The sequence below is a fragment of the Sciurus vulgaris genome (assembly GCF_902686455.1).
Source record: "Sciurus vulgaris genome assembly, chromosome: 15".
Classification (NCBI taxonomy): Eukaryota; Metazoa; Chordata; class Mammalia; order Rodentia; family Sciuridae; genus Sciurus; species Sciurus vulgaris.
This window is the reverse complement of record NC_136476.1, coordinates 89101000-89341928: the sequence shown is the minus strand read 5'-3', so window position 1 is coordinate 89341928 and position 240929 is coordinate 89101000. Positions and strand designations below refer to the sequence as shown.

General features: G+C 57.4%; 8 protein-coding genes across 30 annotated transcripts; 4 read left to right on the top strand and 4 right to left on the bottom strand.

Annotated features, from left to right (window-relative positions):
• The first annotated feature begins 14660 nt into the window (after positions 1-14660).
• UBAC1 (UBA domain containing 1) lies at positions 14661-36853 on the top strand. Of its 2 annotated transcripts, none has more exons than XM_079112536.1 (11): positions 14661-15012; positions 19683-19803; positions 20912-20985; positions 24615-24722; positions 25843-25945; positions 26236-26344; positions 27536-27758; positions 30487-30573; positions 31267-31405; positions 36355-36466; positions 36661-36853. In XM_079112536.1, the coding sequence occupies exons 1-11, from the start codon at positions 14875-14877 to the stop codon at positions 36764-36766; spliced, it is 1320 nt and encodes a 439-aa protein (XP_078968662.1). In that variant the 5' UTR covers positions 14661-14874; the 3' UTR covers positions 36767-36853. The 2 variants fall into 2 exon arrangements, with proteins under 2 accessions (XP_078968662.1, XP_078968663.1); XM_079112537.1 differs by having other exon boundaries at positions 14662-15012; positions 36651-36853.
• Positions 36854-51182: 14329 nt separating this feature from the next.
• Positions 51183-108473, top strand: CAMSAP1 (calmodulin regulated spectrin associated protein 1). 5 transcript variants are annotated; one of them, XR_013759554.1, is made up of 19 exons: positions 51183-51588; positions 70132-70394; positions 71253-71414; positions 83208-83288; positions 84255-84287; positions 86625-86766; positions 92307-92446; positions 92526-92622; positions 93030-93207; positions 95387-95478; positions 95969-96053; positions 96587-99002; positions 99880-100016; positions 100513-100721; positions 100926-101028; positions 102432-102547; positions 103054-103176; positions 104570-104669; positions 105658-105794. XR_013759554.1 is itself a non-coding variant. In XM_079112510.1 (19 exons), the coding sequence occupies exons 1-19, from the start codon at positions 51432-51434 to the stop codon at positions 105803-105805; spliced, it is 4779 nt and encodes a 1592-aa protein (XP_078968636.1). In that variant the 5' UTR covers positions 51183-51431; the 3' UTR covers positions 105806-105940. The 5 variants fall into 5 exon arrangements, 4 of the variants coding, with proteins under 4 accessions (XP_078968636.1, XP_078968634.1, XP_078968635.1 ...); XM_079112510.1 differs by lacking the exon at positions 104570-104669 and adding an exon at positions 104838-104938 and having other exon boundaries at positions 103054-103172; positions 105658-105940; XM_079112508.1 differs by lacking the exon at positions 104570-104669 and having other exon boundaries at positions 51184-51588; positions 103054-103172; positions 105658-108473.
• Positions 108474-112637: 4164 nt separating this feature from the next.
• Positions 112638-181447, bottom strand: KCNT1 (potassium sodium-activated channel subfamily T member 1). 9 transcript variants are annotated; one of them, XM_079111951.1, is made up of 33 exons: positions 181275-181447; positions 170563-170718; positions 149570-149611; positions 144921-145000; positions 144352-144451; positions 141984-142040; positions 141553-141601; positions 140911-140970; positions 140731-140805; positions 140556-140639; positions 139773-139867; positions 138395-138575; positions 134222-134386; positions 133843-133979; positions 132501-132564; positions 132289-132397; positions 131756-131864; positions 131368-131517; positions 130776-131002; positions 129325-129559; positions 128048-128153; positions 126833-127005; positions 126336-126407; positions 126018-126152; positions 124554-124665; positions 120696-120797; positions 120225-120308; positions 119968-120093; positions 119674-119694; positions 118603-118924; positions 117121-117183; positions 114144-114228; positions 112638-113998 (listed from the first exon to the last, which is right to left on the bottom strand). In XM_079111951.1, the coding sequence occupies exons 1-33, from the start codon at positions 181382-181384 to the stop codon at positions 113878-113880; spliced, it is 3807 nt and encodes a 1268-aa protein (XP_078968077.1). In that variant the 5' UTR covers positions 181385-181447; the 3' UTR covers positions 112638-113877. The 9 variants fall into 9 exon arrangements, with proteins under 9 accessions (XP_078968077.1, XP_078968069.1, XP_078968075.1 ...); XM_079111943.1 differs by lacking the exon at positions 149570-149611; XM_079111949.1 differs by lacking the exons at positions 149570-149611; positions 181275-181447 and adding an exon at positions 178909-179032.
• A 3299-nt stretch (positions 181448-184746) lies between these two features.
• On the top strand, positions 184747-189919 carry SOHLH1 (spermatogenesis and oogenesis specific basic helix-loop-helix 1). Of its 2 annotated transcripts, none has more exons than XM_079113972.1 (8): positions 184747-184838; positions 185099-185233; positions 185660-185807; positions 186704-186825; positions 187077-187153; positions 188072-188252; positions 188765-188835; positions 189551-189919. In XM_079113972.1, the coding sequence occupies exons 1-8, from the start codon at positions 184774-184776 to the stop codon at positions 189766-189768; spliced, it is 1017 nt and encodes a 338-aa protein (XP_078970098.1). In that variant the 5' UTR covers positions 184747-184773; the 3' UTR covers positions 189769-189919. The 2 variants fall into 2 exon arrangements, with proteins under 2 accessions (XP_078970098.1, XP_078970099.1); XM_079113973.1 differs by having other exon boundaries at positions 184768-184838; positions 185129-185233.
• An 11381-nt stretch (positions 189920-201300) lies between these two features.
• Positions 201301-207902, bottom strand: LCN9 (lipocalin 9; the record flags this gene model as incomplete). The annotated part of the gene is made up of 7 exons (XM_079113498.1): positions 201301-201417; positions 201468-201553; positions 205922-206023; positions 206213-206323; positions 206712-206785; positions 207005-207141; positions 207807-207902. 7 exons carry the CDS (start codon positions 207900-207902, stop codon positions 201301-201303), a joined length of 723 nt encoding a protein of 240 aa, XP_078969624.1.
• Positions 207903-212410: 4508 nt separating this feature from the next.
• On the top strand, positions 212411-222243 carry GLT6D1 (glycosyltransferase 6 domain containing 1). The gene is made up of 2 exons (XM_079113937.1): positions 212411-212425; positions 219631-222243. The coding sequence occupies exon 2, from the start codon at positions 220161-220163 to the stop codon at positions 220863-220865; it is 705 nt and encodes a 234-aa protein (XP_078970063.1). The 5' UTR covers positions 212411-212425; positions 219631-220160; the 3' UTR covers positions 220866-222243.
• On the bottom strand, positions 216612-227876 carry LOC306645814 (lipocalin 1-like). Of its 7 annotated transcripts, none has more exons than XM_079113939.1 (7): positions 227780-227876; positions 227070-227494; positions 226251-226387; positions 225159-225274; positions 224831-224938; positions 223995-224090; positions 216618-216773 (listed from the first exon to the last, which is right to left on the bottom strand). In XM_079113939.1, exons 2-7 carry the CDS (start codon positions 227166-227168, stop codon positions 216703-216705), a joined length of 627 nt encoding a protein of 208 aa, XP_078970065.1. In that variant the 5' UTR covers positions 227169-227494; positions 227780-227876; the 3' UTR covers positions 216618-216702. The 7 variants fall into 7 exon arrangements, with proteins under 7 accessions (XP_078970069.1, XP_078970070.1, XP_078970065.1 ...); XM_079113938.1 differs by having other exon boundaries at positions 227720-227841; XM_079113941.1 differs by lacking the exon at positions 227780-227876 and having other exon boundaries at positions 216621-216773; positions 225159-225232; positions 227070-227522.
• Positions 227877-228920: 1044 nt separating this feature from the next.
• On the bottom strand, positions 228921-232607 carry LOC306645815 (epididymal-specific lipocalin-9-like). 3 transcript variants are annotated; one of them, XM_079113946.1, is made up of 7 exons: positions 232438-232607; positions 231612-231748; positions 231129-231202; positions 230389-230500; positions 230074-230171; positions 229905-229930; positions 228921-229026 (listed from the first exon to the last, which is right to left on the bottom strand). In XM_079113946.1, the coding sequence occupies exons 1-6, from the start codon at positions 232603-232605 to the stop codon at positions 229905-229907; spliced, it is 615 nt and encodes a 204-aa protein (XP_078970072.1). In that variant the 5' UTR covers positions 232606-232607; the 3' UTR covers positions 228921-229026. The 3 variants fall into 3 exon arrangements, with proteins under 3 accessions (XP_078970072.1, XP_078970071.1, XP_078970073.1); XM_079113945.1 differs by having other exon boundaries at positions 230074-230175; positions 230393-230500; XM_079113947.1 differs by having other exon boundaries at positions 228988-229104; positions 230074-230175; positions 230393-230500.
• Positions 232608-240929: the final 8322 nt, after the last annotated feature.

Genomic DNA, 240929 nt, shown 5'->3' with positions numbered 1-240929 from the left:
CCACGGAGGGCAGTGCCTGCCTGTGATTCTGTGGGCCCTGCGCTGGGAGGAGTGGCCAGAGGACACCTCCAGAGACCCCCTGGGCAGGGCCACATGCCCATGCTCTGTGCTGAGCGTCCCCATGACAACCTTGGGGCAGTGTCCTGATTTTCCGCAGCCAGGGCCCGGGGTCAGCGTGGCCCTGCTACACCATGGGGCTCCTCACCTCCCACTTCAACTCCTTTCCCTGTGTTGCTGCCCCTGCTGGGGGTATCCTTGAGGCCCGGGCAGTGGACGGTGTTTCTGGGGTGGGCAGTGCCTGGGCCTCTGCTGTGGCTGCTGACAGGGCTGAGTGGGGGCGGGGAGGGGACGCCTCTGGCCTGGCACCAAGAGAGCGCTGTGTTCTGCCTCCCCCTCATCAGGGACTGTTCTGGATGCAGCTCACATGCCCAGGCCTGCCTGCCCTGCTGGAGGCCAGCAACACCCACGTGGCCACTGGGCTGCACCAACTCCATCCCGAGTCTGAGAGGGCCCTTCAGGGCAGTCAGTCGACCAAGGCAGAGTCGCCAGACCCTGGCCCTCCCGCAAAACTCTGCTAGAGAGAGGGAATGGTTCATTTTCAGGAACTGCCCCTGCAGGGGCGGGCTTGGAGAGGGGCACTGGGATGGCCCCTGCTCCCTGCTCGGTGCTACCCCACGTGTCTGGTGTCCAGGGCCCAGCTCACGGGCACATGTTCCCACACGTGTTCCCATTGACTACTGGTGGCTGGATCTGCACCCCCAGCCTGCCTGCTCTGATGCCCTGGCCTGGGATGGTCTTCAGGTCTCAGGCTGCCTGTGGATCCTGCCTCACACAGGCTGTGTGAGACCCAACCCTCCAGAGGCCACAGCTGGCTCCCTGTGTGACCAGCAGGCTCACCGCCCAGGACCCCAGGTGGGAGGGTTTCAGGAGCCTCTGCCTTAGGCAGACAGGCCTTCTCTTCTCACACCTGTGGTGTCGCTGAGGGGCTCCTCACATTTGGGGAGAGCACCTCATGGAGCCCCTGGGCCTCCTGGCCAGGACAAGGGTGAGGGCCTGGCCTCTTTTTCAACTTTGCTCTTACATCACCCCCTTCTGCTCCTTAGGAAATGGATGGTGTCTTCCTCCTCAGGAGACCCTCCCTCCCTGCCGCTAGGCAGGGCAAGGTGGTCATTTCAAGTTTAAGGAAGGAAGAGTCAGAGGAGAAGGTTGGCCCCGGTGCCTGTGCATGGGATGGGGAGCTGACTCCTGGCCAGGCTCAGGCCCTGTGGTTCCTGCCCTGCCCCTGCAGATGGACCAGTCTCACCACTCCCAAACGCACACTGGACACCTGGACGTGCAGCACAGAGACTAGCCTCCCAGGCCCTTGCTAGAGTCCCAGAGCACCTGAGCCCTTAACAGGGCCTGAGAACTGCATGTGCATCTGCCCAGGTGTGTTCTGGGATGGGAGGTCAGAGTCTGCACCAGACCCAAGGACAAAGGGTTACAGGTGTGAGGCCTAGGAGGCATCTTCTCAGGCACGACCGGGCACATGCTTAGGGGGTGACTGGAGGCTTGGGCCAGCTCAGTCAGAAACACCAAGGTTAAACAGCACACTGGGGCCCCCCATCTTCCAGTGACCTCCCTGGGGGGTCGTGGCAGCCTTACCAGGCTGCGGTGAGTTCCGGGTACACTGGGCCCTGGCCCTCAGAAGTACTGGCCTGCACTAAACACTGGGGACCCCGGGCCTTGAGTCCTCCTCTGTCGGTGCTGCCCCAGACATGTGCTCAGACCTGGCCCCGAGGACTGGAATTTCTCCCCAGCTTCAGCAGAGACCAGGTGGACCCTCCAGGTCTCAGCTGCTGAGGGTGGGCCTGGGCCAGGTTGTCATCCGAGAAGGGCCATCAAAGGAGCCCCTTCTGGAAAACAGCACATTTGCACCATGCCTCTAAGAAGCTCTGGACAGTTCTGCTTTCTGACTTTACAATTCGAGATATGGAATATTCCAGGTGTTCCAAGGCACAAGGGAGCTGGGGAGCCAAACACTGCAGAGTGAGGGTCCCAAGACTGGGTGGAGCCTCAAGCCTGTGAAGCAGGGCCACACTGCCCCATCTCTGCTGGCTGTACCTCCTGGCCGGGGGTGGCTCTGGGATGCTCCTCTGGGCCTGTCCCTCCCCAGGCCCTGGCCGCAGCTCAGGGACCTGCACTGGACCCATGACACCTCTGTGTGGAGAATGCCCAGCTGCAGAGGACCTCGCTCACACGGCCTTGCAGGTGACTGAGCCAAGGGCAGCGGCCAGGACAGCCCTCTGCTGGGGCTGGCCATTGCTTCTCCTCCTCTAAAGACAACTTCCTGGGAATCGGCAGGTGCTGGGGTGAGCTAGAAGGGCTGAGGGGTGTTCCACCTGCAATCCTGTGCATTTCCCAGACTCTTCTCCTGTCCTCTGTGGACGTCAGCTCGTGTCCAACACCCTGATTCAGTTCTGACACTGAGTAAAAGGGCCCTGCAGCCACAGGCGGGGGCTCAGGCTGCAGGACACCCGCCCCACGCCAGCCATGGCTGGGGCCTCCTCCACCCTGGCCACACGCCAGGGAGCCCTTGCTGGCAACGTGACTCCCAGAGCTCAGGTAAGTACACAGATCCAGCTCAGCAGGTGGCACACGGGGTGGGGCAGGCTTCTGCGTCCTCTCTGAGGTCTGGGTAGGGATCCCAGGGCCTGGCTGAAGCCTCCCAAACCTCATCCTCAGGGTTTGTTTACAGAGGGTCCATTACAGAGGTACAGATGGCTGACCGCTGGTCATCGCCTCAGTCTGCTGCCCTGGGCCCCTCTGAAGCGGTGTGAGGGTCAGGGTTGAAGCTTCCCCTCTGAGCAGTGGCTGGTCTTTCTGGGACCCTCCCTGATGTCTGCAGCTGTGGCACTCCAGGCGCTCTCACCTCATCAGCATGCCATGGGCAGGCTGGCCACATTGAGGGTGCAGACTCCGGGCGGGCACCCGGAACGAGCTGCCTTCTCGTTCTAGGGTTTTTAAACTCTACAGATGTGATCCTGCAATATGTATAGTCAGAAAAATGAGAGATCACACTCCATTTATGTATGATCTATCAAAATGTGTACATGCCTTCTACTGTCATGGACAACTCATTAGAACAAATAAAAAATCAAAATAAAAATCCCTGGGGTTAGTCAACCTTAAAAAGAAAGGGAACCCGAGACAGCCGTACCCCGGATGAGGCTTGAGGACAGTGTGGGGCAAAGGAGCCCGACACAGGAGGACGGCACGGTGCTACCCAGGCCCAGAGTCCTCGGGTCTGGAGCCAGGAAGCAGGATGGGGTGCCAGGGGTGGGGGCAGTGCCAGTCTGGGAAGTGAATGCTCTGCAGATGGAAGGCAGATGCTGCACAGGAGTGTGGACAGGTCACAGGCCACTGCACTGCATCTGAATGCGAGATAGGCAGTCTGCTCATGTCTTCTGTGCCACGAGTTTAAATTTTAAATATATATCTAGAAAATTCCTGGGGAAAACAGAGAGGGTTTAAAGGCACACAGAGCCACCTGGAAGGGTTGGCAGTGCCAGGGCTGGAGCCAGCAGAGTCCAGGAGAGCTAGTGTCCGTCACAGCCCAGGTGCAGAGCAACCTGGGTCCACAGGAAGGAGTGACTGAGAAGGGCTGGACAGTGGGCCAGCCTCGCTCACAGGAGGGACTTCCACGCGACTGAGCACGTCCTCTCCTCACGTGAGGGCCACGTGGTGGCCTCCCTCCAGAGAGGACGGGCGGGGAGTAGCTCAGAGCCCACACGCCCTGCAGCTCACGGAGGCCAGAGTGGCAGGCAGGATCCTGACAGGGTGCACCTGGGAGGACAGGTCCAGGGACTCCCCACGGTAACCACCACCCAGGCCAGCTGTGAGGAGCCAGCAGACACCACCCAGTGGGGACCTCTACCAACATCTGACCTGCCCGCCCAGCACAGTCGAGCCACAGACTTGGAAGGTCTGAGAAACTTTGCAGCCCCGAGGAGCCCAAGGGACATGGTGACATGCAGTGTGGTGCCCTGGGGTGGAAAAGGGACCTCAGGCCAAAGCAGGGGACATGGGACCAAGACGCGGACTCCCGTTAATTAAAATCCATGCTCCTGGGGAGTGTCAGGCAGTCTCAGGTGAGGTGTGACCTGCACAAGTCGGACCCCTTGCAGGCTGGGTGCCTGGGTCCGGGAGGGTCCCTCTAGCCCTAGGCCCCAGGCCGCCTTGTGTGCTGGCTAATGAGGCAGCTCCTTGACCCTAGCCCTCCCCTGCTGCCTCCATCTCCAAGCCTGAGTCCCCCTGTGAGCAGACCCCCACTGCACAGACACAGTGCCCATCCCTGGGGAGGGAGACTCCGGAAGATCCCAGCAGAGGGATGAGGGGTCGGGCGGGGGGGCGGGGAGGAGAATCAGGGCAAGAGTGGCCGGAATAACCACATTTTGACCCACCATAAGGCGGACAGTTTTGTTATGAAAAACACCAGAAAGCCATTAATGTAAATCATGAAATATTCAGCAGGGAAGTCACTTAGATGTCTGAGTTCCCAGCAGTGGTGCCAAACGCTTCCTGCATCCGGGAGCCAAACGCCCGCAATCGGCGAGTGCGCGTCTTTGGGACCTTTAGCACTGAATGGAAGCCTCAGCTCCCTGCCGCAGACATGGTCCTCGGTGGCCTTGCTGGCAGAGGAGGGGAGAGAGCAACACTGGGTCTCAGCCACCACCTGCCCTCCCACATACGCAGGAGGGACAGTCCCCGTGCTAGCAAGTCCCTGCCTTGGTCCTGTGATGGAGGTGCTGCCTTCCACCATGATGGCAAGGAAATCAGCTGGCAATGTCACCTTGTGCTTTGCTTCTCTCCTGATGGACACTTCTTGACCACAGCCTGGAGTCACATGGTCACTGAGCCATGAGGCCAGGATTGGGTCCAGGTCTGGTTCCAGAATCCTGCTCTGAGCCACTATCCCCCTGCCCTAAATAACTCCCCACCACAAAAGCACCAAGTGAAGAAAAACAAAGAAACAAACAAACAACACAGAGAGATGGAGACACACCAGTCACATGCCATCCAAAACCAGAAGCCCACAAGGGCAGGTGAGATGAGGAGACACGTCCCGGGCAGGTGCCTGTGTGTGGACAGGTGCAGCCAGCATGGAGACACTCCAGGGAGAACCACCAGGGGACCCAGCACGTGGCCCACCAGCCGCTCCTCTGGGACTACACCCAGAGGAAGTGCAGCAGTGACACGAAGGGACCTTCACCCACCCGGGCCTACAGCAGCGGCATTTCACTGCCAAGAGGTGGAAGAAGCAACCCAAGTGCCCACCGCAGATAAACCTTCAGTGGCCGCCTATCCAGGGGACGCCACTCGGCCTGAAGAAAGGGAGGAACTCTGCACCTGCTGCGACGGGAACCTTGAGGATGTCACTCTCAGCAAAGCAGGTCACACACAGGAGGCTTCGCTGCAGGGTCCCCCACCCGAGTCCCTCAGGGTTGTCACAGTCACAGATGTGGATAGCAGCACGGTGGGCGGGCTGGGTGGGTCAGCATCTAGGGGGACAGAGTGTCAGGCTGGGAAGATGCCAGTGCCCTGGGACAGCAGGAAGGGGCTGATGCCTCCGAGCCGCACACTCAGAAATGGTTGAAATGGTGAATTCAACGTCATTCACATTGTGCTGCCATTTAGAAACGACAAGATGAGGATGGTGGAGTGTGACGAGGGCTCTTTGTGTGTCCAGAAGGGGCTGGGGAGATGGGAGTCCACAGCAGCCTGTGGTCAGGACAGCTCTGCCAGGAGGTGGCTGGGCCAGGGTGCTTTCAGCACCTTGGAGAGAGACACAGAGGTCCTGTGGGCTCTGGAGGGACCTCGGGACCCAGGTCAGGAGCATGAGGTCCTGGATCTTTCTGGGCCTGCCTGCTCCTGCCCTTCAACTGAATCAGGGAAGATGTTTGGTGAGACTTCCTAAGACTTTTTTCCTCCCTGGACTTGCAGGTCACCCTGGTGAAGGGACATGTTCCTGAGGTTGTACGCAGAGGTGGGAGGGATGTGCTGGAAAGCGCCAGGAGGGTAGGTAGAAACTGCTGGAGCCTCCAGAGGTCAGTGCCCTGCTCTGTACTTTCAAGACCTTGAGAAGACTCCTGCCCCTCTCTGGGCCTCTTGTCTCATCCATGTTCTCAAGAACTTCCTGGGACCAGGCTTGTCCAGCTGGACCAGGGCAAGGGCCCAGACAAGGCTGACCCAGGGAGGAGAGAGCTCTATTTCCTCTTCCTGTGTGCACCCGGCCCAAGACCTCCTGGATGAACATCCCACCTGGGGTAGTGGGGACCCCCTAGGAGAACACTTGCCACAGGGAGGCAGGAGGTGCGCTATCACATCCAGTGCCTGGGAGACAGAACACTGGAGATCATATGCACGTGAGACGGCCCTGCCCCCTCAGGACCTCCACCCACAAAGCCCTGTGACAGGTTGCACCAAGTTCCGCAAATGCCATTTCAGTGAAGACCACACAACCTTCCAGGAAACAAGCCTCAGGAGGCCCAGTCACTCAGACTCTGCCACGAGTCCCAGGGGTGGGTAAAGACGTCTGGCCGCAGTCAGACTTGGGTCCTGCTTCAGTAGTTCTCCCTCAGGGGTCCTGAGGCCAGGTGTGCACACAGCCTATCAGCCAATCGACTGAGGTTGACCAGCTCCGGGACCCCCAGGACTGTCTGGTTGCCCACAGAGGTGCCATGGGTCCCTGGGGGCACAAATCACATCTCTTTACTATTATGAAGGTGAGGTGTGACAGGCCCTCCAATGAGAACACTTCACATGAGCAGTTCTCTGGCTGCAGGGCACTGTGCGTGGACCTGAGCCACCACCCTCCCACCAACACCTGCCATTCTTCCAAACAGCCAAGCACCAGCGTGGCTAGTCATTACCTGCACAGGGGCACACGGTAGGGCTGGGGCCTGGACAGTAAGACCTGTACAGGGGCAGGAGCAAACAGGACCCAGGTGATCCAGGAGCAGGTCCAGAGAGCCTGAGTCTGAGGACAGAGAGGGATGCCCCTCTGCTTCACTGCAGATGCAGCTCCAGCAGAGTCTTGGGGCAGGGCAAGGAGAGAAACTTCAGGGGTGCCAGGGGAGAGGGAGCCCAGAGTGCTTGCTGGTCTTCCAGGAGACAGACCCACCCCAGAGCCTGTGGGGGCTTCAGGAGGGAGACTCCTCAGGACAGGCTGGCAGGGAGGCAGCAGTGGAGACAGTGCCAGGTCCGGAGAGGAGGGATAGGGTCTGAGGACAGCGCTCCCACGCTCCAGGGACCCTCTCTGTAAGGAGGGTCTGAGGAAGGGCTCCTTCCTGTGGGAACACGTGACGGGCTCCGCACAATCTTACTTTCCCCTACATATGTATTTGGCAAATTGCTTTAATGGGCCCTTCAACCAACCTATAGCTGCCTTAGCGACAGAAATGGCCCTGGAAGATGCTCCCGGGAAGCATTGGAGGCTCTGTTCTTCCATCCAGTCGTGGGCTGCCATCATTTCTGCCACATCAAGATAAAAGACCTAAACAGCAGTCCAGGGGCCCTGGTCCCTCATCTTTCCAAATCAGAAGCAGCAGAGAGGGGCACAGGAGCGCCAGCCCTCCTGGGTGGCCTGGAGTACAAGTCTGGTTCGCACTTCCCAGAAAGCAGAGGTCCACGGAGGCCCAGTATTTGCCAAAAAATGCATCAGGGTTGAGCTGTCCGTCAGGCTCCATGGCCACTCCCCCTGGCTCCTCACCCCAGTCACAGATGGGGGGGCTGTTGCTGCTGTCACCACACAGGGCTGCAAAGATGCAGGGACAGAGGGGGATGGGAGGTGGATAGTCCAGTGCTGTGCGGAGGGCAGCCTGGCCTCAGCTCCACCAGTCACTGTTCCATAAGTGGACTGCTTGTCAGGAACGGGTGCAGGACAACCTGGCATCCCTGTTCCCACATAGCAAGGACTGGCCCTGCTGTGTGCTTGAGGGCCTGGCTCCTGGCTGGTCAGAATGGCCATCGACACCTCATCGTTTTAGGAACTGGGAAATTACTATGCATGACAGCAAACTTTAAAATGAAATAATAAGTCTGTCCTTTTAAAAAGCAAATTGCAATGCCAGAATATTCATGAGCTGTGACTTCATGGGACATGGCAGCAGCCGGGGATTATCATTCGGTTAAGTCAGCAGCGGAGGAATTTAGGGAAATGTGCTTGTCAGTCTGAGGAAACGGGTGATTAATACTTTCCTGTTTGCGGGGCCCTCAACGGGTGCATCTTAATGTAATAATTAATTAACCTTGGGAGCTCACATTTCACGGCTTCCGATGCCTTGGCTGCAGTGTGGGGGCGGTGGGGCCCTCTGCCTCCCATTCCCCAACTCAGGCCTCGAGACCAATCTCCCCCACCAGCTGAGAGGACAAGGCTGAGCCCAAACCTCAGGGGAGGCTTGCCTGGGAGGACATAGAGGGCCAGCTCTGGACACAGGCAGGGACATGCTCACACTGGTGATCACCTACGACCTCTAGGTTGGTGAGAAGAGTAGGGAGGGTCCCGCAAAACTCATGTCCACCCAGAATCTCAGAATGTGGCTTTGTTTGGAAATAGGATCTTTGCAGGTGTGATTAGTTAAGAATCTCAAAATGAGATCTGGATTGAGGTGGGCCCTAAATCCACTAACTGATGTCCTCATGTGGAGAGGACAGAAACAGGGGGAGGGGCCATGCGCAGACCCAGGCAGAGGCTGGAGGACTGCGGAAGCCGCTGGAAGCTGGGAGCAGCCTGGGCGGGCTCCCCTCAGAGCCTCAGGGGGGACTGCCTGCTGGACTCTGGTGGCTGACTGCTGCCCTCCAAGACCTGGGGGAGGACGTTCCATTGTCCAAGCAAGAGAGTCACCCACAACACTCCTGCAGTGGGAGGCTTTGCAGGTGGTGCTGAGGCCCTCCTACGACTGCAGCAGGTTGGACCACAGAAGCATTGTTCAAATAGGGTTCCCTAGGGGCCTTGGGGACGAAGAGTCTCGGCCCCCCGGTTCTTCCCTCTTGGTGCCTAGAGAACTTGGTTACTCCTGAGGCCCGTTGCCCACCATCCCAGGGTGTTGCCAGCCCGCACCAGCTCTTCCTCAGGCCTCTGCACCTGTATCTCTTGGCCCTGCGGTGTTCATGGATCAGAAGTGGCAATGCCAGCTCCCAAGGTCCCAGGTCACACACGTGCACATGCGGGCACACACAGACACACACACACACACAAAACACGCAGCACTCACATGCACCACACACCCACAGAGACAAACATGCACACCTGCACTTTCTCACACCACGCACGCTCCTCACAGGCACACACAGGCACACTGCACACATCCCTGGCCTCAGGACGATGGCTCGCCTGCCCCCTCTAGTGGCCGCCTTGAGGCACCGCAGCTGCCACTCAAAGGGTTTCCAGCTTGGTCCAGGCTTTCTGGGTCCCTGGAAGTGGAGGAGTTGCAGGAAACAAACTAGTCAAGAAGCAGCAAGCTTCTCTGGACAGAACTCCAAACTGTTTCACGCTGGTGAGCCCAGAGGAAAAACAAAACTCCACATTCTGAGCACTAATCCAATTTCTCACAACATTTACAGGCTAGCTGTGTCAAGAATGTTCTAGTCTACCTGATAGAGGGTCGTGCCTGGGGTTTCTAGCGGGAAGCATGAGAGGCAGAGTGAGATACGGGAAGAACTGGCTCCTCTTGCAAGGCCCTTGATCAATCCATCAATGGATCGATTGCTAGCCTTGGGCCCGAGCCTCCACAGGTGGGTAGTCAGACTCCAGGGGAAGTAATCTGCAATCCCAAAGGTGGGGTCTCAACATCCACCAGGCTTTCTGGAGAAAGGCTGAGAGATGGGAGGGAACTAACTTTCCCAGGCACTGGTTTCTTACCATAACATTTTTATAATTTTATTTCACAACCAGCTCTGGTTTTGCCATCACAGTTGTAGACCTCCATCTAGGTCAGACTTGGTGACCCCTTTCTGGGGAGACCCCACCCCGTTGGGCCAATGCCTTCCAAGGCTCTTATACTGACACTGGGCAGGCTGGGGCCTAGTCTGCCCAGGAAGTTTGTCAACGCAGGCCGGGCGAAGGATGTCTTGGCAGCCACCATCCAGGGCAGCTCCGGCTCCTCCAGGGAACTCTCCGTGCTGGGACAGGAGCCAGGGCCAGGTTGGGCTCACTCCAAGCCCCTGGCCAGGGCTGACTCTGCCCCAGCCCTGGATGACTCCCTGCCGGGCCAGGACAGGGGCACTGGCAGGTCTGAGGAGGATCCACCTGACCCTTCCTCTTCCTGGGAACAACAGGGGCAGGGTACAACCCAGAAGCTGCAGCGTGGGCCACTGTGAACTAGCCCTACTCAACAAGCTTGGAGGGATGGAGGTGGCAGAGTGGCCAGCATGTTGCTGACTGTGGGTTCACCTGATGACCCTCCCACAGTGTGACTTTGAGCCCCAGTCTTGTCTTCCTGGCCAAGGGAGGTTTCAGAACACTCCAGAACCCTCTCTGTGAATTCCTTTTCTGTCTGAAGTGCCCAAAGATGAATTTTGTTACTATAGTTAAAAGCCCCTGAGACCCTGTGTGGACCCCCGAAGGGCCCTGAACCCACTTAGGAACATAGGCCTACTCCACCCAAGACTGGCAGTCCCACATGACCTTCTCCCTTCTGCACCCCAAATCTAAAGTGGCACCCAGAAGATAGTAGGGACTAAATAAACCATGTGAACCTGTGAACCCAGGAGGCTGTGCCAGTGTGTTCTCCAGAAGCAGAGGCCAATAAACAGTTTCAGGGCACATGATGGGGACTGGGGACCAGCACCTGGATGGCTGGACGGTGAGGGAGGCAGCATTAGGCAGAGGAGAACTGGGCCATGGCAGGTAGGGTAGCTCAGGGTGCAAGCCCCTCACGGAATGTCCCATGAAGTGGCTGGGTCTGACCCCGACTGAGTTCAGCCAGCCCAGGAGGGGCATGACTCCTGTAGGCGCCTCTCCAGCTGGGGCTGATGCTGAGGGCTGGGGCTGGGGTGGCCAGCAGCAGGGCTTCCCTGGAGCCGCCCTGGCAGTACTTCTGCATCTGCATGTGGGCCTGACTTTCAAGGAGGAGGGAGCTCAGAAAGGAAGTAACCTGCCATCTCTCAATAAGAAGGGAAAGAGGTGGACACCAAACTGGTTGACTCAGGTGAGGGGCTGCTTCATTTGGTGGTCTGGCGTGTTGATAAGTCATTCTATCTCAGCCCTCACGCTCAAGATGGAGGGACTTGTGGCCAACTACTGCTTTATGAAATGGAGTGACTCGGGACTGGGCGTAGTCTGAGGATACTGCTCTCTTGGTCACAGAATCACTCAGAGCTGGGCACAGACTGCTCTCCACAAGGGCTCTGTGCTTCCTTTCAAGGGAGGATTGGACACATTGCCAGGCTGAGCACAGGAGGGCAAAGGGGGGCCCCAGGGCAGAGGATGCAGCTGGAGAGGGGGCAAGTCTGGGCCTCAATGACACCCCACTTCCCACAGGAGAAATTCGAATCCCATCTTGGCATCAATCCCTCCCAATCACCCTCCCAGCTGTGGGCCACACAGTGTGGGGGCCACCCTACCGGGGCCACCACATGTCCACACAGCCAAACAGGCAAAGCCTCCCTGGCCCTGCTCACCACCTTTAAGTGTTGGAGGTGTTGAGTGATTTGTCACTTCCTTCCTACACCCTGACTCCTTCATGCCTGCCTTTGCTCATCCCCCTGTTCCAGCCTCTGCCCCCTCCTTTCTGTCTGCAGCTTCCCCATCCTTCCCTCACCTCCCCGGCCCCAGGGTCTCCTACAGTGAGCATCTCTCCTTCCTGGAAGAGAACGTGGCCTCTGGTCTTAATCCTGACTGCATTTTCAGTGACTAACAGAGGTTCCAGCTTGTGGGAGGCAAGAGGCAAATGCTAGACTAGACAAAATGAATTTGGACATGATTGGAAGTATCACATAGGGAAAGATAAGGACAAGTGTGCAAAGTGGTTCAGAGAGGGAGGGACTGGAGGTGGGGGACCCTGGACCGCCTCCCCACGAAGAGTGCTCACCTGGGAGCAGAACCCTAGCTCGTCCACCTGTGCTTGTCAAGGCTCCTGAATGAATCCAATGGGGGTGTGCGGGTCAGTCCAGGGTTTAGGTTCGGTCTACACTGTACCTTTCCTACTGGTCACCTGCTCAACAAACATTCCCCAGAGACACCCTTAAGCATGGGGAGCAAAACTTCATTCAGGACAACTGACAGGTACAAGGCCCATGGCAGCAGGGTCTAGCAGTGGGGGAGAGTTATCAGGCTCACCTCCAAATACAGTGCAGCATGGGCTTTATAGCTAAGAAGCAGGGTGGGGGCAACTGATAGAACATTAAGAGGAAACTTCTGACGGGGTACGGTGGCCCACACCTGTAATTCCAGACTTGGGAGGCTGAGGCAGGAGAATCACAAGTTTAAAAGCCATCTGGGCAACTTGGAAACTGTCTCAAAATTTAAAAAGGGCTGGAAATGCAGCTCAGTGGATCCCCTGCAGCACTTGCCTAACACGAATGAGGCCTGGGGTTTGATTCCCAGTACCAAGGGGAGAAAGAAAAAGAGAAAACATTTGTGGTAAGAGTGGTAAGAGAGGTTCTGGGGTTCTGGCTAAACTGTTCTAATAGGCCAGGATGACCATGTTACAGAGCTGAGGACTTCTTGGAAACAGGTAATGTGAAACCTCCCCCCCAAACCCCAATTCTTGCAATCAAGTCAGACATATCACTCAGTAACATGGATGAGTTTGTTGAAGGGATAGGAAAAGGGAAAGGGGACACTCTCAAGGGAGAGAGTGGATCCTCTCAGAGAGGAGAGGGGAGCCATGCCTTTCCTGAACTCCAATTTTATTGGGGATCCCAGAGGAGTTTCCAGAGTCCCACCCAGGCCCACTTCTTGACTTTTGACTAATAGCAGGATGACATAAGACTTTCAAGTCCCCACGGCCATGACCACTCTTAGTCACCTTGGTCTATGCTGACCTGTTCTAAATGGATTCTTTAAATCTTTATTTTATTTTTATGTGATATTGAGGATTGAATCAGTGCGTCACACATGCTAGGTGGGTACTCTACCACTGAGCTACAACCCCAGCCCCTCTAATTGGATTCTTAACCATAAATTCTTACAGATTTTATGATTAGGAAGAATTATCCTTACCTGAGTTTCAGAACTGATCTGAGAAAAAGGTCCCAAAAGTCTCCCTCTTCAGGGTAACTTGGGTACTCATATCAGCATTATTTCAGGCCTGCATTTCTCCTGTAGATTACAGGTAGTTTGCTGAGGAATTATTCTCAACCTCATGTTCCCATGAGTTGCACATGTCTGTCCTCTAACTACCAGGATCATCTGGGTAGAAGGGTGTGTAGGATGAGGAATCCAACCAGAAATGGAGGGTGAAGTCCCTGATAAACTGACTCAGCAGGGTCCTTTGCTTAATCTGGATGGGCCTAAAAGAAGGTTCAGGAGCCTGATAAAAGTTTGGCCAAGCATAGAGTCTTTGTCACGCCCCACAGAAGAGTTCTAGGGGAACTTCCTCCCTTATAGCCGTCTCACAGACCCAGCCTTCCTGCAGACCTGAGGGCATGTTGGGTACACCTGTAAGACTTCCTGTGTCCAGCCCAAGTCACTGCTGGGAGGTTTGGGGTGGGGTGTGAGAAACACATCTGTAGCAAGTTCCCAGGTGCTGCAGGCTTCTGGTCTGGGGACCCCACGCTGAGAACTTTGCTCTAGGCCCTTGCAGTCTGAAAGAAATATCACAGCAGCCATATGTACAAGGTTAGCCTTCCTAGTAGTCATGTTGTTAGGTAGGAGTTCAGAGACCAGGGTGGTGGGGACAGGGTGTAAAAAAGGTGCTGCAGGAGGACAAGACAGGGAGACAGTCCTGTCCCTGTTTATGATAAGTCCCATTACCATGACAACTCCCGCCATGAGGACTTATCACTGCGACGACTCTCACCACAGGTTCAGTGTTTCAGAATGACCAATGGGGGTAAAGTGGGCAGTATTCTACTTAAGTTTTCTAACCAAAGGGGGAAGCTGACCTAAGTCTAGTCAAGTATCACAAGGTAACCAATGCGGGCAAATGGAGTAAGGTCTTCCATCAGGTTAGGAGAGAAAAGACGACGCCCCACCCTCGGCACTGAGGACACTAGAGTCCAGGCACGGGGCCTGGGGCCTCTCTGCTGCACGCACCTCCGCTTTCAGTGCCTCTGCCCTTCGCCTGCTACTCTGTGACTTCTCAGTTCTTCGTTCGGGACACCAAGGACCTGGGTCCCAACTCACACCCTGACGGTAACAGTATCGCCAAGATAAACAGAAACAGGTGAATTTCATAATATATTTCACTTAGCCCATGATCCAAACGATCACCTCAACGCGCGGCCAACCTACAAACAGAAGCGCTTCACGTCCCTTCTAACTGCTCCGGAGCGGGAGTTCGCTCCGCCCGAGCCCTCCGCCGCCCCAGAGGCTCCGCCGCTGAGGACCACAACTCCCGGCATGCACGCGGCGCGCCAGCACGCACTTCCGGCGCGCCGGCAGGAGCGAGCGCCCGCGGAGAACCACATCTCCCGGCATGCCCCTGCGCGCCCGAGCGCACTTCCGGCGCGGCGGCGACCGCGCGCCCCCGGCGGCTGCGGCGGCGGCAGTCAGGCTACCGCTCGGGCGGCGGCGAGTGACGGGAGGCCGGGCCGACGGGAGCCGGGGCGGGGCGGCGGCGCGGCCCAGCGAAGGAGCGCCCGGCGGCTCGGCCCCGCCCCCGCCCCGCCCGCGCGCCCCGGTGACCTTCACGGGCTCGGGCGGCGGGCGCAGGCCCGGGCGGCGGCGCGATGTTCGTGCAGGAGGAGAAGATCTTCGCGGGCAAGGTGCTGCGGCTGCACATCTGCGCTGCGGACGGCGCCGAGTGGCTGGAGGAGGCGACCGAGGACACCTCGGTGGAGAAGCTCAAGGAGCGCTGCCTCAAGCACGTAAGGCCCGGCCCCGCGGACCCCCGCCCCCGCCCCGGGCCCGGACCCCGACCTCGGCCGCCCGCGCTTCGGCCGTCTCCGCCGGGGGCGGGGGCAGCGCCAGCGCCTCCCGCTCCTTTGCTCAGTACCCTCCTTCCCGACTCGAAAACCTCTGGACGCTATTTCTGAGCCCAGCCGGTCGGTGGGCGAGCGCCAGCCTCCAGGCCAAGCGCTTTACGTGCCTCCCGCATTTAATTTCCACAGCCACCTTCGGGGTGGGATAGCCAAGATGGGAAAACGGAGTCCGGGAGAGGGAAGCCCTGACCCAGAGCAGAGCTCCTGGTTTTCTGGCGTGCGTGCTTGCTTGCTGTTGGGGTGAGGCTTTTGTTTTTGAGTGGCTCCAGCAAGAACTGAGAGTTAGTGTGAGCCCCTTCATTAAGAGGTTCCTTTCCTGCCCCTGCAGAGCCAGCAGCTTGGAGCGATTTCCTGTGGCTTGCCCGCCAGCCTGGGGTTGGCTCCTAGCTGGAGTCACTTAAAATAGCGCCACAGTGGGACAAGAACTGTGGGCTCCTGCTTTTTCTGCGGGGTAAAATTGATTTAGTGGGTCGGTCCAGGACAAGGGTCTCCTCACCGGGAGTACCACTTATGAAGTTTATTCACAGGAAATACTTCTTAGATAGTTAGCTCCTCTGGGTTGCTAATTTTTGGAATTAGTTCTTGGGTCTTTGCCTTTCAGTATAAGGTCAGGTGAGACATCTGTCCACCTCTCAGGCCTGGTGGCCTGCACTTGGTGATGTAGTGTTGCCTGGTAGAATTTAGGTTAAAGGTGGCCACAGCTTTTTAGTGGGGACTTCAGATGAAAAGTTACATACTTAGTCACCAGGTTGCTTGCATTAAAATATGGCTAAGTGTTGTCTCTCGAGGTGAACTTCAGTTATTATTGTAGTAACTGCTTGCAAATAGTGCTTTTCACCCCTCCAGTGAGCCTCATTTTGTGGAGTTGATCTGTAACTGCAGAGGCAGTTACTGCCTTCAGGCCCTTCTGGAGCACAGTGGTTGTGAGTAATGGTGAGTCTTCCTAGAGGTTCACCTCAAGAAGGTGCTCATGCTCAAGGCCAGGTGTGCCTGGAGTGCTTTCTTGATTTTCTCCTGGCCCAGCCTGTGTGATCTTGCTGTCTGGAAGACAACCATGCAGCATGAGCGCAAAGGCTGGGGACCCTGTGAGCCTCTAGGCTGTTAGTGTCAGGTGTTGTTGCTTCTCTAGTCTTGTGTGTTTAAAAACCTCCCTTGGTCTGTGTCCTCCCACCCAGGTTGGGCTCCTTGAGGACTCAATTAGTAGCCCCCAACCAAGGCCAGGCTCAGAGTGACTACAAAACAAACGTGAGGATTAGAAATAAATGAAAACTTATTAACTCAGAACTGCTTAGATATGGGATGTCACCTATATAGGTGTGGCATTTAGTCTAACTCAATAGTGGTATGGATTTGCGTAACCATTACAGTAATATTTTATGAAGGGAGAGGGCAAATGATCCACAGATACTTGCTAATAAGTTTCAGGAGCACTCGGGTTAATTAGACAGCCAATTTCAATATGCTGATTGTTCATGTTACGTATTGTTCTAGTTGGTATTGCTATTATATCATTTGGGATTTTTTTCCTATCATTATCCTCCTTTCAGTTGAGATTTCATTCCACCCTGCAGACTCCCCAGGAGTGGAAGATCTGAGCAGCAGGGGAATTCCACACTGTGAGAGACAACATAGACCATAGGACCACTGGGCTGAGTTCTCAGAAAGTGTCCCACTTCCATCCCACCATTCTGCAGGCAGAGTCAGAATGCAAGAGTCAGAAAAGAGAATTCTCAAGTTTTGCATTTGAATGTTCCCAGAAAATAGCTGCAGCATGTTGTATTGCCTTGGCAGCAAGACCAGGTGTCTTAGCTTTGCCTTGCTGCTCCTGCTTTCCTGTGCATCTTGTGCTGCTGGTGGGTTTTCTGTCCTCTTTCCCCTTTGCCTTAAGAGGGATGGTGTGGACATAGCTCCTGTCCAGTACTTTATCGAGCTTTCTGCTGTATTAAGGAGGGATTGTCATAACTTTTTTTGGAGGGGAGGGAGGTACTGGGGAATGAACCCAAGGGCTACATCCCCAACCTTATTATTTTCTATTTTGAAACAGTCTCACTAGGTCACTGAGGCTGGACTTTCAGTCCTCCTGCATCAGCCTTCTGTGTTGCTGGAATTACAGGCATGTGCCACTATGCCCAGTTTATCAACTGTTAAGGGGATGGATAGCTGTTGTCACCTTTCCCTTTTTTGTTCTATCCACAGTGATTTCACCATGGCAGTCTCTTCCTTTGTGCAGTCCTGGGAGAAGGGGAACAGTAAGCCCTTGTCTGATAGGGGTTAGTAATGTTTAAAAAAAGTGCCACACGTGTGGCATGGTGGAGTTTCCTGTGATACCAGGCTCAGAACAGAGCACCATTCTTGTTAGAATAGCTGCTGAGACTTCCCAGGTCCTGTCATTTTCACATGACAGCATCAGGTGTGAGAGAAGCAGAGGGGTGGCTCCTCTGGGGAGGCCACTGGATGCACAGGGGAGGTGGGCCTCCCTGCCCCAGGGGTGGTCTCTGTTGGGGGTTTCTGCTGCTGTACCCTGGCACGTGCGACAGATGGAAGAAAATGGTCTTGTGTGGCATGGGTGATCCATGCTTAGTTTTGACCCTAGTGTGCAGAATAGTTTTTGAGGAACCAGGATGAGGATTTTTTTTTTTTTAAACTGTTTCATAAACTGACTTGACAAATCAACTAGAATTAGTTGTGAATTTTAGTACTATCAAGAGGCACACACGATATTCTGGGAGCAGAACCTTTGCCAAGTTCAAGGGAGGTGTGGCTTCTGTCCAGCATCATCAGAGGAGAGTGCAGCCTGCTGTTGGCTGGGTTCCTCCTCCTCAACTCTCAGGCCAGTCTGTGAATCTGCATTGACTTCTGAAGTTTTCAAGATACTGTTTTTAAAGCTGTTTTCGGTCCTGGAGACCGACAGACATTTTAGCTACTCTTAAAATGATGGTGTTGAGTGAAGAATGTGCTTCTGTTTCACAGTTGTCTGTCCTGGGTATTTTATGCCTCTGGTAGCCAGGGAGGTTGCAAGCAGGCCTCCAGTGGGGTCTGCCCATGGCTTCCTGACACATCCTGGAAGGCCTGGAGGACCCTGGCACCCTGAGTGTCAGGTGGGCATGTCCTGTAATGGCGCACAACCCCCTTGCAGGCCAGGCCATGCACACAGCTTGCTGCTGGGTGTTCAGAAGGCACCCAGTAAGCTGTCTCACCTGGCTTTTTGGGCTTCTTCCTTTGCTGCTTTTTAGATAATTCTGCCATCTAACCCCGGGGGATCCATAGGAGTAGGAATATAGTTGAAGCCCCTAACTTCATTCTGAATTTTGGGGAGCCTCCAGGCTGGGCTCTGGAAGTGTCTACATGTTCAGATCTAAAGTATAGAAGTGCCACCCGCCTCCCCCAGGCCAGAGTTCTGGCTCATGGGTGTGCACAACTGATAGGTGGGTACTGTCTGTGACATGTGGTGCTGGTGGACAGGGATGGGGTTGGGATGCTCGGTTACAGACCCTGATGAGCATGCTTGGCCCACGAATAGGCACAGTGAACTCGCGTGGTCTTCATGGTTTGTGCGGTCAGCATTGCAGGGCCTGCTATGCATGGTGGCAGGGCAGGACTTCTGTGATCCAGTGGGTGTGTGTATCTGGAGGGTGGCCCACTGCTGTGCTAGAGTGGAGCCTGGCTAAGTAAAGAGAACATCTGCCTGGCCTCTGCCAACCATTAGCTGTGAGATATTTAGATGATATTTCAGGATTGGAAGGATCTTGGGAGAATCTGCTAGGGCTCCCTCCTGGAGCATGGAGTCTGGCCATGGAGGCGGCGTCTCGGGATGTCTGAAAGTGTGGCTGGGATAGCTGGGTGTGCATGAGGACTGTGCTCTTCTGCACATGGCCTGCCCTCCCTGGCTGGGTGAGGATGTTGGGCCCTTCCTCCCTCTGCTGCCCCACCCGTGTGTCTGGGTTTCCAGGTGACATAGACATGACTGTGTGCTTGTTGATCCCGTGAGCTGCCCCAGGAGGGCTGGGAGCTGCGTGCACAGTGTGGCTGTCACTAGTGGGCTGGAGGCTAGGCTGAAGCCATTGTGCTCAGTGCTGTCCTGGGGACATTATGGCTCCCTGGGCAGGTCCTGGTCCTTGCCTCTGGGAAGCCGTTTTCTTTCCTTGCTGTCCTCCATGTCCTTTCACGAAGGAAGGAACTAAGGAAGAAAGAAAAATGAGTGCACAGAACATACCTGAATCTCTAGGCTATCGGGAAACAACAGACTTATTTTCACTTAAAAATTACTTTCCAGACTAAGGAGCTGGTCTGTGTTGCACCACTTACCAGGAGGTGCTGCGTGTCCAAGCTCAGGAGTCTGTGGTGGGTGGGTGCTGAGGTCAGAGACCTGGGATCATGCATCCTGGCATTGCATCCAGCCTCTGGAGACCGGATTCTTTGATTTCATCTCAGCTCTAATGGCTTAGCTAGTAAGAAACTAGTTGATTCCCATGTGGCCTGGGATATCCGGTCCTACATTATTGGCTTTATGACATATTTTCTATTTAGATACATGTTATTTGATTTTTCCCCCCCAGTGTACTCATGGGAGCTTAGAAGATCCCAAAAGTGTGACCCATCATAAATTAATCCATGCTGCTTCAGAGAGGGTGCTGAGTGACACCAGAACAATCTTAGAAGAAAACATCCAAGACAAAGGTAAGCGGCCTTCTAGGAGATGGTGCCCAGAGTCCATGGAGCATGGAACCCAGGAGCCAGAGGCTCTGCCAATATGATGTCCCAGTTCTGAGTTGGATATGAGTTGGGAAACTGGGTCTGCTCTGTTTTATTTTCTTTTTATTAAAAAAAAAAAAAAAAAAAAAAGATGTGTTATGGTGGTATATTTGTAAAAAAACGGCAGAAACCACCAGGTGTGGCGCATAATCCCAGCAACTCTGGAGGCTGGGACAGGAGGATTGAGCCCATCTCAGTGAGACCCTGTCTCTAAATAAAATACAAAATAGGACTGGGGATGTGGCTCAGTGGTTGAGTGCCCCTGAGTTCAATTCCTGGTACCCCCAACCCCCGAAAAGAAGATAAAAAGAGCAGAAACCAGAGTTGAGCAAGCAGCAGACCCCTGAGAACCTAACGTGGACTTTAATTCTGTTTCAAAGCAAAACTGACTCTGGAGTGTCTGCAGGTTTTACCCGTGGCTGGGAGTGGCCATCGTGGGGCTTGGGCACCCGTGCCTGTGTGCTCATGCACACCTCTGCATCGCTGGCCGTGTGGGGCACGCAGGCAGGAAACCCGTGGTTCTGTGCGCCACTTCAAATGGCGACCTTGATTCTGGAATTCTGTTAGGTTGGAAATACTGGAAATATTGACCACAGACTTCCATGGAGCATGATTATCAAGCTCACAGCCAGGTGGATTGTGGCCTGGCCAGGCATCAGGTTATCACTCGGAGGTTTAAGAGCAAACTCTGTGGCCTCACAGAGTTTTTTGAAACGGAACCCACGAAAATGAGAACATTTGAGAGATTCCCATCAGTTCTTTGTGTGCTCATCAGGACTGTGCTATGTCTGCCTCCTGGGCCAATGGTCACCTGTGGTCACCCTGGGTGAGCAGTATGCTGCTCTCCAGGTCTGGGAGCTGTGTGTCAGCCAGCATTTTGCACACACCATGGACACTGAGAGGGGATGGGTTTGCTGGTTTAAGAGGGACCCAGAGGGAACCACAGCTGTTGTCCTCAGGGCATCTAGCACCCTTTATTCCACTTACACTGTGAAACTCTTCCAGCTTGATGTGAATGTTCTTTTTTCCCTAGATGTCCTATTATTGATTAAAAAGCGTGCTCCAGAGCCACTTCCTAAGATGGCTGATGTCTCAGCAGAAGAAAAGGTACGTGTCAGAGTTTGCAGCCAGAGCATTCTTGGTGGAAGTCTCCTGTGCTTGAGACTGTTATGAAGCATTCTCTGTACTAGTTATTCAGCAGCCAGATCACAGCCTATGTGGCTATGAGGGATTCTCGGTCATGCTGAGCCTGTTTAACTGACCTCGGTCTGTCCCTCATATGTGACCAGTCCCAGAAAAGCTGGCCCTGTGGTTTTTGAGATGCAGAGGGGTCCAGCTTGTGTTCTTCAGGTACAGCTCAAGCCTGTGCTGCCATCCAGCTTATCCTCTGCCCTTTCCTTTCTCTCAAGCGGCCAGAGTGGTCCAGCAGAACAGGGTAGGACCATTGCTAACAGACTCCCCCAAGATACAGCCCAGGCTTGTGGAGAGGGGGTACCGCTGTTCTGAGAGGCTATGTTTTGCTGTTCATGTTAATAGAGTGGATTTATAATCTGCTTCTTCCCTTTCACATAGGGGCCTTAGGAAAGCTGTAGGTTATTATGGGCTAGTGGCTGTCCCCAGAGTGTGATCCTTAGGAATCTTCTGGTGAGAAATCTTTTGCAAATGGATCTTTTTCTGCTCTTAACCCAGACTTGCTACTTGACTGTGCCTAGCACAAAGCAGTCCTGTCTTAAAGGGCAGTCACCTTCCTTTAACAACTCTTATCTCAAGGGGCTAGAGTTTCTCACTCCTGCCTGGGACGCCCAGGAACAGTGTTCACCCCAGAGGATGAGCAGGCCAAACTCTTGGGGCTGGGTCCATGACCTGATAGCAGATGAGCTGTTTTGGGATCTCCTCTGGAACCAGGGATGTAGGAGGAGTGCACCAGGCTTCGGGCCCTCCTTATCTTTAGCTGCACCTGGCCAGGGTGTGGGCATAGGCAGGCAGCATGCAGGCAGCCTGCCCCACCCTTCTCCAGTGGACAGACCTGGGCCTGCCCTGGCTTGTCCTGAGCCAGGCCTGCTTCTGAGAACTGTTCCAGGCCTGTTGTTCTCAGATTACAGTTTGGACTGTTGGTGTTCAGGCTCAAAGGCCTGGAGCCTGTATAAACAGTGAGGTTCTGACCTGCCCCACAGTCCCCCAGGCAGCCAGCTTGAAGAATGCAGAGGAGTTCCTGAACCTGCTCATCCTTCTTCACGTGTTGGCAAAATGAAACATATGCTAATCTTTAGTTTTATGGATTAATTTTTCCGAGTGGAGTAACATATATCTAAAAAGTCACATCGTTCTACAGATCTTTTAATAAAGCCTGTAGCTTGCTGTCACACCAGAAATACTTCCTCTCAAGATGCTTTCAGCCGTTGTCTTTAGTGACCTCTTCCTGATTTCTCAGTGGCATACAGGTGTTGCTGTTTCTTGGATTGCCAGTTTAGGCTGCTGACTCCTTCACAGCAGGACGGAGCCCCTGCTTTCTTCACTGCTCTTCCCCCAGGGGTCGGAGCAGAGGATGTCAGTGGTTCCGTTACCATGGTTATTTATTTTCAGGTAGTTTTCTGCCAAGAGAAGGCACATTGAAGTGGGTGCTAGCCTGGTGTGTGCAAGGCCCTTGGTGCATCCCCTGGACTCACCCGACAGGATCATCTTTTAATATGGCTGCTTTTTCTGGAGTTAATAATCACCTTGTCATTTTGCTTTCTGCTTAGATTTTTTTTTTTTTTATCATCACTTCATTTCCTTGACAGAATTGGTGAACCCTCTGAAAATGTGGTTACGTACATTAGGTCATCTGCTGATTCCCTTTTCTCAGAGATTTCCCTCTAGGAGCCTCTGGTCCCTGCATCTGTGTGTATTGTTCACTCCTGCCTTCCACACAGCCAGGTCTTCCTGCTTCTTTCTCCTGTGTTAGAATCGTACGCAGGTTTCCTGTTGCCACCTAACAAATGGCCGTAGATTTACCTCCTTAAGACAACACTCTTCTCTTGCTCATGGTTCATTAGGTCAGAAGGCTCTACTGATCTCTGTGCCTGGGGTATCTAGAGTTGGAATCAAGGTGTCAAAGTACTGGTTCCTCCTGGGGGCTCTGGGGAGTGCCCTGCCTCCAGGCTCTCTGGTCCCTGCTGCATGGGCTGCGGCCCCATTTTCTCACTGGCATAGGCTGGCCTCAGCTCCTGGAGGCAGACTGCACTCCTTGGTCGATAGCCCCTCCATCTTCACAACCTGCCACAGTTTGTTAGGGATTGAATCACTTTTGCTACAAGGAACCCTGTCTTTTGTAAGGGCCTTCGTGTTTAGATCAGGACCACCCCTAGGAGATCATGCTTCTCCTAGAGTTGGCTCTTCACCAGCTGAAACCCTAGCCCTTGGTGGACCCTTCCATGTCCCCACCCCCAGCCATGCGGGGATGCCCCCGGGAGGGGGTGCAGGCTGGTGCACTTCTGCTTGCTGTGGAGTGGAGTGAACCTCTCACTTGCCTCCCTGACTTGGAGCCTGACTTGCTTGTGTCTGGAAGGGAGGTCTGTCTGAAGGCCTTGCGTTCCAGTGGCCTGGTGTGGACTGAGCACCAGCAGGGCACGTTCCCTGCATGTTATCTGCCTTCTCGCTGCTCCGTGTGGCTCCTCTTGGCCCTGCAGGTGCCGCGGTGTTGGGGCTTTACTGCGTGCTCCAGGTAGCTCTGTCCTTCACTGTGCCTGGCACTCTGACTCTGGAGATGGATGTTTGAGTTCCAGGCATCAAGTGCTGGATCCCTTTTGCTGATTTCTGTCCTCACTTTGTGTGCAACTCTGACTTGTGGCTGGCGGGCCTGCTTCCTGCAGGATCCCTTTCCCCGTCTTCTGCATGCTGTGCAGCTCGGGTTGGCGCGCCCCAGCGCCCACTGATGAGCGCAACTGCTGGCCGCTGGTGCTCAGGTGCCCACTTTGCTGCTCTTGTACCTTCCCTGTTCTTATTTGGACTTTTGTGAGAGCATCTTTGATGCGGTCCCTGCACCTGCCCAGCTGTTCTTGCCTGTCTCTTGCCCCGAGAGGCCCTGGAAACCTGTTGCTCTCTGTGCCTGTGAGGCTCACTGTGAGTGCAGTCCCAGACGTCTTGTCCACTTAGCCCACAGCTCTACCTATCCTGCTGGGTCACTGATGTGAATAGTGCCAGGGCTGGACCTCCTGACAGGGCATAGGCGGGTGCTGCTCCTCCCTCCTGGGCCCCTGTCCCTGGCTCAGGACTCTCAGGATCAGTTTCTTCAGGGAGCGGCTGGCTGAGCTGAGGGCTGGAGGAGTGCCCCTCATGGCTCCAGAGCTGGTGCCCTCTTTGGCATCCTCCCTGGAGGTTCTGGGGGGTGGGAGGCCTGCTCCCAAGTTCTCTGCATCGGGCTCTCAGCCGCCATCTCTCCTAGCTTGTTTGTTCCTATCCCTGTGTTCTGTGCGTGTCCGCCCTCCTGGTCCTTCACTCTTACCAGGGAGGCTGTTCTGTCCTCCAGGCTCCTCTGAAGTCCTGGTGCCCCGCCTGCTGCACCTGGGGTGGCTGCTCTGTGGCACCACCACGCCACGCAGGCCTTGTGTTCCTGAGTCCCTTCTGTGCTCTGTCCTGGGGTTGCGCACAGCTTGCCAGGGTGCATGGCTCTAGCTTGGGCAGAGACAGGCCCACGGTGCAGTTTGATGCCTTTGTACTCCTGTGCCCACCTGTGGCTCTCATCACTTTCTGTACAGAAGAAGCAAGAACAGAAGGCTCCAGACAGAGAAGCCATACTTCGGGCCACAGCCAACCTGCCTGCCTGTAGCACGGACCGGGCTGCAGTCCAGACCACCATGAGGGATGTGAGTGCTGTCCCAGAGCGGGGTGGGGGCTGTGCTGAGCACCTGGGGGTCTGTGAGAGAGTCTTCAGATGTGCTTGGCACTGGACGCCCTTTGCAGTCCTAGCCTTTCTGGAGGCTGAGGCAGGAGGATCTCAGGATCCAGGTCATCTTGGGCTTCTTAGGGAGACCCTGTCTCAATAAAGAAAAGAAAAAGTGCTTGGGGAAGCCAGGAAGGGAATTTGGGAAATCTTTATTACTTTTGCAACTTTCCCATCAGTCTCAGATTATTTCAAAATAATAAGTTTAAAGACAACTGGGGATAGGACTGAAAACCCTGTGGTGTGTTAGGTCTGCCCTTTGTGTGGTGAGGCTGTTAGGGAGAAGCCTGAGTGCTCAAGTTACTTTGGGCCAGAAAGTTGTAAGTTAAAAGACAAAATCGTTTGCCATGCCCGTGTGGATGATGCAGGCTGACTCATGTGTCAGCGGGGGCAGGTGGCCAGCCTCTGACCTCATACCATCATCTCTGACCTGAGTGCTCTTGAGACCCTGTCTGCTTTGTCCGCACCCTCTCTTGGGATCTCTTCCAGAAAGTTCTTTGTCACCCAGGGCAGCAGGCATGAGTGTCCTTTCCCTCTGTGTCCAGCCTGGGAACTCACAAAGCCTGGGCTCGTGTGGGGGCGCAGCTGGTATGATCCCCAGGCCTGCCCTGGCTGGAGCTGATGTGGAGGGTCTGAGGGCACCACGCCAGCTCCTTTGTTGTCAGGCGTGGCCAGCCATTTGTGCTCTGGGCAGGTAGAGCCATCGGCACACAGTCCCTCTTCAGCAGAGCCTCTAGCCCTGGCTGACAGTGCCTTCCTCGTGGCCACAGGCTGAGCAGCACACTCTGCTCTTGGGGTTCGGCATGAGATGTTTGTGTGCTGGCCACAAGCCCTGCTGTGTCCATGTGTGCTGGGAGCCCTTCTTCCTGAGGGGGCCTCCTGAGGAGGTGTGGCTCCCAGCCCAACCCTCCTCGGCTGCTCAGGACTCCCTGCCGGGAAGGCAGCCTGGTTTGGATTCAGATTTGGAGTGCTAGGACAGGCGGGGCTGTGGGAGCTCATAGGCTTGTTGACTTCAGAGAAGTGATTTCTTTTCCCCACTGCAGTTCCAGACAGAGCTCCGGAAGATCTTGGTGTCTCTCATCGAGGTGGCACAGAAGTTGTTAGCGCTGAACCCTGACGCAGTCGAGTTGTTCAAGAAGGCCAACGGTACGGGCAGAACCCAGACAGATTGCATGACTCCTACCCACCCTGCTTACCCGCTGCCTCAGAGGACACACCGCAGCCCTGCGCACGAAGCTGAAGAAGTTAGGACTGCGCCTCCCTCAGTGGGTGTGGGCCAGCAGCCTGCTCCTGCATGCACAGCGAGAGCTGGTGCTAGAGCTCAGCCTCTTTGAGGTTTCAGGAAGTCCAGAAGCTCTTGGTGTTGCAGATGTGCCTGCCAAACTCTGGGGCCTGATAACACCCCCTGACGTGGCCGGTCTCCTCTCTCCCCACAGCCATGTTGGACGAGGATGAGGACGAGCGAGTGGACGAGGCTGCCCTGCGACAGCTCACGGAGATGGGCTTTCCTGAGAGCAGGGCCTCAAAGGCCCTTCGGCTGAACCAGTACGTCAGGCCCTTTCCTCCTTCCTGAGATGCTGAGAGCTTGGTCTTGTGGGCCTCCTGGGGTCACATCCTCTCTGCCAGTCAAGCTCACTTCACTCATTGGGTCTTTTCCAATACATGTGTGTTTTTGAGGGGGCCCCTGTAGGTGTACCCCACAGATAGCTTAATTCATTATCTCAAAGCGTGTTTTTATTTTGTTTTTTTTTTTTTTTTGGTATTGGGGATTGAACTTAGGGGCACTCGACCACTGAGCCACATCCCCAGCCCTATTTTGTATTTTTTTTAGAGACAGGGTCTCACTGAGTTGCTTAATGCCTCCCTTTTGCTGAGGCTGGCAAAAGGGAGGCATTGAACTGGGGATCCTCCTGTCTCAGTTTTCCAAGCTGCTGGGATTACAGGCATACACCACCATACCCAGCTTTTTTTGTTTTTGTTCTTTGTAAGTACTGGGGATAGAACCCAGGGCTGCTCTACATTGAGCTCCATCCCCAGCCCTTTTTCATCCCTTCAAGAATCTTCCTAGTTGCCTTGGCTGGCCTCGAACTAGCAATCCTCCTGCTTCAGCTTCCCAATTACCTGGGGTTACAGGTGTGCACCATTGTGCGTGGCTTAAAGTACTGGTGTGTGGTTTTGAACTGCGATCTTGCTGTGTTGCCCAGACCGGTCTTGAACTCCTGGGCTCCAGCATCCTCCTTCAGCCTCCTGAGTAGCTGGGACTGTAGGTTTGTGCACCACTGTACCTAGCTATCTTGAGTTTTAAACTCTTTCCCTGCTCTGGGGAGTGTAAGTCAACTGACAGACCTGTCGATGTTCGCCATGCCCTGTTACAAGAGCTGCGTCAACCCTGCTCCCAGCAGGGACCAGGACTCTCTGTAGTGCTTCTTCAGAGTCTTCAGAATCATGCTTGCCCAGATCTGACACAGAGCCTTCGTAGAGTGGGCGGGCAGAGGCTGTGTCCTATGTGTGCACCTGGACTCTCCCTGTGTGTTTGGTACCCTTGGTTTAGAGCACGGGGTCTGCATGGAAAGAGCCTTGATGGTCAAGGCAAGGCTGTGTGGAGTTCCTGACCCAAGGGGTCACCTGCTGCTGCTGGTGAAGTTGCCTGAAGAGCAGTGTCCCTTCTGTGGTACACGTGGGATGGGGTGCTGTTGACTGGCCTGGAGAGTCAGAGAGTCTCTTGTCCCCTCTCAGCATGTCAGTGCCTCAAGCCATGGAGTGGCTAATCGAGCACGCCGAGGACCCGGCCATTGATGCGCCTCTTCCAGGCCAGGCCTCACCAGCAGCTGCAGGTGCTGCAGCTGCCACTCCAGAAGCTACCGCTGGGCCTAGCGAGGGGGACGAGGAGGCCCGGGACGAGCTCACGGAGATCTTCAAGAAGATTCGCAGGAAAAGGGAGTTCCGGGCTGATGCTCGGGTATGTCTTGTGGGCCACACCGGCTGGTTTGTCCTTTTGCTGTGGCTGTGAGGAGGCTGTGGAAATCTGGGGGGAACCTGCCCAAGGCCACCGTACGATGCCTTCATGGGGTCCAGCTGACTTCTTTCCTCTCAGTGGCCAGTTGACATGGGTCCTCTCCTGGGAAGGTGGTGTGGAGGTTCCTGTCCAGCTGCAGTTGTCAGCCAGCCACACCTGCTATGACCACAGGGCTGGGTGGTCAGTGCCCAGAGAATTGGGGCATCGTGTGGGCTGGTGGACCTGTGAGCAGGGACCTAGGATCTGGGACACGAGGTTGTGCGTGGCCTGGGTGTGGTCTGTGGACTGGCTGCCTGCCACCTTGTGCCTCCCTGTTCCGTGTCCTTGTCTTCCTCTTTGATTAGTGTCTTGAGTCTTCCTGACCCTGTGTTTTCTTTCAGACTGTAGATTGGTATGCTCTGAGTTCTCATTATTCCTGCTATTCAGATTATTATTACTGTTTTTTTGGTATTGGGGATAGAACCCAGAAGTGCTCTAACACTGAGCTGCATTCCCTGTACTTTTTATCTCCAATTTTTATTTTGGGATAGGATCTTGTTAAGTTGCTGAGGCTGGCCTCAAATTTGCAATCCTCCTACCTCAGCCTCCCAAGCTGCTCGATCACCACACCTGACTTTAAATTCTTGCATTTGGTGTAGATTGTTCACCAGTGGGGTTGTTTGTTCCATTGGAATCACATGGCCAGGTCTCAGATGTCCACGCAGGATGGTTCTGAGCAGGGCCTCGGCTGGGAGCCAATCCTTCGATCTGCAGTCCTGGTGGGACCATGGCCACATACTGACTTCCCCATGCAGGCCTACAGAGACCAGACATCTGCCCCTCCTTTCTGGCTGTGCCAGGGTCTCAGTGCCCACTCCACTGTACCTCCAGTGGGCCCAGGTCTGTCTGCTTTCTGCCTAATGGTGCCCCTGCCCCCAGGCAGCCCTGCCCCACTTGCCCTCTCTCACTGTTAGACTTCCTTTTCTGTCTCCCTTGGGATCCCCGTCATGTGAATTCGTCTGTGCAGTTAAGTCTTTTTGTTCTGTTTTGATGTAGCATTCCTAGGATGAGCAGACATCTAATGATCACAGCCCTCCAGGGAGCCAGGTCCGTTTCCAGGTCCTGTGGGGACACAGCCTGGCTCTTGGGCTGGTCCTTGGCTCTGTAGGCAGGTGGGCTGTGTCTTGGTTCTGCCTGGTCCTTTCTGGTTTGCTGCTGTCAGTGCACTTTCATTCCTCGTCTCGGCCTTTTTAAGGTGCAGGTCTCCTCAATTTACTGTGCTCATTGGCTCAGACGCTCTTCCGCCTTTCCTGCCCTTCACCTCCTGTGCTGGAATCCTGCTCAGAGCGCCTTCCTGTGTGGCAACGTGAAGGGTGGGGTTCCAGCACAGCTCGCCAGCCTGTCTCCTGCCCTCTCGTTCCTGCCCCAGTCCTAGATCAGGCAGGAGTCCAGCAGGGCTCAGGTGTTGGTCACTCTGAGAAGGGACTCAAGGCACAGCGGCCTGTGCTGCTTCCCTCCCATCTGGGGCTGGGACAGCCACTGCAGGAGGCACAGGGCCACAGAGGCACCAGCATAAGGACTCTGTCTGCTGCTGCTGCGGAAGGTCCTTCCTGTTGGGCTGGGCTGTGGGGCAGAGGGCTACTGAAGTGTCAGTTGGAAGTGCTGGGCCACTATTTTGTGTACCAAGATGTATGTGAAGAGGGAAAATGGATTTTACTGACACAAACAGAGAAGGCCACCCTGTGCTTAAATTCAGCTCTAGCCTGCAGGCTGTCTACTGAAGATGTGTGGCATGTGCTCTGCCCCTGAGCCACCCAGCTCATGTCTTGTGACTTTGACATCCACATGCTGTGCAGTGGGTGCTTCTCCCAGTATTTGCTTTTAGACTCTGGAATTAGGAACGGTCCAAGAACAAGCACATTCACACTTAAGAGCCTGATTTGGTATTAGATGTTAGATTAATTTTAGTTTCTTTTTTTCCTAAGATATCTAAATACAGCCCTCCTGCCTTTTTTTTGTTTTGTTTTGTTTTGGTACTGGGGATTGGACCCAGGGCTGCTTAACCACTGAGCCATATCCTCAGCCCTGTTTTACATTTTCTTTAGAGAATGTGTCTCACTGAGTTGCTTAGCACCTTGCTTTGTTGAGGCTGGCTTTGAACTAGATCCTCCTGACTTCACCTGAGTACCGGGGCTCACAGGCACATACCACTGTGCTTGACTAAGGCCCCCTTTTTAACAAAGTACTGACATTTCTGTCTCCATTTAAGTTGGGTTTATGAACTTGACCTTTCTCTGATGCTGCTTGTTGGATAACAAGGCCTCTGGGGTGAGCTCCCTGGAGGTTGCTGAGGACGGTATGAGCCACACACTCACTGGGACAAACCTAAAACGTTTGAATACTGGCTGGCCTGCCTTGGGCCCATGTGAGTGCTGTCTGGCTCAGCCACTTCTCCCCTGGCAGCTGGGTTCCCTCAACACCGCCTGGGCCCCGCTCACTACATCACGGCTGGCAGCTCGTGGGCATCAGCTGTTGGAGCCAGTGTGCTCTCCAGTGAAGCTTATGGATGGAGCACTGGGCGGAAGGTCCTCGGTGGCGTCTGGGGAGCCCTGCTGAGGTGCTGGTGATGCCGGCAGGGCTCACGGTGCTGCTCCTCCCGTGCGTGGCGTGACTGGCTCTGTGTTCCCTCTAGGCCGTCATTTCCCTGATGGAGATGGGCTTTGATGAGAAGGAGGTGATGGACGCCCTCAGAGTGAACAACAACCAGCAGAACGCTGCCGTGAGTACCAGGCAGGCGCCTGTGTGCTGTCCCCACTCGTACATCAGCCATGTGCTGCGCTTTGTGGATCCCACACACGATAGGTCATGCAGCTTCCATGTGAAATGTTGGGGCAGGTGGTTCAGATGTTATACAGTTTTGAAAATACTGAGAAAATTCTGGGCCTTGCCTTGCTGAGAAGGCTGCCTGTGTATGTGCACGCTGTGGAGGAGGAGCGTGCATCTTGCTAGTTTATTGGTGAAACTAACATTGAGTCCCATCCGTGGACTTCTGCTGGGCGCTCTGCCCCAGGCAGGCTCAGTGGTGACCTGGGGTTCCCCCACTTGTGGACAGAGTTGAGGCAAAGACAGCTGAGACAGGTGATGAGGCTGTATAACCAGATGGACTTCCAGCTTGTTGGCTCTGGAGAAAGGCAGTCATGCGGGGTTCCTTCCCTAGAACAAAGTGGGGTGTTGGGGGCTCTGCTAGCACCCATGTTTGGTAGTCAGACTGCTAAGAAAGCCAGGCTGGCAGTTCTTCTCTTTGAACTGCCTGACGTGTAGGCCCTGATGTGCTGGGTTTATTCACGCTGGGTTCCTTACAGCCAGAGTGGCCGCAGAGAGCACAGCGAGAGAGCCAGGGCCACCAGCTGCCTTCCTCCATGGCAACGGTGTTTGAGGAGCTAACGGTTACTCTGCTGTTTTGGGTTTGCAGTGCGAGTGGCTGCTGGGGGACCGGAAGCCATCCCCTGAGGAGCTGGACCAGGGCATCGACCCCAACAGCCCTCTCTTTCAGGCCATTCTGGACAACCCGGTGGTGCAGCTGGGGCTGACCAACCCCAAGACGTTGCTTGGTACGTGTGCCTTCTCTGCCCCTCACTCATGCAGCGCCTTGGTGCCTGCTGCCCAGATTGGCGTCCTGCAGGCACTGCTGCCTGAGTCACTGGAGGGCCGGGGAGTTGGGCTGTGAGGGATGGGACAGGTTCCTGCAAGGGCAAGTCCGGGTAGGCAGCGGCTTGAGTAGGAACAGACCCAAGGAGGTACGGTTTTGACTTTTGCCTTTTGTTTACAAGGGACAACTTTGTTAATTTACTTCTGTTGATATGTAGACATGTGCAAAAAATGTATGTGTTTGTAATTTTAAAGACTAACAAGTCCAGCTGGGCAGTGTGGCACGCCTATAATGCTAGCAAATCAGAAGGCTGAGATAGGATTGCAAGTTTGTGGCCAGCCTCAGCAAGATTCTGTCTCAGAAAATCAAGAGGTCTGGGGATATAGCTCCGTGGTTAAGTGCCCCTGAGCTCAACCCCCAGTGCCAAACAAAAATAAGTCTGATAGCCACATATCTGCCATTTAGCAAAAATAGTACAGGTGTCCCTTGGCCTCCCTGGGGATTGGTCCCAGGACCCCCCTAGATCCCAGAGTCCACAGGCGCTCAGTTTCCTTACACACAATGGCACATCTTCCACACTCTCAGTGGTCTCTGGCTTGCTCACAAGCCCTGTGCCATGCTGTGCTACCTGAACTGTCGAGGCTTGGATAAGGAGGGACATCTGGGCCTTTTAGTACACAGTTCTTTCTCTTGAGTATTTTTGACCCTCGTTTGGTTGAGCCCATGGAGGCCCAGCCATTGCAGGCCCCTAAGCCGCGGGGTGCCATGCATCATTGTCCTTTGCTGAGCTGCAGACTCTTGCCATGCTGTGTTTCCCCGTCAGTCCAGCAGGTCCTCCTGCTTCTGTGGTGACCCTGCCAAGGCACCTGTGTGACCTCTTGTGGCCAGTTGTGTCGCCCAGTGCTGTGCCATGTTGGTTCCCTCTTCCACCATCCATGGTACCTGGGTTGCTTTCCGCACATGGTGCTGCTCTGAGCCTTCTTGGCCCCGCGGCTCCCTAGGGGCAGCAGCCCTGGGTGGCCATTGGGGGAGCCGCCTGGTGGACAAGAGGGTATGGTAGAGCCTGTGGCCACTGCTCCCTGGCCTGAGGCGGAGCTCCCATAGCAGGACCTGGGCCGCCAAGGGCTGCTGCTTGCTTGGCCCCTTTTCCTGTGGGGCTGTTTTCTCCCCCACATCATTTGGAAAGCCCTTCAGGTCCTCGCTTTTTTTTTTTTTTTTTTTTTTTTGGTACCAGGGATTGAGTCCAGAGGTGCTTAACCACTGAGCCACAGCTCAGTCCCTCTTTATTTTTTAGACCTAAGTTGCTGAGGCTGGCTTTGAACCTGCGATCCTCTTGCCTCAGCCTCCCGTGGTGCTGGGACCATTGGCGTGGCCACCATTCCTGGCCCAGCTACATGTTTCAGGTGTCACTTTGTCTTAGACTTCTTCCCACCAGCTGGTGAGTGTGAGTCTCCTGTTTGGACAAACGAGAACCTTTCTTTCCTGTCATGACCCTTTGAGAGAAAGCTGAGGAAGGCCTCTCTGGCCTGTGTCCCAGAGCTTTGTGCGCTCTCCTCTGGTGCAAGACCTGTGTGTGACTGAGAGGACTTTCCTTCTTGCCAATCCTAAAATGTGAGGCTGTCTTTAGGGAGTTCATTTTCCTCAGTGGGCCCTTCCACACTGAACCTGTCTCCCCATCTCTCCTGCTGTTTGTAAACCTTAGGAGATTAGCATTTGCTGCCCTGGGGTCTGCCCAGGGCACATTTTCCAGCGAATTTTCTTTAGGTGCTTCACTGCAGATGTTGCTGTGTCTGGGTTGGTTTTACGTCATATCCAGTCGGATAAGGAGGCTCTGCTTTCTCTCAGGTCTGGGTGCTGAGTGTCTGGTGTGACCTGTTGAGACCCTGGCTGGCTGGCGATGTTGCCACTTCCTGCCGTTCCTGAGGCAGCTGCCCAGAGTCAGTCTGCACGCAGGGCCTCAGTCAGAGTGCCAAAGTGGGCGTGTGGGCCACTGGTTGTCGGGGGCAAAGTGCCCACACTTGGTCCTGCAGGACTGAGTCGGTTGTGGTAGTGGGCTTGTGGCTCACTGCCTGGAGCTCTGTGCAGCAGGGCCAGGTGCTGGCCTCACCAGACCCATGTGCCAGGCTTTGCAGTGCCACCGTGCCGGCTGCTCTGTGGGGGCCTGTCTCTGTCAAGCATGAGTCAAACATTGCTGATAGGAATTTTTAAATGATGTTTATGTTTCAGAAGAAATACAGTGTTCAGAATAGAGAATTTGGGAACTGAAGGGAGGATTGTGGAAGCAGGTTGGAGCCACTTTGCAATGCCCCTCACAGTGGTGTGTTTCCTTCTGAGGCTTGGTGGCCCCTGTGCCCAGGTGGCAGAGGTCTCCAGTGGCTTTTCTTGTGCCTCTTGCTTTCATATCAGTTTGATGCCCTCTCTTTCCTTACAGTTTGAAAAATAGCACATTTGAGGGGCACATACAGTTGATTCTGATTTTTAGATGTGTTTAAGTTATTTTAAGTAAATATTGTTCCCTTATTTCTGATCATCTGGATGCTTTGGGGCCTATTTCTGCAGAAATCTCTCTTGGGACCCATTGTTTGGGTGCAGTCCGTGTTTCCCAAGGATGAGCAGCTTGACATCAGATGGCCAAGGTGGCGACTGGCACACCTTCAGCTGCTGCTCTACCAGCTACTTGCTGGTGCCACCAGTGTGGTCCCCGTGTCCATTCAGGAGAGCCAGTTGCTCTAACTTGCATTACTCCCCCTCCCCACACTAGGGATTACAACCAGGGGCTTAGCCACTGAGATGTACCCCCAGCCCTTATTTTTTATTTTGAGACGTGGTCTCATGATGAAGTTGCTGAGGCTGGCCTTGAGCTCACAACCTCCTGCCTCAGCCTCCCAGCTGCTGGCCACCACGGCCTGTGCACTCACAGTGCTTTTGCTTGTTAGTGTTGTACACGTTCAAGGGGCTGCAGCCCCTGTGAATTGCCATGCATGTCCAGTGTCCTTTCAGTTGGGTGCTCATCTTGGAGCTCTATGAATAGCTTATGTTGCGAGCTGCACCTTTCCTTCCCTGCTACCTGGTGTGGTGACGAGATACCAGGACCTGCGGGGTCCTCAGAGGATCCCCATTTGCCAGTTTATCACGTGTGACTCTGCACGCTCCTGTTCAGCACTCTGGTTCTTCTGGAGCTTATTTTTCTGTTGCGGGGAGGCAATGGGAAGTGAAGTTCCCTATTTTTTTGTAGTGGGGAGGCAGTGGGAGTGGGGTACCTAGTCCTTGCTTCCTGTATCAGATGCCACCCTGACCTCAGAGTGTGTTCTCACAGCCCCACCATGCCTTTCTGGAGCCTGAGATTTTCACCTGTTTTGCAGAGGGTTTTGAGCAATACATCAGTGAGTTGGTGCTGGGAGGTCATCGTGTCTTGCCTGATGCTGAGTGGCTGCGGGTTGCTGAGGCTAAGCATCACTAATGGGAAACTAAATGCTTCAGATTTTGGAGCATTAGGGATGCTTGTCTGGTGAAGCCTCTGCAGATAACTCTAAACCCAAGCCAGGTGTGGTGGTGCCCACACCTGTAATCCCAGCAACAGGGGCTGAGGCAGGAGGATCTCAAGTTCGGGCCAGCCTAGGGGACTAGGGACTAGGGATATGGCTCAGTATCAAAGCTCCCCTGGGTTCAATCCATACTATCAAAACAAACAAACAAACAAAAAATATATATATATTTTATAAAGCTGGCAGCCCTAAATCTGAGCCATTTCTGGTCCCAGGACTCCAGATGAGGACTACCCCTGCTTGGTTTTTTCCCCCGACCCTTGGATGTGGACATGGGTCATCCTTGTTGAGGTGGCCAGGCCTGGCACAGGCCATCTGACTCAGGTGGAGTTGGGGTGACTGTCCTGCATGGCTGGGTCATTGGACTTTTTGCCAAAAGGCGGCCCTGGCTTTGGGAACAATTTTATAAAACTGTTGAGAGTCAGAGTTTTGATATTGAAGAAGTGCTATGTTATATTTTTGGTTTTGCCTGTGTGTTTGCAGTGCTGGGCTGCACAGGGCCGTGCACAGCTGGATGAGTGCTCGCCCCGAGCCTCACCCCAGCTCTTCCATTACCTTTTTGATGTGCTGGGTTTTGTTTTGTTTTGTTTTTATTTTTTTATTTTTGTAGTTGTAGATGGACACATTATCTTTATTTTATTTGTTGACTTTTATGTGGTGCTAAGGATTGAACCCAGTACCTCACACATGCTAGGCAAGCACTTTGCCACTGAGCCCCAGCCCCTGATGTGCTGTTTTTTAAAAAATAATTTTCCAAAGATTAAAAGTTAGAATTTTCAACTCAGTGATGCTTAATTTGCAGCAGGACCTTTGTGCCTGCATCTGTTATTTTCTTAGTGTGGGGTTGCAGGCTGAGATGATTTTTTGCGTCTTGATAGTTGCTGCCAGATGCTGTCCAGAGGCAGGGTGCTGTGAGCACACAGGTGAGCCACACCCTGCTGCATGGAATAGCAGCCTTCTGTTCTCAGATCTGCCGTTTGGGTCACCATTGGATACTGTTCAGTGGAATTTTGGTCTGAGAATTAGCATCGGCAGTGAGTTTTTTGTTTGTTTTTTTTTTTTTTTTTTGGTTCTGGGGATTGAACTCAGGGGCACTTAACCACTGAGCCACATCCCCAGCCCTTTTTTAAATTTTTATTTTTTAAAACAGGGTCTTGCTAAGTTGCTCAGGGCCTTGCTAAGTTGCTGAGGGTGGCCTTGAACTTGGGATCCTCCTGAGCCCTGGGATTACAGGTGTGCGCCCCCCTCCTGGCCTTGCAGTAGTTCTGTGTGGCCCTTTCCTCTTTAAGAGGCAGTCACGAGGAGTGTCTCCCTCACGCTGGTTGGCTTCTGGGAGCTGGTACTCAGCTTTACTGTCTGTCCACAGCATTTGAAGACATGCTGGAGAACCCACTGAACAGCACCCAGTGGATGAATGACCCAGAGACTGGCCCAGTCATGCTGCAGATCTCTAGAATCTTCCAGACGCTGAATCGCACGTAGGTGGCATTGCCCCTTTCACCTGTCCAGCTGCAGCAGCCTCCCTAGGCACAGAGCAGAGGGCAGGGGGGCCTTGCCTGGAACGTGCCCTCAGCACCAGGCCTGGATTGCTAGCGGCCCAGCTGCTCTCCCTCCCTGACCTTACTGCCTATGAACTCCTGGACGGTAAGGCCACGTTCTTAGCTCCTGACAGGTGTTCACAGGAAGTGGCTGTTGCACTGCAAGCCAAGCGATGGCCTCCTCTCCAGAGTGCTGTAGTGGCTCTGAAGTGTCGACCCCAGGCGTGGGCTGTCATCTGAAAGAAGGCCTGCTGTAGTCCAGTGTTGTCACCTGCCCAGAGGGACTCTCAGATGGCTCCTTTAATAATAAAGCCCTTTCCTCTTTTCTGCCTCGGCTCTTGCAGTGCTCCGAGGACCCTGGGTGTCTTCTGGATGTCCGCATTCTCACAGGCTGGGCGTGTGACTGCCTGCCCCTGGGGCAGCTGTCTGTGCCTTCAGTTCCCTGGGGCTCTTCTGGACATGTTTTGTTGGCAGATCTCATGTCGGGTTTCAGGGCCCAACGTGCTGGAACCAGCTGGTGGAAGCAGGCACCACAGCCACTCTTGCCACCAGCCACCATTGCTTCCTTCTCTTAGACATCATCTGTGTTTTAAAATGAGAACGAGAGTTTTCCTTTCTGTCAACTCTGCTCTGCTCTTCTCGCAGCAGGTAGTTCTCAGGTGTGTTTCAAACTTCCTCCACAAGTGCTCTGCACTGGGTAGGAGCCTCAGCTGAGCTCCTGTTCCACTGTAGCCAAGTCAGGGTACTTTAAAATTTGCTGATCTGAAATCAGCTATTCCCTGCCCTGCCACCAGCCCCTTGCCAGTGGGGTTTGGCTCACTGTGAGTCTTCTGCTGCTGGTCACACATTTTGGTAGATGTTGGGGCTGGAAAAGAACATTGTCCTGTGGGTTAGTCATGCTCGAGAAGTCTGTGGGACCCCCTCTGGGCTGTGTGCTCTCCGCAGGATCTGTGTTGGGGGCCAAGTTCCTACAGGGACATAAACACCATGAGATAGACATGTGGCCAAGCTGATAACCACCCATGTGGTGACCTGCCCTGAGAAGTTGGCACAGTGTCCTCTGGGGTCTTGTTTCGGCTTCTCACTTGTTGGTGCGTCCTCCTCCAGCCTTATGCTTTCCCTGGCCCACTCTCAGGCCTTCAGATGCCTGGGGCTGTGTGATATGTGTTCTTTCCCTAATCCCAACCTCTGGTGATTATGGATCTGTGTTCTAATCTGGGTGGGGTTTTTTTAATTTATTTATTTATTTATTTTTTTGGGGTGCTGGGGATCGAACCCAGGGCCTTTTGCTTGCAAGGCAAGCACTCTACCGACTGAGCTATCTCCCCAGCCCCTGGGTGGGGTTTTAATACACTATGGAGTTCAGGGAAGAGCCACCATGGTGGCCAGTGGCTGCCAGTGGCTGGGGCTTTGAGCAGTAATCCTGCTGTTCTGTGTGCAAGGTCTACATGCCTGCCTTAGTTGCTGGAGGGTGCCGCAGGCCAGCATCTGGTGCCTGCATGTGGTATGGAGCCCCTGCACGGCCTGGTGTGGATGTCTGTGTCCTGCAGGCCTTGTTTAGGGCCAGGGCGCATCTCAGGAGGCTAATATAGGGGTGGGTAGACTGTGGAGGCCAGCATTGTACACTTGGACTTGAACTGGGAATTGAGTTCAGTGACCAATGATACTATTTGAATCCGCTTATTGGTCATAGTGACGCAGAGGAAGAACAGGTAGCCAGGTGACCTCTGAACCGGTTGGGATGGGATGATTGGCTCTTGAGTCGTGGCTATTGGTGGTGAGGTATGGGCGTGGGCCTGGGGACGCTGATGCCTGTGCCTGCACAGACAGGCCAGCACCCATTTACCCTTCACATGACACCTGCCCATGTCATTTGGCGCTCTTGCTCCACCATTGTCCTTTGGGGCTTGAGAGCTGGTCTTGCCTGTGCAGGCCCCTGGGCTCCGTTTCAGCTGCTGGGGGCTCCAGGGAGGACTAAATGCCAAGAAGGCTGAGGGGTCTATGGCCTCTGCTGCATCCCCAGTTCTGGGACTGGCAGCCTTGGTGGCAGTGGAAATACTCAAGGAGCTGGTGGATGGAGGCAGGGAGGGCCAGGGACACCTGGGTGCCACAGATGGCAAGGCCCACCTTGTTGCCACCGTGGTGTGACATCAGGGCTGTGGCTCATTTGGGCCCCTGAGCTATGGGGTTTCCTCCCAAAGTTTACTTTCACACTTGCCACATCAGGCCTGAAGTGTGGTTATGGTGTGATGGCTCATTTAAGAAACCCGGTGTGTTTCATCACGAAGTACTCACTTCTGCTAGAGACACTTCTAATGGTGGTCTCAAAACACCGGGCAGGCACATCTGGTTTCGGTTCTGCACACGTAGACTTAGAAGTTAGAGGCCTGGAGATGTTTGCCATGGGGTGGAATAAGAGGCGCTTGGGGTGCAGGACAACACACTGGCTCCATGGGGTCTGTCAAATCAGTTATGCAAGTGCTGGCACAGGCCTCTCATCCCAGTGGCTCAGGAGGCTGAGTCTAGAGGATCACAAATTCAAGGTCAGCCTGGGCAACTTAGCAAGATCCTACTTCAAAATAAGAAAGAAGGGTTAGGGATGTAGCTCAGTGAGAGAACACCTCTGGTTCAGTCCCCATCACCCCCAAGAAAAGCCTGCAGGAGCCCATATCCCTGGGAAGGTCCTGCCTGCTCTGGGTGTCAGTCTCCGTCGGCCTGCCTCAGCTCATTAAGAAGCACAGTGTCTTAAGTCTGCCTTCTTCGTTCAAGTGGCTGAGCCTCACCCACCTTTCCCAAAGGGCCTGTTATTCATCTGTAGACTCGAGGACCTGGAACGCAGAGCTCTGGCCCAGCACAGCCCTGGATGTCCTGCATGGGGCTGGGTCAGATTGGGAGAAGTCTTAGGCAGATTCAGTGCTCAGCTCTCCTGGAGGGTGCAGAGTCCAGTGGAGTGCTAGAAGGAGGTACTAGTACTGAGGCTTGGTATGACTTGTGCAGGAAGGGCCTGAGGGTGCTGGGTGCCTAGTGCCCATATGCACCTCACCGTGGGCTGGGTGTCCAGACAGGTACCCCATCAGCTGCAGAGCCACCCAGGGGGAGGGAGGTGGCTCAGAAAACCCCTGCAGATATGAGGTGCAAAGCCCAGGTGGAGAGTGAAGCCGGAGGATGGGAGGATCTGGAGGTGCAAGGGGAGCAGACCAGGATTTTGTGCTCAAGACTGGGGGCCTGAGGGGCCCCAACAGCAGATGTGGGCCAGAGATGGGGTAAGGGTTCTCTCCATGAGCTAGGCTAGAGCCTCTGAGCAAGGGACTGGCCTCGGGAGCAGTGTCACCTGTCCCTACCCTCCACGCTTCCTGGGCACAGCTGTCAGTGTGACAGTGCATTAGAACACTACTGTGGGCTCGCGTATGATCCAGAGCTGGACACGAAAGTGGGGTTGCAGAGGGATGTTTTTACATCAGTGGTCACAACAGGAGCTCAGAGTTCTGTGGCACAGTCCACATGACCACGGAGGATGACAGGTAAGTGGCGTGTGGCCCAGCCACACATGGGATCCCTTGGACTCAAGCACCTGTCCTGAGCCTCAAGGACATGATCACAGGACAGGTACTGTGGGATCCACTTATGTAAGGTCCCCAGAGTCACCAGGCCATAGAGACAGGAAGTGGGGTAGAGGGTGCCAGGGGCTGGGCAGTCAGTTTATGGGGGCAGAGCTTCTGTTTGGGTGGATGCAGAGTTGAGATGGATGGTGGAGACAGCCACACGACAATGTGAGTGGACACTTAAAAAGTCAAGATGAGCCGGGCATGGTAGCACACACTTGTAATCCCAGAATCGGGAGGCTGAGACAGGAGGATTGCAAGTTCAAGTTCAGCCTCAGCAATTTAGTGAGGTCCTAAGCAACTACTGAAATAAAAATAAATAAAAGTGGCTCAAAATAAAAATGGCTGGGGATGTGGCTCAGTGGTTAAGGGCCTTTAGGTTCAATCCCCAGTACCAAAAAAACAAGTCAAGATTTTACACATTCTATGCCATGTATATTTAGCCACAGTAAGAGGCAGCACTGCCATCTCGCATCCCTAAAGCTCCCTGGACAGCTGTGTGCAGGAGGCATCTCCCTGTGTCCTTCAGTGATACTTGGCAGAGGGATGAGGAGGCCTGACCCACAGCAGCGGGGACTGGAGAGGCAGGGCTGGGCTGGCTGCAAGGGACAGCTTCCCTCACAGACACCCAGGACGAGCTCCACTGGCTGCTGGCCTGTCCCTCTTGCCTGTTTCCTTCTGGCCAGGCTGGGTGACCCAGCAGTCCGCAGGCTGGCAGTGCTCCCTGGGATGGGCACAGGGGCAGAGGCTGAGGTGGGGCTGGGTGATGGCGACCACTGAGATGTGTGGGCACAGATGCAGTGTAGGTGAGGGTGCCCACCCCTGAGAGGTGCCCACAGGAAGGCTCCACATCTGTCTGGGCTGGGGGCCCTGCAAATGCAGCTCAGGGCAGAGGGGAGCTGGAGGCTTCCCTGGGGGGATGGAGGAGCCTCTTCAACCCCTGTGGGCCTTGGGTCCCTTCCTTCTGACTGAGCAGCCCAGACCCTGGTACTGATGGTCTTGGCTTGCCAGGAACATTCTCATTCTCTGCCCCTCATGGCTGGTCTCCAGCCAGATCCTGAGATGCAGGCCAGGGAGGTCAAGGGCCAGGGGAGCGCTTTGTGGAGGCCAGCCCTGCCTGGGCTGAGTCTGACTGGGACCAGTGTCTCGGCTCCTTTTGAATTCGGTGATTATTATACTTTTGTGTCTGAGCAGCCAGCTCTGCCAAGTGACTATATGCATGTGGTGCCACAGCTTCAGTGGCTCTGCGGAGCCTGGCTTGCCCTGGCCCAGTCCCTGAGCTGCAGCTGTGGCATGTCCCAAATGGTATCCCAGCTGCAAGCTGACAACTACATGCCACTTTCTGTCCCTGGGGTGAGTTTTCCAGGTAGGACGGGTGGGAGGATGCAGTGGCCCCCATGGTGAGCACTGGAGACCAAAGATGCTGGCTTCCTCCGATGCACAGCCCTGGCTCTGGGCCTCACTGCCCTGGCGGGTGAGGCCCTTTCTTGCAACAGCCTGCAATACCTCCTTTTCAGGTTGAGGGCCCCTTGTCTTGGCAGTGTTCCCCAAGGTCTGACTGCTTCTGTCCATCTTGGGTAAGAGCCCTGTTGTGGAGCCTCCTGGAAGAGCTGTCTGTGGTGACTTTAGCCTCAGTGGCTTTGAGGCCACATGCCAGTTTCCCCTCCTTTGACCTGGACAGGAATTTGGGAGCTGCTGGTGGGTACCTGTTCAGACCCAGGCCCACCCTATTGCCCCTGCATCCCATTTGCCTTCTTCAGAAGCAGCTTTGAGTAACATCTCGGGCCAGGCTGGGTCCTTCCTACACACCTGTCTCTTTGGGAACCACAGAACTATTTTAAGTCCAGTGTGGGTCCCAGACAAGTGTGGGTGCATCTACTCCAGGCCACAGGCACCTTTCCCTCTGGGCCAAGTTCCCAGGCAGCTGTGCCTGAGCTGTGAGAGTCACCCAGAAGTGGTGTGGCCAGAGGCCAGCATCTTAGAAAGTGCTGGAACCTGACGGCAGGGCTGTGAGGCCCTAGTGTTTATTGGACTTGGGGTGAGAGAGCTTGGTGCAGCAGGGCAGGCAGGGCCTCAGCCAGCTCAGAGAAGCACCAGGGACCTGTGATCCCAGGTGCAGCAGGACCTCTGCTTGGAAGCCTGGGCAGTGTCCTGAGTGCACCTGTCACTAGGAGCTGGAAGACTAGATAAGGAGCCTTTACCAGCAGTCATGGGAGAAGAAAGCGAGGCCGTGAGGGGAGTCCAGGGAGTCCGAGTGTGCACCATCTGGACTTGGAGACAGGGAGCAGACTGGTGGGAGGGCAGGCGGGGATACAAGGCTGAAGGCCAGGGCTTGCTAAGTCCTGGACGCCACAGGAACCTCAGCTGCTCCATGGTTTGTGTTTGCTGCTGGGAATTGGGCTCGGGGGCCTCTGCCGAGCCACATCCCCAGTGCTTTTTATTTTTTTAGACAGGGTTTCCTCAGGTTGCTGAGGCTGCCTCAGCCTCTCCAGTTGCTGGGGTGCGCCACTGCGTCCGGCCTGTTACTGAGGTTTTCCCATGCCAGTCTTACCCAGCCAGATCTCATTCTGTAGCATTTAATTCCTCTTGCAAGGGAGAACTTAAATTTAAATTCATAATTCATTAAAGTTTAAATCAAGTCAGTACTTCTCTTTGAGTGATGGCAGAGCTGCCCTATGTGTACTTGGCTGTGCTCTTCCTGTGCCCAGCTGTGGGCGTCGTGTGGCCCTTTGCACATGCCCTTCTGGTCTGAGCCCCATGAGGCTCCACCAATGCCCGTGGAGCTGGTCCTGATGTGCTGCTGCTGCGTTAAATTTTTAAATTTTTGTGTTGAAGAGATGATTTCCTCAACATTTAGGATAATTAAACTTTGGCTCCTCTTTCCCTTTTTAGAAGTAGAACTTGAACGCAGGAAGTGGCCTAGGCCTCAGGTGAACAGCAAGGGGGCGTTCCTGTGTACACTGGTGCCTGTCCTCTTTTCTGCCAAGAGACACTCTCAGGTTTACTCCCTTGTGCTGGGGGTTGGGGTGCAGAGCCTTAAGCAAGACACTTGGGGTCCCCTGAAGCAGTGCCTGTAAGAGAGGTTTGTGTCGTGACATGGAATGTCAGGTGCCCTTAACATTACAACATCTCAACTGCCTCATGGTCACATCTGTCTTAGTTTTCTGCAGGAATCACTTCTGCACAGAGGTGTGCCTTAGTGTAGACACAGGGCACCAGCTTCAGGTACCTGCCATCTGCTGGACACAACCCAGCACCTCCTCTCTCTGACTCCCATGCCAAGATCAGTTATATCTGTTTAAAAAAAAAAAAAAAAAAAAAAAAAAAAACAGATAATTCCCAGTGCCAGACAGTTCACCCTTTCAAAGAAGTATATAATCTAGTAGTTTTAGTACATCAGAGGCATAGCTGCCATCACTGACCAGCTCCAGGACACTGGTCAGCCCAGACAGACACACCCCCGCCTCCCTGAGGGCTGGCCTCAAATTTGTGATCCTCCTGCCTCAGCCTGTCGAGTCTAGGATTACAGGCATGCAACACCTCTGGGCATTCTGAGATGGTGAGTGCCCCTTCTGAGTTCCCAGTGCCCTGGCTGGATGCTGGTGACCAAGCCCAGGAAGGAGGCACCTAGCCCTTTCTGTACCTCATGCCCTTTGGGTAACCTGGTGAAACCCACAGTCCCCTTCCTAGAGAATGCTTCCCCCTGTTCCTTTTTTAGTAGGAGGATTGAACACAGGGGCGCTTAACCACTAAGCCACATCCCCAGCCCTTTAAAAAAATATTTAGAGACGGGGTCTCACTGAGTTGCTTAGGGTCTTGCTAAGTTGCTGAGGCTGGCTTTGGGGATCCTCCTGCCTCAGCCTCCCAAGCTGCTAGGATTATAGGCATGTGCCACCATGCCTGCCCCTATTTTTTTTAGGTTGTGCTAAAACATAACATTTTTACATCATACAATGTTCAACACCCTGATGTATATAGAAAAGGCCAGTGTGATGGGACTGCAGGATGTGTCTAGGAGCAAGCAGAGTGACACTGGTAGGTGGAACCTGCGAGGCAAGAGCCCTGAGCAGTGTGTCCACCGCCCCCCGCCCCAAGGCTGAGCCCTGGGTCCTCAGCTTGTGGACACCTGTGGACTGAGGGTTGCTTTGCGGGGGCTGTTGGTAGGTGGCCTGAGGCTTTGCTCCCCCTCAAAGCTTTCTGCCTGCACCCACAGACCTGGAAACTCGAGCACAGGCTTCTGGTCACTTTCAGAGACAAGCTGGAGTTCCCAGGCCATGGCAGAGCAGCTGCTGTATTCACATCTGCAGTATGGTCCTCAGCGCCTTCACGCTGCCACCATCACACCCAATAACGTTCTTACCTAGTCTCATCATTAAAAAAAAAAAAAGTTTGACCCGTTTTGCCCTTGCAAGAATACTTTTTCCTTTTAATGCTGGGGACGAACCCCAGGTCTTGTGCATGACAGGCAGGTGCTCAACCACTCTCATAACAAAATCTTCTGCCTCCCTTTGGAAAATCTACACACATCTGAAAAGGGCAGAGTGACGGCCTATGCTGAGCTGTTCTCTCGGAGGCTCCTGCCATGATGGCTTCGTGGTAGACAGTCAGGTCTCCCAGGTCTTCCTGCCAACTGCTCTTCTCAGGAAGGGACTTGTGGACTGCATGAACTGGGCTCTGTGGCCTCATGTCACTCACCGTGTGGTAGTGACCACCATTTACTGAGTGAGGACTGTGCCCCAGATACCTGTTCACCCTGGTGCATACCACAAGCCATCCAGGACCAGGGGGCAGGCTCTATGCACAGAGAACTAACCAGATGCTTCCCTAGGTGAACTGAGAGGTCTGATGAGTCTTATTAAAGTTTCAAAACTTAAAACCTGGTTCTGCATATCCAAGCCAAGAACACCTTAGTTCTCCCTGAATTTTCAGTTTCAGCATATGCATTTTTTAAAATTGTGGTAAAACTCAAAATTTATCACCTTACCTTTTTGTTTTAAAGACGGGGTCTCTGCTGTCTAGGCTGGCCCTATGCTCCTGGGCCTCCTGCCTCAGCCTCCTGAATGCCGGGACCACAGGTGTGCACCGTTGCTCGCCTCGTTTGCCATTGTGAAGTGTGGTGACCTTAAGTGCTTCACACAGGCATGCAGGCATCACCCTCCAGCCACCCACAGGATGTTCATCTGACTCTGTCCTAAACAGTGCTCCTCACTCCTGTGGGCCCAGCTCTCGTGCCAGAGCCAGTGCATCTGACCTCGGGGATCCACTTGACGGCTCTGTGAGGCCCTTTTGCAGCTGGGACCACAGCAGGGGCATCAGATGGCCTGCCCCGACCCCTGAGCCCCTCAGCTGTGCCTGGGAGAACTGAGACCCACACAGCGTTTGAGAAGTACACGCTCTAAACTACCATGACTGTACATGCACGCAGTGCCGGGCGCGTGGTACTGCCAGGTGCTCCTCAGGGTGTGCCATCCTGGGGGTGTCCTCAGGACCCACATGTGTCTTCCACCCCGTGCAGAGCACAGGAAGCAGCCTGGGGGGACTCTGCCTTTCTTCTGGTGCTCCTGGTTCTGCTGTGTGGTGTCTGGGAGAAATCATGTTTTGGGGTCTGCGAGTCTGGGGAAACCTCCCCTCCATGCTGTTCAGCACTGGCTGGTTGGGTGGGAACTGAGTCCTGGGTAGCTGCCCTCAGGACCATGGAGCCTCCCTCAGGGGAAGCTCCTCTCTGACTCCAAAGCGTGGGTGCTACGAAGAGTCCTGAGGGAGCAGGGCAGACTCCAGAGAATACCCCGCTGCATGGGGGCGGGCTGCAAGCGTGCCAGGCTGAGCCGCACTCGGTGGTCCTCAGTGCTTTCAGGGGTGCCTGGCTTGTTCCCATGCTCCTCGGCTGGGCTGCACCCTGACCACAGAACTGAGAGGAGCCCTGGCCTCAGGCCATCTGGGGGGGCACCACAGGGACACCAGCCACACTTGTCTGCTGCTGCAGACTGGAGCAGCGTTCTGTGCTGCCTGATTCCTCCTGAGGTGGCTGCCAAGAGCCTACGTCCCGCCACACTAACTCCAGGCCCCACATCTCAGTGCAGCTTCTGCTCTGATGGTGCCCCACAGGCTCAGTGTGATTTTATTTTTCAGAAAGGATGAGGGGATGGTGGCGCTCATGGTGGGAATGATAGCTCTTCTAACAGCTGCCAGGGTCCTTGCCATCTTGCACATCCTGAGAGCTGATGCAGGTCTGGGTGGGGAGCTGCTCGGCTCACTTGTTCATGGTGAATAAGGTGGGTGGCCCAGTCTCCCCTTGCTGGAGGCTGCTATTTGCCAGCCTCACGTAGAGAAAGTCTCTGTTCAGGAGGGAGAACTGGCTCCCGTGTGGATGAGGGGATCAGCCATGCGTCAGTTCACACAGCTGGTATCAGGGCGGCGGGCCCTAGCCCCTCCTCTCTGGTTCCCTTGTTTAGCTTGTTACGTAAACATGCCAAGAGTGGTTCGGAGTCTCTTCAGGCCACAGCCACGCAGAGGAAACCAGTACTGAAGTGAGTGTGAGCACACAGGTGGTGTCCAGATAGGTGTTTCATGGCCCACTGTGGGGCGTGACTCGAGCCCACAGGCCAGGTCTGCACGTGTAGGAGCATCTGGGTGTGAAGAACCTCCAGGTCACTCCCATCAGCAGCAGCCATCCCGTCCCAACCTTCTGCCTCTCCTCTGTGCCAACGAGAGTCAAGGCCTTTTGTCTCCTCTTCTGAATCGTTAGTAAAGCTCAAAGGTATTCAAAGTTGTGCCTGTCCCCAGGTCCCCCAACCAGGACACACCCCTCCGTGCCTTTCAGATAAGGGTTCTTTGGGTGAGAATCACTCCGTACCACTATTCTGCTTAAAAATGCACCTCTCTGTGCCCACAGGGAACCAATGTGCCCACCCACTGGCATTTCCATTCGGACAGATGGCTCTAACACTGGCCATACCAGGCCTTGGAGACAGTCCTGGCTGTAAGGAAGGCAAAGTACACAGCAGGGCAGGGACTCCGTGCTCTTACATGCTGCTGAATTTCAGTTGAGACTGAAATACATACCTGTCTACTCAGACTACAAATACAAAGATGACAGTTTCTGCAAATGAAAGACAGCTGCCTGGCTGATACAAAGGCTGTGTTCACCTTTCCTGCCATCCATGACTTTAGAGACAGGTGCATCTCCACTGTGGGTGCTGGCCTGTGCTCTGCCCCTGGGCTGGAATTCCACTGAACGTGCATGGGGTCCTGGTCAAGTGGGTGCCCAGAGGATCCTATACATAAGGAAACTCAAGGGCAGCTGGGGCTGGCCAGAGCATGGGGCAGGGGGCGTGAATATCCACAGGGACCTGGAAGCAGCCAGACCTCCTGTAGGTGCTTCTCCTTTCCGAGGCTGGAACAGGATTTGGGTCTCGAAATTTGTCTGATGTGGTGGAAGGTGGAGCCTAGAACCTAACTTGCTAGGAGAGGGAAGGTCAGGGGAGCCAACCAAGCTCTCCTGTGCTGGAGAGAATGCCCAGCCCCTCCCCGGGATGTTGAGGGATCTGGTGCAGGGGCTCCTCCTGCTCTGAGCTGCAGGCTGGAGGGCCGGGCCGTCACTCCCCCGCTGGGCTGATGGCTCTGAGGATGTTGGGGATGCAGGCGGGAGGGCACCTCGCGTGTCCTCTCAGTTTTCGTGACACCTGTGGCAGACCACCCCTCTGCTGCAGATAAACAAACTGGCCGTGGGTGCCAGCAGCAAGTGCTCATTCTGGATGATTGAGGCAGATGCCGCTCCACGTTCAAACGTGAGCAATATATAGAGGCCTGGCCGACAGTTTCCTACAAGTGCAAATGAACCAGAACTGGCACCTGGAGAAATGCTCATCTTTCCAGTGCCAGAAGCAGGTTGAAATGTGCAGTTCTAGCAGCCCAGTAAGGACTCCTCCATGACCTAGAGCCCTCTGCTCCTACTCTGTGCAGTTGCTTAAGCCCATGGGACCTCTGGCTGCCGGGTCCTCCACCTGCCCCCATGTGGCCCAGTGTCACCCACTGACACCAGCATATCCCTCTACATCCCTTGAGGGTTCTACCCTGGCCAAGCCTGGTGACTCTGCCCTTCTTTGGTGTTCCCAGGGCACACGCCACATCAGGCTCCCTTCCACGTATGTCTACTTATGAGCTGCCTCCTAGGAAGGCAGAATGCTGAAAGCATCATGTTCCATCTCTGCAGCTCAGACAACTGTCCCAGGCCTTCTGTCCCCGCCACCCATGATACCCCTGCTCTGCTCTGCACATAAGCCAGTCTTGGGGCCATGAGAGCAGAACAAGCCAGGCTCCCCACCCCAGCCCGCCCTCCAGTCCCTGTGCCTTCTCTTGTTGCTACAGGATGAAAGAGAGGGGCCTCCTCCCCAGTTTTCTGACTAGTTACATGATGCCAGCAACTTTCTCCTCCATCTTCCCCAATGCAGTGTTCCGCTGGCATCTGGAATGTTCAGCTTAAAATACACACCTCTCTCTGTGCTCTGCTCCCCTTGGTTTCAGCTGTGCTTCTCTGCTCTTCTCCACAGTGAAACTCCTGGAAGGAAGGTGAACACTCATTGTGGAGATTCTGTCCTCCTCTGTCCCCCTCTTACAGAACTGCTTTCCAGGGGTGCTAGGACATCCCCAAATCCAAAGTCATGCTTCAGACTCCTGATCCTACCCCACTTCCCTGCCCTGGCCTTTCCTATCTTAGTTAAGAATAACTTGGTTCTCAGAATTGTTTAGGCCAAAAACGTGGGACTTAGATAAAATGAACACATTCCTAGGAAGACTTAATGACCGAAACTGACTCAGGGTGAAACAATCTGAACAGAACTATAGCAAGTGAAGAGTAATCAGTCACCCATTAACCCCAATTCCAGATGGCTGTGATGCTGAATTCTACCAAAGAATTAATGCCAGTTCTTCAAAAACCCTTCCAGAAATATGTGAGGAACACTCTCGACTTGATTTATGAGGCCAGTAGTAACCTGAATACCAAGACCAGATGATGAGATCACAAAAACTCACAAACTACTATTTTGAACATGGATACAAAAAACTCTCAATGACATAGTAGTAAACCAAACCCAGGAACATATCAAAAGGAGTATATGCCACCACCACGTGGAATTTATCCAGGAATGCGAGGGTGGTTCAATATCTGAAAATCAAGCAAAATAATGCACTACATTAACAGAATGGGGGAGAAAAAGATCAATAGATGCAGAAAAAGCATTGGAGAAAATCCAACACTGTTTCATGATAAACACATAACCTGGAAATAGGAACTTCCTTTGTCTGATAAAGGGCATCCATGAAAAAGCCAACATCATAGCCAGTGGCAAATGGGATGTGTTCCCCAGCTCAGAAAGGAGATAAGGACATCTGCTCTCAATGCCCACTTGACTCTGAACTGGAACTTCTCACCAGGGCTTAGGCAAGAAGAAATAAAGTCACCCAGGTTGAGAAGAGGTAAGCTCCCTTCACAGACGACAAGCTCTGTGTTCAGAAAACGTTCAGGAATCCACTGAGAAACTACGGTGAACTACCCAGTGAGCTCCCAGGTTGTGGGACACAGAAGTACACCAGTGAGCACCGCAGGCCTCCTGGACCTCTCCTTCCCCCTGCTTGTCCCACAGTCAGTGATTCCTGCTGCCTCCTTGCCTTTCCACTGCCTGCTCTTCACCAGGAATCAGAATGACTCTTCAGAGTCCTTCCTCAGTCTATCGAAATCCCTTGGACACCCAGGGGACAAGGTTCTGACCCTGTAGGATCTGCTGTTTCCCCCTCATCTCCTCCTTGTTCCTGAGTTCAGGGCTCCGCGGCCGACTGGGAGTCTTGGTCTTGGTCTCAGGACTCTACCGGCTGTAGCCTGCCCAGGACACTGCTCCCCAGACAGCCTCCCACCAGGTCTTCACTGCTCAGCTCTGCTCACGTGTCCCCTCGTAGGGCTTTCCTTGATGGACTGGTTCTGTCTACCTCTTGATGTGACACAGTACCCATCACCACCCAATGTACTGCGGGTCCCTCTCCTCCCTGGACTCTTGGTTCCTGAGGCCCATGCCTGCTGGTCAGCATCTGAATGACCGGGTCCACTTCAGCGCCGCCCTCTTTCTGGCATAGGAGGGCTTTGCCAAGTACACAGAAGAACCTCAGAGCCCGGGAGACAGTGGCTAAGTGGCCACTCCCAGGCGTGAGTGTTCCCTGATCTGGGCTGGTTGCCCGTGGGTCAGCTCTTCCGCGAGGTCAGCCTGTTTCACAGGGATACTGACCCCCCCGGATCCTCCAGACCCTGCCGGGCTGAGGACGAAGCCCCGCCGCGCTGGGGAGTGGAGCCACAAGCCGTCTTTGCCTCCCGACCAGGGCGGAATGTCACGCACTCACCCGGGGTGCCCAGCTGGGGGGCTCGAAGTCTCCCTGAGCTTCGAGCATTGCTGGAGTGTCCACCCAGCTAGCCAGAGAATGGGCAGTGTAGAGCGCTGTCCAAGAGAGTTGGCGCCCGGCGAAGTGGAGGATCCAAGAGGACCGCCTGAGGCTCGTCCCAGTGCACGTGGGGCGGGGAGGCAGCCCGCGGCTTCAGGTCTCCCCACTGCTCCGGGGGCCGGCCTTCAGGCGTGCCCTGTGCCTGCGGACGCCAGCCGGGCCTCCGCGGGCTCCCTAAGCCGGGGCGGGGCGGAAGGGGGCTTCGCGAGCGTGCCAGGCGCTGGCGGACCGGGGCGGGGCCTGAGGCGCTCCCACGGCGGCTGGGGGCGGGGCGAGAGGCGAGTCCCCGGTGCTTGCGGACGGGGCGGGGCGGAAGGCGCTGTCACTGCGCCTAGGGGCGGGAGGAAGGCGGGGCTTCAGTCGGGCCCCCTGGGCCTGGGGGCGGGGCTTCAGGAGTGTCTCCAGTGCTTGCTGACGGGGGCGGGGCGGGGGCAGGCCTTCGGGCGGTGCCTACTGCGCTTGCGGAAGGGGGCGGGACCGCGGGTGGCGCGCATTGCGCCTGCGCGACGCAGCGGCGGCGCTCTCGCTCCCGCCCGTTGGCCGCCGCCTCAGCCGCCGCCTCCCGGGGCCGCGCACGCGCCGCCGCCGCCCCCGGCCCGCGCCCGCCCCCGCCTCTGGCCCGCGCCCGCCCGCCGCAGCCTCGCCGGCCCGCTTCGTGCCTCCTCGGCCTGGGCTGGGCGCCCGCAGCATGCAGCAGCAGCCCGGGCGGCGGCGGCGGCGGCGGCCGTGAGGCGAGGGCCGTGCGCCCGGCGGGCCGGCGCGGGAGGGCGGCGGCGCCTTTGTTGCGGCCCGGCCGCCGCGGCCTTTGTCTGCAGATGGTGGACGCGGGCGGCCGCCCCGCCGCCGAGGGCTGGCGGAGGATGGAGGCCCTGCCGGACGGCGCCGACCTGGTGCCGCTGGACCGCTACGACGCTGCGCGGGCCAAGATCGCCGCCAACCTGCAGTGGATCTGCGCCAAGGCCTACGGGCTAGGTGCGCGGCGGGCCTGGCGGGCGCGGTGGGCGCGGTGGGCGCGAGGCGGAGGGCGCCGTCGGGCCTGGCGCGGGGAGCGCCGGCCGCCCCTGGCCGCGGTCCAGAGCGGTGGCCGCAGCGCCCACCGCGAGGCTCGCCGCCGAGGGACGCCCAGGACTCCGGCGGACCCGTTCGCCACCGGTTTTGGTGGTGGCAGATCGTGGGCCGTTGGATCCCCGGCTCGCAGCTGGGCCTTGCTCGGATTGCGTGGATCGTAGTGATCCCTTTGGTAATTTTCTGGTCGCGGAGCTGGGTAACCTTGCGACGAAGTTCCGTCGGCGAGGCCTAAGGTGCTTAGTGGATTAAGACGTCTGGTTCCTGCTCCGGGAACTTTGCAGACCAGGTGGTGCAGCAGTGCCTTGATTCCTTCCTGGCTTTCTCTATTAATTTTAGGTGCTTTGTTTCGAGTACAAAATTAAGGGTTAATACTTGGGTAATTCTCTTAATTCGAAACACGAATTGCCTTCATTCTGATGAGAAATGACTGATTCTAGAGCAAGACTGAAGTGCAGAGGTAGCCCTTGGAGAAAAGGGCTAGTTGACCAGTTTTGAGAACTTGCTGAGCAGGCGTTCTGTGTGACAGTGGCCTGTGCCTCAGCCCGCCTCTGGTTAGTCATAAGCACAAACACGTTTTGTGAGTCTCAGATTAAATGCAGCGCTTTATTTTAAACTCGGTTTTGTGCTGTGTAAGTAGCAGTTGGAAAATAATTCTTTCTTTTACAGTTTTCAGTTTTATATTGTTTCCTGGTTCTGTTGAACTTCACTCAGGTTCTGTATGGTGGTGGAAAAATGCTGCCATATATCACTTGTCCTGACTTTAAAAACTGAAATTGATAAAATGTTCATGAAACACCTTAGAAAATGACACTGCAGTGGCACTGGGTGTGGGGCACTATCCACGCATTGGCTGCAGGTGCCCCTGCCTGCTGGCCCCTCTTGCCCCCTCCCACCTTGTGTTGGCAGAGGCTTTGCTCTTCTCTGTATTTCTCCGTGCATTTGTCACTGAACTAGATTGTGCAGTTTCACATGTTTTTGTGCCTTCAGTAGTGATATCTTTTGAGGTGTCTGTATTCCACATTGTGTGCTTAGATTCCTCCTGCTTCATCTAAGTTCACTGCATTCTTTTCCATGTTTTGTAGTATTTCACCTAGGCCCGTCCACTACATGCCACTCTGATGTGTATGGGTACTGCTTAGTTCCACTTTTTGCTGTTAAACATGGTCCATTCTTGGGCATGGCTTATGGGCCTTTGGGCAACGTTTCACCTTTATGGTGTTGAGGTTGTGCATGCTTGGGCTCTGCTAATGAATGTTAGGTCCAAATATTTAACAAAAGGTGCTTCCATCATTTGCTCTCTAGGTTCTTTTAGTAAGGCAAGTGTGTATTTTGTTGCATTTAGCCTTAGCATTCAACTTTGCATTTGTTTGCTACTCAAAGGTAAGTACTTGTTTCTGAACGTTGTATCTGGTTAGTTATTCCAGTACTGATTGCTCTTGAGTATGTGCTGCCTCATTGGAGAATGAGTCAAAATCTGACACTGGACTCTAAAGTGTTGAAATTATTGAAAGGTGGGCATGTGAAGACTAGAGATGCCGGCAGCAACTGAAGATTAGGTGCTTTCTATTCTGGAATTGAGCAGGTAATGGCCTTGCCAGTTGGAGACAGGACTTCTGCTAACAGTGCATATCACGCTGGCATTAGTTGGTCTGTATTTCATCCATTTTTGCTCAATGAGAAGGTTTCTGTTCTGAAGGGGAGTAGACATAATTTTTTTTAAAAATTGAGAAACTTTTTTTTTTTTTGTGGTGCTGGGAATTGCTTGTGCTTGTGAGGCAGGCACTCTACCAGCTGAGCTATATCCCCAGCCCCTGAGAAACTCTTTAAATTTACAGATTTGAGCAGTTCCAATTCAGATGACCAAGAAGACTCACCTTGGCTCAGTTGAAGAGATTTCATGTATGTTGTGGTCAAGTGGGTCCCAACTGGGGTGTCAGTTTTCTGCAGCTGGTGTGTGCTTGTGTCTTCTAGCAAACTGGGTGGGGAGGTGGTGGTTTTAGTAGGATGTGTAGATTTTTCCCCTCAAAACTTTGATCTTAACACAGGGATGAATCTTTGCTTCTTTGGGATCTTGCATTACCTTTTCAGCTTAGGTTGCTATTCACTGGACGTGACACTTCTGGGCTCTTCAGTGGTCAGTTACTATGGAGAGGCTTGTTGGGAGAAGTGGCTTAGGTGTTCTGTGGGTTGTGCAGTTGTTCGTTAGGCTGTGAAGTGAAACCTTTCCTTCTGTGTAGGAATTGAAAGCATGCCAAACTCTAGGGCTGGCTGCAGAAGCCACCTTGGTGTATATCTGGGGTTCTGTGTCCCTGGGCACCAGCCTGCTATCTGTATAGTAAGTGGCAGCTCCTGGAGCTTGCCCTGCCAGGCCTCAGGCATATGATTATGCAGAAACATTTCCTCCAGCTTTATTTGGTTCTGGTGCCACAGCCAAGACTCGTGGGTTGTCCTGTCCTGTGCTTTTATTTGTAGATCCACCTCCCTCTTCTTTTGGTAACTCCCATGTTTCATTGACAGTCTTTTTTTTTTTTTTTTTTTTTTTTTTGATACTGGGCATGGAATCTTGGGGCACTCAACCACTGAGTCACATTCCCAGCCCAATTTTTTTTTTTTTTTAATTTTTATTTAGAGATAGGGTCTCACTGAGTTGCTTAGCACCTTGCCCATTGACAGTCTTTTAAAATTTTTTTAGAAGTAGATTATTGGACATGTTCAAAATTGTTCACTTAAACAAGTCTGTAAGAGAAGAGGAGTCTGCTTAGCTTGTGACATTATAAGTTTATAAAAAATTTGAAATGCTCTTTACTTTTCAGAATCGAGTGCTAGACTGGGGTGACAGCAGTGCAGTCCACTGTGCATTTCTCACATGCACTTGACAGACTCAGACATCTATATAGGCCCTAGTATCAGGGATTGTGTGGGACATCAGATCTTGGTATCTTTCAAGGACAGTGTCAAGTCTGATATGTCTCTCAACCATTGCAAGGAGGTTGCTGTGTAACTCCATGGAAATCCATAGTGCCTTTGCCCTGAAGCTGTGCTGCTGACTCCTGGCACTGGGCAGCAGCTCAGCCTTCTCACCTTACCCACACCCACCTGGCTGGAGAGTGGCTGCTACCTGCCCAGGGTCCCTGCTAATGGGGAATGCTGCACCCTGTTCCCTCCCTCTGGCTAGAGTCATTTAAACAACTGATTGAAAAGGCACATGTGTGTGTGTGGCCTGTGAGGCTGGGTCCTGCTTGTTGACAGAGTGTGTTGCCGCCGGCTGCTTCATCATATAGGCAGTAAGAGTAGTTTAGCTCTGGTTTGTTTAGTTGATATTAGGAGCAGAACCCCTTCATTATCAACTCCAGGGTGTTGCTGTGCTGTTTTTTTGTAATAACATTGGTCAAAAGGAGGTCAGTGCTGGGAGCCCCTTTCTAGCTCCAGAGCTGGTGTGGAACCTCTCTTTCCTCTTCCTCCCTGGCCTAGGGCTGGTCTTTCTGGGAGCAGCCTTCTCTTGACAGTTTCAGAAGCATATTGCTAAGTTGTTCCAGGAGATGATTTGCTCAGATTATTGGTTTATGACTTCAGATTGTGTTTTTTCAATAGCCTTTTGTTGTTCTTGGAAGGGAGTTGGGTGTTTCTGGGCTGGTAGGGACACAGCAGCTTCAGGTGTTTAATGAGCACTGTTTGGTGGAACTGAGGCTGTGGGCCAGCAGCTGGTCCTCCCTCACAGCAGTGTCTGAGAACTGCCCTTGTCTGGTTCTGTATACTACTTTGCAAGGCCTGGGGGCCTGGTTGGTGCTCCAGAGCACTGGGTACTCAAGTGCTTATTGCATGGGGGAATGGGAAGATGTGTTTTGTAGTTCCATCCTGGTGACCAGAAGTGGGTGGATTCATATTTCCAAAGGTAGGTCAGTTAGTATGTGGTCTCTTTGCTGGCCTGATGCATATATTAAGTATTAGCCCGAGAACGGAAATCTGTCTTTCAGTTTGGTCGGTTCTAATCCCTTAAGTTTGAGTGATGCTCAGAAGGGCTGGCTTTGGGGTGTAAGCTTTGGGCAGACACTTCTGAAGGGCCCTTAGTTCTTATTGCTCATGGGCTTCTGCCACCTTCTCTTTGTGGCCTAGCAGTACTGTGTGCCAGTGCCCTTTCCATTTCTACTGCACTGTGGGAAAATGTGGATCACTGTCACTTTCATCTTGTTAGGGTGGCCAAGGTGGAGCCATTGTCAAGTCATAGACAAGATGATAGCATGATGTCACTGCTGGGGGCTGCAAAAGGGGAGCCTCCAGGTGCACAGGGAGGGCGGCTGAGGGAGGCTTTGTGGTGAAACAGGCTTTGAAGGATGGAGAAAGCTTGGGTAGTCTCCAGGGGCACGGGGGTGGGGGGCAACTGATTGTACCCCTGCAATGGCAGAGTGTTTTGGGGCACTGAGTAGATTAATCTTGTAGAGGCAGAAGCATTGTGGACTGAAATAGTAGGTGATTAGTTTGGAAATAGTCTGGGGCTAGATTGTTTACAGCGTTCAGGCTGCCTGGGGATTTGTTTGGTGTGTGCCTGGGAAGGTTTTTAAGTAGGGGTGGCTGTGTTGAGAGAGGGAGCCTGGAAAGATGTTTTTAGCAGGTTAGAGTAGGAGGAGGCAGGTGTAACATCTGGGAACTCAGTGATGAGGCTGAAAGTGCCAGTGGGAATTAGGGAGGTGGATTGAGCCCAGAGACACTCTAAAAGCAGAGTCCAGGAGATGGGATTGGTGGCAGTGGTGCGGGAGGTTGAGTTGGGGCAGCTGGGTCTGCAATGTTGGCTGAACATGGGGACCGTGGTTCCTTGTCAGGGATGGGTACAGGCTCGCTCTTTCTTTTCTTTTTATTTCCTTCTTTTCTTTTCCCCTTGGTGTGCTGGAGGTGGAACCCAGGGCTTTGCATGCTAGGCAAGCGCTGTACCATCTAGTTACTCCCAGCAGTATTAGAGTCTTCTTTGTGTCATGAAGTTATCTGCTGTTATGGCTTCGGTTGACATATACAGAAAGATGATCTTTGAGTTTTTATTTCTATTTCTGATTCTTTCCTGACCTCTCACCTGATCCTTTTTTTTTTTTTTTAAGAATTTAATCTTTATTTATATTTATTTTTTATGTGGTGTTGAGGATAGAACCCAGTGTCTCACCCATGCTAAGCAAATGTTCTACCACTCAGAGAAGAAGCCCTGGCCCTCTTTTTTAAATGGTGCTGGGGATAGAATGCAAAGGCCTTGAGCATGCTAAACCTCTTTTTCTTCTGCTTCTCACCTTATGATGGGATTAGGTACAAATAAAGCCCATCATAAATCAAAAATATCACTAAGTCAGAAACACATTTAATACCCTAACCTCCTGGTTGTTGTAGTCTGCCACACAGCACACTGGAGTCACAATTTTTGGCCCTCGTGGTCCAGCATCATGAGGGGGTATTGTGTGGCATTTTGCTAAGCCCAGAAAGAGATCAGAATTCAGAGTTCAAAGTGCATTTTCTGTTGAGTGCATGCTGTTTTGTATCATCAGGAGGTTGAAAACAGTGGTTAACATTGAACCATCACCATTAAGCTAATGTGCTGAGTATTCTCCAGGCGCTGCAGACTCGACCAGTCAAAATTAGACTTGTGTCTGTTCAGGTGAGCATGTACTGTGGCCTTGGGTCCCCGCCATGCTTCTCAGGCCTCAGGTAGTGCTGGGCTAGCCAGGTATGCAAAGACTTATAAGGAAAGCCCTGGTAGTTCCCAGTCTAGAGAGGGGCAGATGCACTGGCAGGGTATGTGAGGAAGGAGAGGAGCTTCCTGGATGACCTCTGCAGTGTTCCATTAAAGTGAAGCCCAGTGGGTAGCCTCAGTGGGTGAGAACCAGAGCAGGGCAGGGAAATGGGGGTGGCTGTAGTATATTTCACTCAGGGAAAGGCTAGTGGCAGTTGCCATGCAAGATTAATAGCCAAGCACCATGGCCCACACCTGTAATCCCAGCAGCTTGGGAGTCTGAGGCAGGATGATCTCAAGTTCAAAGCTAGCCTCCACAAAAGTGAGGTGGCTAAGCAACTCAGTGAGACCCTGTCTCTAAATAAAATACAAAATAGGGCTGGAGATGTGGCTCAGTGATCAAGTGCCCCTGAGTTCAATCCCTGGTATCCCCCCGAAAAAAGATTAGACTGGATAAGATCTGGGCCAGGCCTTGGAATGGGTCGAGTGGCTGATTGATCAATTGATGAGCCCTCACCTGGGCCTTGCTGTGTGTGAAGTGGAACCATGGAAGTTTCTGAGGAAGGAACAGATGTCTTACTTTTCAGTCTTTGCTAGGGCACTGAGGCTACTGCCCACTGTAGGTATAAAGTGCAGACTTCTTTTGTATCTTTGAGAAGACCACTTTTATTGAGTTGTAATTTATATACACTAAGATACACATTTTTTAAAATGCCCGTATTTTGTTTGTTTATTTTTATGTGGTGCTGAGGATCGAGCCCAGTGCCTCAAACATGCTAGGCACTCTACAACTGAGCTATAGCCCCTGCCTTTAAGATGCACATTTTTGAGAATATAGTTAGATGGGTTTAAAGGAAGGCCCACAGTAGAGGAAGCATTTTTATCTCTGCCTGAGGTCCCCAAGAGTCCCCCAGGGTTTCCCTGACCTGCTTCCTTTTGTAGCAGATGAAACCTGTCTTTCTGGAGTTTCCTGCCCTCTAAGCACACAGCAAGGACTTGCACTTCCTTTGCTTGGTGCAGGATTTTTGAAATCCATCCAAGTGTGCTCTAGTAGACTCCCACATGTGGCTTGCCCACATTGACGTCTCCGTTCATCTATAATGGTTGTATGGATTGTTTCCAGTTTGGGGCTCGTGAGTAAAGTTGACATGAACATTCATTTGTGTGGACAGATGTTTTCATTTGTCTTAAGTAGGCTGACATGGCATTATCGGGTCACGAGATAAGTGTATGTGTAAATTTGTAGGAAAGTGCCCAGCTGTTTATAAAGTAGTGTCAGTGGTACTTCCCGCCAGCCGTGCACTGGGTTCTGTGCTCTGCCGCCCTGTTGGCATTTGTTGTCATTTCTTCATTGTAGCCATGCAAGGGGTAGATTGTGCTATCTGTGCTTCTACTGTGCATTTCCCTGAAGACTAATTATGATGAACATTTTAAAGTATGGATTTTGGCCTTTTGCATATCTTTTCTGTGAAATACCTTTTAAAATCGTGGCCAATTTTATTTTGAGATCATTGTATATTAATATGATTGTAAGAAATACTGCAGAGGTCCTGGGTGTCTTTACCTGATTCCCCAGTGGTAACTTCTTGCAAAACTAGAGGAATATCACAACCAGCCTGCTGATCTTAGAAAAACCCAGGTGTGGAGCCTTCCTCCCCTCCAGCCTTTTCTCTTCCTTTGCCCATTTGTGCTGTACCTTCCCCTCTTCTGCTTGCCTTGGGTGCATTTCACCCTTCCTTCTCTGGTTTCTTGAGTTAGAAGATTAGGTGGTTTTGTGTTTTTTTGGTTTTTTTTTTGTTTGTTTGTTTGTTTGTTTTTGTACTGGGAATTGAGCCAGGGGTGCTCTACTCTGTCCTTTTTGATTTTTATTTTGAGACAGGGCATTGTTAAGTTGCTGAGGCTGTCCTTGAACTTGCAGTCCTCCTGCTTCTGCCTCCTGAGTTGCTGGGATTATAGCATGTGCCACTGCACCCTGCTAGGATCTCAGATTATTGACTTGAGAGCAGGACCCTTTTCTGAGTAGACATTTACTGCCAGCATTACCACTTTTGCTGTATCCCATGTGTGTTGATGGGTTATATTTTCATTTTCATTCAACTCTATGTATCCTTAAAAGTTTTCCTTTGATGCTTCCTCTTTGGCCCATTGTCTCAGTCATTTGGTGCTGCTGTTACAAAATACCTTAGGATAATTTATACATGACAGAAATTTATTGCTCACAGTTCTAGGGGCTGGGACATCCAAGATCAGGGCACCCCAGCACATTCTGTGTCTGGCCTATTTCCTGTTCATAGGTGGCGCCTTCTGTGTGTCCTCGCCTGGCAGGAGGGCAGACCGGCTCCCTCTCCTCTCTGTAAGGGCATGCATCCTATTCCTGAAGCAGGGCTCATCACCTAATCACCTCCTGAGGGCCCTACCTCTTAACACCACCACAATAGGGACACAGACCTTCAGACCATAACACTTAGAAATCATGTAGTAGTATGATTTCCAAGGGATTATAGAGGTTTTCCTGTCTTCTTTTATTTCTAGTATGATTTCATTTTTATGGTAGGATAACAAACTGATTTCTATTATTTTAAACTTGTTCGTGTTTGTTTTATGACCCAGAAGGTGGTATCTTTTGGCAAATGTTCCATCAGCATTTGGGGAAAAAATGAGTATTCTGTGGTTGTTGGGTAGAGAACTCTTTAAAGCCAGTGTGATGCTGTATTGGTTGTGTTCAGGTTTATAACCTTGCAGGTTTTTTGTCTAGTATTTCTGTCAGTTGCTGGCAGTGGTTGTTGAAGTTCCCAACTACACTTATAAACGTGTCTCTTTCTTTTCAGCTGTCAGATATTTCATGTACTTTGAGGCTCTGTAATTGGTGCATACACATTTAGGATTCTGGTCTTACTGGTGGATTGACCTCTTTTAACATGATGTAATGGCCCTCTTTGTCTTTAGTAGTTTTCTTTTTACTTTATCATATATCAGTGTTCAGTAGTTCCGACTTAGCTGTGCTTTTGCTTTGCACAGTTTCAGTTATCCATGGTGAACTGTGCTCTGACAGTATTAAATGGAAAATTTTAGAAATAAATAATTCCTAAGTTTAAAATTGCCATTTTGAGTAGCATGATGAAATCTTTCACACCCTCCCTGGAACATGAGTCATCCTTTGTCCAGGGTGTCCCTGCTCTGTACACTACCCTCTCCTTAGTCATTTAGTATCTGTCTAGGTTATTAGATCATGGTGTTGCGTACTTGTATTTGACCCTTATTGTACTTGATAATGGCTTTGCAGAGCAAGAGTACCAGTGCTGGCAGTTTTGTTATGGTATCTTATAATTGTTTTATTTATTATTTTTTTGCTGCCAGGGATTGAACCCAGAGGTGCCTACCCACTGAACCACATCCCCAGCCCTTTTTTAATTTTTATTTTGAGACAGGTCTTGCTAAGTTGCTTAGGGCCTCGCCATGTTGCTGAGGCTGGCCTTGAACTTGTGATCTTCCTGCCTCGGCCTCCTGAGCCACTGGGATTACAGGTGTGTGCCACGGTAACTAGCATAATTGTTTTATTTTATTATTAGCTATTGTTAATTTCTTACTGTACTTAATTTATAAATAAAACTTTATCATAGGTCTCTTTTTTCGGGGAGCACTGGGGATTAAACTCAGGGGCACTCGACCACTCAGCCACATCCCTATTTTGTATTTTATTTAGAGACAGGGTCTCACTGAATTGCTTAGTGCCTTGCTTTTGCTGAGGCTGCCTTTGAACTCATGATCCTCCTGCCTCAGCTTCCTGAGCCGCTGGGATTATAGGTGTGCACCACTGTGCCTGGCTTTCATAGGTCTTTAGAAATAAACAGTATGTATAGGGTTTGGTACTACCCATAATATCATATTTCCTCTGGTATTCTGGGACTGTGTCCCCGAGGATAAAGGGGGGACACTATAACTCTTCCTGCTTCTCTTAAAATAACGTTTGCATGGTGTATCTTTTTCTACTCTTTTATACTTTAACCTACTTACGTCATTGAATTTGGAGTGAGTTTCTTGTGAACAGCATATAGTTGTGTGCTGTTTTTAAAATCCAGCCTTCCACTTTGTCTTTTAATTGTTGTGTTTGAATTTAATGTGATTGTTGTTATGTTAGGACCTGAGAGATGTTTTTTAATTTGTTTTCTGTTCCCTCTGTTTCTTGTGCCTGTTTCTGTTTGATCCGGGTTATACATTTCTGTTTAGTTTCTTAGTGGTTGCTCTGGGTGTTGTGTATTATGTGACTTAAGACGGTTAATGGTGGTGGTATTTCACTATTTTGAGTGAAAACATGGCAACATTTTTTCCCATTTGGGTCCCTTTACCTTATCCACTTTTTTTTTTTTTTTTTTTTGGTACCTGGGATTGAACCACCCAGGGTCTCCCAGCCTTTTTTTATTTTTTATTTTGAGACAGTTCTCACCAAGTTGCTTAGGGTCTTACTAAGTTTCTGAGGCTGACTTGGAAGTTATGACCCTCCTGCCCCAGCCTCCTGAGTTGCTGGGATTACAGGTATGTGCTACTGTATTGGTTTCTTTTTCACTCCCCAGTGCTGGGGATCAGAGCCTCATGCATGCCAGGCAGGTACTCTACTCCTGAGCTACATCCCAAGCTCATTTTATTGATTTTGAGATGTTCTCACCAAGTTGCCCAGGTTTCCTTGAACTTGGGATTCTCCTGCCTCAGCCTCCTGAGTAGCTGGGATTATGGGTGTGGCCATCACGCTTGGCCTTTTTTTGGGTATATATATATATTTTATATATACATAAATACATATAAAATATATATATATACATAAATACATATAAACATATATATGTATATATATATATATATATATCTGTATGTATTTAGTTGTAGGTGGACACAATACCTTTATTTTATTTTTATGTAGGGCTGAGGATTGAACCCAGGACCTCACACATGCTAAGCGAGCATTCTACCACTGAGCCACAACCCCAGCCCATTGGCCTATCTTTTAAGCTTATTGGAGACACATTCTTTTATTTTCTTTATATGAGAATGTCTTTATTTTCCAGCTTTTCTTTAAGGATAGTTTTGCTGGATATGGAATTTGTGGTCAATAGTTCTTTTCTTCTAGTGTTTGAAAAATTGTGTGCCACTTCCCTGTGGCTGCCGTGCCTTCAGATGAGGGAGCCCATCATTGGAGCGGGTGTCCTTCTTTAAGAAGTGTGCCTTTTCCCTGTGGCTGCTTTAGAACATTTGTCTGTATTTCAGAAGAGTAAGTACCGTGTGTCTTGACACGGGTCTCTCTGGGTTCTTCCTCTTGGGGTTCTCTTTGTCTTGAAGTTGCTGGGTTTAGACCCTAGGCTGTGTCTGGGCAGAGCTAAGCCAGTCAGTGTCGCCAGTGCTCCTCAGCTGAGCACTCTCCCAGTAGCACACAGCTGGCCTTTTTTTGCTCCCCCACAGACCCCTCAGCTCCCCCTGCCCCCACTTCCCTTCAGGTTTGGGTAGATGCTGCCGATCTGACCTCAGGTTCAGTGATTGTGTCCTCTGTCGTCACCATCCTGCAGTTGAACCTATACAGTGAGTTTTTAAATATCTGTTACTATATTTTTCATTTCTGTATTTGATATTATTAGAAACATTTCTTTGTTGAAGTATTCTGGTTTTGTTTCAGAATTTGTAATTGCTGGGGCTGGGGTTGTGGCTCAGTGTAGAGCACTCACCTAGCACATGTGAGGCCCTGTGTTTGATCCTCAGCACCACATAAAAATGTATTGTGTCCACCTGCAACTAAATATATATATGTGTGTATATATATATATGTATATTTATATATACATATACATATATACATATATATAAGAATTTGTAATTGCTTATAGAATCATGATGGTTGCTTTAAAATTCTTGTCAGATAATTACTTCATTCGAATCATCTTTGGGCTTTTGTCAGTTGGTTATCTTTTCTTACTAAAATGATTTTTGAGTATTTCTTGGTGACTTTGGCTATTGTGTTAGAAGATTCTGGGCTCTTAAGCTTCTTTTATTTTAGCAGCAGTGTTCTGTTAAGATTTGCTTGCAGCCATGACCTCCTTTTGTGGGCTGTGGTCCAGTGTGGCACCGTCTGCAAGCCTTGTGCTATTTCAGTTTGCTCCCATTGGGCTGTGCTGGTGTGGCTGAGGGCAGGAGGAGCTCTGGGGGCTCACTGTGGCTGTCTGGCTCTGCCTCTGAGGAATGGAGCATGCTTCCCAACCAGTGGTTATGAGGTGTTTTTCTTTGTGGGAGCCCTGAGCAGAGGGGGCAGGACCCTCATGACTGGCAGAGAAAGCGAGTATCTTCTAGGCCAGGTGCTTGTGGTGGGACCCCACTTGCTGGGTTCCTCTGGCACAGGGGACTCTGACTTTGGGGAGGGGTGTCTTAGGCCTGATGGGGAGGACGAGCATGTCTGAATGCGTATCTGAATGGTTTTCTGTTGTGGAATTTCTTGCTAAAGTCCCTGGCTGCTTATTTTTAGTGGCGCCTTCTATTGATCCCCTGGCCCCTGTTGGCTGGGGGACGAAGTGCCATGCTGCTATCCTCTAGACCCGGGCCCCAGCCAGCATCCCCCTCTTGCCCTTGAACTATCCTAGGGTTTGTAGCTGTGCTCCGTGCAGAGGAGGAGGCAGAGACTAGTCTCTGTCCTGGCCTGACCAGGATCCCCTTCTAGCTGCTTTAAAAAGCATCTGTCTTCAGGTCTCATTAGCATCTCTGTGCTGTCTTTGATGTGTGGGTTTCTTTTTTCAGTTCTGCTGGCATTTTGTAGTGCTTCTTGGAGCTGTGGTTTTGTGAATTTTACAAGTACTGGGACATTCTCATCCAGTGTCTGTCAAAGTACTGCTTCTGCTCATGGTTTTCTTTCCTGGCCTCCAGTTGCAGTTCCACAGTACTGACTGGTCTGTCGTTCACCTCCTGTCTTTCCACTTCTTTGTCTCGTGTTTTCCATCGGAGGTACTTTCTTTCCACTCGACTTCATCTCGTGTCTGACCTATGTTGAACCGTTGCATAAAACCAAATCCAGCCACTGTGTTTTTCTGCTCTAGGATTTCTAGTTCGTCCTTTTTCTTGTCAGGGTCTTTTTTATTCTTTTTAAAAATAGCTTTTCCACTTTCCTGCTAAGATTCCTGTGTTTTTCTCTTCTGCTGTTGTGAACACAGTCCTTTAAAGTTTGTGGCTGATGGCTCACGCTCCAAGGTCCTGCTGCTTCCTTGTGTCTGTCAGCGGTCTGCTTATGCAGCATCTGCACCAGCTTTCCTTTTCATTCTGTCTGGTTTGCTGGACTCCCCAAGTCTGTAAATTGGTATCTTTCACCAGATTTCAGAAAACTTTGACCACATTTTCTACAACACTTCCATGCCAGGTTCCCTCCCACATGGATGGCTGTCCCGCTGGTCCTAGGACAGCCATTTCTGCAGTCCTTCAAAGTTCGGCGGCCCTTTCCTGTGTCATCTCTTCTGTTTAGTCTGGCTGGTGAATTCTGTGTTACTCTTTATTTTTTTAGCTCTGGAATTTTAATGTGTTGCTCTCGTTTTTATTTCTCTGCTGAGAATTTGTTTTCGCACCTACTTGAAGAATTTTGCTTGTCCCTCCTGGAGCTGACCATGGTCTTGAACAGCCCCAGCATCTGGGCCCTCTTGAGACTGACCTATCATTGCCTTTTCCCTTGAGGACTGGTCACATTTTCTTTCTTGGTTCTTTGTATGCTGGATGGTTATGGACTGTGTCCTGGATGTTTTGATTACAACAGGGTGAGACTCTGCTGGGTGCTGTTCAGCACCTATGGGTAACGTGGATCTGCTTGCTTTGTAGCTGGGTGGCAATGACCCATTAGGTTCAGACCTCTAATCTGCTTGGCCATTGTGGGCAGGCATTGAAGGGTCAGTCCCCTTTCAAGTCCTTTGTGGTGCCTTTGGGGTCCATCCCAGGATTCGACTAAGGAGCAGGCCCACAATAGCCCAGCTTGCACATGTGGTCAGGACCTACCACACTCTGTGGCTCCTAGGAACACTGGCACCTTACCCTCTTTCTGGAAGCGCAGTTTTGGCTGCTATGATTGGGGTGACTGTCACAGGGTGGGAGAGAAAAGGGAAAAACCCCACTTTCCAGCTACAGGGAGGGGTCCCACTCCTGGCTAGGCCTGGACGGCAAGGCTTCTCTTGGGATTGACTTTCTGGTTCCTCTCAGTCCTGTGGCTGGGTGCCCTTGGGTCAGGAAAGCACAGGGTCAGGCTGCTCCCTCTCCTTGCCTGCTGTTGCCCACTCCAGAGCCCCCGGGCCATTGCGCTGCTCATTCTGTGCAGAGACTCTGGTTGCAGGCTGTGGAGAGAGGCTGCACTGCCGACCGTCCCTTTTGGGCACTGCCTCTGTTGCCCATTGCTGCTGTTGCCTTTGCCCACCTGTCTTGTTTTGCCCACATGCCTGTTTTTTTGGGGGGCACCAAGCATTGTGTTTGGAAGTATGGGATAATAATCTGAGACCCAGGGTGGCATCCTCCTGCAGGGGGCATCAACATTTGCTTCCAGCTGTCACCCCCTCCCGCTCGGGAGGCTCCAGAGCTGGCTGGAGTCCCAGCCCACAATGTGCAGGCAGGTCCACCAGGCAGGCCCACAGGTCCCAGCTTTGTCCTTAGAATCATGCCAGGTGCTGGAAGTGTGGCTGCACTCTTCCACCACCTGTTCTAGAATAGGCCTGTCCTCCCAGGAGAGAGAGCGAGCACCCACCTGTGCTCTCTGGACTGTGCTTCCCCTGGACGTGGCTGGGCCACACAGCCTGGAGCGGGAGTTATGTGTGTGCTGCTCTCTGGTTGCTGGCCAGATTCCTGTAAGTGGACCTCCCATGTACTCTAAGAGACCCCGGTGCTGGGTGTCCCTGTTTCTTACTTCCCTGTGTTTGTATGGGTTGCAGTCACAGGGGCTGGGCTCCTCAGACACCATGTTGTTCTTGTGTGTGCTGCTTTGGGAACCTCGGGAAGTTCACTGTGGGTCGTGGTAGTTCCAGGTGAGGGACTGCAGATGTGCTCTTCCTGGTGAACTGTAATGCACATGGGGTGGCCTCGCCTCGGGGTCAAAGGACTTTGGCATGACTTTCTTTTTGTCACCTTGCTCCATGTGAGGTCTCGTGTCCCTCTTCCAGGCCCTGTCCTCCTAGAAGAGCTATCCTTGCACTGTGACCATGAGACCTGATGAGGGTGGCAGGTGGTCATGGGTGGTGAACCCTCTGCCCAGTTGGATTCCCTGTGTTGAGAGGATCTGGGGACTGGGATGCTGGGCCCCGCCCTAGGGGGAAGCCAGGCCTTGCTGGGGAGGCTGGAAACTCTGTCCCCAGAGTTTTCTACGTTTGGTGTTAGTGTTTTGTTTATTTCAGGGGTTGCTTTTGCTTCAGGAAGCATTGTTAGATTCTTTGCTCTAAAGCCTTTGTTGGGCAGTTCTGACGTTTGGCTTCCATCAGTGGCCTTTTCTTGGGGTCTTTGGTCTCCCTGTTTGACCCTTCTTTGTTGGGTTGTTGTGGGTGGTGTATGGATGTCTGGAAGATCATACTTTGCAACTCTGAACTTATTGGAAATCTGTGAGAGGCTGGTCTTGTTGACTTTAGCAGCTTGCCCACCACATTGTTGGGCTGCAGTTCACTGTCTGCTCTGTGGTCTTGGAGTGCCAGCATGAAAACCAGACTGTTGGTGTAGCTCTTGGAGTTGCTGTGTGGTTGCAGTGGATTTCACATGTGGCCACCTGGGTGTCAGGACCTCATATACAGATCCAGATGCTCCTTCACGCCCACTCTCTGAGGGCCTCTCTTATGGTTTGGATGTGAGGTGTCCCCCAAGGGCTCATGTGAGAGACAACATAGGAACATTGAGAGGTGAAATGATTGGGTTATGAGAGCCTTGATCCAATCAGTGCATTAATACCCTGGTGGGGATTAACTGGGTGGAAACTCCAGGCAGGTGGGGTATGACTGGAGGAGGCGGGACCACATCTGCCTCCTGATGTCCAGCCCATCCTCTACTTTGTACGGGGAAGACCAGCACGTATTCAGTGACTCTTTGTTCTCCAGCTTCCCCAGCCCCCTGACCCAACCTGACCTAGTCCATTCCCTTGCTATGTGCTCCTGATGCTTCTGCCTGCCCATTCCCCTGACAGCCCAGAGAGGTCAGGCGCGTAGCAGGTGCTCGGTTAAGAGTCTGGATCAAGTTAGCAAAGCACTTAGTTTAAGGTTCCCCTCCTGTACACCTCACTCACCCTCAGTGCTGGGCTGTCTGCTGACTGCCCCCCCAACCCTGTGCGACCTCTGCACCGTGGGGTAGTTGCCCGCTGACTTTTCCATCCTCTTCAGCATCACCCCCATGGCAGTGACTCTCATCTCTTGCTTCTTAGCATTTTTGTACATTCCTGGCTCACCTGGCTCAAGCTTGATGATTGTTGAGTGAATAACAGTTCTAACAAATGGCCGTACTGAATTGTAGAAGAAATGAAAAACAAGTCACCAGAAATAGATTAAAGGCATCTATGCTTAAAATGGCAGCTAACTGGTAAACCTCAAGGATGTCAAGTCTGTGCACGTCAGTTCAGGGACTGACCGAGCTCAGTGTGAGGGCAGTCGCTGCCTCAGCTAGACTGTGGGAGTGTGGTTTCCTTACGTATCCACACAGGACTTGAAGAGCTGATGGTGTGGACCCCTCCTTGCTGAAGCACTGCTGTGGGGCTGATGGTCCAGAAGAGCCGCCGCTCCGACCTGTCTCCCAGTCTTGCCAGCCCCTGCCTTCAGAGCGGGCCAGTCTTCACCTGGTCTGGGGGCTTCTCTGCTTCCATTTCAGGCCAGCCTTTGCTCGCCCATCCATGCTCACACAGAACTGGGACCCTGAGGGTTTCCCATGAGTTGTGCCGGTTTCTGCCCTTCTAGAGAGGAGCCCTCCCAGTAGTCCAGGTCAGAGGGGAGAATGCCATGGACCAACTGATGGGGCTTCAGGAGCCCTAGGCACCATGTGGAAACGTCACATATGCAATTCAAGGTGGTGGCCATGGCCAGAATGTACATCTGGATCTCTACACAACTGCAGTCTTTGAAGCCATGAGGCTGAATGAGGTCTTCTGAGGTGTGAGGTAGAATATACCCTTGTGGTCTTGGGCAACTGAGGCAGCACTTAGGTGGAAGGGGAACAGAGGGCAGGCGAGGTGACCCTGTAGCCTTCCCTGGTAGCTGGCATGAACTTCTGAAACTGTCATTGGCCCTTGGGGCTCCTTGGCCCTTCTCAGTTTCTGTCACTTAGGACAGCCCCTGGCCTCTGTGATGTTCTCTGCAGGCTGCCTGTCCCTGGCCACCACACTTACCCCCTGGACATAGTGCTCCTAAGTGCGGGTTCCCTTGCCTCCTTTTGTCTTTGCTCATGTCTCTGTGGCAGGGCTTTCTTGGACTGCTTTGGGAAAGCACAGCAAGCCGGAGACCTTCCCATGGTGCAGCACACTGGAGCCCGTTCCTCCTGCCATGGTGTGGTCTGTTTTGTCCAAAGTTGAGGGTGGCTTCAAACTAGGTGGCTTTGCAATATGGTCAGTGAGCGTGAGGTTGACCCTGGTGATGCCCTCTGAGCTTAGCAGCCTTCCAGAGTTGGAGCTGACTTGCCCTGTCCACCCGTAGGGCTGCTGTGGTTACCAAGCTAGTTGAGCATCTTATTGCTTGAACACTAGAGTGCTGTGTGTGTTGGCCACACTCACAAAGAAGGAAGTGAGAGCCTCGTGTTAAGATTGTGGGGCCATGATGAGGATCCACAGACCTGTGTTAAGTAGCCTGGGGCTCAGAAAACAGCACCCATGAGAAACAAGAGGAGACAGGAGCAGAGGGAGAGAGGGGTGCTGCTGAGTCCTCTGAGGAGTCAGCTCTGCTCAGGCGGGGCCTGGCTCAGGGAGAGCCTGGGATGGCCTCTGGCAGCATGTACCTCTCCGTGTTCGTGGTTTCAGCGCTGGCTGCTGGTGGGTTTTCCTTAGCAGTCCTTGGAGATGGGGACCCTTTTTAAACACTTCTGGAGGTGGGGACAGTTCCAGAAGCATCCATGTGCTGCACCATCTTGGGCTCTGAGCGAGTTAGGTCTGTGGTGGTCTTGACTGTAGAGACATCCCTTTGTGGGACAGCTGCTGACCTCTTGCAGACGAGTCTGAGGAGCAAGCTGGGTGGTGGTCAGGGGCAGAACCAGAGGTGGCAGTGGTGGTGCACTTGACTAGCACATGTGTTTGGCTCCCTGCTTCAGAGGTGGTTTTGGCCTCCAGTGACCTTGAGCATGTTACTTCCTCTCTGCCTTGGTTTTATTGACTGGGATGCAGGGACAGAGCTGTGTTGGGTGGAATCTCAGTGGTGGTTCTGCAGGGGTTGATCTGCAAAGCTGAGAGGAGCCTGGCTGCCGCTGTCCCTTTGTAGCTGCCCTGGCCCAGGCCTGGTGCTCCCCAGGCACCATGGTGTTCAGCCTGAGTCGGCCCCTGTGGTCATGACATCAGGAAGAGGACCCAGGTCCCTCCCTGGGCCTCAGCCTGCTGGTCCTGCTTTCCCTTGGGCCCCATGGCCGCGTTCCCTGTGGGGGTGGAGCTGTGTGTGCACCTTTGTTGGCTGGAGAGGAGGAAGCCTGAGCCTTTGCCTGGTGGCAGTGTACTGGCGGCACTTCGCCCTCTGCACACACTTGCCCTGCTGGTGGCCTGCCGTATGCACCCCACTCACGGCGCTCTTCCTTTGCCCTAGACAACATCCCCGAGGACCTCAGAGACCCCTTCTACATTGACCAGTATGAGCAGGAGCACATTAAGCCACCCGTTATCAAGCTGCTCCTGTCCAGTGAGCTGTACTGCCGTGTCTGCAGCCTCATCCTGAAGGGGGACCAGGCGGCCACCTTGCAAGGACACCAGTCTGTCATCCAGGCTCTGTCCCGGAAAGGCATCTACGTGATGGAGAGTGACGACACCCCTGTGACAGATGCGGACCTGGGCCATGCGCCCATCAAGATGGTGAGTGTCTGTGGTGGGCATGCCCTGTCCTCTGCAGCTTGGCCGCATGGGTGAGGCGCACCGCCCTGTGAACAGGCGTGCAAGAGTCAGGGTTGGCATGTGGGCAGTGGTGGCTCTGAGTCATTCAGTCTCTTTTTACATGTGTGCTCATTCTGGAAAATGGGGAGGAAGCAAGGCATGTGAGTAAAGGCGCTGGCCAGTCCTGCAGGTGGCACCTCATGTCCTTGTGGGGATAGTCCTTTGAAGTGTCTGCATGTCTTCCTGTGGGTATTCTCATGCCAGTGCCAGTCAGCTTGCCCTCTCCCCTGAGCAGTCCACAGCCCCACTGCTGTGCCTGCCCCCACTGTCCTGCTCCAGCCCCTGTTGGTGCCCTGCGTTTCTCCTGTCGGGTACCTCATGGCATTCTGCATTCTGCGGTCTTTTCTAGACTGGAAGGATGCCTGTTGTGTTGAAGAGAAGGTTCTTGGGCCCTGTAAAGGCGTGACACAAAGGCGTGCTGTGTGCATGGGGCTGGGTGACAGCTGGAAGCATTCGGTGGCAGGCAGCCTGGGCAGCCTCTGCTCAAGGGTTTCCTGCATGGGGCTGCATGAGGCATTACTCCACCTGCCAGGAAAGCTCATGGGCTGCTGGGGCTAAGGAGACCAGGGGCCTGGGGCCCCACCCCAGCCTGGGTGCTGGTCTTGCCTGAGAAGGGATGCTCTGCTTCTTGACCATCCTGAGGCCTGCGGTCCAGAGCTTGGGGTGTGCACCTGCGGTGAGTGTCTCTTCCTGTGGGGAGGATGAGAAAGGTCCGAGTCAGGGCAGGCTCCCACGTGGGACCTAGTGGGAGAGGAGTACTGACTGCTGCCTCTGCCCCAGAGTGCCCACATGGCAATGGTGGATGCCCTGATGATGGCCTACACTGTGGAGATGATCAGCATTGAGAAGGTGGTGGCCAGTGTTAAGCGCTTCTCTACATTCAGCGCCTCGAAAGAACTTCCCTACGACCTCGAGGACGCCATGGTGTTCTGGATCAACAAGGTGAGCGCCTGCGGGACCCCTCTTCCCTGAGAGCACACACTGTCCCTCAGGCTGGGACCCAGCTGCTGGGTCCCATAATTTGGGACTGGCAATTGCTGTGACCAGCAAGGTGTCTGCAATAGTTAAAAACAGAACAGGCCTTTCTCCTGAGCATCCAGAGTGGAGCGAGATGAATTGGTATTTGAAAATGCAGTGCATGGGTGTGGTTGAAGCAAATGAGTGAATTCTCATTTTATCTTTGGCACCTGTGTGCAGCTGTTTTGGAAAACATTGATTCTTAGGAGGCACATTGGTGTCTTCTTAAATATTGTTCTCTCCTTTTACATTTAGAAGCTTTTTGTTGTTGTTGTTGTTTGGGTACCAATCAGGGATTGAACCCAGGGGCACTTAACCACTGAGGCACATCCCCATCCTTTTTTTTTTTGTTTTTTTGAGACAGGGCCTTGCTAAGTTGCTTAGGGCCTCACTAAGTTGCTGAGGCTGACTTTGAACTTGCAATCCTCCTACCTCAGCTTCCTGAACCACTGGGATTACAGGTGTGCATGCCTGGGTTCCTTACATTTAGAAATTTACAGTGTGGTTTTTATACAATGCGATCGAAGAGCTTTCATCTTTAGTAGTCTTATTCATGGACTTACCTTTCCAAAGTCTGTAGCTCTTAAGCCTCCTTATTTTTAAACTGTGTTTGAATCTGGGCACCTGGAGCCAAAGGAGACAAGACAGTGTAGTCATGTGAAGTCACCTCAGCATGTTGAAGAATAGAGCCTGCAAGACCTTTTCGATTCTTTGTTCCTACAGTGTGTGTGCAAAAGCCAGACCCGTGGCTCCCTTTGCTCCCCTCGGAGGTCTCAGCTTCTGCTGTGACAGACAGGTCTGTGTCAGGAATTGGGAAAGGTTTGTACTGGGACTTCTGCTCAGATAGCCCCTTGCTCTTGAATTGGTTTGTGCCCCAAATGTGAGTTTGGGGAATCAGGTGGGTGGGCAGTCTCACGTACACCTGTGATGCTGTGGCCAGGAAGGTTGAGTGCTGCTGCCTTGGCTAGGTCTCACTGTGGGGCTTCTGGGCCTAATTTGGATGTAGATGCCAGTCAGTGCCATCTCTGCCTGTAAGAGTGCCTCTGGAGGTGGGCACCATGTCTCATGTGAAGCTGGTGCAAGGGGGAGGTGCCGTAGGAACTTGGTTAAAAATGGGTTGGAGACTGAGCCTCTGAGGACATTCCTGAAACCCTAGCAGGATCTGGGCAAATGTTCAGTTGTTGATTTATAAAATAAATGATGTAATTTTACAGAAAATTCAGAAATTATGAATGGGTGAAAGGGCAAATGTAAACTTACCCATGATCTTACTTCTGAAAATGGTTGACACTTTCATAGTCCTTACGGATTTTGTTTGTGGGTCTCATGTAGTCTTAGAAACAAAGTTGGACCTTATCCACATTCCAGATAAGTTGAGGCTGGGTCAGTGACCGCAGCAGGTGTCTCCCTGCCACCTGGCCGACCCCTGCTGCTGGAGGCTGTCTCTCTCTCCTGCTCTGCACTGCCATCTGGACAGTTGCCAGCTTGTCCTCAGACCATTTCTGCCAGGGAGTGGTTGTGGCTGTGTTTACTTTCAGTGGGTTCTGCTTGTCTTTTGCAGACCTGGCCATTGAAGGCTGTGCATCTTCTCATGTTGGTAGTCTCTCTGGGTGCCCTGACCTTCCATAAAGTGGAGGTCATTAAAAAATACTTGCCCCGGGCTGGGGTTGTGGCTCAGTATGGTAGAGTGAGCCTGGCACATGTGAGGTGCTGGGTTCAATCCTCAGCAGCACATAAAAATAAATAAAATAAAGGTATTGTGTCCATCCACAAATAAAAATATTAAAAAAAAAAAATACTTGCCCCTTGAAAAGGTGGCTCTCATTGTCTTGCTTGTGTTTCTCTGTGTAGGGGCACAGCTCTTCCCTGTTTGGTCAGGTTTCTCTAGTGTTTGCCATGTGTTTGCCATGTATTTGTACACGTCTTTCCAAGGTTCCTGTCCCCGTTTGCCTGTGGATGTGGCAAATGTTTACAGGTTCATTTCCACGTACACCAAAGGCCCCATGGCCCCTCTGTGTTTTCTGGCTTCTGGCTCCCTTCTTAGTGTGTTTTTTTTTTGGTACTGGCAATTGAACCCAGGGATACTTAACCACTGAACCACAACTCCAGCCTTTATTTTTATTTTGCAACAGAGTCTTGCCATGTTGCTGAGGCTGGCTTCGAACTTGCCATCCTCCTGCCTCAGCCTCCTGAGTTGCTGGGATTATAGGGACACATCACCATACCCAGCTTGTTTTTTTTGTTCTTGGTATGGGGTATTGCCATATGACTCAGGCCAGGTTTAAGTAATCCTCCTGCCTCCACTGCCTGAAACGTTGGGGCCACAGATGTGCACCACCATGTCTGTCTACACTGATGTATTTTTATAAAAAATGTTTTGCAGATGTCACACCGTATGCATTTCTTTTTTAATTTGAGCAAGGTCTTGGTATATTGCTCAGGCTGGCCTTGAACTCCTGGGTTCAAACAATCCTCCCGCCTCAGCCTCCTGAGCAGCCAGAACCATAGGCACATTCCATTGCATCTGACTGCCTCCTGATTTGTCCCCAGTGGACACAGCTACTGACCCAGATTGTGCCATGATGCTCATAGCTCATGAGGCCTCTGTCTTCAGCCCCTCTCCTGGGTCGGACTTGTGGTTGAGTAGCAGGGCTTTCCCTTGTTGTGCTGAGTGTTGTTTCTTGTCTGTTCTTATGTTTTCTTCTTCCGCCACCCAGCATGGCTGGCTGCTTCCTTTGCATTTCCAGAGGAACTCAGGCCCTCTTCTTGCCAGGCTTTGCCTCGTGTGGCTCTGGTGGGCTGGGGGCCTCATGTGCTTTTTTTCAGTTCCTGGGCTTTCTCCTGGCCCAGATCCTCTGCTGCCGCTGTGCAGGCTGTACACATCTCACAGTGTTTTCAGGTGGGACTCCCGTCAGCAAGATGAAGTGCCCCTTTAGGCTTCCCCATGTGCCCTGCCCCACTAGGGTCCTCTCCTGAGCGCATCTCAGAGGCCTCTCAGTCTTCAGCAGCTCCGAAGCCTGTCCAGTGAGCTGAGATCCTTTTCTTTGTGGCATTACTCTGGGACCCTGCCCTGCTCCAGCCGAGATGGTGGCAACCTCGTCTGCCTGCATGTCTGCCATCTTGGACTTTCCTTTGCTTCCTCCTGGCCTGAACCTTGGTCCTTTGCATACTCTGTATACCTCTGAGACACCACCTTTCTGCCCAGCATGCAGGGGCGCCGTGCAGCTGTCCTGCGTCAAGGACTACAGCAGCCAAGCTGCCCTGGTGGGTTCCCTGTTCTGTGTGACCTGGAATGTCTCTGTGGTGGTTGAATATTTAGGCTCTCTTCTTTCCCAGGTGTTCTGAGGCTTTACCATGGTCTGCCTTCTAGAGACTCTTTCTAGATTTAATTGATGCCCAGCCCATTGTTTTCTTTTTCTTTTTTGAAAAAAATGATTTATTGAGGTATAACTTACATGTAACAAATGGGCGTGATTCTTTGCATTTTGACAAGTGACAGCATCCCCCTCCCTTTTTTTTTGTGACGGTGCTGGGAATGGAACTCCGCCTTGTACATGCTAGGCAAGCTCTACCACTAAAGTGCATCCCCAGCTCTTCTAACAATTTTTATATTGAGATGGGGTAGGGCTATGTTGCCCAGGCTGGCTTGAACATGCGATCCTCCTGCCTCAGCCTCCTGAGCATCTGGCACTACAGGTGTGGCCTCCTTGTCTGCTGACGGTTTTAACATCTGCTAGGATGGAGGCTGTGTTCTGCCACAGGTGGAACCCTGCTTTGTGCTCCTGTGCATTTGACCCCCAGGGGGCCAATCTGCTTTCTTCATGGGGATTCATTTTGATAAAGTATGGACTCCTGTGCTTTGTGATCTTCCTGTGTCTTACTTCTTTAATTGAGCATCCATTGGCAGTTCCTTTTTTATGCTTGGAATTCGGTCATATGAATGAATGCACCATGATTTATCATCCCCCTACTGATGGGAACTTGGGTCGTTGCCGACATTGAATAAAGCGTTTGGGTGCACATCTCTGTGTGCTGATGTGTTTTCATGTCTTCAAGTAAATGCTTAGATCACATGATACATGTTGTAACTTACGTACACCAGGATTTTTAAATCATATCTTTGAAAGAAGCTATCTGAATGTTTTCCAGAGTGAGTGTGCCCTTTAAACTCCACCAGCAAGGCAGAATTCCAGTGGCTGTGCTCATGGCCCATGCTTGGTGCAGTCTTGACTTCCACTGTTGGAGTGGCCCTGGTGGTGGGGTCTCCTGCGGTTACCATGTGTGTTTCCCTGGGGAGAGATGTTTGTGCTCTTTTATCGGATGCCTTTTCAGGTATTCTACCTTATTTCACCTTCTTTGTTTTTCCAGTACTGGGGATTGGAAGCAGTGCTCTACCACTGAGCCACACCCCTAGTCCTTCTTATTATGTTTTGGACAGGGTCTCACTGTGTTGCTCAGGACTGGAACTGTGATCCTCCTGTCTCAGCATCCTAAATTGCTGGGATCTCAGGTGTGAATCATTGTGTCAAGCTATTTTACTTGTTTTAATTGGCTACTTATTATCAAGTTGTGATAACTTAGAACACTGTATGTGTTGGGAATCCAGTGCCTTGTCAGCCTGCACGTCATTACTTACTCCCAGTCTGGTCTCCTTCCTCCTCGCTCCCTCCTGTGTGATACTGGGGTTCCAGCCAGGCCCCCTCCACAGGGCAGGTGCTCTCCTGCTGAAGTATGCCGCAGTCCTCCTCACCATTTCCTTGGTTGTGTCTATTGAGAAGCACAGGCTCCTGAGCTCTGGCAGCCCACTCTACAGTGCTTTTATCTTAGAAATCTCTGCCTACCCCTGGGCTATGCAGACATGACCCACGTTTCCTTCTACAAGTGTCGTGGTCTCAGTTCTTGTGCCAGCTTCCCTGACCCCTTCTGAGTTCATTCATTGTGCATGAAGACGTGAGGTTCCGGGGCTCTTGGTACAGAGGCAGTTCTGAGCCCATCTGTGGAGGGAATCTTCCATTCCCCTTTGCTTCAAGGTATTGAACACCAGCGAGTCTGTCTTGGACTCTTACCTCTTTTCCACGGATCTATGTGACTTAATTTCATGCCAGTGTCAGATGATCTATGGTTCATAGATTCTGGTAGCACTTGTAAGTCTGTGGTGAGATGGCATAAGTCTTTGAACTATGCCCTTTTGTTAAAAAAGAATTGTTCTAGCTATGCTAGATCTGCACATTGACATGAATTTAGAATCAGCTTGGCATTTCCCACAAAAGACTATTGCTAGGATTTTGATAGGGAATGCATTAAATCTAGAGCAGTTATCGGTGTTGAGAGTCACAGTTCGACAACATGCCCTATCTTACGTCTGTAGTTTTTCAGGGTAGCGTCTTGTATGTAATTTCTGAATTTGTCCCTGGACTTTTAATGTTTTGTTGTGTCCTAAACGGTGGCTCCTTAATTTCATCTTTTTTGCTTGCTGCTCGTCTTCAGAAATGTAGTTAGTAATTTGTATACTAACTTTATATTTTGTGACCTTGCTAAATGAACTTATTAGTTCTAGTGGCATTTAAAGCAAATTCCTTAAGATTTTCTATATATGAAATCTTGTCACTGTTGTGCTTTTCTCTCATCTGTGTGCTTGTTATTTTAGTTAAAAAATATTTTTTGCTTGCTGTACTCCTGTGGGATACTGAGTCAGAGTGGTGAAAGAGGACGTGCTTGCTTGTGCCCAGTCCTAGGGCCTAGCCATTGAAATGGTGGTTACCCACTGTGGCATCTCTGAGGTGCCCTTCATTAGGCCGTCCCTTCTTTTCTGGTTTGCTCAGGTCTGTTCTTCCACGAACACATACTGAGTTTTGCCAAGCGCTTTTCTGGCATCTGTTGTGATGCACATGGGACTCCTTTTTAGTCTGTTGATACTGTGAGCTGCATCAGTTGGTAGGAATGTTGGATCAGCCTTTCCTCCCCACGATAGATACTCCGGGTGTGGTTGCTTCTCTTCTTACATACTGATGGGTTTGATTTGCTGATACTTCGATGATTTTCACCTCAATGTATTTGATAGGTACTGATCTGTGATTTTTCTTCTTATGATGTAGTTTTATTCTTTGGTGAGAGGGCGATGCTGGCCTCAAAAGATGAGTTGGAAAGAATCTCTCCTGTTTTGTGCAGCGTTTGTGTGATTAGTAGTTTGTTTCCCTGACCTCTTTGGTGGCATCCTCTGATGAGGCCTCTGAGTCTGGAGTTTTCTTATTGGAAGGTTTTAGTTGTGCTTTTAACCTCTTTACATACTTGAAAGTATTTAAATTTTCTATTCAGTTTGTGTCAGCTTTGGTAATTTGTGGCTTTCAAGGAACTTGTTGTTTTATTTGAGTTGTTGAGTTTATTGGTGTAGGGCTCTTTTTCTCCCCCAGTGCTGGCCGTCATAGCCACGGGCATGGGCACATTGGGCATGTGCCCCACCACCAAGCCGCCCTTAATGTTTCTGCAGTCTTCTTTGTTTCCTGATCCTGGTAACTATTTCCCTTGATCATTCTGGTTTATCAGCATTATTAATCTAAAATACCTGCTTTTCATTTTTACTGGTTTTCTCCTTTTTTTTTTTCTCTCTTTTCTCCTTTAGTCCTTATTGTTTTTTCCATTTTTATGTATTCAATTTGCTCTTTTCTGCTTTTCTTTTTTCGTGTTGGCACTTGGTAACCACACGTGTTTATTGGTGGTGAGACGCTGTCGTCACACTCGGGGGCACATCACAGGGCAGGCTCGGCTGGCAGGCGTGCCCCGTCTTCACGCAGGCCCTCCGTGGTGAGTATGTACCTCTCTCCTGGGACCTGGAAGCAGCAGGACTGTCCCGACATGGGTGGCCAAGTTGAAGCTGGTGTACCCAGCTCTTCCTGTCACCACCTCCAGGATTCCTCCACTCGGTGCTTCTGCTATGACCCGTGCATTTCTATGTGTTGCATTTCTATCATTCTTTTAAAAATATTTCCAGTTGCACTGGTGAATTATTTCATTGGTGGTTATCTGGAAGGTTTTTGTTAATCTTGAATATTCAGAGAGGTTTTTTTGTGTCTTTGATATCTGATTTAATCCTGTGGTCTGAGAATGCATACTGAGTGATTTCACCCTGAACTGTTGGGAGGCCTGCTCCCAGGCTCTGGGTTGTTGTTGGTGGTCAAGTCTGCTGCAGTCTTGCTGACTGGCTGTCTCCTGGTCCCATTGTCCGGTCACTGAGAGGAGAGGAGTGTGGAACTCTTGGAACCTGGTCTGCTTCCTGCTTCAGTTCTGCCAGGTTTTGCTTCGTGTATTTTGCAGTCTATTATTTGAGTTCATATACTTTCAGAGTCTTTGTATTCTTTTTTTCCTTTCCTTGGTACTAGGGATTGAACCCAGGAACATTTTACCACTGAGCCACATCCCCAACCCTTTTTATTATATTATTTTGAGACAGGGCTTCACTAAGTTGCTGAGGCTGGCTTTGAACTCTCGATCCTCCTGCCTCAGCCTCCCAAGCTGCTGGAATGACAGGTGTGTGCCACTGCGCCTGGCAAAGTCTTTGTATTCTGATGAATTCACACTTATCATTAAGGAATGTCCCTTTTATCACCAGTGATCATCTTTGTCTGGAAGTCTCCTCTGCTGCACATCAGGTGGCCTTTTCCCTCTCTCCAGGCTTGTCTTTTCCTGGATGTTTCTTGTGCCCGCGTAGCTGGCCTTGCCTTCCTCTCACCTGATGATGTTTGCTTCTCATGGCAGTGTTCAGATCAGTCACATTTACTGTCATAAAGCATGAGCTTACCATCTTGTCTGACTTCTTGACTTATTTTAGGTTGAGGTGCTGTACTGCCGAGCTGCATATCCAGGGTCTTGCCAGGTTGCCCAGGCTGGCCTCCACCATGTGATCCCTTGCCTCAGCCTCCTGAGAAGCTGGGATGGCAGGTGCGCCCACGGTGCCTGGCTGGGCTGAGTGTTTTCAGCAGTTTGTTCCACCTCCTATGTTTCTTAGGTTGCTTCTTGGTGTCACTCTGCATATTCAGGGGGCTGGGGCTGCTGTGAGCATGGTCCACTCCAGGGCAAAGGAAGACCCTGGCCCTGGGCCTTTGGAGCCCCTGTTGCCATTCACCTCATGGCAGCCTTCCTGGTGGTGCTCTTCTGCTCTCAGTAGTCAAGTATCTCTTGAGCAGTTAAACGTTGACACTCAGAGTCTTCAGTGTTTGCTTATGTATTTTCCAGTTTTTGTTCTTTTTTGTATAGACCAAAATTTTCAAACTGGTGCCATGACCCCTTTATACTATTAATCTTTAAAGATCACTGTGGGCCTCAGAGACCTTCTTAAGAAAAGTGTAATCTATTAGTATTTGCTATGCTAGAAATTAAAAAAAGAAAATTCAAAAACATTTTAAAGTGGTAAATTCATTTTATGTTCATATAAATGATTATTTTTAGTGAGAATAACTGAATTTTCCTAAAGAAAACATTTGAAGAGTGGTGATATGTTATCATTTCGTAAACTCTTCAGTATGTGGCTTGCTAGAAGACAACTGGATTCTCCTATTCTCTTTGATTTGGCTGATCACCATGTGTTGTATTTCGTTGACGTTTATAGAGAACCTGGCTCCACATAGGTGGTGCAGCAGAGGAGAGGGTGTTCGTTATCTTTTCAGACAGGGGTGTCCCTCTGCCTTCAGTATCACACCAAAGCTGACAGCAGCAGTTTCTCCAAGATGAGTCATGATGGAGCCTTTGGAATCCATCAGCTGACACCGTGCACACATGCTGTGCTGTCTTTTGGGTGTGCAGTCGCGCAGTGTGGCACACTCACAGGTGCAGGGCCAGCCCACTGTCTTAGCTGTGGCGCACCTTGCACTGTGGAGGGAGCCCTACCCATCGGCTTCACTGCCTAGCCCTGGCAACGCTGGCTGCTTCTGCTGGGCATGTGTAGACGGAATCATATGGCACGTGGTCTCTTTGAGTCTGCTTCTGCATGGGGTTCCTACTTCCCAGGCTCACCCGTGCTGTGGCGTGTGTCAGTGCTATGTTCCTCTTTATGGCTGAGTAATGTTCTGCTCTGTGTTTACACTGTGTTAATCTTACCCTTTCATCAGTTAATGGACATATGTGTTGGTTCCACTTTTGATGGTTGGCAATAATGCTGTATAAGATTTTGTGTGAATGCGTGTCCACATTTTTCTTGGCTGTGTACCTGGGGTGGAATCAGTGGGTCACATGGCCATTCTGTGTTTAGATTATTGAGAAATTGCCTAACTTTTCCACAGCAGGTGTGGCCACATCTAAAGGCTCCAGTTTCCCCATCCCTGCTAGCACTGTTGTTCTGTTTTGTTTTTTAAACAGCTTTCCTAGAGGGCCTGAGGCCCTAGCTCCTTTAGCTTGCTGTGTTTTCCTATGGTGAATGAGGTGGGCCCTCTTCTGTGCTTGAGGCCATGGGTCTCTGTCTTTTCCTGCTGGGTTGCTCCTTTGTGGGTCCTTGGCCCAGTGGTGAGCTTCTGTCCTGTTTAGCTCAGGTCTCTGTCTTCCTTGCACTCTTCCTCCATCCGATGTCCATCCATGGTTTTGAAGCACAGTTTCTATCCTTTGGAGCTCTGTTTAACCAAAAGTAGATCTCCTGGATGTCGCCTTTTGTAATTCGGCATTGGAGATCACCTTGTCATGCTTGCCACCCTTGTCAGAAGTGCCTTGGCAGGGGAAGCCATCTAACTTTGGGTTTTAGAAACAAATTTTTCAAAATTTCAGTTTTTGTTTGAGATTTATATTTTATTCTGGAAACAGATACTGGCAGTCATTTTAAGTGACAGATGTCCTCCATTCCACATTTAACACTTGGTAACTTGAGACTATGCCTGGGTATCCTTGAGGTCACCACAGCACTTTGGTTCCCACACAGCAGAGAGACCTTGGTCTGGTCCCCATTTGGTCATGTAGGAGTAGACACCACACTGAAGGGGGCATTGATCTTCAGCCAGCCCACCAGTTTTTACTGCTCCTGAGAATCTTTTAAATGAAATTGCCCGGTTGGTGGGGTGGAATCCAGTGACAGCCAGTGCCATCTGGTGGCAGTGCCCTGGTCGCGTGGAGGGCCAGCAGTTCACCTTGGTCTTGCACCAAGACCAAGAAAGGTTCGGGTTATCCCAGCTTTTGGCAGGCATGGTTTTGACCTTGTGTGGTCCCTGGAGATGTTTGTCCACTCGAGCTGACTGGGAATGTCCGCGTTTCTGTGGGTCATCCCTCCCCCCGCCCGGCCCCACCCCGTAGGTCCTTATGACACTCTTCCAGGTGGTTCTGCCTGCCGGGAGTTCAGTCGGCTCTGGCTGTCTGCTTTTCAGAGGTAACTGGAGTTGGCTGTGGACTCCTAGGCTGGTATTCCTTCTCTCAGGAAGAGAGGTGGTTCCATCTGGGCCTGCTGCTGGGCACACCTTGGTGTGGGTGAGACTGGGCTGGCCTTCCTGCCCTGACTGTTCCCTTAGAGTGCTGTCTCCTGTTCATGGCCCCGGGGCCTCTGGCCCAGGAGGGGTACCAGCCTCTCATTCCCACCCTTCACCCAGGGCCCAGCTTTGCCCTCCATTGTCCTTGATGAGCTCTCTTCTTCCTCCTTTGCCCTGTTGGTTTCCAGTTTTTAAATTTCCTGGTCTGTGTCCTTTGACAGGGTTTAGAAATACGAGCAGATGTTTAATTTGCCAGCTTTAGTTTCCTCCTTGATGATTTTTGATAATTTACAATTATATTTTCCTTTACAATGACTATTCCATCAGAATTTTGAAATTAATTTCCATTTTGAGTAAGAGAATATGCTTCTGTATATTTTATTTTATTTTGTTTTACTTGCGGTACTGGGGATGCAACTCAGAGCTTGCATGTGCTAGGCAAGTCTCCACCACAAGCTGTGTCCCCAGCTACCCCTGCCTTTCATTTCACTTTGAAACAGGGTCTGGCTAAGCCACCCAGTCTGGCCTGGAGCCTGTGAGGCTCCTGCCTCAGCCTCTTGAGCAGCTGGGTCACAGCCCTGTGCTGGCTGCTTGGTACTTTGTATAATGGTTTTCCTCTTCAAAGATTGAGTATTTATCTCAGGTTGTGTCTCCTCTGTTTTTATTGATTAGATTTAATCCTGTTTATAAAACTGGTTATAGATTGATCGTCTTCCCGCTTTCTGAGCCGGTGTTTTCTTTGCATGTCTACTGACTCTCCCTGTGTCCTCCCCTTGGCTTGCAGAGCAGCTTCTGCCTCAGTGCCAGGGTTTGTAGGAGTAGCTCATGCTCAGTCTGGGGAGGGCATAGCCCAGCACCTTCTCTGCTCACATTACTGACCAGACCCCTAGCATGGATGCACGTTTGCCCTACTCATCTCACCAGTACAGTCGGAGGAGGAGAGAGTGCTCCCATCCCCAGTTTTTAAGGGGTGTATAACTCAAGTTTTTAGAATGAAATTTGTTGAGTTGTTTTCTGGTGGTTAGAGCAGGTAGGACCTATGCCAGAATCAGGCCAGCCTGTCCTTAAGCACGCTTGCCGAGGGTGTTGGCAGTGTGTGCTGAAGGACAGCTTCGTGCTGGTGCCAGGAGGCAGGCTGCATTGTCGTCCACGGCCAGCCTGGGGTCACGTGGAACCCCTCCATTTCTGTGTCTGTGTAACTGGGTCTCTGGGAGGTGAGATGGAGGCGCAGTTTCCAGGGATGGAGAAGCAACCTTCTTAACGCATTCTTCTTCTACTTTAGGTAAATCTTAAAATGAGAGAGATAACAGAAAAGGAAGTTAAGTTAAAACAGCAACTACTGGAAAGTCCAGCTCATCAAAAGGTAAAGAGCAAATTTAATTTCTCTGGAATGCACTAATTGTTAATCCTAGTTTTAAAGAACGTGACCTGTACCTACTACTTGCTTATTCTTTATTATAACTCACCACAAATGAAGCCAGCCTCTTGGATTCTCCTGGCAGCCTTGATCTCAGTGTTTCAGTGAGGGCTGACTGTGGGCGACCTGTCTCCCTCCCACCCATCCCTGGGAAGGGGTCATGGTGCTTTGCCTGCAGGAGGGTGCAGGTGCACTGGGTTGGGGGAGCTCCGAGTCGGGCGTAGGCCTACCTGGGAGTTAGCTTCTGACCGTCAGCAAAGGAGGAAAAATCACCCAGTGCCAACGGTACCTCTGCAGATCCTGAGATGGCCCGTGAGGTCCAGTGGGACTGGCGGGTGTCTGGGAAGTCTGGTACCAGTATAAGGTGGAAAATGTGTGTGTCTGGGGAAGGGTGCAGATGAGCATGTCACACGATCTGGCGTCATTTTCTCTTTTGCCAACAACCTGCGTGGCGAGTCCACCTAAGTTAGATGTGTGTACGATGCCACCCACCTGTGCCATCTCCCCTGGAGAGCAAGGTCCTGCCTCCCCTTGCGGCTTCCTTTCCCCCTGACCAGCGTCCCTTGTGGGCCACGGCCAGGCGCCTCCCTGGTCTGGCTCCTGGGCCCCATGCCTCCCTGGCCTTCAGACGTGTGCACATGTAGGCACAATCCGAGTGCTCCCAGTTGGAGTGGACCTCTTGCCTTGGTGCCCAGCCCTTCCCAGGTGCAGGGCATTCTTTGCTGCTGCAAAGGTAAAGTTGTGGAGGGGTGTGTCACCTTCCACTTGAATGGCCTGGCGATGTCCAGCGGAAAGCTTTGGCTCACTGAGGCTTCCCCACCTCTGCCGTGTGGGTGCCGTGTGAGTGCGCCTGCCGCCCATGGACCTGCTCTGCTGACGCTCCTCTCACCTTCCTTCCTGCTTCCTGAGCAGTCTCCCTCCAAGTGGTATTGGAAGTTAGTGCCCGTAAGTGCCCCAGCCTCAGCTGCCATCAAGAGCATCCTGTTGCCATCACGCGCTTCCATAGAGCTGCTCGCACCCAGAACTGTTCTGTTTTTGTTTGTTTGTTGACTTAAATGCTTAAATGTCCATGGGGTGGGGGAGAGTGGTCCCACTGTGCAGTGAGCAGGGTGGCAGTGTGGCACTTAGGAGCCCAGCTGCACTTCTCCCAATCTCAGTGGCTTCTGTAGCTAGCCAGTGGAGCGTGACTGGCAGAACTCATCCCTTCCTGATGCAGAGGTGGGTGACGGACGGCCCAGTGACTGTGTTGCTCTTCACAGGTCATATGTCCTTCTGACGTTCCCTTGCCTGACAGGGATCAAACACGGCATCCCTAGTGTGCCTGCGCTGGGTTGTCTGGATGGGACAGTGGCTCACTGGGAGGGTGCAGGTGGACAGTGGAGAGGGCTTTCCTAGCATTTCTGTTCCTCTGTTGTCCTCCTTGTGGCCTTCTGCCTGGGCCTTTGTGGAGTGGGCAGAGGGGTGTACCTGTATTCTCAGGCAGAGATCTGAGTTAGGTCAACACAAGATGCAGAGGAAGAAGCCAGTCACCTTGTTGAGTTGGGTTCAGTGGTCCAGCTGAGGGCCACCTGACGGCCCACTCTGAAGGGGAGCCAACCTATCACCTGCCCCTGTCGGTGCTGCAGTGCTGGGTGGGCCTTCCCTTGAACTTCTGGACACACAGCCTTCTCCAATGACCTTTGTGAGCCCCTTTGATTTCCTGTGTGCTGTAGCATCGGTCCAGATCGTCTTGGGCCTCCCTAAGTGGGGGACCTTGCTGCTCTCTGGACTTATTGAAGAGGAGGGAGAGGGAATCACCCTATGGAGTCCCTGCATCTCTCAGCCTGATCCAGAAGTGGTTTAGGCCTAGGCTTACATGGAGCTGTCCTACTGGGATTGCCACCTCCGACGAGTTTCGTGGAAACAGACATGTGACCAAGAGCAGTGTCCCTGGAGGTTTCTCTTAGTGGTGTGCTTAGGACCATCCTCCCTGGTGTCGGTGGGTGGCATCAAGGACAGGTCGGGTGAGGATGGGTAGGAGGAGGGTTTGCCTTAGTACTGGCTGCCTGAGGTTTGCAGAGCTGGGTCTGCAGCCATGGCGGGAGACAGTGTGCCGCCCACTTCCACCCATGCCTCCATCTGTAATCGAGAATCCATCTGCTTTGCTGCATGCCGTGCCCACTGCGTGTTTGCTGGAAGCCTGGCCTGGAGCATGCTGTTGCACACTGCATGCTGGAACCCGCGGACTTTGCACGTGTGGTACAGTATGAGGCGGGTGCCTGTGGGAGTGAGTGCCAGGGGCTCCGAGAAACAAGTTAGAGTGTGTGCCGGCCGTTCCGTGGACATAAAACAAGCCTCACTGCTATGTTTAGAAGAACATTGGGAGCATCTTATGCTCAGCACGATTGTGGATTAGTCTACATGACATATTTACTGAGATTATCAACTCGAAATCCTAGATTGCTGAGACGGTTCTCTGAGTTAGACTCATCTGCAAAACTCTCAGAAATCCACAGTCCTTATTGTAGACTACTGGGTTTCTTTGTCTAGTTGGTATGATGTATCTGGTTCTCCCTCTGGAGAAGATGCGGCCAGCGGGAAGTGCTGTATTCTGAAGCTGCGCTGGGCTGCCAGCGCAGGAGACGTGAGTGCACCACAGGCCCTTGTGCTGCCCAGCCCTGCTCAGCAGATGGGGCACAGGCGAGGGATTGCGGGCTCTGGAGACCTGGCACGTGGCCCCTCTGAGTGCCAGGTGTGGGGCCTGGACCAAGTATCTGTTTTATGAACACCTTGCACAGATTTAGTTTCCTGATGCTTTGTTGCATTTCTTAGAGTGGCCGGTGGTTGCATTATGAGAAATTTTGTTCAACCTGGTTTCTCAAATTTCTCTGACATTATAATATTGCTGTTTTGTGGTTTTTCTAATGACCACAGTTCACACTGATAACCCTGGGAAAGCGACGAGCTCGCTCTTGCAAGTATCAGGACGTTCACCACTTAACTTGTTTCTCGTTGGTTTGTCGCTCTTGGCTACTGGTAGTGTAGATGTGCCTTCTGCCTCTGTCCTTGTGTGCTTGGTGCCAGCAGCAGTGTAGTTAGACTAGCCCTGGCGGCACAAGCAGTGACCGTTGCCAACGTGCAGCAGTCCTGGGTAGAGACGTAGATAGGTGTCCGGGCCGCGTGTGACCCAGACACTGGGCTCTAGCGGGGAGCACTGCTGCTCTCCCTGTCTCCAGCATCCTGTGAGTCCTCGCTGCAGCAGCGTACCACCCGCGCAGACCGTTTTCCTTCTGTCAACTGCAGGTCCGCTATCGGCGAGAGCACCTCTCTGCCAGGCAGTCGCCCTGCTTCCCGTTGCTGGAGGACTTGATGCGAGACGGCAGTGATGGCGCTGCTCTCTTGGCGGTTGTTCACTATTACTGCCCAGAGCAGATGAAGCTGGACGGTGAGTGGAGCCGCTTCCCAGAGGCTGTGGTATGCACCTGACACCAGCCGCAGGCACAGGCAGGGGCCTGGAGACAGAGCCCATGTGGTCTGTGTCTGAGGAACGTGCCAGGCCTGGGTCTCACCTGAGTCGCAGTGTGGGGCTGTAGACTTTCTTCATTGACTTCAAACAGCTAGAACTTGGTTTGGGGATGCGAAACTCGGTGCCATGTTCAGACTGTTTACAAAGTGTTTCTGCACACCTGCCAGCACTGGCAGCCTGCAGCAGGGAGACGGAGAAGCAGTGGCTGTGAGCAGCAGGGATGGTTGCCTGCCATGATGCTCTGGGGACACAGCTCCCAAAGGGTTGGGGTTTGCCACGTGCCCTTCTTTCTGGAGCAGGCAAGCAGGAGGCCAGGCGCAAGCCCCAGGCAGCACCCGCAGGGAATGTCTGATGTCATCCCTGAGTGGCGGCGTGCCACCCAGGAATACAGGGACAGGAGTACAGGAGTACCATGTAATGGTCTGTTTTATTTTGGTTTTGGTTTTGGGAACTGAACTCAGGGCACTTAACCTCTGAAACACTTCCCCATCTCCTTTATTTTTATTTTGAGACAAGGTCTTGCTAAATTGCTGAGACTGACCTCAAACTTGGGATCCTCCTCCCTCAGCCTCCTAGTGCCTGGCCATATAATAATCTTTTTTTTTTTTTTTTTTGCAGTGCTGGGGATTGAACCCAGGGCCTTGTGCTTGCAAGGCAAGCACTCTACAAACTGAGCTATATCCCCAGCCCTATAATATTCTTTTTACGAACAAAATCACCTCACGGACACAGAGCTGCTTTTTTAAATTTTAATTTTAAGTTATTTGAGATGGGGTCTTGCAATGCTGCCCAGTCTGGGCTGGTCTCCGACTTGTAAGTCCACCTGCTTCTACTGCCTTAGCCTCCTGAGTATCTGGACCACAGGTGTGTGCCATGGGCATGGCGTAGCTGCACTTGAAGGGCCCCTCTGCCTCCAGGGAGAGCCCACATGTGGACGCTGGGTGCTTTAGGGCCGTGGGGCCTGTGTCCTCAGGTCTATCTGGCCCTGGGGCTCTGTGCCTCAGGAAGAGGGCAATAGCCCTAGGATCACCCTCAAGCTGCAGGCAGGCTCCTCAGTGCTGTCCGTGTCAGGAGGAAGTGGGAGCAAGGCCCAGGCCCTTTGCCAAGTGATGTGGGGACCTGGGGAAAGGCGGGGGTCAGAAGGGCCAGGACCATCTGCTCCTCTGAAGAAAGTTCTGGGAATGGGGCTGTGCTGGTGGTGAACAACTCAGGGCAGCACACCTGTGCTGAAGCTCCTTGCAGCTGAGAGTGGATCCTCAAGATGGGTGAAAGGACAGCGTTACAGAGAGAAGGGCACAGGGCCATACACAGCATGACAGATACCAAGGAGACACACACACCTTGGATAGAAAATCAGCAGCCATGGTGGAGCGCACTCTCTAAGAACCAGCAGTTAAAGAGCATGCGCAAGCCCTCCAGAAGATGGCCTTGATGGAGCTGCTGAAGAAGCAGCAGCAGACTCCACAGCACCAGAACTTCCCCAGAACACGGGACATCAGCAGCACAGGTGTGGCTCCTGGAAAATCTTAAGTGCTTTGAGAGCAGAGATGAAAGAGCTTCTTTGGTGACAGAGTGGTCACAGTGGAGGACCCTGCGTAGGCTCTCCACGGGCAGGTGTCCTCATCTGCTTGTTCTCTGGTCAGGCTCCACCATTGATGTGGTGCCTGGGCGGGTGGGTGTGTAGACACTGGATAAGTAAATACTCGACAACCTGTCAGACCAGGTGGGGGCTGTGCCATCTCCAGAGTGTGTGCTAGAAAGGAAGAAGCTTGGGGATCTACCAGCTGGGTCCACTGCAGTGCATAGAAAATCCCAGAGAAAGTTGTAGGAAAAAAGTGGAAGTTTCTCGAGTGGCTTCAGAACAAGGAGAGTGAGGAGGCTGCAGGAGCACCAGCTCTCAGGCTGGAGCACCCTCTCTCCCCCACCGAGTGAGAGACCCAGCAGACAGGAGGCTGTGCAGCTGAGCTGTGGGAAGGGAAGCTGCCTGCAGCTGACCACCGGCCAGGAAGATCGTGGTGTGGCCCCAGGGAGAAGCACTGTCTCCTGGGCCTGGGCCTGGCCCTGGCGCTCGCTCCAGGAGAGCACAGCAGTGTAGTCTGCCCCTTGATGCTGGACTGGGACTCAGAGTTGCTCTTGGGGTTTAAAAAAATTCTACATGGTGCTTTTAAGACTTTGTGTACCTTGTTAAAATGAAAAATTTAAAACTTAAGCAGATCCAATAGCAAAATAATAAATTAATTAAAAAATTTTTTATTTAAAGAAAAAATGTGTAAAGTTAAAAGATTGGTCTTTTTTTTGTTTTGTTTTTTGTTTGGTAGCGGGGATTGAACTCTGGCACTCAAGCACTGAGCCAAATCCCCAGCCTTTTTTATATTTTACTTAGAGACAGAGTCTCACTGAGTTGCTTAAGGACTTGCTAAGTTGCTAAGACCGTCTTTGAATTCACGATTCTCTTGCTTCAGACTCCCCAAGCTGCTGGGATTGCGGGTGTGTGCCATCACACCCAGCTAAAAAGCTTGTTCTTTTAAAAATTAATAAAATAGACAGTTTTCTGAAAGGATCGGTCAAAAAAAAATTTTAAAAAGTAAAGACTAGTGAATAAGAGGATATCAGTTCAGTGTATTAGGTACCAAAATAAGAAGACTGAACGTGGTCGTGTGTCAGATACGTCTGGATGCTGGGTAGCAGGGACGGCTTTCTGTGGGCCCAGAAGAGCTGGGGGACCTGCAGACCCACTGATCACAGAGTGAACAGACTCGGGGCTCATAGAACACATCCACGTGAACTCACCCCACCACCCCAGCACTTCTTATTGGGGACTGAACCCAGGGTACTTTATCTTTTTTTTTTTTTTTTTAAATTTTGAAACAGGGCCTTGCTTAGTTGCCCAGGCTGTCCTTGAACTGGGTATCCTCCTGCCTCAGCCTCCTGAGTCTCTGGAATCACAGGTGTGGGCCACCACACCTGGCTTGTGTAGGTTGACTTTTTATGTCAAAGTTTCAAGGAATTGGCAATTTCTGTGTTATATGAACTGTCCCAGAGAAAAGAAAATGGTGGGGTGCCCCTAGGCTTTTTTAACAGGGGCTTTTACCCTGACACCAGGGATAGACCCTGAGAGGCAGTCAGGCTGCTTTTCTTATAACAGATTGGAAATCCTGCATAAGGTGCTCCAAGGCAAGAGCCTCATAACTGGGCACATTCACTCGGTGTCCCAGGAAGAGCAGCTCCAACCTGCTGGAGACATGGCTTGAGCTCTGTGGCACCTTCCCTGGGTCTGGTGCCCCCCGTTAGTGTCTGCCCAGTACTAATGTCCTGTCTGAAATGCAGGGAGAACCACACAGAACTGGGAGTCAAGCTGACAAAAGGGATGTGAGAGGCGAGTGTAAAGTGCTTTCAAAACTGGAAGGAAAAACCGCAGGCTTTTCTGTGGTACTTGGAAGACATTTTGCATTGTTGGGGCTCGAGTCAAAGCCTGAGAAGTGTAATTTCTCCAGATCCTTCTGTAGATTTTATTGCCAGTCCAATAAATCCCTTTGCACAGACACTGACAGGCAGTTGGACTTCCTGTAGTCCCTGTAGAGGGGCAGGGCCCTGGCAGCGCCCTCGTTTCATGGCCCTTTGTTTTGATGAGCGTGACTCCAGGTGGGGCCCGGGGTCCCTGTGCATTGTGCACCCAGCTTCCTGTTTGTTGTCCTGTGTCATTGGGTAGCTCAGGAGCTCTCACCACTCCTGGCCTTACGCAGGCCACCTGGCCCTGCCAGCCCGGCCCTCGTCCCAGCGCCGTCCTCTGGGTGGCTGGTCCTCACTGCTGTCCTCGGTCTCCTTGGCTCCCTTGAATCTACAGGCTACTGCCTTTGGCTTGCCTTTGTCGTATGGGGCGGGTCCCTCCAGCATGCCTCCCTCCGCGTCCTCGGCAGGCGTGTGCTGGGTTTCCCCACTTGACCGTGTGACTTGGCATCATGAGTGGTTGGTTTATCTGTGGGAGAGGCTGGGGGCATGAACCTTGGTTCTCAGCAGAGGTCTGGCCCAGTCTCGCTGTGTGCTGCTGTGTGATGTTCACTAGCATCCCACTGCCGGAAGCCCTCCCTCTGCCTGTAGGTTTACTTATTTGTGTGTCAGAATACATCTTTACGCCCTCATGTATTTTTATTTTATTCAGTGGGTTTTAATCCATTTCTTTCATTGTTTATTTGATTGCTTAAATTGTCCCAGATTTGGTGCTAGGGTAAAACCCAGAGCTCACACTTTCTAGGCACACCTCTCGTGTTAAACTATACCTGGGCTCTAGCCAGATTAACTTTGAAGAGCAAGAACATGGGCACTTGGCTCTGTGAATGCCAACTTTTGTTTGACTTTCTGTGAGCTAAGATGGCATGGCCCTGCTCAGGGGTAGTCACCTGGAACCAGAACACCTGCACACAGAATCCAGAGAAGAGACTCGGGGCGCTGCTGCAGGGAGGGGCCTTGCACTGAGCTCTGCAGGAAGAAGGGAAGACCCCTTAGCCTGAGACAGTACTGTCCTTATACTAAATAAACACCTAGACCTGAGAAGCAGCAGTTAAGATCTTGAAAGAAAATCTAATTTGTACATATTAGCAAACCTTTGAACACGTTTTTAAACTTAGAAATAAAATTAATTTAAAATGAGTTAGTGCCAGGCATGGTGGATTACAGGCATGCCTGTAATCCCTGCTGCTTGGGAGGCTGAGGCAGGAGGATCTCAAGTTTGAGATCAATCTGGGCAAATTAGCAAGTCTCTGTCTCAAGATAAAAATAAAAGGGGTGGGGATTGTGGCTCAGGGTGACAGCACCTGGGATCCAGTCCCCACCCACCCCATGGAAGTCTCCAATTCCTCGGGGCTTTTTGCCTGTTGTGGTGCTGGGGATGGAGCCTGGGACTTGGTACACCGGGGCACGTGCTCTGCCTCTGAGCACCATTCCCACCTGTCCTTTGTTTTAGCATGACATTCACAGCAAAGCAAGGGGGGGACGAGGGACACTGTCTTAGTCTTTTTTTTTAGTGGTCCCTTCACAGAAGAGACTTGGGCTGTGCAGTCCCTTGATCTGGGGATTCTGACCTTCCTTGACGTTTTTGATTTTCTGCTTTACCCTGCCCCACTCTTTGCCAGCACGGACGTGACTGTGTACATAGGGTTTCTGATTGCCATAGGAAACATAACCATCTTCTAGCCACATGCAGCAAGACTCTTTTGCAAATTCAAAACTCAAAGGTGAGTGTGCGGTGGAAGTCTAGCCTTGGAGTCTCTAGATTTCCGTGGGATGCGCAGGGTTGGCCATTCAGCCAGATCCTGGCAATCTCGCTGCTTTTTCTTGAGTATTTTCCTTCTGTGTCTGATGTCCTATGTAAAGCTTCCTCGTGAGGTGGTTTTGGATCAGAGTTACACCTGTGCACCCTCATGGGGCAGAGCGCTAACACACCGTCTCTCTGGGTCTGCTAGACATATGTCTGAAGGAGGTCCCATCGCTGGCTGACAGCCTGTACAACATCCGGCTGCTGAGGGAGTTCTCCAACCAACACCTGAGCAAGTGCTTCTACCTCACCCTGGAAGACATGCTGTATGCGCCCCTGGTGCTCAAGGTAAGGTGGCCCCTCCCTGGTTCGGCGCACCCGGCTCTGGGGGCTCGTGAGAGCTCACACTATGCTGTCTTCCTTTCAGCCAAACCTCATGGTCTTCATTGCTGAGCTTTTCTGGTGGTTTGAGAATGTCAAGCCAGACTTTGTCCAGCCCAGGGATGTTCAGGAGCTGAAAGATGGTGAGCGACCACCTGCACCATCATGCCTAGGCTCCAGCAGCCCACCCAAAACTCTGCAAAGGGCAGACCCATTGGCCAGCTCCTACTTAGAATAAGATATATTCCTTGTATGAATAGTTGGTCAAATAGTCCACTGTCATGTGTCTCCAAAAAGAACAACCACAAAGAACTCCTGGTATTTTCCTGTGCTTCTTGCTAGTGTTCTCAGTAACTGTGAACAATATGAATATTTCTTGGGCTGGGGTTGTGGCTCAGTGGTAGAGCTGTTGCCTAGCATGCGTGAGACCCTGGGTTTGATCCTCAGCACCACATAAGAATAAAATAAAAGTATTGTGTCCGCCTATAACTGAAAATATCTATACTTATGAAAATATATGAATAGTTCTGTAAAATTGCTATTTTTGCAGCTAAAACAGCACTGCAGCAGAAAAGTAGCCGGCCTCCTGTCCCCATCTCCAATGCAACCAAGCGCAGCTTCCTGGGCAGCCCTGCTGCACTGAGCCCGGCTGACCTGCCACCACCTACCCAGCCGCCAGCTGAAGGCGGGCATAGGTACCACCTCCACCCCGAAGAAGCCGAATGTCTGTAAGTCTTTCTCTGGGCTTTCAGGGTTCATTCACAACTTGTTTCCCTTTCATTGTAGTTTTAATTCAAATTATCTTTTTAATAGGTCATACATAAAGCACAGAAGAGTAGCTGTGGCAGCCTGAGCTCCTGCCCTGATCCTCTGGCCAGAGGCCCACAAGGTGCCAGCCTCTGGCGGGCCCTGGCACATAGTTCTTTCAAGGATGTGCTTCCAGTTCTGGTGCTGTCCACAGCATAGATGTTTCTCCAGTTCTATCCACAGTAAATGACATAGTTTAAAATGTGGTCTAAAGAGTAAAAGAATTGAATGATAGTATAGAGTCTGATAGAATATATGTGTATATATGTAATAAAATACTCTGTGTCTGAAGTACTACACATTGTTTTCTCGGACATAAAGCTGCTCAGAAGGAATATCAGTTTGCTTCATTGATTTCAGCGAGCAATTAATTTGGTTCTGGTGAGATAGTAAACAAAACTGTTTAAAGTGTTTTTCGTCATCAGCACCTGACTGGACTGAGCAGATATGGGGTAAATTGGCAGGTGCAGGTCTGTGGGGATGCGGGGCAGGGGGAAGGAGCCAGGCCTGGCGTGTGAGCGTGTGCTGATCCACCTGTCAGTATCCATCTGGTTTTCTGCTGTCACTATTACTTGTGTGGTGCCCAGGGCCTCATTCAGGCTGGGCAAGCACTCTACCACTGAGCGACACCCCAGCCCAGAGGATAGTTTTAAAATGTGGAGACTGAGCTAGGCTTTGAGCAGTATTCAGTGATTTTGAGCATTGCTTGTTGCTGAGTGATTCTGAGGGACTGTGTGGCATGAAGACCTCTGCTATCTTGGGCTGCAGGGTCAGGCTAGGCGGGAGTCCTTGGAGGACAGAGGCAGTTCCCCGGTGCTGTTTGAGTGGGTTTCCCGTGTTCTGTGTGGGGCTGTCAGGCCCCGGGATGGCTCCTGGAGCGGGGGTGGAAAGCTTGGGCTGGCGTCTGCGGGCTGTGGCACGGGCGTCCTTCCTCCACTCCAGTCCCCAGCAGCAGCGCGCAGGTGCACACAGACGCCCGTGTTAAGGAGCGCTGGGTCAGGTGTGCATGCTGCTTTCCACCTCTCTGTGCACCCTGAGGGTTTTCCGCTCATTGGAATCTCTCCTACCGCATACTAATAACTGTGTTTCCCACTGTGACTGGGCTGGGGAGCCAGACCTGGGCAGGTGCACCCCTGCCTGCCCAGCTCCTTGGGGCTCCCTGCACCCCAGCCTTTCTGCTATCAGCCACACTGTTCCCCAGCCCTCTCAGGCCTCTCTCCCTCCCTCCTGCTTCCTTCCTGTTTCTGTCACCCCCCACCCCTGTTGTCTTTCCCTATTCTGGCCCTGGATGACCTCTCCCTGTCTTTGCCTCTGTAGGCCTCTTAGCTGTGGCCTAGGTGCGTACCCTGCATGTACGTTTGTGACCTGTCCCTTGGCCACGTTCTCCTGAAAGTGAAATAGCCAGAACAGCTGCCCTGTCAGACCAGTATATTGACTGCTGGTGCGCCGTGCCTGCCTGAACAGTGCCCGCCTGCACCTGCGGGGCTTGCCAGGGGCACACCTTCACACCACACCTCTGCACGTACTTTTTGCTGTGCCGCACCTTTCCTGACTGGGAGGCAGAAGTGGAAGTGCTGTGGGCAGTTCTGGAGCTCTGGTGGACATGGCTCTCCTGTCCTCTACAGCATGTTTGTGTCCACACTGCCACCAACACTGGAGCACCCCTGCTTTCTGGGTGGGAGCTGCCATTGAGGTCACTCATCAACCATCTGTTAGCTGGATATGGTGGGATCATCTTTGTGGTCTTTCACTGAACCAAGAACGTACAGTTTTGGAAAATCATGTTTTTCAGGCAGTCGCTTTTTCTCTTTTTTGAGCTGCGTGCTTGACTTTTGCTGTGGAAATTAGGAACTGACTGTTATACACCGTAACCAGAAGTTACCATGTTCCCTGTCTGCAGCTTTGGATTTTTATCTCAGTTTGAAGTTCTTGGTACTCTTTCTTGGTTCAATTTTATAGTAATTAATTTTTGCCAAAGAACTTGTAAGTTGCTCACCGCTTATTATGAATTCATAGTGGTCATTATTTTATGTACATTTGATTTTGAACTTGAAGTTTGATTAACTAGCGATTTTTTTCTCAAATTCTTTTTCCATTTAGTGGGAAAGGAACTTCTGCCTTTAGCCCGTCCCATCCTTTATTGCCACTGAGGCAGAAGCAGCAAAAAGCAGTGCAGGCAGAGGACACCCCCGGTGAGCGCACAGTCCCCTTCCTTATTCCCTTCCTTACTCCCTTTTTGCTCCCCTACCATTTAGTAACATATTTCTCCAAATTGAATCATCTAATCCTGGTGTAGTAATTTTAGTTAATGATACAAAATAAGTTTTAATTTGTACTGATGTGCCTTAGAATTTATCATCCTGTAGTTACAGTGCCGTTAAATCTAATAACCCTGTGTGGCGCACACAGAATTGCTGCACTGTGTCAGCAGCAGGAGCTGCTGACGTTTACTGACCACCAACACTGTGCTGGTCTTTGCTTTGGGCTGGTTGCTGTTCAGTCACGTGATCCCTCACGGGAACTGTTGTAGGATGTACTGTTCCCACTGTCTGCTTGCTGGAGCAGCTCTGGCCTGCTGAGCTAGGCGCCATTTCCTAGAGAAGTGGCAACTGATCGCAAGAACTCCCACTGGTGCACAGTTGGTTACTGACCCTGAACATGCTTGTTTCCTCCGAACTGCAGATCAGCGACATCGATCTAACTCTTTAACCCGAGTCGATGGCCAGCCACGAGGTACGGCAGTAGCGTGGCCAGAAAAGAAAGCCAGGTGAATCACTTTGAAATGGTACATTTCTGTTTGGGGTGTTTGTGGAATTGAAGCAGCAGTTCTCCACATGCATTCCAGGCCCCGAAGGGCCTCAGACACCCTTTCAGAGAGCTCACAGGCCAGTGAATTTCAAGGTGGTGCCAGGGCTCATAGAGTAAAATCATGCCACTCTGATAAAATACAGGTAGATTCCTGTAGTAGGCTTGTCACTGTGATTTCTAGTCAGCTTTTGGAACATATTGGAGCTTTAATTTCTACTGTGATGAATAGAGATTAATATTGATAAGTATAATAAAAGCTCTTTTGAGTCCTCAGAAGTTTTTAATGATTTAAAGGGATGTGGTACCAAAATATTTCAGAATCACTTAAGCTCTAACTGTGTCTGGTTTTATTTTGCCCAGGGGAAGGGTTTGTTTTAGTCCCCTGTGTGTGCGATTTGTTTTCTTTCCATAACTAGAATTCTGCCTCAGACTGTCACAGGGTCTCTGGTGTGTGCGGTGGCATGTCCAATGGGCTTCTTCTCTGCATTTCAGGCCAGTGTCCCAACCAACACCCTTTGCTCTCCATCATGCTTCGAGTGGTGACATGGACCTCGGCTCTGGTGATAGCGTCAGCCTGGCCCGCTCCATCAGCAAAGACAGCTTGGCATCAAGCGTTGTTCATCTGACCCCACAGAACCAACCCTGCCCCACAGCTGGAAGGACCAATGGGAAGAGCCTCCTGAGCAATGTCAGTATTGAGGACGAGGATGAGGAACTGGTGGCCATCATCAGGACAGATGGGTCTCCCCAGTGTGTGGACCCGCAAGGCCCCAGGGCCTCCCCACGGGCCCCAGGCCTGACTGCTGGTGCCAGGTCTCCTCAGAGGCAAGTGGACACCCTGGAGAATAAGCCTGACAGCTTTTTCTTGGAGCCCCTGCTGCCAGCAGTGCTGAGGCCGGCCAAAGAGAAGCAGACCATTACCAAGGAAGATGAGCGAGGGGAAGGGAGACCTCGGAGCAGCGCGCCCAGGAGGCCCAGTGAGGGCCCTCAGCCTGTTGCACGGAAGAAGTCGGCCAGCCGTCGTGACCTGAATAGCACTTTCACCCCAATTTCCTGCTCGGAGCTTGCTGCTGGCATTGACCCTGCAGAGCGGGGACTACGGCCAGCGGAAGCTGCCGAAGTGCGTGGGGGGCCTCTGGCCATTGGTGGCCTGGATCCATCACCTCAGGGACAGTCTGCCGATGGCTTTTTCCTTCACCTAGGCAGGGCTGATGGAGACACAGAGGGGAGGTTATGTGTTGGCCCGAGGAGCCCGGGCACTCCTGATGCAGAGCCCTGGGCTGTCCTAAGGCCAGATTCTGACTCTGATGTGGGGGACCTAGAGGAAGTGGAGCAGGATTTCATTGGCGAGGATCCTGCCGTGGTAATTGCCAGGTACATGGGTGAAGAGGAGTCGGCCAAGCTGCAGGAGGACATGAAGGTGAAGGAGCATGAGGACAAGGATGATGCCAGTGGCCGCTCGAGCCCATGTCTGAGCACCGCCTCTCAGCTCAGCAGCGTGTCCATGGCCAGTGGAAGCGTGAAGATGACCAGCTTTGCTGAGAGGAAGCTCCAGAGGCTCAATAGCTGTGAAACCAAGTCCAGTACCAGCAGCTCCCAGAAGACCACACCGGATGCGTCTGAAAGCTGCCCAGCCCCTCTGACGACATGGAGGCAGAAAAGAGAGCAGAGCCCAGGCAGGCACAGCCGGGACCCCGCCAGCCTCCTGGCGTCTGAGCTGGTGCAGCTGCACATGCAGCTGGAGGAGAAGCGCAGGGCCATCGAGACCCAGAAGAAGAGGATGGAGGCCCTGTCCGCACGGCAGCGCCTGAAGCTGGGCAAGGCCGCCTTCCTGCATGTGGTGAAGAAGGGGAAGGCCGATGGCGCCCCACAGCCGCTGAGGCCAGAGCACTTTGCAAAGGAGTATGCACAGCACAACGGCGAGGACTTCGAGGGTGGCATTTCCAAGCCAGAGGCCTTTCTCACCAAGGAGGAGCAGAGGGGAGACCTCGGCGAGTCTCAGGACGTGGACAGAGAGAGCCTGGCTTTTGTCCAGCTTCATAAACCCAAAGACCTGGCCGCTCTGCACGACGGGGAGAAGGGCAGAGTGCTTTCCGCTGCTCTCCTGGAGGACGGCATTGGCGAGGTGGGAGACCTGAATGAGTGCGACCTTTCCATCGAGAAACTGAATGAAACCATCAGCACGCTGCAGCAGGCCATCTTAAAGATCTCTCAGCAGCAAGAGCAGCTTCTCATGAAGTCCCCCACGGTGCCAACCCCAGGCTCTAAAAATGACTCTCAGGACCAAAGAGTAAAGGCCTCCATCCACTTTGTTGAGCCACTTTCTCCTACCGGGATGACTGGTCACCGCAAACCCCCCCGTCTGGGCCAGGGCCGGAGCTCTCGTTCAGGAAGACCAGCTGAGCTGAAGGTTCCAAAGGACAGGCAGCAGGGCTCCTCCCGGAGCAAGACCCCAACACCCAGCGTGGAGACTCTCCCACATCTGCGATCTTTCCCCCCTGGTGACCACCCACGGACACCTCCTGACCCTGGTGTGGACAGTGCTGCAGCCCCTGGCAGTAACCCTCCTGAGAAGTGTCTCTTGGACAGTTACAGGCTCCATGATGAAAGCAACCAGCGGACATTGGCTCTGTCCTCCTGCAAAGAGGCAAATGTTCTGTCAGAACAGATGAGCTTCCCAGAAGCCGGGGACACGAGCGGGAAGGAGGCAGGGCTGCGCTCCTCTGACCCCACAAGGAGCGACCACATTCCTGGGGAAGAGCCGCTGAGGAGCAAGGCCAGCCTCATTGAGGTGGACCTGTCCCACCTGCAGGCCCCTGATGAGGATGGAGAGGGGGCTGGCCACACAGGTTCTGCAGACCTCCTCAGTGACGGCGACCAGAAGCCTGGGCTTGGCTTCTTCTTCAAGGTGAGTCGGAGGGAGCGTGGTTGGCTCTGCAGGCTCTTGGAAAAGCCACAGGAGAGACGCGCAGATGAGCAGGGCTGTGTGCAGAGCCTGTTCTGTGAACTCGAGATTTGAAGTTCAGGTGTCACAAAGTATTTTTATGTTTTTTCAAATGTTTTTAACAGTGGAGAAATGGTTGGGCAGCACCTGGGCAGCAGAGAGACTCTGCAGCATGCCTGCTTCTTTGTCTGTCCTGTAGAGTCTTCTCAGGGGTGAGGTGGGATGTGCTTGGGGCTGCTGGCCCAGCAGGGGCTACTCAGTCCTGGAGATCCTGAGGATCAGACAATGCAGTCCTCAGTCTCAGCACCAGATGCATATTTTATTTGGTGTTTATATTTTTAAAATGAAAACAGTCAATTTGGGTATTAGCTCATCGTTTGGAAATTTACTTGTAACGTTCAAGACGAACTGTATGCAGTACCACGAGGTATTTGGAAAGGTGGCCAATTGTGAATCCCTGCATGTTTTTTTTCCAATTGTGTCAATCATTAGCTCAAAAGTAAAAGTTTTAGGCTAGCATTAAAATTTTCTAAGTGCATGTTAAAATCTGCTGGGTTGCCCATGCCTGTAATCCCAGCAGCTTGGGAGGCTGAGACAGGATTGCAGGTTCAAAGCCAGCCTCAGCAACTCAATGAGGCCCTAAGCAACTTAGTGAGACCCTGTCTCAAAATTTTAAAAAAGTTGTGGTGTGGGGATGGGGGCAGGATGTGGCTCAGTGTTAGAGCGCCCCTGGGTTAAATCTCCAGTACCAAAAAACCCTGCTATGTTGAAGTGAGCCTGGGCTGGATAGTTCCAGGGAGTTTCCCGTATTGTCACTGACCACCAGATGGCATCTGTGCAGGATGAACAGAAAGCGGAAGACGAACTTGCTAAGAAGAGGGCGGCCTTCCTCCTAAAACAGCAGCGCAAGGCTGAAGAGGCGCGTGTGCGGAAGCAGCAGCTGGAGGCGGAGGTGGAGCTCAAGCGGGATGAAGCCCGGTAACCTCCTGTCCTGGCTCCCCCTCTGTGCCTGGCAGGGCAGCCTGGGCCCTGTGAGCCAGCAGGCACACCCGGTCTCATAGTGTCCTGCAGCCTTTCCCTTACTGTCCCTGCTAGAGGCACTGGCCACAGTGGCACTGGTCTGTGAAGGACTGTGCTGAGCACTTCCCTTGGGTGGTCTTCAGCTCTTACCACAGGCCTGTGGCTGTGTGTTTTGTCCCCATTTTAATGTTGAGGCCAGCAGCCTGTGGTGCAGGAAGTAAGCTGCCCGTGTTCCAGTGCTCTGGTGGGTCTGAGTTTTAACATCGGTGGCTTGGTTCAGGGCCTGCGTTTTGACAGCAGTGTCCCCTGTGGAAATTGGCCTCCCTCAGCTCCAGTGACCCTGGAGACACCCCAGCCAAGATGCCTGGGTCCCCTGCATGGGAGGTGGGGCTGGGAAGGTGTGTTTTGGGAGTCCCCGTCACTCAGTGCTGTGGGGAATCCATTTTGCTCTCAGGCGTAAAGCTGAGGAGGATCGCATCCGGAAGGAGGAGGAGAAGGCGCGCCGAGAGCTCATTAAGCAGGAGTACTTGCGGAGGAAGCAGCAGCAGATCTTAGAGGAGCAAGGGCTCGGCAAACCCAGATCAAAGCCGAAAAAGCCGCGCCCAAAGTCTGTGCACCGGGAAGAGTCGTGCAGCGACTCCGGGACCAAGTGCTCCTCTACCCGTAAGCAGCCTGTGCTGTCTGCTGCCCGGGCCTGCTCGCCCACACCTGCACTTGGCCTCGGGTGCTTGAGCTGGGCAGGTTGCTGGGGAGCTGGGAAGCCCTGAGCAGTGGAGAGGCGGTGAGGCCCCCCAGTTGGTGGGGTGGTGGGGGCCTGCCCATGGACAGTCGCTCACTCTGCACACTTCCTGCACTTCGTCTTTGCAGCTGATAACCTGAGCCAGACTCATTCCGGCTCTAGCCTGTCCTTGGCCTCTGCAGCTACGACGGAGCCTGAGAGCATTCATTCGGGGGGCACGCCTTCTCAGCGGTAAGGAGGCCTGGGGAGAGTGGAGGCTGCGGATGGGAATGGTGTGAGGGCATTTCTGTGGCTGACTTGTGGAACTGCGGGCTCACAGAAGAGTCGCTATGGTTGAGGAGCCCCGCCTGCCTGGCGCAGCTGACTGCTGTGACTCCTGTTCCCGCCGTGCCCCTGTCCCATGGGTGTGTCCAAGGTCTCTCATCCTTCAGGAGTGAGCTGAGGCGGCGCCCTGGGTCTCGGCAAGCTTGAGTTATTGCCAGGACCAGGGTGTCTTTCTGCCAAGCATAGTGGTCACACCAGCATCTATCTGGCCCATAGGCCACACCCAGCTGGCATCAGCATCCTTCAATCTGGGAAGGTTCCTCTGCCTTCCTTGGCTGTGAGGTTCTGTAACCACAAGCTGGTTACGGTGTAGATGGCTGCCATCTGGCTTCCCACGGCGGATGGTCATGAGTGCCTGCCCTGGGCTGGAACACAGTGTAACGCCTTGCTCCAGCAGCAGGCCAGGCGGATGCTGATACCTGTCAGTTTTACTTGGATCATTGAAGGTGGTGTTGGCTGTTTTCCCACTGGCTATTAAAATTCTTGTTTTGTGATCAGAAAATGGTTTTCCAGGCAACATGAGATCCATCCAGACATTACTGAACGTCTGCCCAGTGGCCTCAGGAGGCCCCGTCCAGCCTCCTGAGCCTCCCTTCCTCCCACGTGCTGGTGGCTTCCTGTGGAGCCAGGGCTGTCCGTCCTGTAGTGTCCCTGTGTTCATGTGTGTGCCTGCTCTCTGTCTCCTGGGCTTTGGGGAGGGTTTCTCTGAGGGGCTCCAGGTCCTGCCTGGAACTTTCCTCTGATGGTCAGCTACCCAGTCGGACTCCACCCCAGCCCTGTCTGCCTCAATTTGGAGAGCAGAAGCCTCATGTCTGAGCAGTTCTGCCCAGTCTCTGGCCTTGGCTCCTGCTGTGTTTGGCAGGGACATCCCTGTAGGCATAGCTCAGACCTGCCAGGAAGCAGAGTCACTGACACAGGGCTTTCAGACTGGGCCTGGTGGGCTTTCTTCCTGGGTTGCATTTCTGACTTGACAGCATTGGGGTCTTCTGCCAGTAGCAGCCCTGTGCGCCACGCTTCAGTGGGACAGCAGCCTCAGGCAAATATATGAAGGCAAGCTTTTACCTGCAAAGGGGCGACCCCAAGTGTTTGCTGTGTCTCTTTGCCAGAGCATGTATGGGGTGGCTATGTGCCACCACCCACCACCTTCCCCAGAAGTCTGCTGCCGCAGGGGGTCCTCATACCCTGACCATGTGGGTGGCCGTGTGGGCTGATGGAAGCAGCAGCCACATGCTGGCCATGTGCTGGATATAGGGGAGAGGAGGGAGACCTGCGGCTCTGCTGGCCTCATCCTGTGTGCTTTCCGCCTGCAGAGTGGAATCCTTGGAAGCCTTGCCCATACTGAGCCGCAACCCAAGCAGGAGCACAGACCGGGACTGGGAAACAGCATCAGCAGCTTCCTCCCTGGCCTCGGTGGCTGAGTACACAGGTGACAGTCACATGCCTTCCTTGGAGGTCACTGTGCACATAGCCACACACCTTGGCATGGCATTCTGTCTTGATGTGTGTCTAAGGGTGTTTTGCTGTGGCTCTTGGTGTCTCTGCAGTGCACTGTGGAGCTGGGGAAGCACCTGGCCCAGCGCCCGTGGCCTGCCCTGCAGTGGCATAGTGCTCGCTCCAGCTGCCTTCAGAATGGCACTCAGGGTAGGGTCACCACACAGCCTGGGCACCTGAAACTGTAGACTTTCAAAATCACCTCTTGAGTTTGTCATTTTTACAGTAACAAAACCGAAGTTAGAAAGTGGATAAGTTATTAATAATTTTGGTCTTTCATCTACCATTTCAAATTTACAAATTGAATTTCTGTCAAGTGGATCTGAAATGGTCCTCCTTGCCCATTTTCAGGACAGTGTGCATGTCCATGGTGGTACCGCTCTCTTCCGTGTGTTTCTGCCTTAGAATTTTAATTTTGCAAATCTCGGTCTGGTTTCTTAGGTCCCAAGCTCTTTAAGGAGCCCAGTAGCAAGTCGAACAAGCCCATCATCCACAACGCCATCTCCCACTGCTGCCTGGCTGGGAAGGTGAACGAGCCTCATAAGAATTCCATATTGGAGGTGTGTACCAACCTCATCGTAGCTGGACAGCCATGCTGCACTCTCTGTCCGTAGCTTCTGGGTGTTTCTGGCCTCATCCTAAGTGACAGACACAGGTGTGGTGTAGGGTTGGGGTGGCCTGAGGGAAGAGCAGATTTGATAGAAAGGTTGGACCTGGACAGAAACTCAAAGGGTCACGCCCCTTGGGACAATCAGGACCTAGAGGCAGAGTTCCAGGCTAGAGAGAAGATTTGTCCATCCCAGGAGGTGACGACAGGGCAGGACTCGCCCTCCCAGGCCCACACTCCTCAGTGGTCGGGTGGGAGCTTGGTGAGGTGCTTGAGCAGAGAGCACAGCGAGGTGTGGCAGCTGAGCGCAGCGGCTGGCCACTGGGAGGGCCAGGGATGTCCTCCTTGCTGGTTGGAGGGCTCCGAGGCAGGAGCAGCTGTGTGAGCCCAGGTTGTGGTTGGGGGCATTGAGAGCTGGGGAGCTATCTTGGGTGAAGTGCTGGCCACTGTTGCCATGTGGACATCACCTCCCAGAGCCTGCACTGGAGTGGGCATGGCTTTTGTCCTTTCGTCTATTTATTTCTTGGTGCTGCGTATTGGACCCAGGGCTGCTTCACCACTGAGCAACACTTGTCATCCTTCTTTTTTTTCTTTTGAGATACTGTCTCACTAAGTCGCTGAGGGTTTCACTAAGTGACTGAGACTGGCCTCAAATTTGCGATCCTCCTGTCTCAGCTTCCTGAGTATGGCTTCCATCATCTTCTAGGAGGGATGGTGGCCTTCCCAAGTGGAAGCGGAGGTCCAGATTAGGGTTGGTGCTTCACAATTGAGAGCTTTCCATCTGGGGTGGAGGAGGAGGGAGGTATGCTGTGGTGTGCCAGCCCCACCCAGTGCTGTTCTTGGCTTAGGCTGTGTGCGTGAGCAGTGACCTGGTGAGACAGGCACGTCAGGTGAGGTGCTTCCCCAGGAGGGATCACTCCAGGCAACTCTGGCCACACCGTCAGTTCTGTAGTGAAGACTGCCGCAGGCCATGCGTGGGCAAGTGGCTGTGCCTGGTTCCTACCAGACTGATTCACTAAGCTAGGGTGGCCATGTGTGGCTTGTGGGCTGTCGGTCAGAGACTGATGAGTAATTAGAAAAAATAAAAAGCAGGCAGCATCAGAGCTGGGCACTTGGAGTTCCTGAGCTGGCATCAGGGCCTGGGAAGATGGGCATTCCCTTGACTGGGTTGACTTTGGAACGCCTCCCTGAGCCTAGGTGTGTGCCCAGCAGGTGTTTGGAAACACACCTGAAGTTGAGGAGCGAGGTCTAACCTAGCTCCTCAGACTGGCAGGAGTAGAATTTCAGGAAGATGAAGGTACCAAGAGCCCCTCCCTGCACCTCAGGTGCATTTGTTACTATTGTAGGTAGCTGACCTTTGGGGTATGAGGGCTTCCAAAAGAAGCTTGTGAAGCTCTCTGCCTGCCATCAGAACGGTGTGCTTCAGTGGGCATGAGGGCATATGGAGTCGGTGAGCCCCGGGAGGTGCTCCTTTCTTTTTAGCAGATCATCTAGGCTGAGCGCATGCTACCTCTCTGCCCCATCACGTCTCTTTGGCTGAGCTTGTTTCCATGCAGAAGAGGGACCCCAAGTTCAGAGGTGCACCAGCAGAGTGCCTGAGCCTCAGTTTCTGTTGCAGCCTGTGGTGCAGGGAAGATGCAGGTCTGAGCCTCTGAGTGCAGGCAGCATGCCAGGCCTGCCTGCCCAGAGCAGGTGGAACATCCACTCCTTAAAGCACAGGTGCAGTGCCCGAGGCTGTCCTGGTGGGGCAGAGCGCCTCTGTCCAGGGCTGGTCATAAGGCACCCCCCTGCTTGACCATAACAGAGTCCTAGACTCCAGAAGGGAGGCAGGACCAGCCCGAAGACCAGCAGCTCAGGGACAGGAACCCCGCTCCAGCCAGTGTCAGGAGCAGCCGAGGGCTACTCCATTGTGTGGGTGGACCACACAACGTTTGTCTTTTCATGAGTGACAGGCATTTGGGCTGCTGCTTCCTCTGCTCTGGCAGACAGTTTCGGGTGGCCGTTCACACATGGCTCATGTGGGCCCGTTCTTGTTCCTCTGACGCGAGTCAGGTGGAGCATTGTCGGGGGCAGCCTATCCTATAGCGGCTGTGCCATTTTGTACCTCCCAGCAGCAAATGCATCCTGCATACTCCTTGCCTCTCGGGCCAGTGTCCTCGAGGGTGTGAGGTGACGCGCTGGGTTTGGAGTTGGTTTCCCTAGTGGCCAGCGATGCTGAGTGTCATCTGGAGTAGTCGTTGCCCCGTCCTGGGAGCCTTTCTTCTTGCTCACCTGGACTTCCTCGGTGCGGTCTCTGCTGAGTGGGCAGCACGACCCCAGAAGGAAGCCTGGCCTTCTTGCCCGGGGCATAGCCTGGCTGGGCTGCCCTCGTGGGTACGGGGCCGCTCGGGGCTGGGTGCTGCAGCGGTGCTCAGTGCCTCTCTGTCCTCTCCTGACAGGAGCTGGAGAAGTGTGATGCCAACCACTACATCATCCTGTTCCGCGACGCTGGCTGCCAGTTCAGGGCGCTGTACTGCTACTACCCCGACACCGAAGAGATCTGCAAGCTCACCGGCACGGGGCCAAAGAGCATCACCAAGAAGATGATCGACAAGCTGTACAAATACAGTTCGGACCGGAAACAGTTCAACCTGATCCCAGCCAAGACCATGTCCGTCAGCGTGGACGCACTCACCATTCATAACCACTTGTGGCAGCCCAAGCGGCCCACAGTGCCAAAGAAGAACCAGACTCGTAAGTGACCCCAGCGCAGCCCGGGGTCTGAGGATGTGCCGACGGGATCCATATTTATTATTTCGTCCAGTGGGGTACGAAATGTGCAGACACAGACCTCCTTCAGAGGCGTTTACACCACCGAAGGAAAGCCCTCCCTTGCCTCCGCACACCCACCGGGGATGCCAGGCGGGTGAGAAGGGAAGCGTACATGCCCTGTTTTCAGTGGCAGCTGCTGTTGTCCCTGCTGACCACCGCGGCCCCCAGACGGGGACGTGGTGCAGCAGGGTCCCCAGCCATGTCTCCTCGCCCAGCTCTTTGCGACGTGTCGGGTGTGGCTCGCCCTGGCCCCGCCTCGCCTCTCCACACACTGCTTGCCGCCCTTCCGCTGGCCAGCAGCAGGTGCGCTCTGTGGCCAGGTGTGACCGTCTTCATGAGAGGAGCTCGTGTGGATTCTTTTTATTTGAGAAGTTGTCTATTTATTGATTATGTCTACTGCCAACTTTACACCTTGAGATTTCTGAACAAGCCTTGTTCCTTGCTGCTCGGAGAAGTTTACTGAGGTTTCCAGTCCACTAAAAGCACTGAAAGCAGCAGTCGGTCTCTGCGGCATCCCGTTTACAGGCGTGGAGACGGTGACTGCAACAGGTGGCCGTGAGGATGGCCAGGGTACTACTGGCTGGCGTTGGCCTGCTGTGAAGTGGCAGCTGTGCCAGCAGCTGCTGTGCCGGTGAAGCTTTGGGCAGGGCGCTGGTGGCCTGTTCTCTTTAATAAAGGCAGATGTGGTACAGTCGGAGCATCTGCCGCTCTGAGCACGTCTCTCCTGAGACGCTGCTCTTGGCCGCAGACTCCTGTGGTGGTGTGACGTCTGGACCTGCCTGTCACGCTCTGGCTTGAGGAGCAACATGCTCTGTGTGGTGCGCAGTTGCAGCTGAGGGTGGTGACTTTGTCTTGTTGCCTATTTAAAAGCAATTGTGTGGTTATTTGCAGTTATTCCAGAACTCAAGTAAAGTGGAGTGGCTCTGGGTTCTTGCCACATGGTCCCAGTGGCGATGGCTGGTGCCTTTCCAGAGCGGATGTTCCTGGGGAGCAGGTGCACCCCAGCCCCGGCTGTGGCATGTGCCACATGGCAGAGACACCCGTGTGATGAACCAGCTGCCAAAAGGTCCTGGAGCCACTTACATTAGTTTTGCACATATTTTCTTGGGAGTGTTACTTGAATCTATCTTGAACTGCAGAAAAAATTAACGATAATAGAAGAAGCTAGAGACAGGTGTAACTGTCACACAGTGTTAGGTAGAAAGGTGACTGAGTTGTGTGCAGAGGAAGGAGGGACATGGTGCAGGAACACTAGAGGGAAGCCAAGGCCTCGTTTCACTTTCCTCATCCTTTGAAGAACAATGCAGTCTGCTCTGACTGTGTAAATACCGTGTTGGGCCCGGCGCTGCTGTGGAGTGACCACAGGCCGTGCTGATTAAAGTCTGGACGTCTGTCAACACGCTTCTGCACGTGTGCTCTATTCCTCACTGTGCCCTTGATCCGTGTCGCCCATTGATTTGAGAGATCCCTGAAATGTCATGAAGAGTGAGCAGTGTGCGTGGCATCAGCCCAGTCGGGGGTGCAGCAACTGTTCTGTTCCGACAGAGCTCCAACCAGCCCTCCTGCAGCCCCTGCAGCCTCTGCAGCCCTGGAGTCCTGGTGCTGTGCTGGGGAGTTGGGGGGTTTTCTGGCTCAGGTTCCCGCTGGGCACCATGCACTGAGCATCCCGTCTGCGGGGCTGGCCCCGCTGCAGCATCCGGCGTGTCCGGTTGCCAGTGCCCAGGCCACATTGCTCAGGCGAGGGGGGTCCTTGGTGCAGCAGCCTCTGCATTATTGGGGGATCTTCAGACACGAGGTGCACCCAGTGGTGATGATTCCCAGGCCTTGCTGGCAGGGCGATGGTGTGTCCCTCGCGTTAGCCCCAGCGAGGCTTTGACAGAGGCCTGCACTTCCTGAGTGCCTGCAGTGCCTCGGTGCCATGCCACAGGTCTCCTGTGGTGGACAGGCCCTTCACCCCTCCCTGCCCCCCACACTCTGTGCAGGGCTAAGGCAGTGCCATGCAGGCAGCCCAGTGGCGTGCAGGCACTCGGTGGTGACAGATGCACCAGCCAGAGAGGCTGGTGCCGAGACAGAAGTTCCAAGAGGCCCATCATCCACAGATGCACATGCAGTCGCCTGGGTGTGATCTACATCGTGCACACGTGTAGACGTAGGGTGAACACAAGGCACACGTGGGTGTGGGGCGCGTGCTCGCGTGTTCACGTGAGGGCGTGTGCACAACACAGGCAGACCATCTCCCTTGTGTCCTTGAGCTGTCTCTGAACGTGTTGCTGCCAAGCAGCCTCCAACAGATTCCAGCCCCAACCTGTGTTCTGTGCTCCGGCAGCTTTGCAAAGGGGAATGATGCAGAAGATACTTCAAGATGGTACTTTTATTCCCTGAACGAAAGCTAGTTGTTATTTGGAGGGGAAATATTTATTGAAATAAAATTTTCTGTTACAGATATGCTGGGATGTCTTTCACAGACTGGCTTTGCTTCACTCCAGGAGGTGGGTGGTACCCGTGACCCGCAGGCCTGGGCATGGCTCCGTGACTTCACTTCGTGGTCACCTCTGGTGTGTTCTGCGCATGGAGAGGATGTGGCCATACCTCTGCACCACTGCTGTGGCTGTGGCTCTGGCCTCGCCTGCCTTCCCCAGGACCTGGGGGTGCCCTGCTAGGTGGAAGCGTGCCCCATCTGAGGAGGAGGTGGCTTTAGGACAGGCACGGTGCTGGCGTCAGACAGCGCTGTTTGCAGGGTCTCCACACTCTGCCTCTTAGTGCTGTGGCATTGTCGTGGACTTCAGAGGGCAGAAGCTGCCCACAGTGACAGGTCCCTCCTGTGCCTCCCAGGGTCATGACCTGGGAAGGCAGGTTTTGGTTGTAGAAAGTGTCCTGATTGCTCTGTCACCTAGAAGAGGGACAGTCTGTCAACAGGATCCTTTAGAAACAGCAGGTTGAATTTACCAAAGTATTTCCTCAATTGAGAAGGGGGCATTTTGTCAAAGTCATGTGTGATGGGGTGACAGCAGAGAAATGTCACACATCAAGTGTCGATACTCCACGCAGCAGGCACAGGCCAGAATCTGCAGGTGCTTTGGTGAGAGGTTTCTGTGCAGAAGGAGCAGAGTAGGCAGCAATACAAAAGCTGCACTGCCTGCGAGTGCGAGATCTAGGCCAGCGTCCCACCCGCCCTTCCCCAGGGGACCTCCTTTCACCTAGTGAAGGACTAGGGCTGCTTCTCTGGAAACCACAGGTTGGGCACAGTAGCACACACCTGAAACACCAGCTACCTGGGAGCCCAAGGCAGGAGGACTGCAAATGTGAAGCCAACCTGGATAACTTAGCCAAACCTTGTCTCAAAATTTAAAAAATGGGCTGGGGATGTCACTTGGTGGTAGAGCGAGCACCTCTGGGCTCAGTCCTTAGTACCAAAACACAAACAGAAACCTAGAGTGGGGAGCATGGCGGATCTGTCTAGGAGTAGTGGGTCGCTGGTGACCGCTGGGAGAGGGACTGCGTCTCCCAGAGAACTTCCTGTCTCAGCCCCACCTCTCCTTCAGGGTCAGAGGTGGGCCAGAGCACTGCAGGCGGGAGTTTGTCAGGGCCACATGTTACAGTAAGATGGTCAGGTCCAGGGTGAGAGGCAGGTCCTCTTGGCTCCTTTGTGGAACTGGTTTTCCTGACTTCACAGCAGCGGCCTGATCCACTGTCCCTGTGGCTGCTGGGTGGGCGTTAGTCTGGGGCAGATCAATAGTTAGCAGAATGGACTGTTTCTCAGGTTTAGGAGGGTGTTTGCCTCCTGGTAAGACGGTGTGTGACCTGAGATAGCCTGGGCTGCAGGTCACCACACTGTCTGGACTGCAGGTATGTGTCTGGCATCCCCAGGAGACCGTCATGCAGCATGGCGGTGAGTCTGGGATGTGAATCTGGCTGCTGCACTAGGCGGGCTGACTGCCACGTGCCAGGACTGACTGCTTGCCTGGCCTGAGCCGCTGGGCAGCGGGAACTAGAGCTTCAGGATGGATCTGTATGTTTACTTAGAACAGTGACACTGGAAGTCAAACGCACACCACCCAGAAGCACTCAGACCAAGAAGGCCGCTGCCCTTCCCTCCCGTAGGCTGCACCGGCCTGTCCCTGTGCCGAGCATTCAGCTGGCACTTCACAGCACAAAGCCTGCCTGGCAGTGGCACACCACAAAGCCCACGTCCTCGGGTTGGAGACATGCTGCTGTGCCAAGGAAACTGCCAGTCACACTGCCACCCTGCGAGTCTCTAGATGCTGAAGTGCTGGGCAGGCGGGGGTGGCATGCAGCTCAGACCAGGGAAGCACCTGCGCCACTGGAGACTGGGCAAGAGGAGCGGTCACCCGCTGGGCCAGGCAGTGTGACTCCCCACTGGCAGGGAAGCAGGAGCTCCTGGGCAGGCAGCTGTTGGAGAGTTGCTGCAGAGTACGGAGCAGATGACTGAAGGCCCATACTAAAGTCCCTGCCCTGGGGTGGGCCAGAGACCCGTAGGTGCCTGAGGCTCCAGTAGATGTCACAGAGCATGGAGGTGGATGTGTCTGGTTTCAGGTTTAGACTGCCTCTGAGGCCTGGGACACACCGGAAGCAGTCCCTCCCCTGCCCCACCTCCCCCATCCCTGCTTCAGGGGCTCCAGGCCTCCTAGGGTGACTCCCACCTGGGCCTCAGGCTACAGTGGGCCCTCCAGCCTGCACCACCAGGCCTCCATCCAGGCCTGTTGGCCTAGGGCCAGCCCCTCCTCTTAGACCTGGCCAGTCCAGCAGGAAGCATCATTTGGTCAGTTTTTTCAAAAGGTGCTAAGACTTTTCTTGGGCATGTCTGAGAACCCTGACTGAACTTGGCTGTCTTAGAAAGGAGGAAGCCCCTTAGGCCCTCGGGAGGGGCCAGGGCAAGGGCTAAGAAGAGGGCACAGTGTGAGAGGGCCCGAGGGCCTGGGCGGAGGTCTGTGGTGGGCTTCTGGGACTGTGCCGCTGCTATCCGCCTGCACCAGCTTGAGGCAGGCTGGCAGGGAGCACCAGCCCCACAGCTTTGGGGTTTGCTTTCTGCCCACTGCAGCCCATTGCAGGGAAACTTCATGCCCACTGACTGGCTGGTGTCACCGACCAGTGTCCACCCCCCACGTTCTGTCGCCTGCCCTAGCCCTTGGCCCTGCCTTGCTGGTGTGCGTGCTGCCCTCCCCTCACAGGACCACCTGAAGCCTGTGGCACTCCACCCCTGTGCACCTCTTGCCCGCCATTCCTGTCACCCACCCCTCATGGTAGCGCCCAGCTGTGAGCCAGGTGTTTTGCTAGCTCAATCAGGAATAAGGAAAATAAAGGGCCTCTTGCTAATTTTGTTTCAAATTTTAGGCTGCAAAGCCTTTAAATTCCTCTAACTCATTCTGGGCGGTGGCAGCTGCTGATGGTTGGTCTGGATCCCTCGCTAAGCAGTTAGAGTGGTGTCTTCTGAGGGGTTCGGCAGGGTTAGGAGCCTGGAGTACCAGCAGTGGGTGAGGATGGCAGGGTAGGACCCGCCTTATTGGTGCCAGGGCTGCTGGCAGGTGGACCCAGGACAGCCAGAGGCACCCAGGCGTCTCCTGGGTCTGAGGTGAAGATGGAGGCTGAGAGAGTACAGCAGGTTGTGGGCGTGCAGGCAGCTTTTATTGGTCTGGCAGCATCCCCAGTACACAGACCCTCCTGACTCCCAGTGCTGACTGCGTCCATAGCAGCCTCTGAACCCTGGGCAGAGCAGAGCACCCCCTGGTCAAGGGCCCAGTGTCCTCAATGGCTAGCAGATGTTTGTGGATTGCCCCTCTCCTTGAATGTCTGGGGCCAGACCCGGAGTGGCCGCCCTGCCCCTGGTGGAAGTGACAGCCCTCCCTCCTCACTGTGAAGATGCTTTTGTCCAGGGTGCCTGCTCTTCGCAGTGCAAGGAGCTGCAGCCCCACCTAACAGACCAAGGTGGCTCTCCCATCCTCGGCCCAGCAGCCAGATGGGTGGCTGAGCAGGAAGCTGGAGCGTGGAGGCTGGGGAGGGACCAGGGCATTGAGCACATATGGAGGCAGGGGAACCCTCTTGCTGCCCACTGGCGGGACCCCAGGAGCTGCTGACAGACCTAGCACAGCCAGGCTAGGCTCTGGCCTCCTAGCCCAGTGTCAGCCACCTGCCACTCCATCAAGCCCCTAAGACTTCTCTGCCTCTGCCTTTGCACAGTCCCTCCTCTCCTACCTATGTCCCTCTGTCTGTGTTTGCCTCACCCAGGACTTTCAGGCACTTCCTGAGCGCACAGGGCCCTGGCAGGCCAGGACACGGGACTGGGAGGCTGGGCCCCAGGCGTGTTCCACCCTGCCAGGCAGGCTCCCTAGCAGTTTTCTGTAGTCCCTGAGCGCCTGCCCACCCTGGAGGTCCATCTGCCCTGATATTGGGGAAGAGCCGTACGTAGGCCCTTCCCCTTTATCCCTTATCCCAACCTCTTAGGGTACCCAAAATGGACAAGAGTGAGGTGCACACATAGCCCCACTGGGCTCAGCTCTGGTCCCCAATGGAGGGGGTCCCCAACAGCTGTTGGTCTCAGATGATCTATGTCCACCCCACCATCTGGGGTCTTCCTGCTCACTCCAGGGTCATGGGCAGCTCACCAGGAAGCCTCCAGGATACTGGGGACCTCTACCAGCTAAGCTTCCCAGCTGTCCTGACCCAGCATTGTAGAAGGGCATGCTCGCCAGGATGGGGGACAGGCTTGCCTGTGAAGTTGGGTGTGGGGACCAAAGCAGGCATCTCTGACCCTTTTCACCAGCCCCAGGTGTCCTCCAGACCAGGCTCGGAGCCTGGAGCTGCGGGGCAGGCTGCCTGTGACGTGCGTGCCTGTGGAGTGCATCCATGTAAGTAGGGAGGTTCTAGCAGCAGAGGCAGGGGCTGCCCAGAATCTCTGCCCTAGGATTCTCTGCAGACCCTGGACAGTGGCCAGCAGCCCAGGGCTAATTGTGCTTCTCAGGTTGGGTGTTTAGAAACAAGACTTTGCTTTGAAATGTAAAATGGTCCATGGAGACACACTGTCACACTGCCATGGCTGGAAAAATTCAGTGTAAAAACAGGAACTGGTATCCTCTGACATCCAGAGTCACTGGCGGTAGGTAGATCCTGCCCACCGGGTCTGCCAGCAAGGCCTTTCCCCACAGGCCTGGGGGCTGCATACCCCCAGCTCAGCCTCCAAGACCCTCCTCTTTCTTTGCCCTCCTGGAGAGGCTCAGGATAGCAGATGGCAGAGAGCACCCACTGCTTGCCCTTTGCAAGGGCCTCACTGCACGGACCCTGATGCCTCAGAGCCATGCAGAAGCCAGCAGGGGACTGAGCGTGGGTGGGAGGCCACGAGAACACGGCCAGCTGAGCAGCACCAGCAGTGCCAAGCGGGAATTCCCCTGCTCCAGGGTCCAGGTATGCACTCTTCCCCACCCTGATGCACCCCCAGCCCCTCCAGCAATGCCAGAGCATGGCCATACAGGGCTGTGGGACTTGGGTGGTATCCAGTCCCTCTGTCCCCTCCTGGCCACCCGCCGTGGACTTGGGCCATGCCCTGGTCACGAGTTTCGGTACATCTGTGTAGAGATGTGGATGGTACAGATTTGTAAAAATAGGTTAAAAACATTTCCCACTAGCCTCTAGGGTGCCTGGTGTGGTCTCGCGCCTGGCCCTGGGGTGAGGAGTTCCTGCTGGGGTCAAGTCCTGGGAGCCATCCTGAATGGATTGCAGCCTCCCTGGGCCAGGCCAGTGACAGTGTCTCTGCTGCTCCCTCCTGAGTCCTTCCTGTGGACCCCAGGCAGGGCACAGTCCACCTATCTGCCCTGGTGTGGGCTTCTTAGGGTGGCTCAGAGCTGGGTCTCGTCGCGGGTCTCTGGGTTGCAGGATGACAGTCTGTTGCCACAGCTGCTCTTCCGGCTCGAGGAGCTGCTGGCCACGTGGGCCAGTGGGTCGGAGCGAATGAGATACCTGTGGAGCATAACGGCGAGGGCCTTGGGGTGCAGGACAGCCCCACAGCAGACCTCTGCCTGCCGAGTACTCAGGCCCTCCCCATCCTCCTTACCCAGGTGGTCCCTGGCTGCTCGGGGAGTGTGGGGGGCACTTGTGTACTCACACAATGTCATTGGGCTCCAGCCTAGTGTCAGGCGGGGGGTTGATGAGGACGTAGGAGAGGGTGTTCTGGTGATCGTTCATCTCGTCTGCAAAGGACAGGCAGGTGGTGTCACTACCAGCGCCCCATCCTGGCTCTGCGGGGGCCCAGAGGAGCCAGGGGAGCTGAGCATCTTCCCAGCTGGGGCTGGTTCTCCCTGGCACTGCTGGGGACCAAGCCCTAGCCCCTCCCTGCACTGAGCAGGGTCAGCTGTGAGGGGCAGCAGGGTGCTGACTCTCCCCACATCCAGACAGCTGCTTAGTTGAGCAGCCAGCATCAGGTGGCACCTCGGCAAAGCAGGGCCCTGAGCAGAGGCACCCAGTGCACTGGCACACGTGCCTGCACATCCCCGCATGCCTGCACGTACCTGCATGTGCCTGGACACCCTTCATGTACCACAGACAATGCACACTTCTGCACACCTGTCCTCCCACCCTCCCTGAAGAGCCCTACAAGTGCATTGTCCCTGAGGACCTGGGCAGGACCCCACCCCTGGGTGTGCCACGCCCACACCAAAAAGTACAGTGTGTGGCTCACAGGGCAGTATGGTTCTGGAGGAGCACCTGGGCATCTCACAGGTGTCTTGCTCCTGGTCAGCAGGGCACCCTAGCCAAATACAGCAGCAGAGGTGTCCATTAATGGCAGTGGCCCTGAATTCACTAGCCTCAGTTTACCCATCTGATGATGTTGGACAGCACCCTATGGCTTCCAAGGACAGACAGAATGACAATGACCCAGGACAGGGCACCCTCTGCCCAGGGCCCTCCCATTTCCTTCCTTGGCACCATCCCCTCCTCTTGGGCCTGTTGGCCATGGCCACTGAGAAAGGGACAGGGCTCTGTGAAGCCGGGGAGCTGCTGGGGAGCCAGCCAGCCCTGGGGTGCAGCATGTCTGCTCTTGGAGCCGGAAGGCTTCACAGCTGCTGCAGACACTGGGGTCAGCGCTTCCTCAGCCCTGGGCACTGAGCAGATAGCGGGGTGCAGGCTGAGGTCGGCTGCTGGGCAGCCTCAGCCAGGAGGCCAGCTGTGCCGTACATGCCATCGGGGGACAGGCCAGCTGCAGCTACGCCCATAGCTGTGTCTGTGGGATGGGTGGCCTGACTGCCCTGCATGGGGCCAGCTGTCCCAGGAGCACGGCTGTTTCTGCTCTTCCCAAAACCCATGGTTGGGGTCCCTGGGCCCTTGGTGCAGGGCGCTGGCCTGATTGATGTGGCTTTGTGCTGGAGGCTGAGAGGGAGGCATGGTCTCCTGGGACCAAGTGCCTACCCATAGCTCTGAGGTGGGACAAGCACAGGGACAAGCAGTGTGGCAGTGGGTGACAGAGATGCACTCAGACCACAGCCATTGGCAGGGTGCCACGCTGTGATATGCACCCAGTTGCAACTCTAGAATCAAGGGGCCACCATAGTGCTCACCCTGCAGACCTCTGCCCAGCAGCTGCACCTTCAAGGGTGAGCCTGGGCCCCAGGCCCATTTCTCCAGGGTGTTTCTGAGACCAGCAAAGCTCAAGGCAAGGCTGAGTGGGGCCTGGCTCTGTACTTGCGGTGCTGGGTGGAGGTGGGGTTACGCCAGGCTCCAGGCCAGGCAGTCCTGAGTTCTTACTGGCCTTGTGGGGGTAGGGAGCAGACGCAGGTGTGGCTAGGGTGGGGTGGGGCCTCTGCTTCAGCTCCCCTGGAGTGCTGGACTCCGTCAGGCCCTCCTCCGTGTCAGGTCACCAGGGTGCTCTACCTTCTCCCTCCCTCCTGCCCCCGCCTGGGCGTGCACATGTGCTCCTGCCCGCATTCCCACACCAGCCTGAGCTCACCACACGGAGCCTCTGAACTGGGAGTAGCTTTTGTGCCTCCTTCCACGGGAGGCTCGCTCTATCTCCTCCCTCATCTGCACACTGAGTGGCCTGGGGTCAGTGGCCACCTTGCCTCCAACAGAAGGAGACCCCTGGCTTTCCCCTCCACAGCCCCAGCGCCATCACCCTGACAAACAGGCAGGTGATGAACAGGAACACTGGTGAGCCTTGTGACCGTGGCAAGCCCAGAGCTGCCCAGGAGCCACGGCAGCAGGCAGTTAGCAGTGTGGCCCGGGTCCAGGCCTGCGGGGCCTGGCGGATGTGGTGCAGGGCGTACGTAAGGGAAAGCACCACCTGGGCTCTAGCCTCTGGACACCCAGCACCACCAGCAGCCTTGCAGACAGGTCTCGCCCAAGCTAAGGTCCACCCAGCCACCTGTGTGGAGGGGTGGCACCAGGACAGGTCTGAGACTGCCAGAGGAAAGGGTCCAGCTGGAGGCCATGGCCTGGCCTCTGCCCTGAACCCTCGGGTGGGTGCAGGGCTGTGGGGAGTGGGGTGCCCCTCAGCACTGGAGGACCCATATAACAACTGAGGTATGGACCAACTTTGTCCCAACTAGGCTGGAAGAATGTCTCTCTTGGGGTCCCAGCAGGGAATGGATACCAGCTGTCCACCTGGGTTTGGGCAGTTCACAAAGCCTGTCTGCACCTGCAACTCCAGGCAGAGCATCCCCAAATCCCCACACACATCCGGGCATTTTCCAGCCCAGGCTTCACCCAGCCTCTGTCACGAGGGCTCAGGACCCTGGCTTGGGCTCAGGGGCCTCTGACATCTCATGGAACTGGCCAAAGAGATCACTGTGGCTGGAATGCCCAAGGCAGTTGGCAGGCTTATCCTACAGGGCAGAGCGGGATGGAAGTACTGGAATGAATCCTCAGAGCTGGGCAGGCCCGGTCCTCCTGACCGTGACCAGCACAAACCCACAGCTTCACGCAGCCCAGGGGGACGAAACGTCCAACTGCACACTTGTGAGGCCCTGCCCGAGGTGGGGGAGCCTGGGACCCTCTCATCTCTCCTGTTCTCTGCCTGGCCCAGCCAGGGCAATGAAGAGTTGGCATGTCCCCTGTGTGGCAGTCAGTGTCCACTAGAGCAGAATTACCTTGCAAATATCCCAGGTTTACCCGATTCATGACATCACTGGCTGTTAAATTTGCTACGTCCTCTACAGAATACACGGGAAAGGCACAGACAGAAACGGGGCAGGGGCGGGGGTGGGGGGGAGAGAGAGAGAGAGAGAGGTCAGCAAGCAGTGGCATGGCGGGCAGCACTGGCACAGCAAGGCAGGGGCAGCGCTGCAGGCAGCTGCACATGGGGGCCATCCACAGAGGGATGGTGGTGGTCAGCAGTGGCCACCTCGAGAGCCAGTTGATTACCAAAAAGAAACCAGCCCTCTGTGCCAAGCTCTGGTGGGTGGGCAGGGACACCAGAGGCCAAGGGGCACACAGACAGGGCAGGCACCAGCTCTGGGGTTGGCCAGGCCAGCCGGGACTCTCCGTCTGCCAGTGCATGGATGGGCCATGAGCACTGACCCCTCTATGACCTTGGTGGTCGGACCCCCGGAGACAGTCATGGCTGGCAGTGCGTCCAGGGCATGGCAGAGATGGCCCCCAGTGTCCACAGGCTGGAGAAGGCACTCACAGGACCCTGTGTCCTGAGCCCTGGTCTCCGTCTCCTCAAGCCCATCCCCACAGAGTGGCTGCAAGTTGAGGCAGCTGAGGTGCCTGGGTGTGCACAGCCAGCATCTGACCCAGCCCAGTGACCCTGGGCAACCCCTCCACTGGGAGGGGGCTCAGAGGCCCGACCTGGCAGTGGGCACAGGAAATAGGGGGCCTGAGCAACAGGTGGGTCCCAGGCGGAGCCCGAGGGAGGCTGGAGCAGCAGGGGGCTAGGGGCAGCAATGCGGGCTAGAGCTGGGCCTCGGCGTCCCATGGAGGGAGGGGACGAGCTTCTGCCCTCTGGCCAGTAGAGGGGCTTATGGTCAAAGTCACCAGTGTCACCCCCAAACGTGGTATAGAGTAGAGGGGGCTAGCTGCAGGAACCTGCTCAGAGATGGATGCCTAGGGGTGACCTGAAGCAGAAGTGGCTGCTGGAGGTGCCCTGGTGGGCTGTTGGGTGTCTCCATGAAGACCACTTGCCCACATCTCGGGCAGGAGGCCAGGCCAGGGCTGGGCACTGCCATTTCCCTGCCTGTTTCTTTTCCCCTTGAGAATGGTCCCTGTGTTCCTGCTGCCCAGCAGGGCTGGCCTTGGTGGGCCTGTCTGTCCCTAATGGAGACTATGGGGAGACCTGTCTGGCCCACCCAACCCCACCTCACAGCCACCTCCTCCAGGCTGCAGGCCACCAAGCCCAGTCTCTTATGGATGGGCAAAGGAGGCCCCCAGAGCAGGCGGGCCCTCCCCACGCCAGGGGAGCCCTGGCCACTACACTCCTTGCCCTCTGCTGGGCAGGGCTCTCATGGCCACAGTGAGACTAGAGCTGGCCCTGCAGTAGGGATGGGCAGGATGGCCAGGAAGGCAGCTGGACGGATGGATGGACAGGAGGCCACCCAACCCACCACGTCCATCCTGCCCAGTGCCCTTACCATAGCCAGTGGTGGGCAGCCCCAGGTGCTTCATGCGATTTTTGACCAGCTCGGAGAGCTCCTGGCGCTCGGAGCGCCGGTAGAGGCTGAGCCGCTGCTGGCTGACCCACTCGGCTGCGGGTGCCTTTCCCGTGTGCTTGGTGCCCCTGCGGCTCAGCTTCCGGGCCCACTGCAGGCTCTTGCGCCGCAGCAGTGGGTGCTCAGCAGGGTCGCCACCACCCATGTGGCAGCCGTGGCCGCTGCCAGGAGCAGCCTGCATGCCCCAGGGCCCTTTGACTTCCCGTGTGTCTTCACAGTCCTCCATGTTCACAGAGACCTGGGACTGGGCAGGTGGGCAGAGTGGAGCCACTTGGGGCGGCAGGGAAGGAGAGGATGGGCCCAAGGTGCCAGCGCCTTCCTTCTGCAGCCAGGGAGGGGTGTGGAGCCGTTTCCTCCTGAGCTCAAAACTGCCCAGCCTACTGACCCTGCCCCAGGTCTGGCCCTGGTCCTGTCCCCAACTTGCAGTGGCTGAGGCCAACTGCCTTATTAGCCTCTCTGGGCCCTCATCTCTATGGGTCTGGCTGAACCCTCTGGGTCCAGCATGTCCTGACTTTTTGCCAAGGGATGGTGGCCCCTCCTGTGCCTCAGTTTCCCCATCTGCAGATGGGGCATAGTCCCTCTCAGTCACATCCCTGAGAAGTTAGTGAGGGCCAGAGGGAGTGTGGCAGGCTCCAGGGGGATGTGGGGCAGAAGTGGGGAAGCCACCAGGCAGCAACTGAGAGTCCAGGGGACCTGGGGGCATGGAGGTCAGGCCAGACCTTGGGAGACACGCTGTGGGAACTGGCATGGGACAGCTGGGCTGGGGAAGGGGAGCACCTGGTGTCCCAACACATGGGTGACTCCCTCCGCCTGCTCCACACCTATACAGGAGGGGGTGACTGCCAAGAGCCCCTGAGCTGACCTGTGGCTGGCATGCACTCCAGCCCCACTCCCTGCCATGTGCTCCCCAAGGCCCCAAGCAGGTGGGGCCGGCAGGACCCTCTCCATGAAGCAGAGGTCTTGACGGTCAGCAGGACAACAAGGGGCGCTCACCTGGGTTCTGAGGTCGTGGGGCTGCAAAGGAAACCAGGGCTGGCTGGGACCCCAGGTGCACCTGCCCAGTCCACCTGCAGTGCAGCTCAGCCCCTCCCCATCTGCATGGAGAACGCCAGGTCAGGGCTGCCCTGGCGCTGCCCACCTCCTCCAGTGGCTCTCGGATGCCTCCCTGAGCTCCCACTCCCCCCGCTACCCAGAAGGAGCAACTACAGAGGTGAAGGCCGCCACACCCCAAGTCCCCAGAACCGGAGATGGGATTGCATGTCTCAGGGCCTCGGGGGCTGCCCATACCTCAGAGGAGAAGACGTGGCACTCAGTCCTGTAGATGCCGATGGGGATCTCTGCGCTGGAGGAGCAGAGCTTCTGGAAGAGGCGGCCGTAGGTGCGGATCCACAGGTCATCCTCTGTGATCTTCATCTGCAATGTGCCTGAGCCCTGAGCTGGGGCAGGACCTGGGCGGTGCCCAGAGCCCCTTGCTCCGGGGCCCACAGGCAGGAGCCACCACCCACCCCTAGGTGGCGCTGCAGCCCGGCCTGGCTGGGACTTACAGCGCAGAGGTAGCCAGAGCCAGGGGTGGTGTCGAGGCCCAGCAGGAGCCTGGTGATGCTGATCATGTAGTCTTTCACAAAGGACTGTGGGGTGGATCTGTGGTGAGGCAGGCACCAGCGCAGGCCAGCACAGGTCTGCAGTGCCCCGGCCCTCTGTGCACCACAGAAGCTCCCTGCCTGGGGGCCAGCACAGAGAGGCCAGCAGAGCTGGGGAGCCGCCTTCACATTTGGTAATGGACATGGCCAAACATGCTAGGTTGGAACAGGATCAGAACCCAGAGTGCAGCCCAGGGCAGCCCCAGGAGGAACAGGACTTGAAGATGCAGAGGTACTGCCCACCGCCCCAGGAGGGACAGGACCAGGGGTCTCCTGGGCCTGTGGGGGGTGACTCGGGAAGGCACGGTTTTCTGGCAGGGAATGGCGGACTCCTGCTGGCGTCTGAGCCCTCCCTCTCCCTCCATGCCGGCTGACCTGATACAATAGTGTGTCCAACATGCTGATGCTGAACACCCGGCCCGCGGCGAAGGGCAGGCGGAACATGAAGGCGAGGTTGGAGCCATTCTCTCGTTCCCGCTGCAGGAGGGAAGGTCCTCAGACTGGCCCCGCCCATGACCCACATGCTTAGGGCAGCCCCGGGGCCAGCGGCACGTGTGTATGCACGCAAGTAGTCGCTGGCCAGCAAGCCTGGGCCCCCAGTTCACACTCAGAGCAAGGGCCCTGGAGTGACCACTGGGGCCCTGAGAAGAGAGGCCCGGGGTGTGTGGCACACCGCCTGTGCCTGCCAGACCTCCTGCCCTTGCCACCAGATCTTTTCTTCTCAGTGCTGGGGTGGAACCTTGGCTGGAGCATGCCCGGCCAGTTCTACCACTGAGCTGCGCCCTCAGCCTGAGTCTCAGTAACTGTCTCAGTTTTTGAGAATGACGGGATGCTGGGCACAGGAACAAGGTATGTGGTGTGTGCCCCTGCTTGTCCCCTGGCTGTGACATTGACCATGCTCCTGGGGCATGGGGATTTCAATATAGCCACTGTGGGTGTCCCAGGCCTGCCAGGACAAGTCACCACCAACTTAGTGGCTTAAAACAGCACAGTTCACCTCTCAAGGTCCTGGAGGTCGGGCTGAAACCCCACGTCAGCAGGGCCTTGCTCCCTCCGTGGCTCCAGAGGCTGCTTCCCTGCCTTCTCTGTGACGTGGGGCACCACATTCATTGGCTCGTGGCCTCTGCTCCATCCCCAGAGCCTGCAGCATAGACTTTTCCACCTCTCTGACCTCCTCCTCCCTCCTGCGAGGACCACCCAGGCCCCTATGCATCTCGGGGCACTCAGTTAATCCCATTGGCAGTCCTTTGTGCCACAGATGCAGACGCTTGCAGGCTCTGGGATGAGGACGCGGACGTCTTCAGGGCCACTCTTCAGCTGCCTGCACCCTGGCGGGGGTCCAGGTGGCAGGACGTCAGCCTGCTGCGGCCAGACATGCTTCAAACGCAAGGAAGTAGGCACTCCCAGAGCTGAGAGGCCCTGGAGGCCGTGGCAGGCGCCCGGGGCCGCCACCTTCCCTCCTGGGAGCCACACGGAAGGGAGCAGAAAGCAGCGGCCACTTGCATTTCCCCCTCACTCCCAGTGACCCAGAGGTGGAGACTGCTGGCAGGAGGGTGTGTGAACCATGAAATGCAGAGGGGGATCCCCGTGAGCCAAGACCCTGGCGTGCCCTTACATCTGCACCTAGGGCTGGACCGCGGGCTGTGGAGGTGGACGGCAAGATTCCTGCCATGATTAAAAAGATGGTTTTGCTTAAATCAGAACAAAATGGGAATTAGGACAGACCCTGGCAGGTCCAGAGAGAGACGGTGAGAGAAAGGCCTCTGATGTGTTCGTTCCCTTCTAGAGCCTTCTCCAGGGTTTCTGAGGAGGAATGTGCCTTTTCTGCACATAGCTCTGCAAAGCTTGGTCCTGGAGGCACGTGTGGGTTTTAGTGGGAGCGAGTGGGTCCTAAGTCTTTCCATGATGGTGAGGATGCAGGGACACACCGCGAGCCGTGAGACCAGCCAGGAAGCTCCAGCTGGGGGCCGCAGCGTGGGGTCCATGTTGCTCAGGCGCTCATTGTGACTTAAGGAGGCCCGGTGCGTCACTTAGAGCCACTGCGTCTTGCCAAGGCGCACACATCTCACTGCCAGAAAGAGCTTCCCCTCTACTTTCCGTGTGAGGCGTAAGGTGAGTCCAGCACGCCACGGCCCAGATAGCATGCCCGTGGGGTGTCCAGGGACCCCATCTGCAGCTCCCGCTCTCTTCCACGCTTGCTGCACCGCTGGGGCTGTGATAGCAGCAGGCACATTCCTACTAGCATAGCCATCGTCAGTTTCTCCGAACCCAGGGTCTCCTGCTGCCCACGGGCCCATCTGAAGCCCTAGGAGCTCCGTGTGTCTGAGGTGGCAGACAGCTGCCTGGGACCCAAGGCCAAACTTGTCCTGGCAGAGAAGCGAGGGCCCTGGTGCATCCCACAGGCACTCAGCAGGGAGAGGCTTTGGCTGCGATCCACTGTCTCTGGGCAGCAGATGGCCCTCAGTGGCCTGAGCCCCCCAGGACCTCCATGCCTCGTGGACCCCAACCTCCTGTCAGCACAGAGGACACAGGGCTGCTTCCTGAGGACTCTGAGGCCACACACAATGGTGTCCTGGCTCCCCAACTGGTCCATGTCACCCGTCAGGGAACCACATGCTGGACCCAGGTGTTCACTGCCCTGGATGGGGATTGGCTGGGTCAGGCAGTGCTCCAGGAGGAGGTGGCTCAGCACGGGCGACATCTGCCACTAGCAGGGCAGTGCAGTCGGCGAGACCTGACCTACTTCTGGCTTGCCATGAAGCTCGGGAAGCACGAGGCCACGAGGAGCTGGGCTGGTCCCAGTGGGGATGGTGATCAAAGGCAGCGCCTGCAAGACTGGTCAGGCCCTGCCCAGTTTGCACCTGGCTGCTGCCCCGTCACACTGTGTTCCTGGCGCTAAGAATCCTGAACCTGGGGAAGCAGTGGGTGCAGAATCTCAGAGCTTCTGAGGCAAACCTTGGGCTCCCAGGGTGTGGGTGCCCTCCATGAACTTCCCCTGGGGCATGGACGCTGAGCCCTGCCGCACGGAGAGCATCTGTGGGCCAGGTGCTGGACACCACAGAGTCCAGGGAACTGGGTGAGCCTCCTGTTGCAGGACCGCTCTGTCAGCCTGGGGGCTGTCCACTGCCCACCTGGCATCCTCTCCCTTCTCTGGTACAGTCAGAACCCAAGGTTCTTGTGGGCCTCTGGGTCTGCAGCCAGGTGCAGCCCACTTGTGTTGTCCATTCAGGTTCAGGCAACAAAGCTATGTCCATGTGCAGTGAGTTCTTGTCCCTTCTGCCTGGTGTTGATGGCCAGGCCTGGCTCAGGTGGGCCGCAGCTTGCAGGTCTTCCTGGGTCAGCCACACAGGCTCCCTGCAGCTCTCCAGAAAGGATGGTGGCCCAGACTGGTGGGCTCAGGGTTTGCACAGAACAGTAACATCAATGGCTTCAGACCTAGGTGACCGTGGCCTCCAGATGCCCCCTTGCCCACTCCCTGGCCTCCAGCTGCCTCACCCTAACTGACCTGTGAGGACAGGTATGCTGCCACTAGCCTGCAGTGTTTCATGTTCATGGCAGATTCCTGTGTCTTCCCTGATGGGTGGGTCCCTGTGTCCCTGGGTCTCACACCTGACCGCACCTGATATCCTCCATGGATCCCAAAGGTGAAGGTGGGAGGAAGTTGGGTCCAGCTCTGACACCTGCTCTGCCCACTGTGGGACCCCAGGCAGGTTCCTTCCCCTCTCTGAGTCCCCATATGCCAGGCCCTGACCAGTCCTAGGACCTCTATGCCATGTAAGGCTACAAACTGAGACCAGTTCAGAGAGCCCAGGGCTGCATCCTAAGAGCTTCATAGCCCTGAGGCCACACTCAGTGGTGTCCCGGCCTCCCCAGCTGGACCACCTGAGGGACCCAGGCCCATTCACTGTCCTGATGGACAGTGGGCCTACAGTCCGGTGAGGGGCTCAGATGGTCCAACCACTCAGAGGGCTCCTTGTGGGGGCTGCAGCTGCACTGGCCATCCCAAGACAGACAGTCTGGGCTCTGGATGGCCAGGACCAGCAGGTGCTCTGGGAAGTGGGCCTATGGGATCCTGTTCCAGGATCAAGAGTCTTCAGCTGGGCTGAATCCCTGGCCTCCTAAGCACGCACAAGACAGAGGCCTGGGCTTCATGGCTGCCGGCCTCCATCCCTTCCTCCTGCTCTCTCCAGACTCCTGGGTTGAGGGCTGGCACTCTGGGCAGGGGCCTCTCACCTTTTCGAGTTTGGAAAGAGCCAGAGAATAGCTGTCCTTGGCACGGAACTGCATGAAGCGCATGTTGGAAGGGTGGGTGAGCTCTGTGGTGATGCTGAGGCTGGGGAAGAGCCTGGGGAGGAGGGGGCAGGTGAGCCTGGCCAGGGTCACAGGGGGAGGAGGGGGCAGGTGAGCCTGGCCAGGGTCACAGGGGGAGGAGGGGGCAGGTGAGCCTGGCCAGGGTCACAGGGGGAGGAGGGGGCAGGTGAGCCTGGCCAGGGGGAGGGGGAGGAAAGGGCAGGTGAGCCTGGCCAGGGTGACAGGGGGAGGAAGGGGCAGGTGAGCCTGGCCAGGGTGACAGGGGGAGGAGGGGGCAGGTGAGCCTGGCCAGGGGGAGGGGGAGGAGAGGGCAGATGAGCCTGGCCAGGGGGAGGGGGAGGAAAGGGCAGGTGAGCCTGGCCAGGGTGACAGGGGGAGGAGGGAGCAGGTGAGCCTGGCCAGGGGGAGGGGGAGGAAAGGGCAAGTGAGCCTGGCCCGGGTGACAGGGGGAGGAGGGGGCAGGTGAGCCTCGTTAGGGGGAGCGGGGGGGGGGGGGGGGGGGGGAGGGCAGGTGAGCCTGGTCAGGAGGAGGCGGGGAGAGGGCAGATGAGCCTGGCCAGGGGGAGGGGGAGGAGAAGGCAGGTGAGCCTGGCCAGGGGGAGGGGGAGGAGAAGGCAGGTGAGCCTGGCCAGGGGGAGGGGGAGGAGAGGGCAGGTGAGCCTGGCCAGGGGGAGGGGGAGGAGAGGGCAGGTGAGCCTGGCCAGGGGGAGGGGGGGGAGAGGGCAGGTGAGCCGGGCCAGGGGGAGGGGGAGGAGAGGGCAGGTGAGCCTGGCCAGGGGGAGGGGGAGGAGAGGGCAGGTGAGCCTGGCCAGGGGGAGGGGGAGGAGAGGGCAGGTGAGCCTGGCCAGGGGGAGGGGGAGGAGAGGGCAGGTGAGCCTGGCCAGGGGGAGGGGGAGGAGAGGGCAGGTGAGCCTGGCCAGGGTCACAGGGGGAGGAGAGGGCAGGTGAGCCTGGCCAGGGGGAGGGGGAGGAGAGGGCAGGTGAGCCTGGCCAGGGTGACAGGGGGAGGAGGGGGCAGGTGAGCCTGGCCAGGGTCACAGGGGGAGGAGAGGGCAGGTGAGCCTGGCCAGGGGGAGGGGGAGGAGAGGGCAGGTGAGCCTGGCCAGGGTGACAGGGGGAGGAGGGGGCAGGTGAGCCTGGCCAGGGTGACAGGGGGAGGAGGGGGCAGGTGAGCCTGGCCAGGGTGACAGGGGGAAGAAAGGGCAGGTGAGCCTGGCCAGAGGGAGGGGCTCAGGGGTCTGTGGTCTGCCATGGTCAGCTGTGGGGCTCAGAAGGCTCGTGCTCAGGTGTGGGGTTCTGGGGGCCCTTGGTCTGCCTTGGGCAGCGGTGGGGCTCAGGGGTCTGTGGCCAGGCCCTGGGGTCAGCCGTGGCTGGGCCAACCCTCACCGGAACATGGTCTGCACGTTGACAATGGTCTTGGCGTCGGCCATGTAGTCCTCCTCTGCGCTCATGGTGCTCTCCTTGTCCACCACCACCAGGTTGTCCGCGTAGATGATGCCACACTGCAGCAGGCTGTCCAGGCTGGGGTGGGCAAGGAGCCGCATGGCCCAGGGACCCAGCCTGCACACCCCTCCCCGGGTCCCCTGGGCCTCCGACCCTCTCCTGCCCTGCCATGGAGGCCGCCTGGGGCATCACCTCCGGAGACCTGTGAGGGAGTGGGGTGCAGCTGTGCCAAGGCCCAGCCCTGGCCGCCCAGAGCCTTACTTGTCCACGGAGCCTTCCATGTAGTAGACCATAGGAAAGCAGCAGATGGCCTCCAGGAAGTGGTGGTCAGGCCTGGGGGGACAACAGAACCTGTGGGCGCCATCTGCTCCATGGCCTACCCCGCCCACACCCGCAGAGCAGGAAACCCCAGAACTGTAGCCCATTGGCCCTGGGAGGCCTTTAGGGCGTGAAGGGCTGTTCTTTGTTTTACCCCAGGGGAACATGAGGCCGGGGTGGGGGGGGGCAGGACTTGCCGAGGCCAGACAGCCAGGACCAGCCCTGGGCTCCAGCTGCCAGGTCCCCGGGTGAAAGGAGCCGCGGGGAGTGAGAGCCGTGGGCCCCGACACTGGAACTCAGTCATGGGGACGGGGGTGAACAGACCCGAGAAACTAGGAGGGGGGAGACGGAGGAGGAGACACGGAAGTAAGACAGGAGGAAGCGGAGACCAGCTGCAGGCCGGGCGGGCACCCTCCCGCGGGCCGGCGGGCGGGGCTCACTTGTTGTCCAGCAGCAGCACAATCGGGTTGAGCTCCTTGCGGGACCGGTAGTAGGCCCGCAGGGGCACGATGAAGTTGTACAGCCCGTTGCCGGCGGTCTCGGCAGAGACAATGATGAGCTTGTTCTTGAACCCGTAGGCCTTCGCATCCTCGTAGCTGTTGTGTTTGCAGCCCTGGGGAGGGCCAGAGCCAGCTGCCACCATGCCACCTGCGTGGAGCCACTGCCAGGCCAGACGACCTAGCAAGGGGTCCACCCATCAGCCCGCATCCCCCCGGGGCCCACAGCAGCCCCGGGCTTCTAGTCTGTCAGAGGCCACAGCTGCGCCCACGGGGCATGCCTCCAAGAGCAGAGCTGGGCTCGGGCCAAGGCAGGCGGTCCCTGAGACACAGGGGTCAGCTCCCAGCTGCAGGTACAGATTTGCAGGCACCCATGTGCACACTCACATTTCCTGGCTCCCCCTAGGAAGCCCGAAGCCAGCTGCCTGACTCAGGCACCTGAAGCCATTCCCAAAACCCTTCCCACTACAAGCAGTCAGCCTCCAAACAGGTGCCCAGCTCCAGGACAGGCTGGGGCATCTTGGCAAGCATGGCACTGCTGGAGGAGGGTGGCTTGGGGAGGGCCCCTGGAAAGCACCCTGGGGGTGAGGACAGGTGACGTGTGATGACCACAGGTTCCAGCCCCAGGGAAACCACATGCCACACCAACACACGAGAGAAGGGAAATGCACGGGGACACCATCTTCTCAGCAGAATATAACAAAAGCCACAACAAGGGCCTGGAGCCTGGACCACCAGCATGGAGGCCAAGACAGCGTGGAGCTCACGGCCCTCCCACGTCTCCCCACGGGGCCTCACAGGGGGAAACAGCTTCCAGCAGACCAGTGTGGCCCGTGGTGTGGCCAGCTGACACCCCAGGCCCGAGGGAAGGCTGAAGGCCCGAGTGCACTTCAGCACATCAGAGTGGACGCTGTACCAGGCCAAATCCTGCCCGGCTCCGGCGACAGGGCGCGTCGCCAGGTGGCTCTCACGCTGCAGAAGCAGGGACTCCTCCAGGAAAAGTGCCTCGGAGGCCGAGAGCCGGGCGGGTGGGGTGGAGCCGGAGAGGCGGGAGGGTCCCTTCTTACCCTGCAGCGAGTCAGCAGCTGCCTCGGAACGTGAGGTGGGAGGGCGGCAGAGCCGGCACCGGTGCCAGGGCCTGGCTGGCGGGCGCCTTACCTTGTCCAGACGCAGGCAGCAGAAGGGCGCCTTCACGGGCAGGAGGTGGCACAGGGTGGGGGAGCTGCCGATGTAGGGCGAGTTGGGGGGGTAGCCCTTCACGTACCTGGGTGGAGACGGCCCTCAGCGTGGCTCTGGGGCCACCCTGGGGCCCCTCGCTGCTGGGAACTCGAGGGCATCCACTCCATCCTGGTCACCCACAGCCAGCCAAGGGGGCCTGCTCTGCTCTAGATCTTCTGCACCTGGAGCCTGGCCTCTGGCCATAGCAGGACCCAGCCAGTCCAGCAGCCACATGATCTCGAGGGCCTGTCCCTGCCTCATGGGTCAGGAGCCCCAGGCCAGGGCCCCCACCAATGTCCTGGGGTGACTCAAGGCAAAGGTGGGTGTGGAGGGGCCCTCACGGCTATTCCCCCACCCAGGGTCACCTTTCTGGGCAGCTCCAGGACTCCCCAGTGATCAGACCTCCGGGGTGGGGCAGGAGGGTAGCCTGTGCCCTGAGACCCCTCTTCTCACATGCCTGGGTCTGGCCACCCATCATGCTCCCTGACACCCCAGCACCTTGGCCAGTGGGCAGAGAGTGGGGCCTTGGGCCCTGCCTCACTGGCTTCCCCTCATCCCTGTCCAGCAGCGCCCAGCACACACGCTTCCCCTAGCTGCCCACCACAGCCCTCTCGCTCCACCCCTGGTGCCTCCAGAAGACAGTCTCAGGGGCCAGCTTGCCTTTGCTCTGCCATGTGGGGTGGCAGAATGGCTCCCTGGCAGCCATACACCATGACCCTGGTAGTGGGCACCCCCTGTCTCCTGGTTGAGGCCAGGGCCAAGTTGCTGAGGACTGACTGGGACTCTACTGACCCCAAGCAGGAGGCCCTGCCCTGCAGTTCCGTGAGGGCTGACCAGTGTGAGGTGCATGATGCGGTGGATGCTGCCTGGTTCCCCGGCTTGTGGGGAGATGGAGAGCAGAGAGCTGCAGTGGCAGAGCTGCTGTGGGTGGTGGGCTGGGGCAGGCCCTGCTCGGGGGTGGCCCTGCCTCTGTGAGCCCCCGGGAGGGCACCCACCCCATTCAGCACTGACCCCCAGCCCTGCCTGAGAAGGGGCACAGACCACAGACCCCGTCAGCAGGCTGCTGCACAGGGAGCTGCCGGCCCGGGGCCTCGCGTGCAGGTAGAGGTGAGGTGCCCGCGCTGCCGTTGCCAAGCTACTGCCATGCCAGGCTCCGGCGTGGCCTTGGCTCCCCAAGCACACCCGCCCACCGAGCTCAGCCCTGCCACAGCACTCACTCGACCACGGAGAGCCCCTCGTCATCTGAGGGCGTCACCTCGTCCTCCGACTGGTCACTCAGCAGGTCGCAGGGCAGCAGGGCGGAGCTGTCTGCCAGCTCCAGGACGGGTGCTATGCTGGGCCGCCGGCTGCCTGAGCCATTCTCCGTGGGCACCGTCAGCCTGCCGCCCCCACCGCCCCCACCACTCTGTGACGGCCGGCACTCTGTGTTCTGTAGGTCCATGGCCACCGTCCCTGGAGAGAGTGGTTGAGCTAGGCTGGTGGCCCCTGCCCACCTTGCTGCCAGAGCTGCCTCAGGGTCCCTGGCTCACGTCCTAACTCCTGTTCTCCAGCTGCGTGGCCTTGGGATCAGCACCTGCTGAGCCTTGGTTTTGCTCTGGACAAGCAGGACAGTGGCCTTCTGGGTGTGGTAGCCCTGGGTGCCCCAGGTCTCAGGTGGCACCACCCAGGTAGCTGCTGTAGCCCCACTGCTGGCAGCCTGAGGGTGGGGGCTCTTGGGAGCCCAAGAGCCTGGCAGCTGGCCATTCTGCTTTGAGGACCAGCCTGGTGGGGCTGTGGGTCACAGGGGAGCAGCAGGACCAGAGTACCTACTGGACTCTGGGGGGCCTGGGGTTTGCCCAGGATGTGGCCCAGGGTGTAGGGGCAGCCCAAGTCACCATGGCTTCCTGGAAGCCACCAGGGAATAACATGCACATGCCAGTGGAGGAGAGGCTGGGCAGAGCAGACCATCTCCCAGTCCTTTAGCAGGCCTGGCCTCACCAACAGGAAGAGCAACCTCCAGGCCTGGTGTCATGGAGACTGTGCACCATACTGACCCAAAGCACAAAGTCGAGACTGTACCCCAACACCCCAGGTCGGGTATGCACTAGGCACTCGATTGTGTCAGCGTGTCACTGCAGTCATTCCCAGGCCAGCCCCGCACGAGAGCGGCAGTGCCCTGGCCTAGTCCACAGGACTGTGGCCTGGGTGGCTTCCTAGCCTGTTCCTGCTCCCTAGTCCCCCAGTTGACCTGGCTGGGAGGGCCCACACCCACCTCAGGTGTCCTCAGAGCCCTGGGCCTACACCTGCAGGAGGCCGATGGGCCTGACCTCAGGCTCATGGAAGTCCCAGGGTAGAAACCTGAAGGCCAAAGCCCTTGTTAGTTCCAACACTGTCCAGCTGGCTCCCAGCCCCCGTGGGCATCAGGGTCTTGGCCTATTCAAGGGCTGTGTGTAAATGAAACTCTCTGGGCCGATGGGACTGCCAGGGACCAGGATGGCCAGCTGGCCTACACCCCAGTGACCCCTGACCAAGACGGCCCACTGGGTGTGTGATCAGACACCCTGACCATGGCCGACGCAGACCCTCAGGGGTCGGGGGGACACCGCCATTTGGCAAAGTCAAACACTGAAGCCCAGTCACCTTGCCCAAGTCAGTGCAGGCCAAGGAAGAGCTGGGTCTGGGGGCTTACCCATGGAGGCGATGATGCTGTGCACCGGCAGGCGGGAGGGCCCCTCGTAGAGGCCCTGCCCCTTCTTCTGCTTCTCCTCCTGCTTGAAGATGAAGGCCGAGTTCTCCTCCTTGGTGATATTGATGTAGAAGCAGGTGTCGGAGGCAGCCAGGATGTGCCGGGGCCCTGGGTTCAGCAGGATGCTCCTGTCCTCCTCGCGTTTCAGCCCAATGAGGCACACACCGTACCTGGGCAGAGGGGCTGCAGCTCCACAGGCTGCCCCACACCTGCCCCTGCCCCCTGCTCTTCCTTTGGCCATCTGATGTGAAACGCCTCCTGGGCTCCTGCCCAGCTTCCTTGGGGCCCGGGGCTCAGGGAACCCACTTGGGGTCAGGGCCCTCCACCACGCTCTCCCTTCATATGGCAGGGAACCAGTGACCCTGGGGTCAGCCTCATGAGAGCCGGATGAGCAATCCTGAGGCCCTGGCCGGCTGTCCCTGCCAGGTGGCCGTGGCCAGGATGCCACACCTCCGGAGTCGCTCTGCCCCCGCTGCCCCAGGGTTCCGGCCACCCTGCCCTGGGCCCAGGTGGAGGATAAGGCGGGCGGGCGTACTTCTTGTGTGCGTGGAAAGCCGCGTAGGTGAAGCTCTTGCCCTGGTACTCGCGGAAGAACTTGCTGTCGCCCATGCGGATGTGGTAGACCTCATTGCCTGAGCAGCGCCCATACATGCGCTGCCACTGCTCCGGTGACTCCTGTCCTTCCCTGCCGGCCACAGTTGGCAGAGACCGTCACCCTCGGCCAGGGCGGCCCTCCTGCCCAGTCGGGGCTGCTTCCCCCGGCCGCCCCCTCCCGGAGTGGAGTCGGAGGTGTGCGGGATGCGCCCTCCTCCGGGAAGCCCCGCCCAGGGCAGCCCCGCCCACAGGGGAGCCCCGCCCCACGCGGGCCCTGCCTTGTCTCCCTGGGCGGCTGGGGCCTGGCTTCGGCCCTGCGGGGCACTCACTGGCCGCGGGACGTGTGCACCAGCAGGGTGATGAGGGTGGAGGTGGCCGGGCAGATGCAGTTCAGGGCCAGCATGGCGTACTTGCACTCTTCCTCGCACACCACGTGGTCTGCAGGGAAGCCGAGTCCACGGTTCCTGCCCAGCCCCCAGACCCATCTTCACCGCACACCCCTGCTCAGCTCTGATTCCAGCCCTCCCCAGAACCTCTGCACGCCCAGCGCCCCAGCCTTGACTGACACTGTGTCTGTCTTCCTGCTTTGCTGAGAGCTCCAAGGCTTGGTGGGGCCCTCACCTGTCCCCCAGGCTGCCGGTCAAGTGCCCCCCTCCCCCAGGGGGTCTGGCATGGGTCCTGCCCATGCTCCTGCCCCTGTCCCAGCCCTCCCTGACCCTGCACCCCAGCCGGATCATCTAAAAAGTCGGGACCCAGTGGGCTCCCCTCCTGGGCCTGCTGTCCCTCGGGCCCCTCCTTGCTCCCGTGGGTGGTACTCCAGCCCCTGCCCTCCCAGGCATGCACTGAAGGGCCCCAGACCCACCAGCAAACTTGACATGAAACTTGTTCTCAGGCTTGAGGATCTGGACGTAGAGGGGGCAGTTGGGTGCAAAGTCCTTCACGGCCCAGGCCCGTAGAATTGTCTGGTGGTCCTGGGGGAGGTATGTTCAGAGTTGGAGTGCCCCGCAGTGAGTGGGGGGTGGCTGCAAGCTGGGAGGGGCTCCACCCCACCGCCTTGGCCATGGCCTCACTCACTGCGGCTGTGCGGTCCACCTCGTTCCGGCTGCTCAGGATGAAGCAGGCCTCCCCATTGTCCATCCTACAAAGTATCAACTGCTAGTGTGGCCAGGGAGCAGTTCGGAGAGGAGGCTGGGCAGGCCCCTGCTCAGATGGTCAGCCTGGCCCCAGCAGTGCCCCACTCCTGGGCCTTCTCGCCTCCCTGGCCTCTCCCCAGCACATCCTGGACCTGGTCAGGATGCCTGGACACCCTCAGGAGTGTTCAAGCTTGGACCCTGGACACGTCTCAGAAGCCAAATGGCATGTGCTAGAGACTCCAGTGGACCAGTGGGGGCACCTGGCTCTTCTAGGCCATGGCCTGATGGGGCGTGTGAAGAACTCTGAGCCTTGACCTGCCTGATCTGTGTGCTCTGGACTCAGCTCCAGCTGTCAGGGGCGGGCAGGGGTGTCCCCACTGAGATGCCACCTCCCTGTGTGCGAGCAACCTGAGCCCCGGCCCAGCTGAGCTGACCCAGGGTATTCAGCATCTGCAGCCCATCCCTGTGCTGTCAACTAGGGCTGGACAGGGCCACAGAAGCACTTGGGGCAGGGACCCCATCTCCTCCTCTTGGCCACACTGTGGTCCTGGATGACATATCCAACCTCTGGTTTCCCAAGAGCTCAGCTGCAGAAATAAGTCAGCTGGCCTGAGAACCAGTCAAATGAACTGTCCTCTCCCCCCGCCCCACCCGCCCCACTTGGCCGACACTTCCTCTCCCACCCGGGGCCTGGAGCCAGACACAGACTTGTAGGGTATGGATGGGACCACAAGGAGCTGTGACCACTGGGGCCCCAGCTTAGGACACGGGCTGGGAGATGAGGGAGCCTGGGCCAGGTGGCCTGCCTGCCCCCAGCCCTGTAAGCCCCACGATGGACATGGGAGGCTCCCGGAACAGGAAGTGGGCACGAGAGCTTTGGGGAGAACCCAGAAAGTGTGCTAGCACATCCTGGAATGTTCTGTGGTGTGCCACATGTGTCACCTGGAGTCACTCTGCCAACTTGTCTTTAAAGCAAAATCCACCCTCAGCCCTCGTGACTCCCCACTGACTCCAGCAACCAGCTCTCCCCCCCTGGTCTATTCTGAGCTCCTAGAACTCTGCAGAGAATTCCCAGACTGCGTGGGGTCACAGAGATCCTGAAGCTGGGCCTGCCAGGCACAGGGAGAGAGGCACCCGGTGTGGGCAGGGTCCCACTGACCTGGGCCAGGTGGTGGCACTGAGCTGCAGCTACCCAATGCCCATACCCATCTGGGCTGCTCCCCCTGGGACACACCCACCTGTTGGCTCCCACACCCACTGTGCCCACCCTGGCTGGCACTCACTTGGCTCGCATGAGGTCCTGGTCCTTGAGGGCAGAGCCCTGGAGGTAGATGACCCGCTGAGACCACAGGGGGATCTGCAGGACCCTGCGCACCTGGACATCCATCTCAGTGGGGCAAAGGATGACCACGTAGTAGTCCTGCTGGCCAGGCGTGGATCAGTCTCTGAGTGGGCTCCTGCCACCGCCAGCCCACCTGCCTTCCTGGTGCTGTCTCACCCAGCACCTCGAAGGACCCCTGCAGACCCTCCCCGAGTGCAGGCTGCCTGCCCCACTGGGCAGGGAAACTGAGGTCTAGGTCTCGGGGTCACGCCTGGGCTCAAGGCAGTCCTGAAAAGGGGCAGGAAGACCCCGAGGCTGGGGAGGACACCTGCTGGCCTCACCTGGAGCCGGGGGTGGGCGTAGAACTCGTTCAGGAAGTCCATGAGCAGGTCGATCTTGAGGGAGCTGACGCAGAGCACCACGTGCTTCTCCGTCTGGGCTCGGTGGCGGCTGTAGTTGCCCCCGGACTTCTGCCGCTCCATCCAGAGGTAGACAAGCTCTTCAAACTGAAGGAAGAGCAGTGCACACAGGCTGTGGGGGGCAGCGAGGGGCAGGCCCTGAGCCCAGGTGACAGCACAGAGCAGGACCGGCAGCTGGCAGGATGTGCGGGGAGCAGGCCAGGAGTCAGAGCTGTGTTGGAGATGGCCCCTGTGTGTGGCACGGGCCACGTGAGGTGGCGGAGGGCGCCCCCCGCAACTCTGCGCTTGGGGCAGCCTGAGACGTGAGTCCAGCTCCTGACCCCAGAGCTGAGGGGTGACTAAAGCCTGAGCTCTGGGCAGTCAAGCCCAGAAGACCTGTGCTCCTCCCGTCAGCTCCTGAGCCTTGTTTTGTGAGCTGACAGCCCACGGAGTGGAGGGGCTTCCGGACAGCTGTGGTGGCCACCCCGGTGTGGGGGCTGTCCTCAGCTGGGAGTGCCTTGGGAGGGGCAAGTCAAGCTGCAGCCTGGAGGTGCCCCAGGTTCACCCCAGTGTGGGCTGCCGGGAGCTGTCCAGGTGCTGACCCTGCTGGCCTCACTTTTCTGAATGACTGATGGTGCAGCCCCCCCTTGCCGACCTGCCCACTTGGGGGACATGTGACTACCTTGCCTGAGATCAAGTCACTGAATGATCTGATGTCACTGCTCAGTCCCAGTGACAAGACCCTGTGGCCTTAAGGCACTGAACTGCTCGGAGGTGCCAAGACCCCGTGTGGTCCCAACAGAGACACCTCCCTGTGGGTGGCAAGGGGCAGGGCTCAGCTGGTGGTCACCCTGGGCCCGCATCCCACCTCCCATGGACTGTTTCTGCATCAACCATGTGTCAATAGCACCGGCCTCCCAGCACTGCCGACGCGAAGGCTGTGGGTGACTGGGTTTGACAGTGACCCCTAACGCGCATCCCTTCCAAACCTCAGGATGCGACCTGCTTTGGATACAGGGCCTTCGTGGATGTAATTGTTAAATGAGGTCATCCTGGATCAGGGTGAGTCCTGAGTCCAATGCTGCTGTCTCGCAGGAGAGGCGCAGTAATGAGGGGGCAGAGTCTGCTGGATGTGGCCATGGGGCACCAGGCAGGCAGGGGGCCTTGGGCAGCGGGGCCTGCAGTAGCCCTCCCTGAGGGACCTGCCCTGCCCACACCTGAGTCAGATCCACCTGCAGGACAAGGCACTCCGGTCGTCCAGCTCTCCGCCTGGCGGTTTGCCCCACTGACACTGGCCCGGCAACATGGGACCCTGAGCCTGGATAGAAGCTTCTGGCAGGTGACGGCCGTCCCTAAGTTCTGCAAGGAGGCTTGAGATTGGCCACCAGCAGCACGCCCCCCCAGGGTCTCCACCAGAAAGTCCTGTTCCAAGGGCCCCAGAACCACCCTCCCCACTGCCAAGACAGTCTTCCCGGGGCACCAGGAGGAGCCCTGTGTGTGGCCAGATCAGCAGCACTGTGGTCCCAGCCACCCTCAGCTCTGTGAGGTACAGGGCTGCCCACTGCCCAGGCTGGGGCCCGAGCCCATCCTCCCTGCGGCCCCAGGAGCAGCCCACTGACTGCTTGGTTGGGACCTGTGGCCTCCAGAATCGAGGGGCCAGGCTCACTGTCTGAAGCCCTGGTGTGTGGCTGTCTGTTTCAGCAGACCCGGGAGACCCCGGGTCCAGGCTGTCCGTGGCAGCTCTGGCCCTCTGTGCGAAGGCTGGCCTGGGCTGGGGTACAGCCCAGGGGTGGCGTGCTGGCCTGGTGTGCATCAAGCCCTGGGTTCCCTCCCCAGCACCCCAAGAAAGAAGGCTTGGGGTGATGGTGGCCTCCTCCCTCTGTGGCTACTGCAGGGGGAGGTGGAGCCCAGGACTGCAGGCTGCTCCCTGGGCTCCTCCAGGCACAGGGCAGGCAGGGCCAGCCCCAGGGCCTGCGCTGCCACAGACTCCACACGCCTCCCGTCCCACCCCTCCCGGCCTCCACGTCCCTCCGCAGCCTCACACACAGCTCGGGCTTCATGATGACAGCCCCTTCCACCCGTGGGTGACCAGCTCCTCTGTCCTCCACAGGCCGAGCTCCGACTCCCCATTCTGAGTGGCTCTCGGCCAGGTCTCGAGGGGGCCTCCCTAGACATCCAGGCCCATGGTCCCCTTGAGGAGTCCCAAGCCTCCTGCCTGCTCACATCACTCCTGGTCCTTCTCATAGCCACCCCTGCTCCTGGCTGTGGCCTGTCACCCCAGCATTGAAGAGAGCCCGACATGGGGCAGGGAGAGTGATCGAACGGGGACAGCATCCAACTAAGGGGAGTGGGCACGCCTCCCGCTCAGGCAAACTTCTGGTGGGGTGAGCAGTCACAGGGAGCCCCATGGAGCCACGGTCCAGCACGGCCCTGGGAAGTGCCAACCCAAGGGCAGCATCAACCTGCCGGGTGCTGAGGCAGGAGGGTTGCACGTTCGAGGCCAGCCTCAGCAACTTAGCAAGGCCCTGTCTCAAAACACGATTTAAGGGCTGGGGAGACGGCTCAGCTGGTAGAGTGCCTGCCTCGCAAGCACAGGGCCCTGGATTCAAATCCCAGCACCGCCAAAAGAAAATACAATTTAAAAGGGGCTGGGGAAGTGGCTGAGTGGTGCGGTGCCCTAGTATCACAGTGAATGAATAAAGTATTAAACTGGATCCAACTTGATACGTAGTTTTTAAAAATCACAGTTCAGTTTAGGGCACTTGCCTAGTATGAAGGGGGCCCTGGGTTCCAAGCCCAGCACTGCAAAAAGACCCCACGGTTGGGTTTCTCAGGGATGCAAGATGGTGTAACTCTAGAAAAATAAATAAAATGTAAATGTATTAAAAATCTGTCTGTGCCGTTCGCAGCAGGAACCCCGAAAGGAACGAGGAGGAGCGTCTCCTACACCGGCCCTCAGCTCTGCAGGATGGGGAGGCAGTGCCTTGCTGAGGAGGACACCTGCCCACACTGCCCAGCCTTGGGCAGTGCTTCCCCAGGACCCCGGCCAGGCTGCCGCCTCTGCTTCATCTGCGCCCTGTCCAGGGCTTGGCTGGAAGGATCAGTGCACAGAGAGTACCCAGGCAGGAGGACGGGGCAGGAGGCCACCAGTGCCCACTATCCAGGGACCATATTGTCCTCCCTGTGGACCACTGACCAGTGACCCCCATGAGCTCACTGGAGAGACAGTCCCTACTCTAGCGCAAGCAGAAAGCCAACGAAGAAAAGCAGCGTTTCCCAGAGCAAGGGACAGGGCGCACTCAGAGAGAACAGGCCCGTCCCTCGGGTCCTGGCCAAAACCCCAGACCAGGACCTCTGACCACCGTTGAATCCAGACGACCCACAAAGGAGGAGTCCCCAACCAAGTGAGGGCAGAGGTCAGGCAACAGCAGGGCTCCGAGCCTGCGAGGCAACGCAGCCCTACAGAGAGTGCGGGGTCCACCGCAGAAACCCAAGCAGCCAACGAGCGGGTGAAGAGGCCACTTCAGTGGACATCAGAGGACCTTAGAGTGCCAAAAGCTAGGACACTGCCAACACCGCCCGGTGGAGGCGGGAGGACAGCACTGCCCGGGTGGGTATGTGGCTCTGCCTCAGATGCCCAGAGGGGAGGAGTCACGTCCACGGCTGCTGAGAGGGCCTGGTGTTAGGTGTCCCCAGCACACAGTAGGCCTTCCATGCAGCCTACTGGGCAAAGCAGAGTGCTGCTGGCCAGAGATGAGGGCGCAAGGCTGCAAGAGGGTGGGGGTCCAGTGTGGAGGGCTGAGCTCAGGGTCAGCAGTGGCCCTTCCAGGTGCCCCTCGTGGCCCTGACACTGCTGCCGTGCAGGGCTGTGTAGCCAACAGGCGACTGTCCACCCTGATAGTCCTCTGCCTCTGTGCAGGTCCTGGGGGTGTCACCCTGGCACCGAGAGATCCCCTGTCTTCCCGAAAGGAAGAGCCAGCTGCGAGGGCTGCACTTTGTCACCCCTGAGCCCCACAGGAGGCTCGCCAGGGACTGCCCACGGTCGGTGTCACCCTCCCAGGCCTTGTGGCCACCCTGGCCCTGAGCCACACCCCACGTCTGTGAGGCAGGACCAACCTGCAGCGGGAGTACCACGAGGGCCACGCCAATCATGATGACCACCAGGAACTGGGACGGCCAGATCTTGGGCGTCACGTCACCGTAGCCCACGGTGGAGAAGGTGACGATGCAGAAGTAGAAGGAGGTCAGCAGGCTGAGGTTCTCGCCCGCTCGCTCCAGGTGCTGGATGCCACAGGTCCTGGGCAGGAGGGAGGGCTGTCCGGGCTGCCACGGAGGCAGAGGCTCTGCCAGCCTGGGGACCCCGTCACCCAGGAGCCTGGGCAATGCATCCCCAGGCCAGTCGGGCACCATGGGGCGGGGTCCAGCCTGGGTACCCCGTGCACTGGTGGACCCTGCCTCCTGACCCTGAGTCTGAGTCTGAGTCTGGGGCATAGCTTGGCACACTTACACTGGCAGCTCACCACCCTGTCCCCCAGACCCTGCTGAAGAGTCTCCCAGGCTGCTGCTAGCTGATGCTCTTGGTCCCTCTAGGCCACGCGATGGCCGCTGAAGTAGCCCTGGCCCAATCTTTGGGCATTCGGTTCAAGTCTGACTCCCTCCTGGCTTTCCCTTCCCTCCCAGCCGCTCTTCTGAGGCCCCTGGAGCCCACAGGGAGCAGGAATGGGAAGCTGGGCCTCCTGTGGACTGGGGGTGGGTGGGACGCCCTCAGCATGAGGGGTTGCTTCCTAGGGCCCTGCCCTGCACAGAGCTGGACACTTCCTTCTTGTGCTCAGCTGGGGTCTGATGGGCAGGGCCTGGGGTCACTCCCTGGTCTCATGGTGCTGGCATAGCAGGTGCTCAAGGCCCCTGGGGTGGACAGATGGGTGACACGCCTGCTGGGAGGAGGCTCCCCTGCATCACCCTGGACTTTGTCGCCTTGGACATCCTATCCAGCTCCCCTGGGGCCTGTGTGTTGTGGATAGGGCAGAGGGGAGGGAGGGTGGACAGCACAGGGCCCACAGTAGGGCCAGAGCACAGGCAGGTGCAAGAGGCCATCAGGGTCTGCCCAGGTGGCTGGAGGCTCCCAGTTCCAGGAGAGCCCTGCCCCTGGCCTGGCCTCTGCCCAAAGGCTCCACCCACCTGTGGGCCAGACACTGCTTCAGAGCCCAAGGCAGGACCAGGAAGCTAGAACCCAGAGTCTGGGCCTTGAAGGAGCTGGACGGAGGGGCTCGCTCACGCACGGGGGACATGGGCTCAGGGCTGCTCCTGGACCTCAGTGCCAGCCAGCCAAGCCAACGCTGGCAGCCCAGCCAGCTCTGCACCTCCTGCCCCTGCCCTTGACCCCAGAGCCTGGCTGTGTTCGATCTGCCTCTGCTCTCTTTCAGGCCCCCCTGCTCTGCCAGGGGAGTGGACCAGCCCTAGGCGCTGGGTGGGCCCACCAATGTCCAAGACTCACCCCGTGAAAACGAGGCACAGCAGGGTACAGAAGAGGATCAGGACCTGGTTGAACATGGCCGACTGTGTCCGCAGGATGGCACGGTGGAAGTCATTCTGTGGAGGACGGGCCATCAGTGGCCAGGGCTTGCGGTCCCCCCCAGAGCAAATAAACAAGAGGCAGGCTGCAAAGGCAATGGCCTGACCACACCTCCACTGGGCGAGGGCTGCAGGGCAGCCCGGACCTGGGCAGGCCACTGAACTCAGCTTCCTCTCTCAGGAGCCCCACCCAGCCTGTGCCTCCGAGGGTCGAGGCCTGGGAAGGAGGCTGGTTATCACGTAGACCAGGCATTTTAACTTCACTGCACCACTAAGATAGCCTGGGGCTCTGCGACTTGGGGCCTGGAGGGTGGGGGCAGGCCTCAAGGTTGGGCACCAAGGTTGCTCCACAGGCCGACATTCCACCAACCTCGCCTAGACACTCAGCAGCCTGCCTGCGGCCAGCTTGCTTGTTCCAGCCCTCGCAGGGTTGATTCTGGTGGTCCTGGGTGGCCCAGGATTGGCGGCTGGTCTCATGCCAGGCCTGGTCACCCCTGCACTTGGCCCCATCTCCTCCCAGCCCTCTCCCAGGTCAGGAGAAGCTCTCCTCCCAGTAAAAGGACGTTCGAGGCTTGCCAGGGACATGTCGCTCCAACAGAGACATTCCTGCTGGTCACACAGCCTCCTGGCAGTCAGCCTGGTGGCCCTGGGGTCTGGGTGTGGCGGGTGGCCTCTGCAGGAGGGCAGGGGTCTGGCTCTGGCTTACGATCATGTTCTCCAGCGCGTGCTTGGCCAGCCAGCAGTTGAGGAACACCGGGATGAACAGGTTCCGCAGCGGTGGCCAGAAGATCTGTGGGGAGGCAGGTGAGGCCGGGGAGGCCCTGGGGGAGGCGGGTGGGGCTGGGGCTCAGGCAGTGGCCTCCCCAGCTGGGCTCACTCACCGTGATGATGAAGGGCAGCGTGTTGACCATCTCCAGGATGAAGGACACTCGGATGATCTGCTCCCAGATGTTGCCCTAGGGGTCAAAGGGGGCTTCAGAGCTGGTGCCGGGAGGACAGAGGACAGGGATGGGGGCAAGGGCAGCCCAGGAGTGGAGCTGCGGGCAGGGGTGGGGACTCACTTTGTAGCTGAGGTAGATGAGGAGCATGGTCTCCAGGAAGCTTATTGTGGCCACGATGACCTGGGTGGAGAGGGGATGAGGAGCAGACCTGGGGTCTGAGGCCCAGGTGGGGCTCATGGGGCGGGGCTGTGGGTGGGGTTCCTGCCGAGCCAGCACGGATGCGGCGAGAGGTGTGAGAGGAGAGCTGCTGTCCTACTCCAGGAGGTGGAGGTGGGCCATGGGGGGCCCTGAGACGGTGGGACGGGGCAGGCCTCATGGCGGGGCTCCCAGGGCCGGGGATGGGCTGCCTCCTCCCAGCGGGGGCAACTAACAGCCCTGTAGCTACTTGAAGTGGAGCCTGAGGTCTCTCTGGGGGAGGCAGAGCATCCGGTCACGAGCCAGTGCCACCACCCAGAGACCAGAGCAGATGGCAGAACTGGGGCCACCTACCCACAGTGCTTCCCCTAGGAAGATAGCAAGGCCAGGGTGGGTGAGCAGGAGGGAGAGGTTCCCAACAAGATAGACAGGGAGGGACCGTGCACCTCACTGGTCCCTGGGAACTCTGCAGGAAGAGCTGCTGAGCCTGGGTGTGTCCCAAGTGCTCCTGGGCCGGCTCCTGCCAATGCCTGTACTGCAGGGAGGAGGGGCAGTGGGCAGTCTCACCTGGATCGCCCACAGAGCCATCTTCCTCTCCACCCATAGGATAGGGGCCCTGGGGAGAGAAGGGATGTGAGCCTTGGGGGCGCTCATGGGGGCCCAGCCATCAGTGTCCCCCTCTCCACTGGGCCCAGCCCAGACAGCCTCAGGAAGAGCATCACAGAGGCAAAGGGAGCCCCGCAGCCAGACACAGGGACTGACCTGGGGACCAACAGCCTTACAGCTCTCAAGTTGCTCCCCTCTGAAAGGGAAATCCCCAGCACTGACCCTGGCCAGGGCCCGGAGGTGCAGCCGAATGTGTCCATGGGGACCTTCAGCTTTCAGGCTGAGGCTGGCCATTGCCCTCAGAGGCCGGGCAGTGTGGACTCCATCCACACTTACCCCTGCCCACCCCATGTCCCCTGACCCTGGCAAACAGCAGCCAGCAGTGAACTCACCAGTTGATCTCGGAGGATGAGCCATTGAAGGTGTACTTCTGCTTCACGCAGCCCCAGCTGTGGAGAAAGAGCTGGCCTGGCCACAGCCCTCCAGGGCCAGCCCAAGCCTCTCCCAGCTGCCATGGACTCAGCATGCAAGGCAGGGGACCCAGCCCCACATCCCGATGGGAGCCCGGGGTCTAGCATTTTGGCAGAGACCCTGCAGGGATGAGTGTGGGGCGACGGGACACACCACGTCTGGATCGGGGCTGGCAGTGAGACTGGCCGGAGAGAGCCCAGGAAGCTGCTCGCACCGACACACACTCCCTGTAAGGTCCCGCACGGCCAGAGGCAGAGCCAGGAGCACCCCAGGCCTCAGACGGCCGACGAGGCTGAGGCGCACAAGGCTCCTGCCCAGGGGTGCTGACTTAGCGGCGCAGGGCCTGAAGCCACTCTGGAGGACAAGCATCTCCAGCTGGCTGGTGGTGACAGGGTGCATTCCTGGCCAAAGGGACCTCGTTGCTTCAGAGACCTTGAGACGGGAACCCCTCTCATCCTCTCTCCTGACCTACTTCTCTCCAGAAACTTGCTGAGTTGTTGCAGATTCAAGACCGTCCACTGTCCATCCACTCACCTACCCCCCCATCTGCCCACTTGTCTCTCATCACTGTCCGTCCACCTGCCCTTCATCCATCCCTTCCTGATCTCACCTCAGATCCACCCATGCGTCTGCCCAAGCCACCCTCCTGTCCTGTCCCTTCCAGGTGTCCAACCACCCTTCCAGTCATCTGCCCCCCTCATCTACCCATCCACCTAGACACGTATCCAGAACCTGCTCACAGTCTGTCCCCCCACTCACCCTCCCCCGCCACCACCCCGTGCCCGGAGCCCTGCTAGGTGGTGATGGATGCCATGCACTGGGCCTCGGGGGAGGGGAAACAAGAAGCCCAGGAGCTTCCGGGACTCGGAGAAGGTGAGATGGACCCAGAAAGGTGGTTCGAGAGCCAGAACCCGCCTTTTTTAACTGCTGCGGTGGGTTCTGCCCTCCTTCGACCTGGACAAAGACGGGAGGTTTGTTCTTAATTGTGGGTGGGGGTCTCTGGCCTGGAGGGGCCAGTTCCCACTGAAGGTGGGTGGCAGGTGGAAAGGAAGATGAGGGCAGGCTTGTGCACAGCCTCCAGGCCTGCTCCTTCCAGCTGCGCTTCCCAGACCCCAGCAGTCAGGGAAGGGCTGGTCGGAGGAGCCCTGTCAGCAGCCCTGCCAGATGGCCAGCAGCAGCACTGCACCACAGGCTGGCAGAGCCCATTTGTCTGAGCCCACTCTCGAGCGTGGCTGGTGCCAAGGGGCACCGGATCCTTGAGGAAATACACTGGTGTCAAAATCAGGCGCACCCTGAGCTCAGGAGAAGCAGGCTTGTGGAAGGAGAAGCTAGCAAAAGGAAGGCTGGGGACCACATCCTGGCAGGGCAGGGCATGCCCAAGGCAAGAACTGGATGCCAGGAGAGAAGGACTCTTGGACTCCAGAGAGCAGGGTGGGAGGAGCAGAGGCAGACTAGGAGGCAGGAGAGATGGGGGCACCGGTGGTCCTGGACCTAGCATACCCCAGGGAGCCCCAGGCCCAGCATTCCAACCCCAGTGACCAAGGGGAGGCGGTCTCCAAAGGCATTATCAAAGACAGTCCAGCACTGAGGGCTGCTGGACCAGCCCAGAGATGAGACAGCCTGACCAGAGCATCCCTGGGTAGAGATTCGGGGAAGAAAATGGCATACTCTGCAAGGACTGAGGCTGGGAAACGGCAGCAGGGGCGCAGGGGCCACACGGAAACCCCAGAGAAGGGTTCCCGGCCATCCCGGGACAGGCTCCTGTGAGGATACTTGGTCTGCAGGTGCCTCGTCCCCAACACGGCCAGAATACCCCTGCCCTGAGGGTGCATGGGTGACCCAGGAAGAGGACGCCATGGCCAGGAGGGTCAGGTGGAGCCTCCAGAGGGGGCCAGAAGTCCTGGCCAGTTTGCATCCTACCGCAGGGGGCTCCTCAGGGGCCAGGGTCCTCCCAGAGTGAGCATGAAGACCACTCCACGCAGGGGGCACCTGAACCCACCGGCTCACGTGGGGCTCTGGGTCCACAGGCAGCAAACACGCAGCTCTGGTACGGGGCCGGCTGCCCGTGCTGAGCCTGGGGCCACATACAGGCGTGGCTCTGGCCCTGCCAGGGGGTGGGACTCAGACAGGGGTCCTTGGGGAAGAAAGGACTCCCCAAGAACCTGGGCATGGGGCTTCCTAGAGGCCAGGCTGGGTGCTGGTCAGTCCCCCACAGGGCCCAGGCAGGCAGGTTCAGCCCCAGGTTCAGCCCCAAGGACCTTCCTTCCCCGCCCCATGGTGCACACCCACCATCCGATCCCCAGGGCCGGGTTGTCCAGCAGGACCCGAATGATGTAGAGCAGGCAGGTGAGGAGCTTCAAGGAGAAGTTGAACAGCCGGATCCTCAGGCCTGAGGGAGGTGGGTGTCAGGAGGGCCCCTGCAGCGTCCCTCTCCACCGGAGCCTCCTGGCCGGGCCTCCCCTCCGCACCCGGGGCTGCCCGCAGGGCACCACATCCCCCGGTGCAGAGTGGCAATCAGGACGCAGGGGATTTCCTGTGGTGGCTCCCCTCCGTGGCTGGGAGGCTTGGAGCCCATATGCACAACCTGAGCCCCTTGCTGACTCCCCGGGAGGCCCAGGGTGGCCAGTCTTGAAGCTGGGAAGGCGTATGCAGCAGGAGGCCCGGCCCAGCCCGACCTGGTCAAAGTGCAGGGCAGTGTGCCCACAGGTCCCGCCATGGCTTCTGGGGTGCGTTGCTCTCGGGCAGAGGGAAGCTGAGAGGGCCTGCCCGTGCGCCCACCACTCAGCAGCACAGCCCAGCCACACTGGCTCCCTCTGGAGCCCCACCCCTCCCGCCGGGTGCGCCCAGCCCCCACTCACTGGATCTTTGGTTTTTGATGAAGAACAGTTTGAGCCGCTCCTTGAACGTATTTTCATTCACGTAGAACTCCACCTGGACCCTGGGGCAGGAAGGGCACGGTCGCAGCCAGCGGCAGCCTGACCAGGCGGGCAGCCCGACCCCCACTGACTTGTCCCACGCTGCATGGCTACGACTGAGAGGCACTGTCCACCTAGGACCCGGGAAGCCCTGGGCCCACAGCCTTCCCTGTGCCTCCTCCAGCACACAGGGGCCACTGGCTAATGCCCGCTTACAGTCCAGGGCCTCTGGGCCCCAAGGAGGTGCAAGCTGTGGCACCCGCCAGGCTTTGGGTGCACAGGGCTCAAAACACACCCTAGGGCCTATGCAGAGCACCCAGATGCAGACGGTCATTCACTGTCTGGAGGCCTCTGGCGGCTGTGTTCCAAGGCCACCGCTCATAGCAGCCTGAAGGACAGGCAGTCAGGCCTGAGCCACCCTGCAGGCCAGCAGTGGAGCCCTCCAGCAGAGGGCACTTGCCTCAGCTTCCCTGCAGCCCCGGCCATGGGTCCCCAGACCCACCTCACTTCCACACGACTGCCCGTGGGGCCCGGCTCCAAGCCCTCCGGCCCGCCTGGGTTCCTTGCACCCCTCTGAACAGACCACAGTGGACCCAGCAGGAGTGGCCTGAGGGTGCCAGATGGGGCAAGAACCAGGCCCCCCTGCCTGCCCCCTCTGGGCTCTGGGAGTAGCATGGGGCCAGCTCTGCTGGGCTCTCTGTGCTCAGCTGTGCCGGAATTTGGGCCAGGCTGTGGGTACACATCCCACTGAGATGAAATGCCATGGATGGATGAAGGACGAGCGGGCGCAGCCCGGGCCAGGCTTCCTGGGCAGGGGTGCCACCTCAGCGCTTCCCTCTGGAAGTGGGGACTGTGGGACCCCCAGTGCCATGCCCCTGGGGTGGTGGCACTGAGCTCCCTCAGCGTGCCCTTGGGTGCCTTTACCACGGGCTGTGTCCCTCTGCTCCAGGGTCGGGTGGAGGCCACGGGCATGGGGTGGGATGATGGTCCCCGACCACAGCACAGCACAGAGTCCTGCTGCCTGAAGGGTGCGCGCTGCAGGGAGGAGGTCACCAGTAGCTCCCAGCGGAGGCCAGGCCAGTGCCAACCCCGGTCCCTGTGCCCACCTCTCCTCTCCCCCTTCTTGGCCGTGGGTGGGGGGCTGTCCCGGGCAGCTGGGCTATGAACGCTCTCCCGAGTCGAGGCAGCTGGCTGGAGCTGGCAGCCCCAGTGTTCTGAGAGGTGTTTAAAAGGGTGGTGGCTGAACCCACCGTGCATTCAGAAGTGGGCTTTGGGCAGCACTGAGATTAGACGAGGTCAGCAGCCTGGAGCCTCAGGAGGGAATCCTGGTGGCCTTATAGTAGAAAGAGGCAGAGAACAGGGAACAGACTCCTGTGCTCTCTCACCACCAGGCCCTGCTGCTGCCTGTTGGCTCAGGCAGCAAGAAGGCATCACCAGTGGTGGCCCCAGGACCTTGGAGCACACTGTGAGCCAAATAAGCTCCTTTCCTTTGTTGCACACCAGTCTTGAGGTGGCAACAGAGACCTGATCCCCCTCCCCAGAACCCCCCTTGCTCTGACCCTCTCCTCTCCTCAAAGTGGGCTGGGGCCCAGGCACTTCCTACCTCCTCCACAGCCACCTCCCTGGCCCCACCCTCCATGCCCCTGAGAGCCCCCAGCTCCAGGTCCTCTTGGAGGCCCCACTGGCAGGACAGAACCCCAATCCCCTCTTTACCCTCTGCCCTCTGCCTGGTCTCACTGGACAGCTGGATACAACCTTACGGGACATGACTGCTTGCCCAACTGCCATGCCTGTCTCCCTGACAAGGCTCACTCTGACTTCCCACAGTCAGACCCAAGAGGCCCAGCCAGCCTCCGCTCCTCAGGTGGACAGCTTGCCCAGCACGGCTCAGGGGTCCTCTACGTTCTGGGCACCCCGCCCATGCCTATGCACACACCAGCTTCTGGCCCCATTTCCTGTGCCTCCCAGGGTCTTGCCTGCCTCTGCAGCAGCGCATCCCGGGTCCTGGGCTCCTGCCCCTGCTCCTTCCTGCGCTCCCTCTGTACTCAGCTCCCAAACCCAGCTGCCCGCGAAGCCACCACTGCCCTGTCTCCAAGTCAGGAAACGGAGGACCCTCCCTCTCACTGCTGGCCTCCCTGGGGCTTAGAGGCAGCAGCATCCCTGCCTGGGCACCGCTGGGGTCAGGACTGCTGACCACAGCTGGTCAGACCCCAGCCTCTGATTCCAACACCCCACGAACAGACCACAGAGTCACCACTCTGCCGGGTGAGTGGACACCTGTCTGGGCAGCCCCCAGGGCACCGGATGGGCAGCACCCACCTACGGGGAAAGTGTTCTGCATGCAGAGGCAGAGAACCCGCGGGACCTGGTGGCAGGCACCCCTCCAGCCTGAGGCCTACGACGCCAGAGAGATTAACGACGCCTTGGCTTTGATCTTTAATGAATGGAGGCTGCCCACTTCTGACACCACTACAAGCTGTGGAGTAAAGTGTCCTCTCATCCTGAAGCCTGCTGACCGGGGCAGGTGCCCTGACTCACCAAGGGGCAGGGGCAGCGCCCCGGGAGGCAGCCTGGCTGCTCAGCACAGCCCTTTCATGGACTGCGGCCTCCTGCAAGCCCTGGGGATCATGGGCGCTCACTGGGCTTGTTCCGAGCTCCTGGGTCTTGGCCTGGCGGTCAGAGGCCCCTTCTGAGACCCAGGCTGCTGGGAAGCCAGACACGGCCGCGCATCACCTGCCCTCCCGCTTCCTCCCAGGGAGTGGGAACAATGGCAGGAACTCGCTCCCACACTGCGAGGGCGCCTGGCAGCCTGGCAGGCAAGGTGCTTTGTCACTGGCGAAGTTAAAACGAGGCCCTGGGGGTCCCGGCCTCTCCCTGGGGGCGCACTCGAAGGAGGGTGTTCCCAGGACGGCAGAGCGCTCTGCCTGGGACCTGCACCGCCACTCTGATGGTGCCCGCGTGGGCAGGGGGCTCGCCCAGCACCCTCTGAGGCTCCTCGGGCTCCAGGCCGCACATTGATGGGCCTGGCTACAGATGGCCATGCCCACTGACCCGGGGTGAGGCCCAGGCTCGACTTGACACTGGAGAGCGACATACCAGCAGCCCAGGGCCTGGGGAGGCAGACGTGGCGCTCCCCTGGTTACTGGAGTGGACTGCTGAGTGGGGGCCGGCAGCCTGGGGCCACCTCGCCCTGCTCGGGCCCCTGCAGCAGCACAGAGGGCGGGCTGGGGCGGGGAGGGGGACCCGGGTGCCCCAGGTCTGACACCTGTGGGGCTTCAGCAGCAGCCCTGACCATGACACACCGCCCGCCCCCCTGGAAACTCCTGGATGACTCTGGACCTGGCCAGGAGGTCGGGTGGGCACCCAAGCTCTCCCATTCCTCACCCACGGTCCCGAGCCGGCTCCACAGGTCACCTGCTGTCCCAGGTCAGTCTGCTGCTGGGCACTGTCACAGCCCAGCCCCACAGAGGCAGAAGGTGGAGGCCTCATGGGTACGCGGCTGGACTGCTGGTCAGTCATCCTCCCTCAGGGCTCGGAGGCTGAGGCGACCTGGGCCCTGCATGCCTCAGCTGGGAAACCCCAGGGAGGGTGGGCAGGGCTTCCTAAACTAACAGGTGACCTGGCCTGGTCCTTTAGCAAGTCGCTGTCCTGGGATCTGCAGCATCCTTGTTCTGGCCTTGCCCCGCCCCAGGGCCCAGGACCAACTGCTCTGACAAGGACAGCTCTGGAGGGGTTGGACCACAGCCTGGGCAGCTGCCACTGTCCATACCCCCTGGTCTGAGACCTGGCTCCCAGGGCCTCCACCAACCTGGGGTGGGGTGGGAGAGCCCAGTGGGCAGTGGGCAAGCCTCCATCTCAGGCCTGGCTGCCTGTGGCGACACAGGATGCTAGGCTGCCAGGCCAGGAGTTGGAGGCCGGGGCTGAGGCCCTAGCCCCTGGCCCTCAACTCCTCGGGATGAAAACAGGTGAGAGCCACAGCAGCGGGCGCCCTGCAGGCCCTGCAGCTGCAGTGCAGAGTGAACAGTGGTCACTCGCCCATTAACGAACAGTAGCCAGTGATGTCCATTAATGAAATTATTCATGAAAGGCCAGACTTGGAGGCAGACCTGGTCAGGGTGGTGGGCACCTTTCCCAGGGCGCTGCGTCCTGGGGATTCCGGTTTCCCCTGCCTTGAAGCCTCTTACCCCAGAACTCAGCCTCGGCTGGAGCCAAAAATGCAACCAGCAGAGCCCCCAGCCCCCCTCTGCAAGCCACCTGGCTGGGGACCTCGACTTGCACAAGCGGCCGAGGGGGCTGAGACAGAGCACAGGGCCATCCTCACGCCTGCCCTGTACAGGCACCGCGGCAGGTCCCCATCCTGCCAACAAGTTGCCCTGAGAGCCTGGCTTCCTCACTGCGGGGACCACCTGTCCTGTCCCCAGCCCAGCCCCTGAGACCCAGAAGCACCTGGGGATGCTGGGAGGTGCTAGCCAGCCATGACCCTGTCTAGCTGCAGGGCCAGGGCCCAGAGAGGGGATTCTCCATGGGGACTGCTCTGCCAGGGTGTGAGGACACACAGGTCCCCAAAGCCCCCTCCCCTACAAAGCACTTACTGAGAGAGGGAGGATTCCAGGCTGAAATCTTCCACATGGGGCCTGGGAACACAGCAGACTCATCAACGCAGACGGCAGGTGGACAGAGGGGCTGGGCTCCAGGCAGGGTCCGCGGGCAGCTGGGGTGTGCCCATGCCAAACACCCCTGTCTGCAGAGCCCCAGCATGTGGCCAGTGGTGCCAGGGCAGGCAGTCCAGCATGCAGGGCGGGGCAGGGTGGCAGCCAGGCCTGCCTGCCTCGCTTCCGTGCAGGAAGCAACACAGCCCACCAAGGATGCCAGACCATGCAACCCCCACGCTGGGCCCACCAGGATGCCGAGCACGGGACAAGGTTCCCTGCCTTCTGCTGGCAAAAACCTGGAAATACTGCTGTGCCCTGCCCAGTGCTACGTGCGCCCAGGCCCAGCAGCACCAGGGGCGGCCCTGTCAGAGCACCTCACCCGGGAGGCCGAGGGCAGCGGGAGAGCCCACACACAGGGTGGTGCAGGGCTCTGCCGGGGCCACGGGGCTGCCCAACTCCTCTCCCACTCCCTGCCCATCAGAGGCCTGGGCTGGGCCTACCAGCACCGCCCCTTGGCTTCCTGTGGGCCAGGCTGGGGCTGGGAACTGGCGGCTTTGGGGGCCCAGGGAATCCCCCCACAGGGCCTGACCAGATCAGCCTGGCCAGGGTTTTACCAGACTGCCTGGTGGGGAGCTGACACCAAGTTGTGTGGTTCACACTGGTGGGAGCTCAGGGGCAAAGGCTGATGGGAGTGGAACTCTGCCTGCCTGTGGGCTGGGCAGGGTAATGCACAGGGGCTCTAGTGCTGATGGTTAGCTGTTCTGGGCCAGCACCCCCAGAAAGGACTTCAGGGGGTCTCTTTTAATCCTCAAAGCAATGACTTTTCAGAAGAAACCAAGGTTCAGAGCAGACGGCTGTCTTCCCGAAGCCACACAGGAAAGAAGGAGGGAGCCAGCCGCCAGAGCTCCCAGCAACCACTGCGGCCTATGCTGCACCCTTTGGTGGGCAGGACCCTCCTGGTGCCCCCAGCCCGAGAACTCCTGTCTCTGGTCCTGGCAAGGTGGAGGCTGGGCCTGCCCCTGGGCTCCACAAAGGACAGGGGCACCCAGGCTGACCTGCACCTCAGGCTTGGAGTGACCGTGAGTGTCCACAGATTCTGCGCTGGTTGGCTGAGGGTCCCCTCTCACTAGCCGCGCACAGCCCGAAGTCCTGAGCTGGGGCCAGGGCTGCACAGGGTCTGCAGGAGACTAGCTGTGACGGGTCCTAGGAGGACCAGGAGTGGGTGCTGCCCAGCCTGGGGCCTGTCGGTCCATGCCTGGGCCTCCTTAGGCTCCTCTCCTCCCACCCAGCCCCGCCCTGGCTGCAGCCTCCTCAACCCAGCTGGAGGCCAGATGGGGTCTGCTGCCTGCTGCCCATAGGGCCCCCTGCACTCTGCCTAAGGGCCTGTGTCCAGTGTCCAGTGCAGGCCCCACCGCAATGTCCCCTGGCCTGGCCAAGCAAACAGGTAAAGGAGCCCAGGTCCTCTGGGAAGGACGCGGGCCTGTGGGAAAAGGGACAGGGGGCTGTGTGGGCCAAGGAGAGCTGGCTGAGGACTGGGCCTAGCAAAGGTGAGGTGGGTCACCTGGGCTGACGCCCCCAGGTGAGCTGCAGAGTGAGTGGGGAAGGAGGCAGGAAAGGGAATCTGGATTTCCATCCAGAACATCCCAGTCCAAGATGGCCCAGCAGGACCTGTACCAGCAACGAGCGACCTGGGCACCACCCAGCACGTGGGTCTGCCACCTGAAGCCTCACGCTCCCAGAGGCAGGACGGGGCCTCACTGCAGCCCTGCCTCTACTCCAGCCGGGTCAACACACCTGCACAACCTGGACTGAGGAGGGGCTGCCCCACCTGGGAGCAGCCCAACGCCTCCCTCATCCCAGAGCCTGGGGCAGGGCCTGCAAGCCCAGGAGAGGAGGGCGGGGCCTGGGGCAGGGGCAGGGTCCCGAGCCCCGCTGCACTGAGGGGTGCCCTCTGCCCTCTGCCCTGCGCCTCAGGAGATGCTTCAGGGAAGAGGGGGTCCCTGATCAACTGAGTTTGGGGGTCCACAGTGCACAGCAGATCACTGGGGCTTCAGGTCTCAGCAGCGTCCTACATGAAACAAAGGAACCGACGTATTCTGGATCAGTTTTGTTCCCCCCAAATTCACATGTTGAGCCCTGATCCCCACAAGGCAGGAGGTGACCTTCTGGAGAAGAGGTCTTCCAGAGGTTGTTAAGTTGAAACGGGGTCACATGGTGGGCCTGACCCAGGAGGACTGGAGCCCTGACAGATCAGGACGCAGACACCCAGAGGGGTGGCCATGTGGGGGCGGTGCCTGTGAGCCCAGGAAGAGCCTCCGGCCAGCCTGCCCACACCCTGATCCTGTGAGGAACTGACCGGGTCGTTTAGGCCTCCAGGCCGCGGCCTCCTAGAGGCTCAGGCACCCTTAAGGCCGAAGCCAATTCTTGAGGAACTCCACGTTTGGCCCGCCCCAGTCAGCAGATCAGCACGATCTGGGGGTCGGAGCTGATACAGCGTGGGGACTCCGAAGACGGGCGCTGACAGGGACCACCACAGGGGCCATGTGGAGGGGGTGAGTGGCAAAGAGGGGCTCGGGACAGAGGCCTGGTGTGTGCAGAGCTGGAGTGCTTGAAGACCACAAGGAAGACCAGCATGCTGGGCAGTGGGGCACGTGGAGCTGAGCGGGACAGGGTGCTGTGTGGGCTGGGGCACAGCCAGGCCCCTGGAGGGGCGGTGCTGCCATGAGTGTCTGGACCTGCAGAGCAGGAGGGTCCCAGCAAGGGGGTGTCCCAGGGGACTGTCCCTTGAGCCCAGGAAGAGCAGGGGTTCTGGACCCCAGGAGTGCAGGGCCACGTTGGAGCCTGAGGACTTGCCCTGTGGAGGTGCAAGCAGCTGGCCAGGGATGGAGGACAGGGGCAGGAGTGGAGGTGGCAGGGCCATGTGATCAAGGACCAGCCCTGAGAGGAGAGGCCGAGCTGGAGGAAACAGACATGCCCCTGGCGAGGCTGTGGACAGTGAGTGCTCAGCTTCCTCAGGGACCACAGTGGGGCTGGGGGGCTCCCGAGGGTGCCGCTGGCAGGAAGGTGGCGGGAGGGCAGGGCCCAGGCTGTCCAGGGGAGCCACGAAGCCCTGGGAGGACCAGGCTGTGTCCTGTGGGGCAGACTTGGCCAGGCCCAGTGGCTGGTGGATCCTGAACTGCCCGGGGGTGGTGGGCTGAGGGGGGCTGGGGTGCGGCCTGCTGGGGATCTCCCTGACACCTGCCCCTGCCCCTCCTCCAGCCTCCTGCATGCAGGGATACCATCTCCAGGGTCTGCCCCCGTAGGAAGAGCTGCTCTCAGGCTGGGCTTAGAGGGCCTGCCCTCATGAAGGTCCTGTGGGGACAGGAAGGGGTGGGCAGCCGCAGGGCCACTCTGCAGCCCCCTGGGAGCCCACCCCAGCCCGGCCTCTGAAATAGGGCCTTTGCACTGCACCAGCCACCAGCACCTCCTTGCCCCCTAGCCCCACCATTAGTCCTCTGCACCTGGACATGGAAGTGTCCAGGTCTCTAGAGCCTGCCTGGGAAGCTGCCCTGCTCGGGGTCCTGACAACCAGCCCTCAGCCTCACCTCTGGCCTCTGGGCTGCACCTGGCCCTCCACCGCCTTAAGAGTCCTCCTTCCGGGAGCTGAAGACCTCAAGGGTCCAATCCCTGAAAGTCTCAGGCCTGGAATCCCAGGTCTCCACAGCCTGGCCCTACTCCTAGGACACCACACGGCCTTCCAGGACACTGCCCCTCATCTTTGACCTGCTCTCAGTAGTTGCCTGTGACTGACCTGCAGCCATAGCCTCCAAGCATCCCACCATTTGCCCGGGGGAGGGGTACAGCTTCCACAGCCTCCCCTTCCCCTCCTCCTTCCTTCTGGGTCCACGGGCACAGCAGAGGTGTGGCTGCCTGCTGCCCATGGCTGTCTTCGCCTGGCTCCAGCAACCTCGGTGCTTGGGTATGCCTCTCCTGAACCCTGCTGCATTGGTCCTGTGGACTCAGAGAGGCTGAGGGAGTCCAGGGGAAGATGGGTGGGGCTCCACGGGGGCCTCAAGACAGGTATGGGGCTGGGAGACCCTGCCTGAGTCCAGGGGGTAGCGGGCTAGAAGGATCCCCATCCCCTCCTTCACTGGGCCCCCTGGGAAAGTGCTAAAAAGAGGGAGAGTCCTCCTCACCCCAACCACCTAGGCAGCTCTTTCTAACACCCTCACTCCTCCTAGACAAAGAAGCAGCAGACCCAGTTCCAGGGATGCCCTGGCTGGGTGGGTGGGGCACTGTCTGTGAGAGGGCAGTGCATCAGGGGCACATGGGATGTGGGGGCACACATCCCCCACATCTGTGGCTAAGTCCCCTGGGGACAGTGGGGACCACCCTCTGCCTCACTGCCTTCTAGGCAATGGGGAGGACTGAGGCTCACGGCCCTGGAGACGGCCCGGCATGCAGGATGGGCAGAGCTACAGCCAGCAGGGGCAGCCTCCTCCCTACTCTGGTCTTGCCGGGAATATCCTCAAACTCCACTTCCTAAAGCACAAATCTGCCGAGTCCTCCTCTGCTCGGGAACCTGCCTTGGGTGGACACGGCCTGCCTCCAGAGCAGGCACTCAGGAAGGAGGCTGCCGGCTGCCAGCGGGTGCTGCCCTATCCTAGGGGTGGACCCCTCCCTTCTCTCTGCCCTGCAGAAAGGGCCTGATAAGGGCCGTACTGGAGGTCTGCTGGGGGTTGGAGAGGGGCCAGTGAAAAAGGTTAGCATTCCTGGTCCACAGGTCCAGGAGTGGCCAAGTGCAGGGGTGGGCAAGAGGGAGGGCTTTCTGGGGGAGGGGTCTGTGGACCCAGCCTTCAGGCTGCATCATGGGCTCAGATGCAGCCTGGGCAGAACCTGCCATGCCTGTAGTCTACCCTGGCCGGGGCCAGGCTGGCTGTGAGCGGAACTTCTGGGATCGCCAGCCCCCACAACATCCAGGAAGAGGAGGGAGAGGAAGGGGTTCCTGGGCCCTTGGCCAGCACTCACCATCCTCCTGCCCATGAGTTGCCCATTAGCTGCTGGAGAGTCTGGGCCCACACTTAACCTCAACAGTTTCTTCTGGCAAATGGGAACGCAGAGGGGCTGCTGAGAAGCAGGCAATGGGTGTGTGGGTGGGGAGGGCCAGACACCCTGTGGCCAGGGCCTCCTGGGTCCAGCCATCTGTCAGGCCCAGCCTTGCCAAGCCCCCACCACCAGCCTTCTCTGCACCACAACCCCAGGCTCTGGCTCACTTCCTCTGCCTGGAAGACCCTGGAAACTCCTCCTGCTCCTCCCAAAGGGACCAGCACCCTGGGAAGCCCACTCCCCTGCCATGGCCTGCCTGCACCCCTCTACCCAGCTCAGCCTCTGTGCCCACAATGTGTGCCCACAGCAGGCCAGGTATGATTCATCTACATCCCCCGCAGCACCAGGCATGGCTCCTGGCACAGGCAAGGTGCTGGCCAAGAATCGCTGCTGCAGATGACACCTCAGAGTCCTCATCCATGAAATGGGGTGCCATGTCCCACCGTGGCTTGTAGAAGGGCTGGGGAGGCGCTGGCTGTGTCCCAGGGAAGGCCTCAACCCCCCTGGCTGCCCCAGAAACCAGGCCGGCAGCTGTCCCTGGGATGTCCCCAGGGGGAGCCGGCAGGGGCCCAAGCCCCACCTGCATCCCAGCCTGCTCATGTGCAGCTTTCAGAGAGCCACAGAACTGCCCGGCCCTCCCTGCTCACCCCCAGCGGGGGACCAACCTGAGTGGGGCTCCCGTGGGACAGGGCAGGGGCCGCGTGTCCCCTGGCACAGAGCCCAGGTCCACGACCACCCCTGCCTTACCCGCAGGCCCACTGTACTCAGCCTGTAAGCGGGGCGTCTGGGGTGGAGTTTCGGAGGGCCATCCCGGCCGCCCTCTCCCAGGGCTGCGGGCAGCGCGGCAGGTGCGGCGGGCTGGCCGGTGCGATGCGAGCGAGCGAGATGCAAAGCCCCTCCCGGCGGCGCGCGGCGGGGTCCCAGGCCCGCGCCCGCCCCTACCTCTGGCCCACGTCGCTGCCCACGGAGCCACCGCCGCGGGCCGGCAGCAGCGGGCTGAGCCCGTGGGGCTCCTCGGGGGCCGCGGCGCCGGCCGGGGCGCCCCCCGGGCCCGCCTTGCCCTCGGACGGCGAGCGCGGCAGCTTGGCCCGCGCCATCCTGCGGGAGCGCTCGGCGCGGGAGGCGGCGGCGGGGGCGGCGCCGGGCGCAACCATCGCGCTCCAAATCCGCCTCCCCGCGCGCCACAGTGGAACGGTCCGGGGGGGGCGGGTGCAGGGAGGGCGCCCAGGCTCTGTCCCCACTAGCACGCCCCCAAGGAGGACCCGGTCCCAGAGCTCAGTCTTCCCCCAGAAGTGGTGATGGTGACACAGGAAGTCACTGTGCGGGGGTGGGGCGAGGGGTGAGGGAACCGGTGCCGCTGAGACCCGGCAAAGGAGTCACTGGAGAGGGGAGGGAGGCATCCTCTTTGGTCATGCGCCCACCTCACAGCCCTCTAGGGTCCTGGGGACCTCAGTCAAATGCCCAGATTGATCAACCCAGGGCTGTGCCCATCCTGCGGCCTGGCCTGTCCAGGTGAGGTGGCTCCAGCTCCCTGGTTGGGTGGGAAATTGCCAGTGTCACCTGCAGGCACTCAGGGCCCTCCTTCCCCTTCTTTCCACCTCCAAAGCTGCCAGGGCACACCTCAGAGGCACTTAGTTGTTGGCCCCCATGCCTCCGTGGGTGCTGGACACTGGATCCCATGGTTCATGAGGCAGCTATGCATGTGGAGCTCTGGTGTGCACTTGACGCTCTTATGGGGCATGTGAGGCCTTCTAAGCACAAGGACAACCCGGCAGGGCCACAGATTCTTATCCATTTTGTGAAGTGGGAAAACTGAAGGAGGAAGTGGCTTCCCCAGGAGCCTGGAGCAGGAAGGAGCAGAGCAAAGATCTGAACCCAGGACTGGCTGAACCAGAGGGGCTCTCTGCTGCCACGCTGTGCGGCTTTATAGCTCCTTTGTTTCACCGACAAGGCTCCAGATGACTCGCCCAGGTGGGTAACAGCAGGAAGGTATTGGCGCTGGAAGGTCAGCTTGCCCAAAGTCCAACTTGGAGTGGGGGCTCAGGTTCACACCTGCCCTCCCCAGGTGGAGGGCTCTCCTGGGCTCCCTGGACCAGGAGCTCTTGCTTTCCGAGCCCACCTGTGAGTGCCAACAATCAGGAGCATGCAGGAGATTTACGAGAGGTGGGCCTCAGTACCTCAGGTAGCACCAACCTGAGTGGGGAGTGGGTGGCCTGGACCCACCTGGACTCACCAGGATCCCACACCCTGAATCCCCTTGGCTGATCATCTGTCCCCATGTACAGATATGAACCCCCGGGCTCACATCACAGGGGAGGAGCACTGAGAGAGGATGGGTGGGTGAAGTGCCAGCCAAGGCCTGGCAGGGAGCAGCCATCAAGGTCAGGTGGCTGGGCCACCGTAGGGAAGCTGAGGCACAGGGCTACTCCAGCAGGGCACCTCTATCCTGGCTCTCCAACACCTGCCCCAGCCCCAAGCCCCATGGAAAACCACTGCTCAGTGTCTGAGCAAAGGCTGAAACCAGGGCTCCAGTTGGCCTGAGAGGTACAAGGAGTTTGTACCCGCAAAGCAGGGGGAGCTCCCACCCGCCCTGGGAGGCACAAGCAGATGGAGGTGCCCCCTTCCCGAGGAGCGAGGAGCAAGGAGCGACACAAAGCAGCTATGAAGAAGGAGGTGGGGAGGTTTCCCCAGGGCCCGTTGTTGAATGAGACTCACTGATGTGCACAGACAGCAGGCGGGGCCACAGCGCCCTGCATAACCCGGGGCCTGTGCACTCCACTGCAGTGCAGAGGAAGTGTTGGCGGATGTCAGGGGTGCTCACACGCGGTCACCCCAGGAGCAGAGGAGGCTGCAAGACAGGGCATCAGGGCTTCGGGGTTCTGCGTTCGCCCTGCATCCCTGAACAATGGTAGCTAGCTGGCATCTGGGAGCTCACGCAAGCCACGTCTGCAAAGCGTGGAAGTGGAGATGCGTGATGGCCTGTCCCCGAGGGCCCGCAGAGTGCTGTGTCTTGACCATTCTTGTTTTCTGAGTGCCGTGGTCTGCGTGTGTTGCTAGCATCCAAGTCCCAGGGTTAGAGCCAGGTGACAGTTGAGAGGAGGACACTGGCATTCTTTGGTGTGATCTGATTGACGGTGCCAGCTGACGTGCACAGAGGAGTCACGGTCAGTAGCAGAGGCTGTGTCCCAGGCGGTGGGGGGACCTCTCAGCTTGCTCCTGCATCATGTGGGTAAGGTAGGTTTATCTTGAAAATGACTGTCCCCTCTCATCAGAGTCCAGTGGTCTGTTTCCTGTGTGGGGAGGGCAGATAATCCCTTGCATATCAAGTGGTGGTCCCAGGCTCCTTGGCCTCTGGGCACAGTGGAGAGTGTCTCATGGGCAGGACACACAGCAAGGTAAGGTGGGAGGGCAGGCCCTGGGGACCAGGCTCAGGTCCTTGGAGCCCTAAGGCTCCATGGGGCACATGTCCTGGAAGCCCAAGAATAAATGACAACTGGCCCTTTGTGAATGTTAAAGACAGACAGGTGCTGTGAGCTGCCCTGCAGGGAGCGCTGAAGGGACTGGAGCTGGTAGAGGGCAGAACGGGAAGTGGGGTCCACGGTGCCTTTAGAAATGGCACTGCCGTTCTTCCCACAGGACCAGGTGGGGAGCGTGGAGCTTGGGCAGGATGGGGAGGTCCGGGCACCTGAGAGGGGGAGGCAGGAGCAGCAGGAGGTGTCCATGCTGGACCTTTGCCTGGTGCCTGCCAGAGACCTTTCCCAGGGCTAGACCTGTCTGGTTACCTGCTCGCATGGGAGTGGGAGCTCGGAGCCAGCTGGGGTTGCCTTGTGGACCAGGGCAGCCAGGAGCCAGTTCAGAGCATGGGAGGAGTGCAGGCCCCGAGTGGGGTGTCTTCAGGTGAGAGGCAGGTGTGTGGGCAGAGGTGAGGGCTGCCCGGGAGCCTCCCAAACCCAGGCACACAAACACGGGCAGTCCAAGGCAGTGATCAGTAACGCAGAAGCCTAGGACGAGGCAGCCAGCATCACAGATGTCCCCAGATAGTGTTGGGAACCATGTCGGGAAGCGTGGGCAGTGATCCTCCACCCTGATGCTGTCCTTAAGGTCAAACTGAGACAGCCACAGCATCCTGAGAATCCTCCCACAGCCCTGGGGAGAGAGCAGCCAGAGGCTGTTCTGACTTTCATTGTCGTCTGGCTGGGGAGATGTCTGGGCCAACCCTCAGAACAAGGTGACAGCCCCAGGCCTGGCCCCTGGGGAAAGAGTATGGAGCCCCAGGACACCTTCTGCTGGGTGGCATGAAGGACCTCAGAGGATGGGCAGCCTGAAGCCCAGACACACAGCCCTTGCCCATGCTCCATAGGTGTGGGAAGGTGGTGAGGTCACACGAAGTCTTGGCAGAGAAAGAGGGGCACAGGGGCTGGGAGGTGGAAGAACCCACATGACCATGGAGGATGACTATGGAGCAATGTGTGCCCCAGCCACACGAGGGATCCCTCGACCGCAAGCAGGAAGGAAGGTCTGACACCTGCTGGATGTGGATGAGCCTTGGGGACATAAGGCTGAGAGAGATGGGTCTGTCATGGGATAGGTACTGTGGGATTCCACCTATAGGACATCTCCAGAGTCGCCAACCCAGAGTCGGGGAGGAGGATGGGGTGCCAGGGCTGGGGAGGCAGTGTTGACTTTTTATTTGGGAAAGTGAGGGCTCTGCAGGTGGACGAGGGAGGCAGCTGAGTAGGGTGTGGACAGGCTTAGCACACTGAAGGGACGCTCAGGGTCGGCCTCTATGCTGTGTTCTACGCCATGTGTATCTGCCACACCCAAAATGGATTCATTTAAAGAAAAGAAGGAAGGACAGGAAGAAAGAAGGAAGGGAGGGAGAAAGAAGAAAAAGGACTTCAAAGACAGAGAACCTGGCCATCAGCAGAGCCTCAGTCCAGTGCAGAAGGAAGTCACCCTGATAGGCTTCTGGTACCAGATCAGCTTATGAGGGCAAGTGTCAATAAAAAGAAGGCACAGAGCCAGATAAGTCTGTTATCTCCACGGGCTGAGGAAAAAAGGAGACTGCAGGACCCAGAAGTCTTTGGGGAGCCAGGCATCATCTCAATTATTACTAAGTGAGTCAAAACTAGCAAGAACCAGACGAGATGTGATTGAAGATCAAATCATGGACCCCAGTAGATGACTGAGTGCACAGCAGAGGAAGACACAGAACCAGGCACTTAAGAGAGTGGATCTTTGTGCCCCAGGGCAGAAGCTCCAGCAGGCTTTAAGTATTTAAAATGTATTTAGAAAACATTTAGAAACATAATGATGAAGCAGAGAAAGAACTGTGCACTGAGTTCCAGGAAAATCACACCAGATATTGACCCTCCTAATCTACAGAGCTTGAAGGGCCAAGAAAGAGCTCTTCAGGGCACAAGACGGAAAAGGTGTCCACGTGCCTGTAATCCCAGCAGCTCAAGATGCTGAGGCAGGAGGGTCACACGTTCAAAGCCAGCCTCAGCAAAAGTGAGGTTCCAAGCAACCAGTGAGACCCTGTCTTTAAATAAAATACAAAATAGGGCGATGTGGCTCGGTGGTCAAGTGCCCCTGAGTTCAATTCCTGGTACTCTCCCACCAAAAAAAAAAAAAAAAAGAAAAAAAAAGAAAGAAAGAAAGAAAGAAAAAGAAAAAGAAAAGGTGTCACCTGTGAGGGGCAGAGCCCTCTGGCTTTGAGCTTCCTGGGGGGCACTAAACATGAGGATCCAGGCAGACCAAACACTGAGGGGAAAAAAAGTGAGACAAGCAGTATTATACCCAGCCAAGATGTCATCCAGTTCTACAGACAGGACTGTTATACCCAGCCAAGATGTCACCCAAGTCCACAGAGAGTGGGAGATATCCCAAGTGTGGAGTAACACATGAGAATGTGGCACCGGCACAGATGCCCTTTTTGGAGGCAAAACAGCCTCAAAGGTGAAATGCAGTCACTGCAAAGAAATACCAAAATAAGGAACTCCACAGTGGGAAAAGAACAGTGAATGTGTGTGTGGTCAGCAGGAACCCATGCAAGTGGATTCACAGCAAATGTTAGATAATTATGCAAAGTCTGGTTACAGAACAGATTGTAACAATTTAAAACCTCCGTGGAGTAAAAAGAACAATATAATTAGCAAACATTGGGGGTGTACAGGGTGCTGTCGTCCAAAATGAAGACGCTTTAAGCTGGGACTGTAAACCACACACTATCCCACTGGAAGGACAGTCCTTGGAGACTTCTCAGCAGGGAAGGTGCCAGGGTGTAGACAATCCAGTTTTGCCGGAGAGCAAGGAAGTGGCAAAGAGGAATGGGGTCATGTCAAGGGCCAGCATAAGGCCCCCACTGGTCAAGCCAGGGCAATTGAGCATCAGAGGGGACGACTCAGGGTGGATGTGTTTTTGCTGGCTGCTGTAACCAATTGCCACAAAGTTAGTGACTTGAAGCAACACACATTTATCATACAATCCCAGAAGTCAAAAATCCTGAGACCCGTCAGCAGGACTGAGCCTCCAGCAGAGACGTGTCTCTGCCCTTCCAGTTTCAGGTGTCCACCTGTGCTCGTCCACCTGGGCCCCTCTTCTTCTGTACTCGTTGGCCTCTGCTTCTGTCCTATGTCCCCCCTCCCACAATGCTCTGGCTCTCCTTCCTCCCTGGGATGGCATCCAGCCTCACGGCCCAGAGAATCCAGGGTCACACCTCATCAAGGCCCTCAACTTGGTCACATGGCGAAGTCCCTTCTGCCACATTTCACAGGCTCACAGGCTCGTGGGATTCGCTCATGGACATGGTAGGGTGCACTTTCCAGCCCGCCAGGCATGGGGAATCTGTGCGGCTCCATGGGTCAGTACGTGATGCTCAGAGGAATCCAGAAAAGCCCGCTGCTGTGGACAGGAGAGGCTGCCACGAGCAGCATCTCACTTTGAGAAGCGGTCACTGGAGAGAAGAGGTGGAGGCACACTGTAGGAAGGCCTGTGGATGTGCAGCTGGCCCTCTGACGGAGGCCAGGCCCTTCAGAGGATGAGGCCACTCTCAGGAGGGAAGGACAGAATGAGGCGGGCGTGCCCGGCCCAGAAGGAAGGGGGTGCAGGCGAGGATGGTCAGACCTGGTTGACCCTCAGTGGCCCTGTCCTCAGGCCCACGGGGTGGGGAGACCTGCATGTGCCCGCAGCGACTGCTCACAGTGAGGTGAGAAAGCAGACGGGAGCTGCCCAGTGGGCCCACGCATCTCTGATGGGGCCCTGGGCAACTCGCAGGTCACATGGCACCCACAAGGTCCTCACACCTACATCAGGCAGACATGGTCAGCTGGGCCTCGGGACCCGCATCTACTCCAGAGGGACAGTGAAGTCAAAGGGACAGGCTCTGGGGAAACCACCTGGATGCTGATCAGGGTTCTCCAGAGACAGAACCAGCAGCGTCTACACAGCACATGACATGCAAGAGAGGTTTGTCAGGAGAAGCGGATTATGGAGACGGAGGCCCCGGCAGGCCGGAGGCCCCATGCTTGTCGGGGCTCAGTCCAGGCCCAAGGGCCCCCTCCTCTCATGGCTGTGCCTGCTCTTGTGCTGTTAAATCCGCCCCTCCTTTTCTGAGTTTCCCTTATGTTTTCATTTGGAGTGAATATGCGCAGCCTAGAATTTTCCACAGTGACCATCTTTGCCTGTCCCTCTCTTCCGCCTGGTGCACACAGGGCAGGCACCCCGCCCCAGCACCACCCAGCCCTCTCGTAAGGATACTGTGTCTGTGTTTCCAGCCCACCAGGATAATCTCTCAAGATGCTTCACTAAATCACACCTTCAAGGTCATACAAGGTCACAGTGTTGGGCTCTGGGGATCAGAATGTGGGCAAGTGAGAGTTGAACCCAGTGGCCCCAGGGGGGTCTCCCAGGTCAGACTCCAGCAGCTCCAATAGACCTCCTCTCCAGAGGGCCCAGCTGGATGTGAGGGGCTGGGGTTTGGGGCAGCACCCCACATAGGGTATGGGGAGAGAGGGTGGGGGCCAGATGCCACACCTCCCTCCAAGGGCTTAACAGCCACTGCCAGGCACAGTAGGTTCCTCTTGAGGGGCACAGGGCTGGACTCCCTCCCCACAGCTGGGCCCCTCTGGGTCCTGGGCTGGGGTGAGGCCTCTGGAGTCTGACCACGGTCCTGAGTGGTCCGGCATGTAGGAGAGCTCTGCCTTTCTGGGTGACCTCACTTTGTCTTCAACAGTCCCTGATGTGGGTGCTCGCTGGGGGACCCACTGAGGCGTGGAGTGGAGCTGGAGGTATGGATGGAGAGGTGGAGCTGGGACAGAGCCTCCATGGCGTGGGGTCTGGGACTGTGGCCCTGCCCGCTTCCGGAGCAATGGAGACTGGGTAGGGGAGCTTGGGGGCTCAGACCCTCACCCGTAGCCTCCCCAGGGTCAGCCAGCTCTGCTCCTTTGGGGACTCCAGTCTCAGGTGTCCAGAAGAGACCTGAGACCCAGGGAGGGTTCCCTGCGGCCCTGCCAGGTTGGGGCCTGCCCTGGAGCTGCTGGGCAGCAGCTGAGCAGCCAGTGCTGCCAGGGATCCACATCTGTCCTCAGCCTCCCTGCATCTTCTTCCCCTGCCTCTCCCCACCAGCTGCTTTCTGTCCTCAATTCCCCAAACCAGGCCCTTCCTCCTCCCCTGGCAGGCCCTGGGGTGAAGGTGCTCAAGGGATGGGCCCTGGCCTTGGCTGCAGAGCAGACTTCTTCCTGGGCTCTCATGGGGGTCAAGGTTGGGGAGGATGCAGGGTCCCTTCCACCCCATGCCAGCCCCATCCTTTAGGCTGCTACCGAGGCGGTAGCCTCGGCCGTTGCTCCTGTGAGGTGGAAGCCTCCTGCCCTGGCTCTCGCTCTGTTCCCTCCTTTAGCACAGGCTGTCCCCTTCTCCTGGTCCAGCTCCCAGGGCTGCCGGGAGGGTGGGTCTCCGGCACTTCTGCTTTCCGGCATATTCCAACCAATTTAGGGCCCACCCAGGAAAACAGCCCACCCAAGGATGGGGGTATTATTGCAGACACCACCCCCAGGAGCTGGCCCAGAGTCCCAAACCTAGCAAGGCTATGACAGCCTTCATGGGGCATAGCACATCGCTCCCCAGCCCTGCTCTGGAAACCTCACTGTCACCAGAGAAAGGGCAGGTGGCTGGATGTCTCCAGCCTCTCAGTACTGCCCCGACCCCCATCACCATGACACCGGCACCCTCTGACAGGAAGCATGGTGTCCTGCGGCCCAAATAACAAAGCACCTGCCTCGAGCGCCTCAAAACCATAGTGAACTTCCTCTCCCACTTCTGGAGGCTTCAAGTCCAAAACCGAAGGGTCAGCTGGTGCTCGCTAGTCCAGCTCAGCAGCTCCTGGCTGTGTGGCTTCAGCAAGGTCCACCTGAGGATGTCTGCCCCCTTAGCCTCCCAAGCAGCTGCTGCCTGAATCAGTCTTCGAGCCCTACCTCTGTGTGTATAGCTAATCAAAGGCCAGCGTGTCCGGGGGGCTCCTGATGATGGGTGTGTGTGTGCTGCAAACGAGGTTCTCTCCAGGAATCCAGAGGAATAGGAAGTTGAAGGACTTATGGCACGGCATACAGTGAGCGGGTTAGATGGGCCTCGGGATGGGGCCGGTGCCCTGGAAGGAGATCAGCCTGGCTCTCCCAGGGGAGGGCCCAGAGCAGACGTCTCTAGACTGCTGGCATTTGCTCTGGACGCCCTGCCATCAGGACTGTGAGCAATGGCTGCAGTGGAACCCATTTACCCCTGTTCTGTGGTGGTGACCTGAGCAGACAAAGCCATAGCAGGACCCTCTGCTGTTCCTGGTCTGCATGGACCAGCCTGGAATGTGCACAGGGTGACCGTAGGAAGTGCATGGAAATCATTTGAGACCCAAATGACCGTGGTTTCTGTGCTTTGGCAGATGCTGGCTCCCCCTCACTGGGCATCTGAGTTCTGCATTATACTAATTTGGAAAGAATCTGACTTTGAGTCATGCACGTGAGTTCCCAGGATGTGGGCTAGGGGATGAAGCCAGCCTGGGGAACACCAGATGTGCCTTCTCAGGGCTCTCAGGATGTCCTCGGGCCTGGGGGGTGGACCCAGAGCTGTTCCTTGTTTCTTGTGGTGGAAATGCTAACGTGGGATCCATTGGAGGCTGACACTCCCCCTCAGTGAAGACAGGGCCCTGGGGTGCTGCTCAGCCTCTCAGGAGATACCTGCTTAGCTGCTCACATGCACCCAGCGCCCACTCCCTCCTGATACCTCTGTGGTCTTGGCCCCTGGTCCTTCCTGCCCATTTTGGACTCCCAAGGCTGAGGAATGGCCCAAGCCTTGGAGTCCCTGTGAGGCAGGAGAAAGGTGTGGACTGCTGGAGGCCCACCTCCACAGAAAGGGCTACCTGGGCCTCTGTCATCCACCCTGACTCAGGGCCCACCTCTCAGGCTCTGCTGCCTGCTAAGGATCCCAAGGGGTGAAGGGACAATCTGGCCCCAGACCCATGCCCAGCTGAGTGGGGAGGTGGATCAGATCAGCCCTGGATCCAGGCAGTGACTGGGAAAGGCTCCACGAGTCTCACTCAGGACACCCGGGAGCACACAGAACAGTCCAGAACTGTTCTTCCTTGATTCCATCATGCAGGCAGCAGACAGAGGGTATCCAGGAGAGATGGCAGGACAGAGCGCACATGACACCCCAGATCAGCTCCCAGAGTCCACACAGGTGGGCTCTCCCCTCCCAGGGGATCCCAGCCTCCCTTGGGCCCCACTGGCAGGGCAAGGCGACCTCCCTGGCAAGCTGCACCCTCTAAGGCCTACAGGCTTGCCCTGGACAGGCCCTGCCCCAGGCAGGGGAAGGGGAGGGCTGGGGTGACCCTGGGCAGAACCACCAGCCCAGCCTGGCCTAGCAACCAAGCCTGTGCAGAGGGAAGGAAGACCCCAGGCAGGGTTTGAAATATAACTTGGGGAGGCCCCCCCCAGGTGGTGTTAGCCTTGGGATAGACACAGGCCAGGAACACGTGCCAGTGAGAGGGCTGGGGCAGGGACACTGGCCTGCTCCAGGCCAGCCGTCTGGGGCTGCTGCTCCTGCCTGGAGTCTGGTTGGCACAGAGGGGTGCACCATCACAGGCGTGGCTGTCCTCTGCTGTGACAGCTCCTGTCTCATGTCCCACCGTCCACATGAAATCCACTCACTGCACATGTGAGTTCCAGGCAGCTCAGCCCAGAGTGCTTTGGGGCTGTCCAGCCCCTGTGGGGTCCCGTGGGGTCCCAGGAGGAAATGCCTCATAGCCTGCCCCTCCTCACCACCTCTGCCTTCACCGCCAGCAGCTTCTGGCCTCCTCCTCGAGCTTCCACTGTCCTCCTGGACGCTGTGCCCCACAGTCCATCCCCACCCCTGGGCCAGGCCTGGCTGTGTCCTCTCCTGCAGATTCCTCTTCTATTTCAAAGCCCGGGTCATGCCTGACACAGGTACTGCTCATGTGGGAACCCAGGGTCCAGGTGGTCCACCAGGCACCCCCAGAAGGGGCATGGTGGTACAGGTGCAGCCCTCAGCATCCCCAGAGTACCCCCAAAAGAGAGCCAATGTGTCCCAGATCTTCCCAGAGCCGCCAAGGCCTTCAGGTAAAAGCGTGAGCTGGTGCCCTTTGGGAGCCTAGGACCCATTCTAGGGCACAGATAGCTGGCTAGCTGTCCTTGAGGGGCCACCCAGGGGAGACAGCCTGAGCAGAGCTCCTTCTAGGGAGGGCCTGGACCCTCGCTCTGGTGCAAGATGGGCTGGGCTGGGGAGGGCCGGATGCAGGTAGGGGTCAGGAAGGGGTCAGGCTGATGAAGGTGGGGCAGGAAGAGGGTGTCATGGGGGAGGGCAGGCTGATGGAGGCAGAGGGGCAGATGGGCAGGAGTGGGTGGGGAGGGCACTTAAGGGCAGGCATCCTGCTATCCCAGGCACTTGGCAGGTGGCACCAGCTGTGTCTCCCTGGGCGGCACTGCCCAGCCCTGCTCCTGACCGTTCAGTTATTAGCAACCACAAGTGAGTGGTGCCGAGGGCCTGCTCTCCCGAGGGACCTCACTGGACTCCTGGAGGCCTGGTGGGTGGCCTGACCCACTTCGGTTCCACTGGCAGGACCCAGGAGGTCCTAGACCCTGGAGAGCCGCCTGCTCCTCCTGCACTGGGCCTACCACGAGGCCATGTGGTCCTTGCCTGCTGGTCCACCACAGCTGCGGCTCTGTCCTAGCAACGCTGGACCCTGCCTGCCTTCCCATCTCTCACATGCACAAGAAAATATTTGATGTTGTCACCTCCAGAGAGGCCAGCCCAGATGCTTAGTTGTCAGAGGACCGGGGGAGGCAGCTGGGGCCTGCTGGGGCTGCTTCCACCCTCAGACTTCTCTGGCTGTCACCTTAGGATCCTCGGGTGGGCATGATGTGGGAATCTCTCCTGGGGTGTGGCCAGGGGCAGCACACAGGGCCAACCCAGACAGCCCAGGACAAGCCCCCTCCCTGCCTGGAGTCTGGACAGTGGGCAGGGGCATGCTGGCGCTTCTCACTGCTGGCCTGGCCTGCACTCAGCAACCCTAACCCGGCCTCCACCTGGGCGACACTATGGGCTGGGCCCTGGTGGCCATCCACTTGGTCCCTTCTCCCCGTGCTCCCCTGGCTCTCTACCTTGTCTTTTGGCCAGTCTTCCACTTTTGGAAGAAAGGCCAGTGGTGTGACAGTCCCTGTCCCCTCCCTTCCTGAGACTGAGTGGGCAGGGCAGAGCTGAAGCCTCATGTCCACACTACAGAGCAGGAGCATGGGCTCCCAGAACCCAGTCTGCAGCCACACCTGTGGCCACCAACGCCCTTGTACAGCCCCACCCCACTGTCCCCAGACGCTGCCTTTCTGCAGCTGTTAACCCCACTCTGCAGGAGCAGGAGCCCAAGTCCAGGTACCCCAGGACCATGATGCTCTCTCAGGTCTCCAGGGCACACAGGAGGATTGCCTCGAGACAGGCAAGGGCGGGTCTCCTAACACTCCCTGTGGGTCCTAGGGAGGGGCAGAGGCCCCACAGGTCCATCAGCTTCCTCTGAGTGCCGCTCTCAAGGACACCTCAGCACATGGCCTGGCAGGTGAGTCCACCAGGGCCACATCAGTCCCTTGAAGGGAGAGCTCTCAACTCTGCCCTCACTGAGCTGCGTAGAGGCCTCAGTTGCCCGGGGAAAGTGGCCTGGTAGCTCTGCCTTGTCCACGTGTCGGTGGCTGAGCCCCCACCCTCCACCCTCAAGGCCAGCCTCAGCAGTGGTGACTCACTGCAGATGGCTTTCTCCCCTGGAGGACAGGAAGGCCACAGCCTGTCTGCCTGCCCAGAGCCTGCGAGGACTTGGGGCCCCGCTCCCCCACAGAGCCTGCCCTGGCCAAGGGCAGGGGAGCTGACCCTCCACTTTGCACTGTGCTGTGCTGGGGTAGGCAGAGAGCAGGTGCAGCTCACACTTGCCCCAGACGCCCTTGGCTGAGACCACCACCCTGGTTGGTCCTGAGGTCTTGTGCTGCTCCATCCGAGCATACTGCCCTATGGCCTGCAGCACCAGAACTCAGTCCCAGGAAACCCATTCCCGGAAGCCCTGGAGAGCACCTGAGAGCCCCTGCACATACATGATCCTGCAGGTGGGGCCAAGGAGACCCCATTAGAGCCAAGCCAGCTCTCCCTGCCCATCCTAAGAAGCAGCCTCCCTGTCTCTTTGCCTCACTGTGGCCTGGCTGTCACCACACCCTTGGGTCTCTGACAGGCTAGGTGGACATGTCCCACTCCCCACACCTCCATCCCTCACTTTGGGAATCAGTGACGATGCATGAGGTGAGGAAACAGCTCTAGGGATGTGGAAGTCGAATGAGGAGAGGAGGGATGAGGCACCTGGACTGGAGTGGTCACCAGGCTGGCCTCAGGGATCTCCAAGCAGCTTCCCCTCCCCCTTGGCCTGGGTGGGAGGGTGCTGGTGCAGGTGGGGGCTCAGGTGATCTCAGGGACCCCAGCAGGGCAGGTCTTGACCCCCTCCCCATCCTAGTTTTCCTGCCTCAGGGCCCTCCAGTTAAACAGGAATGTTCCAGAGTCTGGGGGTCATGAGAGAGGCAAGGCCACACACCCACCCTACAGCTGATGTCAAACCAGCCCCATGGGACAGAGATGATTTGAGAAAAACAGGAAGTGGCTCAAAGGGGTGGCTTCCTTTGAGGGAGACAGGCGCTCTGGCACTCAGTGGCCAGGGCCGCGTCATGCAGTGAATGTGCTGAACCACGCTCTGGGCAGACCCCATGCTTCACGCGTTGAGCCACGATTAAGAAGGCGCACACAGATCTAGGTCTTGGGGATGGTCTGGGGCTGGGAGGGAGTCTGCTGCTGTCCCACTCTCATGAAGACAGAGGGCAGAGCATCACCAACTGGCCACTGACATTCACCCGGTGCTCCGGAGGCCAAGCACCGTTTGGGGAGCCAGAGCCATTTCCTACCTAACATTGGAGGGGTCCCCCCAAGCCTGCCATTTTCCAGAGTAGGTACTCAAGGGCTGGAGCTGACTTAGCAAGATGTCCAGCACAGGTTGGGCCTGGGGAAGCCCCAGCTCTGCCCACATGGGTCCCAGGAGGGCAGGAGTCCCCCGTCAGGGACACCAGGGCCAGCCTGCCCATACCCCGCCCCCCACCCAAGCAGGAAGTTAAAACTAATCTCTCGTTCAGGGCACTTGTTTCAGTGGGTTCATTTACGTGCTGCAGCACTTAGTTCACCAAGACAGGAAAACACCGACTTTCAAAAGCACCTGTGCAGGACTCAACCCCTTGCTGCCAAGCAGCCAAAGACAGGGATCAATGTCTCCGCTGGCTCTAGATGGTTAATGCAGCCCAGCACCACTGGAGGTCCAGGGGATGGCCTGCCAGGACATCCCTGCAGCAGACAGAGTGATCTTTAAAGTCCCTTTCCCCGAGCACTGGGGGCTCCTGACACAGCACCTGCGCTCTGACCTGCTCACACACGATTTCTTCCTCAGCTGCAGTTTAAGCAGCTTATTCTGACAGCTCGGTTTGTGTCCTGACAATATGCAGCCTCGAGCACTTTATGTGCTAACTCGAACAATGGCACTGTTGGGGAGCCACAGCCTCGTCCAGGGCTGGGGTGAGTAAGCCCTGAAGAGAAAGCCAGAGCCGCCCCAGCGCACCCTGGAAGGAGGGGCTTCCAGTCCTCTGCTTGCGGGCTGCAAGCACCTCCCCTGGGGCGGGCAGAGCTGGAGTGCTGGGTGTTTACCCAAGACAGCTATTTGGGGAACAGGGGAGGGAAAAGCAGCTTCTTCCAGCTCCCTGCCAGCCCCTCAGCCTGTGCCTACTTCCGTGGACCCAACCTGCCTGGCCTTTCCTCAAAGACACAAGTTCATTTTGCTTTTTCTCACAGAAGAGAATCTAAGGTGAGGGAATTGTCACTTTGAATGTGTGACTGTGAATGCGTGTGCTGTCCCCTAATGAATAATTAATAAACGAGCACTGCCTGAGTCTGGAGGACACTAGTTCTCAGCCAGACTGTGGGGGCTGCCCCGCGGGTGCTCCAGGCTCTGGCTAGACCCCAGAATCAGCAGAGCAGCTCGGCTGGAGCTGGGAGCCGGCACCGGGAGGCTAGGGACCCCCAACCGAGCTCCGGGGCCACCCCCAGCACTGAGTATCCCGCGCCCTGCTCCAGGGGCCCTCCCGGAGACCTGTTCTCCCTCCCCAGCGCCCCGAAACTTCCCGGTCCCGGAACCTGGAAAGTTGCAGGGCGCCACGGCTGCGGGGGCGCGCGGGCTCAGCACCGCGGACAGCTCCGCGCGGCCGGCGGCCCGGCCTACCTACCTGTCGTCGTTCTGGAAGGACTGGTCGCCCAGAAGCAGGTCCCGGAAGCGGTACCGCGGCGGCAAGGGCAGCACCTCCGTGTCCAGGTCGCTCATCTTGGGACTGGCGGTGTCCAGGAGCACGTCCCCGCAGCCGCCGTCCTCGGCGCAGGGCCGCCTGCGGGCACACGCCAGCGCCCCCTCAGTCGCCAGGCGCCCTCGCGGACGCGCGCAGCCCCCCGCCCCGCGCAGCGCAGCCCGGACGCCGCGACCGTGACCGACCTGGGGTGGGGGCGGGGCGGGGCGTCACCTGCAGGGGGCGCGCGGGGGACGGGGGCGCGGAGGGGTTGGGGAAGTTTAGGAGGCGGGCCAGATCGCGGCCAACTCAGGGCAGGCTTTCACAACTGTCCCCGGTCCCCCCTGAGGCTGGCGTGGGAACCCTCCCCTTCTCCGGACCAGGGCCAGGCCAGCCCTCCCCACCCCAGTCTGTTCCCAAGCAGGCTGCTCAGGCCGCTCAGCCTTCCTTCATGGTTGCAGCAGGCCTCTGCTGGACCCTCAAGCTCTGGAGGGCTGGGTTGGTGAACCACCAGGAGGCTCAAAGGGCTCCTGTCTGCAGCCCCCTGGGGCCAAGTGTCTCAGGTTGGGCCCTCTGATTCCCAGGCTGCACTGCCAGTGTTATATTCTGGCTTCAAAGAGACCCTGCCCAATAACCTGAGTCACAGACACTGCCAGTGGCAGACACGGGTGTTGGGGGAACCCAGGTGCACCGGGAGGGTCCCTGGTGTTCTGCAGCCATTGGAGCCCACCTTTCCTGCCTCCGTCTTCACATCCAGGAGGGATTTGGCTGCAGTTACCACATGCAGCACCTGGGCAGAGGCCAGCAGAGCCACCTGGTTCCCAGTTCCCAGCCTCCTGGGACAGCTGCCCCCTGGAAATGAGCACCAGGACCTCTCTGCCCCCAAGCCAGAGGATCACCAACCAACTGTGGTGCCCAGCAAGCAGTTCACACGCACTGTGCTGACCAAGAGAGCGTGGTGCAGGGGCGAGAGGGAAGGCAGCCCCACCCCTGGGTCCTGACTCCAACCTGGTCCTCTGGCATCAGCTGAGCTTCCAGGGGAGGCTCGGCCCAGACCATCCATGGCTCTGTCCCCCCACAGCCCACAGTGGGGTGCAGCAGGCAGGAATCTTCCCCCCTTTCCTGCACTCTCCACCTGCCAGACAGAGCAACCCCCACCACCCTGGTCACCCTGCCCTAGAGCAAGGACCTGAGGAGGAGCAGCCTGGTTCTTTACATGAGAGGACTTGGGATGGGCCTCCTGGGCCCCTTCTAAGGGCAGGGCGCTCTCCCCGTGTCCAGGCCTGTCCTGCAGGTTGCAGGCCACTGCCCTCTGGCAGGAGGGCAGAGGGCTGGGGGAGTGCTTCGCCTGAGGTGGGTGCAGGTGAGGGGTGGGCTCTGGCTCCCTGGGCAGTGCTGGAGGCTGGGCTCTGAGGCAGCTCGCCTGGTCACAAGGCCTAGTCGGGAGCACCTGGCCAAGCCCCCACCCTCAGAAGAGCAGGCAGGTGGGACCCCCATCCTCTGTGGCTGGGATGCTCAGTGGCCGTCCTAGGCCATGGCTGCAAGTTGTGGGCAGCAGCCTGTCACCTCTCCCCGTTTCTCAGGTCACAGGCTCAACCTCAGGGATCTGGCAGCATTTGAAAAGTAACATCTTCCTAATTGCATCAGCACGGCTGCCTGTTTTCCTTAGCCCGTGTTGGCTGGGCGGTGAGAGACCCGCAGGTGGGGAACCACATGACAGGGGGTGGGGGACTCCATGCTCTGTTTTGCCCCTTTCTTAATGAAAACCCTTTTCAGCGGCAAAACACCACAAGACCACTGACTGCTGCCTCCACCTCTTGGGCATGCTGGGTTTTCTCTCCTGGCCTCAGGTCCAGTCTTGGCAGTGCCAGGGAAGGGTGTGTGGTGGGGCCTGTTTGCTCCAGGGGCATAGATGAGCAGGGGAAGGAAGTGCACCAGGAGGCTCCACCCCCAGATGTGGCTTGGGAGGGTGACAAGGGCGAGCTGCCCTTGTCCCCTTGGAGTGAGCATAGGCGTCCCACAGACTTCCTGGCATCCTGCCTTGTCCCCTCAGCAGAGCCAAAACCCCACATGAACACAATTGTTTGCCATACAGGCTGTAGGCCAGGGGCCCCAGGGCCTCTTGGAAAGGTGCCCTTGTAGAAGGACATAGGGCCTCGTGTTGTCGGGGCCTAGAGAAGACAGTGCATGGTGCACCAAGTCCTGGGTCCTGTCAGAGAGAGTTTTGGGGTACATGGGGGATCCCCGCAGAGCTAGTCCAGGTATAGCAAGAACACAGCTCTGGGCACACCTGGGGCCCACGCTTCCTGTTCCCCTTCCTACTCCCTCCCTGTGTGAGCCAAGGGGGCCTGGAGACATCAGGGACCTGAGATCACACAGCTATCTTTCTGTCCCTAAGATGGCTGTGCCAGCACATCGCCAATGTCCACAAGAATTCTGTGCTTTGGTGGCTTGAGAAGGAAGCCCACCTCTGGCTGGCTTCTGGAGCCAAGGTGGAGCTAGCAGGACAGAGTACTCCCTCTTCCACAAGCTGGGGCAGCCCAGAAACTCGGGGTGAAGTATTCTCTGCTCCTCTCAGGGACTCTCCAGGACCCAAGGGGAGCCAAGGATTCCCATGCATGAGCACGACTCAGTCCTGGTCCACCAGCCCAGGCTGGATGCCCCCGGCAAGTCAAGTCACCTCTCTCTCATCTGCGAAAGAACACCCCCAAAGGCTTCTGTCCTCACTGGGTGATTGTCCAGTGGAGGCAAGACAACAGCAGAGGTGCTGGCCCAGTGCCCGGCACACTGGCACTTGATCTACTGCAGTTCGCAGTCTGAGGCTGAGTTCTGGTGGACAAAGGCTAGGACCCAAAAGAGTCAGGTCCCTGGGGTGCCTGTCCAGGTCAGCAGGAGGCACCTCTGGAGAGCTCAGTCTCAGGATCCAGTCTCTGGGATGCATACAGAGGCCAAGGGTGAGGAGGGCAGTCCACAGCCCACTGTCTGCAATGGGAAGGACACCTCAGCCCTCTGCTGCACAGAAAATCATGGGCCCTAACCATCTAGTCCATTTGGTAGTTGTATCCAGTGCTGGGCACTTCAATGAGCCAGGTGGTGGCACAGAATCAGAGGCCCATTCATGGTCAGGGTTGCTGCCACCCCTCACACATGGAGAGACCCCAGGAGCCAAGGGCTTCTGGATGTCTCCTGGGTGGGAACCCAGCTGGCCTGTGCTGCAGCCGTATTCCTACCTCACTGGCTGCACTGTCTCCGCGCACCTGAGGGGGACTCTCCCAAGGGCCCGTCTGCCTCTGCTCTGTTCCTTCCTCTCTCCCCCTTGGTGGCCAGGGAATCAGGCAGCAGAGCCGAGGACAAGTAGCCAGAGACGGCTTTCCTTGCGAATGGCAGCAGACACTCTTGCACCTGAGATGGGAGTTCCAGGCTGCTCACTGCCTGAGCTCCACTTGAAAGAGATCACAAGAGCAATGAGCCCCGGGAGGGAAGGTGCTGGGCTGTGTTCACGTTGTCACGATCGTTTATGGGGAACCCACAAGGAATCATCTGAGAAATTACTAGAACAAACAAAGGCCTCGTCTAATACACCTGGGACACCCACAGACCAAGAGCAGAAGCATCAAGGAGCCAGAGACCACTGCTGGGAAAGCGATGCTGCCCACAGCAGTCGCGAGACGTGAGAACCCAGGGCCCTGGGGCCACGGGATGACCTGATAGGTAGGTGGGAGCTGTCCCCAACAGTGGCCACTCTCCAAAAGGGCAGTTAATTGACTCCCATCAAGAGCAGACCATTATTTCCCCAGAATCTAAAAAATGTTCCAGAAACTCATACTGAAGAGTCAAAGAGCAGCAACAGCCACGAGGGGCGTGAGAAGAGCCCCGAGGAGCTCCTCCCGCCAGCCGTGGGCCCCACTTGCACTGGGCGGGGCTCTCAGAGGCTGGCACAAGAAACACAGCAGTGGAGCACAGCAAGCACCCTTGGCCACCCACGCCTACGTGGGGGCTCAGGTGGAAAAGGGAGGCTGGGACAGGGTGGACAGTTCTACCCTAGGGGAAAGCCAGTCCTGGGTCTGACTTCAGTGGTGGCCATGGATCCCCTGGGGCGGGAGGACTTCTTGCTATGGAGAGGCCAGCAGAGAGCCTCAGCAGCAGGCCCAGCCTCGGCCTCGGCAGGGCAGTGCACAAACCCAGGAACAGGGCTCCGGAGCCCGTGCCCCTGAGAGATCTGCTCTACAGCGTGCCTTCTGCTGGATAAAAGCAAGCAGGACTGGAGCCCCCTCACGGCCTCAAGCCCAGGACAAGATGGGAAGAACATACAAGGAAATGCTGGCATGCAGGAGGCCTTCTACTTCACATGCCAAATCCTCCAAGGCACAGAGGAAGAGGCTTACCAACTTCCACATTTGAATAAAACACAGCTGTTTAACCAGAGGTGCTGCTTGATGGCCTGGGGGCAGAGGCGGTCCCACGGAAAGCAGTGCAGGGGCAGCAGTCCAAAGAGGAGGACGGGGAGAGAACGGCACTGGACAGGGCAGAGCTGGCTGTCCACTGGCAGATGGACCTGGTTTCAGGGTGTGGAGCACAGCGAGTTTGGAACCTGGGCTCTGGTACCCACATAGCCAGCTGGGGGTGGTGTACTGTCCATGACCTAGCAGCAGGCCCCTCCTCCTTGGAGACCTCCTGGGCACACAGTTGCCCTGTGCCCAAGGAGGCCTGGGTATAGTTCTTCATCAGAAAGACAAACACTGAAGACTGGGTGTCCATAACTCAGGAAGGACCAACAGCTCCCTGCAGGTGGCTGTGTGAGCATGCTGGTTCCCACATGGGCTGGGTGGGCACTGTTTGGCCACGGACTTTTAACAGGATCCGGCCAAACACTAAACATGGAATCTTTCCATGTTTACCCCAACCAGAAGGGGGCTTCTCCGGGTGCCTGCTCACATAAAAGACACAGAGGCCATCCCCAGCCACTGGCAACCCCGGGTGGATAAAAGGCCTTGGTGGGGTTCGAGGGCAGTATCTCATCTCATCTCCTGGCTAATGACCCCTCCCCAACTTGGCCAGATCAGAGCTGGACAGTCAGAGAGAGGTGGGGCCTACTCCTTAGGATTGGTGTATAAATGTTCTTCCAGGCTCCCAGGGGCTCTTATAAGAGCTGGAGTGCTTTTAGTGCTGACCCTGACCAGGCTCGGGTGTGTCCAGCCTCCACTGAGAGGCAGTTCCTCTGCAGAGATACATTCTCCAACTGCTCACCCTGGGCTCAAAGGTCTCAGAGAGACTGCAGAGATGTTTGACAGAGGGGTGGGGATGCGGGCAGGGCAGAGTCCAAGCATGGCTGGTGTGTGTGCACACAGGCATCTGTGTGAACACATGCATGCATGCAGATGGTTTGGACAGCCCGCATGCATGCATTGCAGCGCACAGGGACATGTGTGCAAGTGTGCACATATGCATGTATGCACATAGATGTGTGTGCTTATGCCTGTGTGCTGGTGGGTCCACACCCAGTCGAGGAGACCAGGGCTAGGAGGGTAAGCAGTGCAGTGTCACTGTGGTGTGGGGCAGTGCAGTGCTGGGCTTGGTGCCTGGCAAGTGGGACAGGCTGTGCTCTCTGCTGACCTAGACAGAAAGGCTAACAGTTTCCTGTACACAGCAGTTAAAGAGCCAGAGCTGTGTGCGCTGCCTAGGCAGCTGGGCGGGCTGGTGTCCCTGGGTGACATCCCTCTCCCTAGGGGAAGGGGCCTCACATCATGCCGAGGGCGGCTGCAGCCCACCATCTCCCGTGACGCATGCATCACGCTCCAAAGTGAAAGCTTTGGGCTCACAGTTGAGCAGGATCCAAACTGGAGATGCATCTAAATTGACACTGTGGGCAGCCTTCTGTGCACAGCCAGCCGGGAGGAAGGGAGGAAGCCCAGCAGTCCAGGGCACACAGAGGCCTGGCCATGACCCAGGGTCACCACCACCTGAGCCCTGCCCCCAAGAATACGGGGGAGGAAGAAGTCCCAAGTGGCCTGTCCTGAGCTTGGCCAGCCTCTCAGGAGAGCCCCCTGCTGACTCCTTGTCAGTGGTCGGCAGCCCACCCAGGTTCATGTCCATGTCCCTATCTCAGGGTCAAGTGCTCACCCTCAGTGCCTGGGGCCCTTGGTCAGTCTTGCCCACAGGCCACGTCTTTCCTTTTTCTCTGTAGGTGCCTGTGTACCCTGGCCTTGGGCCTGATCCCATGGCTGCTCAGGGTGCCTGGTGACATACACACACCGGTTCTCAGTCCCCCACCTGGGCTGTCCCAGCCTGGAGCTGGTGCAAGACCCTCCAATTCCCATCTGAACTTGGCTGAGGGTCGGCTCACCTGAGCGGTGGGGAATGGGGCATCCCCACTGGGAGCCTCTTGGCACCTCACTATGCCCCCTAAGTACACAGGGTTGGGGTGCCCATGGCAGCACAGGTGTATCTGTGCACAATAGCAAAGCAAGGACCCTCCTTGCCCTTGCCCCACAGACACCAGTGTCCTTTGGGTCTTGGCAACTGGTGCCAGATAAAGAGCGTGGGGCCTGCCGTGCTAGCACGGTGCCCACGCCTGTCCAGTACCATTCCTCAGACGCCATGGGCAGGCTGAGCCCCACATTCCTGCGCCACCAAGGTGGGAGAGGCACGCCTGCATGCTGTCCTGTGACTGGAAGACAGCTCAAGTGGTCGGCAGAGACAGAGCTGACAGGAGGGAGGCACCGGGGCCACCAGGAAACGTGTCTGTGACAGCCGGCATCTATCCACAGGCCTGTTGGAGCCCATGTGCACTCCTGGGCCTCACCAGTTAGGTCCCTGCTGTCCAGCGCCTCACCAACCAGGAGGGTGGTGGCTACTCTCCCAAGGCGGCAGCGTGGCCCGAGGCCCCAGCAGTAAGTGCCTGGTCTTGTCACTTCAACATGGCTGGCAGCATCACAGGCTGGCAGGACACAGGGCTCCAGGTACCATCTATGAGATGCCTCATGCAGGTGACAGCACCGTGCTTCTGAGACTCAGAGGCATGGGAACTGTGGAGGAGGCGGCCCAGCCCAGGGCCCCCAGGGGCTCCACCTCCCACACCTGGGTGTGAGGGTTCAAGGCCACTGTCCTGGCACTGCTGGGAGGGGCAGCCAGTCCCAGCTGGACGGTGGAGCGACGGCCCTGACGACAGGCAGTTCTTCTAGCCTGGAGCTCCACTCTCAGGGAACCACGCTGGAAATGACTGGACGGACCTGCCACAGCTTGGGCAGCGCCGGCCCGAGCACAGCTCTGTGCACCCACCTGTCTCATTGCCATTCACCCTCAGCATGCCACTCACGCTGTCACTCCTGACTTACAGGTGGGGACGCGGAGGCCCTGAGAGGCTGCCACTTGCCCAGGCTCACACAGCCACTGAGTCTTGGGTCAGAACGAGCCACTCTTGTAGCCAAAGCCCCCTCGGTCCTCCTGGTGATTCCCGAGGGGCACCACCCTAACCCCGGCCCGACCCAGCTGCCCGCAGCACCTTCCCATCTCTGATGACCTCTGCTCCTGAGGCCAGCCTCCCAGTCGGCCTTCTCCTGGCCCCTTTCTAGGGGCAGCTCTGGGCCCCCTCTTAAGAAAGACTTGTCCAGGGACACACCTTTGCTGGCCCCTCAGAGTTGAGCGCCAGCCTCGTCTCCCTGAGCCAGACCCGGCCTGGCCTCACCCCAGCCCAGGCCCTACCCACAGCCTGGAGAGTGCTGGTTTGGTCAGCTCCAGCACTGGGTGGGCCCTCCTGCTCACTTTCCTCCACCCCTTGGGGGTAACCTCGTGGTCACGCAGGTTGCTGGCAGCCCTTCCCTCCACGCTGGGGCTCTCACACTGCACACGCACGGTACCTGGCACATGGGCACAGCAGACATGCTCACTGAGTGTGCGTTTGGGGCCGGGGTACGTATCACTCGCCAGCATCCTTTACCCGCATGGACTTCCCCATCCAGAGAAACCCGAGTGCCTGTGGGGCACAGGAGAGCCACCTCTCTCTGGGCTAGCAGCACCTGGAGCCCTGGGAAGGGGAACCAGAAGCCTCAGGGGAAGTGCTGACGCCTGGGAAACCCTCTGGCAAGCCAGGAAGTCAGGGCCACAAAGCTTAACTCTGCCACCCCCGGATGGCCTCAGGAGCTTCCAGGGCTGCTCAAGATGGCACTGCAGACACATGGAGGCAGGTGTGGTGGTGGCTGAGACCAGCATGTGCAGAGCCTGCTGGCTCTGAGGACAGGCAGCATCTCTGGCCAGCACCAGCATCCCTGGGCTCTGTTAGCTCTGCTCACTCACCTCTGTTCTCCTGAGCTGCTGTGGAAACCTAGTCCCAGGGAAGAGCCCCGAGCTCCTTCTGGCCCCCTGTCTCTCCTGCTGGCCAGGGCTGGGCTGCACCATGGTCTTTAAGTCTTTCCCATGGGACCTGGGCTACGTTCTGCTGCCCTGCAGGCAGGGCTCCCTAATATGGGCCTGGAGGGCTGGCCAGGCATGTACCCTGGCAGGGCTCCAGGGCTAGCTCTGTGCCCTGGCTATCAGAGCTCAGACCTGGGTCCTGTGACCCCTGGGAGCAGGGCCATTGGGAACTAGTAGTTCCAGGGAGGCTGGTGGGAAGTGCACTGGGGGTGGGGGAGGGGGCACGCTGACTCTGGGACAGCCTGGCCCCAGCTGCTGTCATCTCCAGGGCAGCAGCTGCCAGACTCAAGAAGGATGAGCAGAGGGGACTGCCTCCCACCCTGGGCCTCACAGGAGGGGCTTCGGGTGGGGAGGCAGGGGTATAGGAGGGGCCGGGGGCTTGGTGGAGACCCCTGCAACCTGGAAGGCTGACAGGGCCTCTCTGGATCCCCATTGCTCAGTCTGGCAGCCTAGAGGCACCCCAGGATAGGGTTGGGGTGTGAGCTGTACGGATCCTGGTGGGGGCTGTCCCCAGCCACAGCCTACAGCCCGTGCTACCCAAGGCCCTGGAGGAAGAAGAGTAAGGCATCAGGGCTGCTGGACTCCAGGTCCAGGTTCTGACCCTGCTGCTGTCCTCCCACCTCACCAGGTCCAGTGCAGGGATCTGCCCAGAGGAACCCCCTCTCCTGCCTGGTGGTTCTGCCAAGAGCACCACCTCTCTGAGCTGCCAACCTAGACTCACCCAAGTCTCAGCTGTCCATGCCAGCCTGTCCTTTTCGGGGGGTCCTTACCCAGTCTGCCTGACACCCCTGCCCCCTAGCCCCAGCAGCAAGGTCATCTGCAGAGTGACAGTGAACCTCTTCAGGAAAAGAAACTGATGCAGACCAGCAGAGAGGAGGGGCAGTCTCTAGTGGGTGGACTGGGCCAGGTGGAAGAGGCTACCAGGCCTGCAGCTGAAACTCAGACCCGAGGACACAGCTCTGGCTTGGTCTGCAGCAAGCAGGTAGAACCGTAATGAGCCTGGAGAGAATGGCCGGGGAGGGTGACACCCAGGCCGCAGAGGGAAGTGGCAGAGGGGGCCCAGACTGGGAGGGCAACAGAAATCAGAGCCTCCTGGGGTCACTTACTGTGCCTGAAAGACATCACCCTGCTGACCCTTAAAAGTGGCCATGGGAGGTTCAGGCTGCACCCACTTCCCAAGGACACTGCTAAGTGGCCACTCTCAGACATGTGATCCTGGCCCCCAATTGTCCCCACCCTGCATTCCCTGTTGTGTCCCTGACTGGGAACCTGCCCTGCTGAGCCCAGCCCCACACCACCAGGACCCGCAGTCCATCGGCTCCAGCCCTCATGCTAAACACAGGGGAACGGGCCCACGGGAAAACATGCCTCCTGTCTTCAGGATGCTCAGCCCCTCTCCTGCCTCAGAGCAGCCGAGACCTGCTGCACCAGAGGAAAGGACCAGCTGCGGAAGGGTTCTTGGAAGAGGGAGGACAGGATACATCCAGGGTCCTGGAGTCTGACACCTGGCACAGGGTGAGGGGCAGGGGTGCCTGGGCTCAGGGGCTGACTGGGTGGTCAAGCAGGACCTGGGCTGCTCTGCCCACCTGGGCTCCTTCACCAGCACTGCTGCCCTGTCCCTCATACTGGCCACTGGGGCAGGCAGGAACTGTGTGGTAGCCCAGGTCACTGCACTGGGAACACTGGCCATCTGGAAGCTCTTCTTAGCAGACTGTGTTGTCACTGGAGTGGGCAATCAGGACCACAGAAGAAGTGACCCATGAAGATGACCAGGTGACTGGCACCAGGGCTCCTGCTCTCCTCTGACAGCTCACTCACACCCCCTTCCCAATGGGGTCCTTTTGGAGTTGCCCTGGAAAAATCTTACTATCCCAGCACTGCCCCCTCATGTGGGAACTCCCGGTGGGCCCCTCTCCAGGGTCCAGGGAGGGGGCTAGGAGGCAACCACCCACCCCTCTGCAGGGGCCTCCTCTGCACGGAGGAGGGGGCTCTACCCAGGGCGGGCTCCCAACACAGCCTTCCCCGCCTGCCTGGAGAGGTTCAGCGCCCCACATGGACAGACACACTAGGACATGCAAGGACACCTGCCAGGTTCCGCTGAAGGGGCGTCCCCGTCCCCCACAGCAGCTGCGAAGGACACTGAGGGTCCGGGGATGAGGGAGCTTGGGGCATGGGCGTCCTGGAAGGTGCGGGGGTCGGGGACCCAGGGTTCTCACAGGGTCTGCCCGCGAGGAGGGCGCAGCCCATACCTGGGGGCCCACGGGCCGTCGTCAAACTCGAAGGTCCTGTTGGTGTAGCCCCCGACGCGAGCCCCCGGGGAGCCGCCCCCCAGGATGTGGAACCCGCCGGGGAGCGGCATGCGGGCCTGGCGGCTCCGACCGCGCCGAGGCAGAAGCGAGTCAGCAGCCACCGCCGCCTCTTCGCTCTCGTGGCCCCAGAGCACTGAACTCTTTCTTTGATCACATTGAGGGAAAAACAGCTGGTTCCAGGTCGGGGTTCCGGCGCCTGGCCGCGCGCGCCCCCTGCCGGCCGCGCTGGGACCACGCAGCTTCGCCAGGACGCGCAGAGGTCGAGGGTCTGCCCGACCTCTGCGAGGTACCCACGCCATCCGGGCGCTCGGAGCCCTCCCAATCCCACAGCCAGGAAGGGGCTCGTTAATAGCTAAAAAGACCCGGGGCTCTACGGTGGGAGCGGCCCCATCCCTCTGGGGCCTCTGTGGGGCGCCCTGGGTCTTCCTTCTGCGTTTAAAGTGCCCAAGCAACCAGCAAGGCATCTCGCCAAAACGTCCTGCCCTCTCCCTTCTGTGCAAGACGGGCAGCACCTGCCCTGACACCTGCCAGGGCACTGTCCACTCTTGCAGAGGTCTACCCCAAGACCCTCTGCCGGCTCCACAAGTTTCACTGCTAGGAACCCACTAGGCTGGGACTGGGGGCCACCTAGACCCTAGGCAGCAGTGACTGCCCACCTGTCCCTTGTCCTGCTATTTTAGCCACATGGGCACACACAGAGCACCTCTTATCCAGGTAGTGTGTGTGGCGGGGGAGGGTCCACTCTTAGGACCTGGACTGGCTGGCTCAGGTTGGGGAGCTTTGAGTTCTTTGCTTGAGCCTTCGCTGTCCAGTGCCATCCAGAGTCTTCACCACAGCAGGGCAGTTGTGATGAGAGAAAGGGAGGCAGGGAAGGGGTGGGAGAGAGACAGACAGAGAGAGACACAGAAAGAGACAGAGCCCGAGAGAGAACAAAGGAGGGCTGGGGAATCAGGGGTGGAGAGGTGGAGCCAACATCAGTCCCCTAGTTCTTCCCCAGGCTGGGGACTCTCACTTGGGTCGTGGTCAGTATGAAGGGCTCCCTAGGACAAGGCTGGGCCAGGGCCAATTTGGAGGGTGCATGGTGAGATGGTCCCTTCCCTGCCTGCAGGACACAGTGGGCTCTATGGGCACTCAGCAGAAGTCTGGGATGCTCTGCAGTCCCCAGAAGGGGTACAGCCTGTGTACCCCTCCCAGCCCACCAGCAGTCCTGCATCTGGGCGGGGGGGGGGGGGTTCCCTGCTTGGTCCTGAGAGGTGGATAGCTTCCCTAGCTGGGCACTGTCCCCAGCAGGACCCTCACTTGACTGTGGCTGAGTGTCTTGTAGGTTCCTGTAGCTCGGGAAACTCAGAGATGGCCACTCAGGGGACACCCTGCCTGTCACTAGTCAACAGAAGCCCTGCAGGGAGGTGCTGCTGCTGGTCAATCAGAGGTGATGACACAAGGGTGTCAGTCATGGGAGACCCTGACAAGAATGGTGACTTTTCTGAGGGCTTTGGGGAAACCAAAACTTGGCCCCAGTCTGCCTTGAAGGAGCCAAGCCTGCCCACCACTTCCCAGACAGGAGCAGGAAGGCATTGTGCCAAGGTCCAAGACCCTGACTTCAGCTCCCTTCTCCGGGGGAGCCAGGTTGGCACATGCCCGCCCACTGTGACCCGGCACCCTGTGCCTCCTGGTCTGCTCTGCTGGGTGTGTCCAGGCAGTTTCCCCAGGGCACTGCCTACCCTCCAAGGCCAGGAGCCACCATCCCCTCACCTCCCACAGGAATTCCAGGGCCCCACACGTGCCGGCGGAACTGAAGGGATCCAAGCATTTCTGGTTCAGTTTCACACCCCTTATGGAAAACACAAGCTGTCTGCTGAGTCCTGGGGATGTTCCCTCAATCCTGTTGACTGGCCTAGCCCTGAGCCTTGGGTGGAAACAGGAAGTGACCCAACCTCAGCACCCCCTCCTCATGACCCTAGCATCAGTCCCCTGCCTGACACCCTCCCTCAATCTTAGGATGTGGCCTCTCTGGCCTTGCCTCCTTTCCTAGGTGGCCTGACCCTACGGTCACCACCTCCACCACTGGGGCAGGGATGGAGGGGGGCCTGGCTGTGGGCTGCACCTCCACACCTTGGGAGCACCTTCTCCCACCTCTGGCTGACCCAGGTCCCACCACCCAAAGCCCCACCTGGGACCCCAACCTCAGCCATACAGGAGGCAGGGGCAGGAACTCTGGCCTCAGGCCGGGCACCCCCAGCAGACATCGAACTTCAGTGGCACGATCAGGAGACGTACTGTGTCCCCTGGCTCAGTGACCTCCTCCAGGAACTGTTCCCAGCAAGTCCAGGAAAATCACAACAAAAATGCACAGTGCTTAGCAGCCCCCATCCGCTGGCTCCCCTCAGGGGCCTCTCCTGGAAAGAGGAAGTCTCCTTTTTCTCTTCCTCCTTCCATTCATCAAAGAACAGTCGCCGAGCTGGAGCTGCAAGCGGGGTCCAGGCAGCTCCTGGGGCTCAGCGGGGAGGCGAGCAGAGCCCAGTGTGCTGGAGACTGGGGGTCGGCAGGCAGGGGCACGTGCCTGGGGCAGGGGACGCAGGAGGCCAGCGAGCAGGGTCAGACACGTGGGCTGTGGCGTTGCACGGGGAAGGCTGGGCGCCTCCGGGCTTTGGTGTTTGGAAGGTGGGTGGTGGCAGCGCAGAGAGAAAGGTGCCAGGGATGGCACACCTGGGAACGACAGGGGCTCCGCTCGTCCTGCGAGACAGTTCGCAGACCAGCCTCCTGCTCCCAACTAGGCCGAGTTCCTCCAAGCCAGGGCGTGTCCCCCAACCCACCCCGGAGCACCCAAGGGCGGTTGGGACCCTCAGCAAGGTGCGCGCTGTCCTCTCCCGCGCGTCCCGCAGGGGGCTGGGAAAGATGGAGCCGCCCCACCACCTCCTGGCAACTGCCTGGGGAACTTTTCGGTCAGTGACTGCGGGCAGGGGGCGGGGCCGCGGGCAGGGGGCGGGGCCTCGGGGCGGGAGCCAGGTGTCCGGGCGTGCGGAGCACGTGGGGAGGGCGGGCGCCCGGGGGGGCGGGGCCTCGGGGCGGGAGCCAGGTGTCCCGGCGTGCGGAGCACGTGGGGAGGGCGGGCGCCGGGGGGGCGGGGCCTCGGGGCGGGAGCCAGGTGTCCGGGCGTGCGGAGCACGTGGGGAGGGCGGGCGCCGGGGGGGCGGGGCCGCGGGCAGGGGGCGGGGCCTCGGGGCGGGAGCCAGGTGTCCCGGCGTGCGGAGCACGTGGGGAGGGCGGGCGCCGGGGGGGCGGGGCCGCGGGCAGGGGGCGGGGCCTCGGGGCGGGAGCCAGGTGTCCCGGCGTGCGGAGCACGTGGGGAGGGCGGGCGCCGGGGGGGCGGGGCCGCGGGCTGAGCGTGAGCCTCTGCGCGCGGTCCGGGTGTTTCTCCCGCCTCCACGCCTTCGTTCTCATGGCGTCTCGCGGCGCCGAGCTCCGGGCTGGGGTCCCCAGAGTCCCGGGCTGTAGGGAGTGCAGGTGAGGGTGTGAGCGTGTCAGGTCCCCAGGCCTCAGCCCAGGGACTACCGTCCTACCCTGCGTGGTGCACCTGCGGCAGAGACCACCCTGGTCCTGGGTGGGGGAGGGGCCGAGCTGACCAGGGCCGTGTTCCCGGGAGACCCAGGCCTTGTCCTCCACTTTTCCCCAGCCACCCCCTATAGACACCTGTTACTACGTCTGGCCCCCTACAGTCTTTTCTGGGGTTCACAGCCTGGGGGTCCTGGCTCTCTTCTCTGTAGCGACTCTTTCTTGTCGGGGGTCCTGGCCAGCTTCCAGGACCCAGCCCAGGTACCTGGCCGGGTCAAGGACCCTGCGGTGACCCAGGGCCCTGGCTCCAGTCTTCCCAGGAACGTGCTCAGCGAGAGGGAGCGCAGGTGAGTGGCCCTCTAGTGGAGGAGCTCTCCTGGCCAGGGCACGTTTTTAAGGGGTGGGGTTGTTTGTGACTGCAACCGGGCTTCAGGCAGCCAGGGCAGGACTAACAACAGCCTCCAAGGTAAGTCCACGTGGGGGTTCTAGCGGCACCACCGTGGCCCCTTTGTGGCCTGAAGCCTAGTGCATTGCGTTTGGGATCTTTTAGACTTGGACACTGACACAGCCCTGTCCTCACCATGAGCAGTGATGGCCCTTCTGGAATGGCTGTGCTGACCCCTGGACACCCTTGGCTCACACAGCTGAAGAGTTCATTGGTGGCCTCTGCCCCAGAGGTCCCTGGGGCTTCCCTCTGGTGGTTCCAGCAGCTGCTGCCCCTTCTGGGGGAGGCTGGATGGGTTTGTGGACATTTCTCACTTTCCTGGGAGCAGGAGGCGGATCTCTATGAGCTGTGAGCGTCTGCGGGCCCTGCTGCCCCGGTTCGATGGCCGGCGGGAGGACATGGCCTCCGTCCTGGAGATGGCGGTGCAGTTCCTTCGGCTCACCCACACCCTGGTGCCTGGTTGGGAGCAGCATGCAGTGAGTTGTGGGTGTGTGGAGCTGGTCAGGCCTTTGCAGCACAGCTGGTTAAGGACTCACACGGGGGCAGTGTCCCCTCCAGCCCATGCCTCCTCCCACAGCCCATGCTGGTTGTGGTTTCTGCAGGGCACTGCTGGATTGGTCCACACTTCCTGTTGTTGCTCTTCCCCTGGGAAGGGACCAGCCTCCCAGTCCTGTTGGTTGATCCGTCGCCCCATGCTCGAGGCCAGCTTTGCAGGAATCAGGGTGTCCTCATGCTGCCCCGACTGAGCAGCACATAGATCCTTTCCCTGCGGCTTTGCCCCCAAGAGCAGTCACGGGCCTGTGAGCTGCCAGGGGCTTTGTCAGGTATCCACAGTCCCTGCTGTTTAGGGTGACGTCCACATGTGTAAGGATAAGTGACCAGATGGGGATTGGAGCGGCCCTGATGTTTGTAGGGGTGGGGTTCCCAACACCTGTGGCGAGGCTCCTGGGTGGGCACACTCAGGAAGGGTGAGACCTGGGTTGTCACCCTGTACCTGCAGCCCTGTCCTGAGTGCAGGGTGAGCTCCAGGTGAAGCTCTGGCTTGCTGGCTGCCTGTGGGACAGCTGCTCTGATCACAGCCCACTCCTCCCCAGGGTTACATGAGAGTCTCCCAGCTGATTTTCTGACTGGTGTGTTTGTTTATATAACTCTTTGGGGTGCCGGGGATCAAACACAGGGCCTTGTGTGTGCTCGGTAAGTGCTCTGCCACTGAGCCACATCCTGAGTGCCACCTCTGGTGTGTTTTGATTAAAAAAAATCAAGATGGTCTCACTGAGGTGCCCAGGCTGGCCTTGAGCCTGTGATCCTCCTGCCTCAGCCTCCCAGGAGTGCACCACCATGCCTGGCCCACATGTGTGTGTTTGAATTTCAGGTTCCTGCTCCTTCCAGGGAGACTTGGCACCGGTGGCGGGAGGAAGTTCTGCAGTTGACCCTGGCGAGCCAGATTCCGGCCAGTGGGCCAGACTGCCAGACAGAAGCATCTGGCATGATTCCGTTAGTGTCCCCTGGGGCCCACCCTGCAGGGCCTGGGGATGCCCAGGGGCAGCAGAGTCATGCATGGTCTCCAGGACTAGAAACTTGCCTAGGCCCTGATGCCTGCCAATGGCACCCTGTCACTGTCAGTTGGTTGGGATCTAGTGTTTCCGAAGGTGTCGCGCAGCAGGCTTGGGGACTGGACTGGTCTGGGGAGGGGTGCTTCGTGTGTGGCCCAGTGCTCCCCCACACCCTCTTTATACACTGTCCAGGCCGCGGGACCCCCTAAGCTGCGTGACCCTGGCTGTGGACACGAGTGAGGTGCTGAACAGGCCACCCTCCCTTCCGGGTGAGTGACCACATCCAGGGCAAGCCAGGAAACCTCCAGCTCTGAGCGGGGTGGGTGCTTTTCCTGGGTGGGGTCAGGGTTTCATGTTGTCTTTGTGCAAAACCCATGTGCTGAGGACCGGTGCTGCCGGTCTTCTCGAGTAGCCGTGTGTTCCCTGCCTGGGTCCTGACCGCTCTGCTCCCTAAAGACAGCCCTCTACCTCCTCCTCTCTGGGTCTGTCAGGGACCATGGGGTGCATGAGGGCCCTTGGCCCATCTTGACCACCAAGCTGACCCCTGCCGTGTCCAGCTCTAGCAGCCACCATTGGCTGTTCTTGGTGTCCCCTGGCTGTCCACGGTGGTTTCATGGCTAGGCTGGCCACCTCTGTGCCCCAACCTCTGCCTGTGCTGAGGGGAGCTGTCGTGGGGACAAGCCTCAGGCCTGCAGCCTCCCAGCCACCCTCCCCTGTGCTACCTTCGTTCCCTGACACCATCACGGCCAAGCTGTGTCAGGTGGCTTTGTGGTCACCCTAAGGGGCACTTGTGATGACCCCGGCCCCTATGGCACTGACCCTCTTGGCTGTTCATCACTTCACAGATGTGCGTGTTCACCATGCCTGGAAGTGGCTCTGCAGCGGGTGGTACCTTGTGACCCCACAAGTGTCCCCGCTGCCATGGGGAGGGGCCTTGCTGTGCGCAGAGCTGGGGGCACCGGGTGCAGTGTCCTGTGGTAGGCAGCAGGAGATCAGGGGAGGGGATCCCAGACCTGAGGCCTCCTGGGCCCTTGCCTCTGGGCATTCCCCTGCCTGGCCAACTGTCTGCAGCATGCTTCTGGGCTCTCTTCCATGTGTCCTTGTTGTGGGGCTGGACTCTGCTCAGAATCAAGAGGCCATGGGGGGCAGCAGGCAGGTGACCTGTTGACCATGTCCACCTTCCTCAGAGTCCTTCAGCCTGGTGCCCCAGCCCCCACGCTGGCCACCCTGCTCATCGCAACCAAGCTCCCCTGAGATAAGCCAGGAGGCTCCTGGTGCTCTGGGCCAGGCTGGGCCCCCAGCCAGAGTCCCCACGTCTCCGGGTGGGCTGGCTGAGGAGGCCGCCCTGACACCTGTGGCAGATGCCAGGTGGGTGCCCGTGGGTGCATGTGCGTGTGAGCATGCCTACCGTGCCAGCCATCACAGGTCTCCTCCAGCACACCCTGGGCCTTTCTCTGCACCTAGAAACTTCTGCTCTGGTGCCCGGCAGGTCTGCGAGGAGGGCTGGGGCAGGCAGGCCAGGGCCAGCCAGCCTGGCCATGTGGCTTTCAAATGTTTCTGAAAACACTTTTGTTTCCTAATTGTCTTTTGTTTTGGCTAATGGCAAATGAGTTTGTGTTTTGGGAGCGCACACCAGCTGGGTGTGGGAGAGAGCGAGGCTGCCACTGGAGAGGAACCAGCAGGGGTGCTGGGGACAGGCCTGGGCCTGGGCCTGGCCTGCACTCTTGGTAGCAGCAGAGGTGGCTTCTGCATGTGTCCCTCAGGGGATGGGGCCCCTTTTGGTCCCAAGTGGCTTCTTGGGACTTGGGGCCCAAGTCTTCCCTTGAGCTCCCAGAGTCTGGGTCCACCTGTGGCCTCTTGGGGGTTTTTCTTGCTTCCAGGTCTGTGTCGGGATCCAGTGTTGAGGATGGGACTTCCTTCCTGCTGACGGCCAGTCCTGACTGGTGGCTGGGTGAGTGGGGGTCACGGGTCTAGCTGCCTTTGCCCACGCCAGCCCAGGTGGCGTCTCAGCCCTTTCTGTGGAGCTGGGGCAGTGGTGCCTGGGTCCACCTGGCTGTGCACCATGCAGTTTCCAGAATGTCTCTGGGCCTCCACCTCTCCTGGCTGGTGGTCAGGGTGACAGGGTGGGAGAGTCAGAGGTAAAGCGTGTGCATGCACGTGTGACCACATGTGAGTGTGAGCACACACAGGACTGATCTGGTAGGTGTGAACACGTGTGTGAATGCCTGTGAGCATACGTGGTTAGCCATGTGACCACACGTGAGCTGGATCCAGTGGGGCGTGTGTGAGCGAGCACGCCGGGAGTCTGTGTGGACGTCTGACATGTGCAGTGAGCTGAGTGGGGTTCTGTGCCTTTCCTGGGCCCCACATCGGTCACTGAGGTCCTGGGCCAGCTGCACTGGCCACAAAGGCGTCTGGATGCATCACTGTTGGCTGTCAGTCTTCTTTAGGTCCCAGTGCTGGGATGCCCTTGTGACCTGGCTGGGGGAGTCCCCAAGCCTGGGAGCAGGGCCTCTGTCCTGGAGGCTGGGAGCGTGGGGAGGCAGGGCTTGCCCTCTTGTCTCCCAGAGGAGCAGACGGAGGTGTAGGGAGCCCCAGGTGTGCCCTGACCCTGCTTGCCTGCCCTCCCTGTCCAGCCCACCTGCTGATGTACCTTTTGCTCCCAGGGTCCCTAGAGGGAAGAGGAAGGACCGCTGCACCCTGGGCCCCAGCCAGGAGCAGCTTGGCAGAGCGGGCAGAGCCAGCTTTCCTGGGCGACCCTGAGCCTGGCTCCCAGGAGCTCCAGGATGGGCCCCTGGAGCTGTGGGGCTCCGACCTGGGCAGTTGGGGCCTGGAGCTGCGGGAGGAGGTGGACGGCATCTTCCCGGATTTCTTTGCCTGCTAGCCACTGCCGGTGGGGCAGGGCAGCCCACGTGCCTGCCCCGGGTTGGGTGCTTCGTTCTGGGCTGGGTCACAGCTGGGCTCTGCATTAAGCAAGGCTGCAGGGCTGTGCGGCTGGAGGCTGAATATTAAAAAGGGAAAGCGATTTTCCTGGAGGAAACAAAATTCCTGCCGCTTTTGTGTAATTAATCCGATTCATCAGGCAGATGCACCACCTCCATTCAGAGCGCAGGCAGCTGCCCACATAGGGAAGTCCCTAAATAACCCTGCTGGGTGGGGTGGGTGCAGCTGGGGGCCCTGCTCCCAGGGAGGCCACGCCCCTCCTCAGCATCCCTCTCCCAGCCCAGGGTGCCTAAGGGAGGGGCTGGCTGTACCCTCACTGCTGCCACAACTGCCCTTGCCACAATGGGGTTGCTGGGGACCCTGGGCAGAGGCCTCCTGCCCCCTCCCACATCTGGAGGGGCTGGGTTACTGCCAGCACTGGAGCAAGCCCAGGTCTGATCCTACCTCACCCAGGTGGTTCAGCAGGCTAGACACAGGCCCCAGATCCCTGCGACTCCTGACAACTGAGTGTGGGGGCCAGAGCAGTCTCAGCTCCCCAAGAAGGTAGAGTTCTGAGCGTAGGCTCAGCGTCCCCAGGGTCCCCACCCCCGCAGCCAGCGGAAAGTTCCATTCATTCTCTGAGTCACTGCTGACGAGGCCTGGAGCAGCCGGCTGCATGGAACGAGGTCGTCACAAACCCTGCGCTTGGGAGGATGAGCCCCTCAGCCTCGAATCCGGCCAGTCCCCAGACCTCCAGGACGAGGCCTCACTCTGGGTGCCCCCTGCACCCCTGGGCCACAGGAAGCTGTTGACTTTGGCCAAGCTGACAAGCACAGGTGGGTCTCACCTGCAGCCCCCGTGAGGGAGACCAGGGATGGAGGACTCGGCTTATTCACAGACCTGACCGATGCCTGGGGCTTGCACAGGCAGGACCCTGGCCTGCCCCCAGATTTCACTGGATGGTGAGGGACAGGCCCTATTCCAGGAGGCAGGCAGGTTTCATCTGCTTTCTGAGCCAGTGTTAAGAGTGATCCTGGGGCTGGGGTTGTGGCTCAGCAGTAGACACTCGCCTAGCACTTGTGAGGCACTGGGTTTGATCCTCAGCACCACATATAAATAAATAAAAGAAAGGTATCATGTCTGCCTACAATTTCTAAAGAAAAAAAATGATCCTGGGGTCTGTCCTTGCTTGTGGGGTCAGAGCAGTAACGATAGCACCTGCTGGGGTCAGGGAGGCCAGAGGGGCTTGGAGCTGCAGGAGCCTCCGACCTTAGAGTCCTAGATTCCCTCATTCCCAAGGGCTTGGGACTTAAGGCCCACCCCAGGCTGGCTGTGCCAGGACCCCCCTGCTAGCAGGGACAGCTGGCAGCCCAGGGGAACTGGACGTTAAGGGGTTGGGGCCTTGAGGCTGCCTCCCGCCAGGAGTGCCCAAGAAGGGCCACCTGGCCTCTCGGAGCTTGGCGGGCTCTTTTCTCCTGCACGGAGCCACGGTGTGCCTGCCCTTCGGCGGCTCTCCTGTCCCTTCCCCTCCCAAGGACTCCTGAACCAAGGACAGGGCTCGTTGGCCTGGAGCCCCCACTCAGCATGGTTTAGGAGGCCGGGAACAGCCTTCCAGGCTGTGACTGCCCCACAGCCTCCGCTCTGACAGAAGGACGGTGGCGTCTCCCACTGAGTGCCTGCCCAGGCCCCAACAGGAGTGGGCCCACCCTGCAGGGGACAGAGGAGAGGCCTGCCCTCCTCCAGGTTGCGGGAAGAAATCAGCTCAGTCCTGCTCCAGCCTGGCCACCGCCACCGTCTTCCCTCGGGACACTTCAGTGGCCACTGATCCCCAGCAGGCTCAGAGGCCAGGTGGGAGGACACCCTTCACTGTGAAGCCTCAAAAGGCTGTTTGGGGAGATTTTGCCTGCCAGTGGCCAGGTGGGAGAGCTGGGCAGGAGCCGGACAGCGTGGGAGGGGAGTCCTGCAGGTGGAATGGACCCTGCTTGTCTGCGGGGTCTTGGCAGACATGCAATTGAGGGCTGGAGGTGGGGAGGGTTGTGGGCAGGGGCGGCCCAGCTCTGCCACGTCTATGCCCACCAGCCAGGCCAGGGGCCTGGGGTCTCTGGAAGAGCCTCTTAGGGACCCATGGCATGCATGGTGGTTCTTGGGGTCCTGATTACCCTCCTGTTTGATGTGGCTGCTCAGGGTCTCTGTCCCTCCACAGAGGTTTCTCTTTGGCACCCTCCTCACCCACTACAGGTTGAATGCCTGCACACAGGCAGCCCCAGGATCCTGTGCAAATAGTGCTAGGACCTTGGGTCCTGCATGTTGGGTGCACGAAGAGTCCTGAGAGGTCTCCTAGGCTGGGAGCCACCCTGCCCCAGAATGGCCAGGTTCCTGCAGGCAGAGCCCATGCCCGGCATTGTCTCCTTCCTGCCACACTGGTTGACTCACAGGGTGTTTCCTGTCCCTAGTGCAGTGGCCCCCAGAATTCACATCTTTCTGGAATCTTAGATTATGACTTTATTTGGACACAGGGTCTTCACAGGTATCTTCAGTTGGGGATCTTGAGATGGGATCCTCCTGCATCAAGGGTGGGTCCCAGATCCAGCAACGGGTCTCCTCATAGGAGAGGGACTGGCTGGGGTGTAGCCCAGTGGTAGGTGCTGAGCACACGCTGGGTCCAGCCCCAGCACTGAGGGGGAAAAGGAAGAGGGGAATTTGGAAAGAGCCACAGGGGGAGGCCCGTGACCACAGGCAGAGGCTGGAGTGAGGCTGCCTGGGCCCGGGAACCTGGGAAGCTGGGAGCGGTCCCTCCAGAGGACCAGGCCCTGTAGACACCTTCACTCTGACCTCTGGAGTGGGGAGGGGACAGGTTTCTGTTCTGCAGGGCGCCAACCTGCATCCAGTGATGGCAGACCTGGGGACAGTCACAGCCCAGTGTCACTTTCCGGTGTTGGTTGGTTGGACCTTCCTGTTGCCACAGGTGTGAAACTAGGTGCTGCAGGTCCCCCAGGATCAATGGACAGTAAAAGGTTCATCCTTTTTCAAAGCTTTTCAAAGCAAGTCAGGGGCCCATGTCCTAACCCACTGTCCTGTGCTAAACAGGCCTGGCCCTCCCCTTTCGCGTAGTCCCTGGCTCAGCTCTCTGCTGCTCTGGGAGCGTGGTCTCTGCCGATGGGCAGGGTCTGTGGCTGCCCCGAGGTCCTGGGGCTCAATGGTCACTCTGTCCTTGCCCTCTTGTTTTTCTGAGTGTCTCCCAACACCCGCCTGCCTGAGAGGAGGTGCTTCACACAGTGGCAAGCTCTCCTTGGCACCATCACAGGCTGTGCCCTGAGGCTCAGTGGCCATCACTCACCCAGGTTGGCAGCAGCTGGCACCTCGGCACCGCCCGAGATGCCAGTGTTCCAGAACCAAGTGGCCTGTGGCAGCCATGTACCAAAGCAGACAGTTTATTAGGCCCCTGGCCTGGGCTCCGCTGGCTGGTGCCTGAGGCTGTGGAAATTGGTGTGTTCATCCTCATCCCAGGAACCCAAGGTACTTGGGCCATTAGGGGTGCTTGGTGCACCCTTAGCCACCTTCTGGGCATCCCCATTTACCTCCCACTGCCATGTGGGATCTGTGTGCCGGGGTAGAGTGGGACACTGGGCAAGTGGTGGCTGAGAAGCACTGCCCACAGTCCACTGCACCCAGGGCCCCCAGGCTGCGGCCCTGGGGCCCTCCCTCCCTCCAGGTTAGACCTTGTCCCACCCTGCTGCCCTGTGGGACAGGAGGTGCAGCTCCCTGTGCTGCCTGTGGGGTGGACCTCAGTGGCCTGTGTCTGCTGCAGTTGGAGTAGTTCAGGGGTCATGTCACCTTCCAGAACCCTCAGGCTGCCTCTGCAGAGGCCCCGGTGTGCAAGAGAGCTCTGCGCCTGCCCTCAGCCTGCAGGGTGTCCACAAGCAGGGCAGAGGAACTTCAGCTCTACCGGGGCCCCACCACAGGTACAGGACGTGGCCAGTGGGACCTGGCCTGAGCCCCCATCAGGCCTCCATCTTCATCGCTGTTTTCACTTCCGGTTGCGTTCTCGGCCCTGGCTGCCGCTGGCTGCCTTGGGGATTAGTGGAAGGGCACAGCACGGAGCACATTCTTCTAGACGCCCGTTGGAGCATCTGTGACCGTCACGTGGAGTCACCAAGACAACTGTGCTGGGTCCGTGCTGTGCCTTCTCCAGGCTGCTCCGTGTAGTAGAGAGGTCAGAGTTGTCTTCCACTGGAGGCTGCAGTTGCTGCCGGGCGTGTGTGAGTGCTGGTTACCCCTCCTCTGTTCACGACGTGGCTCTCGGCATGCTGCTGCGCCGGGCACTGGGGCGCGCGTACAGACACGGTGGAGATCTGGCTTTTGAGTCTTTGGTGTCCAGATGTGCAGAAGGGGAATAGCGGGGTGAACGGTGGTTCTGGGCTTCTGTGTGGACCTTCATTGTTAGTGCAGAGAACAACTGACCTTGGAGTGTTGATTCTGCGTCCTGAATGTGCCTGTGGTCCTGCTGATGTTGGTCCATGGTGCTTCCGTGGCAGCATGTGGGCTGCGTGCAGGCGCGGGGCTCCCTGGCACCTCTTGCCTGTCCTGGGACCATCTTCCAGCCTGTCCCTTTGCTCTCCTCGCCTCTGTTCCTTCTGGTTTTGCTGCCTTTGCATGTCCTTTGGTGACTTACAACTCCCCTCTTAGCTTGGTGTTTAGGTTGGCACTCTTCAGTCAGGGGACGTCTCTATTCTTCCCCCCAAGAGGGCCACGCTGTCCTGCATTCTGCCCCACAATGCACGTGCGTTCTGGTTCTGTTTCCTTGCAACCCTGTGACTCTGCCTTCGGTTAGCTGCTCCAGTGGTGAGGAATGATTCAGCCTCTTGGCTGTGATTTGCATCTCTGCTGGCGAAGGATGCCGAGCTTCCTGTCTGACAGGGTGATTTGAATATTTGATCTTCAGTCATGGTGTATTCATTCAGCAGGAAGAGTCAGTATGACAAGTAATGCCCATGTGTGCTCAGCTCCTGTGGAGGCCCGGACCCTCTGAGGATGTGGCAAGCCACGATTTCTCACGGGGCAGCTGGGTGTGCTGCTGGAGCAGGTGGAAGCAAGATCGTGTGCTTAGTGTGTGCTTTGTGTGTGCTTCACGTGTGCACATGTGTGCCTATGCATATAGTTTTGCACATCTTGTCAGGGCAGCTTTGGGTTCACCACAAGACTGAGTGCAGGGCGGTGCATCTGTTACAGTGACCACATGGTGTCACCTGGAGTCCAGAATCCTGACAAGGGTTCACTCTTGGTCTTGCGCCTTCCGCGGTGTTGACAAACATGCAGTCACTGTCTGCCATGGCAGTATCTCTCAGAAGCCCCCGAGGGCCACCTGTTCCTCCCTCCTCCTCCTCAGCCCCTGGCAACTGCTGTCCTTTACTGTGCCCATAGTTGGGGGCAGAGGGAGTTGGGACACCAGAGGAGCAGGTGCTGTGGACACGGACGGGGAGGGACTGGAAAATGGGGCCTCGGACGCTAGACTGGGGCACATGCCTATAATCCCGGCGACTTGGGGGGTTGAGGTAGGAGCATCATAAGTTTGAGACCGGCCTGGGCAACTTCGCAAGACCCTGTTTCAAAATATAAAACATAAAAATGGCTGAGGACGTGGCTCTGTGGCAGAGCACTCCTGGGTATTCACTGCTGAGGCCACCAGAAGCTGGAGGCCGGTGGGTCCTCCCTGGCCTAGAGCACAGCCATGTCCTGGCCTGGGTTTCCCCGGAGCAATGCCAATCTCAGACTTCTGGTCTCCCGGACTATGCAAGAGAAAGTTGTGTTGTTTGAGCCTCCAAGTCTGGGCCTCAGGAAGCCACCCCAGGTGCAGAGGCACCAGTGCCTGGCCCTCTGCTGAGCTTTGGTGTCCTCTTCCCACACCTGACGCTTCACACACCTGACACCCGTCCGCCACTTTTCCACCTTCTTGGCAAACCCCCTTACATGGTCATGGCTGTTCTTTCTCCCGGGGACATTCCTTGGCAGGAAGTCCGCTGTCTCTCACAGGAATGCAGCCGCCTAGCTTCAGTGATGCCTGATCCCCGAGGTGACCACTCTGTGACGTGGTCCGCAAGTGTCAACGTGGGGGCAAGAGTTTGTAGATGTGGTCGACCTCAGGACCCTGCGACGGGGAGGTTATCCTGGCTCACCCCGGGCCCACGCACCACTCCCAGCATCCTTAGGACAAGGAGGCAGACAGACTGGACACTGGGAGGGAGCCTGGGCACCTCCAGGCAGTGCGGCCCTGCATTCACCTTGATGTCCACCCAGGAGAACCCAGAGGAGGCCCAGGCAGCCTTCCTCCCAGCATCGTCCACCCTGGAGCACCTGCCTACACCCACTGTAGCCCTCACTGGCCTCTTGGTGCCTGCTCCCCTGCTCCAACCCAGGCTGGCCTGGGCCACTCCGGGCCCAGGTGTGTGTACCAGTGCCCAGCAGCACTGCCCCACTTCACAGGAAGCCTGTCTGCTGGGCTGTGGAGCCCTTTGAGGGTCTGGAGGAAGCAAGGGGCCTTTGGTCAGGAAATGCCCTTGGCAGAGTTCAGGGCTTCCTCCTGCAGTGCACGGCAGCAGCTCCGCAGGCTCAGGAAGGCCCACACCCACCGCTCACCCAGCCTGTGTCGCATTCCTGGGGACTCGGGTGTGAGGGGCTGTGAGGAGGGGAGAGGGCCTCAGGTGACCTCGGGTGCAGTCAGCCAAGTGGGGACAAGGCCCCAGATGCTGCAGCGTCCACCATACCTGGGCAGGTGTGCCTGAGGCCGACGCACTCAACCTGGGGATGTGTCTGAATGGCCCAGCATTTGTCCAACCTGGACCCTGGGTTGGACCCAAGTCTCTCAAGAGGCCCATGGGACCCCCCTCCCATCTAGGAAACGCTTTCCAGCCCAGGACCCTGTCCTCAGCTGCTGGCTGGGGTGAATTGGTCTGAGCTGGGTTGCAGTGCAGTCCTTGGCCCCCTGCTGGGTTCTGTCTATTGAGGCCCCTTCTGCCCGACTCTCAAGCTGGGCAGAGCCTCTCGCCCCTGCTTAGCGGTCCCAGCAGCGTTGCTGAGAGCGCCTTGAGTGAACAGGTGGGCGCTGTCCCGACGCCCCGCCCCGCCCCCGCAGGACGAAGCAGGGAGGCAGTGGGTCCTGGCTTCTTCCCGATCGCCCAGGCTGCATAGGTGCCTGAGGGCAGCCCCTCAGACCTGCTGGGGTGCCCAGGCTCCTGCCGAGATGAACCTCCCGTCCCTGCTTCTGGTTCCATCTGTTGTTTGTAGCGGGGAGGAGAGTCAGCGGTGCTCTTGGCTGGGTGTTGTCCCCACGTCCCTGGTACTTTTCTGGGCGATGTTCCCAGAGCTTAGGATGCAAATCCACCTGTCTCTGGTTTTTTCCCCTGGCCTTCGCCTGCAGTGGCTCCTCCCCACACTGCCCCGCATGCTGGGCCGGCCTCGTCTAGGGCATGGCCGTGACCAGGGCCCGTCTCAGGGTGGCATTGCACTGCTGCCTTCCATCCTGCTGATGTAATCTGCCTGGTTTTCTTCCAGCTTTTAAAACATTGTAGTAAAATACACGTAGCAGAAAAGTCACATTCTTAACCTTTGCTTCCCTTTTTTGAGACGGCGTTGCTGTGCTGCCCCGGCTGGCCCTGAACTCCTGGGTGTGGCCACCCTCCTGACTCAGCCTCCTGAGCAGCTGGCCTGCAGTGAGGCCTCTTCGCCGGCTTCCCTGGCCTTTTCAGGTGCACGGCTGTTCATGGCACGCCTGGCCACCACCACGCCCGTCTCCAGCGCCCCCCGAGTGTCCTGTCTGTGCTGTTGGCGTGGTCCCCCCCACCCTCCCGCCGCGGGTCTCCCATGGCGGTCCTGGTGCAGGAATCTGTTTGGCACCGCGAGCATGGCCCCCGCCAGGCAGGGTGGGGACAGTGCCACCCCTGGACCTGCCTTTGCTCGCTTTCTCATCCCATTTGGGTTTTCGTTTACGTTCATCTGTCGGCAAAAGACGAGGCCACGGCGTGGTCCAGAGGCCCCACGGAGCTCGCCTCTGCCAGGGGAGCCAGGCACGCCTCGCTGTGAAAGAGCGCCCCCCGAGCTGAGTGCAGGACGGGCTTCGCGGACAGGGAGGGGCAAGGCCGGGGCTGGCCTCAGTGGGCCTCGGGAGGAAGGCGGCTCCTCTGCACCTGCTGGGTGGCACTTCAGGAGGTGACCCGTTCTGCCTGGGTCTGTCCAGCTGTGGCACCTGCCAGTTTCCTCTGACACCACACTTGGGGCGACTCCACAGGACGGTTTGTCCATGGTGGAGTTTCTGGCTCATGGCAGGTGTGTGTCCAACCCCCCAGCTGTCTGTCGTCACTGGTGTGAGGCCTGGGAGGTGCGTGGCTGTCCCTGTCTTGCTGGTCGGGAGGGCAAGGTGGGGTCCGCTGCTGCCTCGGTCAGCTTTCTTCCCTGGGGCCTGTGGGCCGGCTGTGTACTTTGTTGGCTGTTCAAGCTTTTCCCTGGCGAGTTACTCGTTTGTAGCTGGGCCAGCTGCTCACTTTGGGCACTGCTGCCCCAGCCTCCCAGGTGGCCTTGAGGACAGTGGTGTGGAGGACTGTCCCCAGGGCTGGACAAAGCCCTGCTCCCTGCATGTGGTATGACCGGCTGTCTCTGGTCTCTTTTCTCCACTGTGCGGCCATCACTCTTGGGCTCCACATACAGCCATGACGCTGCAGCCCATGAGCTTGCTGGGTCGGGGCCCCCACACCAGCTCCAATCCAGTGGAGGACTGTCCCCAGGGCTGGACAAAGCCCTGCTCCCTGCATGTGCCATTCCTGTAGGTCTTCCAGGAGCATCTCAAGGTGCCGTGTGGGTACAGCCCCACTAGGAGGGGATGCCCTGAGGCTGCCCCCAGTGCCCTGTGGTACCCCGGTGCCCCTGGCGCGCCCCCTGGTACCCTCTCCACGGGGGTGTTGAGGGGTTGGGGAAGCATTCTGACCCATGCCCCAGTTCCCCCCACGAGGCCTTTGTTCACCCTGTGAAGTACGGTCTCCAGTGTCCAGCCCTTGGACCCGAGCTGGCACTGTGCCTGGGGCTCTGAGTTGGCCCCCTGGGAGGGCTGAGGTTTGGGGAGAAGCTTTGTGAAGGGGGTACAGCCTGGAGGGGTCCAGAACCCAAGGTGTCCTGGGGGAGCCTGACGCCCATGCATCCACTCACCCCTCAGTGCACAGACCCCAGTTCCTCTTGGGAGCCACGCTTGTCCCTCTTAGCTGCCCCACCTCTGGTTCCAGGAAGGACGTGATACAGGCCTGGCCACCGAGCAGCAGCGAGATGGATTCACCTCCTGGATTGGAGCTGTTGTGGGGGCCCCGACCCAGCAAGCTCATGGGCTGCAGCGTCACGGCCGTATGTGGAGCCCAAGAGTGATGGCCGCACAGTGGAGAAAAGAGACCGGAGACAGCCAGAAACAGCCCTTGAGCAAGACAACTGTGCCTGATACAGCTGCGCCTGCTGGCCGCTTACCTCAGCACCTCTCGGATGTGAGCCGATGACTTGCTCCTCTTTGTGTGTGTGTGAGATTTTCTGTGTTTCAAGCTGGAAGAGTCCTAGTAGGCACGAGTTCACATATTTGACGTGAAAAACTAGGGACTGCCTTCATCACTTGGTGAAGATTGACACCTTGGGGAGGTGCTCAGATTGGGAAGGCATTCCCCCCTCCCTGTGCTGTTTATGCAGGCAAGAAGAAATGTCCCCGCTAGTCTGACAAACTCAGAGTCACCCTGGATGAAAATCCTTTATTGAACAAGGAAGGGTCCAGGGATGGGGACCGGTAGAGCCTTATAGGCTGGCGTAGAGGGCCTGTCAGCTGACATGGGACCTGAGGCCCCCTCGTCTGCCATGGGCCCCTAGAGGAGGGAAGGACTGCAGAGAGGCCTTCTTGGTGGGCTTCCTGGAGAGTGTGAAGAGGTGGGCAGGCTAGAGTTCCCTGGGAGCCCCTGCCTGGCCTCAGCTCCCTGTCCGCAGGGGCTGGCGTCGAGGGGACCCTCCCCCGACTGGGGACAGTGCCTGGGCCCTCTCAAGGGGACGGTGTCACTCACCTGGCGCTGGTGTGGGCATCCTAGTGTCTGAGCTCCTGGCAGTGATCTGAGGGGACAGAGCAGTTTGGGTCAGCCTAGGCCCGCCTGCCCCAGCTGCCCCTGGCTATTGGGTGGCCACCGAAGGGCCGGGGAGCTAAGCAGGGAAGGGAGGCAGCAGCCGTACCCCCAGGTGCAGCTGCTGACTCTGGCTCCCCTGGAGGCTGAGGTCCTGGCAGGCGCTCGCAGACTTGTCCTGGACTCCTGCTCCCAGGGAGCTCCTGCACTGTAGGCGGGAGGAAAGGGGCCGGGCTTCCCCGGTTACGGTCGGCCGAGGCAGGGCAGGGCAAGGAACCAGGGAGCAGCCCTGTGATGGGCTCCTCAGCTGCAGGGGAGGCTGGGGTGCCATGGGAGGCCCAGGCACTGTGCTGCTGGGACCAGGGGAGGTGCCCCTCGGGTGGGCAGCTTCCATCAGCAGTGCTGAGAGGGGAGAGCTGGTCTGCCCCTGTGGGGAGGGGAGGCCCAGGAGCGAGGAGACAGTTGACCGTGAAATCTAAGACCTGAGGGCCCCTTGAGGAGGCTGCCACTCCAGATCTAGAAAAAGCAGCCTGCTGGAGGCAGAAACCCATGGGCCTACTTGCCCGGTGGGGATGGGTCCCCTGGTCCCCGCCTTGGGGAGGCCCTTCCCTGGGACACTCACCCCTCAGGTGGGCCACCAGGCTGATCTGGCCTTCGTGCTCATTGATCAGGTGGAGGATCAGGTAGTTCTGGGGCTTCACCTCCACCAGGGAGTGCCGTGTCCCCAGTCTGTGAAGAGTAGGACTCACACGGGGCACACCGGCCGCCCCTGCAGCCAAGCCCCCGGGTGGTGGGGCGGGACACAGGTCCTCCTCTGCCTGTGCCCAGGTTGCCCACCCAGGGATGCCCAGTGCGAGCCCCGCCTGCCAGCCCGGGCCAGCATCTCCGGGGCTGTGTGGGGGTGGGCACACTCACACTCCAGCTGAGCTGGTTCTCCGTGTCGGTCTTGAGGGACACGAGGGCGGCTAGCTTGCACTGGTGCGCTTCCCTGCAGGAAGGAGTCGCCACCCTGGCCTTCCCATGGCAGGACTGCACCACCCACAGTGCCCCTGCCAGCGTGGCCTCCTCAGTCCCTGGCCCTGGGACCATGCCGGCCTCCCCTACGGGCTCTGGCCTCCCTTCCAAGCTCCTGCCTCCCCTGGTAATTGGCTGCTGTGGTCAGCAGCAGCCAAGTGGTCACCCCAGGGAGGGGCAGTGACAGATAAACATGCTCCTGCACATACGTGGGGCCCAGCCTTATGGGAAGCCCTGAAGTGACCTGGTCCCGTGGGCAGCCTACAGTGACCATGGCAAGTGTCAGGGGACTGTGGCCAGGAGAGGGCAGGTCAGTCCCTCCCCTTCCAGGTGCCCTGCCCTTCACAAGAGACTCATGGCACAAGAAGATCGGCGTGCAGGTTGCCATCTCTGATGTCCAGGGTCTTGACAAAGACCCTGAAGGGCCCGCTGGGCTGGATGAGGGCTGTGTTGTGCCAGGGCCCCAAGATCTGTGGGCAGCAGGAGGCAGACAGGGGCAGACTCTGCCCTCCTTCCCCACTGCTACACCCTCATCCACGGTCAACATCGGGCCAGCCCACGTCCAGGAGCCCCCCGAGGTGCTGACCAGGCTGGTGGGACCCAGAGCTTCAGGACGACCGGGAACAGGGAGCAGAGGGTCCTCAGGCCCGAGGCAGAGTTCTTGGGGTTCTGCGGCCTAAAGAATGTCCAGGAAGGGGTGGGACGTGAAGAGCGCCCCAGGGGCTCCGTGGCGCCTCCCCTGCAGATGCTCCCTGTGACGCTGTCCTTCCAACCCGTCCTGCTCTGCCTCCTGGGAGCTCCAGGGCCCTTACCTCGTGCTCCTCCGAGGGCTCGTCCTATGCCTGGGGGCCACAGAGCAGTGCCAGGCCCGCCATCAGCAGTAGGGGCTGCATCGGTACAGTGTGATCCGTCGGGCTTGGTGACAGTTGGGGACTTACCCCAGGACTCTGTCTATATAGCTGTGGTCAGGTGCCTGGTGAGGTCACAAGGAAGGGCTCCTCCAGTAGCCCTGGGGGGCGGGGGGGTGCTAATCCTCCAGAATGCTAGCTAGCCATCGTCTATTCTCTTCTTTGTTGCTTTGGACACCCAAACTGGCCGGTCCCACGGAGCCCATTTCCAAAGTCAACAGCCAGTTGTGGGCCCGGCCAACCCCAGGGCCTGTGAGGTATCAGGGTCACCTTGGGGCACCCTGTGCATCTGCACAAGTCCTGGAACATAGGTGGACATAAGCTGTGGACGGAGGGCCCTGGCATTGGTCCTGACAGTCACTCGGAAGCCCAAGGCATCCCCAGGTGTCCCCAGCTGCCTTGGCAGAACTGGAGTCTGCCGGGTCGCCCATGTAGCCAAGGTGCAGAAGGAGGGCATCCTGGCCTCGAAACCTCGGGTGGGGCCTTATGTGGAGGCAGCTGTGGTTAGTCAGGATGGGGTCCCACAGGAGCAGGTGGCCCTGGTTAGAAGGGGCATTTGGACACGGGGGACGTTGAGGTGCAGCAGAGGTCGGATCCATGCTCCCACAGTCTGTAGCCTGCGTCTGCCTGCGGAATCTGGACCTGACCACGTGACTATCCACTCCTCCACCCACCCAGGTCGGGCGTGTGACACGGGCCTTGCCGTGTGAGGTGCCCCCAGCTGTGGACCTGCCCTTCCTGCAGTCCCAGCGCTGCCCCTTACACCTGGCTCTCACTCCTGTGACCTCGGGGCCTGTGCCCTCTGCCAAACCCTCCAGGGACAGTGCCGCAGCCTCCCCGGGGCTGGGTGGACTGCCCCCTGTGGTCCTCAGGGGAGGCCACCGTGCTGAGGCTCAAGGAGGAGCTGGGGGGGGTGCTGTCCTAGGGGCAGGGCGGGGCCCAGTCCCCATCTCCCCAAGCCCGGCCCTCCACAGCCTGCCCTGGGGTCACCTCCTGGAAGCTCTCCCTGTGGCCTTCCACTGGACGCTGCCCCTGCCCAGCTGGATGCAGGGCGCAAGTGGAGGAAGGGCGGGTGGAGACTAGGCTCAGTGTGCTGCTGACCTTCTGTGGTGCTGTGGGGCTTTCTGGGGTCATCTGAAAGGCCAGGGGAGCCCCTCAGGCCTTCCGGGATCAGCAGACAGGTCATTTGGGAGCCTCATCCTTGGCTTCCTTGGCCCCAGGATTGGACCCCCTCCAGATTTGCAGGTGAGGTGCGCTGGGGCCTGGTCCTGAGGGCAGGGCTGCCGGAGGTGCGGCTGGCATTTCCATCCCTCAGAGGCCGGTCCTGTGCTGTGGGACCAGCAGGCCTGCTCCAGCTCCAGGTGACCAGCCCAGGGCTCCTCCCAGCCCCAGCATGGACTCCTCTCCTCCCACTTCTGTCCCTTCCTCTTTCTGAGGAGGGCCTGTGGTTCCTGTGAATTCAGCTGACCAGGGACCCTCCCAGTGTGGCGTCCTGCCCTCCTAAGCCAGTGTTCTTCACCCAGGACGATGGCAAGGTAACTCTCCATCCTTTGTTCAGACACGGCTCTGTCAGGTGCTCCCTGGTTTTGAGATGTTAATCTTTAAGGACAACAGAGTGCTTTGATGGTCAGCATCTGGATTCAGAGCAGAGCCCTGATCCCTTGTCCCCACTCCTGGCTCAGAGTGGAGACCCTCCTCCTGGATTATTTAACTGGAGCATTTGTGCCGCAGACTCGGGGGGCTGAGAAGAACACAGCGATGGCCAGGGAGACCTCCACCCTGTGAACCCAAGTGCACTGGAGTGATGTGACTGTCCCCTCACCCACCGGCATGGCAGGGCCAATCCTGCTGGACACAAGCACCTGCCCAGGGTGCGGTGGCCCGGGTCCCCCAGCATCAGCCTTGTGAGCAGATACTCTGAGCTCCTGTGGCTGAGGAAACAGGCACAGAGTTCTCCAAGATCACACAGCTCGTGAGTGGCAGAGGCTTGGCTGGGAGTCCCAGAGAGAATGTGCCAGGCTGCTGTCAGGGTGGCTTAGGAAAGTTACAGGCAGCCCTGGAGCAAGGACTCCTCCCATCAGCACAAACAACCCCGGGGTGGGTGGGGTCACAGATTAAAAGCTTCCATGTGACAGACAGGTGACCTGGAGGAAGGTGGGGTGGGGCGGCCGTTGGCGCTGGGTGAGCAGAAGGGATGGACGACCAACAGAGAGCTCCAACCAGCAAGAGGAAGATGAGCAAGATGGTGGGGCGTGGGGACAGGGATGTGGGACAGTGGGCTCCTCTTGCCATGAGGTCAGGTCGGAGCAAGGCCTTGTGAAGCAGGAGGCAGGGCCTGGGGCAGGGTCTGGGGAGTCACTTGGAAGCGTCCGGTGACACCCTCAGGCCTGACATTCCCTGGCGGGATGTTTGCTTGCAGAAAAGTTGGAGCATCCCAAATGCCACCCCCCCCCCCCCAGAGGAAGGGCTGTGTGGTGTGTCAGAGGGGAGCGGGCGCTGCAGAGCAGCGGGGGGACACAGGGACGGCCTCAGGAGTGCAGCAGCCTCGGGTGCCCCGGGCACGAGCGTGTGCTGTGCATCTAGTTCTGCACCCATCGCACGTGCAGAGTGTGCGGCCCCGTGGGCAGAGCACCCACCCCCTGGTGCCCACCCGCCCCCTTCCCCCACGGTGCCGGGTGCCGCGTGTGTCCTGCTGTGGCGCTTTGCCATTGAGGGTTGGAAGTCAGACTCGCCCCAGTTTGCCCCACACAACCCTGGCACCAGGCACGTCTATGCTGCCCACGACCAAGCACCCGGTGCCGAGCGACCAAGTTCGTAAGCTGTGCACCTGTTGAGGGGCATTGGACCACGTCCCATGATTGGTGCCCTTGAATGGAGCTGCTGGGGACACTGGTGGAAGCTCCTAATGGACGGTGTCCACTCCCACCAGGGCCGACAACCATCACCTTTAATCCACGGGACCAGCTGCCGGGCGGCTGCCTCTTTATTCAGCACCATGCACGCAGTGGGGAGGACTCTGAAGGCACTCCCCCTGGGGCTGGCGCGGTGCGCAAAGGCTCAGCCACCCTCCCATTCCTCCTCTGACTGCCAGGCCCTGCAGGCCCTCGTGTCCTGGGAACCTCAAGGACTCGCAGACAGAGCTGACGTAGGGATCCCAGCTTCCCAGGTGAGACAATGGGGCAGCCTCTGGGAATGGAAGGAGGACTTGGAGGGTGCTCTTGTGGGGCCAGGGCCTGTTCCTGAGGAGGGACCTGGGGTGCTAAATGGTGTCCTCCAAGAGAGATGGCCCGTCCCAATGCCTGGGACCCAAGGCTAGGACTCATCTGGAAAGGGGCTCTGCTGAGTGGTCGAGTCGGGTCTGGAGATGAGACCAGCCTGAACCTAGCAAGTGCTGAGACGGGAGAGACACGCAGAGCAGGCCGGAGGCGAGGCTGGAGCAACGCTGCCATAGCGAGGGACACCTGGAGCCATCTGCAGCCAGAGGAGGTGGAAGGGTCCTGCGGTGCCCTGGGGAGCGTGGCCCTGCGACACCTGGACCCCGAGCTCCTGGCTGCAGAGCTGAGAGAGAGCAAATCCCACTGTTCTGCCCCCGGCAGCCAGGACACTCTGTCAGACGTCCTGCTCTGTCCAGACCCCACCATCCCACGAGCCCTGTAAGGCCCTGTCTCCTGGTGTGATCTACATGTCACCTCCCACCAGGTGCTCCGTGTTCCCTTACGTCTGCAGGAAACCCCAGCTGATGGGTGAGGGATGGGTTTGAGGGGTGGTGCTTGTGGCCGCTCTGGGCTGGGACCCTGGCCTCTGACGTAGCCCCAAGGCAACCCATCTGCTTCCTCCTGCCCCTGCCCCCCAGCTGCCCATCCTGTACCCAGGTTGAAGCTCACGCACTGGAAGGCCCGGCGGTGCTCTACCTCTTGGAGTAGCAGTGATCTGGGGGGACCACAGACCCTCAGTTGGCTTGCTGGGCCTCTTCCCAGATCCCCAGGCCCTCGGGGTCTCTGGGCCAGGTGGGCTGTACTGGAATGCTCCCTGCCCAGGATCTCCCTGGCCTGCGGCGGGACCCTACCTTGTTGGGTCAGGTCCATGATGTTTTGTGCACTCAGTTTATACTTTTTGCAGATTTTTTCAAATCTGTGCTGGAAGATGGGGCTCAGCTCCGACATCCGCCCTGAGGACAGATTTGGGACCATGTCTGGGGAGGCCTGGAGGGCTTGGGCAGTGCTGACCAGCAAAAGGGGCTTGTGCCAGCTGAGTGGGTGAGGATACTGAAGCCCCCACTCCCAGACTTGGGATTCTCGGGAGACCCCCGCCCACCCAGGGTTGGGCCTGTCCTCAGAGCAGGCCCTGCTGGGGGTACCATAGAGCGCCAGCACGCGAGTCTCGGTCCCGTTGTTGGTGTTCTGCATGTAGAAGATGACGTACATCTTGTAGTCGGTCTCCGAGACCAGCACCTTGTTCTCCCCCTGGTCTGTGTGGAGACGCCACTCAGCGCAGCCCATGCCACCCCCCACGGCCCCCAGGTCCTGGGACCTGTGCCTGGTGACTGCACATGGTGGTCCTTGACCACCAGAGGGCGGGGAGTTGGGACGCAGGGTGCTGGCCCCAGGGGTCCCTGCATGGCTGCATTGGCCTCGGTGGCAACGGGGTGCCTCGGCACCCTCTTTACACCCCTAGCCCCCGGTGGGCCTGAGCCAGCAGCTTCCCAAGAGGGGCTGGTCTGGGCCCCCCTGGGTTGGAGCCAGGCTGGGTTCTCTTGCTTTGGGGTCAGGGCGCCATGGTCCCATGAAGTCCCTGAAGTCAGCAGTCACCAGAAACTGGGCCAGGCCTGGCGGGTGGGAAGCACGGCTGGCACTCACAGGAGATGGAGTACTGCCCGTTCTGGTCCGTCTTCTGGCAGACCACGTCCACAGCCACACACTCGCCCTGCACCCTGGAGAGAGCGGCTGATGCTTGAGGGAACCCCAGCCCGTCTGTGCAGGCCGTGTCTGCCCTGAGGCACAGGCCTCACGCCCCAGCCCCGCCTGGCGCTCTGAGCTGGTCCAGGCTGGCTGCGGCCCTCCCTGAGGCACCTCTCCTCTCCCCTTGTCCCGAGGGTGGGCCCCTGGCGCAGCAGGGAGGGTTGCGCGTCCCTGTGTCCAGCAACGCTCACATGAAGTGGAAGTCGAACTTCAGACTGCCGTTTTTTAAGTGTTCGATGTTCCGAATGAAGACCCTCAGGTCCCCGTCTTCTTTAATCCGCGTCAGGTTGTCTGAGGCCATGGAAATAGAGTACCAGGGCCCTGAAATCTGGAGGGAAGGTGTGATGGGGGAGCCCGTGTGCCACGGGGCTCCTGGTGCTTAGGGCCCTTCTCCTGGGGCCAGTTACTAGGTGTCCGCTCCAACCAGGGTCCCCTCTGCCCTCCCAGGTCCCCTCTGCCCTCCCTGGTCCCCTCTGCCCTCCCAGGTCCCAGGTCCCCTCTGCCCTCTCAGGTTTCCCTCTGTCCTCCCAGGTCCCCTCTGCCCTCCCAGGGTCCCCTCTGTCCTCCCAGGTCCCCTCTGCCCTCCCAGGGTCCCCTCTGTCCTCCCAGGTCCCCTCTGCCCTCCCAGGGTCCCCTCTGTCCTCCCAGGTCCCCTCTGCCCTGCCAGGTCCCCTCTACCCTCCCAGGTCCCCTCTGCCCTCTCAGGGTCCCCTCTGCCCTCCCAGGTCCCCTCTGCCCTCTCAGGGTCCCCTCTGCCCTCCCAGGTCCCCTCTGTCCTCCCAGGTCCCCTCTGCCCTCTCAGGGTCCCCTCTGTCCTCCCAGGTCCCCTCTGTCCTCCCAGGTCCCCTCGGCCCTCCCAGGTCCTCTCTGGCCCTCTGACTGCCGTCACCACTGGGGGATCAGAAGGGCTCCCCATGGCAGGACCACGGCTGGCATAGGCCAGAGACCCCAGTTTGAGGGGAAGAGATGCCCCAGAAGGCCTGGCCGGCCCACCCTGGCCATGTTGTAGTTCCTCTGCACGACAGCTTGGGGGTCGAACCTCTGCGCCCCGGCAAGCCTCAGCCCCAGGACCAGCAAGAGCAGGGCCATCTTTTCTGGTGGGTGCCTCGGCTGTGGCCTACCCCTTATACCTGCTCCTGCTCTGTGGCTTCCAGACCTGTGGGATGACCTGGTCTCTGCCTGTCCACACACATCCTGTGCCCGTGGGAATGCCACCCAGGGCCCGGTGGCTGCTGCCCTTGACTGCTCATGACCTGATCTGAGCTGACCATGGGATATGCTTGGATCCGTGTCTGGCTGGGTCGGAAAGTGACAGAGGAAGTCAGGAGCAGGGCGTTTGGCCCGAGTCCTTGACCCAAACCAGCCTGCTGTGCTCGTGAGATTCTGCCCTCACTCAGCCTCTCCAAGGCAAGGAGGATGGTCCTCAGCACCTGGCAGAGCTCCAAAACCCCTGGAGAAGATTCCAAGTGGGGGGGGGGGGGTCCTGGAGGCCGCCAGGAGGGTGACAGACGGAGGTGGGGCCCTGGAGTGGGGTCAGGTAGAGAGCCAGCTGGGGCTTGGTGTCCGTCTGCATCTCCTTCCTGGCAGGGGACCGCGGGGGGCGGGGGTGGAGATAAGCATCTCCTGGAACCCTGCAGCGTCTGCTCGCCCCTGCCGGCATCTGTGACAGACACGCATCCATCCAGGCACAAGGCATGCTGGCCGGAGCGGGGGAGGTCCTGGTTCCCCCGCAAGATCAAAGCTGAGCCGGGCAGCACAGGACCATGTGGGTCCCAGGGTCTGTGTGAGGTGCCTGCCTGGCCACCCAGGCAGGGCAGGCGAGCCATGTGGGCGTGCTCTGTGCCCACCCTCCCCGTCCTGCTTTGCAAGGTTGTGGCGGCTCTGTGGATGTGCCAAGGCCCATGTCCTGCTTCCTGGGCTCTAAGCCCCCCGCAGAGCCCCCTCCCCAGGGAGCCCCAGAGGCTGGATGGGAGCCACGGTTCCTATCCAGGGAAGAGCCGCAGAGACAGGGATGCGTCTGCCAGGGGAGCCACATGCTTCCCGACAACTTGCTAGCCTTTTTAAAAGAAGAGATTTCAGAAACGGCGTTCAGAAGGGCAGGGAATCTCTGCCCCCTGGGAGCAGTCTGCCGCTGGCCCCTCCTGTCCCCAGCTTCCCCTCTGGGTCCTGGAGGTGTGGTTCTCCAGTCAGACAGCTCCAGACAGGCTGGAGAGGCTGCGCAGAGGGCCGGGGTGGCTGGAGGCTGACATCTTGGTCTCTGTGACGGGAACTTGGCCGTGAACGTGGCTTCCAGGAGCCCTTCCCAGTCACAGCTGGTTCCTTGGGGCCTTCTGCCGGACCCACCTGCCAGTTTGTCTGACCCCTGACACAGGCATCTGTGTCTGCCTCACGCCAGAAGCAGAGGTTGGGACAGCTTGGGGTTGGGGTCAATGTGGCACCCAGGCCCCAGCAAGACATGGGACATTCCCCTCCTTCCAGAAAGCTCTCTGGTGCCCTCCAGGCAGCCACAGTTCTGACTCCTCTTGTTAGAAGACTTTGAGAAGTCTCCAGGACCGGCAGGTCTGGGGTGGCCTGTCCTGAGAGCCCTCAGGAGCCTGCACCAGTGTGGGGCGACTCCCAGCATCAAGTGGGAGTCACGCCAGGCGTGAAGGGGACCATCCTGGAAGGCATCTTCATGTGATTCCTTGGTGACAGTTTCCAAGACGCCACGCCCACCACGCTGGGGCTAGCCCAGCTTCATGCGGGTCTTCACTTGGTAGTAGCCAGTGAAAGCCAGTCCCAGCGGGAGACGTGGGCAACACGGGCCCTGCTGAGACAGGGAGAGGCAGGAGGGAGAGCTGTGTGCCTTCTCTGTGTTCTAGGGAGTCGCTGCAATAGAGACGGGAGAAAGGTGGGGACTGGAAAGGGGAGGCACGTCGGCTGTGCAAGGGCACGTCACCACCAGCAAGGGTGACCGCTGGGTGGGCTGCCGAGGCCGCTGGCTACACCGCCAACACGAAGTCAGAGGCTGGCCCTGGTCTTGCTGCCAGTGGCAGCGAGACTTGGAATAGGGAGCCTGTGTGTGTGTGTGTGTGTGTGTGTGTGTGTGTGCGCGCACGCGCGCGCGTGCGTGTACGTGTGCATGTGCGTGTGGGTGTATATGTGTGTGTATGTGTGTGCGCGTGTGTATATGTGCGCGCGTGTATGTGTGTGTGTGTGTGTGTATGGTCTCTTCCTTTTTAATAAAAGGCACCAGGAGCCAGGCATGGTGGTATGCCCTAAGCCATTCAGGAAACTAAGGCAGGAGAATTGTTGAGCCCAGGAGTTCAAGTTCAAGGCCAGCCTGGGCAGCATAGTGAGGCCCTGTTTTAAAAAAAAAAAAAAAAAAAAAAAAAAAAAAGCACCAGGACTCAGCATTGGGGTTCCACCCTAAGGACCACCACAGCGGGCTCACCCTCCCACCCTGGTGATACCATTAATGGAGGACTCGGGATATGTTCCTCTCCAAGTGGGGCATCTTCCAACCACAGCAGAGAATGAGGGGTAAGCAGTGCTGGGAGAGCCCTGCTGGGCCAGGGTGCTGGCCGCTGCCGCTGCCGTGAAGCCAGTGCCCTAGGGCTGGAGGAGCTCAGCGTTGGGAAGCCAGGCAGCGGACCCCGGGGTCCCCCTGGTGTGTGGCCTGCATAGGGAGGAGCGGCCCTCAGACCCGCAGGAAGAGGCCCAGGCAGGGCACAGGGAGGTAGTGAGGGGGCATGAGAGACCAAGAGGAGCAGGCGTGTCCTCCTGCCTAGGGACATGCTGTCAACCGTGGAAGGCAGGGCTTCTTCAGCAGCACTCAAAATGCCCCATAGGAACGTCTCGCTCACCGCTTCTGCGTTCGCGAGAGCCCGTCTCCCTAGATCCTTCCTTTAGACCTCTGGACGCCCGAGCCGCGTGTTGGCTTAAGCCACCTGTTGGAGGCAGCTGCTCCGGCAGCCACGAGAAACTAGCATACGTATTTTTTCAGGAAGAAAATCTTTTATTTTCCGGTGGGTTAGGGTTGCAGGCACACATGGGGACGTCATCTGGAGAAGGCAGGGTCACGCGCACCATCCTCTGTGCTGTGGCTCCTGACCCACGGAGGCGTGTGCGTTGTGGGGAAATGAGTGTGGAGCAAGGTCTGAGGAAGAGAGGGGAGCCTGGGGCACAGGGAGACCGGGAGGACGCGTCCCCTCTGTCCTGCTGGGGATGCACCACGCCCTCACTGGAGGTGCCTTCCACGAGCGAGGCGGCCGCTCGCGTGCACAGGGACGTGGCAAAGGCAAGAATATGTCAAGGTACCCCAAACTCCGCCAGCAGCCAGCCCCACCACAGGGGACAGCAGAGCTGACTGGTGCGCTCACGATGCTTGCATCACAAAGGAGTCTGGTGACATCACCACCCTTGGAAACGCAGGCCTTGGGAACCACGGCAGGGCCTAACTCTGGACTGGACAGAGGCGCAGGACAGAGCCCGTCTCTGAGGAACAGCTTTGGCTGCCTCCTTACCCACCTGGCCTGAGGTGAAGGCCTCCCAGGGGTGTGTGGGAGTGGGGTGATGGTGTCAGTGGTGGCTGGCCACCTCCCGACTTGACCTCAGCGGGTCCTGGCAGCACTGGCAGTGGCGGGTTGCTGCTGGGAACGGGAGCAGGGCCACGGCTGGGGGGCCACGCTGGCCTTGCCACGTGCTGGTTCCAGCAACCTTGAATTTACAAAGTGGTCAGCTTCAAATTGAGAGGCTGGAGAACCGTGCCCAGGTGGGCCTGCAGAGTCGCCAGGCAGAAATAGAACGTGAGCCACACAGGTAACGTCCAGTTTCCAAGTAGCCACGTGACCAAGGTGATTTTCAGTGCTTGTCTTTCTTACCTCGCGTCTGCAGATGACTCGCGGGCAGTCCCCAGTGTGTCACCAGGCTGTGTCACCAGTGTCACAGCCTGTGGGCTGCTATGTGAAGCCTGCGTTCAGGCTGCATGCACACGGAGCTCAGCTCAGAGAGGTCGCATCTAGGAGTTTATTAAATGACTGTTCAACAATGAAACAGGGAGACCTCCACTTGACTTTGACCCGGGCCCCACCCCCACGGGGCTTTTCCACAGATGTGAACCTGCAACAGAAGCTGGGCCCCCGCCCAAGTCTGGTTTCCATTTTGGAGTCCAGTACCTTTGAGTTCGACACCAGTCCCGGTGACCATTCCAGCTCTGAATACCGCTGTCCTGGAAGCACCCATTTACTGTCCCTGGGAGGACGGAGGAGCACAGGCTGATGAGGCAGAAGGCACCCTGAGGCTGAGGAGGCCCCCCGGGCTCCGTCCACGTTGCCCTGCACAGGGGTCTGCCTTCCTCACTCCAGACAGGTGGCATCAGGGGCGCCTGCAGCTGGAGACCCCACAGGCACTGTGTGTCCCAGCTCGGGGCCGTCTCCCCGAGGCTGCCCGGGAGCGAGCCCCGAGGTCCAGTGCCTGCGCACCAATCCGTTGTCGGAGGTGACAGGATATGCTTCTTATGGCTTCACACCTGCTTCCCCTCCCTTTCCCTAGGAGAGAATGAATTCTAAACGAAGAATGCTGCTACTGGTTTCAGTTCTTTTATCCCTGCTGACGGCCAAGCACTACTTAAGGTAAATACCTAATGCCGACACTCCACGAGCTTAGTGCCCGGCAGGGGCGACGGAAACCGCCCGCCTTGTTGGAGAACATGGGCAGCGCTCGGGCTGACCCAGTTACACTGGGGTCCCCGTGGGGACCAGGGTCCCTTAGGGCTAGGGATTAAAACCTCTCTGGGGAAATTAGCTGCCCTCAGCCTTACGGGGTTAGCGGACAGCAGATCAAGGGTCCTGGAGGCCCTGGGCTCGACCCACCTCCTGGAGGCGGGAGGCTGGGAAGCCAGCTCGGCCGAGACCCAGGGGCAGCAGAAACACCAAGAAGCAGACGGCTGGAGACAGGTCCCCAGAGTCAGACGCACCGAGGCAGGACCCTGGTCTGCCTGTTCCGGCTGCACGTCAGGGCTTTCCCAGGCTACGAGGAGCAACTGCAGGGTGCGGGCACACGTGCCTGGGGGTCACTGAAGTGCCCTGGTGACCCTCACCTCGTTGCATCGTAAACCACACCCGAGGCGGGGATGGCCAGAGGTGAGGAGGCCGGAGGCTCGTGAAGAGGAGGCAGGAGCACCCAGAGACCCATCCCTGCCGCCGAGGCGCCAGGAGAGCTGCACAAATCCCTCTCCTTTGAGCCGGCCTGGCACCTCGGCCAGGGCTGACTCCCTCTGGCAGAGCAGGAGCCCCCACAGCCGCGTCTGTGTTTGGATTCTTCCTCCGTTTCCTCCTCCTCTTCTCTTCGGTGCTGGGATTGATCCCAGGATGCCCTACCACTGAGCCACACCCTCATTTTTATTTTTTGAGACGATCTTGCTAAGTTGCTGAGGCTGGCCTTGAACTCGCCATCCTCCGGCCTCAGCCTCCTGAGTTGCTGGGATTACAGGTGTGACGGTGTGACCACCGTGTCTGGCTGGGCTGATAGTCAGAGCTGTCTCCCTTGTGGCCTGGGGAGAAGCCCCCAGTAAAGAGTGGGGTTCCCACTGCAATGTGCCCCTGCTGGTTCCTCCACCAGAGAGCACCAGGGCCTCCCGAGCCCACAGCAGCAGGAGAAGCAAGCGTTTAGCTTCCCTCCCTTTGGACACCTGCTGGCTCTTGAGTGGGCACCCGTTTACATGCCGGGCTCGGGCCCCAGGAAGCAGGAAGCCACGGTATGTGCCCGCAGGAGCTTGCCAGGCAAACAAACAAGATCCATCGGGGGACAGTGTGTTTATATAACAGATGCCATAAACGAAGCCGGATGAGAGGCCAAAGGGCTGTTTTACATGAATTATAAACCCTCTCAAAGTTCCAACCACGTGTCTGATGTGCACAAGACCTGTGCGTACCAGGGCCACGTCTGCCAACCTGCCCACGTTCACTCTTGGAAATCTAAACTCCAGTCTCCCCAATGCCGCTCCCACCTGTCCTCATGAGCAATGCGGGGTTTCTGAGCATCATTGGAAAAGCGGCTGTGAGAGAGAGGCCGGGGGAGAGGTGTAGAGAGAGAGAGAGATGGAGAGAGGGACAGAGGGGGAGAGAGGCGGAGAGAGGGACAGAGGGGGAGAGAGGGACAGAGGGGGAGAGAGGCGGAGAGAGGGACAGAGAGGCGGAGAGAGGGACAGAGGGGGAGAGAGGCGGAGAGAGGGACAGAGAGGCGGAGAGAGGGACAGAGGGGGAGAGAGGCGGAGAGAGGGACAGAGAGGCGGAGAGAGGGACAGAGGGGGAGAGAGGCGGAGAGAGGGACAGAGAGGCGGAGAGAGGGACAGAGGGGGAGAGAGGCGGAGAGAGGGACAGAGAGGCGGAGAGAGGGACAGAGGGGGAGAGAGGCGGAGAGAGGGACAGAGGGGGAGAGAGAGGTGGAGAGGGAAGGAGAGACAGGGAGAGAAAGCCTTCGCACAGCATGCGTGAGGGGCTGCCTCTGAAACAGGTAAAGGAGGAAGCCAGGCATTTAACAAATGGCACGAGAGCCATCAGAACGCACCAGAAAGGATGTGCAGGAAGAATATGGTGTGCAAAGATGCCAGTGTCATTTGTCATTAGAACCATGAGCTTCCACTGCATCCAGGGCTCATTTCTAGAACCCGGGTCTGCACAGCAGCGGCTGGCAGGGACGGCAGCCCTGGGAGGCTCCGCAGCATTGGGCAGCTGCACAGTCGAGGGTCACAGGAAAGAAACGGACAGGGACTCGGTCGTCTGCCCGGGAATGGGCATTACGTCCACGTACGTGAGACGCTCAGTCAGTAACTTGGTTAAGAAATGAACAAATACATGGAACTTCATTCTAGAAATTTAAAAATTCAAATCGCAAAACATCTTTGTTCAAATTCAAACTCTGCGTGTCCCCCACCCCTGAAGAAGAGGGACTCCTTTGCTGGGTTGGTGATGTAGGGACGAGGAGGAGAGGGCGCTGAGTGAAGCTGGGAGACATGGGCCTGTCAGCAGGAGCACCCCTGCCACGCAGGACCCCGTCCACTGGGGTCCACTCACCTGTTGTCCTCTCCGGCCTGGGGCCGAGTTTCTCCCATCAGCCCCTCCACAGCAAGGTGCCTCTGCCGGCAGCACCGTGTCCCGCCACGTTCTGCCAGCTGGAGGACACGTCTGCGTCCATCTGTGTCTGGGCTCGCAGGTGTGTGGTGTGTGTTGGGTCAGAGGACCTGGGGCCGGTTACAGGGAGGACAGGACCTGAGATGGTAGTGTGAGCGCAGGGTGGACAGCACTGCTGAGGGCTTCTGCAGCCAGGCTGTCTTGTGTGGACCTGGGCAGCCTCCTGGGAGGCCAAGGCAAGGGGCGAGGCAAGCCCTCTGTCCAGCAGAGGGCTCTCATGGCAGCAGGAGCCCTGGGCCAGAGAGCTCTGCAAGGCCGCAGTGGTGGGGGTCTTTCAGGTCAGGGCCCTTGGGGAAGTGCAGCAGGACGAGCAGGTGCTTGCTGGCCATGTTAAAAGTGGCTGGCTGTGTAGGGCCAGTTTGCTGCCACCCTGCTGTGAGCCTGGGCTGCAGGGGCCACCTCCACCAGAGGGTGACATCCTCACCATGGTGGCTCCGCACCGCCTGCTGTCCCAGGACCAGGGTGGCTTTGCTGCTGTGTCCGTGTCCTGTAGGGATGGCAACTTTCTTCAGGGTGGGGACTCTCTTCCACTAGCCCTGTCTCTTACCCTGGATCAGCAAGACCAGCTCTGTGAAAGTGGTGACTTTCTAGCAAGTTCCCCTCATGCCACGCACTGTCTTTGAGGAAATCTGGCCTGGACGAGTAGATTTTGAGAACGTGTGCTGGGGAGGTCCACTGCGGAGGAACTTCACTGCGAGGGCTGTGCTCCAAGGTCCAGAGCACTCTGGATGGTCGGTGCCACAGCCCCTGACCTGCCCTGGCTCTGCACCATGTTTTCCACTCAGTACGGCCTTCAGAAGTTCCACAAGGTGACCGTTGCTTTCCCATAAAGCAGGCTTTGTGGGGACGACTCTTCCTATAAGCTGCTGCGGGGGTTCTGAGCACGGGCAGGCGGGCTGGGCTGAGGTCTCCAACTCACAGCGCTTCAGCTTGCAAGTGCGTAAGGCAACGGACCCTGGTGAGCCCAGAGCGTCGGTGCTTAGAGAATCCAGGGTCAGGTCTGCACCGCCCGCTGCTCCTCGCTGTCACAGCACAGGCCACTGGTTCTCAGGAGTAAAGCAGCCAGCTCCACGCCTGTCTCCGTGCACACGCTCTTGCCCTGACTGTCCCCGAGCCACAAGCCTCCTGGCCACTCTGCCTCGGGTTATGGCTGCTTCTTCCCACACCTCTTCCCTGGGCCAGCTTGGTGCCTCCAGACCGCATAGAGACCTCCTTCCTGCTGCCTCCCGACCTGGGTGTGAGTTGGCGTGCTGTGTATGTCCAGGGCTCAGTCGCTGCTGAGGTGGCATCCCCTGGGGACTGCCATCTGTTTAGGGTGTGTTCCCAAGGACAGGACCCAGGGGCTATAGGTGGGGGTAGAGCTACTTCCAAATAGTGTCTCCAGGGACACTCAGCAGGTGTTCGTTGAGCAAACTGATTCTGTGATGACCTGGTTTCCCCTTTGTCCCCAGGAACCATCTCACAGAAGAACCTCAGCTGTCAACCTGGTTTAGACCCAAGTAAGAACAAAATGTCCCTTTATGAAAACAGCATGTCCCACTTGAAGGGACCAGGTTCCTTGCTCCTGATCCCCATGTTGTAGCTCCCTGGGGTCCAGAGCGGAGCGCTGGTCTTCAAGGCTCCGGGGGGTGCGCAGGGTCTGCTTGCCAAGCCCCAGGCATTGCAGGCAAGGAGGGAGTGGATGTGCTCCGCCCACGGGCTCAGAGGGCCCAGGTTATTCAGGGATGGCCAAGCTGTGTGTGCAGCCAATCCAGGCCCCTTCTGCTCATGGGGACGCCACTCATGGAAACTGCAAAAGAGAAGAATTCACTCACAATGCGGCCATGTGTGCGGACGGGATAGCTGGTCCCGGTCCACGGCCCCAGCACAGGGTTTGGCACCTGGAGGTCAGGAAGTAGCTGACTTCAGCTGTCCCATCATGCCCCACGGCAGAAGTGTGTCCGCTCCTTCAACACAGACACACTTGGGTGTGTCTGGCGGTGATGGAACAACTAAGGAGTGGGGGCTGGCTGTGTCCCGAGGGTCTGTGTGGGTTCCCCTGCTTGCCTCGGAGGCAGTGTGAGAAGGTCACTAGTGGTATTTCCTTTTGGCACCTCACCTGGGGCGTTTTGTCCCCGATGGCCACTGGTGCTTCCTCTGGAGACGGCTGATTCAGCTGCCCCCGGGGGCTCCAATGACACAGTTGGTGGATGTCCTCATAGTATCTCAGTGGCTGACCTTGTATTTCTTTTTTTGTTAACACTGGTGTGTGTTATTCGTGGGATAAATTTCTGAAATAGGGTCATTAGCTCAAGGATCACACACATTATAAAATTGCTGAATTTCCTTTGATCATTGTACCTTTTATTTTCTTGTTTATAGTGGATAAACTAAAGTATTGTCAACTCTTATTTGTGACAGATCTGCTTATTAAACCACCTCGACTCAGTCTGCACTTCCTCACTGTCCTGGGGTCTGAAAGCCTTTTCACATTTAGCTTTTGTCTCTTGTGAATTCCTGTCTTTCGTGGGTCTTTGAAGGGGATCTAGGATGCAGGGGGTAGATGCATCACGATCCACGAGTCAGGTTCTGCTGGCTGGTTTTTAAGGAGACAGGACTGCAGCCTTCCACGCTCAGCCTGGCCCTGTCTTCCCACCCTGCCTGTCTGGGCCACCTCTGCATTGCCCACTGTTCCCACTCGGTCAGTGACTGTGTGGTCCTGGTGGATTGCACTCACTCTCCTTCCTCTACCATTTCATCTCGGCCATATGTATTCCAAAGGGTCCACTTTTGAATCTTAGTGGCTTGTAGCTTTTCAAAGGGGACCATGCATGTCTGTGATCTTCTGGGCCTACCTCCTTCTCGGTGCTGGGGCTAAGGTTCACCCAAACTCTGCACATTGCTGCAGTCCATTTTGATGTCCGTGTAGCACTCCCGCATGGAAATGCCCCAGCAGATCCACCCGGTCCTGCTCACGGGTGCTCGAGGTATTGTGCTCTCAGGACCTGTGCTGCTGTGAGCGTTGGCGTGCAGTGCTCCTGGGTCAGGAGCTGGGTACATTGGGACCACTGTGGTGACAGATATCATGTCCCACCTAGGGCGTATTCTGGCTACTTTGAAGGAGCGACACTGACTGGGCGACTTTAACTATAGGGGCTTCTTAGTTCTGGAGGCTGAGCCCAGGGAGCCAGCATGGTCAGGTTCTGGTGAGGGCCCTCTTCCTGGCCTTCAGATGGTCACACTCTGCCCTGACATGGCAGAGAGAGGGGGAGAGAGCAGAGACGCTCTCTGCTGTCTCTTCTCCTGAGGGCACTAGTCCCATCGAGAGGGCCACACCCTCATGACTAGTCCCAAAGCCTGCCCCCATCATCTCGGGATCAGGTTTTCAGCATGAGAATTCGGGGGTTTGCAAATTTTCATCCCATAACAGTAGGGCATAATTTTGCAAAGCAGTGTCCTTGTGTATATTCACAAAGATCTCCCTGCTCCTTGGCACTGCCAATAGAACGGGCATAAAAAAGTCTCGAGTGACATCAGCAAAAGCAATGGAGTAAGAACTTCCATAAAACCAACAAGGAAAGTCTCGATTTTTTCTGAGGACTGTGAGAACTAGCCAAAGGCTGTGGCAGTTCAGGCTCCAGTTCAGTTTCTGCACTGGTGTTGGTGGGTGGACTTGAGCTGACTTTCTGCCAGCCGATCTTGTACCTTGCCACCCCCTGAACTCACTCATCAGTCCCGGGGGCTTTCTTCCTGGGTGCCTTCGGGTTTCCCGTGAGAACCAAGCAGGCCGATGTGGTGTGGACAGGGCCGTCTTGCCCTTTCCAATGCTGCGGTGACCTTGGTGCCTGGCACTGTGCTGCATGTGAGGGAGGGGGTGCTGTGGCCTGCCTCTGACCTTAGCAGGAGCCCCAGTCCTCTGCCCTCTGTGTGCCAGCTGGAGCTGGTGGACGCTCCTTGACAGGAGATTCCCCTGTTCCTATTTTCTGGAACTTTTTATTTGTTCCCCTTTAAATCCTGAATGTGTGTCATGCCTTTTCTATGCTGATTGCTATGGCACCTTTTGATGTGGAATCTACGTTGATTTTCAGGTGTGGAGCCAGCCCAGTGTATCTCAAATCCCATTGTTATTTCTGTGTTATTGGAAATCTGATGTCTCTCTCCGCTTCCGGGCTTGTCTTTTTAACTCTGCTAGACCACATGGCTGGTTTGGAGCAGGCGTGAGCATGTCACATCGGCGTGGGGAGCAGGGTCGGGGAACAGAAGGTACCGTGTAGGAGGCCGTGGACCTGCCTGCATGCAGGCTTCGGTCCATAACCAGGAGTGTTCTGGAAGCTTCTCCCCCCCAGATGCCCACGTACCATCAGAGCTGGAGAAAAGTGGTCAACGGGAGGCAGGCGGGGCTGAGGAGAGCAGGGACCGAACACCCGCCCAGCGTGTGTCTCGTGTTGACCGTGACCCTGGGGTGACGTGCTCGGCCTCTGTGGGCTCTGCACATGCTGGGAAGGCAGGACCCCAGATACCTCGAGGGCCATGCCAGGGTCAGGCGTGTGACCTGTGCACACCACACCTGGCGCCCAGCAGGTGCTGCATCAGCACTGCTCTGCACTGGCACCCCTGGCCGTCACCCAACATGGTGGCCCTGCCTAACTGTCCTGCGTGCTGCCCAGGAAACGCTTGGACGTCACCACCACCACAGACTGGCTGGCACCCATCTTGTGGGAAGGCACCTTCAGCACACAGGCCCTGGACAAGTACTACCAGAGGCGGAACATCACCGTGGGCCTGGCTGTCTTTGCTAGTGGCAGGTAGGGACCGCCGACCTTTGCCCTTTGCCCTTTGCCCTTTTTACTTGGGAAAAAATGAAGACAGGCATCCCTGGACATTCTGCCTAGAGGGCAGCTTGTCCCTTGCCATGGTTGCTATTTCCAGCCAACCTCAACAAGAACCTCATTGTGGTTACTTGTCGGCCGTGGCTGTGTCCATGGGTCCACTTGGGAGGCCTTTGGCTAGCATCCGCTTAGCTCTGGCTTGTGCTTCCAAAGCTCCAAGAGATGCCAGGCCTACGGGCTCAGTAGGTCCTTGTCCACTGAGCAGTCCCATGGAGCTGTGGCCCCAACTTCTCTAGCCGGGGTTTTTGGGCTCTTTGGCATCAGGGCTTCCATTAGACTGCACCTTGGTGGCATCTGTTCCTCAAAGAATGTGTAGGACACAAGCTTCTGGCCCCATGTGTTCCAGGTTTGCAGACAAGTACCTGGAGCTGTTCTTGCAGTCAGCCAACAAATACTTCATGCCCGGCCACAGGGTGGTCTTCTACATCATGACGGACAGCCACCTCAGGCAGCCCAACATGGCGCTCCGCCCTCTCTGCACCTTCCAGATGCTTCTGATGGAGGAGGAGACATGGTGGTCGGACATCGACCTGGTGCGCATGAAGGTGCTGGGGGAGCACATCGTGGCGCACATCCTGCAGGAGGCCGACTTCCTCTTCAGCATGGCTGCCAACCTGGTCTTCCAGGACGACTTTGGGGTGGAGACGCTGGGCACGTCCGTGGCTCAGCTCCACGGCTGGTGGTATTTTAGGAACACCAAGAACTACCCTTATGAGAGGCGGTCTCGGTCAGCAGCCTACATCCCATTTGGGCAGGGAGACTTCTTTTACGGTGGTTCCATCGTGGGTGGCACACCCCAGAAGATCTTGGACCTTATCAGGGAATACCTGCGGGGGGTCATCCACGACCTGGAAAAGGGGCTCAATAGCACCTTTGAAAGGTACCTCAATAAGTTCTTCTTCCTCAACAAGCCGGCCAAGCTGCTGTCCCCTGAGTACGGCTGGGACTCCACGTTCAACGTGCCCCCCCAGGTGCACTATGTCAAGGTGGCTCTGCACCCTGAGAGGAGATGAGGGGGCGCATGCCCCCAGGACTGGGGCACGTCCCCGCCGTTCCTTACACGCACCGGACGCTGAACCCTCCCTGTTCACAGAGATTCTGAATGGCACACCCTCCCAGACGAAACCTTCCTGCCCGCAGTGTTGACTCCTCTGACTGGGTTGATAGGGATAGGGTGAGAGGCGGCCACGTGACATCCGCTCATGGAGGCTGCTGTCTTGTGTTGTAAACGACATGAACAGAACACATTTTTTTTTTTAAATGGAGAAACACTCCAGTTCAGAAAAAAGTCTATTTGCAAAGCAGAGAAGTGTTATTAAATGTAAAAGAAAAGAAATAAACGTCCGTCAGCTCACTGTCCCAACATGCGGCTCGCCTTGGTGTCGACGCAGGAAGATGGCGGGTCCGCCTCTCCTGCCGGTGACGGAGCCCAGGTGACTGGAGCAGGCTCTGGTGTCACGGAGAGAGGTGGTGAGTCCATGTGTTTAAAGCTTGCTGTTTTGCCCTGTTTTCTAAGGAGGTGTTTGCTGTGCTTCCTGGGAAAGCCTCTTGGACAGAGGCAGCCAGGGCCAGCGATGTCCTCTGCAGCTGGGGCCATCACACAGGGGTGCACCGTCTCCCACCCGCCGCTTGCATTTTGGAATCCTGACCCCTGGTTTCTGAGAACGTGACAGGTATTTACAGAGGTCACTAGGTTAAGATGGAGCCCTTAGGGTGGACCTGACCCCGGTGTGACAGGAGTGTCCCATCAGAGGAGGAAATCAGGACTGGGGCCCGTGAGGAGGGATGACCTCAGAGGACACAGGAGGGGACACAGGTGCCTACAAACTAAGAGGCCTCAGAGGGTCCACCTGCAGCACCAGGCCGGGCACCTGAGCCTCCAGTGCTGGGAAGGGCTGTCCACCTTCCCGCTGGCCCCCTGCCTGGCAGCCCCAGCGAGCTAGGGTGTGAGTGCTCTGGAGTGCTCACCCTAACACTGACACCACGGGCAGACAAGGCCCAGAGCCAGGGAGGGGCTGCTGCTTTCAGGGTCCACCCGTGGTCACTCCTGCGACTCCCCTGCACAGCCCTCTGGCACTCTGGTGCCAGGCTCAGCTCTTGGCTCTGCTGTCTGCTTTAAGTGAACTTCCCTTGCGTTCGTATCTGCACAGATGCCAGGAGCGAGGAGGGAGAAGAGAGGGAGCCCGGCCCTGTCCAGGGCTGTCCATCGCTGCCCCAGGTCCAACCCGGCAGGGAGGGGGATGGCACCAAGCAGGGGCTGTGGGGGACAAGGCTGGGAGGTTTTCGGAGGGGAGCTCTACAGATGTAGCTGGCAAGTGAAGGAGTCATTCTCAAAGCAGAGCAAGCCCTTGGCTCCCCTGGGGATGGGATGACTCGCCAGCCTGTGGGCCCCCAGGGTCCGAGAGGCCTGCCAGCCGCCCTCCCCCGTGGCAGGGTGTCACTGGACTTTTCTGAACAGTCGCCTTTCTGAGCTGATAGACAACAGCAGTGCCTCTTCTCGGAAGACTCGGGAGGCCGGACCCTCCTTGCCATCCTGCTTCCCAGGCTTTGGGGTTCGGGGTGCACACAGGGCCCCATTTGGGGTCTTCTGCTCATTTTTCTAACTGTTCCATTTTAATCAAGAAGAAGTCTGATGTATATTTATATGTGTGATGGGAATTTGTTGTCAAGTTCATTGCAAATATCAGCGATGGGTTTTTGTACTTCGGTTCTGCAGATGTAACTCTGACAAGCGGAGTTTAAAGGCTCTGTGGGTCCCTCTTTCCCCTTGGGGTTTCTGTCCTACCTGTTGGGAGCTCAGCCCCCAAGTATAGAGAGTAGAGAAATTTCAAGTTTTCTTTTTTATAGAGTGGATCAGGAGTTAATTGTAGGGAACTGCGTTGAAGGAGGTACGGAAACAGCGTGTTTACTCTGCATACTTGAGCGTGGTGGGCGGTGCTGTGGCTGGAGCCGGCCGTGCGCTGCTGAGGGCGCCACCACCGGCCCAGCCCGCCCTGAGGTGCCGCTCAGTGACAGGATCAGGATATTTTCATTTCCACATGAAGCCTGCACCTTCTTGGGCTGTTATGCCATCGTGTGTTTAGTGCTGCTGGCTGAGGGGAAGCGACTCTGCTCTGTGGGTCTGTTTTGTCACCACATCACCAGCTTCTGAGTCACCCCTGGTGATGCCCCACCTGTAGCCGGTCAGTGTCTTAGGTCCTGTCTACCTCCCTCTGGAGGGGCGTGGGCAAGAGCCTGGCCAGGTGGGGCCGCTCCTGGTAGGCTTTGCAGACGGGTGTTGGGGGCCAGGCGCCGGCTCAGACCTGTCTGGGTGTCGAGGACGCTGACCTGGTTTCCCCAGAGCCTGTCTGGCAAGCAGGTGGCCCACGGCCAGCTGGAACAGAGGTGGGCGTGCGCTTACAGGGCCCTTGACTCTGAGTCCCCGAGTCCCTGGCCAGCCTGCCTGGCTCTCGTGAGGAGTGTGGTCGGAGTCATGGCCATAGTGCTGCTGGGGCTCTCCAGAGCACCTCAGAGCAGACCCGGGGGCCAGGTCAGGGGCAGGAGCAGCTGAGACGGGCCTCCTGGGGTCGCCTTATGAAGGACACCACGGGACGATGCCGTTGGCCCCAGCCGGGCACAGGAACCATGGAGATCTGTCTGCTCCCTGCAGGTGTTTCTGAGGAGGCAGGGACATGGGGCCATGCGCCCCTCCCCAATCTCTTTCCAGCAGTAGGCCAGGCTGGGAGATGCTGCAGGTCCCTTTGGGGTTGGTTGGCAGGTGACCTGGTGACCACAGGGAGGGAGGGTGGAGAAGGGACGGGCTTCAGGGGCTTCAGGTGAAGGGGGAGTCTGGGAAGCTGAGGCCAGTGTAGAGAAATGGAGGCCCAGTAGGAAGGCTCAGGGAGTGTCCTCCCCTGGGCCTGGGCTGGGGCACTGTCCTGTGGAGGGACAGAGAAGGCCATCATTCCATCACTCTGAAATCACTCAGTTAATGGACCAGGCGTCGCAGGACTGGCCTGCTGGCCCCACCCTCACACGCCTGGCCTCCCGGGTAGCCTGTGGACTGAGCAAGACCCCACAGGCAAAGCCCGCCCGTGGAGGCCGGCCTGGTGCGTGGAGCTCTGGGTCAGGCTGGCTGGCGGGGAGGACGGAGTGCAGCTTACCAGCCACATTGAAGACCAGGACCTTCTGCAGGTGGAACTTCTCCACATACTCCAGGTACCTCCCCAGCCACATGGGGTCCTCGAGCATTGTCCTCGCTGAAATCAGAGGGCTGTGGTGAGGGGCCGAGGCCTAGGGTCTCCATCTCCTCTGTTCCCTCCTCTGGGGTGGGCAACAGGGAGCCAGAGCCTGGGGCAGCTGGGGAAGCCGGGCCTCAGGCCCCGATACTGCCTTCCGCCTGCTGCTGGGATGCAGGGCACAGGCTGGGGCTGGTCCCAGCATGGGGTCCCCTGCCCCGCTGCCTCCCAGGCCGGGTCTGTCCTCCTCCCTGGACTGTTGCCGTGGCCCCTGCCCTGGACCCTCTGAAAGAGGGCCTGCCGAGGCTCAGCGGCCCCGTGCTTGAAGGAGTGGGCTGATGCAGACCCCAGACCCCTCCTGGTGCGGCTGCTCAGCCACTTCCCCGCCCTGCTCCGGGGGCCTCAGCTGGTGCTGCCCCTCCAGGGCCCTGGCTCTGGAGGACCCTCGTCCCGTGTCCCCAGTCTCTTCTCCCATGGCCCAGTCCCTGGGCACCCCAGCTCCCAGGACAGCCTGGCACATCCAGGCCTATGACACCTATCAGTTGCATGAGCATGGGTGAATGGGCCAGCCCACGGCACTGCCCAGTTACAGCTGCCCCAGTGACAGCTGCCCAGCTGCCCCACCCTGTGACGGAGAACAGAAAAGTCCCTTCCCAGACAGCAAGTCTCGGGACAGACCCAGGAGTGTCCAGCAGGTACCCCTTCCCTTCTGGTGATCCGGGTGCCCTGCTGGCCAGCACTGGTGAGAGCCGGCCACTCACCCAGAAGTGCCCACAGGCTGGTGACCTCGACGTCCTCCAAGCGCACATAAAGAATGAGGTTGCTGTAGTCGGTGCTGACAAAGCAGATGTGCATGCTGCCCCCGACAGCTGGGGGGTCCCAGGCCGCTGACGTGCACGCCTCTCCTCTGTCCCAGGCCCCAGGCCCCCTCCCATGGGCAGCACAGAGTGGTCTAGAGAGAAGCCCACCTCCTTCCAGCACATGCTCTTCCCTGCAAAGCCCGAAGCTCCTCCCCAGAGCAGAGCATCTGGGGCCCTGCCCAACGCTTCCCCGCTCAGTGCAAGGCCAGACCCCAGACTGGGTACTCACAGGAGTCTTGGTACTGGCCTGGCCGCCCAGCTGGGTGGACAGTGACATTCATTCCTCTACACACCTCTTCTCCTCTGGGAAAAAAGTCACCCTCTTGCGGCTCCCAGTTGGCCTGTCTTTGGGGAGATGGGGAGCCCCACCCTGGGAGTCCTCTCCAGGGCTCTCAGCTCCCTGGGCTTGGGGTAGCCTCACACCTGCGTCAGGGTCAGGCATCTGGGGGAGGAGGGCGGGGCCATGGTGCCCAAGGTGGAGCCAGGGTCCCTGGGCAGGAGCAAAGAAGTGGGGTTCCTACTGCTGGGCCAACCCAAGCTTCCTGGAAGGGGTTGGGCCCTTTAGCCCTTGGTGCTGAGCTTTGGGTCTTGGGGTCAGGGACCCTATCCTGGCTGTTCCTATGTGGACAAGCTCCACCCCTTTGGCCTTGCCCCAGGGGCTCCAGATCTGAAAGCAGGGTCGTGAGGGCATGTGCTGAAGGAGGGTCCCCGGGGCCGCCATGCATCTGTGTCTAGGACAGGGCATTGGCTGGGCTGGGGGTCTTTTTCTCCTACACTGGGCACAGTCCTTGTGGGGTCCCTCGCTTGATGAGGCAAAAAGGAGTTTGTGCTGGGCAGAAGCAGCCTGGGTGGTGTGTTCCTTGGACGAAGCTTCTTGGGATTAAATTAACCACTTCTTTATTCATCTGTTGTTATTTGAGACAAGGGCTCAGCTGGTTTAGGCTGGCCTTGGACTCCCAATCCTCCTGCCTCGGCCTCTGGAGCAGCCGGGATCCCAGGCATGTGCTCCAGGCCTGGCAAGTGGGCTACCTGCACACACTGGAGAGGCCCATCTGAATTCTGGACTGTGATTGTCTCCAGGCTGGAAGCTGGAGGGCACAGCCTGCTGTCCCCCGGGCACAGCTCAGCTTGGCCCTGGTCTAGGCCTAGGGCGCTGGGTTTGTCTTTCCTGCTGGCCCTTCTCCTAGAGCGTAGGGCCTGCCCCTCTCAGGGAAAGGGCTCCAGCCCAGCTCAGTGCCACGTGGCCTCTGGTTTTGGTCACTGGTGCCATCCCTTGGGGGCCCTGGGTCAGAGAAGGAGGAGTGGCAGGGACCATACTCACATCCAGAACAGCACCAACTCCACATCACCACCCTCTTTGGTCTGGATGGAGTGGAGAGCAAGTCTCAGTGGGTCAGTTGGCAAGACCAGGTCTTTGTGGCTGGTGGCCAGCTGCATGGTGAGCCAACGTCCCTCCACCTGCAGGTGTGAGGGCACAGGGACAGGCAAGGATGGCTAGTCCCCTGCCCCAGGATCAGTGGAGCCTGACCAGCAGGTGGGCAGGGACTCCCAGGGCAGGAATTGGCCAGGGTCCCTTGGGGGCACATTGGTAGGCTTCCTTGGAGACAAAGGTGGCTTCCCTTCCTCTTGAAAACATGCCGCTCGCTCCAGCTATCCGCCTCCCTGACCTACTCCCCACTCGCTGCTCGCCCCCTGCATCCTTCAGCCCCTCCCAAGCCCTATCCAAACTGTCTCCCCCTTGCATCCAGGGAGGGCAGTCTGGAGAGGGGCTGTGTCCTGCGGCTGCTGACGGTGCCCCCTAGCCTGGGTCCTTAGTCCCCACACCTGACCATGGGTGCCGAGACCCAGGAATGGGCAGACAAGGACCCCCTCTGCCCCTGGCTTCACCCCAGTGGGCCCTCAGCCCAGCCATGGCTGCGTCTCTGCCGTGCAGGCTCCTCTGGGCTTCCCTTGGCCTCAGCTTCATCTCCTGGGAGAAGCCAGGGAGACCTTGAAGTTAATACTCCTGTGTCCACCAGAGCCCCTGCGGCCCAGGGCTGGGCCTGAGCCCCAACCCTTCCTCCTAGCTGGAGTACTTCCTCAAGGTGACACAGGCCCGTCCTGCCCTGGTGCCATCTGGGGCCTGGCCCACGATACCCACCTTCTGTGCGTCAAAGCCAGGCTGCACGGGCACCTCCTCTAGAGTCTCTTGGGTGCTGGCCAGGCCCAGGCTGAGGGCCAGCAGCAGCAGCAGCAGCATCCTGGTGCTTGGGCCCTGGGGACCAGCTCCCGGCCTCCCTCTGCTCTGCGAACGTCCTCCAGCCGCCTCTCCTGAGCAGCCGCCCAACAGTGTGCGTCCTCCCAGCCCTGACACCCCAGTCCTTCCCCAGGACGGTCCACCTCCCTGTACCCGCCTGTGTCTGGGCGGCGGGAGGATGTGGCCTGGTTGTCGGGCCAGCTTGGTCACATTGTGAGCCTAGCCTGGGAGCCTGGAGGTGGTCTGCCTGCTGAGGAGGGCCAAGGAGGACACAGGAGGATGCAGACGCGTCTGCTCCATCCACGAGGATCAGTTCCTCCTGCCGAGGCCTGCAAGCAGGAATGTGGGGACCACTGGTGTCCCCACTCGCCTGGCGCCCACTTAGCTCCTGCCTGGAGTGGGTGGGGCTGAAGGGGATGGCACAGAAGGCCCTTAGTGGGCACCGAGCCCTGCGGGTGGTGATTTATTCTGTTATGAGTGTCCCTCAAATCAGCCCCCTCTCTATCCCCACAGCCACCCTGACCCATGTGTCCAGGACACTGTGGGCTGCCCACCTCCTAGGTCCACCTCTGCCTCGAGGATCAGCGCCTGCCCCTGGGTCCAGCCCTCCCCACCTTGTTGCAGCTGCTGAGGTGCCAGCTGGTCCCCGAATGTGACACCTTCCTCTGTACCACCTTCTGTTGGCCCCTTCTCATCTCATCTCCAGGCCCTGCCCTTCCAGGCCTGGCCTGGCCAGGAGCCAAGGCTCAGAATCCACCCCACCTCCCACGCCACCCCAACCCTAGAGCCGCCCCAGCAGGAGCCAGTTCCAGTGGCAGATCTGGGGTGAGCGGCAGCCCAGGCTCTCACTGCTGCAGTTGGCTTGGGAGTGACCCGCCCTGTGTGAGGGTGCAGGTGGCTGACCCGTGCCAGGGGCTTTGTCCAGCACCTGTCCTGGGAGTTCGTGGAGAGGTCCACTTCCCACTGCTTTGGTTTGGCATGAAGTGGTCACCCACAGGGAAGGGCCAGCAGCTGCAACCAGAGCAGGTCTGGTCTGACCCGCAGGTTGGTCCTTGTGCTTTCAGTCAGGCAGTGCTCGGGCCCCCTGGGGCAGGGACAGGCCCCTAAGAGCGGCCTCAGCTTGGGGCTGGGCTTGCAGGTTAGGTGGGCCGCCCACTCCTGGCCACAGACACAGTTGACTCAGGCCTTGGGAGTCAGGTGGGGACACTCAGGGCCCACCTCCCACGGCAGCCCTGGGAGGCCTCCACTCCCACCTGCCTGTGGGCTGAGCGGGCCCTGGTCGAGACCCTGGGTGAGTGACCCACAGTACTCCGCATCCTGACCACCCCACCCAGGCCCAGGGAGGGCCTCCTGCTCTGGCTCTGGGAGGAGCTGGTGGATCCAGATCTCTGGTGGGTGGAGCATCCTGCCCCCGCTCCCTCCTCTATCTACAGCGACACTCCACCTTGAGCCTCCCTGCTCAGGAGGACCAACATGGGCAGGGGCTGGGGGACTCCTCTGAGTCTGAATGGGACCCTCAGGGTCTGGGGGACCCGGCACACCCTGTGACCCCTCCACTAGCAGCCACTACCCTTGGTATAGGATTTCTGTCTCTGGGAACCCTGCCTGTGCCCCCAGAGGTTGGGAGGCTGCCTGTGGCTTATCCAGGGATGGAGACGCTCCACACTCTCCACCACACCACCCCCTCTTCAGGGGAGGCCACTCCTCTGAGCAGAAATGAGCCTGCTGGCCGCTGGGCACAAGAAGCCCCTGGAGCAGATGCAGAACTGGTTTATTGCAGAGGGAAGGGCGTGGGGGTCAGGAGGCATCCAGAAGCGGGGACCACAAGAAATGCTGGCTCCAGGTTGCGCATGACAGGGACCTGGGGATCCAGATGCTCCGCTGCTTATCTCCAGTCCAGCAGGATGCCTCCCCCACTGTCCAAGTGCTAGGGGAGCACCTGGTTCCAGATCAGGAATTCTGTGTCTCTCCCCTTCCCCACGGCCCTGCAGCCTCACCCCCCAGTCCCTGCACACCCCATGGCTGAGCAGGAAGCCAAGCTCCTGGACCCCTGGAGCCTCATTGGCCTCTGCTCTGAGCCCCCTACACCACCAGGCCCCAGGCTTCCGGGAGGACTGGGGCAGGACCAGGGCACCTTCTGTTCCTGGCCTTGGGTGGCAATTCCCAGGTATCCCACTACCTTCTTGAGCCACTGAGGCAGGCTCAACCCTGCTGCCTGGGAGACTGCCTAACAAGCCAGAAAGCAGGGGTGTGAGGAGGCAGCCTACCCTGGGTGCAGGGAGGACCCAGGAGGGGCCCTGGGGGGAGTGAGGGCTGTGGGAGCTCAGCAGAGCTGTAAGAGGGTATGAGGCTGCAGGGAGCAGCCAAGCAGTGTGAGCCAGGGAGTGACCAGCAGCGTGGGTGTGCACATGGTGCAGGGGTGTGTGTACAGGGCGGGCAGGAAGTGAGTGACTGCAGATGAGGCAGAGGGAGGCTGAGGCCAGGAGCCAACCTCCCTTCTCCTGGGAGCTGCGGCCCCTCCTGAGATCTGAGCTGGGATTCTGGAAGAGCTGCCCAGCCCCCAGGCAAAGCAGGGGCCTGCCTGGGTCCACCCAATGCTCTGACTGGGGCTGGGCCCTGGGACTCGGCATCTTAGCAAGCACAGCCCCGTGGGCTGGGGGCTGCACTTGGCAGGGTGGTCCCTGGAGAAAGCCACTGGCCCAAAGCAGCAAAGACAGAGACAGGCAGGTGTCTACTCACCTAGGACCCCAGGGAGGTGCATCTTACTGCAGACCAAAGAGGAAGCAGAGATTACTGAGCCCCAGATGAGCCCGCCCTAGCCCACGCGGACCCCACTCTGCACCTCTTCCCCCCCAGGGAGGATTTCTAAGGTGGGGTGTGAGAAGCGGGACCAGCAGGCGCAGCTCACCGTGTGCAGACAGGTCGACGATGTGGTCCTGCCCGATACCTCTCCTGAGTGTGTGCTTCCTGTACGCCTCCTCTCCCTCCTTGTCCACCAGGAAGGTCCTGCCTGCAGCCCCAGAGTTGAACAGCCAGTCACAGGGGACTGCAGCCCCTTGGAGGAGCCCGCTGGGGGCCAGCGAGGAGGGCCCTGGGGCAGCCCCTGGGGAGGCTCTAGTCCCTGAGCCCCATGGCCCACCCCGCTGGCCCTCCAACTGGGGCCCCAGCTCCCTCTGCCTCATCCTGAGACTGTGCTGCTTCTGCTCTCCAGGTGGGTGGGGACCTACCATGGAGCTCCACCACAATCAGAACCCCCGCCTCGTTGTGGTTCTCCAGGTCCATGATGAGGAAGTCACGGCCCGTGGCCACAAAGGTGAGGAAGTTTTTACCTTCATCTGTGACAGAAATCAGGAATGGCCACAATGCCTGCTGGGCCTTTGCCCCCTCCCCACCAGTACCTGTGCCTCCTCCAAGGGCTCAGCCCTGCCTATCACTCAGCATTAACTGGCTGGCCACAGCCTAGGACCCTGCCACATCCAGACCAGCAGCTCCACCAAGCTCTTTCTCTCTGTGTCCCTGGCTCCGCCTCTCTCTGTCTCATTGTCTCAGTCTCTGTCCAGGGAGGGCAGTGCAGGGAGAAGGAAGGGCCAAGGAGGCCCCTCTTGACAAAGTGGTCTTTGCTCCTGCGGCTCTGGCTTAGCACCCTGTCAATGCAGCTCGGCCCGCTCCGCCCTCCTCTCCAGGTGCATCCTCTGTCCCTAGCACAAGTGTTCCTTTGTACTTTGGGAACTTGTTCACAGAGGAATCTTAGGCCACACCCTAGAGCCCGCTTCCCTCCACAGCTCCCGTGTCTCGGGCCCTCAGTCTGTGGGGAGCCCTGGATTCCAGGGAATGGTCTGGGGAATTCTGCTCTGGGATTTTGAGATTCAGAGGGTGTGGCTGCCAGATCTGTGGAGTCACCTCCCCCTTTACCCACTCCCCTCTTCTTCCGGAACCTTCCTGGCCTGTCGCCTTTGTACTCACACTCAAAGGTAAAGCGGCCAGGTGTGCTGGTCTTCTCCCCGATGTAGAATTCCTGCACACACACTCCGTCTTCCCTAAAAGAAAGCAACATCCCCCCTCTCTCTCCCTTCCTTCCTTCCTTCCTTCCTTCCTTCCTTGTGCTGGGGATGGAGCCCAGGGCCTGGCACACTGGGCAAGCTCTCCCACTGAGCCATATCCCAGTGTACACGGCAGCTCTTCTGAGACACACCCCCTGGCTCTGGGTCCCACCAGGGTGCCTGAGCATGAGCCAGCTGCTGGCCTGGGTCTGCCCAGATGGAGCTATGGATGCTGTGCACCCTCCAGGAGAGTGGCCCAGAGGACCACTCGGGGCCCTTTGGGGATGGAGGTGGGGGGCTGAGCTGTGAGCAGCTGGAAGCCCTAGAGAAAGGGGTTGGAATGTGGCCAGACGGAGCCAGGATGGAAGTTCAGAGGTCATGCCAAGGACAGTCCCAGCCCCCTCACTTGTGGAAGTAGGTGATGTTCAAGTTTCCGTCCTCCAGGAGTTTGATGTCAGACATGAAACACAGGTAGGAGCCTCCTTCCTCAATAACAGACCGGTTAGTGGCACCGAGTTTGATGGTGTGCCAGGGTCCCTCCACCTGCAGGCAGCAAGACCCTGTCCTCATCTTGGTGTCCCCGGGAGCCATCCTCCCTGGAGCAGGTGTGCAGCTGGGGGTGCAGGTGTGCCCTGGTGGGGTGTATGGTGCAGACCCCCCTTATCTCAGACCTCATGCTAGTGGGGGTGTTGAGCCAAGCCAGGGTGATGCTGAAGGGGTAGGAGTGGTCACCTGCTCCCCAGCCCCCTTGTCCTTTCCCACTCAGAGGCCTTGGGATCTGTGTGCAATGGGATGCTTGGTGGAGACGTCTGGCCTCAGGGTCCTGTCCCTCTTGTTCAGGCCATGGGCTTGGAGTCCTCCTGGGGCCTGGACAGGTGTTATGGTCTCCTGAGGCCTACATCCGGAGGGGACCCAGAGGAGTGAGGGGTCAGTGCCCAGAGCTCCTGGCCTCTGAAGGGGCATCACTGTCCTGGTGGGTTCTCAGTGCAGAGCCTGGCTCAGACCCCACTGGGCTGCGCCCTCCCAGCTGGGAGGGGCAGGAAACTCAGAGTCTTCCTGTGCAACATGGCTAATTGTGGACTGTGCTGTGCTGAGAGGGTCAGGGTGCACGGGGGGCTGTGGGTCATTGGAGTGCACAGGGCGTTGAGGGGATATTGGGGTGTAAGGGGCCCAGGAGAGGCCTCAGGGACATGGGGTACCCTCCATACCCTCCCTCCGGCCCCCAGAGGCACCTGTTCAGGATCGAAGCCAGGTTGCACGGGCACCGGGCTTTGGTCCTGTTGGGCCCAGGCCAGGCCCAGCCAGACGCCCAGCAGAAGCAGCTTCATCTCCACTGCGTGGCTCCTCTGTTCTGGACGCAGCACACTGGATGTGGTATGGACGGCCCCATTCTGCTGCATATATACTGCTCCAGAACCAGGGCAGCCCAAAGAAAACAACCCCCCTGCTGCCCGTCTTCTGTCCTGCACCATCCCCGGAACCAGGGTGTTAGGATATCAGCGTGTTTGGAGAGGGCTGCTGCCAGCCCTGGGGCCTCGAGCTGCTTCCTCTGAAAAGGTCACGTTGGGGGCTCTGGGCCAGGCCCCCGTGCCACTTGGCACCTGGACTGAGAGGCCTTTGTAGACAGCCTGGGCCCATCCAGGGCTCCGGTGGGTTCACAGGGCTAGGGACCCTGCAGCCTTAGCTGTACAGGACGTTGGTGGGGAAGGGGTGCCCCCTCTTCTGGAGAGGCCCTGCTGGCCCTGCGCTTTCAGGGAACCTAGGATCCACAAGTTGGAGGGCTGCAGAGCTTCTGTCTGTGGGGCCTTGGGCCCTCGGTTCCCGGCCCCAACCCTGAGTGGCTGCATTGCTTTACGGGTCTGTGTGTGGAGGTGGGCTCCTGGCAGGGCCGGCCCCGGGACATGGACATAGAGCAGCTGAGGCCGGCCTTGCCTTCTGCTTCGGGCTGGCTCGTCTGTGGCTGGCCCTGTTGCCAGCCTCATGCTGGTACCGACCTCCCAGTGCCAGGGACTCCAGGCTCCATGAGACCTGAGAGGGTCTAGGAGAGGCCAGAGGCCTGACCCAGTGGTGCTGAGCCACGGGAGAGGACACGCTTCAGGGGTCAGTCCACTGAGCCCTGCCCTCTGCGACCCTGAGAGCCCATGAAAGTCCCCGTGCAGCAGAGGCCATGTATCTGACTTGGTCCAGCCCAGTGTTGGTAGGAGGCCAAGCTGCTCAGCTGGTGAGACTAGGAGGATCATGCTGGCCGAGGGCTCAGAGTCATCAAAGGCATGGGCCGGCCGGCTGGTGGAGCCCCATGTCGCTGGAGGAGGGGCTGCAGGTCATGGGTCCTTCTCCCAGAGGGTAAAGGCCAGGGGAGGCGGGGGCAGCCAGGAGACCAGGAGGAATGGCTTGCTGTGCCATGAGGCCCCCGAGACTCCTGCTGGGCTCTCTGCTCGCCCTGGGGCTCCTGGCCTCGGGGGTGGGGAGGCCAGCTGCAGCAGCTGCTTGGGTCACAAGGTGTGTGTGTGTGTGTGTGTGTGAGCACGCCTGCGTGTGCCTGAGCCTGCGTGTGCACAGGTGTGAGAGCACGCGGGCGTGTGCCCCTGCACGGACACATCTCTGTTTGGGTGAGTGTGTACCATCGCTTCCGCAGCCGGGTTGTGCCAGGGCTGTGGGATAGGTTGCCAGGAGAGGAACAGGTGCCAGGGCCGGAACACAGGGGCTAGGATTGCAGCACAGTTCTTCCAGGGAAGGCCCAGCTGACAGGCGGCCAGCACCTCTGTCCCTCTCTGTCGGCCAAGCGGCTGCTCCTCTTCCTCCCAGCCTTCTGTCAAGTGGCGGCGGCTGGAAGAGTGGCAGGTGACCTCTCCACGGTGCCTTCCGTCCCAACCCAATCGCTACTGAGTGTCAGGCTGTAGAAGCAACGACACCAGAGGCATGAGCTTGCTTCACCAGCCTGTGCGACCAGCACCCAGGGACAGGGTCCTGGCTACGTGGGAGGAGACTCCACAGATGACACAGCTTGCCCTGGTCCCCAAGGCACATGGAGCTAAGCCTGGTCTGTCCAGATAGTAGGGACCTGGACTTCCTGGCCCCAGGCTGCTCTCGTGGTTCCTTTAACGTGGCAAGGTTTAAGAACATAAGGGGCACTCAGGGACAGGGCTTCACTGTACCCCTTAAGGACCCGCATCTCGTGGGCACTTGTTTGCCTCTGTGCACAAGGGGGATCCAAAGCCCCTTGAGAGTGTGGAAACGCCCGTGGGCCCCCGGAAGTCCAGGAACGTCCTCAGTAGCATTCAACCCAGTGTGAGCAAGGCTGGGGAGCTGCCACTGGGCACCCTGGGGACAGCATTGGCCCGAGGCTAGCAGAGGAAGCACGAGCTGGCAGAGTGAGGCCCCAAAAGGCCAGTCACATCAGCAAGGACCCAGCGTGGACCAACGTCACTCACCAGATCCCAGCAGGCAGGAGGGGCTTCTGAGTGGAAGGCTGGTGGGGTGACCTGGAGGAGAAGGGCAGGGCAGCTGTTCTAGGCAGCTTCGTCACTGCTGTGGCCAAAGGCCCGACAAGTTTATTTGGGGCTCACGGTTTCAGAGGTCTCAGTCCATAGACAGCTGGCTCCATTCCTCGGGGCTTGAGGTTAGGCTGAACATCATGGTGGAAGGGTGTGGTGGAGGAAGGCAGCTCAACATCACACCAGGAAGCAGAGAGAGACCAAGTTCAGCTCACCAAAGTCACGGCCTCAGGACCCCCCTCCAGCAACGCCCCACCTGCCTACAGTCCCAGCCAGTCACTCCCCACCAGGGCATCGATGCGCTGATTAGGTCGGCCCAAGCGTCTCACCTCTGAACATTCTTGCATTGTCTCCCACATGAGCTTCTGGGGGACACCTCACATCCAAACTGCAACAGCAGCCCAGGGCCGCCAAGGAAGCCCATGTGGAGCCCCCGCAACAGCTCTGTGGGCGCCAGCTTATCCTAGATCCTAAGTGAGCCTCCGCCACACGCCTGGGGACCCTGGTGCACCCTGGGTAGGAGACAGAGGCCTCAAGGGAGGAAGGCCAGTCCCCAGGCATCGGAGAAGAGCGGGTGAAGTGTGGTCAGCCCCAAGGCCAGGTCCAGGACGGGAGGGACAGAGACCTCCTCCAGGTGGCCCGGGTGCTCAGCAGCTCCTCTCTCCCTCCTTCCCTGGTCCTTAGCATACAAACCAGGGGAGTTGGGGTCAAGAGTTGCTCGGCCCACGTGATGGGCCCACTCGGACTCCACCCTGAGCTGCCCTGTCCCCCAGCCAACCTGGGAATGAGCGGGCTAGTCTGTCGGCCACCCGGAAAGGCTTGCTGGTTGTCATGTCACTATGCCATCTGTGCCCGAGGGCAAGGCCCCTTTCCTGGGTCCTGCCATCAAGGACACAAGGAGCCTAGCTCCGTGGGAATGTCTGCAGCTCAGGCCTGGCCCAGGTATCACTGGGAGTCCTCTGCCTTGGCCAGGGGTGGGCTCTGGCCTCAGGTGGAGTCCTCGTCGTCATGCCTTGGGCCCTTCCTCTGCCATGGTGACCAGGGAAGGCGTGACGGGCAGATGGGCAGGGGCTCTGGGGAGCTTCTCTCAGCTCCTCAACCTGCCTGAGCCGGGCTCCCTGTGCGTCATGGCAGACGATGGTCACTGTGCTTGCCTCACTGGGTGGCCTCGTGGACGAGCAGCACCGGGCTCTCATGTCCAAGCCTAACTGAAGCATCTGGTTCGGTAAACTAGAACTCAGGAGGAGAGCTGGTGGCCACATGTGCTGCAGGCCAGGGCTGTGAAGGATTCCTGTGCAGGTGGGCCCCAGGCCCGCAGCCACAGCTCCCCCTGGCCAAAACCTCAACAGTATTTCTGTGAAATTAGGGCCGATGTAGTGAGAGGCCTTGGGCTCCACCACATGGCCATCCTGGGGACATGAAGCGCTCTGTCTGTCTCCCAGAGAAGCCAGCACATACCCTGCTAGGGGCAAGCTTCTGCATTTGGTTCAGTTCTCTGGATCTAGAGCACTGGAAGCCCAGGGTTCTCCACCCGGGACTGTGAGCCCTGGAGGCCCTTCGCCCCTGTGGAGGCTGGAGAGCTAGTTAGAAGCCACACTGGTCCCTCTGATGAGCATTATCAAGAGAGCTAGAAGAAGCCCGCTACTCACCCAGGGTGACGAAATTGTGAACTTCCAGCTATTCTAACAGGCTTCTGGTGGCCTCTCATGGTGGCTTTGATTCGCATTCCCTAATGTTTGGTCATTCATATTTCTTACCAGGTGAAGTTCCTGTTCAAATATCTTGCTCGGGTTAAACAACAACAAAAATTTTATTTTGAGATAATTTGAAAACTCAGAGAAGAATTGCAAGCAGAACAGAACTCCTATGTACCCTCTATCCTGGTGGCCCCCAGATTAATGACCCACACCAGGAGAGGAGAACAGAGGCAGCAGTAATGGAATTACGCAGGACTCACTGGGAACAGGCTCTCTCCTCCCTGCATGGTCTGATAGAGGAGTCTACATCGCATTCAATCATCTCCTCCAATCTGTAACAGGATTGACCTTCCGGGACACTTAGGCTTTTATAAAATTTGAGTTTTACGCTAAAGAAGTCACAGACTCACATGCACGTGTAAGAAGCAGTAGAGAGCTATCCTGCCAACCTCCCCCAGCAGCATCATTACCCGGTCATGGATGGACACTCAGAGGGGAGCACTAACATGCAAGTGCCCCCTGCTGCCCTTCGGTGGCCACATCCGCTCCCTCTTGGCCCCTCCCTTGCTATTGGGGCTCCAATGCCCACATCTGTACTGTGGTCAAGAAGGCTCCTAGATAGGTCTTTGGAGATAGCTCAGAAGGTAGAGTGCTTGCCTCCCAAGCACAAGGCCCTGGGTTCAATCCCAGCACTGCAAAAAAAGAGAAGAAGAAGAATGCTTCTAGGTGGAATCACACAGTACCTCCGACCCTCGGGGAATGGTTCCCCCGCTCAGCACGATTCTCTAGAGAGCCAGGGCGCTTGTGCAGGTCTGAAGTTTCTCTCATTGCTGAGTAGCCTCTGATGGTGTGCACGCACCCTGTTCAACCGTCCCCTGCTGGAGGTCTCAGTGTGGCCTCCAGCGTTAGCTACAGGAACGGAGCTGCTGTCAGCACCTGTGCCCAGGTCTCCCATGAACTTAGGTCCGGATCTCCCTCTGGAAGAGGCGTCAGGAGGGCGACTGCTGGAGGGCGTGGCTGTGCCTGTGCGCTCCGGGAGCGCCTGCCGAGCTCCTTCCCCAGGGGCTGTGCCTTCCACACGCCCACCCCGCAGCGGGAGTGACTGAGTCTCGGGCCCTCTTCTTCGCCCGTGTCTTCCTGATGGACAGTGGTAACCTTTCCTTTCCCTGATGGCTGATAATGGTGAGCACTTTTTCCTGTGCTCATCTGCCGTCCACATAGTCTTTTGGGAAATGTCTCTTCCAACCCGTTGTCCGTTTCCTAACTGGGCTCTTCATTTTTCCTATCATTGAACTCCAACGCTCTATGTATTCTAGAGCTTTGGTCTTGTGTGTCGTCTGCCCGCCCGCATTTCACCTCAGTCTGTGTCTTTTCATCCTCTTAACAGAGTCTTTTGCAGAGCAAAATTTTTTTTTATTTTATTGAAATATGACTCATCAGTTTTTAATTTTATGGATTGTGCTCTTGGTGCTAAATAAAAGCTCTTTGCAAAACCCTAGATCCTGGTGATGTTTTCCTGTCTTTTTCTTAGAATTGTGTCATTTCACATTTTGCATTTAGTCTGTGATCCACTCTGCGCCAAAGTCTCCACAATGCGTGGGACTTAGATCCAAGTCCTTCCCTCTCCTCCCCTCCCTCCCTTCCTCTCTCCCTTTTGCTGTTTGCCTGTGGATGTGCAATTGCACAATTTGTTGAGAAGACCATCTTTCCTGAACTGAATTGCCTTTGTACCTTTGCCAAAAATTGGCTGGACGTGGTTCTGGTTTCTCTACGCCACTCCATGGATCTGCGTGCCTGTGTCTCTGCTAATCTCACCCAATCTGAATAACTAATTTTATAATCATATTTGAAATTTGATAGATTAACTCCTCCCATTTTGTTCTTGTTCAAAATCACTGTAGTTAGTCTAGTTTTTTTTTTGCTTTTCCACACGAGTCTTAGAATAATTTTATCCACGTCTCCAAAAATCTTGCTAGGAATTTGATAATAATTACATTGAACTTGTATGTCAATTTTGGGAGAATGGACATCTTTGCTAGATCTTCCTTGATTTCTTTTTTTTTAAATATTTTTTAGTTGTCAATGGACTTTCATTTATTTATATGCGGTGCTGAGGATTAAACTCAGGGCCTCACACATGATAGGTGAGGGCTCTGCCATTGAGCCACAACCCCAGCCCCCTTGATTTCTTTTGTCAGGTTTGTGTAGCTTGCAGCAGATAAAGCCTGTATAATCTAATTTACATCAAACTATTCCATTTTTTTTTTCTGAGTGAATGTAAGTGGTATTGTGTTTTATATTTCAGTGCACATCCATTGCTAGTGGTAGAAAAGCAATTGATTTTTGTATCTTTATCTTATATCCTGCCACCTTGGTGAGTTCATTTATTAGTTCTGGTAGTCTAAAAACCACATTCCCTTTCTGCATAGATAATCATGTCATCTGCAAATAGACACAGTTCTTTCTTCCTTTCAGATCCATATGCCTTTTATTTCCTTGCCCTGCCTTTGCCCTGCTAGAACTGCCTGCCCTATGATGAATGAGAGGGTATTCTTGATGTTCCTGCCCTTTGAAGTGGCTATAGACTGAATGTCTGAGTCTCCCTAAAACTAATATGTTGAATGTTATGTGATTTGGAGAATTTGGAGGTGGGGTCTTTGGGAGATATTAGGGTTTAGGTCCTACATGGGGCTATCATGATGGGACTAATGCTCTCACAAAAAGAGGCAGCGACGAGAGCTCTCTCCACCATGTCGAATGCGATAAAAGGAAGCCAGCTACAAGCCAGGAAGCAGGTCCTTCCAAGTGCTGAGTCCACTCCACTTCAGTCTCGGCCTTCCAGTCTTTGGAACTATGATGAATAAATGTTAAGACCCTACTCTGTGGTGTTTATTAGAGCAGCTTGAGCTAAAACAGGAAAGATACTCCGTTGTTCGCCTTGAAGTATGAAGTTTTTTGTAGTGGTGCTTTATTAAGTCAAAGAAGCTCCCATCTATTCCTATTTTTCTGGGTTATAAAAGGATGAATATTTAATTTTGTGACATGCTTTTATATAAGCATGGGACTCTTCTTTGTTGTTTGATGATATGTGGGTCACACTGGTTGGTTTTCATATGTCGAACCCGCTGCCCCAGAAGGTGATGTGAGCATCTGTTAGGTGGAACACTGAGTGATCAGTTTGAGACCCTCCAGATGCTATGCTTTCCCTCTGCTGTGGTGGTCAGCAGCCCTGTGGATAGTGTCTGACCTCCTGGACCCCTGAGGCACAAGGACGCACCTGCCAACTCACAAAGGGCATCTTGCATAAACAAGGAACCAACATTTGATGTTTAAATCCCTTAGACTTTAGGGACTTCATTAACACAGTGTAAGCTATCTTAGGTTGGATGGCACTCTTGGTGTGCATGTTTGCCTCAAGAATGAGATGCATGAGTGGCAAAGACTTTCTCCCACTCTGTAGGCTCTCTCTTCACATTGCTGATAGTTTCCTTTGCTGAGAGAAAGCTATTTAGTTTGAATCTATCCCAGTTATTGATTCTTGCTTTTATTTCTTGTGCTATGGGAGTCCTGTTAAGGAAGTGTGCTCCTAAGCCAACAAGGTGAAGATTTGGACCTACTTTTTCTTCTATAAGATGCAGGGTCTCTGGTCTGATTTCAAGGTCCTTGATCCATTGTGAGTTCAGTTTTGGGCAGGGTGAGAGATAGGGGTTTAGTGTCATTCTGTTGCATATGGATTTCAGTTTTCCCAGCACCATTTGTTGAAGAGGCTATCTTTTCTCCATGGCATATTTTTGGCACCTTTGTCTAGTATTAGAAAATCGTATTTATTTGGGTTTGTGTCTGTGTCCTCTATTCTGTACCATTGATCTACCTGTCTATTTTGGTGCCAATACCATGCTGTTTTTGTTACTATTGCTTTGTACTATAGTTGAAGTTCTGGTATTGCGATACCCCCTGTTTCATTCTTCCTGCTAAGGATTGCTTTAGCTCTTCTGGGTTTCTTATTCTTCCAGGTGAATTTCATGGTTGCTTGCTCTATTTCTGTAAGGAACGTCATTAGGATTTTAATTGGAATTGCATTAAATCTGTATAGCACTTTTGGTAGTATGGCCATTTTGACAATATTAATTCTGCCTATCCAAGAACATGGGAGATCTTTTCATCTTCTAAGGTCTTCCTTAATTTCTTTCTTCAATGTTTTGTAGTTTTCATTGTAGAGATCTTTTACCTCTTTGGTTAGATTGATGCCCAAGTATTTTATTTTATTTTATTTTATTTTTGAGGCTACTGCAAATGGAGTTGTTTTCCTCATTTCCCTTTCAGCTGTTTTGTCGCTTGCATATAAAAATGCTTTAGATTTATGCGTGTTGATTTTATAGCCTGCTATTTTGCTGAATTTATTGATGAGGTCTAGAAGTTTTCTGGAGGAGGTTTTTGGATCCTCTAAATAGAGAATCATGTCATCAGCAAATAATGACAGCTTAAGTTCCTCTTTTCCTATTTGTATCCCTTTAATTTCTTTAGTCTGCCTAA

Bases quoted from the DNA above. Each gene is read 5' to 3' on its own strand.
- UBAC1 (XM_079112536.1), top strand. From the start codon at position 14,875: ATGTTCGTGCAGGAGGAGAAGATCTTCGCGGGCAAGGTGCTGCGGCTG. The intron at 20,986-24,614 runs GTACGTGTCAGA...CTTTCTGTACAG, and splicing joins ATGTCTCAGCAGAAGAAAAG to AAGAAGCAAGAACAGAAGGC. The intron at 36,467-36,660 runs GTAGGTGGCATT...AGCTCCTGACAG, and splicing joins TTCCAGACGCTGAATCGCAC to GTGTTCACAGGAAGTGGCTG.
- KCNT1 (XM_079111951.1), bottom strand. From the start codon at position 181,384: ATGCCGCTCCCCGGCGGGTTCCACATCCTGGGGGGCGGCTCCCCGGGG. The intron at 126,408-126,832 runs GTGAGCCCCGCC...TTGTCCCCCCAG, and splicing joins GTGCTGCTGCTGGACAACAA to GCCTGACCACCACTTCCTGG. The intron at 117,184-118,602 runs GTAAGGGCACTG...TGTATTCTGTAG, and splicing joins GCTGCCCACCACTGGCTATG to AGGACGTAGCAAATTTAACA.
- LOC306645814 (XM_079113939.1), bottom strand. From the start codon at position 227,168: ATGCTGCTGCTGCTGCTGCTGGCCCTCAGCCTGGGCCTGGCCAGCACC. The intron at 225,275-226,250 runs GTGAGTATGGTC...ATCTCCCCAAAG, and splicing joins GAGTTGGTGCTGTTCTGGAT to ACAGGCCAACTGGGAGCCGC. The intron at 224,939-225,158 runs GTGAGTACCCAG...GGGACCCCCCAG, and splicing joins AGGCCAGTACCAAGACTCCT to CTGTCGGGGGCAGCATGCAC.
- GLT6D1 (XM_079113937.1), top strand. From the start codon at position 220,161: ATGTGTAGGACACAAGCTTCTGGCCCCATGTGTTCCAGGTTTGCAGAC.
- SOHLH1 (XM_079113972.1), top strand. From the start codon at position 184,774: ATGGCGTCTCGCGGCGCCGAGCTCCGGGCTGGGGTCCCCAGAGTCCCG. The intron at 185,234-185,659 runs GTGAGTGGCCCT...TCCTGGGAGCAG, and splicing joins CTCAGCGAGAGGGAGCGCAG to GAGGCGGATCTCTATGAGCT. The intron at 188,836-189,550 runs GTGAGTGGGGGT...TTTTGCTCCCAG, and splicing joins CAGTCCTGACTGGTGGCTGG to GGTCCCTAGAGGGAAGAGGA.
- LOC306645815 (XM_079113946.1), bottom strand. From the start codon at position 232,605: ATGCAGCAGAATGGGGCCGTCCATACCACATCCAGTGTGCTGCGTCCA. The intron at 231,749-232,437 runs GTGCCTCTGGGG...TGCTGCCTGCAG, and splicing joins CTGGCTTCGATCCTGAACAG to GTGGAGGGACCCTGGCACAC. The intron at 230,172-230,388 runs GTCCCCACCCAC...GGCTGCAGGCAG, and splicing joins GTGGTGGAGCTCCATGGTAG to GACCTTCCTGGTGGACAAGG.
- CAMSAP1 (XM_079112508.1), top strand. From the start codon at position 51,432: ATGGTGGACGCGGGCGGCCGCCCCGCCGCCGAGGGCTGGCGGAGGATG. The intron at 86,767-92,306 runs GTGAGTGGAGCC...TGGGTCTGCTAG, and splicing joins AGAGCAGATGAAGCTGGACG to ACATATGTCTGAAGGAGGTC. The intron at 100,722-100,925 runs GTAAGCAGCCTG...TCGTCTTTGCAG, and splicing joins GACCAAGTGCTCCTCTACCC to CTGATAACCTGAGCCAGACT.